The sequence below is a fragment of the Marmota monax genome, unplaced genomic scaffold (assembly GCF_021218885.2).
Source record: "Marmota monax isolate L192 unplaced genomic scaffold, Marmota_monax_Labrador192_F-V1.1 WCK01_AAM20220418_F8-fsc00014, whole genome shotgun sequence".
Taxonomy (NCBI): domain Eukaryota; kingdom Metazoa; phylum Chordata; class Mammalia; order Rodentia; family Sciuridae; genus Marmota; species Marmota monax.
In genome coordinates, this window is record NW_026695222.1 from 37,323,343 (window position 1) to 37,592,718 (window position 269,376).

Below are 269,376 nucleotides of genomic sequence, written 5' to 3' on the forward strand. Positions count from 1 at the left end.
GCAGGCTCCTTGTGCAGTGACCGCTGGGCAGCTCTTCCCAGGAGGGGGCTGCCTGACTTACCCTGTCACAAAAGAAGCCTCTTCCTATCTTGCAGCTGGAGTCAGGCAAAGTGGACACTTGGCTCTGAGGTGTCTGCTGAGCAGAGACGAGACTCCATCCCCAAATGGAGGAATATCCCCACTGAGATGTGAACACCCTGTCCTCAGCCACACCGGTACTGAGAAAAGTAAAGGCTCCACCCCACACAGGGCTGGCAGGAACATGAAGGGGTGCGGCGGCCTGGCACAGCACACAGTGTTAAACAGAATCACCGCAGACCAGCAGCTATTCTCTCGGTTAGGTATCCAGGATCAAGGTAAATATATGTCCACACAAAAGCATGCACAGATGTTCACAGCAGCAATGCTCACAATAGCTAAGAAGTGGAAACAACCCAAGTGTCCCTCAGCTGGTGAACAGGTTAGCCACACCCTAGAATGGTATATCATCCAACCATAAAAAGGAATGAAGCTCTGATACATGCTATAAGACAAGGACCCTTGAAAACACTCCGGCAGGTGCTGGGTGCAGGAAGTCAGTTCCCAAAGGCCATCTATGGTAGGAGTCCACTTACATGAAATGTTCATACAGGCAAATCCATGAAGACAGCCACAATTCGCTCAGTAGAAGAGGAGCGAGGGAGGGACAGGGAGAGACTGCTAATGGCTATGAGGTTTGCAGAGATAATAAAAAGTTTCAGGGGGCTGGGGATGTGGCTCAAGCGGTAGCATGCTTGCCTGGCATGCGTGCGGCCTGGGTTCGATCCTCAGCACCACATACAAAGATGTTGTGTCCGCCGAAAAACTAAAAAATAAATATTAAAATTCTCTCTCTCTCTCTCTCTCAAAAAAAAAAAAGTTTCAGAACTAGTGGTGGTGATGGAGTCACAATTCTGGTATTATGTGAAACATCGCTGGGTTGTATACTTTAAATGAGTGAATATTATAGACTGTCACTCCTCAATAAATGTGTTAAACGAATAGGGAATGAGGTCAGCTTCAGCCCAGCATGGAGAGTCTAGACTCCATGCTGGCCACGGCTTCCTGTTGCTGGTGAGTGCCACTTGAAAGAGTGCTGTGACCCAGCAGAACTCCCAAGGCAAGGGGGCTTGTGTTTTGGTGTGTGGGAAAGACCAACATGTCAGCGATTGCCTGCTTAGCCAAACAAGCCCCAAGGAATGTGGCGGAGGAGTCGCCTCCCCATCTGGCCCCAGGCACACGCTGAGACAGTGTGGAGAAGCCCCGGGTTTGGGAACTTCCTCTAGGGCCAGCTGCTTCTCCCCCTGCCCAACTGCACGCTGCATCACAGCCAGTGTTTGCCTCTGTGGGTACCCATGTGCACCTTCAGCTCCTGGTGCAAAACAGTCCTTGCCACCCAGAGCCTAATCCAGACTGGTTCTCAGGTTGGTCAAAGTAGAAACAAGATTATGGTATTAACAAGTCAGACCTGCACATAAGTAAAAATAGTGCTTCCAGGTGAGCGCAGGCTTTGGGAGGTCTGACCCATCTCCCTGTTGGCATGACCTTGTTCTTGGGGCAGTGGCTTTGCCCAGCAGAGGCCTTCCAGCCTCTTTCCCTGCCCACTACAAAGCCAGAAAGGAGTCTCAGGCCCAGCCTACCTGTGCTTCCTTCTGCTCCCTGTGGCTATGGTGGGAAGGTTGGTCCAGGTGGGGTGAACATCTGAAGATGCTCCCTCAGCTCCACCCCGTGCCAATTCCTGAATGACACGAGGGTACAGGCGAGGTCCCCCTCCCTGGCACGTTCCTACACTTTAGACCACTGACTCAATTTCTGTTTTACCTGTGGACTATCTATTCACATTTTTCTCCGAATCAGCTTGTGTCCGTCCCACTGGTAACAACACTCGTGAGATGAATGGTGTGCTGGTTGCTCGCTTTCAAATGTAGGTTTGAGTCACAGAATGGCTTTTTGTGGCAGTGTGCCCTTATCTGTTGCAAGACACTGGCCTGTGTCATCCCAGCAAGACTGGCAACACAATGGGGGAAGGGACCTGTCTCTATGTCTTCTTGTTAACATTATACAACTTCCCCGGACCCGAGAATTGATTTTGGAATTAGGGACTTCTTCACTCTCCTCCATACACATGGTAGGTGCTAAGGAAGTGGTGGATTGTGGTTGCAGTAGAGATCTCTGAGACTGCCCCTGTGGTGCTCTGCACAGCCTGTCCCCCATGTTGACCCCTGTCCCTCAAAGCCTTTCACAGTCATTTTTAGGATGACTAGAGTACAACTGTGAGATGCACAGGGCACCTATAATCTCCTTTTGCCAAATGGAGAAACCAAGGCTGGAAATCTGCCTGACCAGAGGTCGCAGAACCCCAGCTCATGTCTGTACATCCCTCAGCTCATGGGTCTGGGGCTTGGTGATGACCAAGTAGGTGGGTTCTCCAGACCTGCACACATGTGAAGAGCTGGCCTCATGAGGTGCTGATGGAAATAAACCATTCCAATGGTCCAGCACGACCGTTCCCCTTCATTGGCCTTTCCCAAGCACCCTCCAATCCTGGTGTTGGGCAGGACACATTCCTGGACCATTGCACAGTATGTATTTTTAGCTTCTGCTCTGAGGGCATGTCACTGTGGCCAGTGTCCTCAGGGAACCACCCAGCTGCAAACCTAGTAGTCTGGTGGGCACTCAGAGATCTCAGGGAACAGCACCTCCACACCCCCACCTTGTGTCTTTTTCTAAGACAGAACTAGCTCCTGTTAGTGAAGAATGCACCCCACCCTCAACACAGAGGTTTGTGGCTCAGAAACTGGGAGGCATGGAGTTAAAAATCTGTGACCATGGCAGGGGTACCTCAGCCCCACAGCAGGATAACCAGCCAGGTGGCCGAGGTGCTCACAGACCTACTCCAGCAAGTGCAGCCTTCTGTGACCAAGTGGGTGTGCCACACTGAGGAAGGCCAAGTCCAGACTTCCCAGGACTCTCTTTACCAGGCAGGGCCAAGTCTTAACTGGCTGTCTCAGTTCTCTTGAATACAACTTCCCCGGACCCAAGAATTGATTCTGGAATACACAGCTAAATCATAGCATTTAAGACTGGAAGACTTTTCTACCTTCTCTTGTGCTTTCTCTGTTCTCCTTTCACCAGTCTTGACGCAGTGGGTTTCACAAAAGGCAGGAAATGGTGTGGGGTTTCAGGTGGGTGATACCAGACCAAAAGCCCACCAAGCACAAGCACTCTCAGGCCTACTTGCAACTTACTTACACATTGGGCCTGTCTCCTCCTCACTTAACTAGGTAGTCACCACTCCTACCTGGTATGCTGTAAATTGTTCTCAACTTAGCAAAAGATACATTTTATGTCTGACCAAGCCCACAGGCAATGAGAATGCAATGCTTTGCGAAATAGTACTTACTTTCATTATGCGGTACGCTCTATTTTTCTCTCATTCTATTTCATTTTTATTAAACGCTGGTCACTACCCACTAAATTTTTTCCCCAGACTCAATATTGGACCCTAATCTCATGATATTCACAGTAAAGACAAAAGACCAAGTACGCATGCGGTGCACACACGTGTACAATCACTAATCAGGCTAAGGGCGATGCGAGGAGAGGACAGAGGATGGGGAGGCTGTCTACTTCATAGTTGGGGGGCTCAGCACCGGCTCTGGGCAGACGGCCCAGGCCGCGGGGCCCCGGAGGCGGGGTGTGTGCGGGGGGCGCGAGTCAGGGTTTATTTTAAGGGCCAGACCGCGCAGCAGGTTCGGCAGGAGGGACGGCCTCCCGTGGCGCGCACCACGAGTTCGATTTAAGGGCGAACGGAACAAGGGCCGCCAGGCCCGGCTGCGCCTTCCTCCCCTCTCGCCGCCGTCGGAATGAGGGTCGGGGCTCAAGCAACCCAGCGCAAGGGCGCCTGCGAGCCTAGATTCTGCAGGAAGGGAAGCCGAGGCGGGGGAACTAAGCCCGGCCGCCCGCCCAGCCAGTGCCCCGGGGCGGGCCCTGGAGAAGCCAAGCTCCGCCCGCCGCGCGAGCCGGACGGTCCCCGGTCCGCAGCAAACAGCTGCCGGCCGTCCTCGACGCGCACGCGCATACTACCCAGCCCGCTGTGTACTGTGGCCCCAGTTGCGCGCGGGGTCCGCCGGGAGCCGGCTGCCGGGGGCGTGGGCTGGAGGAGAGGCCCGCCCCCGGCCGGCGGCACCCTGCTGCGCAGGCGCGGCGCGCGAGCCCGCCCCCACCGTGGCCGGCAGCGCGGCCATATTTAAAGGGCGGCGGGCGCGGCGAACCAATGGGCGGCCAGCGTGCGGGGGCGGCGCGTAGCGGCGCGGGGCCCCGGATGTGGCTGCGGCGTCGCTCCTCCCCCGCTTGCCTCAGAGCCTGGAGGCGCGCCCCGCTCCGCTAGCTCGCTCCCTCGCGGCCCGCAAGCCCCTTGGGCGTAGCGGGAGGCGCCCCGGCGGCGCGGAGCAGCGCAGGAGCGGGCGGCGCGGCGACCGCGCGGGGCGGAGCGGGCGGGGCCCGGCACTCGTCCCCTGCGCCCGGCGGCCGCCGCCATGAGCGGCTCCTCGGGCACCCCGTATCTGGGCAGCAAGATCAGCCTCATTTCCAAGGCGCAGATCCGCTACGAGGGCATTCTCTACACCATCGACACCGACAACTCCACCGTGGCGCTCGCCAAAGGTAGCGGCCCGCCCCGCGCGCCCAACCGCCGCCAACAGCCCCGGGCCGGCCCCGCGCCCAGGCCCCGGCCCCCACCGCGGGACGCTCCCCGCGCCGGGACCCCGGGCGCCCGGCTCCCCGCCCCCACTCTGGAACGCCGCCCCCACCCGGTCTCCACTCCGGGACGCTCCCCGAGCCCCGCCCCCACTATGGGACCCCCCCCCCCCAGCCCGGGTTCCACCCCGGGTCGCTCCTCGCGCCCGGACCCCCGGCTCCACCCGGGACGCTTCCCGGGCCCCGCCCCCACCCTGGGGCGTCCCCCATTCCCCGGCCCGGAGCCCGGTCTCCACTCCGGGATGGCCCCCGCGCTCACCGGGGACGCCCCTTCCTCCCGGGACGCTCCCGAGCCCCTCCCCCACCCTGAACCCCGTCTCCGCCCTGGGACGCCCCTCCAGGCCTCGCCAGGTTCCCGCCCCCGCACAATGGTTTTCGTGGCGCCGCCCTCTCCGTGCAGCCCGTCCTGCAGGTGTTGCGGGATGGGCGGCTCCGATAGCTGAGGTTCTTCTTCACCTGTGTTTCTTCTTCACCTGTGTGGGGGGACTGTACCAGCAGGGACCAGGTGCCGAGTCTCCCAGGCCTCCCCAGAAGGCAGGGTGGGGGCGGGGTGAAAAGATGCGAACCCGCGCGTTCTCCTGGAACGCTTTATCCAGCTGGGCCCACCGGGTCCTGTGGAGCATCCGTTGGCATAGGGTGCCTGAACCGACTGATTTTACTGTGGGCCCAATTGAGCTGTCCTTTTGTGACAGCTGTCTGTAGGTGCTGGCTGACTTGAGGGTGCTTGTTGTGACTAGAGAGGTCCAGAACCCACATGCCAGTGCTGGCAACGCGGGCCCCAGAGCCTTTGTCTTCATCCTCTAGAGGACTGGAGCGGGTTCCCCTGCCTCCTGGAGGAAAGCCAGCACGGCCAGCTCTGCAGCAGCCCGCGGTGTGCTGTGCCTGGTGTTAGGCCCTCGGGTCCTGGTGCCAAGTGCTGAGACCTGTCTGAAGCTGGCCTGGGTCAGAGGGAGCCCCATGACTCAGGGTGCAATTGTCCCAAATCCTAGACATGTCTCTTTTTGAACCCTGATGTTCGAACTTGGGCACACAGGGTAACACTGCAGGAAACAGCACGGTGTTCCAAGTCTTTTTGTTCGTTTGAGCTCTTGGTATGGTACTTATTTTGACACAAGATCCCAGTTATAGAAACTGAGGTAAGAGTAGGCCCTCCAGTAGAAGTTGCCCTCCCTATTAGATAGAGCCTGCTGCCAAGCCCAGTCTGGCCCTGGAGCCATACAGAGTAGAAGTGTGATAGGGTTCTTGGACCCTGTTGGGGATTCATGAAGCTATTGTTAGGGATCCCAGTTCTAGGTCTTTTTTCTCCTCGTTTTTATGATGTTCCCTTAGACTGGATGTATGCAGACGGGTGAGGGTGACACTCTCCTAGGTCCTCACCTAAGAAAACTGCCTTTGCAGCTGCAGAGTGTGGTGAGACCTTGAGCACAAAACAGCTGATGGTTTCATCTGCAAAGGCAGATGTGAACCAGGGAGGTTTTGCAAAGCAGAGAGTTCTGTGTATGGATGTGTTTACACTGGAGCATATGAATCTTTGTGAGACTTTGTTTTGAAATTCTTTTTGTCAGTTACGAACAATTGTCTTTTTGGACTTTCATTGATGGGTCCCTCTTAAAGGGATTAAGTAGCTGTTGAATTACAAATTTGGGTATTGTGTTGGGGATGGTGCTCAGGGCAGAGGCCCTTGTCTTCTGGCAGGCCCAGAAACTATATAGAGCTGTAGTGACAGAGGATTGATGAAATGGACTTGGCAAAGGGTGACAACCCTTCCTTTTTTTCATCCTTAAGTGAGATCCTTTGGTACCGAAGATCGTCCTACAGATAGGCCTGCTCCCCCAAGAGAGGAAATTTACGAGTACATCATTTTCCGGGGAAGTGACATCAAAGATATCACTGTGTGTGAACCTCCGAAAGCTCAGCACACTCTCCCTCAGGACCCTGCCATCGTTCAGGTACGTGTGTCACTGTATTTCCACATGATACCATTTCTAAGGGAGCTGGCTTCTCCTGGAATTTAGTATATGTTTGACTGAAGTGCTCAAATTGAGGAATGACTCTTTAGGAAAAAGTAGTCTCATTTTCATCTAGTGCTTCATGTTCCTATGAAAAGCATTAATTCACGCAGCATATAGTAGGTAGTGTGTTCTGTGTGGCATGACCCCTTGGGGAGGAGGTCTGTGACTCTGTGTGTGTGATGTGAAGGGGTGCTACTTCTGGGGTTTTGCCTGGACATAGTGTAATCAAGCCCTGAGTGGCATGGGAGGCTTGTTGGGAAAACAGTGGAACCCCAAATTTGTAAGTCTTAAGCCACATTCCAGCCTTTTAGGTTGTGGCTCAGGATTACCAGGGGGCCCAGATTAATATTTACTTGTAAGTTTAAACATTTGTTGGCTCCTTTGGGATTCAGGTTGCACTGGGTTCTGAGTCGAGGGTGCACCTGGAAGGTAGGAGAAGGCAGGGTGGGCTTTGGAGGAGCTCTTCAGGCCAGGCTTCTGAAGTTTGGAGGGAGGGTCCTTACGGACTTGGAAAGAAGAATGTATGTTTGAGCCAGGCCCAAGGGGCAAAGAGGAAATAGCCAGGTGAAGGGCATGGGAAAAGGTCAGTCCTCAGACTACCACCCGTCCTCTCTGAGGCTTGGGGTTCAGAGCAAAGACAGATGTTGGGAAATGGAAGCACCTCTGCAGGGCTATGTCTGGAATTGAGGGTGGTACTTTCTCTTGTTAGAGAGGCTAGATTCCACCAGTGACAAAGGGGAGTTGTCGGAGGGTTTTAATTAAGTTAGGAGAAATTCATGATAGTGTTACGTGGACAGGTGCAACTGGTTGGAAAAAGGCAGCTTTGACCATACTAAAAACTCCCCCAGGACCACTCAGCATGTCAGCAGTACAGGTGACAGAACTGGCGCTTCCCTTCTGAGCAGGTGCTCTGAGCAGACTTGCAGGGTATCAGGATGGCCTCGCACCTCTCTTACCGGTGTGTCTCATTGTTCAGTCTTCTCTGGGCTCTGCCTCCGCCTCGCCCTTCCAGCCGCATGTGCCTTACAGCCCCTTCAGAGGGATGCCGCCCTATGGCCAGCTGGCAGCCAGCTCCCTGCTCAGCCAGCAGTATGCTGCGTCCTTAGGTCTAGGTGAGTAACAGTTTCTGTCTTCTGAACTACCCTGCTTATGATCACCAGGAAGTACAGTGACAGGTCTAAGGGTGGGGCGTGTCCTCTTGTCATGTTCAGCTCCTAGACTACTTATTGTAGCACATGCTGGGTGGGTCTCCCCTGTGCAACTTCCGCTCTCCAGTATCTGGTAGCTGTCCAGCTGAGTGAGAGTGGGCATTGTGGGTCTTGGACTCAATGGACCAGGTCAGAATTGATCTGGAACATCAGTCTGGGTCTGCGTGGAAGTCCTGGTACACCTGCCTGGATGGAGGAGTGCTGACATGTGTACTTATGTAGGACTTCTAGATTGCACATCTGTGAGCCTATAAATATAATATCCTATTTTCCTGTTAAATCTTTTTGTTATTCTACCATAAGGGTCCTGCTCAAAATGGTTTTAACCAAGGTTGACTAGTCCCAGAGTAAAGAGTCTCTTTTCCATGTTGAGAGTGAGCGTGGTCTTGTCCTTGTCCTTGGCCTGGCTCTAGCTCTGCAGCTGTGTTCAGAACATGGCACTGGCAGTCTTTGCTTGGACCCCAGTGTGAGGCAGGGAGCATTAATTAGACCCAGATCAATTCTGTGGGTTACTTGTTTGTCTTGATTGCTGTTCCTCATGTGACAGGTGATTTCTCAGCCCAGCTTACTGTTTCTAAAATGTATGTGTATGAGCAAAGTGTCCTATGAGAGTCTGCTTGGCTCTTCCCAAGTTTGCTAGACACAAGATAAGTATGTCCTGACTTATTTGTGTGCTTTCTCTTTGCTCTTTTCTCCTTTCTCTTCCTTTAGAGAAGTTGGTAAGCCCTCCAGCCTCAGCCGCTGCTTCCAGCCCTAGTTCTTCTCCATCTCCACAGCCTGTTTCAGAGCTTGACATGTCCTCAGAGCCACCTCAGCTCACTTCCAAGGGTAACAGCAGTTTGGAGAACTAACTGCATGCTGTCTTGCAGACCATTCTGAGTCCCAAGGGGGTAAAATGAGAGCCAGAATGACAGGAGCCGTAGATCGTTTGCTAGGCCTAGGGAGCAGTGATACGGCTTCTGTTTTGTTCAGCCCAAAATGTGGTTCATAACTACCAGTTTTATAGCTTTTTTTTTTTTTTCTTTTGGTGCTGGGAATTGAACCAGAGGCACACCACTGAGCCACCTCCACAGCCCTTTTTATTTTTTATTTTTAGATAGGGAGCCCTTGGTTCAAACTGCCTGGGTCTAGAGTTTGTTTTGACCTGCCCCAACCATCATGCTTGGGAAACTTCCTTTGAATACAAAGCTGTTTCCTTGGGGGTTTGCTGGGACCTAATTATGTTCTAGACTGCTGCAGCGGAGTTCCCCAGCCACTCCACAAACACAAGTCATCCTTTAGCGTGTTCAGGATGGGAGCTCAGTGATGATCAGCTCTATGGCCAGCTGCTGGGTGTTGTCCTGAAGGCCACCTTGTCAATCTAGTGTCCACCTCTCTGCTAAGACAGCAATGCCTATGGCATTTTTAGAGTTTCCTGATGTTCTCAACTTACCTCAAGTTCTGAACTTCACTTTCACTGTTTTCTTACACATCTGTTTTACCTATGCTTCATGTGCATTGCCACAGGCTCAATCCTTTACCATCATCCATACTTGGTCCAAGAAACTGTCTATGCTCTTGTTTGGCCACACAAGCACTGTCAGTCTGTTAGATATGTTGCTTTTAAGTTCTGCATATGTCTGAGAGCAGTATATTTTTTTCCACTTAAACACTTTGTACTCTGATTTTTCTCAGGAATATTTACATAAAACTACCCAAAGGGCAGATAGATTGTTTTAAATGGTTCAATTTTCTAAAAGGCAAATATATATGCCCAAAGTTCTTGCCCTATCCATTCCCGTGTGATAAGCCAGTGAAAGTGGTCCAGATTAGTTCTTGTCAGAGAGGACCTTTCCGATGCCTGCCCTGTGAGGGCTACTCTTGATTTGGCTACAAGAACTTTTCTACACTGATTTCCATAACATCGGTCCAGTATACAAAGTTAGGGTATATCCCTTCTTCATCTGTGTTGGGCTGCCCCCCTGACAGTGGTTACCCTGTAGTTAGGACTTATTTTTCTGTCTCATCTTTGACCACTTCCACTCAGTCCCCAGGTGCTGTCTTTAACACTTCCCACAGCTCCTGGAACCTGGGAGAGGAGTGGGAAGAGGCAGTCTGGGCAGGTGGCCTTTTGCACACCCTCTACCAGGTTCAGATGACATCCCCTGCATCAGGACCACCACTGAGGCTTGGTTTTGAGATGTATCTCAGGCAGTACTCTAAGAATAGCCCTTACTGAGGTCACCAGGGAGCCCTTCTTGTTTTATGAGGAGCCTATACTCTTGTGAAGCTGCAGGCTGACAACTGTGGTCAGCTCTTCCCTCTTTATCCTATTTTTTTATTACCTTGTAAGCAAAAATGACAGTGTTCTAGAATTTAACTTTGAAGTTTGACCACTGCACTTGCTAGAAGACCCCAGGCTGGGCTGGTTCTACTCTGGTGTGGACTGGAATGAAACAGATTGTTGAATCCTGAAATTCATCATCTCAGGGCTATTTGAGCCCCTTTGGGGTTAGAGCTTGTGTGGTTCTAGAAAGCTGTTCTTTAGGGAGCGGCCCAGTCTGGGGAAGCTTGGCCTGGGCTTGGACCCTCTCTGGGCACTTGCCCTCTCCTGCCTGATTGTCAGCCAGAAAAGAAGTGACTGGAGGTGTAAGGCTTTTCTTCTCTGTAAACCCTCTTCCCCTCCTCAATTCAGGAGCTGGCTTTCCTTCTGCCCCTGTTGGCAAGAGCCCCATGGTGGAACAGGCTGTCCAGACTGGCTCTGTCGATAACCTGAATGCCAAGAAGCTGTTACCTGGCAAGGGCACCACAGGGACGCAACTCAACGGTCGCCAGGCCCAGCCAAGCAGCAAGACCACTGGCGGTACTTGAGTTCTTCCTCCCCTGCAGTTTGCTGTGATCACAGTGGCACACTACTTTCTGGGTTATTTTTTAAAGCATTAAACTCCTCTCCTATCCTAAGCCCCACATGCTTTTGGACAAGCCCATGTGGCAGACTTCCTTCCATGGGGCCCCAGGCAGTGGTGGTGTCCTGCTTTGGTGGCTGGGTTCTGGCTTCTGCAGGAGCTTTGCCTTACTCTTCCCTTTGCGCCTCAGATGTAGTCCCACCGGCAGCTGTGCACACTCAAGGGCAGGTGAATGACGAGAACCGAAGACCTCAAAGGAGGCGGTCAGGTAACACCTGTGGCCACCCAAGTTTGGGAGCCATGAGCAACAGGCCACGTTTTGCTTGTCCTTGTGGATGCTGCCCCTCTTGTCTGCTTGTGCTTGGAAGCTGCGTTTGAAGTCCTGCTGGAAACATTGGGTTGGTGGTTTACTTCAGCCATTGCTGTCCTTCTTCCTTGTAGGCAACCGGCGAACAAGAAATCGCTCTAGGGGGCAAAACCGTCCAAGTAATGTCAAAGAGAACACGATCAAGTTTGAAGGTGACTTTGATTTTGAGAGTGCAAATGCTCAGTTCAACCGAGAGGAGCTTGACAAAGAATTCAAGAAGAAGCTGAATTTTAAAGGTCTGATTTGCATAAAAGTTACTACTCCCTGGACATATCCCTAGAGTGTGCTATGAAAAGATGACTGAGGTGATCTGGGAAGCCAGCTGGGGTGCTGACCAGTCTGGAAACTGGAATTAACAAAGAATTAATGAGATAAGGAAGTGTTTGGGGGTGGGAGGGGGAGACAGTTGTTCTGACTGTTGGTAGAAAGAGGTCTCTGCTTAGCATGACACGGACACATGGTGTGGGCTGCTGAATGGACCCCTGGAGAGAGACCTCCTTGGAGAGGGGGTTGTGGTGTTTGCTTCTGCACCTTTGTGTGCTCTACTTCTCTTTTTAGAGGACAAAGCTGAGAAGGGGGAAGAGAAGGACCCAGCCGTGGTGACTCAGAGTGATGAAACGCCTGCTGAAGAAGACCTCCTGGGGCCCAACTGCTACTACGATAAATCCAAGTCATTCTTCGACAACATCTCCTCTGAACTCAAGACCAGGTGAGGCCTCCGTGGACTGGTAGAGAAGGTCGTCACTGCATGCATGTCTCAGAAGCACAGACTTGGCAGTCTCCACCTGAAGACCTAACCTACAGCCTTGAATTCAGGGCACATGCCCTAGGAGCTTGCATTTCTGTGTAATAGATGCTAGAGTCCCCAGTTGTCTCTCTCAGCCATCCAGGATGTGGTGCAGGAAATTCTCGCAATCATCCAGCCACAGGGGAACTCACTGAGGTCAGGCCCCTGGTCACTAGGTTTCCTGTCTACATTCAGTGCTCTTGCTGGGCTGCTTGCTGGTCTCAGTGGCCTGGCTAGTGTTCTGACTGTGATGTTCTTTCCCTTGGTGTTGGCCACCAGTGACCATGTTTCACGTGTGTGATCGTCTTTAGTGCCTTGGGTGAATGTTCTGGACTATGTGGGCAATCTGTAGAGTAGGCATGGTGTGGAAACCCAGATCCATGTGTCCTACAGGTTGAGCGCCAGGAATGCTCCTAGGCATTCAAGAGTGGCAGCAGGCAAAATTGAGTGGCCTTGGCACATGCTCACACTCCACTGGGGGAGCATGCAAGTGGAGATGCACAAAACATGAACAGAGGACACGTAGGAGCCCAGCAGTGGAGGGTGGGCAGGGCTGGGTCGGAGGGTAGCCACAGGGGTGAGTGAAGGTCTATGTGTCTCTGTGGGGCTGGGTTGGAGGGTGTTGTAGGAGTTCAAGTAGGGTGTTATAGGTCACAGTAATGATGTTGGCTTTGTTATGATCCTGTGGGCAACCTTCCAGGAGTGACATGCGACAATATAGCATGTTGATGAGCGTGGCCCAGAGTGGGCCACTATGAGGCTGGGTGGACAAGGTGGCTGGCTCAGCAGGAGTGCAGGTTCTTGGAATACTGGGCTGTATGTGGTGGGAAGGCTGGACACAGTGTGTTTTGAGGATGGCACTTACAGGGTGTGGGGAGTCCAGAATGAGTCCCACATGTCTTGGCCTGGGTACGCGAAGAACAGTGTCATTTTCAACCAAGAAGCCTGTGGATGCAGCAGGCTTCTAGACTGAAGGGCAGGAACTGGCTGGCTGTCTGCCAACATTTTGGCTGCACTGGGCACACGGTTGTACATGGGAGTTGTGCCCCCAAATGTTTGGGCAGCATGGTGTGTGAGAGCTGTGATGCCATCTGCTATCACCGCCAGAAGCACATGTACCATTCTTGCTCCATCCAGCCCTGCTCCTCTCCACCCATATCCTTCTAGTAGAAACCTGAGTCTGGAGGAGTCTGTATCCTGTTCTGGTCTGAGGTCTGCATGGGGCCTGGGCGCCCAAGCTTCTCTCCCTGCCCAGCAATCAGTGGAGAGAAGGCTTCCTTTGTCACCCACTGGTGGCAACCTGCTTAGCCTTGTTGATGAAAGGTAGGTCTTGAGCAGTCCAGTGCTCAGGAAGATGGCTGCAGTGGTCTTCATCTCTAGGCCTAACCTGTTCCCTCCACCTCTGTAATGGCTCCAACAACGGTTTGTGGTCCTTCCCTGGGCTGTTACGAGGATGGAGCTTGAGTTGTTAACTGCTGTCATCAGGATTCCACACACTTTATCTCTGGTCCAGTTCCAGGCGTACAACATGGGCTGAAGAGAGGAAGCTCAACACGGAGACCTTTGGCGTGTCAGGGAGGTTCCTCCGCGGTCGTAGTTCCCGTGGTGGGTTCCGTGGAGGAAGGGGCAACGGGACAACCCGGCGCAACCCGACTTCCCACAGAGCTGGGACTGGCAGGGTGTGAAGATGCAGCCTGAGTGAGTGTGGGAACCTTCTGGATCCTTGGGTGGGAGGCACTGGGACGGGTGTACCTAGCCAGAGCAGAGGTGCTAGAGGGTAGGTGGGCTTTCTCTCTTCACACAAGAAGAGCATCCTGAAGGTGTCAGGCCCAACTGACGGCCTCAGCCCTCAGAGTCACCCAGGGTCTCCTAGAAACAGCGAGAGTCAGGTAGGACCCAGGTTGCTGCCCACTTCATCCAGCTGAGATCATGGGTGTGGGAGGGCAAGGACCATGGTGGAGTCTAGTGAGGGCTCTGTGCTGGCTGCTGGGCTCCGGCATGATGCCCTAGTCCAGCCTAGCCCTGCATGGAGTCAGAGCCTGTTAGCGAGGCCCCAGGGATTGTGTGCACTCCTGGGTCGGGGTAGTGTCCCTGTATGGTGACTGGTACTGACCCACCCCAACCAGGTGGCATTTGGAGGAACCAGGGCTTCCTGCCACTCACTGTCTCCCGTTCCTCAGTGTGCTACTTGGAGGGGGCCCTGATAGGAGAGTGGGCGGTCCAAGGGAGGGAAGAGGGGTTGAGTGGCCCTTGTTACTGGTCAGGCAGCAGCCCCTGCTGATACTGAGCAGCCATGTAACAGTTGGTGTGGATGTGCTCATTTTCTGACCTCTTTTGCAGGCTCCTGCTGAAAAGCACAGAAGTGACGCTGTGTACATAAGGACACCACAGAAATGCTCTGCACTTAACAGGGAAGGAGTGGGTCCCATTTACTGAGTTGGAAAATTCCCATACTGCTACTTATGTTTTGGACTTAACTGAACTTAGACGTGGTCTGAGTTAAAACCACTTGTTTTTTGGGAAGTATTCATGGGTAACCTCTTTGAGGTATCTTGACCTACGTTTCCTTTTTGGTTGCGCATAGCCTAATTCTAAGGTTTTGGCATTTTCTATAGCGAAGGTTTGATCCTCACTTTGTGACTTTTCTTTTTTTATGACAGCTTTGACTTTTAAAGTGGAACCAAATCTCATTTGGCACATGTGGCCAAGTGCATTTCTGTAACCCATCTAGCCCCTGGTGCTGCTGGCCTGGCACCCCACCCCCCCACCGTCATTGGTAGGGTCTCAGGAGCCTGGCAGGGCCAGCACAGGGTGGGCCGGACATATGTGTGGGTGGGGCAAAGGCAGGGAAAGGGATATCCCATGAATCATGTTGTGTAACAAACCGGAGTGATGTTGTTAGGGTTGGGGGCTGGCAGAGGGTGGTGGACTTGGTGGTACTGGGAAGGGACCCTGAACGTTACCTATGCAGAGCCTGGCTTCCACAGGCACTGAGGCTAAGGGTTGGAACCCTGAACCACCCCATACAATGTTCCCCTGGCTCTCCTGTCCTGTCCTTACCAGCCTCTGACCCAGGTCAGTGTTGGACTCTTGTCCTCATCCACATGGAAATGAGCCAGTCTTTTTTTGCAAGGTCAGTTGACCTTTTTTCCTCTGGATTGTAAATAGTTCTTGTGTGTGTGTTTTAAAGGTGGGTGGAGGGAGGGTGGGGAATATAAATTTGTTGCATGAGTAAGATGGGTCAGACCTCCAGTGTAAGCATGCATCCTTCTGATTGACAGGGCATTTTGTTGAAAATAAGCACCTTGGTAACTAAACCCCTTTAAATAGCTATGAAGGCTTTAGTTCTGTATTAAGTCATTGTAAATGCTTGGGTTTATTTTTGTAGGACTTCATGGCTGAGAAGTAGAACATAGCATTGGCACTGCTTTGTTGGGGAAATGTAAATTGTAATTATAAATAAATATGCAAACCCTTAAAACTTTTTTTCTGTGCTGCCTAACAACGTCTGCAGCATATCCAGGGCCCACCCAGAGGCAGGTGCTATTCAGCTCTAGAGTACACTTGGGGTGGTAGGATTTGGGGGAATTGGTTCCATATAGAGCCTGAGGAAGGAGAGACCCTACTGAAGTGCAGTGAGATAGGCCTGGATCCTCTTGTTGGCGGCCTTTCTGGGATGAGTGGCCCTGCTGTCTAGAATCTGCATACACACTAGTTTAGGCTAAAAGCAGTCTATTTACTTCAGTATGAGTTTCCAGGTGACTTTAAAAGCAGTGCTCAGAGGACCAGAAGGGACAGCTGAATTTGACTTTCCCTTATGGTACCTGCCTATCCTCCACTTAGGCTCTAGAGCAGGAACTGGCAGCAGGCAGCCTTCTGTTTTGGTGGTGGCAGTGGAGGGAAGTAACCCAATGACCAGTTCTTTTCAGTGTGTATGGTAGATGCCAGGGGCCACAGCCCTCATTCTGACCTGTGCAGCTCAGCAGCTGGACTGTGCTGCTGGTGGATGTAAAGGCTGCTTACCACCTGAAGTAGCCTTGCTGTTAATCCAGTTGACCAGTCATTTTGACAATTACACATTTTTATGCTGAGCTTAAAAGTGACCTCCTGAGTCTGTGTTTTAGAGGATAGCATATACTGCAAGCCAGAGAGGGCAGCTGGGGGCTGAGGGAGGCAGCAGCACGCGCCTGGAGCAGCCCAGGACCCAAAGGCCAAGAGGGGTTCTTTCTGGCTAAAATGTGAGAGAGGGGAACAGCTAGGTAGAAAACAGGAGACAAACAAATCCATTAAAAGCTGAAAGAAAAAACTAATTTTGAATATAGCAACTCATTGCGTGGAAGGAAATGGAAAATTGTATTGAACCCCCAGAGGCGAACCCTGGCTTGTTAGGAGCCTGGCAACAAGGGACAGAAAAGAAAAAGAAAGTGCATAAAAAGCAAGTACACAGATTCCCAAAACAAGGGGGAAAGACCCCATCTTCTTAAAGAGCTAGTATGATCACACCTAAAAAGATCCATGCTCTCTCCACAAGCAAAGGCTAAAAAATACGGAAGTTTATTGGGTACTCTTGACATCCCAGACAGGTGGATGAATGGAAACGCCCACAGAGACTCATCAGTGACCAAGTTTAAAAGCTGTTCTAAGCAAGAGAGATTTCTTCATCACGATGCTTTCTTTTGTTTCTTCTTTTCATTTTCTTCTTTTTCTTTTTCAATTTCAGCAACGTATTTCTCAATTTCTTCAGGATTGAGAATCTACAACATAGAATTTTTTAAAACTTCAGAAACATGTTTAACCCCCAGGTTGCACAAGGTACAAAACACTAGTTCGTTCGGGCAGTGCAGCCTGGTTTGTGCTGCAGCCATTCCACAGCCCCTTTGGAGAAGGGCTTCAAGGAACTAGGGTGACATTTGCCTGAGGTGTTAAAAACAAAGTTGCACTTGGCAGCCTCGGTGCACCAAGAGAACACATGAACACCATTGGGAACCATGGAAGCAAGTGGAAAAGTGTCCAGACTGTGGAGCCTTGGACATTGGAGCAGCTGAAGCCACAGCATGATGGCCTCAGGAGGAAGTGACCCTCCAGAAGGAAACACCACGGGGTCTTTCTATGATGTTACACAGGAGAGGGTCTGAACCGTGGCTCTCCAGATTCCAACTCAGACCACATGGTTGAGAAAACATCAAATCAAGATGACAACTTGAGGATTACCTTAAGGGGCTGATCTCTCCTCATGACAGCAAGTTCAATGTTTTTGCCACCTGATTGGACCACCTTGAAGGGAAAGACAGGAATGTTAAGACACCTCTGTCCTCAAGAACACAGTGGCAATCCTGGCAGCCCTCCTTGGACAGGCAGCAGTGGCTACTGGAAAGCACAATGCCTGACTCCGGGCCTGGCTTTGCCTGTTTGTACTTCAAAGTCTTGATGGAGCCTGTGAGTTCTTGATAGATCCCTAGCCCCTAGCTCTGGATCTCTTAATTTCCCAACTTAGCAACCCAAGCCTCTGGGAGGCCAAGTGACATCTGTAGTACAGAGTCCACAGTCCGATGACTGGACTTCTGTCTTCCTGCTTCTCATGCTGTGTTCCTGGGTGAGCCATGACTACCCCTGCTATATGAAGAAGCAGATGATGGCACTTTCTTTCCCAGGGCTCTGTGGTGCATGGCAGCTGGACAACTCCCAACCATCCAGCACTGCCATGGGCTTTTGTCACACATGCTCCTTCTCCATCTTGCCCAGACACACTTACTTCCAGGAGGGCCTTGATCACCAGCTTGATGGTCAGATCATCTGTCTCGATGGCCTCATCGGTATAGTTCTTCTCCAGGAACTCACGCACTGACTTGGCACCCCGGCCTATGGCATTGGCCTGAAACAGACAAGTGTGGGCTCACAAGGCACAACCCTGTCTTCTGCTCCAGCTGTGCTATTTGCTCTGTAGCAGCGCATGAGGTGACAGCCCTAGACTTGGGGCCTCCCTAATAGCTGTGTGTGCACATGCACACACACAGGATTTAGAATTGGTGCTAATTTTTAAAAAAATATTTAAGTTATAGTTCGACACAATACCGTTATTATTTTTATGTGCGACTGAGGATCGAACCCAGCCCCCAACACGTGATAGGTGAGCGCTCTATTGCTGCGCCACAACCCCGGATTGGTGCTAATTCTTATTACAATAAGGGATTATACTTTTAATTATTAAGAGAAACTGGTGGGCTGGGGATGTGGCTCAAGTGGTAGTGCGCTCGCCTGGCATGTGTGCGGCCCGGGTTCGATCCTCAGCACCACATACAAACAAAGATGTTGTGTCCGCCAAGAACTAAAAAATAAATATTAAAAAAAAAATGGTAATGTTATGAATGGGATTATATTCCATTTTATTATTGAGATACTGGGAAGTTTAAATTTATGCCACACGTCCTTGAATCTTGGTGTTCCTTTGCTATTGAGTGAACTTTTTACTTTCATTCACATCAGTAACATTTCATGAAACAGATTGTTCACTTAGGACTAAGGTAACTTACACTGCTGCTTGTTCACTGGCAAGAGGCCCAGTACCTCCCCAAGGACTTTAATCCCTCCCTTTACTTTGTCCTGGACTCACCTTCCAGGCATGGTATGTGCCCGAGGGGTCAGTCTGATAGAGTCTGGGGGTGCCATCAAAGTCGAAACCCACAATGAGGGCAGAGATGCCGAACGGCCTGCGCCCATTGCTCTGTGTATAACGCTGGCAGGGAAAGAAGTCAGTGCTGTCAATCATGAGAAAATTCATGTGACATCCAAAACAACTGTGCTTAGTGTAAGGATTAAATGTTCATCATTAAGCCCACCTCCAGGTTATTTGCCATTCAACTAATAAACGAAATTAGCTAATAGCTTTCAACATCTTTCTGCATTTTCATTCTTAGACTCACCCAGGACTGGAACTACATTATGCAATAAAACTGAGGCTGCTGGAAATTATCTCTTTGAGGGGCAGACTTGCACTCTTGCCACATGCTAGTTTTCAGATGAATGGCATCTGAGAACCAGAGTTGGTGAGCTTCCAGCCCCCTTCCAACTGCTTGGTAACTGGTGGTTCAAAAGGGCAAGATGAACACGATTATTTCTCTCCAGAAACATGAATCCAGACTGCCTCCAGCAGAAAGGGACAACAGTGCCGCCCAATGGGAGAGGCCTTAAGTCTCTCACACACACACACACACACACAGACCAGGAACAGAAGGAGACGTCCGCGTGAGGTAACACCACACAGGACACTCCAGGACAGTGCCTGCTGCATCACAAGGAGGGCAGCATTCACCTGCTTCAGGCTGGCAATGTAGCGGGTGATGTACTCCACCGTGACAGGGTCCTCCACAGTCAGCCGGTGGCTCTGGCACTCCACTCGGGCCCTATTGATGACTATCCGTGCATCGGCAGTGAGGCCTGCAATGGAGGCAGAGGAGCTTCTGCTGCAGTTGCCACTCACTGTTCCACCCAGGTAAGAATTACATAAGCAGACGAATTCCAAAAGCTGCCCTCTGAAACCCAGCACAGCATTTCTGAGTGATGGACAGTGGAACTAATCAGCCCTCAGAAACTTCTGAGAAAGTGGAACACATGAGAAATTGTGTGGGCTGGCCACGGTGGCGCACACCTACGATCCCAGCAGCTTGGGAAGCTGTGGCAGGAAGATCTCAAGTTCAAAGTCAGCTCAGCAACTTAGAGAGATCTTATCTCAAAAAATATAAAACAGGCTGAGAATGTTACCAGTGGTTAAGCACTCCTGGATTTGATCCCTGGAATACCCTTCCACCAAAAAAAAAAAAAAAAAAAAAAAAAGTAGAGTGCATCAGATCCTATTTAAACATACTAGGGCTGGGGATGTAGCTCGGTGAGAGCACTTGTCTAGCATGCTCAAAGCCCAGGGCTCACGCCTCAGTACTGAAAAACAAAAAACACATCTTCCTAGATTGGATCTTCTAAGGGAGGGCAGGATCAAGGCCATGGCAATGCACTGCTGGTGTTCCACAAATGCCACCCATTAGTTGGCTGGTGATGGCAAAGCACTGTCCTCCGTGCCACAGGTACAGGGTGATTACACCCTGATAACTGACCAAGGAAGGTAACTGGAGGTGAAGCAGCACAGCAGCCCTACCTGGGCAGCAAGACACATTTGGCCATTTGTGCCCACCCCAGCAGAGGGTCCTAAGAAACCTGGTTTACATGTCTGCCAACTGCCCCTCTCCCCAACTAGTCCCCAAAGCTCTGCTGCACACTGTGACTCCAGAGAAGGCCCTGGCAGGGCTCATACCTGCAAAGGCCATGCAGACATTGTCGTCCAAAGCACAGATCTTGCGCACTGTTCTTTCATCTTGTAGTTTGGCCACTGATTTCTTTTCCACACCAAGAACAACAATGTCCCTTCCTCGAACACCAACCTTTAATAAAAATCCACAAGCCACATGAGAATCCTACTGGGCACAGAACATGAGAGCTCATATTAATGTGGGCCCTGGAAAGACTGGAGGCAAGAACCCCACAGGAAGGTGTGTGTCCACACCTCTTTCTCTCCTTGTCTGTCACAGGGCACCTAGCCCTGCAAACTAGGAGTTAATGACCCACTCCTGGTGGAGCTAGTGCAGGTTCCAGGATCCAGGTGTGCAACCTGGGTCTTTTAGATACTGATGTGGTGTTCTAGGCTAGCCAGTAATATGTGAATGCTTCATTTCAGTCCAAGGATTAGTCCTTCCAAACCTCAAAGCCAGGGACAAACTCCTGGTTTGCAACAACTACCTACTGAAAAGTCAACATCACCCTGTTTTGGGCAGGCACAGCAGAGAGGAGGATGTGGATTACAAAGGGGAAATCACCTGAAGTTGACCCTTGAATCTAGACAAGTGCAGGAACATTGGGACCAACAAAGCCTGCCTGCTATAGAGGGCCCTGCAGCAGGTGGGATTGTATAGTGCTGTGGCCAGTGGAGTAGCATCCTTGGCCTCGGCTTCCAGGTGCTAGGGGCACCTCAGCAAGGTCTTGGCCAGTCCATCTGGCCCCCAGCCTGGAGTGTGTTTCAGTTTGCCCTGTGATTCCTCAAATGTCCTTTAGCGTCAAGCAGCGAACAAGAGAAGCTTGCAAGCTGCAGCTGGCCACGCAGAGCAGGCACTGGGAGTCCCTGGTGGGCATTAGCCTATTCCTCTGCCACAGCCCTTTGGACTGTCAGGTCACCAGACATACCTGAAGCTTTAATTTCAAAATGGTTAAAGACTGGAGAGATGGAAACACTTAAAATTCAGAACCGTGTGTCCGCTCAACCTCTAAAAGACCAGGTAACAAGAAAAATCGTCCTACGGTTTGCCAGTAACATTGGCAGGTATCCCAAAGAGTCATAATTTGACGTTTCCTATAGCGACGAACAGTTGAGTCCCTGAACAAGAACACTGGCGAGGCGAGAGCGCCACGCTGGGACCAGAACTCGGCGTGACAGAGTGCGCCTTCCGCGGCGCAGCTGGACCCGGAAGCGGCCTGGTACCAGCGCAGGCCGCCGAGCCTCCTTTTGTTCTGGACGCCCACCTGGGTCTCTCCGGGGGGGTCCCCGCCACAGCTGGCTGCGGGAACGCCGCCAGCCCTCCTGCAGCCTGCGCACCTGGGGCCTCAGCTCCCGGCGCCTCAAGATGGCCCCAGCCCGGCGCGCGGCCCGGCAGCCCGCGTTGCGGCGCCCGGCGGAGGCCACCGCCGAGGCTACAGAACGGCCGAAAGCGCGGCCGCCGCCCAAGCGTCGCCAGCTCTCCACGGCATGGGCGCGTGCCCGCGGCTCGGCTCCGCTCCTGGTAGCCAGCCTCGCCGCCCGTGCCCTGTCTGCAGGCCCGCCGCCCCAGACGCGCTGCCGCCCGCCTCCAAGGAGGCGCTCGGCCCGCCGCGCCCCGGCCCCGTGCTCACCGCAGTCGAGCCCTTCTTGACGGCCTCCTGCGCGTATTCCACTTGGAAGAGGTGGCCGTCGGGCGAGAAGACGGTGATGGCGCGGTCGTAGCTCATGCCGGCGGGGCGCGGAGCTCTCGCCGCCGCTCAAAAGCGCACACTCACGGACGCCCGCCGCAGCCCCGCCCGCCACGCTGCCGGCGTCGCCGCGTCGCCGCGCCAGGCGGACGTGCGAGGCGGGCGGGGCGCGGCGGGCGGAACCACCGGCGCGGGGCGCGGGGGGCGGCGCGGCGGCAGCGAGCGGGCGCGGGGCGCGGGGCGGGCTCCGGGGGGCCTTGCGCGGAGCGCGGCCTGCGGCGGCGGCGGCGCTCGGAGCGGTAGCGCGGCGGGCTCCGGCGGTCGGCGGCAGCGGCGGGGCGGGCGAGCCCACGGCGCGGCGCCCCCCGCCCCGCCCGCGCTGCGGAGAATGGGCACCTCGGGCTGCCGGGCGCCGCAGGAGGATAGACCCCGGTGATCACCGGCTCTGCCCGCGCCACCACCATGTCCGTGGCCTTCGCGTCCGCGCGGCCGAGAGGCAAAGGAGAGGTCACGCAGCAAACCATTCAAAAGGTGGGCGGCGCAGGTCTGCGGGGTGTGGGCGGCGGGCGCGGGGCTGGGCGTGGGGCGCGAACAAAGCCGGGGCGCAGCCGGGTGGCCGTGAGACCCGACGGCGGCCCGGCGCCCCGCTGTCCGCAGTGGCGCGCCTGGGAGCTGAGGGCCGACGGGGGCGCTCCCCGGAGAGCCCGCGCTGACTTTGCGGGGACGCGCGTTCCCTTGGCCGGGGCGCCGGGCGGCAGGGCCGGATGGCCGCCGGGGTGCTGGCCCCGAGCGCGCTGCCGAGTCCGCAGAGCGCGCCTCCGGAGCTGTCTCGGCCGACTGGGGCTCCACGCGCTCTGCTCGAAGCCCGGCCGCCGCTCCGCCCATAGCGCGCAACTTGGCTAGTGGAGAAGGGGCGCGCGGCGACGGCGAGGCAGCCGCTTTTGTAAGGTGTAGAGCGCCAGGCACAAAGGGACGGATCGGAGGTGTGAGTGCAGGTCCCGCGGCCCGCAGCCCTGAGCAGAGCGCGCAGCAGACTTGCGGGCCGGCGCGTCCCCGCCCTCTTTCCCGGTCAGTCCGCTTTCAGCGTCCTCGCCCAACCGAAACGACAGATTTGTCCTACCGCCTTCTCGCCTGTTGGGGCCAAAGCTTTCTAGAGAAAGCCTTCTTACGGGCGGGGGCCACTTCCCTAAAAGCCGTTAGAAGATGTGGAGAAGAAAACGAGTGTTCAGGCATTCCTGTCTGAGCTTGTCTTCTGTAGCTGTGTCGGTTCCTCTTTTGGACTCTGGTTCCATCTACAGCAGGATTCCTGGGTTCCTGTAAGCCTCTTCGGCCCCGGTGCGCTCGCCTTGCTGCCCTGCTCTCTTGGCGGAAGTGCCCTTGCTGTTGCTGTCTTTAGAAATGTAGTGGTTAACAAGTGGGGAGCCTGGCCCGCTCCAAGCAGAGGAGAAAACGTTTGCCAAGAGCCGAAATGCAGGCTTGCAAGCATGGCTTTTTTATTAGCAAACACTGCTGTAGCGCCATTGCATTCTAGGCACTGTTGGAAGATCTTTACATATCTTAATTAATTTAATTCTTCACGGAAGTCATTATCGTCCCCATTTTATAGTGGAGCAAATTGAGACATACGAAGACTCAGGGGCTGCAGGGGGCTGCTGTTGCTGTGGCATCTGGCCAGGACTTTTGCCTGGCGGGAGGGTGGACCCCAGACTTGGAAGCACACATCAGCATCCCACAGGTCTCCTGGAGCCATTAACAGTCTGTTTCTGGCTTCAATATTTATTCAGAAATTTGTACTTCACACTCCAGTCCCCATTTAGGCATCTCAGATTCTTCAGGCAACAGATTTTCCCAGCCAGGAAGTGGTGGAAATCAGAACAGCCCTGCCCCAGTGTACCTGTGCCCAGGTGTGGGATATAAGGGACACAGGTGAGAGATGACAATCTGGGTAGGGATGTGTGCCTAGGTTTGGATGATGATGGGAGAGGGCTTGGGAGCTGGGTCAGCAGTTGGTCTTCTGTGCTGTCCTCGGACCTGGAACTGCTATCACAGAGAACACAGGTGATCCAGTTGAAAAGGTATGTCTTCCTCTGTGAAGAGAGCTGCCCCCACACTGTGAGTGGCCTGGGCACTTGAGCCTGCCATTAACATGGTGAGGTGTGCTGGGCATAGTGGTGCACACCTATAATCCCAGCAGCTCAGGAGGCTGAAGCAGGAGGTTTGCCAGTTCAAAGCCAGTCTCAGCAACTTAGCAAGCCCCTAAGCAACTCAGCGAGACCCTGTCTCTAAATAATTAAAAAAAAAAAAATTTTTAAATGGGGACTCTGGGTATGTAGCTCAGTGGCTAAGTGCCCCTGGGTTCAAGCCCTGGTTTCAAAAGAAAAGAAAAAAAAAAATGGCAAAGTAGTGACTTCTAGGAGTGACAGCACTTCCTTCACTTTGATTAGACACCTGTCCTCTCCTCCACCCACCACTGAAGGGGAGCCCAGGAGCCTGTCTTTCCATCTCCAGGATGGGGTGCTCTGTCTGGGGTCCACCATGGGGAGGGATCCAGGAGCCACTGGGGAACTGGCCTTTTGGCCTCTTTGTGTCTCCTCTTTGCACAGCCTTTGAACCTGAGTAGTGCACCGTGCACGTGGGGTGGGGACAGTCACAGCCCAGGCCTCATCCCCTTGACCCAGTGCAGCGGGGCTGTGAGCCCTCTGGCTGGGTACTCCAAGGTGTCTGCTGGCCCACTGCCAGGGCCTCGGGAGCTCCTCCGCCCAGTGAGAGGGTGCCTTTGGAGACAGACAGCGCCGCCCACCTCCCTGTGCTTATTTCCTTTCTAAGGCTGGTGGGTGTCCTGGTTGTGGGGAGCTGGGGCAGAAGGAGAGTGCAGCTTCTGGTCATGGCTGGTGAGGCTCACTCCCTGGTGGTCCCCTAGGAGCCCTCCTCAGGACTCTGGCCCTCTGCCCTGAGCCTGTTTCTAGGCCAGTGGGTCAGTGGCAGGCCACTTGCCTCTGAGCGCTTGGTGTCACAGGGAAGCTTCATTGGAACCCCTAATCAGCAGGCTGCAGAAATGCCTACTGCCCCTGGCAGTGCAGGAATAAAGGGTATCTACCCTTTAGTGACTTAGAGGCATGAATGTCCTATAAACCCTGTGCAGCTGGAAAGAGATAGAGCCGGGCTTTGGTGCCTGATCTGTGACGTGAAGGGAAGAGAAGGCAGAGGGTTAGAAAGCCTGCTGTCCCACAGGTGGAAGGAAGGCTTCTGCAAAGCAGGCCCGGATATGGACACAGGTGGAACTGAGGAGGGTGGGCAGGCCAGCGTCCTGGGTTCACTTTCCTGTTGCACTGAGACCGTCCACACATGGGCTTTCTAGGCCTGGGTTTCCTCATTTTGAAAATGAATCCAAAGTGACCTAGTGAGCTGTGTTTGTGGCTAAAGTGTCATCGTTGACTGCCTTCACCCTTTTCACCGAGCCCTGGATGCGTAGAGGAGGGGCCAGAATGCAGCAGTGGCACTTGGCAAGGGAGCTGAGGACTCCGTTCCTTGTGATAGGCCACAGGCAGGAGGCACTGCTGTGGACCCTGGGTGTGTAAGTGTGAGCTGTTTGGAACTCTCACGCCTAATTCCCGTCTCTGCTGTGGGTAAATGTTGACGGTGTCGGGTTCCTTCAGCGGTCTGCGGTGCTCTTACAGAAGTCCCCCTGGCTGGGTCTCCTCCTCAGGGTTCCATGATCCTGCCTTGGAAATTCTTGTCCGTTAGGTCATGCTCCTCCGTCACCCCTCTGGAGTCCCTCAGTTAGATCGGTGACTCTGTGGAACCCTCTGTCAGGGCCAGGTCATCAGCCCTCCAAAAGGCACCTCAGGCTGGGTCATCACGCCCACAGGGTTGTCCTCTGGGGGTTCACTGCCCTCCTGGAGCCTCCTCGAGGGCATCACCCTCCTGGGTCTCCTCTGCAATGCCGTCGCCCTGCCAGAAGTCTCCCCCTCAGGTCTCTACCCCTCTGCAGTCTCCAGTTGGGTTGTCCCTCTCAGGAGCCCCACCATCCCTGTCATCGCATTGCTTTTCCATTAGTCTTGTTTCTTTCCTAGGGGTCCTTCAACTCATAAGACACCTGGACTTTTTGTTTGTCTGTTTTAGTCGTAGTTGGACACAATACCTTGATTTATTTCTATGTGCTGCTGAGGATCGGACCCAGGGCCTCACACACGCGAGGCGGGCGCTCTACCACTGAGCCCCAGCCCAGCCCCTTGAATGGTTTTTTATTCCCAGGAGTTCTTTGACCCTTGGTGCTGTTTTAAACAGGTTTCCATTCCCTCTCCTGGTGATGACTGCTCTTTATCCATCGTTTGCCGGACATTGTGGTCCTGGTCTCCCAAGCATTAGCCATGGCTTCCAACTCCTGCAGGCTGCTGCCTCTCAGCCTCCAAATAGGCCTCATTCCTTCTGGGGGAGCAGGTGTGGTGGGGCTCAACTGCACTCCAGCCAGGCGTGTGCTGGGGGCTCTGCTGGGAAGTGCTCTCTGCTCTCAGGAGTCCAGCATCTTTCCTCCCAGGCTGGACACATCTCCTGCCAAGAGGGCCCCAGTGCTCTGGGGGTCAGGGGCGAGTAGGTCCTGAGCCTCCTTGGCCTTTGCCCACGTGGCTCTGTGCAGCGGGTCAGACCCCACTTGGATCAGCACCCTGCTCCAGCTGCTCTCTGTGCCCTGTTCTGGCTTCTGCGTTTCTTCTTCTCTTGTCCCTTACTCTGCGGGCAGATCTTCAAGAGTCTGGCCCTCAGCCTGCGTCCCGCCCCTTTCCTACAAGGATTTCTAACTTAAGGGAACTGTAGCTCTGTGTGCTGCTTCTAAACCATCCCGAGAGCCGCCCAGTATCTCCTTGTGTGAGAGCGAGCTGTGAAGCATCTCCATGGCTGGGCAGTGTCCCACCCTGTGGTTGTACCATAATCCTCACAGCGACCACCTAGCATTTCTCCACTTGAGCTACTGTGGGTGGCCCAGGTGGCTTCGCAGCATCCATTAGTGTCCTTGGAGAGAATCCTGCCTGGGAGTGAGTAACCAGGAGTTGGATGCTGGGATCAAAACAAGAAATCCCAGTGCTTCTTTCTTTAATCAGTCTGGAGAAGGACCCGGAGTGCCCTCACCTGCACACAGGCGGGCTCTGGCTGGCAGCGCCCCCTAGTGGTTCCCTGTTTCAGGACGGCTCCTCCACTGAGCTGGGCTACGCATCTTGTCACAGTGGGGCGGAACGCTACAGGAGGTAGAGGGGCAGAGGTGGGGCAGGCCTGTGGTTCCAGGGGTGTAGGAGGCCAGGCAGGAGGGTCACAAGTTCAAGGCAGCCTGGGCAACTTAGACCCTAAGCAACTTAGCAAGAGACTGGGGATGTAGTTCAGGGGCAGAGGCCCTGGGTTCAATTCCTGATACCAAAAAAAAAAAAAAAATCGTGGAGAGGAGGGCGTTGAAACTTACAGAACTGTAGGCTGTGCTCGCCCTCCAGGCGGCATTGCCAGTGCTCCGGGAGCTAGACCCCAAGGACAGACTTCAGGGACCCGCATTGGAGGGCGGAGGAAAAGGTAGGCAGCCCTGAGGGACAGTGGGCAACTGGGCCCCTCTTCCCCTTGCTGTTAGGGCTCCACCTGCTCTAGGGGCTGCAGAGTCGGCCGTTGACGACGACGGGGGCTGAGGTGGCCGTGTGTTTGGTGGAGACAGAAAACATCAGGCTCAGGGTTTGAGGCAGGGTCTTGCCAAAGTGATGAAGCTGGCCTTGAACTCACAATCCTCCCACCTCCGTCTCCTGAGTCACTAGGATCGCAGATATGGGCCACTTCTTGAGAGTGGAGAGGAGGAGAGGCCTCTGGGGATGAGGAGGCACAGGTGCCATGTGCTCTGTCCCGTGGAGGGCATGGTCCCTCCAGGTAGGGAATGGCTCATGTGGCAGTGTGCCGTGGTTCCCACAGCTCCCTTCCTCTTTGTCCCACCCGCCATGGCCACCCCCTGGGCCTCCCTAGCCATCCTTGTGCTGCCCCCAAGTAGCCACCTGGGAATAGGGGCTCTCATGTGACCTCCATGCCCACAAACCGGTGTGGTTCCCCGCTGCCCACAGACACCTTCATACCCAGCCTCCTGTCCCCACTACCTCGTCCTCTCTGCTGGATAGGCACACACCAGGACAGTGAGGCAGCCCAGTGCTGGAAGGTCCCTGGGTGAGGTCCTGGGACTTGCGGGTGTAGGAAGCCTTGGAAGGGGTCTGTGTAGCCGTGAGCCCAACCCAGTGCTTCTCAGAGGCCTCTGGGCACACCACCTGGGCAGGGACAGGCTCGAGAACCTGTTTCTGACCAGTCCCTGCAATACTGATGTTGCTGTGTGGAGCGTGCCTGGGGAGCAGGCCTGGCCTTCCTGACCTTGGCCCTGTGCACCCTCGCTGAGAGCCCTGCCCAGCTCTGGGGTGCCCACGCCTGCCTTTCAGTGGCCTTGGTCTCAGCCTGGGTTTCAGGTCCTGAGTCGGTGCACGTCACACACCTACGCTGTGCGAGGCCGACGGGGTTCCCTGCGTGGGCAGGCCCGTCTGTCCCACCACAGCTCATTTGGCACTCGGGTGGTGGAGACCCGAGGGGTGGGGCTAAGGGTCAGTGGCCACAGGTGCGTGTCCTATTCAGCTCCTTCATCCTGCCCGAGCCTCCTGCCTCAGGCCGTGTGCCTGCAGTTCCTCCTGTCCCCAGGGCAGGACCCTGTGTGCTACCTCAGGCAGGGGTCAGGGCCTGGGGCTGGTGGTGTGAGCCTTCCAGTCACATGGGTGGTACGCCTGTTGGGGTCTGCTGTGCTTTGAGCACCTGTCACGCCCTGCAGGTGGGGCTCCGAGGCACCCCCGGGGTCCTGCACCCTGTGGTGAACTAGCTAGGCTTGCTGGGCGGATGCCCTGTGGTTGCTCCGAGGAAGCCTTGGTGCCCAGGCCCCGTTCACACCCACGTCTGCTGCAGATGCTGGACGAGAACCACCACCTGATCCAGTGCATCCTGGACTACCAGAGCAAGGGCAAGACGGCGGAGTGCACCCAGTGAGTGGGCGGGGGGGCGGGGGGCGTCAGGGAGCCCGGGCCTACATAGCTGTGGGGGCCTACATAGCTGTGGGGGCCTACATAGCTGTGGGGGCCTACATAGCTGTGGGGGCCTACATAGCTGTGGGGGCCTACATAGCTGTGGGGGCCTACATAGCTGTGGGGGCCTACATAGCTGTGGACACACCAGGGCTGCCTTTGCCTTCCATGACCTGGCACCTCCCGCAGAGTATGCCTGTGAGTTACCAGGCTCAGTGGCGGGGCTCGAGTCCCCCAAGTGTGATGAGTGTATGGGGTTGGGACCCCCGGGTGTGACGTGGGAGAGCTTGGGATCCCTGTCACTCCTGTGTCCTCTGGGGTGCTCGGGCAGCTGGCGGTGGAGTTAGCCCAACGCTGGGCCACTGCCTGCTCTGTCCCCTGTGGCCTCTGCCTCCTTGAGCCAGTCCCCCACCTGCACTCTCTGAAGAGACCCAGCACCGCTTCCTCCTGGGGCGGGAGCCTGCTCAGCGCTGGGCTGGGTCCACTTCCTGCCTGCCCCTGCTGGACCCCCAGCGCTGCCACCTGTCTGTTTTTGACCAGGCCGTGGGGCCTGTGCCTGGTGTCCTGACAGGGTTTAGCTAGAGGTCCCAGCTCCTGGTTAAACCTGCTTCTGCCTCACTCGCGTGTCCCCTCCCACAGGTACCAGCAGATCCTGCACCGGAACCTGGTCTACCTGGCCACCATAGCCGACTCCAACCAGAACATGCAGTCGCTGCTGCCCGCCGTGAGTGCCAGGCACGGGGGCCAGGGCTCCCCACTTACCGCCAGGAGCCACACACTGCCTAGGTCCAGGTTCCCAGCGTGTCACCTCCAGTAGGAAGGTGACCTGAGGGACCACATCTTGGGGAGGCAGGCGTTGGGGCCTGGGGCTGTGGTGTGAACCTTTCTGTCACACTGGTGGTAAACCTGTCGGCGGTGGACAGGTCCCTCCCGTTGGGGAGGGTGACTCGACCCCCAACAGGCAACCTGGGAGGGTGGACGGCCGGTGTCTGAGCACTGGAGTGGGGTCCCTCTGGGCCTGCTGGGCCCTTCCTTGTCTTTTGGGGCCAGGGCTCTGACTCTGCCTTGCACAGTGTGACTCCTCTGTCCAGCGTCAGCCATCAGGAGCTGTGCACGTGCTGTGACTGGAAGCGGAGCTTAACCAGGAAAACCCCCAGTGCCACAAATACTCTAGATGACAGTCTCAGTGTTTGGCTTTTTTGAGGGAGTTGTGTTTGTCCAAGGCATAGAACACAGGGGTCCTCTACACTGAGCCATGTTTTTATTTTTTATTTTGAGATGGAGCCTTGCTGTATTCTTGAGGCTGGCCTCAAACTTGTGATCCTCCTGCCTCAGCCTCCTGAGTTGCTAGGATTACAGGCGTGGGCCACTGTGCCTGGACTGATTTGGTTTTAAAAACGTTTTCCCTAAATTGAATTTTCACTGTGAGGTGCGATCGCTTTGGCCTCTTCCATGTTGGGAAAGTGCAGCCAGGGAAGTAGCAGCCTCGCGTTGATGGGTGCCATGGCCCCAGAACGGCTCACTTACCAGTGCCCTGGTTCCCCTGGAAAGTGGTGACATTAGAACTGTTAAGGCATGTTTTGTAAGTCCATAATGTTAAGCAGCCTTGGTTGGCCTGTCGGGTTTCCTCTCCCAGTAGGTGCCAGCAGAGCCTGCTGGAGGCTTCTGTTTTGGGCCAGGTGTATTCAGTGTCTGTGCAAACATTTGGGGCCGTAGGTTGATCTAGATGTGGGAGTGACGGTCCAGGGGGTCTCCTGTCTCCCGTACATCCCACCTCCCTGCTGCATACTGTGATCAGAGGTGGGCTTGGGGGAATAAAGAATGAGAGAGGAGGGGGAACATCAGTGAGCCAGCTTGTGCCAAGGCCCTGGAGTGCAAAATGGTGGGGACTGTGGACACTGAGGTGCTTGTCAGCCGATCCTGAGAAGGATATGGGGGGCCAGCAAAGGGGTTCCCTGTCGTCCCAGCAAGGGGACCAGTTTTTGAACACCCAAGTGTGTGTGGACAGGCTGGGCTCTTGTTTACACTGTGTTGTCTCCACTAGGCCTGAGATGTTGGGGCCTAGTCACCACCACTGTGCTGCAGAGCGTGACAGTGGCTGTAGGTCTCCGACATTGAACAGATGGCCATGGATGCAGTGAGAATTCTGTGCGCCACCAAATCCCAGGTGGCTGTTGGTGGCTCTTAGTTAGCCATCCTCCCAACCTTCTGTCACTGCAGCCGCCCACCCAGAACATGAACCTGGGCCCCGGAGCACTGAGCCAGAGCGGTACCAGCCAGGGCCTGCACCCCCAAGGCAGCCTCAGCGACGCCATCAGCACAGGCCTGCCCCCGGCCTCCCTCATGCAGGGCCAGATCGGCAATGGTGAGCAGGTTTGCAGGGGACATTCCCAGTACCACGGTCCCTGAGACAGCCACAGGGGCAGCTGCCACGGTGGGGCCCCCCCCAGCCTGCAGGGCTGGGCTCGGTGTCCCTGGCTTCCGCGTCCTGGAGTCACCGTGCCCAGGGAGCAGAGCTCCAGACCCCACCATGCGCACATGGTCACACGATGCCCACTTCGAATGCAGAGTGCGGTTCCAGTGGGCACCCAGTGGGAGTGGAGCCCGGCTGCCTGGAGAGGGACCCGCTCGTCACGTGTGCACTTGCTTGACCTGGGGCTGACCTGGGTTAGTCGCCTCCCTCCCCAGAGCTGCCCAGAGGAGACGGAGGTGCTCACTGGCCCCGCCCCTGATGCCCACCCTCCACAGGTCCCAGTCACGTGTCCATGCAGCAGACGGTGCAGAGCACCCTGCCCACAACTTCCATGAGCATGTCTGGTAGTGGCCACGGCTCGGGACCTGGTTACAGCCACTCGGGACCTGCCTCTCAGAGCGTCCCCATGCAGGGCCAGGGCGCCATCAGCAACTACGTGTCTCGGACCAACATCAACATGCAGTCCAACCCAGGTACTCACCGCGGGCCGTGCCTGTGGGTCCCGGGGTCACCCATGTACTGGGCACAGGGAAGGAGAGGATCAGCAGGGCTGGCCGCCTCCCCCAGGCCTCCACAGGGCCAAGCCAGTGGCATGCAGTGATGGTGACTCTGGGCTGCTTCTCGGGAGGCCCCGGTGGGGGGCAGCATGGCCTGGGTCTGTGAGCCCCATGGGCTCGGTGGAGTGGCTCCCGAAGCAGGATGTTCCCTGAGTTACAAACGCTAGTCTTTAGAGCTTATTACAGAACAGGACGTGAAATGCCTCCCAAGTTTGTTAATCACATGCTAAAATGTAACTTGGAAGTATTGACTCCAACAAAACGTATCAGGACAGACCCCCCTTTCTTCTCCAACGTGGTTGCTAGAAACCTTAAAACCGTGGCTCCTGCCTGTCTCTCTGGAGCTGCCCCGCATCTCTGAGCAGGACGAGTGTGACAGGCCAACAGGCGGGTCAGTCGGGGTGCTCAGGGGACAGTGTGACTCAGGACCTGCCCAGGGACAGGGAAGGTCGGGACTGCTTGGGCTAGGGTTTGCTGAGAGCTGCGGGGCCATGGTGTGTTGCCGTGGGAGCCCCGTCCTCCTGCCCAGAGGCACGTGTAGACCAGCACCCAGCCCTGGGCCCTGACCCTGCGCTGGGAGACATGCCTTGGGGTCCAGGTGACATGGGGGTGGGAGGTCAGGGGCTGGCCTGCGCTTCCCAGGTGACTCGGGGTCTCTGTCAAACAGTCTCCATGATGCACCAGCAGGCGGCCACATCCCACTACAGCTCTGCGCAGGGCGGGAGCCAACACTACCAGGGCCAGTCGTCCATGGCCATGATGGGCCAGGGCGGCCAGGGCAGCAGCATGATGGGGCAGCGGCCCATGGCGCCCTACCGGCCCTCCCAGCAAGGTGAGGCATGCACCCAGGACCCCTGCTCCCGCGTTTCCCCACCTGAGCATGAGCGAGGACACTGGGCCTGCTGAGGGTCCACGTGTTCTGGAGGTGACCTGGTGTGGGGCTGTGGTCCTCTGGGCAAGGGACCCGAGGGAGGGGCAGCTGGTGGTGGTTACAGATGCCAGACCCAGAGCCTTGCTGGGGCGGGAGGAGGGGAGGCCTGGTGGCTGCGGTCCTGGCCCCGGGTGAGTTCTTGGTGGTGGGCCCTGCTGCCCAACTGGGTCCTGGCTATAAGGAAAGCTGCCCCACGCTGTGTGGGTCCTGAGCGTGGTGTTGCCTGCAGGCTCTGCGCAGCAGTACCTGGGCCAGGAGGAGTACTACAGCGAGCCGTACGGCCACAGCCAGGCCGCCTCGGAGCCCATGAGCCAGCAGTACTACCCCGAGGGTGAGGCCCGAGCACGCGGGGGCAGGACGCAGGCTCAGCCGTGGAGTCTGAGCTGGGAGGGCCTGTCTGCCATAGACGGACCCTGAGACGGCCTCGGGTGGGCTGGCAGGCCTGCACAGCACCCGCTACTTGTCACCTCTGATTGTGCATTTAGATCATCCCAGGATTTGAGAAGGTAGCATTTAAACTAGTCTTTAAAAATGCATACGTTTGGGAAGACAAAGACAGGGCTCCCTAGAGGACAGCCGGGTGGGCTGCCCAGTTAGCCTGGGCGTGAGGCAGGTGCCCTCCTGCTGGGAAATGGGTGTAGATGCTCACCGAGGCCAGCCATGGGGCAGGCTGTGTCCCTGTAGTCATGGTGCCACACAGCACCCTGCCCAGAAGCCCCAAGCGCCAAGCAGGGCCAGAGGAGAGCAGCTGGTGCTCCCGGAGCCAGCTGTGACAGACTGGACCTGGCCTCTCAGTAGCCCGGGGTGTGGGAAGTGACCCCTGCGTTTTGTTTGCTTATTTTTGGTACGGGAGCTACGTCCCAGCACGTCTCCCTCTTATCCTGACTGCTGAGGCTGCCCTGAACTTGTCTTCCCCGGAGTGGCTGGGGTCAGGGTGTGGCCACCTGGGCAATCAGGCCCTTGACCCGCTCTGCCATGTCCCTGGCCTGGCCCGACTGTCCTTTCCTGGGCTCGCACGTCTCCCCCAGGACCGAGAGGCAGCGTGCGGCCTGCCCACAGCCGATGCCCGTCTCTTGCAGGCCACAGTGACTATGCCTACCAGCAGTCGTCCTACTCGGAGCAGAGCTATGAGCGCTCCTTCGAGGAGTCCACGCAGCACTACTACGAGGGGGGTAAGCAGCCCTGAGCGGGGACGCCACGTGCCTGAGAACAAGCAGTGCTGCCCAGGGCCGCCCTGGACCCAGACACCCGGTGGCACAGAGCTGCGAGAACCTTCTCCTAGAAGATGCGGGTGTTCCGCCAGGTGCCGGGTCCTGCCTGCCTGGTGTGTTGGGATATGGGAGAGCTTCGGCTGGACACTGGGGGTGCGGGGGACAAACCTGCCGTGCAGTCCAGCTGTCCAGTGTGTGGCCTGGGAGCTGCTCTCAGCCTCCTCAATCAGAGCCACCCAGCAGGGACTGAGGCACCTAAAGCCCTCATGAGCCAGGCCGGGAGTGTGTGGGGTGGGGTGGCATGGTCAGGTCTGGCCCAGCATTTCTCCAGAGCCCTGCTGACCGGGTCAGACACGTCTTGGGCCAGGTGCTTGCAGCCCTGCCCAGAGCGCCGTGGCCACGCCACCTGTCAGGTGAAGGTGAGGTGGCGGGTGATGGGAGCTTGCTCTCAGGCAGACAGCCCTGGCCTTCCCACTTCATGGTTTGAATGTGCCCACCCTAGCCACCAGTGGCACATCGCTGAAGGTGCCTTGGGGAGAGAGCTGCGCAGTCAGATCCCCTGCGGGTGAGCGCAGCCCCGGAGTGCCCTCAGCTCACAGGCCTGCAGGGCCTCTGCTGCCGAGTTCCAGGCTTCCTGGTCCAGATGTTGGTGGTGGGAACGGCAGGGCTATGACGGGCCGGGTGAGGGAGAGCAAGAAACAGGTGGCTTGCCTAGGCCACGCTCAGGTGCGTTCCTTACGTGCATTTGTGGGTAAATATGCCACAAACGACACTTACCATGCAGCCCTGTTCAGACAGCCTGCCCAGTGGCCTGCGCACATTCATAGTGGCATGCAGCACCATGCCGCCCACACACACAGGACTTCCCACACCTGACACCAAGACTGTCCCCACTGAACGCCAGCCCTGCCCCCCCAAGCCCCCTGACCCACCCTTCTGCCTCGGCCTCCGTGGTGTGCACTGCCTGGGGCCTCCCGTGACCAGCTCGCCACACCCCACTGGTGTCCTCAGCTTCCTTGTTGTAGCGGGGCCAGGTGGCCCTTTCTGAAGGCCCGCGGTGTGCTTCCTCTGCCCTCCTCTGTTCCCAACACTTGGCCTGTGCTTTGGCTGTCATTGATGGTGCTGCGGTGAAGGTGGCAGGCTGCACGTGGGTCACGTGGCAGTTGTGCCTGGCTTCTCCAGGAACCCACACACTGCTTTCCACAAAGCAATTCTGGTTTTTAGTTACACGTGGCAAAATATTTTAGAAGATTTGAAAACAGGGAAAGTCCTCCAGAAGGCTGGTGGCAGGCCACCTGCCAGGACCCAGTGAGCGTCCTGGGCTGCTCCACCTTCTTGCACCGCCGAGCCCACCCCGCTTGTCCTGAGGGGTGGGTCTGGCCCCCAGGCTTTCCGCCTGCAGACACTGGCCTGCTGGCCCCACCTGGTGCTGAGGCAGGTTCCGAGGACGGACCGTCCAGGCTGCGGGGTTAGGAAGCTGCAGAGGAACACAGACCCAGAGGGTGGCGCCTCAGGGTCTGCTGGGACAGTTGCACACCGGCACCTCGGTGGTCCTTGCAGCCGCACAAGCAGTTCACGCCAGACTTGGCCCTGCATCAGAACGGGTGGGACTGTCACGTAGCTTGTCATCCATCGGGACATAGGCAGGTTCTGTGCTGCTCCCTAGAGCCCAGTTTGTGCTCACCAGAGTGGACCCTGCTGAGATCCAGCCTTGGAGGTGGGAGGACAGACCCCTGGCTGTGGCCACATATGGCTTCTCACTGCTCAGAATAGACACCAGCAGACATGCCCCACCTCCTGGGAGCTTCTCAGGACTCGTCCTGCATAGGGCCCTGGGCAGAGGGCCGGCTTTGAGCTGCTGGGCAGTTTTCTGTGGGCTGGTGTCTGTGGCCAGCATGAATGGGTCTGAGGGCCTTAGGGGCTGATGGAGAAAAGGCAGGACCATCAGACGTGGGAGGACCTGGCTCTGTCAGGCAGCACAGAGTGAGTCTGCATGGGGGATGTCTCTCCCGGAGGAGCCCCATCTAGAAAGGATGGCGGGCCAGCGCTGGTCTGGGAGAGGCTGCATGTGGGTGCCGCAGCCGGGGACCTTCTTCACAGCCCCATCTTTCCATAGAAACAGCTGTCTGGAAGCAGGCAGGCCCACGGGGCTGCGTGCACTTGTTGGGGCTATTTTTCCGAGAATTGGATCTATAGCTGTTCTGCTGTCGAGCTAATGAGCTAATAGGTCCCAACCTGCTGTGAAGAAACCACTCACATGTATACCCACCTCATACCTCTTGTTGTGCACCATAAAGATACATACTTGGGTTTTTTGTTTGTTTGTTTGTTTTTTAGCAGTACTGGGGATTGAACCTAGGGGTGCTCTACCATTGAGCCACTCCCCAGTCTTTTATTTTTTATTTTGAGGCAGTCTTGCTAAGTTTCCCAGGCTGGCCTTGAACTTGAGATACTCTTGCCTCAGCCTCCCAGGTCATTGGGATTACAGGTGTGCATCACTGTGCCACTGTGTCTTTCTTTTTTTTTTAATTATTGTATTATTATTATTTTATATTTCCAGTTTTCCTCCCAGCTTTATTAAGGTGTAATTGACAAAAGTGGTATATAATGCCAGCATAGTGGCAGATGGCTTGGCTCTCTCCTGGATTGAGAAGAGCTGTGTTCCGTTCTTCTCATTAGACTGCAGCATGAGGAACATGTGCAAAGGGACTGTGGTCTGTCTCGCCCCACGGCGGTGCATTGTGAGGTCCTGGGTGGGGTGAGAAGTGGAGTGCTGTTTTGAGGACTGGGGTATAGATCTTGCCTCCTTCGGGTGCAGAGCGGCCCCTGGAAGTCAGAGGCCAACATAAAGAACTTCCACAGGAACCTTGTGGGTCATAGGCACTGACCACCAAGGACCAGAGGCAGGAGGCCTGGGGTGAGCTGAGTGAGCTGGGTAGGAGTGTGACACCATAGAGTGCTGACCGGAGGGGTTCGGGTACAGTGGGCTTGGCACTGTGGTGAGCTTGCGGCAGCACAGCCCGCACAGAGCGAGTCCCTCCTGAGTGGCCCTAGGCACGACCCTGGAAAAGGTGCTCCCTATGAACTGCAGAGGCCAAGCACAGAGCAGACAAGAGGGAGGACGGGACTGTGCTCAGCATGCTGCCACAGCACACCCCAGGCAGCCGGGAAAGGCTCCGAGACACCAGTGAGAACAGTTAGCGGGGGCGGGCAGCGCGGCAGGAGTGGAGTGCCCTCTGTCCCTCTCCGAGGTGGGCCCCTGTTTGGTTTTACGTTTCTCAATCATGAGAGTGAATTTGCTTATTTAGAGGTTAGAGTTGGAAGTGTCAAATGTTGGCTGTCAACCAGGACAGGAGGACCCTGGCCGTACGGTCATCCACACCATCTGCGCTTCCTGGAATCCCAAGAGCCCCTGGTGTGTCCTCTTGGGTGTTGCTCAGGAGCCTGCCAAGTGTGACTGACATGTCCCCTAGGAGTGGGGGTTCAGACTGGCAGCATCCCAGCAGCAGCAGAGCGCACCCCATGCTGCATTTCTGCTTCCAGAACTTGTTAATATGTCCCTTGTCCCTTGTTCGTGCCGCCACGCCCTGACCATGTGTTAGTAAGCTGAGTGTGTATACTGGTCAGGGCTGGCCTCTCCTTCCACTGTACGTAGTGCTGCCCTTTATCCCTCATGACCACATCACAGGAAGCTGTGGATTCCTAGACAGAGCTGGGAGCAGAGAGGTGGAGCGTGTGTGTGCGTGTGTGTGCCTGGTGGCGCGGAGGCCGGGCCGGGGCTGTCCAGCTCTGCTGAGGCCCCATCCATGGCCTGCTGTCAGACACCTGACATTTGTGCTTGCTCCTCCCAGATCCCTGGAGGTTTTCCAGGTGCACGAGAGCAGGCACCCCAGGAAAAGCTGCTTTACCTGTCATCTCATAAAGAGTAAGAATGGGGCCAGGAAATACAAGAACACTGCAGCTGGCCAAACCCCGAGGCCCCTGAGGAGCCTGCTGAGGCTCTGGTGGATCCTGAAGTGCTGGACTGACCGAGTCCTCTGGCTCCCTGGAGTTGCCTCTCCTGCCCTGGGCTTGCTGGAGCCAGCTCGGTGTTGAGGAGGAGCCTGGGTTAAGAGCTCAAGCTGGGCGGGCGGACCCTGGGACGGACGCAGATGGCTTTCTAGAAGTCTGTTACTAGGACTCAGTTTCAAAGGACTTAACTTTTGCAGGTCCTAGAAAGGTTGTCACCCACAGCCAGACCGGTCGCAGGAGCACAGGCTCCTCGGGTCTCACCCTCGGCCCCTGGGTGCCGCCCTGTATTTCCAGGGCACATTTTCATAAGAACAGCCATTCCTTTTGGGCATGTTCTGGGTCCCAGAAGTGCACCTGTCTCCCAGTCCCTGCCCCAGCCTCAGTCCCCTCCTGGGCCTGGAATTGGGCCACGCAGATGTGGTCCCACACAAATGAACCATGTGCGCTTTGTCGGGTTTTGCAGACAGCAGCCTGCTTGAAAGCAGGAGGCAGGACGTGGTCTAGACACCTCCTGGGGGAGGCATCCCTGCCTGGAGCCGACTCTGACCTGCTGGCCCTGCAGTGGGCACTTCAGACCCCCCAGGAAGACGTGGGGAGACTGCAGCTCGTCAGTGCCCTCTGAGCTTGGCGAGGCTGTCTGCACACGTGTGCCACTTCACTACTCAATGTCTCTGAAATGAAAAGGCCTTGGCGTGGGCACAGCCGGGAATCAGATTTTGGAAACAAGCACAAGTGTTTTCTCCGAAGGAAGAAGAAGTGAGAGCCGGAGCCCTCTTGCCTTCTGCCCACCTGCTGGTGACGGCAGCCTGTGGGAAGCTTCTGCCCACATGCACTGAGTGGAAGTAGGAACTTGGTCCCCAGGATCAGCTGTGGCCTCAGCCTGATGTCCTCAAAGCACTGGAGCCCGTTGGGCCCAGTAGGAGTGTGAACTTCAGCTGACTGCATCTTGACCTGAGGGACGTGTCCAGGCGACCCTCTGCCATGAGCCTCCTGGGCATCACACGGCGTGTCCCTAGGAGAAGGCAGTGGCCTGGAGACAGGATGCAGGTGTCCCCGCCCCTCCCAGAGGCCCTGCTGTGGCTAGTGGCTCAGGACGAGAGGGCCTGTGGGTCTGAATGCCCATCTTCCAAGTGAGGCTGCTGCGTCCATTTCGCCACCTGCAGAGTGGGGACGACAGCAGTGCTCACTGCACAGGGTGGTCCAGGAGACTGCTGGAGCTCTCTTGTGACCCACTTGAGCATCCCTGGCTTGGTAGCCATTTCTCAGTACCTGGGCTGCCCCGCTGTCTGAAACACGAGGGAAGGTGCATGTCTGCAGGCGGCTGCGCTGGGCTCTGCTGGCCTCCCTGTGCCATTTCCTGGGCCTTCCAGACGTGGTTCTCTGCCCGCTCGCCTTGCCAGGGGCCTTCACAGCCAAGGTGCCTTTGGTCAGTGCTGTGGTGTCCTTTTCGCTTCCAGCTGCCGCTGGTGCTGTGCTCATGGGCCGTCCAGTCTCCCGGGCATTCAGTGGCAAGGGACCATCATCCGGCCACCTAAAGCAACAGGAACCCATTGCTCTGGAGGCTTGAAGGCGGAGGCTGGGGGTCAGCAGGGCACGTCCCATGAGAAGCCACTGGCCGCCCCCTCCGTCTTTGGCGTGGAGAAGCATGGCTCCATCACGTGGCTTCATCCACAAGGCTGTGTCCAGGGCGCCTTCCAGTTAGGTCTGCAAGGCCCTGGTTCCTCTCAGGACTCGGCCTGTCTTGTGGGGCCCAGCATAGCCCAGGGCATTGGCGTTGGCCAGTGGCCACACCAGCCATGTCGCTCTTTGTCAAGAGGAGATGTAGACTTTGAACATGTGGACAGCCCGCCTGGGCCTACTGCTGGCCACCGGCAGTGAGCGCATGCCCTTCTCTCTGCAGGGAACTCCCAGTACAGCCAGCAGCAGGCTGGGTACCAGCAGGGCACCGCCCAGCCGCAGACCTACTCCCAGCAGCAGTACCCCAACCAGCAGAGCTACCCTGGGCAGCAGCAGGCCTACGGTAAGAGGGCGCTCCCCCGAGGGCCCGCCCTGCACCCCAGGTGGGCACGCGCCTGCTTAGGGCCTCGTTCTGGAGCAGTTCCAGGTCTCCAGGACAGTGGCCAGGATGGTGCAGGGCGACCTGCGTCCAGCCAGGGCCTGTGGTGACCTGACGTGGCTGCCACGACTGGGAAACCGGCGCTTGCTCCCGGGGGCCAGACCCACCCTGCGTCCAGACTCCTGGTCCCTGGTGTCCTTCCCCGGGGGCCAGACCCACCCTGCATCCAGACTCCTGGTCCCTGGTGTCCTTCCCCGGGGGCCAGACCCACCCTGCGTCCAGACTCCTGGTCCCTGGTGTCCTTCCCCGGGGACCAGACCCACCCTGGGGACCAGACTCCTGGTCCCTGGTGTCCTTCCCCGGGGGCCAGACCCACCCTGCGTCCAGACTCCTGGTCCCTGGTGCCCTTCCCCGGGGGTCAGACCCACCCTGGGGACCAGACTCCTGGTCCCTGGTGTCCTTCCCCGGGGGCCAGACCCACCCTGCGTCCAGACTCCTGGTCCCTGGTGCCCTTCCCCAGGGGCCAGACCCACCCTGGGGACCAGACTCCTGATCCCTGGTGTCCTTCCCCGGGAGCCAGACCCACCCTGCGTCCAGACTCCTGGTCCCTGGTGTCCATCCCCTGTCCACGGGCTCCTCTGCTCTGGGTGTCACAGATGACCTCACCCCTTGACCATCTTGGGCACACATGCCTCACGGGGGTGTGCCGTTTTCCCCAGGTGAGACTAGGTCATGGGTTTGGAAGGAAGACCAGTGGGTCCCATCTCGCACAGCCAGTCCTCACACAGCTCGCCTGTGGCAATGTGGCCAGCTTGCCTGGCCCTGGTGGTGGTAGCCAGGTGTCTCCTTTGTCCGTTCCTCCCTCCTTCCCTTCCTTCTGGGGAGCAGGTCAGTAAGCTCCGGTCAAGAGGGATCATGGAATTCAGCAGGGAAATGCCCCTTGTCTGTCCACTCACCCCTCCAGGTGTGTTTTTAGGTCAGCATGTGCAGGTGGACGTTAACCTCCACATCGGGTCATGGTCTGGTACCATTGTACTTAGTGGTCGAATAGCCCTGGCTGTGGTCCCTATGCCCTTTATTTTTTTTTTGAGGGGGGAGGGGTACTGGGGATAGAACTCAGGGGCACTCGACCACTGAGCCACACGCCAGCCCTGTGTTTTATTTTATTTAGATACAGGGTCTCACTGACTTTCTTAGCACCCACTGTTGCTGAGGCTGGCTTTGAACTCACGATCCTCCTACCTCAGCCTCCCGAGCAGCTGGGATTATAGCTGTGTGCCACCGCGCCTGGCCACTGTGTCCCTTTAGCATGTTTCACTTTTGGGGGGTTTTTAAGCACCTCTGTGTTTTCTGTGTAGCCCTACAGTCAGCCACTTCTCCAGGGAGACCTGGTCCCTTTCGTTGGAGCATAGTGGTAGACACTGAGCCCCGCGTGGGAGGGTGCTTTCTGCATCCACCTTGCTGGGCTTTCCCCGAGCCTGCCTGCAGGGGGGCTAGTTTAGTGGCAGGGCCAGAAGCACTTTTCTTTTTTTTTTTTTTTTTTAATTTTTTTATTGTTGGTTGTTCAAAACATTACATAGCAGAAGCACTTTTCACTCAAGAGCTTCTGCTCCCCGCGAGAGGATCGCTAACTTGAGACCTAGCCAGGAAGTTCGCCGAGGCTGATCGAGGCCCTTGAACAACCTAACCCTGCTTTCAGGATCCATGGGGTGCACAGGAGTCAGAGGCCAGGGTATTTCTCCCTTCAGCAGGAACACTGCAGAGTCCTGTTACCCAAAGCTCTGCAGGAACAAGCTCAGTCCACCCAGGCCAGGTCTCAGCAGGGCCCTGGCCCCAGTCTGCCCGTGTCAGGACCCTGTCCTGCCTGGCCCCTTGCCTACAGGTTGCACTTGGCCAGAGACCCAAACTGCAGGAAGCTCCCCTTGGAACTCCCCTGACCTGGGGGGCGCATGCCCTCTTCACCCTGCAGTCACAGAAGGCCACTGGGTGACATCCCTGCAAGCTCTCGGCATTTAAAGTACACAGAAAGGCTGCCCGTCCCCAGGTCAGAGCTGGCAGGCAGAGACCTCTGCTGGGGTTGCGGTGGCCATGCCTGTCATCCCAGTGACTCAGGAGGCTAGGCAGGAGGATCACAAGTTCCAGGCCTCCTCAGCAACTTGCTGAGACCCTGTCTCAAAAACAAAAAGGGGGAGGGAGGCTGGGGATGGAGCTCAGTGGTAAAGTGGCCCTGGATTCAATCCCTAGTCTCGGGACAGAAAAAAACACTAGTCCTCACAGGCCCCCACCCACCCAAAGAAGGAGCCTCTCCACTTACTTATCCTTGAATCTGGGGTCAGGCAGGATCTTCTTCCTCTGGTGTAGCAGGCAGCCAGCTCCTGAGTCTTGGAGGAAGCTATTCTGGCCAGTGGGTCCCAGTGGGTCTCAGCCCTCACTGCACCGGAGTCGTCTGAGTGCCTTTTGAAAAGGAGCTGGGGCCGCTCAGACCCATTCTCAGGGTGGGCCCTGTGGGCAAGGCCCCCACAAAGCCCACAGGGTTCTGGGGGAGGAGGAAGCCAGATAGGACCCTTTGCCTTTATGACACGGCCAATTGAATAGCATCTAGGACAAGCCTGGGGAGCTGGGCTCAGCGCAGTGGTGGAGTGCTGGCCTGGCACGCGCAAGGCCCTCTGTCAGTAAAAACATGGCCAGCCTTTATCGATTGTTTCCAAAGCCTTCAACTTAGTTTTCACAGAATTGCTGGCCATTTCTCCTCTGCTGCAAGCTTCCCCTGTTTCCTGTGATCTTTGAAGTACGAGTTGACAGTGTCCATCTTGTGTGACCTCAGCTGGTCTGGAACAGTGTGTGGGAAGAGGCCTTGTGGCCCATCCCAGGCAAGGGTGCAGGACGGGGTCTGGCCAGTAGTCCCATGGCCCTCTCTCCCCGTATTCGTGGTGAGGAAGAACAGGTCCCTGGTGTTTTGGAGATTCCAAAAGAGGGGTGAGCCAGTGCTGGTCCCCACAGAGCCTGTGTCTCCTCAGGGCCTGCCCAGAGTGCCCCCTCACAGTACTCCAGCTACCAGCAAGGACAAGGCCAGCAGTACGGGGGCTACCGAGCATCGCAGACGGGACCCTCTGCCCAGCAGCAGCGGCCTTATGGCTATGAGCAGGCAAGTTACCTGGGTGCTTCGAGGCCCGCCCCCGCCACCCCCCCGCTGGGGCTGTGGAGATGACAGTCATGAAGCATAATGAGGTAGCCTTGATTGGTTCCAGGTTCCTTTCATGATCACCTCTGCCTCAGCTCTGAGGCACACACCCATAGCTACTTTGGAGGCTGCAGCAGGAGGATCACAGGTTCAGACCTGCCTGGCAACGTAGTGAGACCCTGTCTCAAAATAAACAGGGCTGGGCTGGGGTTGAGGCTCAGCAATAGAGCGCTTGCCTCGCATGCGTGAGGGCCTGGGTTCAATCCTCAACACCACATGAAAATAAATAAATAAAAATATATTGTGTCCATCTACAACTAAAAATATTTTTAAAATGAAATAAAAACGGCTGGGGATATAGCTCACTGCTAAAGCCCTCCAGCATTCCGTCCCCAGTACCAAAAAAAGGTCTCACCTCGACAGACAGCTGGCCTGCTGCACCCTAGACTGACCGTTAGGTTCTCCTTTGCTCCATCAGTTCTGCAGGTTTTCACTGTGCACCTAGCAGGTTGGGGCCTCTGCCAGGTGGGTGAGGCGGGCAGTGACAGGACCCTGTGCTGTGGGCAAAGACAGCTCACTGAGGAGGCAGCACACAGTTGGTGGCACCCACTACTGTCCTGGGAGCAGGTGGAGAAGGGCAGCAGGTGGGTGGACAGGAACCCTGTCTGCCAGGGGACAGTTGGTCAGGAGCCAAGGAAGACCATTCTTGGTGGGCAAGAATGAGGACTTCTGCAGCAATAAGGCCTGTGTGGCCAGAACCCGGGCACAGCAAGAGCCTGGGAAGAGGTGGTGGTGAGACTAGGGTCATGGCTCAGGGTAGGGCGCTCGCCTGGCATGCTAGAGGCTTGGGGCTCGATCCTCAGCACCACAGAGAAGTAAACAAACCAGCAAATAACTAAGAGGTGATGGAGACAGGCTGCAGGGCGTAGGGCTCCACAGGCCTCACAAGGAGTCGCCCTTTGCAACTGCAAGGACAGGGTCTGTGTGCCTGAAGCACTGAAGGGGCTGCTGAGGGCCATTGCTAAGTAAGAATGACGCATGGCATGACCCAGGTCATTTGCAGTGTCATTGCATGTAAGGTGACCTTGCTCAAGGACCAGGGCGGATCCGGGTTTAGGGTGGGTCGGGGTTTAGGGCGTATCCTGCTGCCTCAGGCTCGCCCGCTCCTTGAGTTCCCGTTGAGTTCTCACGGGATTCAGAGGGTATTTGGGGCCCAGAACGTGGATTTGCCCAGAACGTGTGTGTAAGTGCCAGTGACAGTTCGAGAATAAAGAGAGTTGCTGTTTGAATCTACAAGGTGTGTGATGGCTCATGATTTTGTGCCCAGCCAGACTGTGGCAAGGGGCAAGGACTCTCATGGATGAGATGAGCCAGGCTCAGGGAGAGGACATGCAAAAGTCTTGGGGAATGGCAGATTTGTTGTGTTGTAGACAGCAGGGAAAAGACCGGGTAGCTGCAGTGTAGAACAATAGAGGGAGATGTGTCTCAGACATTTATTTGGAGCTTCCTTTGAAGAGAATCCTTAGCAAAAGGTGACTCTCCACAGTGACGTGTAGGTAGCAGGCATCAGTGACCTCACACAGCCAGTGAAATTCCAAAGCACCATGTTATGGTTGTTTTCCTTGGATAACTGAGTGGCTAAGAGGGGGTTTTCTTTTTTTTTTTTTAATATTTACTTTTTAGTCATAGTTGGACACAATACCTTTGTTTTATTTATTTCTATGTGGTGCTGAGGATGGAACCCAGGGCCTCGCACGTGCTAGGTGAACGCTCTACCGCTGAGCCCCAGCCCCAGCCCCAGATTTCTTAAGTGCTTCTCATCCTACTTCTAAAAGGGTGAACCAATCTGAAGTCTGACTGTGAGCACGGTGTAAAGCCAGCCGTGTGATCATTAGGGCAGAGTCCCTAAAGGAGCAGACCACTGGACATGGGGGACCGTGGTCCAGAGTGCCCTCTGAGTGCTCTGGGTGCAGCGTGCTGGCCCTGCATGCAGGCAGGTCTGGGGTTGGCCTCTGGGTGTGCACTGGGAGCCGCCTGTGGAATCCAGGAGGCGGCAACCTGCCCCTGATGCAAAACTGGAATTACTAGGAAATAACAAGTGAACGTTCTCATCTCGTGATAGACCGACTGGAAGACTTGTAGTTTTATGCCTGCCTCGGAGAAGAGAGCAATGACATTTTGGGGAAAGTATCATCTAGCTCCCAGGATCCTGATTTGTGTATCTGGGAGATACACGGCCAGCTGCAGGCTGTGGGGTCCTGCCACGGGCTGTGGGCTGGAGGGATCAGTGGGGCCATGATGCACTCTGCAGGCCTCTTGCTGGATGCCAGTGCACCCAGAGGCTGCCAGGTGTCGCTGGGGAAAGGATCAGCTCTACTTGAGAAGCCCTGGGCTAGACTTGGATTGTGCTGAGGCATTCAGGCTGCCCAGCTCTTTGGGTGGCCTGAACTCTGCTGTTCTCTCAGCTGACCAGGCCAGATGGGCTTTCCTGTTTGCCTGAATGTTGGCTGGGGTGGGCCTGGCCTCGCTTTTGAGAGCCGACCCTCCTACTCAGAACCATGTCTTGGGACTGGGGACATAGCTCAGTTGGTAGAGCGCTTGCCTGGCATGCACAGAGCCCTGAGTTCAATCCCTAGCACCACACACACACACAAAAAGAAAACCTCTAAGTCTTGATTTCTTCTAGGGCCAGTACGGAAACTACCAGCAATGAAGGACCCGTGTTCTCGTTGGAGCCTGGTGGGAGTGTGTCTGGGCGCTGGACAGCTGTGGTGGTTCTGATGAACTGTGCCATGTTGCTGGCCCCTCACCCAGCGCCGTGCCTGCATGTGAACGTGCCCACCTTATGTTGGGTACGAAGCCACCTGCACCTCTGGTGCAAGACAGCACTGTGCTGGGACCTGGGGTGCCGTGTGTGGTGTTGTATGTCAGTGCGATGGAGCAGTTGTCCCATTTCTGCCCCCCACCCTCTTTTCCGTGTTCCTAGCTAGTTTTGGGGGTCATCTCATCCTCAGTGTTCTGTGCCTGGGGATGGGACATAGCTGAAAGGTGCCACGGTCCTCGTGTTCACATGAGCAAGCTGGGTCTGCTCCCTCCCGTTGGGTGTGCTGTGGCCGGAGCAGCTCCTGCTCTGGCCACTGCCTGCTGCCCTCAGACCCCGTCGCCTCCGGAGCCCGGCAGTGCTGGGCCCTGTGTGTGGGCCAGTTTCTGTTTGGTGTGACAAGGATGCACAGCTTCACCTGCAGGAGCCAGACCCTCTGCTGCCTCGCCCCTCGCCAGCTCTGTTCTCCAGAAGGATATTGTCCTGTGTTAAAGGTGAAGAGGACAGCGACTGTATTCCAAATAATTGAGCCCGAGGGCAGCGTGTGGTCAGCCTGCCCAGGGAGAGTCGTGTCACCCAAGGGCAGGGGCAGTTCTCTGCCAGCAGGGCAGTCGGAAAGGGCCTGGCTTTGGCCTTTGTTCATCTTATGTCTTTTCTAGGATTCGAATATTTAATATGCCCAGTCCTAAGGATTTAAAGTATTTATACCAAATCTCCCAGCGGTTGGCAAGTTGTTTATTTTGTGTCATTTCTTCCAGGACCGACCTGTTCTGATCTCCAAGCAGGCGTTTCTTTCCTTTTAGGGATATCTAAGATCTGCATCCTGTTTTTGAAAAGAACCCCAGTAACTTCCCTGTGTCCTTCTGAATGAAAAGTAAAGGTTTTATATGATGAAAAGTGAGTGACTCTTACATCACTAGGACATTCAACCCCATTTATCTTCTGTGCAAATATCAAGACAGCACACTTGGAAAATCATGGCCAAAGGAAAAAGCCTGCGCGGACCCTTGATCAGCCTTTACCTGGGTAATAACGACCACTGTATTTACTATGAATCCTTTTTTAAAAAAGAAATCTTTGTATAAATGCTGATGTATTTCCAAAAACGACTCAGAAAATACAAAGATTTTCCAGTGCTTAAGATGTTAGGCCTACTAAAGACAACGTTTTCTTTAATCAATTTTATGTTTTAAAAGTTTATCTACTTTTTTCTTTCTTTCTTTTTCTTTTTTCTTCTTCTTTCTTCTTTCTTCTCCCCCCCGCCCCCAGTACTAGGGATTTAACCCAGGGCCGCTGTACCACTGAGTACTCCCCAACCCTTATTTTATTTATTTATTTATTTTTTTGAGACAGGATCTCACTAAATTGCTCGGGCTGGCTTCAAACTTGCCATCCTCCTGCCTCAGCTTCCTGAGTAGCTGGGATTACAGCAAAAGTAATTCTTTGGTCCAGAGTTGAGTACTTCAGAATTCACAGGACACATTTGTTTATTTATTGATTTTTCACTTTCACTATTTTTGCTGCAGTTAATCCTGGCAGTCCAGCTGGGAACTATGGAGGTACTGTTGCTATTTATAGAGAAGAACCAAGGCTCAGATGAAAGGACTTTTCTGTGTTGACTGTCATTCCTGTTCTAGGACATTTTCCACTCTCCTATGAGAACATGGGCATTTCAGTATTTATGTTATAGGCATAGGGTTTTTAAAAAGAAATCCTTAACACTGATAAGGGCTTAAAAATATTATGCCCATATTAAATTACAGAAATGAGAGTTCTTAATTGCTAAATGACAGAGGCACTGGCAGTTTCATTTAGGGGTCATCTCTTGATTTTGTTCCTTTCTGGAAATTTTTATAGAAGTAATTTGCAAACTCAGCTGGGGACTGCTTGAAAATGTTGGACACGTCAGGTAACTGTGAAGATAGTTCCATCCCCGTGTGTGTGCGGTGTGGGTGTTTTTGTTTGTTTGGGGTTTTTTTTGTAGTTGTAGGTGGACAGCATGTCTTTATTTCTTTATTTTTATGCGGTGCTGAGGATCCAACCCAGGGCCTCACACATGCTAGGCAAGCGCTCCACCACTTAGCTACAGCCCCCCACCCCCCGTTTTTCTAAGGATTGTATCAGTGTTTTTTGAAAGAGGATACTTTAAAAACTTATTACCCCAAAACTTCAATCTGGAATGTCTTACATTAAGAATTTCTTGAATGTTGTGTATATATTTTAAAAAGCACTTTGTGAAATAGTTTGTACATTTATTTCCTAATTTATACATGATTTTCAGTGTTAATATATTTATTGATTAATAACAGAATGTTTATTCAATGTTTGTCCACTTTTATGTAATATTGTGGGGAACAGTGTTGCCAACAGTTATTTCATTGGCTGTATTATGTCTTCTCTTCTGTAACGTGAACGTTTGAAAGTTGGGCTAAATGAACTGTCGTGCGGTGCGGATGGCTGTGCCCTGGTTTTTGTCCCCTGCCTAAGGCCAACAGTGCCCGGGAAGCCGCGAGAGCTCCCTGCTCCTCCCGCCCGGCGGGCTGAGCCCAGGTGATGGCTGCTCAGCAGCCTCCGAGGCGCCACGAGGGGCGGAAGCTCCTCCCCTCGGGGTTCGGCGTCCTGGGAGCGGCGTGTCCGGAGGCCCCTCTGGACGGCGCGGGCCCGGAGGGGACTGGACTCCTCGTGCCTCCACGGGCTCAGGGGAACTGGGCCCCCGTGGCCTCCGAGGGGACGCCAGGCCCGGGCCTGCACCCAGGCCTCCTGTGCCCCCGCGGGCGGAGTCTCCGCAGCTCGACGCTCGCGGGTGTTTTGGGCCACTGCCTCGTTCCTGTTACCGAGCAGGTGCAGGACATTTCCGAGGCCGTGTAGGGGCTCCCTTTTGGGGGGTCGGGGTATAAACTAGGTTTCCAGTGCGACCTAACAGCCGCTCTCAGAAGCCCCCGGGAGCCGGCGCCGTGTCCAGCCTGTGATCCCTGCGGCCGGGAGGCTGAGGCAGGAGGATCGTAAGTTCAAAGCCAGCCTCAGCAACAGCGAGGCGCTAAGCAACTCAGTGAGACCCTGTCTCTAAAAGTACAAAAATAGGGCTGGGGACGCGTCTCAGGAGTCCAGTGCCCCGGCGCTCAGTCTCCAGTCCCAAACTGCACAGGAGGCCGGGGGCGGGGCCACACGCTGCCGGGGCCTGCGCAGGCGCGGCCGGATCCAGCCCCGGAAGCAGTGGTTGCCCCGGAAGTGGTGGCTCCTGGGGCCGGCAGTAGCGCGGCGGCGCGGCCGGGCTCCTCGGGCCGGTGCTCGGGTCTGGGGCGCCGGAGGCCTCCCCGGAGCGTGCGGGAGAGCGCCCAGAGGTGGTGGGTGGCGTGGGGTCCCTCATCGCGCCCTAGTCCCCGGCGACGCCCGCGTGCGCGCCGCGCTCTGAGCGCCCCCGCTGCAGCTGGGGCCCCGGAGAGTGGCCGCCCGGAGTCTCCGCCCTGCAGGGCCTCAGGAGGCAGGCGCCACACCGGGGGAGCCGGAGAGTGGCAGTGCCCCTGCCCCTGCCCTGGACTCCGAACGGGGGGAGCAGGGGCAGGACCCGCAGGGGCCCGAGGTGACTCCGTGAGTGCCGCCCTGACCTTCAGGCCGGAGCGGACTGCCGGGAAGCCCTCCCGCTTTCCTTCCAGGCGGTGGGTCCTGGTGAGGCTGCTGACAGGGCAGCCTTGTAAGGGCTGAGCGTCAGCCTCTCCGGGAGGTTTTGGCAGTAACCTGTGGACCAGTACAAGCCGAGCTTGACCCTAGAACCACAGTGACAGTGTCCACCTAAGTCTGTAAAAGCCCTGTCCTGAGGCTGCCAGGCTTGTCTCTGTCAGACCCGATCCTGGGTTCTCACCGTCGCCGTCTTTATTGTTGTGTGCTCAGCTGGGCCCAGCGCAGGGGTACTGTTTCACGGAGCCTGAGAAGAGTTGTGCCCATCACAGCTCCCCACACTTGCTGCCCAGTGTGCTGCCCTGGCCACGTGTGGCCGAGTGCCTGTAGGGCTGAGGAACCAAGTTCACATTTCATTCAATTTTAATTAATTGAAACTTAATAGATCCAAGTGGTTGGAAGGGTTACGATAATGGATAGCATAAGAATAGCCTCATTAGAAAGGAAATCAGGACCACCAATCAGCACTGCAGAGTGTAGAATCTGTTCCCCTGGCAAATGAGGCCTGCATCATCAGTGGGTTCCCTCAACTCCAGTCAAAAGGGCAGAAAAGGTACGCCAAATCAAGCAGGATTTGGAGCTCAGACCTCGGGGGGCATTGCAGTCAACCTGCTTCTTCATCACTGATCTTCAGGGCTCGGGCTCCAAGACAGATGGCATGAGTTTCTGGCTGAGTTGCTGCAGGCGCACTTGTGTGGGTAAGCTGCAAGTTTCTCTCCCAACCACCAGTTTTTACACTCCTTCCTGGTCCCCTCTTTTAAGTCACCTCTCTGCCTCCAATGTATTTATTTTTTATGTGGTACTGAGGATCAAACCAAGGGCCTCACACATACTAAGCAAGGTTTATACCATTGAGCTACAATCCCAGCCCTCCCAGTTATTTTGCTACTAATGTATAAGAACACAGTTGATTTCTAAGTGTAACCTTGTACCCTGCCACCTTGTCCAGCTCCTTTTTTGTGGGGGGGGGGGAACAGGGGGAGGGTAACTGGGGATTGAACTCAGGGGCACTCGACCACTGAACCACATTCCCAGCCCTATTTATTTTATTTAGAGACGGTTTCATTAAGATGCTGAGCACCTTGCTGCTGCTAACACTGGCTTTGAACTCTCAATCCTCCTGCTTTGAGCCTCATTTCTTGATTCTGATTATTGGTTTGTAGATTTCCCGGGGCCTTCTGTGGAATCCCTCGTCTCTTCTGTAAATAGGGAGTTTTACTTCCTCCTCCTTCCGTTCTTTTACTGCAATGTCTGCAAGGACTGTGTGGCATAGAGGTGCTCAGCATGGCTGTCTTGCCTTTTTCTCCATCATGACTGAATATAGCTGGAAGCCCTGGGAGACCTTCTGTCAGTGGGGCAGTGTACCTTTCTCCTGGTTTGCTGTTGCAGTGGTTGTAGGGTCTGCCACCATGGTGAGGTGCCCCGTGGGTTCTGCCTGTGTGTTCTGGGGCAGCTCCTCCTGAGTCTTGGTGCTTGTCCCTTTCCATGCTGCAAGGATGGAAAGGGACAAGAACTGTTTTGCCATGGGTCCTTCGTGCCTATGCACAAGTGGTATTACTCTCTTCTTTCTTTTTGTAAAGTCAGGTTTGGTACTGGGGCTTTACTGGCCTATAAAATTAGTTATATAGTCACCATTAGCTCCTCTCCTTTCTGAAAAGGTGTGTTTAAGACTAGTTATTCTTTGAATGTTTGATGGAATTCATCAGGAAAACAGCCTGAGTCTGGGATTTTGTTTGGGGAATGTTTTTTTTCTAACCAGTTCAACTTCTTGAGTAACCTCAGACTGCCTGGGAGTGGTGGATGGCAGGGAAGCTGGATGCAGTGCACTGGCAGCACTGAGAAATAGCTCACGAAGAGCGTGCCCTGGACCAGTGCTGCTGCTGCTGTCCACACCACCCCAGAACCCTCACCCTGTGTGCAGATCTTCATACCAAGCCCTTCTCTAGCTCTTTGGAATGCCAGCTATGAGCCCCACGATTCAAGTGTATTCTGACACTGTGCCAGGGAAAGGGGATCTCATAAGCCATATACTCAGTTACACAGAACCACTCCCGTCTTGATAGCAGTTGCAAGTAATGGGTCTCCAGGTACCCACACTTCTGTCGGACTTTTCTACAACAAGGAGGGTTCCTCCATCCTCTCCGCAGGTTCACAGGACTCGGGAAAACTTGTAGCATTTACTTGTTTGTTGTAAAGGATCCATTATTTGTAAGGAGACCGCAGAGGATACAGTGAACAGCCACAGAAAGGCCCCCAGTATGGGAGTTTCTGCTCCTGTGGAATTGGGTGTGGGATCCTCCAGCATATGAAGAGTTTGGCCCGAAAACTCTCCAGACCCCATGGCTTGGGGTGTTGGTGGAGGTTCCTCACGAGGTGTGATCACTTGTTGGCTCAGTCCCAGCCCTTCTCTTTGCTGGAGGACAGGGTGAGGTGAAAGTCCCAAGGTTTACTCCAGGCCTGCTCTTTCTGGTGACCAGCTCTTGTCCTGAAGCTATCCAGGGGTCACTGAGAATATCTCATAAAGCAAGCATCCCCCTCTGCATTCCACAAGTCCCAAGGGGTGCGGTGCTCTGGTCAGATGCCACTCTTTACTCCTGTTTTTTCCATCACTCAGGGAGAGAATCACTAGGGTCTGGAATGTGGGGTCAGGCCCAGGGCAGAGACCAAGTAGCTGTTGCTCATCACATCACAGTGGGACAGCCAGTGCTGCTCTGTCCTGGTGGGTCAGCTCAGCCTGTCCTCACCATCCCTGTCCATTTTCAGGTGAGGAGACTGAGGCAGCAGGTGTGTAACCTTCCCTAGGTCGTGCCAAGGTGAGTGGCAAGGCTGGGAGTTTGTTAGAAGGCATCAGGGTGTCATATATGCTGATTTTGTTACTGAAGGGACTGTAGAGCCTCTTGAATGGGGTCTTGTGCCAAGAACTATGCTGTCACAGAGAGCAACCCAAGGAGAGCCAGGGTACCTTGGAAGGTGTGGCAGTGCAGGGCTGCTCATGTGTTACTGGCCTGAATAGCTGGCATGTAAGAATGAAGGGATTTCAAGCTGGGGATCAGTGGTAGAGCGCTCAGACTGGGGCTGGGGCTCAGTGTTAGAGTGCCCCCCTCTCACCTGTGAGGCCCTGGGTTCAATCCTCAGCACCACGTAAAAATAAATAAATAAAGGTATTGTGCCCAACTATTATATATATAAAAAAAAAAGAATGAAGGGATCTTAACCTAAAATATCCAGTGTTCTCACGTTCCAGTTTAATTATTTGAAGCTGCAGGAGATTAACACACTCAGTTACACTTGGACAAATGGATATTTTTATTTTGAAACAATTTTGACTTGAGGTTTTGCTTGCCTTTTAACATTTGCATTAAGCAGCTACTCGATATTCCCCAGGGAAGTATTCCCAGTCCTGTGGGAGACCTAAGGATTTTGATCTTTGTGTGCATATTCTGCTTACATCACAAATGGGCTGGTGGGCACCACAGGATGCCAGGTGCTTAGCATTGAAACATGGATTATTGGTTGGTCCTGTCTCTCTCAGGCACCCAGGTTCTTTCTCCCATGCACCAGGCACTTTGCTTTAGCTTCAGCTTGACATTCAGGGTTCAGCCAAACATCTTATTTTGCCCATTTGGCTCATTTTAGGGGCCATGATCCCTGTGAGGCTGTTCTCAGCAAGCTCTCAGACCCTGTTGGAGGGCCTGGCACAGTGGACCCCGTCTGCACAGGCCAGCCTCAGGCCCTGCTGGCTCCTTCCACAGCAGGCTTCACCCAGGATGCTGTCAGTGGGCTGCGTGGACCACACCAAGCATCAGGAGACCCCTGGAAAGAAGCCACTCTCTGAGAAAAAACTGGTGAGATTTCTCAGCTGGGAGCACCCTGCCATGGGCTCCCCTTTGGAAGGTAGCAGGGTGTCATATATGCTGATTTTGTTACTGAAGGGACTGAAGAGCCTTTTGAATGTGGCCTTGTGCCAAGGACTGTGCTGTCACAGAGAGCAGCCCAAGGAGGGCCAGGTACCTTGGAAGGTGTGGCAGTGCAGGGCTGCTCATGTGTTACTGGCCTGAATAGCCAGCATGTAAGAATGAAGGGATCTTAACCTAAAATGTCCAAGGAGAAGTGGCCCTTTGGTTTTATAGTTTAAGTCTTACAATTATTCTTCTTTTGTTTACCAAAACCTATTTAAAACAAGAATGCTCTTTTAACTAAATTTAAGAAAACACAGCTGAGCATGGTGGCACATGTCCATGATCCCAGTGGCTTGGGAGGCTGAGGCAGTAAGATCATGAGTTCAAACCCAACCTCAGCAACTTAGCAAGTCCCTGAGCAGCTCATTGAGACTCTGTCTCTAAATAAAGTATAAAAAGGTCTAGGGATGTGGCTCAGTGGTTAAGTGCCCCTGGGTTCATTCCCTAGTATCAAAAAAAGAAGAAGAAAAATACATGTTTGCATCTCACTCAGTCTCCTGCAGTTCTCCAGGTGCATTCTAAGAGCAGGGCCTCCAGAGGAGGAACATCTGGTTAGCTCAGGAGCAAAGCAATACCTGCCTAGCCACTTGTTTACAAAAGAAGGGAAGAGAGTGGGGAACTTGGGCAGGCAGCAGGCAGATCAAGGATCTGGCATCTGGTGGCCGAGGGGACGCCCCTTCCTGGCTTAGGCCCAAGTCTACATCTTACCACTTCTGTTTTTCCCCAATCAGGTGGGTCCTGATTTTGTTGGCACATAGCAAAATGGCACAATGAGTTTTTGAAATAGTAATTCATGGTTCCAAGTGGTGGTACCGGGGAATCATAAGCTCTTTATATAACCCACTGGGTGGGAAATACACATGACCTGAGTCCTGAGGAAGGCAGAGGACTGTCAGGGACCAAGGGTATATCTGTCCTTGCAGACCTGCAGAAAGCAGGCGTCCCCATGGATACATTTTGGGCATGGGCACTGTGCCTGAGGCCTGGGGTAGCTGGACTTGTAAGACGAGCTAATGTGTGATAACTAAACTAGTTAGTTGTTCTGCTTCTTTAGCTGGTTGTGCCTGCCTTCAGGACCTGTAGAGAGAGCTGCTTTGAAGAAGGGCTCTGTGTATCACCTCTCTGCATGTCACAGAGAAACCCTAGCAGTTAGGGACAGAGAGTCTTCTCTCTTCACAGCTGAAAGTCCAGGAGAGACTCCACCTTAACCTTGCTGCAGCCTACAAAACTAGAACTAGAATGTTAGCGAAGACCAGACTGTTGGTAATGTGTCCCATTGGAGACAGCTGGGTTCTCTTTAGATTGGAAATGCCGAGTTCCTTTTTGAAGAAACTGAAGCCTAAAAAAATTGTAATGACTTGTGAGAACTGATTTTTATCTTTGGATTTTAGGAGAGATTAGTAATACTATCACCATAAACTTCTAATTTTATAAAAAGGCATTTTTTTCATGGATACTTGGTCTCTTGGAAGGACCATGGGGTGTAGCTAACGCTGTAGGTGTCTTGTGCTTTCTGTAGAAGAGGTATTTTGTGGACCATCGGAGAGTGCTTGTTCGAGGAGGAAATGGAGGCTCTGGCATGAGCTGCTTCCACAGCGAGCCCCGCAAGGAGTTCGGGGGCCCTGATGGTGGAGATGGTGGCAACGGTGGCCATGTCATCCTGAGAGGCACGTGCCCTGAGAGTATCTGGGGAAGAGCCGGGTCCTCACATCTACCTTCTTATCCTGACGTATCTTACATTAAATACTTGATATGTAGACATTTTTATAAAGCATGTGGGTGTTCATAAATGGTGCACTGAAAGCCAGGCACGGTAGTGCAGCCCCTAATTCCAGCCACTTGAGAGGCTGAGGCAGGAGACTTGCAAGTTTAAGTCCAGGCTCTGCAACTTAGAGATGCTGTCTCAAAAATAAGAGAGAGCAGGGGGCTGGGGACAGGGCTTAGTTGGTAGAGTGCTTGCCTCACATGCACAAGGCCGTGGGTTCAATTCCCAGCACCACAAAAAAAAAAAGAGAGAGAGAGATGAGGTGTGGCTTATTGGTAGGGTGCTGCCTAGCATGTGCAAGCCCTGGGCTCAGTGTCCAATATTGCCGAACAAAAGAACAGTGCGCTAAAGAAAGAAATCAGCCTTGAGTGCTTTCTTTTGTTGTCCGGGACACAAACGTAGTTTGCGTTTAGGAATCTTAGCATGGTAGTAGATGTCAGAGCCTCAGTCTTAGTCAGCACACATAAGCCCAAGTGCTGAGGAAGCTAGGAGCAGAGCATCCACAGCATGGTAAATAGAGCTTTTTTTACATTGATGGCATCATGAGTAACTTCAAAATTTTCAGGAATGGAAGTTTCTTTGAAGGAAAGTAAGAGCTTAATTTTTAATTGTGTTGCTCGTGAGTAATGCCTGCCCCAGCTCTATTCCTATCTCGTGTGCATCTTAAGGCTCCTGGGCAAGACAGAACGTTAGGTGCAGGCACTTGTTCTGTCTCAACCCAAAGGGATGTCTTCGTTCTTGCTCTGCCTCTAGCTGACCAGCAAGTCAAGTCGCTGTCGTCGGTCCTATCCCAGTATCAGGGTTTCAGTGGAGAAGATGGTGGCAGGAAGAACTGCTTTGGCCGGAGTGGCGCCATGCTCTTCGTCCGGGTAAGCCCAACTGCTGTATCCACCTCTCCTGTCATTGGCATCAACTGCTCAAGGCACAGGTGACAAGGCAGGGGGAGTACACACCGCACAGGTCTTTGTGCACTAGTGTGGGCCCTGTGCAGGTGAAGAGGCCTCAAAGGGGGCAACCTACAGAGCACACCTGTGCCCGTCTCTGGCCAAGGCAGTCCTCTCATTTTAAAAACACTGCTAAAGCCACTGAGCAGTCTGATTGATTGACTGTGAACAGCCCCATGGGACTCTTGGTGACCAGGATTGTGCTTGGTGGCTGTGAGAGGAGAGGTTACCCTGCAGCCCCCTCCCTGACTGTGCACTGTAACTCATGAATACCATGCTGCTTTCAGGTTCCCGTGGGCACCTTGGTGAAGGAGGGCAATGAGGTCGTGGCCGACTTGTCCCAGCGGGGCCAGGAGTACATCGCTGCACTGGGCGGGGCAGGCGGGAAAGGCAACCGCTTCTTCCTGGCCAATGACAACCGAGCCCCTGTGACTTGCACCCCGGGAGAGCCGGGTCAGGAACGCGTTCTCCACCTGGAGCTCAAGACGGTGGCCCATGCTGGGATGGTGGGTCCCTGGTGGCAAGATGAGCTACTGGCTTAGGAGACAGTAACAGCTTCTAAGCTCATTGGTCCCATCTCAGCCAGCTGCCAACTGCAGCATGAAGGGCCTTCCCAGAGTCACGGGCTATCTTCCCTGTCTTCCAGGTCGGCTTTCCCAATGCTGGGAAGTCCTCGCTCCTCCGGGCCATTTCAAATGCAAAACCTGCTGTGGCTTCCTACCCGTTCACCACCTTGAAGCCCCATGTGGGGATTGTTCACTATGAAGGTCACCAACAGGTAGCAGGTAGAGCATCCAGAATCTGCCCCCAGGGGAGTTGAGGTGATCTGAGCAATTCAGGAAAATAACCAACTCCCAAGCTTAGCTTACTGTTTTTCCTAACTGAAACAATTTTAGTGAGTCTGTTCTGTCCTAAAATCAGCACCACCCCCTGGAATCCAAGTTTCAGGTCAGATCTGTGAGTATAAGTTTTCAACCTGAGGAGTTCTGCCACGGCTTCATTCTTCCATTGTGAACTCTGCCCTGATGTAGACGACGTGTGATTTAAAAAGCTTTCCCTGTACCATTTTGAGAGAAGAAAACTTTTTCCAGAAGATAATGTACCCATTAAAAATAGCCTGCTGGAAAGGTGGTTTGTATAGCACTTTATGTTTGCAAAGTGCTCCATAATGGTTTCCCTCAGTAATCAAATTATTAATAGAGTACAGGAAGCCGTTTTTTCCTTTTTGGATCATGTTTGAAGCCAGAAAGGACAGGAACGAGTTAAGCACTCCTCATCAGATCAGCATCATCTTGCATTCTGCAGATCTGAAGGCTGAGGCAACCCTAGGGCCTGGCTCCCCAGCCACCAGGTTGAAAGTCCAGCCTGTGGGGCCCACCATGACCCTATGTTCTTGTTTCCTACAGTGGCAGACATCCCTGGCATCATCCGAGGCGCCCACCAGGACAAGGGTCTGGGACTCAGCTTCCTCAGGCACATTGAGCGCTGCCGCTTCCTCTTGTTCATAGTGGACCTTTCCCTACCAGAGCCATGGACTCAGGTGGATGATTTAAAGTACGAACTGGAAAAGTACGAAGAAGGCCTGTCTGAGAGGCCCCATGTGGTTGTTGCAAACAAGATTGATCTCCCCCAGGCCAGAGCCCATCTGCCCCAGCTCCAGGACCACCTGGGACAGGTCATCGCCCTGTCAGCAGTGACTGGGGAGAACCTGGAACAGCTGCTGCTGCACCTGCAGGTGCTACACAGGGCCTACGTGGAGGCCGAGCTGAAGCGAGGCAGCCAGCCTCTCAGGTGGTAGCAGTGCACAGTGGCACCCGTGTCCCAGGGCAGGGTGCTGCACAGGCAGTGGACACAGGGGCCTCCAGGCCACCACACAAGCAAACCTGATTATAAAATGTGGGTGGTTTTGAACACATAAGAGAAAGTGCTTGTAAATATTGGAGAGTGTTGGTGCTTCTGTTTTCCCTGCCAACTTAGGGCTCCCCCACTCTCTGGCGTAGTGCTCCCTCAGGTGGTGGAGCATTCTCTGCCACCTGACATCACCTGCTCCCAAGTGCCTTACAGACTAATTTGCTAACTTGACTCATTTGTGCTAATTAACACCCCTAATTAGGAGGAGGACCATGCCACTGGCTGATGTTAGCAAACGCTGCTGCTGCTGCTGTGCACGCACGGGCTGCTGGGAGCTCAGCAGAAGAGCGCAGCCAGAGCCTGGGGCTCGAGCATGTTAGCACGTGTGGCAGAGGTAGCCTTTGGTGTCTACTGCCTGTGACCCACAACCTTGTGGTGCAGCAGGGCCTGGGCACAGCTCCTCAGTGGTGTTGCCTGCTATTCCCAAACACCAAGACGGACCTGGCTTCGCGACTGAGTGCACCCAATATCCGGCACAGGCACGCCCCGCCTCTGGCTCTGCTCAGTGTGCACAGCCGGTTGCTAACTGCAGGCAACAGGAGCCTGAATGGCCAGCATCACTCTCAGCAGGCGGCCAAAGCAGTGCTCTGCTTGCTGGGGTTTGAAGAGAACCCTTGCTTTGGGCCAGGCAGTCACCAAGACTCAGCAGGTCCTGTAGGGACATTGTTGGCCTTCTTCCTAAGGCTGAACTGCCGACAAGAGCTATGCTCTCTCTTCCAGGTGCTGTGCTCTAAGAAAGCAGTCTCTTTCCCATGGGGGGCTCGAGGTTGCCCCAGCACCTCACTGAGTACAAGTGGGGCAGGATGAGGGTGGCCTACCCTTCAGAATGGTGCCCCTAAGACCCCAGTGTCTCTCTGACATGTCCCTGATGACCATCAGAAATGGCGGGGACAACAGAAGACAGAGAAGGGGCCCTCAGCATTTGGGGAGATACCTATCACAGGGTGAGGTTTGCCATGGGATCTTAGGCCAGCCAGGAATGCTCTGTGCAGAGGTCCTTTCTGTGCATTGGGGTTGGGCTGCCTTGAATAATAGGCCTGTGCCTAGGCTTTCAGGAGCAATTCCGTTTTGATCTAACATCAAATCTGCAACTAGAACATGAGGTCCTTTACCCAAAGCTTTATTTTAATGTCTTGTAATTTCAAAGGTCCTCATGCTCTAGAAACCAGGGATGGGTCTTGCATCTGTTTGCTTTCTCTTTCAGGCCACCACAAAGGGTTTTGTAGTCAAGCCTGGCCTGAGAGCGTTAATTATCCATAGCTTTCATCTTTGTGCGGGGCCTCCCTTCCCTGACCCTGTCACAGCCCCCGCCCAGCCTCCCTGTGGTTCAGAGGCCTTGGTCTGGACTGGCTCCTCAAGAGTTGAGGACACAACTATCAGTCCTTGGCTGAGACCATTGCCACACCATCACTGATGTTGCCTGAGCTTTCCTGACAACAGGAAGCCCTGTGGCTTTCTAACACTATTCTCCTTTAGGAAGGAAAAGTTGGACTCAGTCTACCTGCCAAGTTCCTGTTTGCTTTTACAGACAATTTTCTTTTTGCCATTCTGGTTTTTAATTTTTTTTTTTCTTTAGTTTTCGGTGGACACAATACCTTTATTTTTATTTGGTGCTGAGGATTGAACCCAGTGCCTCATGCATACTAGGCAAGCATTCTATCACTGAGTCACAACCCCAGCCCCTAATTTTTTTTTAAACCTTCATTATTTATTTTTGTGGTGCTGAGGATGGAACCCAATGCCTCACACATACTAGGCAAGCACTGTGCCACTGAGCTCCAGCCCCTCAACTCACCCTCTTAAAGCCTGCCTTGTGGTGGTTAGTAGACACTCAGGGTTGTGTGCCTGTCACTGCATCCAGAGGTTTCCAGTCCCCAAAGAAACCCTGTCCTTATCAGATATCACCCCTTTTCCCTGGTTCCAGATACTAGTTCAGTGTCCCCGCGACCCACCTCTGACCTTGCCTTCTCCCCTCTTCCTGCAGCTGAAGGCCAGCCTCAGGTGCAGGCAGGTGCAGAGGCCATGTCCCCAGGGTGGACCGCTGTGACTGTCTGTGTTGCAGCAGATTGCACAGAGGCAGGGGCTGCAGGGGCTGCAGGGTTGGGAGATGGGGGACAGAGAGGTGCCGCTGCCAGGCAAGGGCAGTAGGAGGATCAACAGAGGTGGGGGTCCTAAATCCACACAGTGCTGTGAGTGGGGTTGGGAGGCGCGCAGAGGTAGGGTGCCTGCCTGGCCTGCCTGAGGCCCTGCTTCGCCCTCAGCACCCCACAAAGGACCCTGGAGTCTCATGGGCAATGGCTCCAGAGGGAAGAGGAGCAGTCCCAAGGCAGACAGTGATGGCAACTGCAGAGCTGCGTGAATGCGCTTGAGGCTGCTGAGGTGTACACTTACAGGAGGGTCGATGGCAGATTCATGTGACATATGCTTTATGCCACAAAGACGAAAATTGCCAGAACCTCACACATGAGCACACGTTCATGTGGGTGCAGGTAGGATGGGCAGCGTGTGGATACTGGGTGTCGTCTCCTGCTATGGCCCTGTGGTTCCGCTAGTGAACATCGGGCAGTGGGTGCTCAGGGTCTCTGCACCGTCATGCCCCTCACCCCCAGCATGTGAGTCTATGGCAAACTCAAAGGAAAGGCAGGACACCTTAGCCAGAGTGTCACTGTCCAGCAAGCCCCTGGCTGTCCCCAGCTGGCAGTCTGTCTGGAACACCGTTTGATGAGGGAATGGGTACCTGCAGTTGAGGGGACACATAGAGGAGTCCATTGAGGCCTGAACTTCCTTGGCATGAGGCCTCCCAGTGAATGTCCCTCCCTCTTCCTCTATGGGGACTCCTGGGGGCGTGGCCATCAGCCCCACAAGGGTAAAAGAATCCACACTTGGTGGATATGTTCACATTTGTGTCGCCAGCCCCACCCATGGTCAGCATGTGGCCCTTCTGAAACAAGTTAGGCCCTGACTCCCATCCCGGCATGCAGAATGGGTGACCTCTCACGCAGGCCAGTGGCCCCCAGCCCATACCCACTGAACCTGGGGGTGGAAGCCAGGGCTACCTGGGGCACTGTGGTGGCTAGTGGGGACAGGCTGTGTGGCAGACAGCGCTGCCTGGTCATTCTTTCTAGCCATCATTTTGTTGCTGAAGAGAGTTTTCTTAACAAAAGCCAGTGTCTTTCCCCAAATCCAGGAAATCACCCCATACTCTGCTGTGGCCCCTGGGGACAGGACTGGCCTTGGCCCAGAAAATTGCTCTGCTCAGCCACTGGGCTGAGTGGTGGGATATGGTGAGGGGCGAGCTCGGCTAGGACCTGGGGCAGGGTGTCAGCTCCACATGGACCTGTGTACTGAGGCTGGCCTAACTTGTCAAGCACACTCACTTCAGCTATCCTGGATGTGTGGGACCCTGTCCTGGGTCAGGGTCCTCTGGGGTCACTGGGCTACATGGCCAAGGGCAGAGCAAAGCCTCGTGGTTCTGGTGGCTAGTCCCCTCAGGGTTGGTCAGGACTGTGCCTCCAGGGGCAGAGGCAGAAGCTTGCCTGCTGGGAACAATCTGGGAGGCTCAGGACAGAGCAAGAGGTCTCCTGCCAGGAGGGCCAGAGCTCTTCATGGATCCCCTCACAGCCCTGCCTCCATTCTGCCACCTGGCCCCAGCCCTGCCAAGTCAATCTGCCATCCAGCTGTTTTGCCAGGAAGGCACTCTCCTGTGTACCTCTGCCTGGCATGACCCTCAGGCCCCCTTGGGCCCTGGAATAGACTGGCAGCTGGACAGACTGAAGGAAGCCCTGAGGTAATGGGTGTTGGGAAACTTAGCCAATAGTGCTCTAAGTAACTTCTTGTGCCCGGACCACCCCAGGTAGGCCCCAGCCAGTGCCTTCCAACCAGCTGCCCCTGTGTACGCTGGCATGGCCCCAGCAGTGGTTGCTTTCTCCCTGAGATGGGTCCTATGCCCTGTGTCCACCTAGCTGTGTGGCCCACAGGGACCATTGAGGAAAGGCTGGAGCTTATTGGTCAAAGGGGCGTACTGAAGGGCCCAGTCCTGGCCCCAGGCAGCATCTGGGTGGCCCTACAGGTTTCCATGGCCCAACAGCCCTCAGAGCCACTGGTCCATTGGGGGCTCAGGCCCAGTGGTTCCTGCCACCCAGATGGACACCCCCTGCCATCCCTGGAGAAGGAGAAGCCTGGTGCAGGGTCTAGCATAAAGCATGCAGTGGTGGTGGGGGGCGGGGATTGTGGACTCCATCCTTTCCCTGGGTGCGTCTTTCTGAAATACCTGCATTAGAATTTGACTCACTGGGTTTAACATCAGCCCAGAATGTGAAGCTCCACCTCTCCCTGGGTACTCAGTTCATCATTCTAGCATAAAAAATGGCTTGGAGGGAATGGGACAAGGGACATGTTTTCTGGCTTAGAGCTGATAATGGACCAGGTGAGACCCAGAGCTGATAAAGGAAGCTGTGTGTCCTGAAGGACTAAGCCCACCAGGGAGGCATCACTGAGGAAGTGGCCCACTGGCCACCCACTGTCCTGGCTTGTCAGAGTCTGTGGGTCTGCCATGATGGACCCTCAGATCATGATGGCCAGGAGCCCAGGAGGGAGGGCTGCAGGCAGAATTCCCACTGCAGAGCTGCCCCACTCTGACCCCAGCTTGGAACTGGGTCTGCTGGGGTCTTTAAAGAGACCCAGCATGGACAGCAGAGACCTGTGGAGGCTGTCAAGTGTGTGCTGTCTGAGCATGGCTGAACAGTGGCTCAGAGGGGCAGACCACCCCGTCGTCTCATGGTCAGAAGCTGGTTCTTCCCCACCTCCCCCTCTCTTGCTCCTTTGAAGGGCATTTGCATGCCTCTCGGGGTCTGTGTCTGGCATTCCAGCAAGAAACCTCGCAGGAGGGAAGGGACCGGGTGCTCTCAGGGCACCTGCTTACTGGTTCGGACACCCTTGTGGCAGCCTGTTGACAGGTAGGATGTCACCTCTCAGCTTCTATAGCCCGCTGTGTTGAAAAATGTTTTCCTGCCAGTTGCACACAGTTAAATTTGAGCCACTGGATACTTAACTCCACATTTTTATTCATCAAAGACACCGATGCATCATGGTCAGGATGCCACCTGGGCTATGTTATGCTCAGCAGGATCTTTCTCATCATGATGGCTTTAGGAAGGAAAGCGTGTGGATGACTTGTGAAACCTGAAGCACTAGGCCTCACTTCAGGCAAAGCTGCATCCAGGTGCTCAGACGATGGCCTCAGGAGGCTCTCCTTCCACCTCTCAGCTTGGCTTGTCTCCGCACTGGCTACCCCGCTCAGGTGACCTCAGCCTTGGAGGCTGCCAGGCCAGCAATGGCATTTGGAGAAGGCCCATCCTTCCAAGGCTCCAGCCACAGTACCAGCATTGCTTCTGGCTTCCCAGGCTGTGGCTGTGGGCCACCTTGAGGCCATCCTGGTGATTCTGGCTGGCCATGCCTGGGACCCCTACTCATCCTAAGCCCAGGGTTGGGTGGCCCTGCTGGAGTGAGGAAGGCATGGTTCCCCAAAGAAAAGTGCTTCTCCCAGGAAGGTGCCCAGCGTCCTGTTCCTGGAAGAGGACAAGAAGGTTGCCCAGGGAGCTAAGGGTTCCAGAAGGAAAGCAGCCCTAGATTAGCCTCTCTTATTAGCTCTGTGATATGAGCAGGTCGCTAACCCTTTCTGTGCCTCAGTTTCCTCATCTATAAACTTGACATGCTCAAGGGCTAGATGAGTTGAAGGAAAGGGCTCAGAACAGTGCCCGGGACGCAATGTTACAGCACAGCTCTGCCCTTGATGTTATTATAGTGAACACTCAAGCCAGGCCCCTTCCCAGGTGGGCCCCAGTGAGGGAGTCCCCAGCCTCAACTCTGCCCCTTCCTTGCTCTCTGTCCTCTAAAAGAAACTTAGGAACCTCTGGAGCTTGGCCCTGACCCTTGACCCTGACTTCTCCTCTAAGATCCCCAATCTTTGGATGCTCCCACCTCAGCACTGGCCACTGGATAAGCCATAAGGCCTGGACATTCGGAGCAAGAAGACGTCCCCCTGCCCTCACCGGGTCTCAGGGAGGGAAGGGCTATCTGGTCCCTGGGGACTGAAGAACCTGACCAAACTTCCGGTCCAGCCAACTTCAGATGCCATGTCCACTCGCACATTGGGGAAGTTGACCCCTCCAGGTCCAGGGCAGCAGGGGCTATCTTCAGCCCCCAGCCCTCTGTAGTCCACCTGCTGGCAGGTGGGACCCAGGCACCTACAACAAGTTAGCACAGCACTGTTCCGTGTCCCTGGAGGCAGTTTCATTAATGAGCTGCTGCCTGCGCCCAGGACAAGGGGTCTGCTGAGCCACTCCAGACAAGAGAGTCGTGCCAGGCACCTGGCTGCCGTCTTGGGCATGGCTGAGCCCTTCCAAGGAGGAAGAAGCTGAGGAAGGAAGGAAGGAAAAAACTTTGAAAGAAGCAGCAGCAGCAGCATCTGTTCCAGCAACCCCTGCCCCTACCTGGCCTTGGAACCCTGTGGGGATGAGGTGTGAAAGGGCTGGTGTTCCCTTCGGCCTGCACTTCACTTCTGACCTCTAGGCAGATCTGGGGCTGGGCTGGCATGAGGCCTCAGTTTCCCTTCAAAGCACACACCTCTTGCAACCTGGGCAACTATATGTTGGGATCTGAAGCTCTGTAGCCACTCTACTGCCCCTCTTTTGTCCTCCCACATAGTCCTGGCCCAAGAGGGGCTGACGGAGGTCAGCTGCTTTCCCACTCTTTCCTGTGCACAACGCAGACATACAGTGACACCCAGGGTTTCATGTTAGGAGCAACAGAGCTAGGGCTCAGTTCTGAGGGTTAGAGTTCTCCCTGGGTGCCCCATCCTGTCCCCGCCTGGGGACACCACTGCTTTCATGCAGGGAATAGAGGCCTAGATCCTGTCTCTCAGGAGGATGTGGCCCTACGGGGATTATTTCATACTCCACTCTCGTGCAGTGCCCTGCACACAGCAGGTTCTTAGGAAGAATGTGGGGAAATGGAAAACGTGTGGGCTTTAGTGTCAGGCTTGGCTCCAGATGCCACCTCCCTGCCGACGTGGGCCAAGTCCCCTGTGCCCGTTGGCTTTCTCCTAGGCAGAGTGGAGAACACATTGCCCCCTGGGCTGCAGAGATGCACCAATAATTATTGGTGGAAGGTTCCTCACATGAGTGCTGGGGTGCACTGGGGTGCAGAGAGGTGATAACCAGTAACTCTTTGGCATCTCAGGGCTCTGGAAGCCTTGCCAGGGAGACCCAGTCATCCCTCCTGGCCCTGCAGTACCTTGGCCTTTTGCATAAGGAGGACAGTGGACTGCCTGGTGAGCACCTTGAGAGCCCAGGGTCTTCAGGCCAGGCAGAGAAGGACCCCCACACAGCATGTGCCCGGAACCTGTCCCCAGGGGGCACCTTCAGAGCCAGTGCAGGGCAGGAACCGTGGCAACACCTACCTGGCTGGTCCCTGATGTCCCTAAGCTTTCTTTTGGGGGGCATACCCAGCCAGGCTGTGATCCTGCCTCCTGCTCTAGGTGGCTCCTAGTGGCTCCTGGTGGGCAACCAAACCGACCTCATGTGCCCATGGTAGCTATCTGTCTTGTGGCACACCTTGCCCCTTAAGTCATCTGTCACCTCCCCACAGCTCAGGGAATACATCTGTGTTGCTCCCACTCTATGCCTGGTACACAGTAGGTGCTCAGTAAACAACAGCTGTGCTGCTGGGCTCTGGGCCCAGGGCTTTGTTTCCTCCGGGGCTCAGATTGCAGAAGAAGGCCCCGGGCGTGTTTGTTTCTGCAGAGGGCCCAATAGGCTCGGTGCCTTTCTTCTCTCCTCCTCCGTCCCTGCACAGGAGCTCCAGGAGCGGCAGTTTCCAGAGATTGAAGGCAAAATTGCCTGAAAGCCTGTGCTTTTATCCTCCAATTTGTAGCCATTTAGCAGGGCCGGGCGGAGGGGCGGCCAGGCTCTGGCTGTGCTGTCGCAAGGAAGCACCCACAGCAGCAGAGCACAGTCCTTTGTCCTTTCTCAGACAGCTTTAGGCCTCTGGACAGACACCCGCTGGGGGGCAGGCCAGGTGGTGCAGGGGTTTGGAGGCCAATGGCTAGCCTGCTGGGGAGGTGCAGGGCCTCCAGGAGGAGGGGCGGGCTGCCTGATGCTGAAGGTGGCCTCGGTGCTCAGTGCTCTTGGCTCTCAGAACAGCACCCAGCCAGGAGGCGTGGGGCAGGAGGTGCAGGCCTAGACAAGCACAGTGAATGAAGGCCAGCACCCCGGGGTCACCCTCCCTCTGGTCATTAAGAGGAGCCTGTAATGCTTTTGCCCAAGAGGAGGGTCCTGCCTGAATCAGAGATTGGCAGGATTAAAATTCTGAAGCAGGAAAAGGGTGTTGGAGAGGGCAGGTCCCAGGCTTAGAAAGGGGCGTGGCAGGAGGTTTCTAGAGAGTTTGGAAAACAAAGTGTGGGTGTAGAAGGTGGGTAGGGGGTGTCTGGGGAGGGAGCTGCTGGAGGCTGGGTCCCTTCTGCAGTGCTGAGACTGAGCTGCTGTGGAGCCCGGCACTTCGTGGAGTGCACTCACACATCTGGACTGCATGGTGCCTGGTCCAGAGGCAGCTTCTGTGAGATGCTGGGTTCACTCCTGCCCAGGGAAGGAGAGGTGAACCTTGCAGCGCAAGGCAGCAGGACAGGTGAGAGCCAGGGCCCCAGCTCTCCTGCTCTCCAAGTGGCTCTGGGTTCCTAGGGGAGGGCAGCCCTTTAGGCCATTTGCCCCCCAAGGAGGAGACCACCCTTGCTCCACCCACGCACCTCACTACACCCCCCTCCAGGCCTTTGCCCAGGACAGTGCCTCCACCAAAGAAGCTTCTTATCCCCTCCCCTGGCTCATCCCCTCAGGGCAGCCCCAGCAACTCAGCTCTAGCCCCCATGTCCCCATGTCCCCAGGAGCCTTTCATGGCCACTGTGCCCATCCCTTTACCCCAACCCAGCACAAGGGCATGCCCAGGGCCCTCCCCGACCCTAACTCAGTGCACAGGCATGGCCCTGTGTCCTGGGTCTCGCTGCCCTGCTCCCTAAGGGAAGGTCATGGCTGTGAGGACACCCAGCTGCAAAGAAGGCCAAGCACCCCTGTCCTGGGGGCGGGCTGCTCTGTCAGGGTGGGGGCACAGGTCTGCATCCTCGAGACTGGTGTGACTCCCTCCCAGCCACCCTCCCACACACATGCATGGCTGGGCCTCTTCTTCCACAGGGGCATTAAACTGGAAGTGGCAGACCTATTTCCTCCTACCAAGTCCTTCATCCAGAATGCCAAGGTCTGTGTCTATGTCCTTTGTGGGGTGGGGGGGTCTTCCTGGAGCCTCTGATTGGAGTTCACGGACTCTGACCACTCCACAAAGTCCTCAGGAATCAGCACCAATAAAAAAATACGCTTTATTGTGACTTCACGGTGGCAGGGGCAGTGCAGCGGGCACACAGAGAGTGAGCGGAGCATGCAGAGCACCTAAAGCAGGTGCGCAGGATGTGGCAAGGCGGCCCCTCCCTGGGCATCCTAGCCCAGGTCTTCTCTGACTACTCCTGCCAGCCTTGGGACCCCCTACCCAACAGTCCCCAAGACATTCTGGTTGAGTAGATGGGGTGGCGGGGCAGGCTCTGGCCCACCCAGCAGGCACTAGGACTCTGACCACTCTCAGAGCCAGCGGTCCCACCAGCTCCGAGCCCAGGGGCGGGGCGGGCAGAAGCAGCTGGCGCAGCTCAGCCGGAAGCCGCAGCAGAGGGAGGAGGGCGTGGGAGCCCACACCTGCCAATCCAGCCCTGAGCTCCTCGGCAATTTTGTCTCTCTTGATTAAACATCCAAGGAACATCAAGTTCACAGACGTGTTTTCTTCATCTTCCTGAAAACACCCAGAAAGGAAAAGTAGAGAACGGCTTCGAGGTTCCCGGGGCACCTGACACGTGGTGGGCAGGGAGCGGGGAGGAAAGGCTAAAGGGGCCAGGCTCTGGGCTTGAGTGAGACAGACAGTGGCCAAGGCAGACCCAGCGTGCCTGGGAGGAGTGCAGGTGTGCAGGTGTGTGCAGGTGTGCGCACGTGCAGGGGCACACTGCTGGCAGGGGGCTGGAGCACACACCCAGTAACTACCAAGTATGCAAATGGTGGACACCACAGGCACTGCACTGTCGGTGGGGTTGAACAGCAAGTCTGGAACCTTCCTGGAGTGAAGCAAAAGGAGGTGGCAGTTCAGCCCTTGAGGGCCCCTGACCAGCCCACCAGCTTTCCCCCAGGGCAGACGGTCTAAAAGAGGCTGCCATGGTGTTTAGGGTGGGCCGCAGGCCATGGCTCATCCTTGGGAGTGAGCCAGGCAGGTATGTGTGGCCCAGCTGCCCAGGAGACAGGGTCTTCGAGGGGAGCGGCTGGGGGCCCGGGTGGGCTGGCTCACTTCCAGCACTGCTCCAGGGAGCCATGAGGCTGCACCTTGAGCTTCTGGGGGCAGAGCAGCTTGGTGAAGGCTCGGCGGAAGCTGTAGTGGCACAGCGGGTACAGCACAGGGTTCACAGCCGAGTTGGCCCACAGGAGCCAGAAGGAAGTCTCGTACCAGTAGTCGGGGATGCAGTGGCCATGGCAGGCAGCTCGGATGATCATCAGAAGTGTGTATGGGGCCCAGCAGAGCCCGAAGATGCTCACTATGATGGCCAAGGATTTGGCTACCTTCTTGTCCCGTGACAGCCGGAAACGCTGGGTGATGCTCTGGGACACCATCTTCATGCGCTTCTCCAGAGATGCTGAGGACGCAGAGGGCTTAGAGCCCCTCTTGAGTGAGCGTGGTCTCTCATTGCCCCTCGAGGAGCTGCCAGAGCTGGAGGTGGGGGAGGCTGCAGCACCACCACTGCCTCCTCCAAGGGTGGCCTCCCCAGCCTCTCCACCAGGGCCAGCCTCGCCCACCCCATACCTGTGCAGGGGCACAGCCTCCCCATGCCCCTTGGGCCAGCAGCCCCAGCAGCCAGGCGGTGGGGGAGGTGGCGAGGATTGAGCCTCAGGTGGGGGCTCGGGGCCTGCTTCGCGGGCACCATCCAGCCGGAGGCGGGTGCGCCTCTGGATGTTCAGGTAGATGCTGAGGTTGAAGAAAGTGACGCTGAGGAAGGGCGTGAAGAACTCGAGCGTGGAGGCCGTGATGAGGAAGTACCAGTTGTAGAAGAACTCAGCATAGCAGTGGCCCTCAGGGATGGAGCTGCCACCAGATAGGTACTCCCAGCTCAAGATGGCCGGCCCATACAGCAGAAAGGCCAGCACCCACACCAGTGCCATCTTCCGCACTGCCCGCCGGGTGTCGCCCTGCTGGGCCCGGTATGAGACCTGCAGAGGGGCACGTGGTCGGGAGGGACTAAACCCAGGCCAGCTTTGGCCTCTGCACATTCTCTTGCTAGCAGCAATGTTCCCCTTCTCCTCCCTTCCCTCCACCCCTACGCCCACCAACACCCCTGGCTGGCTGATGCCCTGTCTCAGTGTCTCCTGCAGTCCACAGAGTCCTGCTCCTTTACTGTCCCCCTGCATCAGCCGTGTACCCTCCTGGTGTCCTGTCATTGGCCCAGTGTTTCAGTGTATCCCCAGCAGCAGACTTAGCATAGGCCAGCACCTGGGGCCACCCTGTTTCTGATGTGAAACATCTTGAGGAGGCCCGAGCCATTTTCAGAGGCTTACTGTGCCAAAGGGGGTGGTTCCAGCCCGGCCCCTGCTCAGGTGCTTACCCCTGGGAGCTGGAGATACAGGAATGAAGCCACATGCTGGCCCACTGCTGGAAGACATCAAACCTCCCTGATCCCCATTCCAGGAATCCCTGGAAGGAGGAGTAGAGAGGGCGGAGCTATCAAGTCCTCCCCCAAGACTCCTAGTGCAGAAAGCAGCTAGCCAGCAGGGGGAAGGGTGACAGGAGGGCCAAGGGTCCTGCTGAAGGGCCCTAAGGCACAGCCCAGGGGGAAGTGACCTGACAGCCCCCTCCCCCTCCCCCGCAACAGCATGGTGGCTTTTATCCTGGTGGGAACAGGAGGGTGAGCAGAGCTCATGCGACACCCTGGTCTGCGGCACACGGGGCGACTACCATGCAGGCTCTGGACGTCACTCCACTTAACTCCTGCTGCCCCACTTCCTTGGTGACTGGAGAGAAGGACCACAAGTGGTGGTCAAGAGGACCCAGGCTGGCACTCTTTGCATTTGTCCCTCAGCTTTTTAGACTTGAAAGAAGTGTGGTCCTCCAGCAAGGGGTACCTGCTAAGGCCTGGGGGCGGTGAGCCATCAAGAAGACGAGGAGATAAAAGAGACTGCCAGGGCCCCACCCTGCCTTGGCGCCTGTGTGGCCCCACTGACACCAGGGCTCTTGTGCGTATGGAGCCGCAGCCTGACTTCCTGGGGCCACGTGAGTGCACACTCACGTGTGCCCACATGTGAGAGGGAACAGATCTCCCTCACCTCCAGACACTCTGGACCTGCCCTGGGGCAGAGGCTGGGCAGTGACACCTCTTTCTGCAGGAATATATGATTCCAGATCAGACTCCCTGCTTCCTGCCTGTGCCAGGACCAGTCCTACTGGCAGCAAATGGCGACGGAATGGGCACCTGGCCAAAGAGTGCCCACAAGTCCAGTGGGGGCCTGCCCACCAGGCACCGCGCACCCACCTCCACGTGCCCACCTGCTCAGGACTCCCTGAGGCCATCACTTGCTGCCCCCCCATGTCACAGGACTCACAGCTCTGGTGACTGACAGGAAGCGGTCATAGCTGATGAGCACGATGTTGAAGACTGAGGAGGTGCACAGCAGGTAATCTACCACCAGCCACAGCTTGCAAAGGCCTCGGCCGAAGCTCCAGCGGCCAGTCAGCACATAGGGCACATACAGCGGGATGCAGAAGGCACCTGTGGGAGAATGGAGTGTGGTGGACAGGGCCTTGGGTCAGACCCACCAGAGTGACACAGGGCCCTGGTGGGAGGGGGGAGACGATGACAGGGCAGCCGCTTGTCTGGGAACAGCTATTCTTATGTTGCCATCCCCCCACTGGGCACCATCTCAGTGTGGCGCTAGCTTTCAGTCCCCACAGAGCCCCTAGCCCCACTGTTGTCCCCTGGATTTGTGGGCAGGAGGGAGGATCCAGGCATGGCACCTCTGAACCCAGAGTCGGGCTTCTGCTTGGCTCTCTCAGCCTCCAAAAAGAAGGAAGAGCATTTCTTCCCCACCCTCCACCAGGCTGGACCCCAGCCCTGGCCTGGCCTTGGCTGTTAGTCAGCCTCCCTCCTCAGCTTAAAAGCCCAGAAATCCTTTCTCCTAGCTTAAAGAGCGCTTGGCTGCGTCCCCGCCAGTCGCTGCCACCGCCAAACCCGGCTCCCAGCGTCTGGGAGACGCATCTCAGCCCCAACAGGTGTCTGGCGCTCCGGCCCCCTCCGCGCGCCCCGCCCCCCAGCCGGCAGCAGAGCATGGACACGTGAGAGCGCTCCTGCAAGCATCTTCTCCACCCAACCCCCGCCTTTCCCACGGCCCCCTTCCCCAACACAGCTCTAAAAATCCCCCTTCCATGTCCCCTCCCCCAGCCTCCCTCCAGCGCCCTCCGCGCGTCCTGAGTCCGCCGCAGCCTTTGTTTGGCAACGGCGCAGGAGACAGCGCTGCACCCACGGCTGCTGCGCCTGGCGCCTTGCAGAGCGCCCTCCGGCTCGGGGGTCCTTTCCCTGGTGATGTCCCTCCCCAACTGCGTCCCACGGCCCAGGAGGCCAGGAACTTCGTCCCTCCCACCACCCCACAGATTCTGGACGCCCCTTCCCCAGACCAGGCTCCCGGGAGGAGCGTGCGCCTGCGGGAGCCACCCCAGGTCTGCTCCCCTAGCCCCGCTGGCCCAGCAGAGCTAGGCGCTTCTGGACTCCTGCAACCGGCGGGGTCTGGGGGCTTTACCCACGAGGAAGTCGGAGATGGCGAGGTTGAGCAGAAAGAAGTTGTTCTGGGTGCGGAGGCTTGAGTCGGCCACGAAGGCAAGCATAACCAGAGCGTTGCCCAGCACCGTGGCCACAATAAGCAGCGCCATGAGCGCGGCGAGCACCGCGGTCCAGGCGGCAGAGAAGCCGCGCGCCCCGCCCGCCGCTGCCGCCTCGCCCGCCAGCGCCCCCGACGCGTTCAGCAGCCCGTCGGGCGGCGAGCGCTCCATGACCCCGCAGGCTCACGAGGCGCGGGGACGCGGGGTAGTGCACCGGCTGAGAGTAGGGCGGCAGGGTGGGGCCCCGGCCCGGGGTCTTCGTCTTTGCGGGCTCTCTGCCCAGGTGGATTCCCCGGGGAGTGCCCGGGGCATGTTCTGCGGGGCCGGGGCCCAGGCCGGGGCGAGCAGCGCCGAAGTGGCTGGGGCCGAAATCGGAGCCAAGCAGAGCGGGCGGCGAGGGAGGCAGCTGCAGCGGGAGCGGAGCTGGAACCCCAGCAGCCGCCGGAGCGTCGGTGCACCCCGAGCGCAGCGCGCAGCAGAGTGCGCCCGGCGCCCAGCCCGCCGCCCCCCGCGCCCCGCGCAGAGCCCCCGCCATTGGCTGGCGCCCTCGCCCCGCCCCCGCCCCGCCCCCGCCCCGCCCGGCGCGGGCAGCACCACGGACAGCGCCGCGTGCCCGCCCGGTCTGCTGTAGCCCCAGCCTGGGTGCGCACGGTGGCTGGCAGGCAGCCCGGCCCGGGGGCGCTGGGGGCCAGCATGCGGTCACATTTGCGGGTCGATATCTGGGCTCCTAGGCCCTCCAGATGCTCTCGACACTGGTGACCCTTGCCCAGATCTTCTTGGGAGCCGGGGCTCCTGCGGGGACCTGAGGTGGGGGTGGAGAAAGGCCTACGCCCCTCTCTGAGGAACTTGCCCCTCAGGGCCCCTCCTCCTCGTTTCATGTTTTGGGCAAGTGGGTTTCTGGGGGATGAAACTCCGGAGGAGAAGGGGTGGGTGGGGTAGGGGGTCTTCCAGACCAGTGTGCTGACCAGGACTTTGTTCCACCACCCCCTATATGCACCGGACCCTGGTGTCAGTCTCCCTGTGACAGGGCTCAGAGCAGCGTCCAGGGTGACCTGCAAGGCGCGCACAGATGTGGAGTTACATAAGGGAAAGGGAAGATGAGCCCGAGTGGCCCCAGCCGGGAGAGAAGCATGCCCACCCAGAGCCCAGGAGTTCCCTCAGGAGAGGGAGGGGGCAGCGGCAAGCAACTCGGAGCTGGACCACTGATGCCCCGGCAGACATCACGGTGGGCCGGTTACTGCTGCAGCGGACAGGCGAGGTCACTGCGCTCCGAGCGCAGCCAGGGCAGCGGAGGCTGCCTGCGTTAGCGCCCGCGGGAGGGGTGGAGGAGGAGAGCCAGCGAGAGAGGCAGCGCCCCCTCCCTCCACACACGTGCTCAGATCCTCAGGGTCAAGGGCAGTCAGCGGGAGAGGCTTACTGCAGACAGATAGACACGCCCACGCTCAGACACACAGACACCCACAGTCAGGGAAACAGTCACCCAGCATCAGGCAGGGACCCGCCAACAGTCAGACATCAGACAGCAGACAGGGAACAGTGCCCGAGGGAGAGGGAAGCATAGACTGTGCTCTGCCACCAGCAGCTCACATCAGTGGATACCTCAAAGAGGACAGAAATGCAGTGGTGGGGTGTGGTGGGGGTGGGGGAGACTGCTGGGGGCAGGGGCTGCAGAAGGACCCCAGGCGCTGCATCTGAGCACGCCAATGCTCACAGTAGCTTCTTGGCCATGTGGAGATCTGCCCTCTCTTCCAGCCCCAAGTGGTGATTCTGAATCTTTGGGGAGTGGGGGCAGGGATTCTCTCTGCTCCCCCTTGGCTGGTTGCAGAGGGGACCCCCCAGGTCCATGGCCCCAGCACGCCCACTGCTTCGTGGCTCCCAGGAGCCTGCTTGGGGTGGGATTCCAGCTCACCCCTTCCTGGATGTCTCACAGACAGACCTGCTCCTCTTGCAGGCTCCCAGTGTTCCCTTGCCCCACCCCCACTGGCTTGTGGGCAGGAGGTGTGCCTGGACCAGGTGCTACCTTTCAGTCAAGGTGGAGAACTCCCTGGAGCTGGACCCCATCAGACCCACTGTTGAAGCCTTCTGTGGGTGGGGTGCTGGCAGGCTCCCTGTCTCACCCCAGCCACGCTCCCCCAGGTCCAGCTCCTCCCACCACTCGGGAAGGAGGCTGACTTTGGCCGAGGTGCCATGTGGGGCCCCTGAGACCACAGGAGATGGAGGTGGGTGGGGTTTAGGAGGGGTCCCTTACAGGCTGGAGCCTCAGTGTCCCTTGTCAAGATGGGGAATATAAATGGCTGACTGCCCAGTATTGAGGGGCAGAGTCAACAGGAGTCTGTAAATTCCTTGTAAAGCCTTGCTCCAGCTGTATCTGTCCCGGGGATTGCCATTATTGTGGAGGCTCAAAGGAGGCTAGCCAAGCCTGTGACGAGTGGAGGCTGGGACCCAAAGCAGAACAAGAACAGGGCACTGAAGTCCTACCTGCCATCCCCCCTCCTCTACCTTTTGTCCACAACTTCCCTGCCTTCTGTCCATCCCAAGAGCCAACTGGGCCAGACCCCTGGGGCAGAGGGCACTTCCCTAGTGGCCTCTATGTCAGCAGCTGGGCAAGGACAATTCGGCTCTACCGCCCCATGGTAGTTCTGGGGAATGCCCTTTCCACACTGAGGGTAGACAGGGTGCCCACATCCTGCAGGTCATGTTCACAGGAAGTCTGAGAAGGAGGCTGAGCTCAGGGACCAAGGCCCTCTCCAAAGGGTCCACTGCTAGGGTGGACTTGTCTCAGATGCTGGTGCTGAGGACCCAGCTGTGTGACCTCGGGGTGAGTTACCAAATTTCTGTGAGCTGGACATCTTCCTCTAAATGGAGTTCAACAGGAGCAGGGAAGGCTGAGTCTGGCTAGGGGTTTGGTAATGGTAGTGGCTGGCAGTGCTGAGCGCCCCTGTCAGCCAGGCTCTTTGTCAGCACCCATGTGCACGACCTTATGAGGCCCAGAAGCCCTAATGGTGCGCAGGGCCCTTTGCCCCTATGCCAGGCCTGCAGGCCGCCTGCCTGGGAGCACACAGACCTGGAGCCCACTCTCTCGGCAGACTCGGAAGACGAGCCCGAGTGGCCCCAGCCGGGAGAGAAACATGCCCAACAGACACACTCCAACAGACATCCTCCTGGCCCAGCCATGCGGTGGAGCCCCGAGGCCAACAAATGCACCAGAGGCTGCAGCCAGTAGCGCAGCTCCCATCTGCATCCTGCTCTGAAGGACTCTCCCAGGGAGAGGCCGGCCCAGCCTTGCACTTGGTGAAGAGAAAAAATGGCCCCCTGCAACTGGGAATTTAGGGTCAGTGGCCAGTGTCCTGGCAGGAGGGTCAGAGGCCTGGGAGGAAAAGTCCTGGGTACAGAGACTGAGAGCTCTGGGTCAGAGCTGTGGGGCTGGAATGTGGCTGTGGGCACAAGCATATGATTCTGTGTCATGTGCAAACACCCATCAGAATGCACCAAGGGGTGCCATCAGCCAGTCCAGAAAACACGATGGCCTGGCTGTAGTGCCACCCCAAAGGCTTTAGGGGGCCAGGAGTCCAGACTCCCACCTGCTGAGTCCCACTACTTCTGTTGCCCCTGAGTGTCTGACCATCAGTCTGACCATCACCCTGAGCTTCCAAAGGGCACCTCCTCCAGGAGAACACCCAACACAGCCTGTCTACATGGGCTGCGCTGGCCTGATTCTCACAAGGCTAGTGCTGGCTCCAGGTGTGGGTCTGCCCTGTGCCATGGCACCTGCCCCACGATGCTGAGGCATATAGAGCTCTGGTCCAGAGGCCAGAGATTCCACACAGAACAGCACCCAGCCAGGGGCCCACTTCCTAGTGAGAGAAGGGCAGGAGCCAGGTGCTGGGTGCACACTCTTAATCCCAGCAGCTCGGGAGTCTGAGGCAGGAGGATCGTGAGTTCAAAGCCAGCCTCAGCATCAGCGAGGCGCTGAGCAACTCAGTGAGGCTCTGTCTGTAAATGAAGTACAAAATAGGGCTGGGGATGTGGCTCAGTGGTCACGTGCCTCCCCCCAAAGAAAAGAGGGGCATGAATGTGCTATGCCACTGGCCCCAGCACCTTGAGCAGTTGGCCTCAGAGGATGCAGGGAGAGCCCCCCACAGACAACACCTGTGAGGGTGGGCACTGCCTGAGAGCACACGGACCAGGAATCCCAGAGCTTTCTTTTCCTGTCTGGTCCTGGGGACTGAGCTGGGGGCTCTGTCACTGAGCTACTTTTCATGTTTGATCTTGAGGCAAGGTCCTCCTCAGTTGCCCGGCTGTCCTGGAACTTTGATCTTCCTGCCTCTGCCCCTCATTGCTGGGATGACACGTGTGGCCACCCGGCGGCAATCAGAGACCTTTCTCTGACAAGAGCTTGGGCGTAAGTGCCTGGATCCAGTAGCCATGGCAGGAGAGCCCCCGCAGCGTCCCTCTCATGACCTACTGGGGAATTTGTTCTGAAGCTATGGCCTCTGCAGGGTTAGAGGTCCTTGTCCCCCGAGGGACCATACACTCAGGGGTGGGGGTGGGGAGACATGAGTCCACCTTGCAAGCAGGTGAGTTCTTTGGGCCCAGGGACCAGCAGACAAGAAGATGGGGGGTAAGTGGCCATGACCAGCACGAGGAGAAGGGCTGCTGCCTCCCAGTGGGCATGGCAGGGTAAGAGTGGGATCCAGGGGCCCACTTGGGCTCCAAGGTACTCTCCTGCCTGGCCGTTTCTGTGAATGGACGGTAGAGCCTGCAGAGGCACAGGGCCAGGGCTGAGACCCTCAGCTAGGAGCATCACCCCACCTGCAGGGTGGCAGCAGGGAGGGGGCAGGGGAGGCCTGGGGTCACTGCCCTGCTCCCTGCTCCGTCCCTTCACAGGCATCCTCAGCCAGCTCTGCGCTTCCAGGCCCATCTTGCACCTGCCTCTGGGAGACCCACATTGACCTGGGTCCGGTTCTGATAGTTAAGGAGTCAGGGAGCCTCTACTGAGAAAGAGACCCCTGGGCAGAGAGCTGGACAAGGAGGGAGAGAGGGGCAGCAGGTGGGAGGGACACAGGTGGGAGGGTGTCTGGCTGTTCTACACACAGGGAGGCCAGCGGGAGAGGAGCAGAGAGCGGGGGGCGAGGGCCAGCTCATGCCATGGTGAGGCTGTCCCCGGGGTGGGGTGGGGACTCCAGGAGGGTTTGAGAGGCTTTTCACAGGACCCCTGGCTGCTGTGGGACAGAGGGCCAGAACCAGGCGGAGGAGTGGGCAGTGCAGCTGAGGACCTGCCACACCTGGCATGTGATCTGCAGGAGCTGAGAGAAGAGGGGTCCCCACTCCATGGCTTTAGGCTGAAACCCTACAAAGATGGTTGGGGTGAATGACCCGGAGCATGTGGGCAACAGCACGCTCTGCTTCGAGTGTGTGGAGACTGAACTGGAGCTGCACATGAGGGGAGAGGCTGCAAGGGCCGCGGTGGAGCCCAGCTGGGTGGACCCAGGCCCTGGTGCCCTCCCAGGGTGAGGCTCTGCCTCCAGCTTCTCTAGAGACGTCAGCAAAGACCTTGCTGCCTGCAGGGAGGGCCAGCTCGTGCCCTGGCCCCACAGAGCTCTGCCCCTGCTGTGGAGGACATGGCTCACTAATGGGAAATAACGAGGGAGCAGAGCCCGCCGAGAGCCAGCGGCCTGCCAGGGAGGGCCAGGCCGGCGTCAGGTCTGGGTCCAGTGCCTGCCACCGCTGCAGAGGGACTGCTGTGTGCTCCCTCTCCTGCAGAAGCGCATTTGAATATGGGAATGCAGATTTTTTCTTTTTTTGTTCCTTGTCTTCTCCCCACCCCACCCCCCGCCCCGTGACTTTCTGAGCCAGCTCTGGGTGCAGCCTGATGAGCTCAGGGCCCAGTGTGATAAAAATGGTGTCTGAGGCCACTGATTTGGAATGAAACTGGCTCTGACTCTCCTTGCCTTTGAGGACCATGTACATCAGGCCCAAGACCCAGGTGTTGGGAAGGAGCAGGGACTGACGGTCCAGGGTGGAGTCGCTGTTGTTTGTTTTTGTGGGTGACAGAAACCAACTCAAGAAAGCCTTGAGGAAAAGAAGATTTTTCTTTCTTTCTTTCTTTCTTTCTTTCTTTTGGTACCAGGGATTGAACTCGGGGGCACTCAACCACTGAGCCACATCCCCAGCCCTATTTTGTATTTTATGTAGAGACAGAATCTCCCTGAGTTGCTTAGCACCTTGCTAAGTTGCTGGGGCTGGCTTTAAACTCACGATCCTCCTGTCTCAGCCTCCCAAGCTGCTAGGATTACCTCACCTGGTGAAAAGAAGCTTTTACTGTGGCCCAGGACTGAGAAGCCTCGGGGAGACGAGCTTCAGACACAGTTGTATCCAGGTGCTCACAGATGAGTTCCCCCCAGGCCACCTTTCTCCGTGTTTGCTTCCTTCTCAGGCAGGGAACTTGTCCCTGGGATCTCTTCCGGAAGCTCCAGGCTGCTCCCTGTCCCTTTCTCCACACCCAGCAGGGAGAGGAAGCTGCCAGGAGGACGTGAGCCCCTTGCACGGGCCTGGCTGTGGCGGTCTTGACGGCTGGACTTGCAGCAGTGTGGGAGGGCGTCCTGGAGTCCCATGCCCACTGCGGGGTTGGAGAGTGGTGGGAGGGGTGGTCCAGGGGCAGCCATGGCCCTCCAAACACTAGCGGGTTCCTGTCCCCCAGGGCCTTTCACTGGTGGCCCCTGAGGAGCTGTGTCCTGCCCTGCAGGACGTGGTCTGGCCCAAGCTGCTCAGGCCCCACGGGGCGTGGTGGTAGCTGCCCTGCAGAGTGGCCTTACCGCTGCGCCTCTCTTCACCTGACTGCCGTGCGCACAGCACAGAGGAGACCTGGGGGACAAGGAAGACGAGAGCGACGGGGGAGCAGCTCGCTCACCCCAGAGCCGCTGAGCCTGGCCCCAGAGGCCCTGGCCACTCCAGGAAGCAAGCTCACAGTCTCCTCTGGGTCTGCTCCCTGCTCCCAACGTGGCCAGCCTAAGAGGCAGGATCACCCCAGCCCACAGGCTGCATCAGTGGTCCTCAGAAAATGGGCCCAGGTCACGCTGGGCTTCTCCACCTGGCCCTGGGGGATGGGTCTCCACTCAGGGGAGAAGAGGCGGAGGGCCGGGGAACCGCACTGCCCAGGCAGAGTGTCTGGAGAACTTGGAGCACCTAGAGAAGTGGACTGAGCAGGCCTGAAGCCTCCTATGGCCAGTACACAGGAGGCGATGCCAGGAGGGCTCCCTGGAGGAGGACTTGAGGACCCAGGTCTGTCCAGGGGGTGGGTGGACAGCCCCCGAGAGGCTGCTGGAGGAGCCAGAGGGACGACACCTGCCTCCCTGATGTCCTCTGGCCTGGGGCATGCACCTCCAGGGATGGCCAGTGGGTATTTGCTGGAGGAATGAGTGGACAGCGTCGGTCAGGCTCACTCTGGAGAAACAGGAAAGGGACGGCGGCTCCTGCCCTGCCCACTCCGCTCTAGACCGGGCAGCTGGGGTTGAGGGCTGTTGTCTGTGGGCTAACTGGGACTGGAGGAGCTCCCATCCCCGTTGTCGGGGGCTCTGGCCTCAGCCCAGGAGTCCATCGCCCCGGGGGTTGGCAGGGCCTTCCTACCGAGATGCAGGCCTGCTCTGCCGGGGACCCTCTCTGGGGTCTTTGGACTAGGGCTTGCCCCTGCTGGGCCCTGGTGGCAGATGTCAAACCTCTGGGGGGGGCAATAGGCCTGGCCAGAGGTGGGGACATTCTACTCTGATCAAAGACCTAGCCCTGGGGAGCTAGTGCTGGGTGCCCAGCTCTGTCCACCCCCATACCCTGGCTGGCATCTGTGAGGAGTCCCTCCCTGCCCTGGGCCTGGGCCCTGGCAGGTGGGGCCTGGGTCACTCCTTAGTCTGGACTCCTGGCTGGGGGATGGCTCCGGAGGTTCCAGCTCTCCAGAGGGTGTCCCTCTCTGCACCATCCTCCACCAGAGCCACTTCACATTGCACCGGCCTGACCACACCCCCGCCTGGCCTTCCTCAGCCCCTCTGGGCCTCCTTTCTCTCCTCCTGGTGCTGGGGATGGAACCCAGGCCCCCGTTACCAAGCTGTGTCCTCAGTCCTCTTTATGTTTGTTTTGAGACAGGGTCTGGCTGAGTTGCCCAGGCTGGCCTTGATCTTGTGTCCTCCAGCCTCAGCCGCCCGAGCGGGATCACAGGTGTGACCACTGCACCAGGTTTCACCTGGCCTCCTTCTGTTTTCCTGTGTTCTGTCCCCTGCTGCCTGCTTGGTCTTCCTGCAGTGACCAGCTGGGCCAGCACAGATGACAATGCATGACGTGGACAGGGCTTGTCGGCCTTGGTCCGTTCTGCTGACCCCGGCCAGGGGTGCAAGGCTGGGCAGGCTGGGCAGGCTGGGCAGGCTGGGCAGGTTGGGCAGGCTGGGCAGGGGCAATGTGTGCCAGGCTGTTCCACCCATGGGCAGGCGAGGCCCTCTCAGGCAGCTGAGGTTCTGGGGAGGGCAGCCACACCCTGCTGATCCTCTTCCCCAGAGGGTGGTCTGTTTAGGGCAGGGCCCTGTGTGACTCTCTGGGGCCACCCTAGGGGACTGTGACTGCTGCGTTGCTGGCTCCCTTGTCTGGCTGCTGCCTCTGGTGGCTGTGGGGTGAACCTGGGGCCAACAGCCCCTGCCTGGGCCTGGCACCTGAGGGCTGGTGGGATCTGGGTGCCCACCTCCTTCCTCGTACCCTGTACCCTCACACCCCATCCCAGACCCAGCCAATCGGCCTCAAGAGCAGGAGGAGTGGGGGGAGGTGGAGAGGCTTGTGGTAGTGTTGGGGTATTTTTTTTAATATTTATTTTTTAGTTTTCGGCAGACACAACATCTCCGTTCATATGTGGTGCTGAGAATAGAACCTGGGCCGCACGCATGCCAAGTCGAGCGTGCTACCGCTTGAGCCACATCCCCAGCCCAATGTTGGGGTATTTTTGCTGATGGTATCATCGGTGGTACAATTTTTCCAAAAGGAGCCATCACTGAACTGCTTGCAGAACTAGCCTGGACTATGCATCACTTGTATGCATTGTGAACTCACTTGTATGCATTGTGAACTCACTTGTATGCATTGTGAACTATCTGTTGGTGCAGCGACTTGTGGTAGTGTTGGGGTATTTTTGCTGATGGTGTCATCGGTGGTACAATTTTTCCAAAAGGAGCCGTCAATTGGCTTGGTGTATCTTCCTCCCTTCTGCTTGTCATGGTCGTTCAGCTAAAATTTGGGGGCCAACAGAGGTGAGGCAAAGAACCTCACCCCCTGCTGGTACAAAGACCTATCCACAGGTGTGGCTGTATGCTGGACCGGTAGTCAATGACGGGTAAGATCCAATTGCAATGGTACCAACCTAAGACAGGAGGCTGACGCCTTGAGGTCAGCTCATCCGATAACGGGTAAGAACCATATGTACTATTGGACAACCTAAGGCAGGCAAGGTCCCTAAGCCACATGTTTGTTGTTTAAACAGAGAGGGGGAGATGTTGAGAGCCACATCCGAAGGGGCCCCAGCAAACTTCCAGCTGCCAGCAAACTTCCAGCTGCCAGCTGATGATTGGCTCACAGCAGCCCCAGCAACTTCTAGCTGCCAACTGATTGGCTCCTCTGCGGTGATGCTCATTGGGCTGTTTCCCCGCCCTTTCAGACCATGGAGCTGCTCATTGGGGGACTTTTTTGGCTCCGCCCACACGACCCAGCCAATCGGCCTCAAGAGCAGGAGGAGTGGGGGAGGTTGAGAGGCTTGTGGGAAGCCGGTGGTGGCAGTTGGGCTCTGAAGGTTTTTCCTGAGGAGCTGTGTGGTTTGGGGTGTGTGTTCTAAAAATAAAGTTCGTTTCTTTTGACAAGTGGCTCCTGAATTGTGCCCAGCCAGACTGCGGCATTTGTCACACATGCTCCCCAGGCTAGGCACCACCCAGCACCTGCCTCCCAGCTCCTCCCTGAAGCTTGGGGTTCCTCCAGGTCTGCCTATCCCACCTGGGCAAACATGGGCACCAGCCTTCAGTGGTGTGCGGGGGTTGCAGCAGGGTGAGCCCACTCAAGCAGGCTCAGAGCCACCTCTGGCGAGGGGCAGCTGGGTCCCTCATGGGCAGTGGCCCTCTGTTTACACCCAGCATTGCCTGTGTCCGGGGAGGCTCCTTGGGGAATGGGTGAGTGAGCCCACCTGCGCTCAGTTCTGGGTCTGTTGGACCCGGCTAATGAGACTGAGGCCCCTGGGTCCTCAGGAGGAAGGGCCTGGGCAGCTCACAGGGGCGGGCAAGGTGTGCACATTGTGCACAGGGCTGGTGTCGCTGGGTTTTGTCTGTGTGTCTCTGGGCGTGTCTACGTATCGTGCATGTGAGTGTGCTCACATGAGTGTCTCTGTGAGTGTCCGATGACACCAGGATGGGAGGACACGAGGAGGAAGTTCACTGTCCTGTGACCCTGCAGGGACAGGTCCCGCTCTCTAGATTCAGGAGACTGCCAAAGCCGAGCCTGGGTCCGGGCAGGAGTCTGGTCCCTGCTGGACATACACGTATGCCACTCACACAGCACTCACCCGAACACACAGCTGGACAGCAGGGATCCAGCTCTTCCAGGGCTGCCCTGGGGTGCGGATAGCAGGATTGAAAGGGCAGCGGGGAGCAGCGCCCCTGGCCCCACATGGCCCAGGGTCTTTAGGTTTGTGCTGCCCACTTCCAGTGGGACCCTCTGGCCACAGTGGTCTCCAGCACAAACCAGCAGTGCTGGGTCTTGACTGAGGATGAGGGAGCCCAGGCTCCTGCCCAGGCCGAGCCCACCTTCTTCAGGGGCACCATCCCCATGTCCCCAGGGAGGGCATCTGTGCCACCAGAGTGCTTACTGCCACAGTGTGTCCCCCGCCCACCTTGCCACAGCCTGCCCCTCCAGCCCCTGACCTCCCCTCACACTCCTTCCCGAGCGCCGCCTGGGCCCACCTCTCCGGCATGTCCCAACTGTCCCTTCCTGGGTGTGCCCAGCTGGACAGCAGAGCTGGGGGGCCACAGTGAGTAATGCGCTTCCCTGGGAGGCGGCTGCTCCCAGGCTCCATTTCCGTCTGTACAATGGTGACCCTGGATGAGCCTGGGATGAAATCTTGAGTGACTCGCCTGGGTGCCATCCTGTAGGGTGAGCCCGGCCTGGGTGCCCTGTGGTGGCCTGATGGCTGGCCAGCCTCCCCGTGTATGGACGCCTTGGTGTGCATCTGCCAGGCCACTGGCCGAGGCTTCCCCTCCAGGCGGGCTGGTCCAGGAGCCCACTGCTGGCCTCAGAGCCTGTGTCGCCCTGTCTGAGGCAGAGGGGGTCACCTGCATGTGGGGAGGACTCAGGTGGCTCCTGGAGTATGGGGTGGGCGCTGGGCCCAGCACCAGGTGCTCGTGGCAGGGGCATGTGGTGCTCTGAGGCTTCGACTGCTCTCAAAGCCCAAGGAAACGGAGGCACAGGAGCTGGGGGCCTACCCAGCCCTCCATGAGCAACCGGCAGAGCCTTGACCCACGGGGGCTCCATGCATGACCCCCAGCCTCTGCCAACTGGCTTGCACACCCTCCTGCAGACACCAGGCATACTTATTGAGCACCTACTATGTGCAACTCAGGTGGGTGCTCAGAAGCCCTCACAGCTCTCTCCTAAGGCTAGTGAGCAGGGGAGGCACTGGGCTAGCTTCGTGTCCCAGAGTGCCTTAGAAGAACTGGCCCTGAAGGTCTCTGCAGCGCTGGCCCTGGGACTCCTGGATGGCTGTCTTCCCCGGCTTGGGCACTGCCAGCAACGTGCCCAACACAAAGACCTTTATCAAGCCTTCATCTCTTTCTCAGAGCAGACCCAGCCGGCTGGCCTGGGCTGTCATCACCCCTGGAGGGGATGGAGTCACCTGGTCGGCTGCACATGACTCTGGACGGGCAGCGCCCCTGGGCCTGCTTCCCGCACCACATCCTCCTTCCTCTGGACACCCATGGACCCTGCTGGGACCACTGGGGAAGGAGAGTGTGGCTCTTGTTCCAGATGGTGAGGCATTTCCAGATGGCAACAGCAGAGCAGTCAATTGAGCTTGGGCCTCACAGGGTGGTGCAGGTCATGTGCCCATGGGAGGCTCCCATCAGGGACAGTGCCCAAGGGTCACCCCGCCCTCTGCTCTGTGAGCCATAGGGCAGGGTGGGGCTCCCTGCCCTGTGCTGTGAGTGGCCTGGCATACTGTCCCCTGCTGTTTTCACTCCCCTCCCCTGGCCTCCTCCTGGGGGTGGGCCCCCAGAAGGCCCCCCAGTACCTGGCTGTGTCATACCTGGGCCTCAGCTCCACCTGTTGTGCTGGGGCCAGGAACAGAAGTCGGGTGGCCGTGACAAACCAGCCCTCTCTGCTGGCCCGGGCTGCTCCCGGGAAGAGGAAAAAGTGCTGCTCTTTGTCCCAGACACCACCTCGCTCCCCATCTGGGCTCCCCAGGGATGTTTAAACCTTTCCCTCCTACCCCATGCCGCAGCTTCCCCGGCACCGAGGTCTAGCCAGTGGCTCTGGCCAACGCACTTGGCTCTCAGCAAGCTAAATGTAACCCAGCCCAGCTGTCTCTCCTCCCGCTGCCGGTCCCCCGCACATGGATGTGTGCACACCCTTCCTGCCCCACGTGGGCCCCAGGAAGGGAGCAGAGAGGGGGACCAGAGCGGCTACTGTCCTCTGGGGCCCATGCTGTGCTCATGGTGGTACACAGAGCCCGCTACAGGGCCAGCATGTGGCTGGTGCTCAATAGGTACCGAGGGAAGAAGCAGGGACCACTTTCCTTCAGTTAGGGGGGCCAGAAAGAGAGGAAAGTCTGCTGGCCTAGCAGCCCACTGGGGCTCAGGGCACAGGCCAAGATGGACAACAGTACCGGGGACGTTGCATCCACCGTGGCCTGACAGTGTGGTCACTCACCCCAGAGGGCTCCACGTTTCTGGGTCTGAGGAATGCCGGGAGCTGTCCACAGGCCTGGCCGCTGGGCCCTGGTGGTGCCAGCAGTCTCTCTTGGGTGAGGCCAGCAGGCAGGCCCTGTGACCGGTAGCCATCCGTAATCTCCTCTGAGCTTGTTTCAGACAGGGCACAACACATGCAGCTAGAACGTGGCCGTCCTGCCCAGAGTGGCATGGGACCAGGCTGTGGCCTGCGACGTGCGAGGAGAAGTGCCTGGTGCACCTTTGGGGACGGGTCCTCAGAGGAAGCTGACTCATCCGGCGAGTGTGCTCGGCCCGAAAGCTTTTCCTTCCTCCTCTGGCCAGATGGCAGGAGGTGACACCCAAGATGAAAGGAAGCCCTGGGAGAGAGCTGCCAGGTGGGACCTGGCCTCTGAGGACTCACAGCACCCGCTGGCCGGGTCGCCTCGGGCCCTGGTCGCAGGAGAGAGCGCATTTCTATCTCACGGGAGCCTGTTATTCTGGGCTTTCTCAGAAACGGAGCCCTAACCCTGAAGGGCGAGGAGACACTTGGCCCCAAACTTCCATCCAGAAAGCCAGAGGCCACTCCCTCCAGCTCTTGCAAGACACTCCTGGGAAAGGCTCCCAGTTCCGGGGTCCTGGGTCTGCCCCGGGCTCCCAGGCATCCCATTTGCCAGGGCGGGGAGGGGCCTGGGAGCCCTGTTTCCAGTTTTCCACCCCTTGACTGTGGAGCCCTTTCCTCTAGAAACCTGAAGAGCAGCCAGCAAGCTCCTGGGACTGCGAAGGGCTTCCTCATCATGGGCAACAGGGCCTTCAAAGCTACTCCGCCCAGGGCTGGCACAGAGCCAGCCCCAAATAAATGCAAGGGCCACCATGGAGCTCAGAAGTGATGGCCCACGTCCACCTAAGAAAGTGTAATCTGGGGCCTTGCTGCTCGCCTCCCCTCACTCTCTGTGGGGACGGCTGGCATTGTGGAGCAGACTGACCTCAACGTCACCTGCAGAGAGGGGAGCAGGGTGGGAGTGACCCCAGAAAGAGTTGGCTCTCAAAGCCGAAGCAGGGAGGAAGCTGTGGGGTAAAAAGTTTATAAGAGGAACACCATTTTTTTTCTTTTGGCAGAATTTAATGGGTGCAGATTGTTCAGGTCCCAAATACATGGGGGGGAAAAAGAACAAGAAAAAGCCCTTTGCTGCTGCTATTGATAACTTGTCTCTTCACGAGGCGGGTTCAAGCCTAAAAATACCCTCCTCCCGACAACAGGGGAGCTGAGCTGTCACGCCGCAGACTCCAGAGCTGGGTGGGAGGGATCTGCCCCAGCCACGTGAGGCTGAGGCCAGGCCCCCGCGGCCGGGCCTCCTCTGGCTGTGTCCACAGAGAATATTCTAGGGCATGCCCCAGAAGGGCGTGGCGAAGAGTGCTCTGCCAAGATCTGAGCCAGAGCTGGGACCAGGCTACGGAGCTGGCTGGGTGGGGCTGCAACGGGGGCAGCACCTCCCTGGACACTAAGACCCAGTGGGTCTAATGGGGCTGCTCTGGGCCCAGGCCCAAACAAGGTCATGAATCCAGGCCAGAGGCCTGAGAGGAGGAAAGAGAATGTGGGGCAGAGGGCAGCAGGTTATGGGCAGGACTGCTCTGCTGCCCGCTGGGAGCCTGACTCTGGAAAGCTGCTTCTGCCCTCAGAGGCTCAGTTTGCCCATCCAGAATGGGGGCTGTCATACCTTCTCTGCCTGCCCACAGGAGAGGGCAGGAGGCAGGATGATGCAGGCTTGTGTGCCTAGAGGCTATGGCTGCCCACAGGGAGAGTGGGCACCCAAGGGCAGGCCAGGAGCAGGCCCTGGGTAAAGCATGGTATCCACTGACTATAGGGAAAAGGGACAGATCCCTCCTCCTTAGCTACGAGGACAGAGGGAGGATCCTGGGAATTTGGTCAGAGAGCCCCACACTCCATGCGAAGCACTCAGGCCTGGCTTGGCTCCCAGGGTCCTCTCAAGACCGCAGAGGTCTGCTCATAATGGTCACCGGCAAATTCAGAAGTTGGGACACTGATGTTGACTGGATGATCATCCGTGCCATGTGGGGGTGGGGCATGGGGCTCTGAGACTCGGCTTAGTCTCAGAGCATTTCAGGTGGGAGCACACCCCCAAAACAGACCACTACATGCACAGAGACTCCAAATGACCCCCCGACCAGCAACTCCCAGGCCCTTCCAGTGGCTGCCAGTGGGCCTGCTGTGGGCCAGGCAGCCCCAGCCCAGCGGGAACGCCTGGGCATCTCCTTCAAGTGCAGGCTCTGGTGTGTGGTCTGGGCAGGGCTCTGCCTCTCCAGCAGCCTGGGGATGGGAACTGGCCCACAGGAGGTGCTATGCCTGGGGCCTGCAGGGCATTTCCTCATTGTGGGTCCAGGGGGTCCCAGTGACAATGCAGTGCCCACCAGACTGGCTGCCACGAGGGGAAATCAGATGAAGCACATAAATCACGGGGCATTCAGCTGTCATTGTCCTCTGTTACCTTCGCCCTTTCTTGGCATTATCCCCAGACATCTCTGTCCTTTCCACTCCCTCCATCTATTCCTAGAGAATTTTGCTTCTGGAATTGGCCTTTGAACTAGTGAAGACCCTAAAATACCCTCCAAAGTTGGTTCTCAGCACCCCCATCACAGACTGAGGGTGTTCACCTGGGCTGCCCCTGCCCAAACCTGGCTACACAGCAGCCAGTCCTTGGGGTCCAGCTATGGATCTGTTAAAGTGGGGGAAACCCATCCCTGCACCAAGCCATCTGAGGTCAGAGCCCACCCTTCCCCACAGCTGGGGTGAGATGATCAGGCTCGGCTGCATAGACATTTGTCTGAGGCGACTAGAACTCCTGGTGGAGGGGTGGGCAGGCAGGTGAGCCCTTTAGGAGCATGTCCTTATGCAAGGGTCAGCCTTAGAGATTTAGGGGAAGGGGCTTGGAGGCTGGTGGGGAAGCTGGAGCCTGGTCAGCCTGGCCATCTCCTTGGCAACCAGCCTGTCCTTGTCTTGGCTTGGGGGCTGTGCCTGCACCCTTCCCTCTGCAGGCTGCAGTCTCTCTCTCTCTCTGTCTCTCTTTCTTTCTCTCTTCAGGGGTAACCATGGCAACGCCTTTGTTTCGGAGGCCCTCCCATCTCTCTTTTCAGAAGGGACGCAGGGGGCTCCTTCCTAGTCCCTAGCAGCCCAGCTGACAATGGACCCACCAGTGCACTGGGACAGCCCCTGGGATGTAGAGCCAGAGAGGTGGCCTGGGCCCTGTCGCCCATCGAGGCCCCAGTATTTACAAGGGTGTGTGTCTGCCACAGGGCCACAGTCCCCAAGATCTGCCCTGCCTTGAGCTCCTCAGTCCTGCTAGGGGAGACCTGTGTGAGAACCCCCCTTGCCAGAGGCAGTGGAAGAGGCAGCACTGAGCAGGGCCTTCAAAATGAGCTGTGGGATCATGGTTGACTCATCCAGGGTCTTGTGGTTGCAGGGGCCCAGTACCCTTTTGGCCCTACCTCAAAGTGGCTGTAGCAGAAAATCACATGCAGTTTTTCAGGTCACTGAATGGTACAGACTCCTGTGCTGCTCCAGGCACTGGGTGTTGTTGGCCCATGTATCTCAAGTGCCACGCTCCTCCGGCACACACCTCCATCAGTCGCCCCAGACGCAAATCATTCTTTCACATAACTGGGTTCTGCAGAGGTCAGTAGGCAGATGAGAGCCACTTGGCTTCAGTCCCCCTCTGGTCTGAATTCTCTGCCACTGAGCCTCCTGGGCCAGAACAAGGCCACATGCCCACCCCTAAGCAGTTCATAGCCAGCCTAGTCAACCTCACTCTACTCATCTCAAACCAGACCCATGACTCAAGTACAGGGACCCTGTTTGCCAAGGAAACTGGGTGCTCAGAGGCTCTGGAAAAACTACAAGCTCCAGGTGTGTATCCAGAGCTTCTGGGGGCGAAACTAAGGGCCGCAGGCCAGTGGGCGCCTGGAGGCTTTTTAAGGGGAGTGAGATGGCTAGGGTGGCAGATGGAGAAGTAAACATGCACCGAATTTTATTGAGCAAGGAGCGTCATGCAAAGGCAGGAGGACGATATTCAGCACTCGCTGGGTGCCTAGCATCTCTGGGAAATATCCCCTGGGTCTGTAACCGGAGTGGGGCCTCGCACTCTCCGGTCGCCCCAGCGCCCATGCCAAGACCACCCTACTCACTGTTTGCAAACCCGCCTCTCCCGAGGCCACGCCCCTCTCTCCTTCTCCCCCGTCCTTCTCGGGGCTGTATTTGCATAACCCCGCCCATACCATGCGCTGATTGGATGTTCCTGCCGTCAATCTTCCTGGGGGCGGGACTTCGCGGGGCGGAGGGAGAGGCCGCCCCGGCGACGTGATCAGTGTCGTTCGGCCCCGGCACGGCCTTCGGGCCGGGCGCTGATTGGGCCGGCGGCGGCCGACGCGGCGGCGCGGGGCGCGGCGAGTGGCGGCGCGGGCTGCCTGTCGCGGGGCGGCGGGCCGCACTTCCGCCTCGGTGTCAGCGGCCGCAGGCGGGGGCGGGGCGGCGGCGCGGCTCGGCGGCCGGCGGGCACCGCGCCGGGGTGAGTGCGGCGGGCCGGGCCGGGCCGGGCGGGGGCCGGGGTGAGTGCGGTCGCCGTGGACCCAGGCTGGGCCGCGGGCGCCGAGACTCGCGAGTTGGGCGGCGGCCTCGAACGGTGCTGCGGCCTCCGCCTCCTGCGGGCCCCGGGCCGCATCCGCCCGGCCCGCCCGCCGCAGCCAGGGGGTCCGGGGGTCCGGCCGGGCCCGGTGGAGCGGCTGGGCGGCCCCGCGGTCCCGGCCCGGCCTCCCGAGGCGCCGCCGGGCCGCCGCTTTGTTTCCGCCGGGCGGGGGCCCAGCTGGCCGCGGGGGCCTCTGAGAACTTTGTGCCGCGCGGGCCTCGGCAGTCTGGTTTCTAAGGTCCTTCCCTCCGCAGCGGAGTTTGGGACGCAGGGACGCAGGGACGCAGGGACGCGTCCTTAGACCGAGTGAGTTCTGAGTTCAGACCAAGACTGGCAGGTGGTCCCAGGTGAGCCGGACCAAGACCTACGGGTACTCCTGAAGTCAGCCTTGCTGAGTGTACCTGGCCAGCAGGCGCGTGGTGGTGGTGCACAAGGGGATGTCACCCCCTTCAGGGTTTTGTTATGCCGGAGAGAGGACAGGCACTGGGCTGAGGACCAGCAGCTGTTGGGTTGCACTCTTTTCAGGGACCTCCTTTGCACACTGGAGATGTGGTCTTCTTGAGTGGGGTTTGGCAGATACTTATGAAAGGCCAGTTGCAGACCTGGGTGGGTGCTGTGTGTGGCCTGGCATCCTGTTGAGGGGTCAGCTCAAAAGTGCAGATGCCCTGTGCAGTACCATATGTTAAGGGTCAAGGGTTCTCATGGCCCTTGATGCCTGGACAGAGGAGAGGCCTTCCTAACTGCAAGGGGGCATCTCCCTCTGGGCCTCAGTTCCCTCTGAGGCAGGTGACGTCTGCTTTGCTGGCTGCTTCAGCCTCAGGCACATAAGTGCTCCAAGGTGTCAGTTCCCTTTCCCTTGCTGGGACAGGAACCTAGAGAACCTGAAGATGGTACTTCCTCCCTTGCAGCACAGTACCTGCCATGGTGTTGTCACTTAGAACATGACTAGACAAGGTGGCCGGATCTGCTCAGAATTCACCTTGTTTGCCTTGCAGGTTCTTCTGTTAGGAGCGGCTCTTATCTGGGAGGATGATGGTATTTAACAACCATTGCCTCAGATCATTGTGAGGCTCTGTGTCTCACAGGGATCTGCTAGACAGGCACTGACATCATCCGTAGTCCATTGGTGAGGAAGCTGAGGAACATAGCTTACTCTAGCCCACATAGCAGTAAAGTATAGAGCAGGGGTTTGAGCCCAGGCAGTGTGGCTCTGGGGTTCATTTTTTTCCCCTTGTGGTACTGGGATCAAGCCCTGGCCTTGTGCATATTAGGCAACTGCTCTGCCACTGAGCTACATCTCTAGCCCTGAGTTCCCATTCTCACACAGAGCCCATGCTGCTGTTTCAGACTGATCTGTTTGACAGACTCACTGAAGACATTCCAGTCGTACTGTTACTGTGTCAGACTTTGTCTCCTGTAGCACATGTAACAGGTTTTCATTTTTTGTGAGCCTGAGTGTTTATAAAATCATTTTGTTTCTTGTTAAATAAAGTCATTCTACATTTGGCCATCCAGGATCTTGCTGCAATGCCCACCTGCTGCACAGTGTCTTTGTTACTAGTGAAGTTGTCCATGTTAGTCCTGGAAGCGGGGGGCAGGTGTGGATGCAGTTTGAAGAGTGAGGATTTGCTTTCAGGTAGGCCTGCATGAGCTTCAGGCAGTCAGTGTTACATTTTCTTCCCTCCTTCCAAGTGCATGCAGAGCCGTCAGACACTTGGGTTTTCCATCTTAACAAGCAATGTTCTTTAATGTTTAGAGAGTGCCACTTGACTCTTAGCTTGTCTTCTCCACAATTCTGGCAGTGCTAGCAAATGAGACTTAGATAGTTCTTAAAACTTCCCAGCGGCTCAGGAGGCTGAGGCAGGAGGATCACTGGTTCAAAGCCAGCCTCAGCAACTTAGCAAGGCCCTGTCTCAAAATAAAAAGGATTGGGGATGTGGCTCAGTGGTAAAGTGCCCTTGGGTTCAATCCTGGGTACCAAAAAACAAAACAAAACAACTTGATTGACTTTCAAGTCTTCTTGCATTTGGCTAATTGAAATTATGGTGTTCTTTATTTCGATGAGGATGTTTTTGTGCTCTCTGTAAAGAGGGAGAGAAACTGGTGTCAGTCATCTTGCTGTGGCAGTGGAAGGGTCCCTGGGGTAGATGCATTGGTGACTTTGCTAGGATGGAGCTGACATTGTGTTCGTGAGTTGCAGCATCTTAGAGTTGTGGGGGGACCTGGGGAAGCTCATACTGGGCCTCTGGGCCACCATTTGCTCTGGCCTCTAGTCTTTGCTTGTGAAATAGGTTATTGTGTTCTGTTTGAAACAAGTTACCACGGCATCAGGAACCATCAAGTGAGGTCCGATGTAGGAAAAGACCCCTGAATACCGAGGCTGTCCCAGTCATTACTGTACTTCTATTTGGTGGGTGCAGACTCCTTTTTCTTTTAAAGAGAGAGAGAGAGAGAATTTTTTTAATATTTATTTTTCAGTTTTCGGTGGACACAATATTTTTATTTTATGTGGTGCTGAGGATTGAACCCAGCGCCCCACGCATGCCAGGCAAGCGCGTTACTGCTTGAGCCACATCCCCAGCCCTGAGACTTCTGATTTAGTTTGCAGCACTGTGAAGGGTAAAGTTTAGTTCCAAAACTTAGTGTATTTTATGGCTGATTTATAACCTTATCAAGACTGAAAGTATTTGAATGTGACTACTAAAAATACTTAAATCCTAAGAGTATTTTAGGTTCTAATTTGACATAAATGCAGTTTCCTACAGTAAGTAATTTGTTGCTGTGATTTTTTTTGCGAGGAAGTTTCATCTCTGGGTGTCACTGCTGGTTGGGCTCAAGTCCCAATGTGGGAGTGAGTCTCCCATAGGCCCCTACTTGGCTCTTATTAACAAACGTGATTCAATGGTTCATTGTGCTTCCGTAAACTTTACGACACTTCCCTTTCCTTCAGGAAAGAACATGGGATAACTTGATAGAATTTCAAAGCATGAAGGTCAGAGCATCTGGTAGCACAAACACTGCTGTCCCTGAGTTGGGCTCAGTAGTGGAGATGACCTCCAGAAGGGACCAGATTCAAGAATGCATGTGTATGGACTGTGCTCTGTGTGTGTGTGTGTGTGGGGGGGGGCGGGGGTATAGGATTGAACCCAGGGGATACTCTACCACTGAGCCACACCCCCAGTCCTTTTTATTGTTTATTTTGGGACAGGGTCTTGCCCAAGCTGGCCTGGAACTTGCATCCTCCTGCACAGTCTCCTGGGTTGCCTGGTGTTTTGTGTGTCTCTTTCTCTTTGCTTACCTTCTCTCTTTTTCTTTTTCTTTTCTTTTTTTAAGCAGCATACCTGTTTGGTTAATTTTGAGAAACCTACTCTGGGCTTCGTAGCCCAAGCCTGAGAAATTCTGGTGTAGCTGGGAAGGGTGCCCACCTGTTGTGGACTGATTATGCCTGGCCCCGGCCTGGGCCTGCTGGCCTGGTACTGGGGTCTGGGACTCTGTCCCTGATGCTGAGGCATGTCTGGGAGGGTACCAGGGGCTCTTGGTTGGTCTCTAGACACAGGGCCGGAGCTCAGACCTCCCCATGGATGGTGCTCAGACAGCAGTTGTTCCAGGTGGCATGGGGTGCTCTTGGGGAACGTGACAGGGAGGAGGAGGGTCTTGGGGAGGCTGTTCCGTAATATGCAGAGGCAGCTGTGGGAGGAATGGCAGTGCTGGCGTGCAGGTACACAGCTGGCTGGGTTCACTGAATCAAAGAAGGCCGGGTCAAGGGCTGCTCCTGCGACAGGGCCAGCTGGTGCCACTGTGCTCGACCAGAAATGATGTCTATTGCTGTTTAAAACTGAAGTGAATGTCTGATCTGGTGGCCAGGCCAGAACACCCTGGAGAAGCATTGACGGCAGCAGGTGTCAGACGTGAGCTGGGGCATGGAGTCATTCCAGAAACGGTGGGTGTCCTCACTCCTGAGTGTGCGCTGGCACAGCAGCCTTTGCCAGTGACCTGTGGCAGAACCAGTAGGGTTAATAGTTACTGTCGCCCTGAGAGGTGTCAGGCAGGTCGGGGAGACAGGAAGGAGGGAGAGGGGCCCTGGGGCTGTGGCACTGGCTCCAGCTCTGCAGCAGGCTGGCTGGGCCTTGGTGGACAGCTCCTGAGTCAGTGTGGGAGGCTGTCATCTGGCTTCTCATCAGGAAACTGAGGAACTGTGTAGCAAGTGTAGGTGCCCAGCCAGGTGGCCTGCAAGCCCAGGCTTCCTGTGGTTATGTGGCCGTGGCTTGTCTGCAGAGAGTTCCAGGCAGTCCTGGGACCTTTGGTTGCACAGTCCTGGGACCTCTGGTTGGGTCAGAACCCTTTTTGGATCAAGGCCCCTTTGATAAATTGATGAATAGTCTGAGTCATCTTTCGGGGGGAGAAAAAAATCACCAACAGAATTTAGCAGTTTTTTCTTTTTTCTTGATTGGAGGCCTGCAGTTGGGGGGAGATTTGTGGGTTTCCCTGACCTTCAGGGGTGAACACCACCCCTGAAGTAGTGCTCAGGAAGTACAGCTGGGCGAGACTTGGGCAGGGCTGATGTTAGGATGATAAGTTTCTCAACACAGTAAAACCGGTCAGGGGACCAGCAGTGTGCAGTTGGGCAAGATAACAAGAAGGCCCTGGATGGAGGCCATAGAGAGAGAAGCTGACGAAAGGGCAAGGGTGTCCAGGAGCCCTGCAGGACAGCAGCCTTTCACCTGGTCACGGGCTTGGAGGTGTGCAGTGGCTGCTGGGGCAGAGCTGCACACGAGCAGTCCTGCGAGGGGCAGACTGACCGAGTCTGCCTGCTGCGCCTCAGTGAGGGAGGGCTGCGGGTGCCGTCCAGAGCCATGCAACCACTCCCTCGGGCACGTTTGGATGGCTTTTCCTGTTGCATGATGATGAGGTTGACTAAAGCAGACACGTGTGGATGAAGAGCTGTGCTCACCTGTGTGTGGACGACCTGCGCTGGATCGGAAGCGGGGACACGCTCTGGCACCTGCTCTTCAGTACTGAGCAGTTTGATCAATTTGGGGACAGCAATCGAGGGACTCTGGCCTGGACAGTGGTCTTGAGACTCCCCTCAGGGCCAGCTGCTGCCCGGGAACCCTGCTGGGCTGGCCCTTTGCCTGCCTCGGCAAGGCCACACTGCAAATGTGGAGCACGGTGGGCCGCGGGCGAGTGGTGCAGTGTTTCCTTTGAGAATCTAAGTCCCTGTTGGTGGCTGATCAACTTGCCTGGCTGGTGCCTTCAGTTAGCAGGCGGCCACTTTTGTGTCCGCACCTGTTTCTTAGTGTGGAGAGCTGACGTCTGGCCTGCAGTCAGGCAGCCCACTCGGTGAGGAGCCAGTACAGCTCCTGACTGGGAAGACCACCCTAGACATGGCCGGGCAGAGCCAGACAGCCTGGCTTGTGTTTGTCCTGCCCCGAGGAAAGAGCAGTATCATGGCACTTCTCACGCATTTGGACTTAACTATGTTTAGCCTATGGATGAGGGACAGGTGTTCAGGAAAGTTCACTCAGTTCTTCACCCCGCTCACCCGCCTGACTCCAGGACTCAGTGTGCTCGGGCAGAGTGGTGCCACATGCGGTCTCAGCAGTGGTGATCTGTTGCCAACCACACACACGCCCTTTGAAAAAAGACCGAGCAGGGATTGTTTATGGGATCCTTAATTCATACAATTTCTGTAAAAAAGATTTCCCAGCAATGGACTTCCCAGGCCCCCTCCTTCCCAGGCCCCAGAGGGCATGCTACAGTGAGCCGAGGGGCGGGGGGAGCCTGGGCAGGTTTGGAGTGAGGATGAAGGCCGCTGGCCTGACTGTCCTCTGTCATATCCTGTCACACGCACTGGTCTTGAGGCCGTCAGTGTGGGTGGCATGTTGAGCAGCCCTGCTGCCACCTCCTGGCACAGGCCTGTATGTAAGTGGGTCTGGGAAGTCCCCTGCTCCAATTGCTGCCTGGCTTTTTTCCTCCTGCCTTTTGAGGCCACTGAGCCATCTGTGGCTGACCTCAGCACTCAGGAGGAGACACTGTGGTGGCGAGCCGTGCTGCGGCAAGGCTGTTGGCATCCTGACGCAGGATGGTGCCCGAGGCGAGCGCAGGTGTGGATGTGTCTGCACAGAGTGTCTTGTTGTACTGCTCGTGTACTTTAAAGTTATGGAATAGAACGTGTGCTATTTGGAATAATTTAAATTTAGAACTAATATTTAGCCTCAAACATGACTTTCGCACATTTACATTGTTTGTATTCTTGTCTGGCATGAGAATTCTTCCAGGTTGCCTCACTTGCCTGCTTTTGATAGAGTAGAATCCTCACAGGATTGGGCTTCTTAGTGATTGACAATGGTGGTCACTGGTCCCTGGCTCTTTTTTATTTTCGTACTGGGGATTGAAACCAGGGGTTTAATCACTGAGCCACACCCCCAGTCCTTTTTATTTTTTATTTTGAGACTGGGTCTCACTGAGTTGCTGAGGCTGGCTTTGAACTTGCAATTCTCCTGCCTCAGCCTCCCGGGTCACTGGGATTACAGGCATGGCCACAATGCCTGGCTGGCCCCTGGCTCTTGCTCACTCACTGCCCAACTGCTGGATCTGCTTCTGTAAGGACAGTGTGAGGATGCCTCTGTCAGGCTGCAGTATGAGCATTCATAAGGTGCTAGGACATTTGGGGCTTGGTTGGGCCACATACTGGTGGGAGAGGGACAGCAGAGCGGGCACCTTCAAGAGGGTACAGTGGTGGCAATTTGCAAGGGGGTGGGCATTTTGTGGGAGTGGGAACAGTGGTGGTGTGGCTGCAGTGAGGGTGGGCTTGGGGACCATGTGGAAGGAAGAAGCCCCCTTCCCTGGCTAGAGTGGCCCCTGGGGAGGGACAAGAATAGGAGGACACCCTTGCAAGTTTCCTGTTTTTTCTGTGGACCTAGAAAAGGATAATGCTGACCAGAAAGAGCTGACTAAAGAAAAACAAACCCTGCAGCCCTTTCCCGAGGCGCTGTCCTGCGGGTTGTTTCTGAAAGGGAGCTGAAGCTCATGGCGCACTCCAGAGCCACTGGCTGGCTTCCCAGCTGCTCACCCCACATCCTCAGCTTTGCAGAGGGTGAGCCCTGGGGCCAGTCTTTCCTTCCCCAGCTGCAGAGCCTCGACTCTGGGTGCTGAACCATTGAGCCACAGCCCCCAGCCACCTGTGGTGTTCTGGCCTGACTCAGGGGGTCAGGAATCAGAGATACCCCAGAGCTGTGAGCTTCTGGGCAGCTGAGGCCTGTGTGCTGAACCAGGCCTCCGAGAATCCAGGGGTGGGTAGCTGTGAAGAAGGACTGAGGACCAGCCAGGATGGGTAGTCTACTGGCTGGCCCAGGGCCTCTATGGACTCTCTGTTGTTTCTCAGGGCCCAACCAGTAGAGGCTTCCCAGGAGTGTGCCATGCTCCTGCCCAGGGCCCATGGGCTTCCATCTCCTGAGGGTGAGGAAGCTACAGGGGCCTGGCCTGTGGCAGTTGGTGGTCTGCGCCCCTCATGGGGCCTGGTGACGTGAAGAAGGCATGGAACACCTGCTGGTAGGTGCATCCTTTGCTGGCAGCCACAGGCAGAGCATCTGGGCTGCCTGGGAAGCCTGTAGGGGAAGGCCTCCGAGGCCCATGGTCACTGCTGAACCCTGTGGTCCACATGCCGCAGCAATACCAGTGTCGCCATAGTATGGGTAGCAGAGTAGCATCTCACACCTTCATTCAAAAACTTTCCATAAGTTTCGATTGATTTACCTCTAACATTAGGACTTTTTTGGTGCTGGGGTTTGATCCCTAGGCCTCACCCAGGCTAAGCAGATGTTTTACCACTGAGTTACATCCTAGTTTCTTTTTTTTTTTTTTCTTTCAGTTTTTCACATAGGATCTCGCTAAGTTGCCCAGGCTGGTCTGGAACTTGCCATCCTCCTGCCTTAGCCTCCTGAGACCCTGGGATGACAGGTGTGGCTGCCGCCCTTGACAATGTGCTTTTCCTTGTTTGAATCCTGATGTTTGTTGATGTCTTTTTTAGGTAGCTTTTTGAAGGTGTAGTTGCATGTAAACAAACTGCACGTTTGAGGCACACAGTCAGACGTCATGCACCTCATGATGTGCGTAACGGCTTCACATGCGCGTGGTCCTGTGTGCAAGCTGGAGAAGCCAGGCTCAGCCAGGACAGTGGCGCTCTCCCTAGTGTTCTGCGCTCTTTCCTTCACGGCTTGTGTGCTGGAAGACCCGCTCTGTGCTCTAAGGCTGAGGAGTGGGTGCTGCCGATTGTGTTTCCTGGTGTGCTTGACAGGATCCTTTTCTCACTTCCATGTGTTGGTAGGCAAAGGGGCCAAACCCAGAGCTGGCACTCTTGGTAGGGCGGCAGGGAACCCCCAGGTTTGAGGGCAAGGTGGCGGGCCCTGTGGGCCTGGGGCCTTCCCAACCGGCATTGTCTGAGCGTCCTCATTGACTCACTGATGTCCTTCTAAAGAGCAAAGTCCCTAAAGCTATTACTGGGTTATTTTGACACAGTTTTCCATTTATTTATAGCCACTTGGTTCTAGCTTCTGATGACTTTGAGCAGAACTTCCTGAGATGGGCTGGAGCCTGATGGCCTCACGTAGCTCGTCCTCTCGAGCTCTCTGCGTCTTCCCAGAGCAGTGTTTTATGTCTGCCTGTACACGTGGATGACGATTTTCAAACGTACCCCTTCCGTCTTCCGGCAGGGAGTGCTTCCTCTCCCTGATACTGTTGGAAGAGTTGTGTGTCTGTTGTGGGATCGCATGCTTTGTGTCTTTCCTCACATGTGGTTGAGATTGATTTCTAGAGTGCTGAATAGCTATTTAAATCTGTTTTGAAACTACATCCTTCTAGAAGCTAAGTATGCCAAAATGTTTCTCCCCTCAGATCTCCTGTGTCTGCTGGGTTTTTACCGAGAAGTTTGTAGCTCAGAGTTGCTTGTGCTGTGCATGTAGCTCAGCTAAGATGATCCAGTAGGAAGAGCACACCCAGGCAGTGACGGAGCCTGGCCACTGAAGGATGAACGGGGAGGAAGAGTTCTTTGATGCCGTCACAGGTGAGTTGAAAGAAAAAATGGCTCAGAAACCGCAGGGTGTGCAGGCATCTGTGGGATCCAGAGGGTGGGTCTGGCCTTTGGGAGGTGGTCTGGCATGTTCCGGAGGCCGGAGACCCGCTCTTCGGAAACACGTGGTATTCTGTCTCGGACGTGGGAAACTTGGACTTTGAGTCTTGGAAGACAGCATGGCAGCGCAGTGGGGTGTGAAGTCTTTGGAAGAGCTTCCTGGTGATACTGGTTTTCTTTGGAACTAGAATGAGGCGGTCAGTCTTTAATGTTATTTATACTTAATGATCAAAAACTGCTGGCGTCATGAGCGTGTCTGGCTTTGAGCTGCTCGGAGTGTGCCACAGAGCAGCCCTCTGCTCTCCAGAGGCTCTCCTGGCCTCTCAGGTCAGCTGCGCGTGGAGTGACAGCCTTATGTTCATCCCCTTCCTCTGTCCCTTGGGTCAGCGGGAATATCACTCCATCCTTTCTGTGAAGGTCTACTGCCAATGGGGAGGGACTTCGACCTCAGCTAAGAACACAAACACAATGGTGGGAGGACTGAGCAGGCCAGGTTGTGGCTGCAGTCCCTAGAAGCTCTGTGAGGCTACCACCTACAGGGGTCACCCTGGTGGAAGCAGCTACCCCAGCCTGGCTGAGGCCTCTGCCGTGCCTCGTCCTCGTGCACCCTGGGCTCTGTGGAGGTGGCAGCCGACCAGGCTGTGCTCCTGCATCTGGCAGCCAGTTGTTTAGGGCCTCACTGAGCCTATGCTGAGGCTGGCCTTGAACTTGCAATCCTCCTGCCTCAGCCTTCCAAGTCTCTGGGATTACAGGTGTGTGCCACCAAGCTTGGCTTGACTTGCTCTCATCTAAAACCTTTGGAAAAAGGGACACTGAGCTTCTTATCATCTTCCAAGGTGAAATTGTGGTCATTTTTCTTAATTTTGTGGCTGAAATTGCCTGTTGCGTGTGCTCCTGGAGATGTGCTCCAGGCCCTTTGGCCTGCACTCCCTTCCGCCGTCCTCCGGGGCAAAGTCCCTCTCTGCAGAGGGGTCACTGGGCTGTCACACCCGCTCACTACCTGGCCCTCCCCTGGGAAGCTGTGCCTGTCACAGAGAGGCTGACTTGGTGTCCCTCCTCACCCAGGAATCTCTTGGGAAGTCCCCACACCTTAGGACACGTTTGGCAAAATCCTCTGAATGCTTCTGAGCTCTTCTGTAGTCTGTCTCATTTCCCCAGAAACAGCGTCAGACCCATGTGAGGCTGAATGGTTCCTCCCTCCCTGTGGCACAGCAGCTCAGAGGCTGCTCCACAGCAGTGTTTCTCTGTGTGTCCCCACGTTGAGTGGCCCATGACCTTGATTGCTTGAGAGGCAGACTTTATTATTCCAAATGTATCACTTAAAAGCTGTATAAGAGGAGCTGGGTGTGGTGAGCTAGGCATGGTGGCTCACACCTCATCCCAGCAACTCAGGAGGCTGAGGCAGGAGGGTCCCATGTTCCAGGCCAGCCTCAGCGACTTAATAAGATCCTGTCTCAAAAGAAAAAGTAAAAAGGGCTGCGATGTGGCTCATGGTAGAGCCCTTGGGTTCAATCCCCAGTACCAAAGAAAAAAGGAAGACCCATAAAAGCCCCTCTGGGTGGCTGGGTTACAGCTCAGTGGCAGAGCACTTGTGTAGCAGGTGCAAGGCCCTGGGTTAATCCCCAGCTCTGGGAAAACAAAACATAAAACCTGTAAGCCGCTGGTGGTGTGCTAGTGGGGGCGGGATCTGGGGAGTGGCTTTCCCATCCTCCACATCCACATCCATCCAAATGACTCTTCTGCTTGTCTTGCACAGGCTTTGATTCTGATAACTCTTCTGGGGAATTTTCAGAGGCAAATCAGAAGGTCACTGGGAGGATCGACTTGGACTCCAGCAACAGCTCAAGGACTGGGAAAAGTGGGGAGAGGCCCCCTCGAGAGAATGGGGTTCAGAAGCACAGGTATGTGGTCTCCGTGCACTGTTTCAGAGTTGTCCACAGTGTATCTGTCGTCCTTCCCAGAACTCGCCGCAGTGCCCCCATGGGTCTCATGGGGGTCCAGCTAGAGGGGCAGCCCACCTGCAGGCTCTAGGCCTTCCTCCAATAGCTGCTGCTGTCTGGCCAGCCTGTGCCACAGAGGCATGACACCTCTCTGCTTGGTCCTGGAAACCAGAGGACAACAGTGTTTGACCAGTGGTCCCTTCCAGTGGAGTCCTTGCCCAGGATCCACATGGCCTGGCGTGACTTGGGCCTTGCTGACTTCCTCTGTCTGTGTCCTACTGAGCTACATTGGCTGGTATCCCCGTGGGGACAGCAGGGGCTGGGTCAGCTGGCTGTGACATGACCATATTTCACCCTCCTGCCAACACGTTCATGTTTGCACAGTGGTTCTGGGGCCAGCGGCCCTCACCAGCAGGCTTCAGTGCCTCAGAGAGGCGAGACCCTGGGTAGATAGCAGCCCTCAGGTGGCAGTGGGTCCTGAGGCGTGCTGACTACAGGGCCTCCAGCCTCACCCTGGCCTCTTTTCTGAGCATGCCCCAGGTGCCTCCCTCTCTTCACCCTTCATTTGTGTGCTCAGCTGTCAGTAGGGCGCCTCTGCTGCGCTGGGTGTCAGAGCAGCCATACCCTCTGGACCCCGCCCTTCCCTCTGCACCGCGCCCTGTGGCCATTCTCCAGCAGTTAGCCCGATGCTCTTGCTCCCTGCCTCAGACACCCTGTGCTGATACTTTGGCCTCTTTAGATGCATCCTGGCCCCTCAGTTCGCCTGCCTCTGCTGTGCCGGTCCACTTGGTGCACCTCTTACACCTCTCATCTCTTCCTGCCATGTGCAGCGGCACTTCTCAAAGTCAGACCTAAAGGCACCACCTCCGCCTTCTGCCTTCCTTCAGCTCATGCCACATCGTCCTGAGTGGCTCAGAACAGCAGCCCTTTGCCTGTGGACTGTCTTCTCTGGACACTGGTGCTCTCAGCATGAGGGCCAGCATCCTCCCACCTCCTGTCCTCAGGCTGGCTGTGCTCCAGCTCTGCTCCTCGGGCCCCGCACACAGGGTCCTTTTTTGTGGTCTTGGGTCCATCTAGCCCTGCCCTTGCCCGACGGGTGTCCACTCTGCTCCTGGCTTAGGCCCTCCCCTCCCCTGCACGTCTCAGTTCCCGTTCTTCATCCCCATCTCACAAGGGCTCCTGTCCCTGGGCATGCTCTGACCCGTGCAGCATGTGCCCCTCCTGTGGGGCCCTCACTGCGTGCCGTGCCGTGCCGTGGCGTGCCGTGTCGTGTCAAGGCTGCTGGTAATGAGCTCAGGGGGCGATGAGGCGCCAGCTTCCAGCAGCCTGGCCACCGTGCCCAGTCGCCTTGGTGTCCATTTCCTTTTTGCCTCACAGTTGCTCCTCCTTCTTCCTCTTTTTTTTTTTAAATATTTATTTTTTAGATGTAGTTGGACACGGTACCTTTATTTATTTGTTTGTTTATTTATTTACTTAAAAAATTTTTTTAGATGTCCATGAGCCTTTATTTTGTTTATTTATTTATATGCGGTGCTGGGAATCCAACCCAGGGCCTCACACTGCTAGGCACGTGCTCTACCACTGAGCCACACCCCAACCCTATTTTATTTACGTATATGTGGTGCTGAGGATCGAACCCAGGGCCTCACGTGAGCCAGACGAGTGCTCTACCGCTGAGCCACTACCCCAACCCATTCCCTTCTTCCTCTTGCCACTTGAAATAAGCAGTGTGCCCTAAAAGAGCTGCCCAATGTGCCTTCCCCGGGCCACCGTGGGCGAGGACTGGGTCCTGGAGACCAGAAGACAACAGTATTTGACCAGTGGTCCCTTCCAGTGGAGTCCTTGCCTGAGGGCTGGGGCCCCCGTTGGGATTCCTCTGCTCCTTCAGAGCAGCCACCATGAAATGGGAACTTCACTGAAGAATGCTGGGGTGGCCTCTTGGGGCTGAGGGTGGTGGCAGGGTCCCCAGGCGTGCTCCCTGGCACCTCTTTGTGCCCGTACTCTGCGGCACCCTGCCTGAGGCATGCGGCTACCCAACATTCAAAGGCAGTTCCCACAGGTGGAGACGGGCGCATGCAGCTCGCATCCTGAGAGGGCCACCCATGAGCAAGAGCTGGGTTAAAGACGGGGGTGCAGGTGTGACAGCTGGCCCGTCTGGCTGGGGGACATTGGGAGGCAGGCACCTTGGCGGTTGCTGGAGGCGGGGACGCGGCTGGCTTCCGGAGAGGTTTCCTCAATGCTTTCCATGCCCGGTGGCCTCACTTCTGTTCCTTATCCTGCAGCCACCTCTTGAGGGTGGGCTGGAGACCCTGAGTGGGCAGCAGAGCTGCCGACGGGGTCCCTAGATGTCACTCGCCCCCCGCCTTGAGAAGGAAGCCGTAGCCTGCCACTGCAGGGTCAGGGTCAGGACTCTAAAGGTGACATAACCACCCTCAGGAGGCCTCCAGCACAGCAGAGCAGGAACCTCCCTGAGGCTGGGGCAGCAGCCGGGTTCCTCCCCTGGGTCTGTCAGAACGCGAGGCTCACATCAGGTCTGAAGGTGCAGGGGTGGTCGTGGAGCAGCCGTCCTGGGAAAGGGCCTCCCACGAATAACAAGCGCCATCCGTCATTTGCTTCTCACAGGACAGCACTGCCTGCCCCCATGTTCACCAGAAGTGACTTCAGCGTGTGGAGCATACTGAAGAAGTGCATCGGCCTGGTGAGCCTGGGTTGGAGCAGGAAGCCTGGGCGTGCGGGTCCTCGTGGTTGGCCGCCTCTGTGGGGCAGGGCAGGGGCTGCTGTGGGCTCTTCCCATCACAGAGGAGGTTCTTCCAGGTTGCAGGCAGCCTTTGTCAGGGTCTCAGGATTTGTAACAGGAAAACTGAAAACTGGTGGGACGGTCAGAGCGTCCATATGCTGTGGACTTTGCTGTGACCTTGGCTGCCTGTCGGAGTCTGGCGCGTCCTGGGGCTCTGGCCTGCCCTGCGTTGGCAGCGCCCGCGATGGGAGCCTGGGGCTGAGGCCAGAAGCGCACGCCTTCCTCAGCTCCCGTGCACTTGGTTCCTGAGACACGTCAGTTTCTTTCACTGTTGTCCATTTTAGTCCTTTTTCCTCCAGAGGAAGCTTCATCGTTGTACTCAGTTTTTTACTTGGAAGTGATGTGAGGCTCATAGAAAGTTACAGGGCACCCTCCCACTCCCTGGCAGCCCCTGGCGCTGGCTCGAAGCGCAGCTGCCGCGTGGTGATGAGAACGAGGGCTCTGTGGTGGTGAAGCTCTGCCAGACTGCCCGCTCCGCGGGCTTCCTGCTTTTTATGAGGTCCCACTTCTGGACCCTCTCTGGGATCCCTGGTAGCATTTGGCCATCACATCTCCTTTGTGCCCTTCACTACAGAATGAATGACTTTGACGCCTTGCAGGCTACTGGCCCACTGTTTGGCAGAGTGTTCCTCAATTTAGGTTTGTCTGGCATTTTCCTGTGATGAGGCTGAGGTTCTGCACTTTCTGCAAGAACACACAGAGGCCAGGGGCCCTCAGTCCCTTGTCTGAGGCTGTGCGTTGTCCACTCCTCTTACTGGGGATGTTAACCTTGAACACTTGATCCTAGTGTCTACTGCACAATTGCTGCGAGGGTATCTGGTTCTCCCCTGGGTGATCATGCCCTGAGGGAATCAGATAGGGTCATTTGTTTCATTTTAATGTTTAGAGATTGCTTTTATACATTTAATTTAGTTTTCAAATATGGGTCCAAAGTCAGATTTACTTAATAAGGTATTCAAAGTAGTCTGTTTTGTGTTGTCAGTAACATAATATCATAGACTAGAAGAGTTATAAAGAAAAGAGGTTTAGTTTTGCTAAAACTTCTGAAGTTTCAAGGTTGAGGGCGTCTGGTGACGGAGTCCCAAAGCCGTGCGGGCATCACATGGTGGGAGACAGAGAGTGTGCACACACACACTTGTGTGTATATGTGAATGAGCGTTTGTACCCCTTGTGGTCTCTCTTCCTGGGTTTGGTTTTTTTTTTTTTTTTTTTGGTTCTGTGGGTGGAACCCAGCAGTGCTCTGCCACTGAGCCACGTCCCTGGTTCTTTTTATTTTTAATTTTGAGAAGGCCTCCCTAAGGTGCTGAGGCTGGCCTGGAACTTGTAATCCTTTATCTTAGTCTCCAAGTTGCCGGAATGATAGGTGTGGCCACCTTGCCTGGCCCCTGTTCCTACATGACTGCCCAGATTTAGTCAGGGGGCTCCACCCCATGACCCTGCCCAGAGACCCCATAGTGACACATGTGACAGTCCCCACATCACATGAAGCCTAGGGGACTCTGACCACATTCCTGCAGGTAGGCTGGCCCTGCCCACAAGGTGCCCCATGCTGCACACCCCGGTGGGCCCAGACCCCCAGTGGCTTCACATGCCCCAGGCCCCCACATGCCCCAGTCCCCCACCTCTGCCCCTTGGCAGGCAGACAAGGCCTTTCTCCAGCATCCTGGTGGTGATGGAAGAGAGACAGCACCTCTGCTCTGGGCCCTCACCTCTGCCCTCACTCGGCAGAAGGCCCTACCAGGTGTCTAGTTCCTGCCTCGTGCCCCACAAGGAATGTGGCTCTGCTCTTGAACACCTGGCACTTCTGGTCTTCAGTTGATCGAGCAGGTCTTGGTGACTGGCCCTGAACATGGGTCTGCTGAGGCACTGGACAGATTCCCAGGAATGGGGTTGCTGGCCACAGGACACTGCCTGTGGGATTTTGCTGGATGCCACCTGATTAAGACCCTGCCCTCCACCTGAGCAAGACCAGCCTTCCCCTGCCTGGGCCCTCTGCCCTTGTCCTGTCACCGTCAGCCTCCCTGGCCTGCACCTTGGGGTCTGGCTGTGGTGGGTTCTGAGGTGTGTAGCAGGGACGTGAGCCTGGCCGGGGGCAGACCCTCAGTGTTTCCTCCCCTTTCCGTCCTCCCGCTTCTCACCTGCTGTCTCAGGTCTCTTCCACTTGCTCCTAAGGGGGTGAGTACAGCGTCGCAAGCTGCTATTCTTCCTGCCTTCGTGTGTGTGGGCAGCTCCCTCGTGTGGTCTCAGCTAACCTGTGTGCCAGAGTGGCCTTTGCCATAACTCCAGCCCAAGCCTCCTGAGTGTCCCCAAGTTCCCAGTGTTTACGAGTGTCCACAGCCTGAGGAGCATCCTCGCTGTCCTGGCTCTGGGGCTGTCGCTGCCCTGTGTGCTTAGGCCTGGCCTGCAGGGTCTTCCTGGACCAGGCTGCAAGCAGAGCCCTGCCCTTTACCAGGATGTCATGTCCCAGGTGTTGCCTGACAGGCCTGTCTTGGTGGCACTGTGCCAAGCACGATGCCTGCCCCAGATGTTCTGAGCACTTGGGCCACTTGTGAGCCACAGCCCATCCTTGTCCCTGGAACCTCTGCAGGCCTCAGCCTGTCCATGCTCTGACCAACTCAGACCCTGGTTGTCCCCTGAGGAGCCTGTCCTGCTGTGTGCAGGTGTGTCCTGAAAGCCCTCACTGTCAGGATCTCCTTCCTAGAATCCTGGCTCATGTGTGGCCCCTGTGGGCACCCTGTCCCCCCAGCATCCCTAGCCTCACTTCTGCATGGGCTGCCCGGGAGCACGAGAGACACCTCGCCACCTCTGAAAGGTGTGGGTGGACCACACTGTGGAAGGGCCTGGCAGGCAGCAAGGCCTTTCTCCAGCCTCCTGGCGGTGATGGAAGCTAGGGGTGATTCTTTTTCTGAGACAGGGTCTCATTTCTGAGCTGCTTGTTCGGGTCTTGACCTTCCAGGCTCAGACAGTCCTCCATCTCAGCCTAGCGAGTACACCAGCAGGCGTGATCTTTGATGATGTGGGAAGCTCAGCACTGGCGCCATTCATCTGGAAGTAGAGGCGGGAGGGACCACGAAGGGCAGCAGTCTGGGAGCAGCTCTGCCATCACCACTGTAGTGTGGGATGGATTCAGGGCCACTGCATAGGAAGACCTTGAAGTGTTGCATCAGGTTCCGTGTGGGGTCTGATGGAAGCCAAGGCTCACTGCACAGGTGGCAGGTCATGCAGGAAGCTAACCGTGCAGTCTTCCCTAACCCTTGCAGGAGCTGTCCAAGATCACAATGCCAATAGCCTTCAACGAGCCCCTGAGTTTCCTCCAGCGGATCACGGAGTATATGGAGCATGTGTACCTTATTCACAAGGCCTCCCACCAGCCCCAGCCCCTGGAGAGGATGCAGGTGGGCAGAGTGTATGGTGGGCACCACAGCAGTCTTGGTGCACATGACACCGTGGAGTCAGAGTCCTGGGTGTCCACGGGTGGGAGGTCCATGGAGGCCACGGCATTTGTTCTATAGTGTGTCTCCAGTGGCCCTTTGGCCCTGAGAGCTTCCTGGTGCCACCTTCTGGTGGAGGTGATGCGCATAGGTCCTTATTGCACCACTGCCCTACGTGTGCGCGCACACGCGACTGTGTGGACGTGTGTGTCTGTGCACTGGTGTTTTATGTGTGTGTGCTTGAGCGCTTGCAGGTACCTCATGTGAGAGGCAGACTGTGCCAGTGTCTGCAGGGAGCCCAGCTGTGGGGGTGGAGAGCAGCACGGTCCTTGACGTGACTTTGAGGAAGTGAGGGGTGACAAATGGCACTTCCCTGGAAGTTTTGTAACCGTGAAGAGTGTTTCTAGCAGAAGGCTGAGCAGTTGCGGGCTGAAAGAGTGCTGCCCTCCAGCTGAAGTCGCTCTGACTGCCATGTGTTGTCCGCAGTGTGTGGCTGCCTTTGCCGTCTCGGCCGTGGCTTCCCAGTGGGAGAGGACCGGCAAGCCATTCAACCCGCTCCTGGGAGAGACATATGAATTGGTCAGGTAAGAGGGGGCTGTAGAGGCTGGGGTCATGGCTCAGTGGTAGAACGCTCGCCCAGCATGTGTGAGGCACTGGGTTCGATTCTCAGCACCACATATAAGTAAATTAAATAAAGGTCCAATGACAACTAAAAAAATATATTTAGAAAAGGGGGGGAGGGTGGACTGTCGTGAATACTCAAGTTGGGCTCTTGGGTGACAGGCGAGCCTGGTTCTCTCCAGCATTGGTGTCTGGGCTCATGAGGAGCTGTTGGAGGGTTTGGGATGCTATGGGCAAGCTGTTTAACACCCGGAGGGCTATGACCAGGGCGAACCAGAGGGTCGTGTGTGGCGGGTTGTAGAAGAGCCTGTTGCTGCCTGGTCCTGATGTGCGTGCTTGTGGAGAAGCCTGGATGAGTGCTAGCTTTCAACCTTGGCAAAACCAGGTACTAATGAGCAAGCCAGGCCGTTTTACAGCAGCACTTTGGGGACACTGTTAGAAGAGAGAAAAATCCAAGCCAGACACAGTGGCACACACATATAATTCGGTGACTTGGGAGGCTGAGGCAGGAGGACCACAAGTTCGAAGCCAGCCTGGACCACGTAGTAAGATACTGTCTCAAAACAAAAGGAAAGGGCTGGGGTGTAGTTCATGGGTGCTACACCCTGGTTCAATCCCACGTCTCAGGGGAAAAAGAGAGAGAGGTGAATCCAAAAAGAAGGGTAACTGCAGAGGCGCTGTTCACGATGCAGCCCCCACTGACCACCACCGGCCACACGGGCCCTGGAGTGGCTGGGCATCCTGGCCAGGAGGGGTGCAGATAAGGCCTCGTCTGCGTGGGCTGAGACTCCTGCCTGGGGAGCTCCTTCTAGGCAGAGTCCCTGCCCTCCTGGGACCCTCCAGGTCATGCTCCCTTTCAGTCTTGCCCTTGTGCCTAGTGCAGACCAAGACTGGGCACAGGTCCTGGACTCCAGCCCAGAGGCTGTGTTGTTTTTGCCCGGGACTCTAGAGGGCTGGCTGGCCGGGCAGCTGTCCACACTGTGCAGCCTCGGGCTATGAGAAACTGTCCTGTGCCCTGTGAGAATGCCCACTCCAGGGCACTACCCAGGTGCAAGGCCGTGCCAGAGCACTGTGCCCTCAGCCCAGCCGAGACATGGGGCTGTTTGTGTGTCCAGGGACCTTCTTAGTCTGCTGCCCTCAGGCACTGTGGGTGAGCAGGTGAGTGTCTGCCGGATGCTGAGGGGGAGGCTGAAAGAGGGAAGGGAAACTGACCTCTTTTCTGAGTTTGGTGCGCTTAGCAAGTGAGACTGCCCCGGTGGGGGAGGACGTGGAGGACGGGGTGTCAGTCCGTCAGGCCGTTCCTGCCACGAGCATTGTAGCTGCTGGCCACAGGGTGCCAGGCTGTGTGCAGGTGGTGCTGCCAGAGCCCCAGTGCTAGTGGGGGGCCCTGTGTCCTGCTTTAGTTCTCTTTCCCATGGAGAGCGGAACCTGCTAAAGCAGTTAGCCTCCTATTTGGGGTGTGAGTTAATTGATGACCCTTTGGGATATTTTATTAAGTCTGTTTTTTAACTATAAGAGCATACTCTTCCTAGAAAATGTGCAACTTTGAAAAAAAGTAGAAAATGTAAGTCAGATACAACTCCGTGAAAAACCATTGCTGAAACCATTTTGGTAGGTTTCCTTTTGTTTGTGAAGAGCTTTGCTCAGGCTGGGGCCGGTTGCCTGTCTGTGCCAGCACTGGCTTCCACCATCTGGGGGGCCGGCCGACTGTCAACCCAGGCCCTCCTGAGCGTCTGCTGAGATGCAGCAGCTACAGTTGGGATAGCGTGTCGGAGCCAGTGGTTGAGGCTCCGCTCTGCTCCCACCCCATTCAGGAGGGTTCAGCTTCGGCCTTCCCCTTGCTCTGCTGCTGTGGGGACTGTCAGAAGTTTGTGGGGTTTTTTTGGTTGGTTTGTTTGTTTTTAATATTCTTTTAGTTGTAGATGGACGCAGTATCTTTATTTAGGTATGTGTTTTTATGTGGTGCTGAGGATGACACCCAGCGTCTCACACGTGTCAGGCGAGCGCTCCACACTGTGCCCCAGCCCAGCCCCCGCCCCAGGAGCTTGTGGCTTGATCGGCTGTTGGCCAGTACTGAGTGCTGGAGCTGTTGCTGTCCAGGCCACATTGCCTCCAAGAGAGCGGAGCTGGTCAGAGAGCATGGTGATGCAGAGGCCCGCAGGGGGAGGCAGGACCGTCCCCCAGAGGCTGTCCAGTTCCTAGCAAGAGGGGCTGTAGGGAGGAGGGAAGGGCCGCCCGCCAGGTACACTTATGGCATCTTTCCGTCTTGAAGTCATGGAGAGCAACTCCCTTTCTAGATCTCCTGAGCAGCCACGGCTAGTCGGTTAGTCGTTGGGCCTGCAAGCCCCCAGTCACGTGCTCAGGGCTGTGTTCCAGATGCTGGCGGTGTGGTCGCTGGAGTCATTAAAATGCCTCGGGCAGGGGAGCCAGAGTAGGGAAGAGGTTGTGGACATGGAAAGAAGCTCTGAGTGAGAAGAACAGGAACAGGCGCGAGACGCAGCACACCGGGTGCAGCCTTCCGGGTGCCGTCTGGGTGGAGGTGGAGTTTCACAGCCTGAAAGCACCAGCTCTTCCAGGTCCCAGCACACGTGCCCCACTGGGCAGCGTCTCCCCCACACCTCTGCTGGCCGAGCGGGCCGAGCAGCCCCGCTCAGCAGCAGTGCAGACCCCGTCCTGCACCCTTGCTCACATCCCGCAGATCCCTCAGTGAGGCTAAAAATACACCTTCTTTTCTTAGACAAGTATTCATCTTGTAAATTACAGACTTTGGTAGGCAACCTTTTAAAACCTAATTTTTCACCTTTCCTTCCTCTGTAATGATTGGGAATTCTGATTCCAGATAACTTAGTAATTATGTGGTTTAGCTTTTATAATTTTTAATGACTACAACTGTAGGTGTATCCACAGTTCCGGAACAATTAAACACTGACATTTTTATTGAATAAGAGAGTCTGCTCAAAGCCCTGCTTCCTGGCCAAGAACATTTTGGGGTGCAAGACATTTCATCACTGAAGTTCCAGGAACTTCATAACAAGACCGGGCAGGACGCCCCTCCGGGGGCCACAGTCAGCCCTGGCTTTGCTGCAGTGGGGTCTGCAGAGCTGAAGCGAGTATTCTGGACCATGCTGGCCTGCAGTGGGAGCAGCTGTGAGGCGCAGGCGTCCCCCGGGGACGAGCAGCAGGCCGGGGGCAGGCCTCCAACCAGCGCTTGCTCTGCACGCTGGCCAGGTGTGCTCAGGAGCGACACTCCGTGGCTGTCAGGCAAACTGTGCCTTCTGAGAAACACCTGTTTTGTGTTTCTGCTGCCTGTCACAGCCTGGGGGCTCCGAGTGCCCAGCACCTCCGCCAGACCAGACTGGAAGTAGCAGGGCTGGACCTGCTGGGCAGTGGGATTGCAGGGCCCTGAGCCCGACAGGCGAGCTGTCCTTCCGTTGGGTTTGTTGTCACTAATGTGACTCTTTCCCTCTCTCTTCCTCTCCTTCCTCTCCTTATTTCTGAACCCAGGGAAGATTTAGGGTTCAGATTTATATCTGAACAAGTCAGTCACCACCCTCCCATCAGCGCTTTCTATTCAGAAGGCCTCAGCCAGGACTTCGTGTTCCATGGCTCCATCTACCCGAAGCTGAAGTTCTGGGGCAAGAGTGTGGAGGCGGAGCCCCGGGGGACCATCACCCTGGAGCTTCTCAAGTGAGTAACAGGAGCAGGCGGCTGCTTCGCACTGGGACTTCCTTCCAGGGAGGTCTTTCCCAGGATGGGCAGCCTGCCCACGGGAGATGCTTCAGCAGTGTTTGTCGGGACTGTGCTGCGTCCCAGGACGATGGAGTCCACTGCCCTTTTCCACACCAGTGTGCTTCTCTCACTCCTTGTCTTGGTCCTCTCGTCCAGCCTGGCAGCCTGGACCAGCACAGCTCCTTACCTCACCTGTAGCACCCACCAGGCTGCACCTGAGCCAGCCTGGCCAGCGCCTGCTCCCAAGTTGGCAGGGACTTCGTTCCTGGTCAGGAACTCCTCCCAGGGCTGCCTAGGCGTGGCGCTGGCCTCTATCAGGGGGTCCTAGGGAGACAGCAGCCATGAAAGGCCCCTGTAGCCCCAGCCCCCGTGTGCCATGCGTCTCAACATAGACTGCGGCAGCCACTGCCTGTGTGCACAGGGGGGAGTGTGGCGGTGAGGACTGCTGGAGGGCCTCTGAGAGGTCTCCTGCCTCTATCTGGAAAGGACCCGGGAAAGGCCCTCCCTGGAAGGAAGTTACGGTGCAAAGCAGCCGCCCTCCTTTAGTCCAGCGCCCACCGAAGGTGCCATAGGGCAGCAAGCCTCCAGCTCACCCTGGAGCTCGAGGCCCACTGCAGACAGGCCCTCCTTGGCGGCCAGTCCTCTGAGATGGTCTTTTTGACGGCAGCTGCTCCAAGCACGCGCCCAGTGCAGTTCCTGCCATTGGCCCACCTAGCTGCTTTCCATACAGTGCACTGAGGACCTGGAGGGGACTGACCCCCACTGGCCAGAATGTGGCCACCAGGCCCTGCAGGTAGTCCCTGTTGTAAATTTTGGCTGCCAGAGCTGCTTCATGTGTTGTTTTCTTTTGTGGGTGAGGTACACAGAATTGAAAAGTGGCAGGCCCTTTGGGTCAGTGCGTTCAGGTCCCCCTAGGAAATTCCAGGGGCTCTGTGCAGGTGTGGTGCACTGTCCTGCCCTGAACTGGTCTTGCCCCGTCGGCTCTTTGTTGCCGCTCTGTGCTGCAGCCGTCAGCCGCATCACATGTGGGGGTCTCTCCTGGGAAGGGCTGCTTGGGAGGAGGAAGAGTCAAAGGGAAGGAGTAGAGAGCGTGGACAGCATGCCCGCTCCCTGTGTCCCTGCCTGGCTGGGTGTACCCCCCCTGCAGGCCGGGGGCTTCTCAGGACTGCATTACCATGGTGTGTCTGTGAAATGGTTTTCTGTTGACAACTTCACAGGAAAGCCATTTCTCTTGTCACAGTCTTCTTTTATTGCTTATTAACTTGTCTTGACATTTAAGTAGAAAGCTTTGTTGATGCTACAAAGGAAAGAAGAAATAAATTCCACCAGCACACTGAGCTTACGGGCCGCACTGCAGAGACTTCAAAGCCCTGGGCGGCTCTTGGCAGGCTTGGCGTCACGCTCTGGATGTCTGGTCTGGCGTTCGGGTCATACAGGCCTGTGCATCGCTGCGCCTGATGTTCTCTTCTGTGTTCCAGACATGGCGAAGCCTATACCTGGACTAATCCCACCTGCTGTGTGCACAATGTCATCATTGGGAAGCTATGGATAGAGCAGTACGGGACAGTGGAGATCCTGAACCACAGGTGACGCCCAGGCCCTGCCCAGCCACCTTCCCATCACTCATCTTAAGGGGCCCCTGCCCTGGCTGGCTAGGTTGGTCCCGGCCAGTGCTGAGGTCAGGGCGAGTGTGCCACATTGGTTGAGTGGTTAATTTATTTGAAATTTTAAACTGAAGAGTGGTGTCATTATTGGGAAAAACCAGTGACCACCTGGCATCACCCAGTATCCAGGCTGTAATACCTTATGCTGGGAACTCATGACTCATTGTTTTTTTAAGTATGAGATATAATTTCTAATCATAAAATTTACTGAGTTGAAATGAGCACTTAAGTGACATTTTAGTAGATTTACCGGATCACATAGTTCTCACCCCAAAGTTGTGGTATCTTTTTCTGTGCCTGGGCCTCCTGTGGCACTGATTGTCCTCACGGCCCGGCCTCCGGCCCTGCTGTGTTGCAGGCTGGCCTTTCAGGACTTCCCACGTCGTGAACGCCTGCCCGTGCTTGTTTCCCACAGGACCGGCGACAAGTGTGTGCTGAACTTCAGGCCATGCGGGCTGTTTGGGAAAGAGCTTCACAGAGTGGAAGGGCATATTCAAGACAAAAAGTAGGTCTGGGGGCTGGGACGCAGCTCGTTGGTGGGAGCGCTTGCCTCGCACGCACAGGCCCTGGGCTCAGTCCAGCTCCTCAGAAAAAACAGTGAGCCTGGGAGGCTGGCGCTGTGACCTGAGTGGGCGCCAGTGGCCGTACGTGCCCCACCCAGGCGCCTGTCAGAGCAGACGCTTTGTTCAGGAAGAGAAAATAAAGACAGTCTTTTTTTTAGTTGTCCATGGACCTTTATTTCATGTATTTATTTATATGCGATGCTGAAACCAAACCCAGTGCCTCCCGCGTGCCAGGCAGGTGCTCCACCACTGAGCCCCACCCAGCCCATATCAAGACCATCTTGGGAGCAGCTTCTGGTGACCGGAGGTGGAGCCCATTCCCTTCCAGAAGGAAAAATATCCAGTTGGCCTGAGAAATGAGAGATTTTTCTCAGGAGAGAAGCGCGGTTTTACAAGCAGAGCGCGGTTCAGACTTTGAGCCAGTGTCCCTTCCCTGCTGCAGCTGTGCCAGGCCCCAGGCGGGTGGGTGGTGCCTGTGTGGTGCTGTTGGCAAGGCCTGGTGCATTCCACTCTACACCAGGGACTTCGACAAGTTTTTGCAAGCAGACAAATGGTTGGTGGTGTTATGACAGATTTTTCATGATTTTTTAACCCATCTGTGTTGATTTCTTTATGTGTTGGATTTCTAATTTATCAGTATTTTTTTAGCAAGGAATTAGGGCCATATAATGTCAAGAGATTACTTTTAGCTCCTAAACTCTAGTTTCCAACTTAAAACAGTAGTTTTGCTCCATCTTCTCCCGAGTACCAGAATTTGCCTGTTTAACCTGTCTGTAAAATGCCGTCACACTTGAGACGGACAGTGTTTCCCCTGGCGCATGGCAGGACCCAGCACGTGGACTTTAGAGGACAGCGGCCCCGTGGGTGGGATCTTAGTGGCCAGCACTGCGGGCAGTCTCCTGTGGAGTTGCCTGAGGCTGCTGTGTCTGTGGGGCCGTGGGCTGCCAGGCTGGGGCTGGCACCTGTGGCGCTGAGCGTGTACAGTGGGCCTGGCCCCAGGCTTTCCATCTGTGGGCTGGCTTCCTGTCGCTGTGATGAAATACTTGCGGAAACCACTTGAACAGGAGACGATTTGGCTACTGATTTCAGGTTTTAGTCCATGGTTGCTTGACCCAGTTGCTTCTGGGCCTGTGGGGGCAGCACATTGTGGTGGAAGGGCCCAGCAGAGAAAAGCTGCTTAGCTCCTGGTGGCCAGGAGGTGGGAGAGGGGAGAGGGGACAGACACACCCTTCAAAGACATGCCCCCAGTGACCTGCTTCCTCACCTCTGACAGTCTCCACACTGGCCAACAGCCCATGAAGCCATGAAGTCATTGGTGGGTTAATCCCTTGATGGGGTGAGCGCCCTCATGATCCAGTGACCTCCTGAAGGCCCTACCTCTGCACTGGGGACCAAGCCTTTGACACATGAGCTTTTTGGAGACCTTTAGGATCCAAATCAGAAAGCCATCCTAAACCTGAGGACAATTCCTCTAGAGATGGGGAGCTGTCTGAGGCTGGCTCTGCAGGGTGCCCCTGAGACAGGCCTGCTCTACTAGGGCATGAACTCAGCACAGCCACCACATGCTCTTCCCAGGCAGAGGAAAATGGGAAGGGTCCAGCATCGGAGAGCCCCCAGGGTTGTCATGAGGTGAGACTGACAGGCAGTGGCCACGGAGGAAGCAAGTGCTGTTGGTGTGGTCAATGGAAGGTCTACAAGCATGCAAACGTCCAGTGTGTTTGGAGAATGACTCTAGGGCTCGGGAATGTGGCTCAGCGGTAGAGCACTTATCTGACGTGTGTGAGGTCCTAGGTTCCATCCCCACAGCAAAAAGAAAGAGATGGGTACCTACAGCTCTGCCCTTGGAGAAGTGTGCATCTGCCGCCTCCTACAGCCTGAGGCCCCCTTTAGCCTTCTGTGGCTTCCCCTCTTTTCTGCTTTGGTGCATCAGGGTTAGGAGGAGTCCTTCTCAAGTGACATGAGCAGTGTCCTAAAAGTCCGTCTTCGTCTTTGCATTTATACCCAGTGGTGTCCCCCAGTTTAGAGCACATGCCAGAAGGGGACGTTCCCCACGGGCAAAGGCAGGGAGCTGTGTTCGCAGAGTGGCTGCTGGCTGCCCTGACCGAGCTCCCAACCCTTTGCTACAGCAAAAAGAAGCTCTTCATGATCTACGGCAAGTGGACCGAGTGCTTGTGGGGCATCGACCCCAGTTCCTATGAGTCCTTCAAGAAGCAGGAGAGAAGAGGGGACCACCAGAGGAAGGCCAGGCTGGTGAGTGGCTCTCTGGGCAGACTCTGGGCGGGTGGAGCCTGTGGCAAGGGCCGTGCTGTTCCCTGGAGCTCTGGGGTCAGCCTTGCCCTCCGCTTGCCTGTGGCGGGGGGTTGTGGTACCTTCCTGGCCGCAGCCAGGAGAGACGAGTGTGTGGAATCTGTTGAGATGCTTGTCTGTCTGGGCTCTGGGCAGTGGGTCTCCTGTGTCCCGTGGTGTCGCGGCTGCTCTCCTAGACCATGGCTTGCAGTTGCCTCCCTGGCCGGAGCAGCCGCTGGAGCCTCATGCAAGCCCGTGTCTTTGGGAGCTCTGGGTTTAGGGTCCTGCTCAGGTACATCCCCTAGGCCTGTGTGAAAAGCCAAATGAGCCACGTGTCTGCTTCTCCCATCCTGGGAACCAGGTGATCTGTTCAGCAGTCAGAGTATTGCCAAGGATTTCCCAGAGCTTGGGAATTCAGTGATCTTAAGACAGGTTACTCCTGAGATTCAAACCAGACCTGAGGGGGCTGGGGCTGGGGCTGGGGCTGGGGCTGGGGCTCAGCGGTAGAGCGCTCACCTAGCACGTGCGAGGCGCTGGGTTTATCTCTGCAGGGCCAGCCACACTGGGCTCAGCACCACATAGAAATAAATAAATAAAATAAAGGTGTTGTGTCCAGCTGCAACAACAACAACAAATAAATGCTAAAAAAAAAAAAAAAAAAAGCAGACATTGATAGTACAGAAGGGATGGTAGATGGTATGTTTCCTAGATGTGAACCCATGTGCCCAACTCAAGATCTTCAGTATTTATTTCACAAAAATGTTGAACCTCCTCAGCCCCTTCCAGGAGTCCGAGTGTTTTCATGTTATGATATTCATGCATGGTGCTACACATCTTTCCTAATAACTCTCTTTCTTTCTTTCTTTTTTTTTAAATATCTCCCGAATTCTTTTTTTAGTATTTATTTTTTGGTAATAGGTGCACACAATATCTTTATTTTATATTTATGTGGTGCTGGGGATGGAACCCAATGCCTCACGCATGTTAGGCACGCACTCTACCTCTGAGCCACAATCCCAGCTCCACTAATAACTCTCTTTCATTAAAAAAAAAAAAAAGAAAAGAAAATTTCACATAGGTTTGGGCTGAGCACGGTGGTACACATCTGTAGTCCTAGCAACTTGTGAAGCTGAAACAGGATTGCAAGTTCCAGGCCAGCCTCAGCAACTGAGACCCAGTCTCTGAAAAAGGGCTGGGACGTAAATGTTTTTTTTTTTTTTTTTTTAAGAGAGAGATGAGAGAGAGAGAGAGAGAATTTTAATATTTATTTATTTTAGTTCTCGGCGGACACAACATCTTTGTTTGTATGTGGTGCTGAGGATCGAACCAGGGCCGCACGCATGCTAGGCGAGCACGCTACCGCTTGAGCCACATCCCCAGCCCCTGGGACGTAAATGTATGTAGCTTGGTGGAGAGCACCCTGGTTCAGCTGGCTGTGTAGACTTGGAGTGGGAAGTCTTCTTGGTGCGGTCATGGGGTGTTTTCACCAGCTTTGCACTTGCTCTGGGTGACCTGGAATGGGAGTCTCCCGAGTGCTGACCACTGGGTGTAAGTGGGTCCACAGCTGCATCCAGTGACCACTGTCCTCTCCACCTAGGACCCACGGGCTCTGAAGACAGCGTAGCAGTGTCTCTCCCAAGGAGGGATGGGCCCTGGGGCTCAACCTCGAGCTGCCCAGCCACCATGAGCTCAGCCTTGGGGAAGCTTCCTGCCTGAGGGTAGCAGCAGTCTCCAGGGAAGCCCCTGGCACTGGTGTGGCAAGTCCCCTGCTTGGCAGGTGGCCCCCACAGGGTCTAGCTCACATGCAGAGGAGGGCACAGCACACCTGCTGCCACCCTGCCTGTCTTCTCTGTAGGAGGAGGAAAAGCCCAGTGTGCTGGCCCTGCAGAGAACAGGAGCCCGAGTCCTCATAAGCTGGAGGGTGGGTGGTGTCACCAACTAGGGAGACAATTTGACTTAAAAAAAAATAGGGGCTAGGGTGGCTCAGCCGTAGAGCACTTGCCTCGCACATGTGAGGCATTGGGTTTGATCCTCAGCACCACATAAAAATAAGTAAACAAAATAAAGGTATTGTGTCCATTTACAACTAAAAAAAATTTAAATCATTTATATATATATATATATATATATATGTATTTTTTTTTTAAACTGGAAATTGAATCCAGGGGTGCTCTATCATTGAGCTACACCTCCAACGCTGTTTTCATTTTATTTTGAAATAGGGTCTTGCTGAGTTGCTGGGGCTGGCCTCACACTTGTGATCCTCCTGCCTCAGCCTCCTTAGTAGTTGGGATTATAGACATGCATCATGAAGCCCAGCTTGATTTTCTTCTTAGTTAAAAAAGAAAAGAAAAAAAATGACCCTTGTTTTTCCTGGGGGCTTGGGAACAGGTCTCAAGTGTCTGGGAGGCTCTTCTGAGGGGTCCTGTGTTGCAGGACGTCGGACCTGAGATCACCAGCGAGGTGGCTGGGGACGCAGCTGATGACGTGCCCATGGCCCAGGAGACCGTGCCAGTCATTCCCGGCAGCAGGCTGCTCTGGAGGGTCAACAGCCGGCCCCCCAACTCAGCCCAGGTCTGTGCCTTGTGCCTTGCAGCCTCCTCTAGGTCCAGCCTGCCCACTGCCTAGTCAGCTGCTGCCTCATCCTCCCCTGCCCAGCGTCCGTGCCTTCCTGCCTACAGCTTCAGCTGGCTGTCCCTGGGTCAGGGAGCCCTATCACACCACTGCACCATTTCCACAGCTGGCCTTCCAAGCGGCCACCCTAGCAGGTGCCCGTGATGCAGCCACAGGGCCTCCCCACTGCAGAGCTCCCGAGAGACCTGGTATCTGGCGGCCTGGCAGCACTGCGTCTTCCCAACAGCTCACAGTGCGGCGGCTCCGGCTGCCCTGGCCAGTTCCTCCACCAAGCAGATGCCCCACCTGCCCTCTGAGGTCCGCAGTGACTGCCTTTCATCAAAAAGGGGCTCCAGGGCTGGGGCTGGGGCTCAGTGGTACAGAGCTTGCCGAGCAAGTGTGAGGCCCTGGGTCCCATCCTCAGCACCACATAAAAGTAAACGAATAAAACAAAGGTATTGTGTCCACCTACAGCTAAGAGAAAAAGGGGGGCTCCCGGGCCGGGGCTAGAGCTCAGTTGGTAGAGTGCTGGCCTCACATGCACAAGGCCCTGGGTTCTGTCCCTAGCACCCCCCCACCACATACACGGAGGGCAGGGATCCAAGTTTCTCTGTAGAGTCTGTTTTGCTGACCCCTCTTTGAGACAGAGTCTCACTGTGTTTCTTAGGCTGGCCTTGAATCCCTGGGTGCAGGGACCTCTGCCCTAGCTCCTGGCAGCTGCAGTGCAGGTGTGCACCCCCATGTGCAGTCCGTCACCTATGCAGATGCTCAGGGCACTGTGGCGTTTGCCCTTGAAAACCTCACTTAGGATTTATTCTGTAATAAACCATACTGCTACATGTAACAAGCCAAAAAATACATAACATACTCTGTTACTTCATATCTATCATAAATTATATAGGCATGAGGTCTATGTGCTATTTAGCGCCTTCTGTGGTGGTATTGTGGCCTGCACACATAACAGGGTGTGTAAAATAAGAAAAGGGAGACTGAGGCCGTAGCCTGGTGGCAGGGTGCTGGCAGAGCAGCGCAGGCCCCCGGTGCGATCTCCAGCTCTGTAGAGAGGACAGGGAGCACAGCCCGTCTCCACAGCCACTGCTGCTGGGCTGGGAGGGATGGCCAGCTCAGCAGCACTATTTTCAGTTATGTTTTAGAGAAATAGTTTGTTTCAGAGGGAAATTCTTTAAGAATGATAATTGGTGCACCTGTAATCTCAGCAACTTGGGAGGCTGAGGCAGGAGGATCACAAGTTCCAGGCCAGCCTCTTTTTTTTTGTTTGTTTGGTATTGTGGATCGAACCAGGGCCTCATGCATGCAAAGCAGGCACTCTACCACTGAGCTATATCTCCAGCCCCAAGAACAACACTCGCTCCCTCATCCTTTATTCAGTGGTGCTGGTCGAGTGCCTCCTGCCTGCCAGTGGGCTCAGGGTTCTGGGAGCAGACTCAAGAAGAACAGTCTGGTGGCAGGCAGTGGGCACTTGGCTGGGAACCACGTGGCCCATTAGAAGTACCAGGGAAACAACAGGGCACAGCAGAGAGGCTGCAGTGTAGGGGTCCAGGAGGGAGGCAGAGGGGATGGCCAGGAGCAGAGTATGCAAGAGGGCCATAGGCCCGGGGCCTGTGTGGGCAGGATGCAGGGGATTCTGACCACCCTAGCTTTTGCGGAGTGACGTGGGCACCCTGGGAGTTGTTTGAGAGGGGATTCGCATTCCTATGGCCCTTGAGCCATTTGCTGGATGTGACAGGAAGAGAAGAGGAGGCCAGGTGGGAGCCAGGAGCCAACCCGGAGGGGCGAGTGCAGGGGTGCAGTGCGTGCAATGGACGGCAGTCTGGCCTCTGCTGAGCAGAGCTTGCAGTTGTCGACACACCGTTGTCCATGCTGGAAGTCAGCCTGCGGCCCTGGGCATGGGTGGTCACAGGGTGGCGGGCCTCGGGGTGCGGGCTGGCAGGGCATTTTAGAGAGCGGGTGCTGTGTGGCTGCTGGCAGCAGGTCCAGAGTGCCTGTGGCTCTGACCGACTGTGGTGCTGACCGCGTGCCGCCACGTCCCCACAGATGTACAACTTCACCAGCTTCACTGTGAGCCTCAACGAGCTGGAGTCCGGCATGGAGAAGACCCTGCCACCCACAGATTGCCGCCTGCGCCCCGACATCCGCGGCATGGAGAACGGCAACATGGGTATGTGCTGGGCTGGGCTCACAGTGCCAGTGTGGGTGGATGCGGGGTGGTCTGAGTTCATTCCATGTCCACGCAGGCCGCCCGCATGGTCCGTCTGTGCTCTTCCCTCAGCTGAGCCTTGATGGGGAGCCCCTGAGCGGCCCCTGCCACCCCCTCGCTGTGCCGGGCAGGCCTCAGGTTTCCACCTGACCCCACACTTGCTCCCTGCCCCCCAGTGCAGGCCGGGTGACAGCAGGACCCCCAGGGGGACACCTGTCCAGTGGGCTCCCGGGCTTTGCTGTAATCCTGGTGCTTCAGCAGAGAACCCACCCCATGAGGGTGCTGCGGGGGCCACTTCCATCCCTGTCTAGAGCAGGCAGCCATGCCCTGGGCTCAGGATGTGCATGCTTTGGGGGGGCTGATGGCCGCCAGCACCTGCTCTCCTGCTTGGGCTTCGGGTGGCTCCGTGTTCGGTTCCCCACACACTGTAACAGGCGGGCGGAGGCAGCCACCTGGGAGGGGTCCTCCCAAGGCCGGGCAGAAGGTTCTGGCATCTTCAGAAGGTTTGAGCCAGCCTTACCCTTAGCCAGTTCCGTTTGCTTGGACTAGATCTGGCCAGCCAGGAGAAGGATCGGCTGGAAGAGAAGCAGAGGGAGGCCCGCAGGGAGCGTGCCAAAGAAGAGGCCGAGTGGCGGACCAGGTGAGGGGGCCGGAGGAGGGCCCGCACACTCCTGGGGCCTCAGCCCTGTACGCCTGGTGGTGAGGTGCAGTGATTCCATGGCGCATAACGGCAGTGACCCCACCCCCTGACTGTGCTGGTCTTGACACGTAGGTGAGGGCCTGAGCCCCTGGGTGGCGCACCAATCTGTAGTCACCCACTGGGGCAGGCTGTGCACGAAGGCCAGGTCACCTCAGACCTGGGCCTGGCTGACCTGCTTCATAGCCTCACACAGCACTCTTGTCCAATGTGGCCAATTTAAGGATAAAACGTAGCTCAAACTCGGCCACTCACTGAAGCAAAAGGGTCCGTGAGGGTTGGTGACGCTCTACATTGGCACCCATGGCAAAGCTGGCAGAGGCCACGCCCCACTGTGTCCTGCAGCTCAGCTCCAGACCAAAGCCCAGGTCCTTCGGAGAGCTGTGGACATGAGGCACGCAGCCTGCCATGGCCCCTCTGCTGTGCTGACTGGGTGGAGCCCAGGGGCCTTGTGCACAGGGTACAGAGAGCTGTCACCTTGCTTCCTCCTGTGGTGGTCCTGGCATGAATGGGGCCTGTCCCCTGAGGACTCAGGTGCATGGTGACTGAGCACAGGGAGACTAAGCACAGTGCGTGTGGAAGTCTCAGTCCTTGCAGACACCCCTGGACCTGGGAGCAGGTACTTCTCACCAGGCTTCTTGTTTTCTGGGACAGGGGCTCCCTGGGTGGCCAGCCTCCACCTCCCCAGGACCTTGGCCACAGGCGCCACCACTGGGTGCCATTCTTTTTTCCTTTCTTTTCAGTATGGGGGCCTGGGAGTTCTACTACTGAGCTGTATCCCTAGACCTTAATTTTTAAAATTTTAAGACAGGGTTTCCCTGAGTTGCTGAGCCTGGCCTGGAACTTGCATCTTCCTGCCTCAGGCCTCTGGTAGCAGGGATGACAGGTGTGGCCACTGAGCCCACAGGCTTCATTCTTTGTGGTCTTTGTTTTCAAGGCCCCTTAACAATGAGGTTGGGGTTTTTGAAGCCCATTCTTGATGCTGAGGCATCCAATTTAGTTTACTGTCTTTATTTTTGAATTTGCCTTGCTCCAGGAAAGAACAGTTGAACGTAGCCCTCCTTTCTTGTTTTTAAGAATATAAAAACCTTTGTTGTGAGAATAATGGTGACTTTGTCCTTGGAACACAGCACCCTGTATTCCGTGAGCTCCCTCAGAGCTCGCCCTGCGCTGCGTGGCAGACACGCTGGCCCAAGGCCAGGGTGCTGTGACTGCGGAGCACCACCTCTCTGATCCAGGGCCACTCTCTGAGGATGGCCTGCTGGGGAGGGCTTTAAGTGAGATAGATCCTGGTGGTTTTGTTGGGGAATGAGGGTGACATGGGGAACTCAGTGGCAGGTGCTTCCCTGAGCCGCGTTTCTCAAGTCCCCTGGGCTGCTGTTGGGGGCAGAGGTGGCGGCCGGGCCCTGCGACCACCTCGCTGTGCTCCACAGGTGGTTCCACCCGGGCGACAACCCCCACACGGGCACCCCGGACTGGCTCTACACAGGGGACTACTTCGAGCGGAACTTCTCGGACTGCCCCGACATCTACTGAGGGCCTGGAGGCCCAGCCCAGAGGCCTGCAAGCCGGACCCCGAGTGGCGCTCTGAGTATTGCCACGGCAGAGCCCAACTTCTCTGGCCAAGGTGGTGGAGGTGACCTCATCCCTGACCAAGGATCTGACCCACTTCGCTGTGGCAGTCCCTCACAGAGTGCCACCCGAGGCCTCAGAAGGAAACCCTGGCTTCCCATTGGGGGGCCGAGTGAGGCTGGCTGGGCTTGCCGCGCTCGCTGGGTCACAACATCGGTAGCTAAAAGGGCGGGGGGGGGGGGGCGTGTGCTCCTCTGAAAAGAGGGGCAGGTGGATCTTGAAAGCAACCAGGAGGCCAGGGACTGCCATCAGGATCACAGCAAGGGGGAGTGGAGGCTCCCCGAGTGGCCAGGCCAGCGACACGAAAGCTGTCAGAGTCTGTATTTTTCACCAATCTTGAGAGACGTAAAGATTGATTTTAAAATATTTAAGTTAAAGCTACTTGAATGGTGTTTTGCTGAAAAGCAGAAATGCGCTCCTCTCCCCGTTTGGACCGTCCCAACGAGCCTCTGAGCCGAGGCGGCCAGGGGTGCTGCCGTGAGGGTGAGCTCCTCTGGCCACAGTGCTCCCGAGGCCCGGCGGGCTCCGTGCCCTCACCCACACCTCTGAGGGCTCGTTCTTCACCACCTCCCCGTGCCCACAGCAGTCTGGTGTCCCCGTGTTCCCAGCATGTTGCAGTGTGAGTGAGTCGCATTGGGTTGTGCCTGAGGGTGAGAGGCAGGACCTGCTTTCCTGTGTCATTAAAGTCCTTTAACCACAGCAGGTGTGTCCATCTCCACATCCCTCTGTCAGGGACAGTTCCTTCATGTCACAAGGAGCTCTTTGCTGTGTGTGCACACGCCCCTGCACGGTACACACCTGGCCATGCATGAGTGCGGGTCACGGAGTCAGGCCCTCTGAGCAGAGGTGGTGCCCCCGTGTGCCCAGGCTTCAGAGACACCTTTGCTATTAAAACTCTTTTAAAAGCCAACGCGGGTTTGGAAGCTTGGTTTGTAGCTCTGGAAACTGGGAGTGAGGGTGTTGTGTCCTCCCCATCATCCTCTGGGGCCTTGTGCACACAAGGCCATACTCCAGCCTTGGCCCCCATCTGTAGAGCACCCCTTCAGAACCCAGCAGAGCTACTTGGTGACTTCAGGTGCATCCAGGGCACAGTGGCCTTGACAACATTCCAGGAGAGGAGTCCAGATTGCTGGGTGCCTACAACAGGGCACCCTGGGTGCCTCTGGTGGAGGCTGCTTGCTTTTCCAGGCCATGGTCGTGCCTGGGCTCAGAAAGCCAAGAAGGTGGAAGGGTACTGCTCTGAGGCGCGTTTGGATGACCGCTGTGAGAAGTCCCGTGGTATCTTACCAGGGCTCCATCTCTTTCTGCCTGAGAGAACACTGCAGCTGGCTGCGTCTCCCAACCCCTCCAAGGCCAGCTCTTGGCACTGCAGGGGCTCCTCAGCCACACAGACGCCCCACTCCCAGTCCCTTTGAGCATGTGCCTAAGTCAAAAGCCAGAGGGGAACGGTAGGAGGGCGATAGGAAAGACAGCCGTGAACCGGGCATGGGGTCCCTGCCTGTCACCCCAGTGGCTCTGAGGCTGAGCAGGAGTTCCCCGCCAGCCTGGGCAACTTAGACCCCGTCTCAAAATTTAAAAAAAAATGAAAAAGGGCTAGGGATGTAGCTCAGTGGTAGAGCACCCCTGGGTCCAACCCCCAGGACTGCCCAAAACAAGACAGAGACAACTGTGTGCCAAGGCAATCAGTCATCGGTGGCACCTTCAAACCACCATGCACACCCGTGGAATGCCCGTGTCTGGTCTCGAGCTCCTCAGGACGTAGGAGGTGCTTCTGGTCCCCCTCTGCCTGGGAGTGCAGCCTTACACAAGTGCACCCTGAGAGCAGCTGGTGTCTCAGGCCCTCCGGGAAAGGGGGCAGACTCCCCCCTGCAGCCCTCAAGGCCTGAGGTGCTCCTGACTGAAAAGTGCACAGGCTCAGGCACACTGGAGATCTGTTTTTGTTTTTGTGATGCTGAGAATTGAACCCAGGGGTGCTTTGCCACAGACCTACAACCCTAGGGTCTCGCTAAGCTGGCCTCCAACTTGCAACCCTCCTGCCTCAGCCTCCCAGGTAGGTGGGTTTCCAGGTACATGCCCCCGCCTGACAGGAGAGGTCTTTAACGGACGGGTGGCGTCTGAGGTGTCGGCCACACCACCTCCGCTCTGGCACGTCTCCAGGTGGAGTTGGGAGCAGGTGGCACCAACACCCGCATCCTCCTGCCAGGTGTCCTCTGGTCATGAGAAGGCTCAGAGGAGCAGGCCCGGTCCCTGGTGGCACCCAGCATCTGGCCTCTTTAGGTTGCCACCAGGACCAGCCCCTCAGAATGCTGCTGTTCCCTAGAGGGAGCTTCTGCCACCAGCACCAGCGAGATCTGGCCGCTGCCCGACACAGTGCTCTGGAAGCCACCCGGCAGGCCTGTGTGCTCCCACAGCTCTCCACGTGGAGTGGGAGCCAGCCGGGCCTGGTCGCCCCGCCGTGTTCTGTTGGGCAGTATCCACAGCTCCTGGTAGGCCTCTGCCAGCCAGCTGAGATCTCTGAGAGGGACGCTGCATTTGAGCACTCTCCTGGTGGGACGCTGGGGGACAGTGGTCCTGCCCAGGCACTGCTCTCAGGACAGCTCTCCTGGCAGACGCTCGGGAAGGCAGGACGCCCAGGCTGTTAAGTGCTCAGCGTCCTCGTCACTGCTGTGCATGGCTGGCCCTCACCAACACCTCATCCTGCCCACGGGGTAGGAAAATGTCAGGCAGAGGGGACGTGGCAAAGCGGATTGTCTTTATGGTCTTCAGTAACTGCCGGCCCCCACGTTGACGGGGTCGGTGGCGCTGTCGATACCCACCTGTGTTAACAGGCTCCGTCATTCTTGGTGGTGTTTTTTGAGGACTTTGGGCAGATCCGTGAATATAAATGTCAGCTTCCAGTCCTGAAATGTTAGCTTCTAGTCTGAAAAGGGGCCGCAGCTGACATTTACTTGACGGGAACCGCGTCTCACCGTCTCTGCGCCCTGGCCTTTCTGAAGGGGGCTACAGATGGCTACCAGCAAGTCCTCGTGCCCGTGTCAGGTGTTTGGACCACGTGCTCCTTGGGAGCGTCAGCAGGTGGATTGTCTGTCAAAGCTGCTTATCGTGGAGGGGTGGGGGGCACTCGCCACTCCTGTTGGGCGACGAAGGGTCCAGGCTCTGGGGGGCAGCAGCCTTGATTGTGCCTCTGGGGCCCAGAGGCTGCTGTTAGTTGTGGAGTCCACTGGCTGCAGAGTTCTGCTGCCTGGCTCTCTCCAGGAGGCCCAGCAGCTGCCTGCCACCCAGGAGGTGAGCCAAGTGGGGCAGCTGTCCATCGGTGGCCCGGCTCTGGAGGCTTTACTCTTAGGACCCACTTGCTGTGTCTTGCTGTCCTCGCAGAGCATGTCACTGCCCTCACCAGGCCATTAGGGTTTCATGCCCCAGCTACCCCCAGTCTGACCCTGTGGCGAGCCCCATGGGGGCCCTTGGTCACAGGCCTTGCCAGCCCTGGCCCCCCAGTATGGCTTTGGTCCCAGGGGTTCTTCCCTGCCACAGTCCAGCTGCGGGATGGCACATCTGGCTTGCCGTGAGCATGTGGGCTGGCAGGGTGTCCTGCCACGCCTCACGCACCGTGATGCATATGTGGGGAGTTTTGCACTCGGGGCAGTCGTGGAAAAGGTCACCTCAGGCATTTGTGTGCAGGTGTTAGTGTAGACACCTGTTTTCATTTCTCTGGGGAAATACCTAGGCGGCATGAGCTGGGACACGTGGGCCTTGGATGTTTCACCACGAACAGCACAGCACTGCCACCGTGTCAGAGGTGCACGGGAGGCAGCAGTCACGGCCAGTCACAGGTGGCCTCAGGGAAGGACTCCACACACCTGGCCGAGGCCACATTGAGACCCACCCACACCAGCGCTGACAGGAAGTGGAGGGTGGCTCTCAGCTGAGCCAGCAAGAGTGCAAAGTGCCCTGCAGCTTTGGAAGATCACAGCCAGCTCCTTGGGAATCGGACACGCTCCTGCCACGGAATCCAGGCTGGTGTCACCCACAAACGTGACGCCTGCGCAGAGATGCTTACAGGGCTTCATGATCATTGCAAAAGCTCAGAGCAACCAGGACACCCTCAGCAGGAGACCCAGGTGCTGGGGTGCTAGTCCGTGCTAAGAGACGCACCTCCGAGCCACGAGCAACATGGAGGAAGCCATACGCATGTTACTGGGAGAAGCCAGCAAGAAAAGGCCACACACCGTCTGATTCCAACTATGCGGCATTCCAGAAAAGACACAACCACGGACACCTGGGGCACTGGGCACAGCGGCCACTCCTGTCACCCCAGGGACCCGAGAGGCGAGCTAGGAGGAGGCACGCCCTAGGCCAGCCTGGGCAACCTAGCGAGGCCCTGGCTGGTAATAAGAATGGCCGAGGACGTAGCTCTTGCCTAGTGCACCTGAGGCCCGGTTCAACCCCCAGTACCACCTCTACGTGAAAAGTACGAGAGTGAGTGCTCAGGGGAGGGACTGAGGAGGCGGTGGACTCGTTGCGAGACTTAGCCGTGGGAGCATGCTGTTATAAAGTGTCAGAACCCCTGGAACGTGCAAGCTGCCGGGCTTCCATGTGTCCCTCCAAACTTCAGGTATTAGAGCTTAATGACCAATGTGATGGGATTGAGAAGAGGGCCTCTCCCTTGTGGCAGGGAATAAGGCCCTGATGGAGGAGATGTCCTGCCGTGGTCTCTGGACAGCTCTTGTGCCTGCCCCATGTGGGGGTGCAGTGTTCCTGCCCTCCAGAGGACTCTGCCACCAGGGTCATCTAGGAAGCAGAGAGCCGCCTCCAGACATGGAACCCTTGGACTTCCAGCCTCCGGAACTGCTGGAAGTGAGTTTCTGTTCCCTGTACCTCCGTCTGGGGCATTGCTACAGTAGCATAAACTAAAGGTGAACATGATGTAAATATGGATGTGGGCGATGGCCCCATGTCCCAGGGAGGTGTCCGCGTGACAAGAGTGCTGAGCTGGGGAGGCGGCAGTGTGGGGAGGGGTAGTGGGAACCGTCTGCACTTTCTGCTCAGTTCTGCCGGGAGCCTAAAATTGCTCTAGGAACTCAAGTCTGCTAATAAAAGTGTTAAGAAAAAGCCCACACCTGCCAAGGTGTCTCCCAGGTCCCACCGGGGGTCCCCAGCACCTGCACTTTCTCCCCTGCTTGTAGTCATTCTAAAGGGTGAGGCATAATTTGCACTCCCCTCATGGAGGAGCGTGGGGGAGCCCTGTCCCCCCCCCCCCGCCATGCTGCCCTGGCAGTCTGGACAAGCTCTGGTGAGCTGCAGGCTGCGTCCTGTGTGTGTGGCTGCTTGCCCTCCTTCACCAAGGGTACCCAGAGCGGGGGGCTTGCTCTCTGCAGTGGGGGCTGGGTTTTGTTGTTTTGTTTTTGTGTGGTCCTGGGTCTGATCCCCAGCACCACGCACATGCTGGGCAGTGCTCTGCCTCTGGGCTCTGCCCCAGCCCTGGGCTGTCAAACGGGACTAACAGAGACTTCCTTGGAAATCTGATGGGTGAGTCTGAACCCTGCAGCTCAAGGGTGACTTGGCAGAGCTGCTTCTGCAGACACCATCATGCCCGTCTCCCAGGCAGCCTCCTTGCACAGGCTCCGTGCTCCAGGGTGCAGGAGTCCTGACAGCACTGTGTCAGCAGGGGGCGCCGAGCGCCTACCAGCCGCAGCTGTGCCCAGGCCCTCTGCCAGGCCAGGACAGCCACCCTCCTGGAGGCAGGACCCTGGCACAGCCTCCTTAATGCCTGTCCTCCCCTCACTGTAGTGCCCACAGGAGGAAAGGGGGAACACCTCTTGAAGCATGCATGATGCATTCTGCTTTCTGAAGCCCTGGCCACAGGCTTCCTGCTCCTTTGGAGCAAACCCTGACTCCAGAGCCCTTGGTGGCCAGGGCTGTTGGTGCCCATGGCCCTGAGGAAGCAGGGTGGACTCTGGATCCTGCAGAGTGCCATTAGCTACGGCCGCTGGTGGCACATTTTAGTTTTATGACTTTGAACAAGTGGTACTTGCCTGCTGGCCACATGCCTGGAGAGCCAGGCGGGGTCGCCTCACTTTGTTCCCTGTTCTGCGTGAACACACTGGGTCAGTGATGTGGCACAAGCCACTTTGGTCTCTGGACACTTGTAGATTCTTAAAAATCACAGAGGCTGGAAATGTTGCTTACTGGCTGACAGTTCACACAGCAGGTGTGAGGTCCTGAGTTGCATCCCTAGCACCACACACACGATTATGGAGGACCCCCAAAGAACTCTTGCTCATGTGGGCTTTATCTATTGATAGTTACCATATTAGAAATTAAGAGGAAGGCGGCTGGGGTTGTGGCTCAGTGGTAGAGCACTTGCCTAATGTGTGAAGCCCTGGGTTTGATCCTTAACACCTCGTTAAAAAAAAAAAAAAAAAAACAAAAAACTAAATAAAATAAAGGTATTGTGTGTCCACCTATAACTAAAAATATTTTTAAAAGATTAAGAGGAAGACATTAAGAATATTAACTAATTTAAAGTAGGGCTGGGGGTGTAGCTCAGTGTTAGAAAGCTTCTACTGGATAAGTGAAGCCCTGGGTTGGAGATATTCAGCATTGCAGACAATCCAGACCACAGACCCACCTCTGGTGAGTCTAAGCTAAACTTGAGTGAAGTCAGGCATGATAGCACAGGATGGAATCCTAGGGAAGCAGGAGACTGTGGCAAAAGGATTACAAATTTGAGGCCAGCCTCAGCAATTTAGTGAGGCCCTAAGCAATTTAGGAAGATCCTGTCTCAAAATAGGGGATGTGGCTCAGTGGTAAGGCACCCCTGGGTTCAATCCCAAGTACAATAATAATAATCATAATAACGAAAACAGCTATTTTCTCAGACAAAAAATAGTGAATATTTAGATCAGTTAAATTTCGATCTAAAATTGGAACACTGTAGTAAAAAAACGAAGCAAATGCCTGTGTTCACCAAGACCGGAGAAGGAGGTGCGCTTCCCGCAGCAGAACACCGTGTGAGGTGGACACAGCTCGGAAGCAACGTCGAGTGGATCAGTACTTTTCAGGAAAAGCTGAAGAACATACAAGTGTCACACAGGCACACCCAGAAAGTGACAGGTGGCACCGGGCGCCACCGACTCCGGGCAGTGTCGAGGATAAGCGGAGGCCGGGCTGGGAAGGGCACTGGCCACTCTGTACGGATCCTTCTTTCCGCGCCGGGGACTGAACCAGGGCGCTGCCCGCACAGCCACGTCCCGCTTGGGCTCTTTTTGGAGCCAGGTCAGCTTACAGGTCTCCCTCGCAGGGCCCCGCGCCCGCTGTCCATGGCAGGAGCGGAGGGCGGCACGGCGGGGCGCTCGGGCCGCGGAAAGGCGCGCCGCCCCCTCCAGGGCACCCGGGCCATCGGCCGCCACGGCTCAGGCCACCGTGCGGCCGTTGTGACACCCGCGCCTCCTGGGTCCAAGGCCCTGGAACGTCGCTCAGGACGCACGAGGGTCGGGCTGGCTTCCTGCGGGCCTGGCGCGGTGGCTCCGCAGGGTCGGCTGGTGGCCGCTGCCGACACCTGCCCCAGGCCCGCACAGCTGGGCGCACCCGCACGCGGGCGGCCCGGAGAGCGGCGCAGAGCCACCGGCTCCCGGGGTGAGGCTCTCCCGGGGTGAGGACGCGGTGCCCAGGGTTCGCGGCCCGCCGTTCCCGGCGCCGCCGCCAGGGGCCGCCGCCGCTCCCCTATGACACAGCAACAATAGGGGCCTCTCTGGCCCGTGCGCCCCGGGACCGCGCTTCCGCCGGAAGGGAGCCGCCGGCGCGGGGGCGGGCCGGGGCGGGCCGGGAAAACGGACGGCCGAGTGGACCAATCGTGGACGGGATAGATCCGGCCGAGGGGCTGATGGGGCCCAATTGGCGGCCAGAACGCGGACGGGGCGGGCCGAGAGCGGGCTTCCGGCGGGGCCCGGCAGGCGCCGAAGAGGAAGAGCGAACCCGGACGGCGCCTCCTAGCTAAGGGTGGGCGCAGCCAGGTGCGGGGCGGGCCGGGCGCGGGTGGCGGGCGGCGGGCTCAACGCGCGACCCCTCTTGGCTCGGCTCCGGCTGGCGAGGGCTCTGTGGGCCTCCGCGAAGCCGGACGAGGGTGGCCGGATGGGCCTGCCGCCGCGAGGGCGCCCCGGCCCGGCGAGAGAGCAGGACGCGGGCAGCCGCGCGGCACCCCGAGGCGGTGCCCCGCGGAGACGGCCAGCGGGTCTCCCTGCCCGGCCTGACGCGGCGAGGCCCGCGAGTGCGGGCGGTGACGTCGCGGGGCGCGCGGGTTGAAGGGGCGGCGCGGCTTGGGTGCACTTGAGAAGCGGAGAAGCCGCAGGCCCGGCCTGGGTCTTGGCCCGTTGGCCGGGCGCCGTGGGCCTGGCCGACACTGGGGGGGGGGGGCAGGGGGCGGCGGCTAGCTTTCCGGGACCGTGCCTGCCCGCAGCTCGCTGGGCCTCTTGCCCGTCTTTGCTTTTTCAGGATGACGACTTCAGGCGCGCTGTTCCCAAGCCTGGTGCCAGGCTCTCGGGGGTCCTCCAATAAGTATCTGGTGGAGTTTCGGGCAGGGAAAATGTCATTGAAAGGCACTACTGTCACTCCAGACAAGCGGAAAGGGCTCGTGTACATCCAGCAGACAGACGACTCTCTCATTCACTTCTGCTGGAAGGACAGGACATCTGGGACCGTGGAAGACGTAAGTGCGGCCAGCCTGAGCTGCCCGAGGCCGAGGCAGTTGGATGGCAGTGGGGGTCCCCTGGGCACACACGGGTTTGGAGGGATCTGCTGGGGTTTGCTGTCTGGTGCTTCTTCCAGCCACACCACGTAGGGTCATGTGCCACAGCGACCCTGGTCACTGGTGACACATCCCGAGACCCAGTCCCTGGCTTTGAACGTTAAGGTCAGCTGCCTGGCACTGTGGACGGCCAGGAGGGCTCTTTGTAGGGACCTTTGTCCTCACACTAGGCTGCTCTGTGTTACAATCAGAGCAAGCCAGTCACCTCTTGTCCCATCTCGGAGCGCCTTCCCCAGTGTCCTTCAGGATGTGGAGGCCTTGTTCCGCCTGGCCCTTAGCATCCTGCCCTTCACCCTGACCCTGGCTCATCCACCCGCAGAGACCTGCTGGTGAGGGGCTTGGAGAGGCCCGCTCTCTTGGGATGCAGGGATTCTTGAGAGGCTGGGCCTTGGCAGGGCAGGTGTGTGACTCCCTGGCCTCCTTGTGGTCACCAGGACTTGATTATCTTCCCTGATGACTGTGAGTTCAAGCGCGTGCCTCAGTGCCCCAGCGGGAGGGTCTACGTGCTCAAGTTTAAGGCTGGGTCCAAGCGGCTCTTCTTCTGGATGCAGGTACTCGGGAGGGCTTGTGTCCTGCCTGCTCTGTGGTGGTAATCAGGTGGCACTGGTCAGGTTAGACGCTGCCCGCATCTGCCTGGTGCTGCGCTGGCAGTCTGAGTGAAGCTTGGTTCAGTGTGTGGGGACAGTGAGGCGTCTCTAAGCCCTGAGGCACATGGCTGGGCAGACCAGCAGGACCTTGGCTCCCTGAGGCATCTTGACAGGCTGCACTCTGCAGAGACAGGGCCACGCCCACCCTTTCGCTTTTATTTTGAGGCAGGATCTTGCCAGCTTGCCCAGGCTGGGCTGGGATGCAGGGCCAGCCGGCCACACACAGCCCCCTACTGCTGCTGGAGGAGAGGGACATGCTCCCGCGGCCTCCTGTGCCCACAGCTGTTGGGTCCATCCAGTCGGGGAGCCACTGCTGGCTCTACCTCTGTAGGTGGCCCTGGTGCAGGTCCCTGTCCTGAGCTCCTGCAGGCGGAGTTGCACAGGGTGACCTGGACCTGGCGTCGTCGTGGGCCTGCGGGTCTGCTCCCTGGGTCGGGTATGGGAAGGGCCTGCGTGCCCCTTTTATTGGACAGACATAGGTGGCCATGTCCGTTTGCAGACTGTGGGCTGTGCCCTCCCAGCACTGTCCAGAGAGCAGCAGCTGTGGCTGCAGTTGACAGGGGCCTTCCACTGCTCAGGTGTGCCTGGGGGCCAGGGGGGACGGTGAGTGGGGCTCCCATGCTGGTGCAGACTGCCCTCTCCCCTTTAGTGGGTTGGACACAATGTCTGTATTCATTTATTTTCCTGTGGTTGGTGCAGAGGACGGAACCCAGGAACCCAGGGCCTCGAGCGTGCCAGGGAGTGCTCCACCGGAGCCCCGCCCCTCCGTCACTGCCTTTATTCTTGACTTGACTCATTTAGTGCGTCTTGCCCTGTGCCTCCGGGGCAGTACCTGGGTCCCCTGTGCCCGGCAAGGTCTGTAGTAGGTGTTTGGAGACACCCTGGGCCCCTCTCCCAGCTCCCTTGGTGGGCAAGGCTGGGGGCTGGGAAGGCCCAGCTGGAGGGGAGGAGACCACGAGGAGTCTCAGCTGAGGGCGCGGCTGTGTTGGTGCTCAGTGCTGTCCGAGCTGTGGTGTCCCTTGTGAAGTGGGCACCTCCAGCTCAGCAGCCAGTGGCAGGTGGCAGAGTAGTGCTGAACCCTGCTGCCACTCTGGGCTGCCGTCTCCTGAGCTGGGGCCGAGGGCTGCTGCTGTGCAGGGTCCAGCAGGCAGCAGGGCATGCGCCTCCTGGGGGGCTCAGCTGCGCTGCGTGGTCTCCCCACAGGAGCCCAAGACCGACCAGGATGAGGAGCACTGCCGGAAAGTCAACGAGTACCTGAACAACCCCCCGATGCCCGGGGCGCTGGGGGCGAGTGGGAGTGGGGGCCACGAGCTCTCCGCACTGGGCGGTAAGGTCGCCATGCCACCGCGAGCAGACCAGTAGTTTTAAGTGGACCAGGAGTTCTGAGTTAGCATGCTGTTTTTAAGTCTCCAGGGAGAAGCTGGGCTCGGGACTTCCCCTGGTGTCACAGGACAAAGCCACAGGAGGCCCCCCATCTGAGCCCTGTGTTTTCCAGGTGAGGGTGGCCTGCAGAGCCTGCTGGGGAACATGAGCCACAGCCAGCTCATGCAGCTCATCGGACCAGCCGGCCTCGGAGGACTGGGTGAGGCCCCGGCTCTCTGCCCAGCTCCTCCCGGGCAGGGCCTGTTTACCTTGGGGGGTGGGGGGGCGAGGCCCTCCAGGCCACCAGGGAGGACCCCAGCTGGCTACTTGGGAGCCTGACCTGCTGGACTTGAGGAAGTGCTGGCTCTGACCTCCCTTTCTGTTGTAGGTGGGTTGGGGTCAGGGGAGTTCTGAGCACACATCTCCTTGCTCCTGTAGGTGGGCTTGGGGCTCTGACTGGGCCGGGCCTGGCCAGCTTACTGGGCAGCGGTGGGCCTCCTGCGAGCAGCTCTTCGTCCAGGTGAGCCTGGAGCACCCTGCCCGCCGGGCAGTTGCCGTCAGTAATGATGGGGTGGACAGATGGGCATGGCGGGGAGCCTCCTGCCAGGGATGGTGGCCCCAGGCAGGCTTCCCTGCTCCAGCACAGCGCTCGCTCTTCCCAGCTCCCGGAGCCAGTCGGCAGCGGTCACCCCGTCCTCCACCACCTCTTCCGCCCGTGCCACCCCAGCCCCTTCTGCCCCAGCAGCCGCCGCAGCGACCAGCCCAAGCCCTGCACCCAGCTCAGGTACTGGGACCAGCGCGGCAGCCAGCCCTGCCCAGCCCATCCAGTTGAGCGACCTCCAGAGTATCCTAGCTACCATGAGCGTGCCGGCCGGGCCAGGGGGCAGCCAGCAAGGTAAGGCCACAGGAGCCCCTCTGGCTTAGGACAGTGTGGGGCGGAGCTGAGGCCTGGGCCCTGGAGAGGAGTCTCAGCTCTCCTGCACCCTGCTGCCCGCCGTGGGTGCCCAAGCCAGCACCGGGCCACTGAGGGCTGTGCGTTTGTGCCCTAGTGGACCTGGCCAGCGTGCTGACGCCAGAGATCATGGCACCCATCCTCGCCAACGCAGACGTCCAGGAGCGCCTGCTGCCGTACCTGCCCTCGGGGGAGTCGCTGCCCCAGACTGCAGAGGAGATCCAGAACACACTGACCTCGCCCCAGTTCCAGCAGGTAGACAGGCTGGGCCCTGAGGAGGGTACCCACAGAGCTGGCAGCCAGCGAGGTGGCCCCGAGGCCTTGCTGGGGGCGCAGCCCCCCCCCCCACTCAGCTTGGACTCTCCTTGCAGGCCCTGGGCATGTTCAGCGCAGCCTTGGCCTCGGGGCAGCTGGGGCCCCTCATGTGCCAGTTCGGCCTTCCAGCGGAGGCCGTGGAGGCCGCCAACAAGGGTGGTGAGTGCCTCTCCTCCCTCACCTCTGTCCCTTTGGGCGGCAGACCTGGGGGAGGGTCAGTGGCCTGTTGAAATGCGTTTCAGATGTGGAAGCGTTTGCCAAAGCCATGCAGAACAGCGCCAAATCAGAGCCGAAGGAGGGCGACGCCAAGGACAAGAAGGACGAGGAGGAGGACATGAGTCTAGACTAAGTCATGGGCGGGGCGCAGGGTCAGCGTGCGCCCTCCTGCTCCTTGGTGGCGGTTGGGGTCCTGCGCAACCACCGCTCCTTCCTTCAGACTTACTGATAAATAAAGGTCCTTTCTTTTACCTGCCACCTCTGGTCTCTGTGCCCGGGGAGACCCCGCCATGTTCTGCCTGCAGGACATGCATCACTCCAGTTTCAGTTTTGAACTAACAACGTTTAATTTTTGCTTTTAAGAAGGACAGTGGTTCACAGACTCACACCACTAGGCATGGGCAGGGGGGCTGGGCAGCAGGGACAGCCTGGGGAGAGGTCTGCACTACCAGGCGGGGCAGCCCCTGCCCCCCACGGCCCCCTGGACCCCCACAGAGCGAGTTCCAGCAGTGGGGAGCCCATTCACCATCAGCTTCCTCATGCAGCCCTGAAAGGTGGGGCGTCCAGGCGCTGTGGCTGTGGGCTCTGGGGCAGGTGCAGAAGGACAAGGAGGGCTGGTTGGGGTGGCAGGAAGTCCCGTGGTTGCCCACCCACTCACCTCTGCCCCAGCAGGGAGGTCCCCCCACTTGGCTGAGGCCACACTCACCAGGCAGGCCTCCAAGGTGCAGCGGTGCTGGGGCATCAGCCAGGGTGCCCGGCGAGGGGCCCACCGTGTGGTTGCTGTGTGTGTCCACCTCTAGCCGGATCACGCTCCCGCCCTTGATGGCTGCAGGGCCAGCTTTTGAGTGCCATTCTCCGCCCTGCCCTCCCTTCAGTGCCAGCCGAGGCACAGGCTCTCCAGCTGCCCCTGTTGAGTCCACCCCAGCTCCCTGGCCATGAAGGAGCCAACTCACCTGCCAGTCGGTGCCACTTCCCGTCACACAGTACAGTGGGGTGTGTCACCCACGTGGCAAACTCGCCTGCCCCGTCGTCTGCCCGCAGCAGGACCTGGGGTCGGGGACAGGTCAGGGGCTGCCACCCCAGTCCCCCTGAGTGTCACTGCAGCTCTAAAGCAGCCCTGCTCACCTGCTCCTTGGACAACTGTAGCTGCAGGTAGGGGGCATCCTGGGTGCGGCCCAGGTGGAAGACCAGGCCAGTGGCTGCCAGGGGCCGCACCTCCAGCTCCAGACGCACGTCGGGCAGGGTGGCCTCCGGGAGGTCTGTAGGGAAGGCCGCAGTGGGAGAGGAGGGCCCGCCCAGAGCCTCCCAGCACCCCCCGGGGCCTTCCCATCCCCACAAACCTAGAGTAAGGACTCCACCACCCGGGAAGAAGAGGCCGTCCTGCAGGGGGCCTGAGGGGCAGGGTGTGACCCCCACTATCTGTGTGGGGTCCCCCAGGGGCTCCCCATTCAGCTGCAGTCCTTTCACACAGCCACTGAGCCCGGTGGCCACCTGTGAAGAGGAGGTGGCTGGGGTCAGCAGGCTCCTGAGAGCAGGGGACACTAGTTGGGTGAGGCCAGGACAGGGTGAGGGCAAAAGTTCTCACAGGGAGCTTGGGGCTGTGTCTGCCAACTGGGAGGCCCCCCACAAAGAGGGTGTGTGACCAGGGGGCTGTCACCCTCTGGGGGCGTCCCTTCTGGCTCCTGGCCCGGGTTCCGTCCACCAGCAACCGGATCCGACTCTCCTCCCAGCGCACAGACACCTGGGGAGGCAGAGCTGGTCAGAGGTGCTCCTGGGCCCTCCCAAGTCCCCCCTCTCAGACTCCCTCACCGTGTGCCACCGGCCTGCCCGCAAACGCTGGCGGCTTTGGACGCGGAGCTGCAGCCCAGGGCCTTCTGTTTGTGCGACCAAGTGTCCGTGGCTCAGGAAGAGCGCCAGGGAAGGGCTGCTAGCCGTCAAGGGGGCAGCAAAGAGCAGGAGGCCCCGGGGGGCGTCAGGGCGGACGAGCATCGAGATGTGGGACCTGAAAGCCCAGCCTGGTGTCAGCCTTGCCTTGGTAGCCTCTCGCACCCACCCAGACTGGCCAGCCCTTACCTCTGGGGGACCAGGACACCCGCAAACTCCAGGTGACTAGGCAGGGGCCCCCCAAACTGGTAGGCGTCTTGGATGGTTCGGAGATGCAGGGGTGGCATGCAGGCAGATCCCTGGCTGGGCCGACGGCTGGGGTGGGAGGCCTGGGGACATGGACAACCTGCCTACAGGCAACCTGCCCGGGCCACCAGCCCACCCACCCCAGCTCTGCCCGCGTGCCACCCTGGACACCCCACCTTCCGCACCGCAGCCCGCAGTCCTCGTGGTCCCTGCCCCAGGGTCTGGGTGCGTGGGGAGGCTGGCGCACAGCCCGTGCTCACGTTGACACCACCCAGGTTCTGCTGCAAGTCGAGCACGCGCTGCGGCCCCTGGAGCCTGTGGGGCAGGTGTGTCAGCAGCCGAGGCGGCCCAGCGGCTCACGCCCCACGGCCCACTGCCCACGCGCTCACCGCTTAACAAAAACGTTGCTGATGCAGCCACTGAAGTTGGGCAAGATACCAGACTCAGGCTGGCCTCCCAGGAAGAGCTGTGGGGGGCCCTCGGGCTTGGGTAGCCTGGGTCCCTGGTGCCTCATCGTCGGCTGCAGCTGGTCATCCACGTAGACCATAAGCCTGGGAGAGAGTGTGGGGTGTCCAGGCCTGTCCGCCCCCCTGGCCTGGCCCAGACCCATGGAGGCAGAGGCGCGGCAGGTGGGCTCACTCTGTGCCGTTGCGGTAGAAGGTGACATAGTGGCTGGCTCCGTCAGCAAAGACCCCGTCTATCTTCACCTCTGTTCTCAGAAACTGAAGGACCATGTGGCCCTGCTGCAAGGACACCCAGCAGGACCCGTCCTGCAGACAGCGGCCAGGTGAGCCAGCAGGCCACGGGCTCAGACTCCCCCCAGCCACTCCCGACCCGCCAGTCCTCACAGCAGGTGGGAGCAGGAGTGGGCCCCGGGCGAGCTCACCGGGGACGTGTGGTAGTAGAGCAGGCCGTCGTCCTGGGTGCTGTGGAAGCCAAAGCCAGAGTAGAAGTCGTCGCTGGTGAGGGGCACCACGGCGGGGAGGGCCAGGGGCAGGAAGCCGTGGCCATGCAGCGCAACCGCGCGTCCCACCTGTGGAGGGCTTGCTGAGTGCCCGCCAGGCCTGGAGCCAGGCTGCCCGCCCAGGGGAGGCGCTCACCAGCAGGTCCGCGGTGCAGCCGAAGCTGATGCCCGAGGTGTTGAGCCTCTTGAGGTCCACGTACTTGCCCAGGGCCTTGATGCCCTTGACGCAGCCGCGGATGGAGCCTCCGGAGGGGAAGAGCCCGAGCAGGCTGTGGGACGGCAGGGTCAGGCACCTCGGGCTACGGGGGCCGCCCCTCCCTCCAGCCCCAGCCCAGTGCCATGGTCACCTCGGGGGCAGCTGCTCTGGAGGCACCCCACCCAGGTAGTAGGCGTCGGCCAGCTCCAGGGCGTTGTCCTGGTCCACGCTGAACACCGTGGCCCTCTCCACGCGCACCAGCACGCGCTTGCGGCTGCCGGCCAGCAGGAACACCTGGATCTGGAGGGGCAGTGGCTGTGAGCAGGTCCTCACCAGCCCACCTGTCCCCCCCGCCCCGCGCTGGCCTTACCGCCTAGCTGGCCTTACCGCCTTGCTGGCCGCAGTCAGTGGGGGCGGGGGCTGCAGCGGGATGGCCTCCTTCAGCCCAGCGCCGAAGTCGAAGAGGAGCACAAGGCTGCCTTCGCGCACAGCCAGGCACAGGAACTGGCCCTGGAGGTAGAGGGAGGGTCAGCACAGAGGCAGGGGGCGGGCTTGGGCAGGGCTGGGGCTGGGCCGTGCCTGGTGCTCCAGGAAGAAGATGATCCCACTGTGGGACACGAGGCGAAGCTCCTGTTCAAAGCGCTTTGTGCTGCTGGGCTGCCTCTCGAAGCCGATGCGGGCGAAGCCCGTGCCATCCAGGTAGGAGCCGTCTGTGAGCCATGGGTCCCCAGTCGACTTGGAGCTGCAGGTCAGAGGGTCGGGGTCAGTGGAGGGTGTGTGTGTGGGTGGGTGGGGACAGGTGAGACCAGGCCACACATACCGGGCACACGGCTTGTCCACGGCTGTGTTGAGCAAAAAGGTCCTCTCGAAGTTATAGAGACTGATCACCTCCTCGTTTAGAGTGTCCATCTCAATGCAGCCCCGGTAACCAGGGAAGTGGAGAGGTGCAGGGGGCTGTAGGCACAGCACGCAGTTAGTGAAACCCCTACCCGGGAGACACTGATGGGAACTCAGACTCCAGTATGATGAATTGAGGCTAAACACTGAGAAGAACTTCCCAGGGCAAGAAAAGCAAGAGCTGCTGGCTTGCTCCCTGAGCCTGGGCCGGGCTTACCGTGAAATTGCTTGGGTACCCTCCCACATAGAAGACAAAGTCATCAGGCTGCAGGCTGAGCAGACCTTCTGCCCCAGGGGCCTCGGTGTCCCCCTTGGTCTCGTGGACCATCTGGTTTTCCACCGTGACAGACATGTGGCCAAACTGGAGGGTCCTGAGGACAGAGGTGAGTGTGAGAATGGGCCCGCGCGGCAGTGGAGGTCCTGGCCCCGCTGCGGGCCCCCCACCTGTCCATGCTGACAGCTGCGAACTGCTCCCCGATGTTCTGGTCCACGCTGAGGGTTGCAGTCCCGGCCTCCCCCAGCCGGTACACCCAGTGCACCTTCTGGTTGCGCAGGGACACGCCCATGTAGTCTCCAGTGGCCTGTGGTGGCAGTGGCAGTGGAAGGACAGTTGGGGCAGGGACCATGCTCCGCCTACTGCCACCCTGATGCCCAGCCCAGTCTCTCCCCCTCTCCCCTGCCCAGTACCTGGCGGCTGCCCATGTACAACACAAAGTGGTCCCCAGCATCCTGCCCGGGTGGCGGTGCTGGCTCCGAGTCCTGCAGGTAGAACTTGAGCGCAGTGTAGGCGGCGAGATCAGCAAGGTCCCGCGGGGCACGCAGTTGCACCCAAGAGCGCCCATTGAACTTCATGGGCACCTTGACCTGTGGGAACGGGAAAGTCAGTGGTCAGCACCTGGTCTCCTGGCCACCCGCCGGGTCCTGGGACTCCCACCCACCTTGCTGGCGGCACCCCGGGCCTGGGCAATGAGCTCCCGCACGCGGCCGATGTTGGCAGACAGAGCCAGGCTGGCGTTGTGCCCTCCACGGTTCTCCAGGTCACCCAGCTTGGCCAGCAGCTGCGGCAGAGTCTTCTCCAGGGTGGACACTGTGGGGCAGGGCAGGGCTGAGAGTCTTGCTCTCCTCCCTCTACCCCAGGAGCTCCACGGACTGCTGCTCACCTGAGCGGCCTGTGTCAAGCACCACCTGGCCCAGGTCCTGGCCCTGCAGGCCCCCAAACTGGCCCTGCCACCGTTCCACGTTCCTCTGCATGTCCTTGAGCTGAGACTGCACACGGGCAGCCGTGTCCTGTGCTTCTCTGGCCACAGTCTTAGCATGGCTGATCTTCTCCGCAGTCCCATCTGCAGAGGGCACGCTTGGCAGGAGCCGGCTGAGCACTTTCTGGGCTCGGCTTTACCAAGCCCCTCTGCTTGACTTGGTCCCCACACCCTGCAGCTCAGTACCCTTGAAAACAGGCTCCGCCTCGCCCAACCCAGGACGCGTGCCCTCCACCATCCCCACCTGGCCACCGCACCTCCTAGGCCCTCGCCCGGCCCACAGCTCCAGCCCCACTGGCCCCACTCTGGCCTCTGTGCTCATAGACTGACCAGCTGCTCCCAGCCCCCAGGACGCCCTTCCCATGATGCCCAACATCCACCCCTGCCTGGGCACCATGGCGATGAAGGAACACGGAGCAGCGGCGGGACAAGTGACCAAGTACCTGTGTCCATGGCCAACATGGCCTGGGTGGCCTGGATCTGGGCTGCAAGCTGGTCCTTCTTGGCCTGGACATCGTGGAGCTGGGTCCTGGCACCTTGCAGGGTGACCCGTGCTGTAGGACAGGCAGCTCAGCACTGGGGAGCCCTCCCCCAAGACCCCAGGACCAAGCCACACATACCGAGGTGGACAGCCACCTGGACGCGGGGCCCAGCTTCAACCCTCTCTGGCTGCGCCTCCTTGGTCCACGCACACCCCAGAGGATGGCAGGCTTTGTGGGGCCCTCAGGTGGACATGGACAGGTGGAGCAGAGCCCACTCACCCTGAGCCACACTCTAGCAACCTCAAACCCCACACAGATGCAGCCCAGAAGCCAAGGGGCTCTAAAGAGCCTGGACGTCCGCATCAGACCCCAGCACTCACCGAGGCCCAACCTCTGCTGCTGCCCACGGACGGCCTCTTCCAGGGCACTGCTGTTGGTCAGCAGCTGGTGGGCTTGAGCTGCCAGGCCCTGCTGCACCACCACCTGCAGGCACAAGAACAGGTTCAGGCCACACTGCAGGGGAGGTGGGCAGGCTCAGGGGCTCCGGTTGAGCTGAGGGGAGGGCTGGGAACGCACCTCCCATGTACGGCTCGCCTGCTGTTGAGCCTGGCCAGCGGCCACCTCCGCAGCCTGCACAGCTTCCAGGATGCTGCTGTAGGCATTGCTGGCCTCCACGGCCCTCTGGATGAAGCGGTCCTGGTTGACACCGAGGATGATGCTGGTCGGGGAGGGGGGATCAAAGGGCATCTAAGTGAACCCTCTGCCTCTCCGGCTGCTTCCTGCCAGGCTGGACCCTGATTTCCTGTGGGCTGAGGGAGGCCTGGCTCCCCCAGGGAGATCTGGCTGCATCCCCAGGTGAAACTGGGGCTCTCCCCATTGGACCACGCACCTGGACAGGTTGTGGGCCAGCTGGTCCAGCTGCTGTGCGTGGGCCTCGGCAGCCTCCACCAAGTCCACCTTGCTGCCCGCTGGGGAGAAAGTCTGTATCTTCTGCAACAGTGGTGTCCGGGCCCCATCCAGGTTGGCAGCCAGGTGCTCTAGGTCCTAGGGGTGGGTGGGCTCAGTGGGACCCTCCTGAGACCTATGTACTGCCCACCTGCCCAAGGGCCTCACTCTCTATACAAGTGAGCCCCCAAACTAGCCTCAGGCTGCAGCCCTACAGGAGCCTGGGCAGGAAGGGCCAAGAGGACAGCTGTGCTAACCTCCTCAGCCTGGTCCATGCCGTGCAGAAGCTCAGAGACACGGGCCAGGGTGTGCCTGGCAGCCTGCAGAGTGTCCTGCAGGGTGGCATTGTCCCGGGAGAGCTCCTGCTTCCGTTGCTGAAGGAAAAGTTAGGGGAGGATGGGATTAAAAGATGCGTGTGGGGGGAGAGGGCTGCTGGGGGGAGGGGGAGGGCTGCTGGGGGAGGAGGGCTAAGTTCTCACCAAGGCCTCCTCCAGGCGTGCCAGGTTGTGGCTATTGAGTTCTTCAGCCTCCCGTGTGGTGTCCACTGCCCGGTTCAGGGCCTCACGCAGGTCCATGAGGCTGGCCTCGTGCTGGGCCAGCTGATTGCGGGTGCGTGTAGCCAGTGCCTGATTCTCCTCCCAGCGGCTGGTCAGCTGATCCTGGACGCGGGCCAGCACTGGCCAACACAGGGGTGTGAGGACGGTCACTCTGGAAGCCAGCTTCCTTTGTGACCCTTAGTCCTCACCTGGTCCCTGCCTAGTGCCAGTCCACACTGACCTCAGCCGGGCTCCCAAGTCATGTCCCTGCCCCTTCCCAGTCCTGCCTGACAGGGGCCAGCACACTTACGCCTCTGGGCCTCAGCTAGCTCAGTTTCTGCCACTGCCCGGGGGGCCTCCAGGTCACGTGCCCGCATCTCCTGGAGCAGCCGTTCCACCTCTGCCAGCGTCTGGCGCAGCTGCTCACCCGACGGGACTGAAGCATTGGCTGGTGACAGGTGGCCCATCTGGGATGCCAACTCTACAAGGGAGGGGGCTGTCAGGTCCTGCGGCTGGCCTGTTGCCCAGTAACCCCGACAGCTGTTGAGCCTGCATCCTCAGCTGCCTTTTCTGCACCTCGTCGAAGCCGACTCCTGGTCGCTGACCAGCTGCAGCTGAAACCCCCTCTTTTCCACCCTCTGGCTGGGGTAGCTCCTGTGTCAGGAGCTCAGGGGCTACTTTGCAGTCTCACATCTCACGTGTGACCAGTCTGCAAGTGTGACTATCAACCCAGGTTCTTCCAGGGAGGCTGGGTGAGGTCAGCCCCTCCGCCCACCTCCTGACGCTCCGCTGTTCCCTCCAGAGGTGCCATTTCTCCACCTCCAGTCTGCCCACGGCACTTCAAGGCCAGGCTCAGATGCAGACCCAGGGCGCACACCCTGAGGCAGCCCTGGCCAGCCAGCCTGGGCTCCAGCCTACCATTCAGGGTGTGGTCCACAGCCTGGAGGGTCCCCAGCAGCACCTGCACCCGGCTGAGGGTGGCCTCAGTGGTGCCCAGCAGTTGGCCTGCCCAGTCTCGGGCTCCTGCAGCCTGTGGGTGACATGTCCTTCAGCCCATAGCTCTGCTGTGGGGAGGGGCGGGGCTGGACAGGGGCACAGGGGACGGCCTGGGATGGCAAAGTGTTGGAGGCTCCCAGAGTCTCCCCAAGAGGTGGGCCCCCCAGGGGACTGGGCCAGGGGTCTCCCGGGGTCCTGCCTGGCCACCCAGCTGCTGCACGTCCTGCCCAAGGTTCGTGCTCTGCTCCTCCAGGGCCTGCAGCTGCTGTGTCATCTCATGGCGGGGGCCCAATGGGCTCCGGAGCTGGCTCTGTGGGGAGCAGGAAGTGGGTGCCTGCCCTGCAGGGCCCTGGAGGGGCTGTGGAGGGGCCCTGGAGTGGCGTGGTACCTGTAGGTCCACGATGGAGGCGTTCAGCCTGTGCAGCCGGGCCCAGGCCACAGAGCTGGCATTGACACCCTGGAGCTGCTCACGGAGGGTGGGGAGCAGGGCGCCAGCCCGCTCCAAGTCATCCAGGAGCAGGACCACGCAGTGGTCACACACTGTGGTAGCAAGCGGCCAGAGATTGTGGGGTCAGCACGGTGTGCATGGGTCAGCCAGGGGTCACGAGATCAATACAGGGGCCCAGGATTGGTGGGAGGTCTGGGGTTATGGCAAGGACATGGGGTCATCAGAGAAAGGGATCAGCACCAGAGCTAGGGACAGGGTCAGAGGTCAACATGGAGCCAGAAGGTCTGCCAGAGAAGTGGCAGTGACAACAGTGCCCCTTGGGTCAGTTGGGACGAGTCTCAGCTGGGCAGGAGGTGTCCAGGTAACAGGGATCCAAGATTGGTATAGGGATCCAAGGTCGGTATGGGTCCCAGGTCAATTAAGGCCATCATGGGGGTCAGGAGGACTCAGTAGACCTAAGGACGGGCATGGGGTCCCTTGCACGGCGAGGTCCACATGAGTTGGGACTCCCACTCTGCTGGGTGGAACTGCAGGGTGGGACAGAGACAGGGCAGAGGTGCAGGGTGGGACACACCTTCGCAGTGGACACCATGGCCCCCGGGCCCGCCAGGCACCGGCACCTGGTGCTGCTGGCCGCAGGTGTCACAGCGCTCCCCACTGAGCCCTGGAGGACAGGTGCAGCGGCCTGTGTGCAGGTCACAGTGTCCCTCTGGGCACTGGCAGCCTGTGGAGAGGTCAGGGTGAACAGGGCTCGCTGACCTCAGGGTGTTGACCATTCATACGCCCTCCACTGGCCCCTGGCCATACTTACGCCTGCAGCCCTGCTCTGGGTGCCCCCAGTGACCAGGGGCACACTCGCGGCACTGGAGTCCCCCGGCCCCGGGTTGGCACTGGCACTGTCCAGTCTGGGGGTGACACTTGGAGCTCTCTGCAGCTGGTCCACAGGCACAAGGCTGGCAGCCCCCACAGCCCTCAAAGCCAAAGTGTCCTTCCTGTGGGCACAGGCTGTGGTCACAGCCCTGCATGGCCCTCAATACCCGCCTCCAGCCCTGAGCTCCCGGCTCCCAGCAGCAGTACCTGACAGCGGTCACAGCGCTGCCCAGCCACACCTGTCTTGCAGAGGCAGCGCCCACTCTGGGGATCACAGGTCTCGGTCCCACAGGGGGAGCAGTCACACCCTGCGGAAAGGTGGCTGTGACAACTGCCCTGGCCCCACCCCCAGGCCTTATGCCCATCGCCACCCTGCCGACTGGTCCAGGCTGCTCAGACCCCCACGGCCACCAGCTTGCTGTCTGACCTGGCCCTCCTCCCTGAGCCCTGCCCAGGCTGCCCTCCCTGGACGCAGGGGAACTGTGGGGACTGACCGTGAAGCTGACCGTGCCCATGAGGTGGAGGGGACCCTGCCAGCCCAGGGGGCTCAGTGCCAGCTGCAGCCTGCCCCCGGTACACCCCACGTCCCCACCCCGGGCCTACGGGTGCAGTTGCCAGGCAGCAGGGCGTTGCCGTAGAATCCCGGGGCACAGCGCTCGCAGCGGGGCCCTGTGGTGTGGTGCAGGCAGCCGCGGCAGGCCCCGGTCAGGGGGTCGCAGTCACTGACGATCACGTTGGGGTCACCGTTGCCACTGCAATCACAGGGCTGGCACACACTGCCTAGCACCAGAGGGTTCCCGAAGAAGCCAGGTGCGCATCTAGGGATGGAGGGCTGGTCAGTGTCCCGCGGCCCCCCAGGAGCAGCCTGGGTCTACATGTGGCCCACCCCCAGCTCACCGCTCGCAGGAGGCTCCAGCATAACCAGGTCTGCAGAGGCACTGGGTGCGGCCACCTCGCAGGACACAGCCCTCCGCGAAGCTGTAAGGACATCAGTCGCTCACCATGTGCCTGCCCCTCCACCCTGGGAGCAGCCCTACCTCAGGGGCCCACCCTCCGCCCTGGGCCTCCAGGGGGCAGCATGAGCCTCACCAGGGAGACACGGGGTTCTGGAGGGGCTGCAGGAGCCAGGCTGGGGGTCTCAGCGGGGAGTGCTGCGCACTTACTTGTTGGAAGGTACTGCCAGGGGGCAGGGGCAGCTGACACAGGGGGCTGTGGGGTCCCCTGAGCTGCTGCGCACAAAACCAGCCTGGCAGCGCTCACAGTGCTCCCCCTCGGTGTTGTGCTGGCAGCCCTAGGGCAAAGGGGACAGTCGGCACAGACAGTGGAGGCCCCAGGCCCTCCTCCCTGGACTGTGCCCTCAGTGGAAGCCCGCTCTCCCTGGCCTACTCACCACGCAGATGCCAGAGCCAGGGAGGCAGCGGTCTGAATGGCCGTGGCACTGACAGGGCACACAGCGGCCCAGAAAGAGGCCTTTGATGTCCCGGTAGTAGCCGGGGGCACATTCCTGGGGGGAGTGCAGGGGGCATTGGAGATGGGCGAGGGAGCAGGGCGGGCAGGGAGGCTGCCGGCATAGCATGGGCACCACGGGGTCAGAGGCTGGCCTGGGCAGCTAGAGGCAGGGCAAGTGTCTGGCGCTGGTCCCCAGACCCAAGAACACCCCAGAGCCAGGCAGATGCACTGGCTCAGGGATAGCTGGGCACTGGGGCTGGTGACCAGCCCCTCCACACAGAGTATCTCTTCCCAGGGAGTGTCCAGACACCAGCCCCTGAAGGGGCAGGTGCCACTTAGGACTGGAGGGGGGCAGGTGCCACTTAGGACAGGTGAGAGGAGTGGCTAAGATGTGGGGCAGGACAGGTGGTACGTGACGCAGGGTGGACGGCTGGCGGGGGCAGCGTGCAGGGAACACATCAACAGCAGCTGTGTGCAGGGGCATGGGCGTGGACAGCGGGGAGAACAGCTGACCACGGGCAGGCATACGGGCCAGCAGGCAGCGTGGGGACAGACAGGGAGAATGCTCAGGGGGAGGTGTGTGCAGGGGCAGCCACCCCCAGTGCCTACCTGGCACGAGTCCCCACGGTAGTTGGCTGGGCACATGCACAGCTCTACACTGCTGGCCGGAGGCCCTCTGCCTGCCTCGCTGGCCACCTCCAGCACCACCCCACCCAGGGAGATGGCCGAGGAGGTCTGTGAGAAGAGGGCACGGATCTGCAGCTGCTCCAGGCCCGCCAGCACCATCATGAGCTCTTCCCGGGACACAGCGCTGTGGGTCTCCAGGTGTCGAAAGTTTCCCTGCAGCACCGAGAAAGGACCTCCGTGGGCCACACCCAGTGGGCAGAGCCTAGGCTAGACCCTCGTGACGGGACAGACGCACACGAGTTACAGGGACAGGAAGGAGGAGGTTGCACAGGACACACTCTGCAGAACCAGCACTGGACCCTCCCTGACAGCACACACCGGGCCGCTCCAGGCCACTCCAGGTACACCAGGTACACCAGGTACACCAGGCGCTCGGGTGCAGGGAAGGGCTGCGCTTCTAGAATAGGACGCAGGCCAGGCCTTCCTGACCTCCCTCCGTCCCCTTCAACAGGACACCAGAACATCAACTGCACATGAAAAATGGGTCCACTTGGGGCACTAAAGAGGGCTGTCCATCACTTGGAGCCTTAGAGGAAACAAGGAGGGAGCCGGCTGGCCACTGAGGGTGGGAACCCCATCACCGTCACCACCAGGGAGTGGCAAGACAGTGTCACACGAGTGACCGGGAAGGAAGCCTGCCTGCCCAGCCACCTGCTCTGGGCCTTCTGCATTAGAGAGTGGGTGCAGTGGCCCTGGGCCTGCTGTGCCGTGCTGGGTCTCAGGCCAGCGCCACCCACCTCCACCAGCTGCAGCTGCCCTCGATGAACATGGCCCGGTGCGGGGTACGCCGGCTCTAGGAACATGATGCTCATCTGGTTGCCCTGGAGACACGTGGGCTGGGTCAGGGCCAGCAGCTGGCGCCCACCCTCCTGCTCACCTGGCCATGTCCACCATGTCATTACCTGCAGCACCACATCTGGCCGGCTCTCTGTGGGGATGAAGACGTCACCGCGCTGGGTCTCTGAGTGCAGTTCATAGCGGAGGGTCCCACCATAGGACGACACCTGGTGGCAGGACAGAGGGGACCACCTGACTAGACCCTGGCCACAGACGGGAGTGGTCCTGAGGCTGGGCCAGGTACACTCTGGCAGCAGCCCTGCCATGGGCTGGCCCCTTGCTGGTTTCTTCTCTTGCAACAGGCCAGCATTCAGGTGCCCCTCAAGGGGGGGCATCCTTGGACAACACCTCACCGCCCCCTCCCAGGCCTCCAGAGGAAACGGCCATCCTTGACTTGCCCTCCCCCTGGCCCAGTGCCCCTGCTCACCCGGTCCCCCAGGTAGGAGCGGGGCGCCTGCCAATACAGCTCGGGGAAGGTGTCGTCCACGCGCCTCAGGTCTGCATGGAGCAGCTCCGTCGCTGCCCGCCACTCATGGGGCACCACCTGCCGGTCACTGCTCAGCAGTGTCCAGCCCTCCATGTCCATAAACTGTGGGCACACGGTGGGTCACCCAAGGTGGGTGCCCACTGCGTGGCCCCACCCTGCTTTCCAGTCCCCCTGGGGAGGGATGTGTGCTCTCCCCAAGGAGGTGCCAGCCTCGGTCCTGGTCCCCAGGTGGTACCTCGTGGCGGGCATGGACGGAGCTCCTGCAGCTCTCTGTGGCCCCGAAGCAGAAGCAGCGGGTGCAGCCCTTGGGGTTGGCAGCCTCCAGGGAGAAGGTTCCGAGGCGACACTGGTCACACCGTGGGCCCTGCACATTCTCCTGGGGAAGAGGAGGAGGCAACAGGGGTCAGTCGCCCTGGCCCCAGGGTCACTGTCGCCCCCTCACCCACAAAAACTTCCAGGGAGCTCTAAGCACCCAAGAATGTTGCCGAGGACAACATCTCGGCCAAGAGGCACCGGACAGGGGCCTGGTGGCTGCTCACCTTGCAGTGGCAGTGACCTGTGATGGGGTCACAGATGCTGGGTGCCGTGCCTGCCTCGTGACACTGGCAGGGGAGGCAGCGGGGGTAGCCGTGGAAGCCGGGGGCACAGGAGTCACAGCGGCGCCCGGTCACGTTGGGTCTGCACCTGCCAGTGGGCAGAAGCAGCTGAGCCTCCTTCACCCTGCCCATATGCAAGAGCTCATAGGGTCCCCGTCTGGACAGTGTCCCCCAGAGCTGGAGGGGGCAGGGTACGCCGGCCCCACTGGTAAGGGTGAGTGTCACTGCCCAAGGCCAGGGCCCTCCCAGCTCACCTGCACTGTCCACTGTCCACATCACAGGTGGGGTCGGTGAGCTCCTGGACGCCGGGCCCTGAGCAGTTACACTCCTCACAGCCCACCAGGGGGTGGCAGCCGAAGGTCTGGGGCTGGCAGACCAGGCAGTCGGGGGGCACCGTGCGTGGGGGGCAGATGCACTGGCCTGTGCGCTCGTCACACAGGCGGGTACCACAGTCACAGGCTGCAGAGGGACACAAGTGGCTGAGCCCTCTGCCCCACTCAGGACCACCTGCAGTCCTCAAGACCATGCCAGTCCTGCCCTGCTGGGCCCCTGTACCCAGGGCAGCTTCTCTGACACACAGGAACTGCCTAGAGTCCACGTCCAGTGCCGGGGGCTGCAGGCAACCTGCCGGTCCCTGGAGCCTTCTGGACAACCCTGCAAGGGGCACCCTGTGTGCAGGCCACTGTCTGCCGGAGGTCCACAGACAACCCCAGAACCTTCTGCTGACCGTCGGCCCATGTTCCCTAGCACACCCCACTCCACCAGCAAGTGCCCCTCGGCGTCCAGCGCTCACAGCGGCCGGTCTCCTGAGCACCATGGTACTCACGTCTGCAGTTGGGGAAGCCCCAGTAGCCAGTGGCACAGCGGGAGCAGTCGCGGCCAATAACATGGGCCCGGCAGGGACACTGGCCCCCAAAGCGCTCACACGAGGGGCCTGTGGCTCCCACCTCATGGCAGCCACAAGGCCGGGCCCCGTTATTGTAGAAGAGGGAGAGGGAGGCGGCGGCATTTCGGCAGAACAGGGATGAGCTGCTGGGGCTAAGTTGGGGGACAGGTGGTGAGGCCAGCAACCAGCCTGGACCCCACCCCGGACCCCACCCTGGACCATGGTGCTGCCCCACCTGATGTGGTAGCCGTGGGCCGCACAGTGGCTGATGAAGTCATAGGACTTGTCCAGGGGCTCCTCTCGGAGGTAGCTGGAGCTGTAGACCTCCGCAGGGACCACCAGGATGTAATCCTAGGGCAGAGGCCTGGTCACCTTCCCTCCCATGAGCCCAGCTGAGGGCCGGGCTGGGGGAGTGTGGCCGAGCCTGCAGCCAAAGTATGCAAGGGGTCGCCCCTGAGGCTGGGCAGCCCAGTCTGTCCTGGTCACTCTGGAGGAAGGTGGCCAGGCTGCACACCTCTGGGGAGTGTGCAGAGGCAGAGGGCAGAGGGAGAGGGCGGAGGATCTCGTGCCTGGCTCTTCACTCATTCTTCTTCCTCCCTTCCCCATTGTCTAGGCTAGGCTTCTCTGGGAAGGCCACTCTGACCAGCAGAAGCTCAAGGGACAGTCGGACACTGTCTCAACTCCCAGGGCCCGTCTGGCCTCATGTGGTGGTCTCCAGAGACAAGGGCTACCCCACCTGGCACCTGGGGTTGGGGGCTACTGCAGGTAGGAGACACACCTGGGCTGAGCCATGGCTAGTCCCTGAGCAGGACACTAGTCCTGGGACTCACCAGCCAGAGCCACCGGCCCTCGGGCACGCGCACGGTCACAGTGAGCTCAGGGTCAGTCACGTCCAGCACGGCCTGGCCCTCACACAGCACCAGCGTGCGGCAGCCGTAACCATGGGGGCAGAAGCTGGCGTTGGCGTGGCCTGCAGTGGGAAGGCAGTGTCAGTGCTGACCACCCCGGCTCCATAGCCCTGTCGTGGGCCCTGGGCACTATGGGGACACCAGGGGAGGAGACGCCAGGACAAGGCCAATGCTGGAGAGTGCACTGTGACATTGAGTGCTCCACCTCACAGCCCTCGGGACGAGGCACATGGACCCTAGGAGCAGGCCCCCTCCAGGTGCGACAGAGCCAGCCAGGGATTCTGACATGGGGACAAGACCTTCCAGGTGAGAGGTGACAGGTGGGGCTGCCACCCACAGTGGCCCTGGAGCACCTGGTTTGAGAACTGACAGCAGGACATGGATGTGTCAACCTGCCACGTGGTGCACATGGCTGGCCACGTCGCCCGTGAGTCTGTCCTTAGCACTCACCCTGCCAGATGCGGCCCCCGTTAATGAGCACCTCCACGGGGAAGGTGGGGTGGGCCGGCTGGTAGCTGTGCAGCAGAAAGGCGTAGCGGCCCAGGGTGGGCACCTGGGTGGTGAAGACCACGGTGCCCTGCAGGGGAGCTCCAGTGAGTGGACAGCCTGGGTGGTCCGAGTCAGGGCCGGGCGTGCAGCCCTGACCCTCACCTCCATCCCTCCAGGGGCCACGGCCCACCTGGGCCCTCACCTGGGGGTGGCGCAGCAAGGTGGGTTCTGCGTCGGGGTCCACAGCAGTGGGGGGCCGAGGCTGAGGTCCTGCTGGGGGTGCCCCGGGAGTCAACTCCTGGGAGTGGGTCAGGGGGAGGCCGGGAGGCAGGGGCAGCACCTGGCAGTCCCTGAGAACAATGGGCTGCGGCGGCTTCGGGAAGCGGGAGGGCAGACAGGCGGCACTGGGGAGGCACCGTGGGTGAGTCCAGTGTCCCAGCCACGGGTCCCTGCCAGTCTCCCATCCCTGGCGACCCCACTACCTGCCGGGGCCAAAGGTGCCGTGGCTGCCCACGCAGCGCACCCGCGGCTCCACGAGCTCCATGCTGAAGTCCCCCAGGGGCACCAGGCTCACGCTGTGCTGTGGGCGGAGGGAGGCGTGGTGGCCGCGCCCGGTGCTGGTGAAGGCCACCACCCACCCACCCCGCAGGAGTGCACCCTGCCCTGCATAGGACCTCGCCCTGGACAGGAAAGGAGGGCTCCTGGTGCCTCGGGCCCTTTGGCTCCTTGGCGGCACCCCCACCCCTTATCTTGGGCTCCTTAGTACCCAGGGGCCAAGGGGCCCCTTACCAGGAAGAAGCGCGCCTGCTCAGCTGTGAGCCGGACGCTGGCCTCTGAGTCCAGCAGGAAGGTGGCCAAGTGGTGCTGAGTGTCCAAAGCAGGGCCGCGGCACAGGGTGCTGGGGGAGAGGGGTGGTCAGCGGGTGGGCAGATCTGGCAGAGCCCGCAGCCCAGCCCGACCCTGCTCCCGGCCCACCTGTATGGGCAGGGGTGGATGGTGAGTGTGCCCTGCTGGGGGGCCTGCTGGGGGCTGTGCACAGCCACGCCCACCTCCTGGCGGGCATCCTCATTGGCATACTCCACCACCAGGACATAGCGGCCTGGCCGCGGCACCACTATCTGAAGCTGGACATCCACCTGGGGGAGGACAGCATGACCAGAGGCTCACAGTCCCTGTGTTTCCCACTTCTGTCTTGGGGGCCTGCTGATCACGGCCAGGTGCCAGTGCTGGGGCAGCTGGGGGCAGACACTGACCCAGGTCTGGGGGTAGAGGCTGGGGGAAACTCCCACTCAGCAGGAGCCACGGCTTCTCCGGACCAGGCAGTGGTTGTGCATGTCTGCTCCACTGCCCTGCACCTGCATCCTGCCGCTGAGACAGGACCTGTACCCGAGGCTAAGGTCTTCTGGTGCCCACCCCCCGCGGGCCCCAGACACGCACATCACTGCCCAGGCAGGCGGCCAGTGGCGGGTGCGAAGGGCTGAGCTGCTCCCTGGGGCAGGGCCGGGGCAGGCTGTTGTCAAGACGACACAGGGCGTCCAGCCCAGCAGCCGAGGGGAAGCCGTCCAGGGGGAGGTAGGCATGAAGGAGGCAGCTGCAGGGGAAGAGGCTGAGGTCTGCACCAGGTCCCCGGGCGGGTCTGGGCGGCCCCCTCCCCAGTCCCATGGGGGCCCTCACTTCTCGCCAGAGTGCTGAGCAGAGGGGCGGTGGGTGCAGGCCTCAGTCACACGCAGCTGCAGGAGGGCTGCCTCATAGTAGGCGCTTGGCAGCAGGGCCACGTAGTCCTGGTGGAGGCAGGAGTGGGCGAGAGGCTCCTTGGCCCAGGACCCACCCCTTTCCCTGCCACGGCCCCCACCTCACCAGAAGCACCCCTTCAGCCTCCACCAGCAGGGCCCAGATGCCAGGGTTCAGCACAAAGGGCTCCCCGAGCCCCCTTTGGGGCACAGTGACAAAGGAGGGCTCAGTGCTGGGCAAGAAGGTCACAAGCTGGCTCTGCTCTGTGCCTGGAGAAGACAACCCAGGTTGTACCCGCCATGGTGCAGGCCAGCTGGGCCCACCCCTCCCCCATGTAGACAGAGGAGGAGGAGGAGGAGGAGGAGGAGATGGAGAAAGAGGAGATGGAGAAAGAGGAGATGGAGGAGGAGGAGGAGATGAAGGAGGAGATGGAGGAGGAGATGGAGGAGGAGGAGGAGGAGGAGGAGGGGAGGAGGAGGAGATGGAGGAGGAGGAGGAGGGAAGGAGATGGAGGAGGAGGAGATGGAGGAGGAGGAGGAGATGAAGGAGGAGGGGAGGAGGAGATGAAGGAGGAGATGGAGGAGGAGGAGATGGAGGAGGAGATGGAGGGAAGGAGATGGAGGAGGAGATGGAGGAGGAGATGGAGGAGGAGATGGAGGAGGAGATGGAGGAGGAGGAGATGGAGGAGGAGATGGAGGAGGAGATGGAGGAGGAGGAGATGGAGGAGGAGATGGAGGAGGAGATGGAGGAGGAGGAGGAGGGAAGGAGATGGAGGAGGAGGAGATGGAGGAGGAGATGGAGGAGGAGGAGATGGAGGAGGAGATGGAGGAGGAGGGGAGGAGGAGGGGAGGAGGAGATGGAGGAGGAGATGGAGGAGGAGGGGAGGAGGAGGAGATGGAGGAGGAGGGGAGGAGGAGGAGATGAAGGAGGAGGGGAGGAGGAGATGGAGGAGGAGGGGAGGAGGAGGAGATGGAGGAGGAGGAGATGGAGGAGGAGGAGATGTGGAGAAAGAGGAGATGGAGGAGGAGATGGAGGAGGAGGAGATGGAGGAGGAGGAGATGTGGAGAAAGAGGAGATGGAGGAGGAGGAGGAGGAAGAGAAGATGGAGGAGGAAGAGGAGATGGAGGAGGAGGAAGAGGAGATGGAGGAGATGGAGGAGGAGGAGATGGAGGAGGAGATGGAGGAGGAGATGGAGGAGGAGGGGAGGAGGAGGAGATGGAGGAGGAGGAGATGAAGGAGGAGGGGAGGAGGAGATGGAGGAGGAGATGGAGGAGGAGGAGGAGGAAGAGAAGATGGAGGAGGAGGAGGAGGAAGAGAAGATGGAGGAGGAAGAGGAGGAGGAAGAGGAGATGGAGGAGGAGGAAGAGGAGATGGAGGAGGAGGAGGAAGAGGAGATGGAGGAGGAGGAGGAAGAGGAGATGGAGGAGGAGGAGGAGGAGGAAGGGAAGGAGGAGGAAGGGAAGAAGAAAAGGGGAAGGAAGAGGAGGAGATGGAGGAGGAGGAGATGGAGGAGGAGGAGGAGGAGGAAGAGGAGATGGAGGAAGGGAAGGAGGAAGGGAAGGAGGGGGGGGAGGAGGCAGCAGGGAAGGGGGCTGGGGGCGGGCTGGGGGGGCTGGGGGGGGCTGTAGCTCTCCACTCACAGTTGATGCAGGCCACAATCTTGCCCTCCTCACGCACAGAGACCCGCCCGCTCACACTCATGGGCCCTCGGTTGACATAGCGAAAGACCAGCCGGAAGAGGTCAGGGGAGGTCACGTTCAGCCTGGCCACGATCCTGGGCTATGGGGTGTGGAACAGCAGCATCACCTCCTGGCCACACCTGTGGCTGAGGGCTACCCCATCTGCCTGCCACACGGGCACATGGCTGGCCCGGGAGGGGAGGGGCGGCGTGGCCCCACCTGGATGGCCGTCATGTGTGCGTAGCCCCGCCAGCTGAAGCTCTCAAACTCCAGGGGGTTGAAGCCAAAACGCACGGCGTGGCCCTCGGGTGTGGCTGCGTCCTCCAGTTCCTGCCGCAGGTGGAGCAGGTCGGGCAGGTAGTGGTCCCTTGCTGGCCTGGCCACGACACAGGTATCTGAGTGTGCAGGCTCAGCACAACCAACCAGATCCCCAGGGACAGCAGACCCCATGGGCCTGTGTCTTGTGGGTGAGGGACACAGAGGAGCCCGGGACAAGCCGCCTCCCACCCACAGCCCAGGTGGCCTGGGCACCCACTCGCTGCAGGTAAGGCCCTGGGTGTTGGGGCGGCACCGGCAGGCGCCCGTCCTCGGCTCACAGCCCTGGCCCAGTGCACCACCAATGTCACACCGGCAGCCTGTGATAGCAAGAGGTGGGGTCAGAGGGCACCGGTTCCACCCAGCTTTGGGGTCCCCCACAGCCCCAGCCCAGGACCCACCCTGGACACCACAGGCAGAACCCCTGGTCTTCATACCCTCGGCAACGAGCAACCAGGCTGAGAAGCCCACTTAGGTGCTGCCTGGGGCTCCCTGAAGCCAGGCTCAGGGTCCCTGGGTGGATTAATGCCTTCTAAGCTGCAGGTCGGGGCATAGGCCACATGTGGGGGAAAGGGCTCCTCTTTGAGTCTGCCCCCAGCACAGTCCTGGCCAGCAATGCTAGTCCAACATGGGGGCCTCACTGTGTTCAGGCCCCAGCTGGGGTCCCTGACCCATTTGCCCCTCCCTGGGCCTTAGTGTGAACTGAGAGAGGACAGGGATGTGGTCTGAGAGACCGATAATGGGCACTCACTGCGGCAGCCAAAGTAGTCGGCCCGATCCAGCCCGAAGAAGCCGTCCTTGCAGGCTGCACAGCTCTGGCCACACACGTGGGGCTTACAGGAGCACTGACCACTGCCCTGGGGTCACGAGAGACAGTGGGACCAGGCTGGGGAAGGTGCCCACCCACCTGCTGCACCCCAACACCTTGATCTTCAGACTTACCAGCTGGCACTCGACAACTCCACCCAAGGTGCCCCTGGGGTCACAGCTGCAGCCTGGGGAGGGCAGAGCGGGCCTGAGGGCCATGGGGACAGGAGGGCCCAGGCTCCACGCCCCATCCCCAGCCCCCCTTCCTCCCTCCAGGACAGACTCACGGGTGCAGCCCTCAGGGTTGGTGGGGCTCAGCCCCCAGAACCCAGGTTTGCAGCGGTCACAGCTGGGTCCCTCCACGTGAGCCCGGCACGTGCAGGCGGTCTGTGCCTGGGAGAGACCAACCCCGCAGATCACAACAGGCCCACCCTCTTCCCACCCTCCGTCCTGGAGCCCTGACTGCGGTGGGGGCTGGGCCCCTCCCTTGACCTTGCCTAGGCCCAGCAGGCACCCGGAATGGGTGCAAAGGACCAGCAGGAGAGTGGGGAGCCATGGTCTCACTGGGTTTGGGACTTTCAGCCTGGCCTGGCCCCCCACCTTCTCCCAGCATGGGCAGACCTGGGCTCACCTCAGGAAGGGTGGGGTCAGCAGGGGCCAGGCCAGCAGGGTGACAGGAGCCAGCTAGGAAGAAAAAACCAAGCCTGGTCAATGCTCAGTGTATACACTGAGCCACAGGCCACCCAAGCCCGGCCAGGAGCCATGTCCTCACAGGAGCCGTGAGGCATGCCTCTGTGGCTACCAGGGGCGTGGAGACGTGGGCGGGGTCAGCAGGGAGGGTGCGTGCCCACCCACAGCATGTGCCTGTGAACACATGTAAGAGCCTCCACAGGACTTGGACACTGGAACTCAACTGCGACCCGTGAGGACGTGTGGGCGTGCACGTCAGAACACATGCACGGGCCACACGAAGCTCAAAGGAGTCGCCCACACAGCACAGACCTGGCCCTGTGCCCACACCCCCACTGTGCACGGGGCACCGCCATGGACACAGCACAGGGAGGCGCAGACGCTGACCGAGACACACGTACAGACAGGCCTCTGCCCACTGTCAGTTACCTTCGCAGGAGGGGAAGTTATAGGCGCCAGCCACACACGTGTCACACCGCAGCCCAGTCACACGGGGCCTGCAGCTGCACTGCCCACTCCGGGGGTCGCAGGCTGTGTGCAGAGAGCCGTCGGGCGAGCAGTGGCAGGCTGTGGACCAGGGCAGGCATGGGCATGAGGAGGCACGGCACAGCCTGCCGCCCCGCCCTGCTCATTCCCAAGACACTCACGAGTGCAGGCGGGGAAGCCGTGGAAGCCGGGGCTGCACTCCTGGCAAGTGGCGCCCATGTAGCCGGGGCGGCAGCGGCACAAACCACTCGCCCCACAGTGCTGGTCCAGGGCCCCCCGGGGGTCACAGGTGCAAGCTGCAGGGGTACAGTGGGGTCAGGCCCTGGCACTATGCGGCAGCCTGGCCCCTTCCTGCCCAGGCCCTCTGCTCACCATGGCAGTCGGGGTAACTGTGGTGGCCCAGTTGACAGCGGTCACAATGAGGGCCGTCAAACCCAGGCCGGCAAGGGCAGTGACCAGCCTCGTTGCAGCCTTCAGGCAAGGTCCCCACAGCGCTGCAGCCACACACTGCGGAGCAGGGTGCGTCACAGGGGAACCTGAGCTGGCCAGGTGTGCCCTGCCCACCCCTGCCCCCTGGAGAGTGTCACTCACATTGGCACAGAGGGAAGTGGGAGTAGCCAGGGGCACAGCGATCACATCGTGTCCCCTCAAAACCCACACGGCACCTGCACTGGCCTGAGTCAGGGTCGCAGAAGCCGTCAGCCACTCCAGGGCTGGAGCACTGACAAGCTGCAGGGAAGCGTGGTCATGAAACGGCAGCCGGAAATGACCAACCCCTGCTCAGTGCTCGGCGAGGGACCCCCCGGGACTCACGCTGGCAGCCTGGGCCGTAGAACCCAGGGGCGCAGAGCTCACAGTGGGCTCCCTGGAAGTTGGGCTTGCACACGCAGCGTCCCACCCGCGGGTCCTTCCGGCAGGCGTTGCCCTGGGTCCCTGCGGCACTGCAGTCACAGTCTAGAGGAGGGGTGGTGCTCAGAGCCGGCCCCCGGAGGGCCAGTCTCCCCGCAAGAACCGGAAACTCAAGGAGGGAACCCCGAACAGGGGAGCTGCACGGGAATCAGGGCAAGTTCCCGGCACCACGCTGGCCTCGCGGCAGAGCCCAGGGCCACCTCCACCCAGAGCCCGCGAAGACAGAACCGACCCACACGGAGGACGCAGGGCCTCGTTATGAACAACTCTGGGAGCTGGGAGAAGGGCAAGAGCACCCTGCTCTGAGCCACGCAGCCATGGCCCTTGATACCAGGGGCTGGGCTTCTTGTTTTTCCCACCACTGGAGACTGAACCAGGGCACTCTGCCACTGAGCTGCACCCCTGGCCCTTTGTATTTCAAGAGAGGGTCTTGCTAAGCTGCTGAGGCTGTCCTGGAACTTGGTCCTCCTGCCTCAGCCTCCCTAGTCGCTGGGATGACAGGCGTGGCCACCGTGTCTAGTGTGCATGCCATCTAGTGTTTGTTGCTGATAGAAATAATGGCTTGAGGGTGACCACTGGTTGGACCAGAATAGAGAAACTGCAAACCCACGGGGAGCAGGGCGCCCCAACACAGCAGCATCACAGAATCCAAAACCAAAACACGTTTTGTTAAGGACTTCGCTGTGCCAGGCGAGTCCCCTTCCTTAGGTGACAGCAAGAGAGCCAGGGACTCGGGCAGGTGGGACACCTGACCAGGCGGGAAGGGAATGGGCTGACGCTGACACGGAGGAGATGAGGACCGGATCAAGGCAAGCATCAGCCCTAGCAGGATGCAAGGCCACGGGACTGGCAGGGACAGAGAGGGTGGGTGCGTGATGAGAACACACACAGCAGCCAGGAGATGAAGCAGCAGAAGTTCCCAGGAGCGGTATGAAGTGGCAAATAAGCGGAGACTGTCAACTGTGAGGAGAGTTCTGTGAAGTCGTAGCCACAGAGAGTCTGAGTTCACTATCAGAACTAACCAGCTCAAAGAGACCACCCGGGTCGGGCCAGTGGATTCACATGAGCTTAGCCAGCCTGCCCAACCCGTGGAGCCAGCACCCAGCGGGGGCTCATCTCCACCAACGTCCACAGAACAGCCCAGAGGGGGCCGTATTCCAGGTGGCCACAGAGAACTCTCCAGTGCCAAGACATCATGAGCCTTATCTGACCATCATGCAAAAAACCAGGAGGAAGCCACAGCAAAAAGGGACAGGAGATCTCACCACCAGGAGTAATGGCCAGCACTTATGGACACGGCCCAGCAGACCCACCGAGCCAAGGCTGCAGACCAAGCTTCAGCCAGGGTCTCGCCCAGCTCTACCAACAGTCCTGGCCAGATGGCTTGACAGCGGGGCAGCGCGTCCCAGGCCCCACCGACAGGGGCCCTGCCTGCACAGCCACCAAAGCCAGGACCAGAGGCCATGCGTCACCTGTGTCACCCCAGCTACCTGGAAGGCTCAAGAGGTCAAGTTGGAGGTCAACCTGGCAACTCGGTGAGATTCTGTCTCGAAACTTACAGAGGTCTGGATATGTGGCTCAGTGGTAGAGCACCCTGGGTCCAGCCCCCAGTGCCACAAAGCAAACAGACAATCAAAACAGTAACAAGTCAAAAGACAGTAGACAGAAGGAACTAGATCTTAAAGTTAATTAAAAACCTAAGATATTTCCAGTTTTATTAGAAAGCGACCTTGGTTAGGTCTGATCAACAGAGCAAAGAAAGAACAGACGATAATAGGATTGAGAGGAAATTCTAAAACCACAACAAAATGCTATGCATAACTTTTATGCCATAATTAAAATTCCAAATGAAATAAACAGTTTTCCAAGGAATTATAAGTGACCAAAAGATGTGAGACGAGGTAGAAAACTAAATTAATGCATACAGTAACCGCAGGCAAATTAAAACCTGGACTAAGATCTCACTGGGAAGCAGGTGCCGGCACTAGGTAGTTTCACGGGTGATTCCTATCAAGTTTCCATGTTTGTCTTTTGTTAACATGTGGGTCTCACCATGTTGCCAGCTTGGGCCTGAACTCCCGGGCTCAGGTGACCTTCTTTCCTGCTGCCCCTCCACAGAGCTGAGGCGACAGGTCAGTGCCACTGTGCCCAGCTCCCCTCTCAATGGATGGACCACTCCTGTGGTTTTGAAAATGGATTTGCAGCATTGAAAGGCGTGGAATGTGCCCAAGTGGTTCTCAAAACCAGAACAAGGCAGCACAGGGGCAAAAGCAGAAGGTCTCGTTTTGGGTGTGGGCAAGAAATGCACTCGGGGTCCACATCAGGAAAGACCCTGACATAATCCACTGGACAATGGACACAAGAGAAGTGGGATGCTAGACACCACAGGCAGTCACTGAGCCTCGCCCAGGCCTGTGCGGAAGCAGGGGCCGCAGAGCCCAGTGCAGGGGCCTCGCCTGCTTTTGTAAATACAGTTTCACTGGAAGGCAGCCCAGCCCACTTGTTCCCAAAAGGTCTGTGGTTGGAAGCAACCCAGAGAAGCAGAGCTGGGCAACCTTCAGAGGCTGGTGGCCCTCCAAGTCCAAGACCTCGCTGCCGTTCAAAGTTGGTGGACCCCGGTTCACCCTATTGATGAGAATCTGAGCATTACCATGTAAAAAAGAAAGCTATTGAGAACCCGAAGATAGGAGAGAGTATCTGGACTCGGGGAGCAGTTGCATCCCAAAGCAAGCAACTCAGAGACCAAGAGCAACATTGGCAGGTGCACCCAAAACGTGGGGATTCAGCACAACACTCAGAAGAGGCAGGTATCTGGGAGAAAAACACACGGGGTGGGGAGGATCGGCCACACGCTGGGGGAGCCGCACCCACAAGCCATGAAAACCAGGGCCCCGAGAAAGGCGAGGACTCAGGGGCGGCCATGGACCTGACAAGTCACAGAAACACAGCCAGGAGCCCAGGGCACACTTGCAGCCACACCTGTGACCCTGCTGCTGGGAGGCTGAGGCAGGAGGGGGCGAGATCCAGGAAGCCTGGCAACTCAACTGACCCTGTCTCAAGATAAAGACACCTGAGGGGCTGAGGACGTGGCTCTGTCCCCAGGACAGCAAAAAAAAAAGCCCCGAGACACCACAGGAGCAAACCTCAGACCCGCCCACTGTCAAACACCGTGGCCGCACGTCTTGTCAGCAGAGAAAAACTGGAGCAGGACACGCCATCCACCAAGACTTCGCCAACACCAAGGCAGGAAGGAAGCCCTCTGCTCAGGAAGATGTTTTTGCAGTAGGGCTGCCAGGGGCACGGCGGGGCTCCGGCCAGCAGCTGTGCCCACAGCCGGCGCCACTAGTGGACAGCATACAGGCCTGGTGGGCTAGAGCAGCCTCCCAGGACCGGACGCATCAAGACATGGCGCTGAGTTCTGGGCGCCCAGATGCTCATCCACAGCATTAAAACAGGAAAGGAGGGCTGGGGTTGGGGCTCAGTGGTGGAGCGCTTGCCTGCGTGAGGCCCTGGGTTCCATCCCCAGCACCACACAAACATAAATAAATAAATATGAAATGAATGGGAAAAAAAAAACAGGAAAGACAAGAGCCCACGCTTCCCACAACTCGGGACTGGTGGAGGAAGCGCCCCTCTGTCCACACCGCACAGACTGGGAAAGCAGGGTCTGTGGGTGGGAAACACCCAGCGCCCTGCGCAAGGTCAAGGTCAAGGTCAGTGGTGGTCCCTCCGACTTTATCGAGTTTCTGCAGGTTTTCCGTGATTATTATTTCACATTATTTGCATAGAAAGAAAGAAAGAAAAGAGAGGAGACATAAAAACCCGTCTTTCCTGCAGGGCCTAGGTGGAGGGAGTGCTGGCCCGTGGCCCCTTCCTGCCACTAAGGAGGGGTCCTGAGGCCCTTGGGACACTTACTCACGATCTGTCCAGCTGGTAGCACCTGCTCCCCTGTGTCACTGGGGGAGGCGGGCACGGCTGAGGGAAGAAGCACCAGGTGTCAGCCACGGCTGGAGGAACCCTCTGGCCCCAGCAGCCCAGGGGCCCCACCCCGCCCCAGGGTCCCGCAGGCAGCCACGCGGGATTGCCCTGGCCAGCTCACGGTAGCAGTGCGGGAAGTCTGTGAAGCCCTCGGCACATGCGTCACACTGCTCCCCTGTGAAGTTCGGCCGGCAGTAGCAGCGGCCAGTCAGGTCCTCACAGGTCCCGTCAGTGAAGGCCGACTCGCAGTTGCAGCCTGGGAGGGGCAGGTGATGGGCAGGTGAGGCCCAGCCCAGATTCCAGGAGTCTCCCTCCCCAACCTGGCCACCGGGGTGGGAGCTGTGCACAGGCCTTCCGGGGTGTGAGGGCCTAGGGACACAGAGAGCTGAGACCCCTCCTGGGCAGAACCAGGGCCTGGGACACCCCACTCACGGCGGCAGACATGGGGCGAGTCCAGAGGGTGGTCCGGGGAACGGTAGAAGCCGGGCAGGCAGCGTTCACAGTTGATGCCGGTGGTGTGGTGCTGGGGGAGCAGGGCTGCTGAGTCCAGGCCTGTCCACGGCCCTCCTCGGGGAGCCCCGCCTCGGGCAGCCCCACGGCCCACCCCCGGCCCACCTGGCATCCCAGCCCCACCTTGGGCAACCCCACGGCCCTCCCCCCGGCCCACCTGTCCCTGTCCCACCTCGGGGAGCCCCACAGCCCTCACCCCTGGCCCACCTGGCAGTCGATGCAGACGCCCCCACCCTGGTACGCGTTGTCCTGGTTCTGGCTGGCATTGCGCCTGTCCACCTCAGGGTCATAATAGCAGTCATGGGCATGGCCGTGGCAGTTACAGGCTGGAGGAGAGGACCTGTGGTCAGCATGCCCCCAAGGTGATAGGCCCCAGGGACACGTCCCTTGGATCACAGCGTCGGCAGCACGTGTGCATGGACACTCACACTGGCACTCGTTGGCGCTGTCAGAGGTGGCTGGCCTCCATGGCTGCTGGTTGAAGCCAGGGCAGCAGCGGTCACAGGAGCCCCCACATGTGTTGTGCTGGCATGCACACTGCAGCCTGCAGGGACACAGGGGCAGAAGGCTGGAGACACGGTGGCCGCTTCTCAGCCTCTACCCTGAGTGGCCTTTGTTTCCCCTCTGGCCACTGGTGGCTTGCTGTGTGGACAAAGGTCTCCTGCAAACTCTCGTCCGGATGCCACCTGCCCTGGTGGCTCTGCAGTCACCCAACTCGGGGAAGGGGCGCACGGTGAGAGGAGACAGGGCCGGCACCTCCCAGCGGCAGCAGCTCTCTGAGGCCTCTGTGGAGGGTGAACACTGGGAAGGGGTATGTTGGCAGGTGGGCGGAGCCCAGAGTCCTGGCCCAGCCCAGGCCCAAGCCCAGGGCTCCGTGAGCCAGCTCCAAGGGGAAAGGCCACGTCTGCTGCCCGAGGCTTCGATCACACTTAGCAGAAGCTTATCCAGACACCCCCATGTGTCCAGGAAGGACCTCCCCAGGGGCAGGAGGCCAAGAACTGCTTCCTCTTGCAGCTGGGGGTGGACACCAGGTCGGAAGGCTGGAATCCTGCCTGCTGTCCTGGTGGGCAGGGGGACAGCTGGTCAGAGATGAGGACTGAGATTGGAACCATTTCCTGCTTGGAGTGAAGGTCCATGCCACATGCTTGCCCCAGCTCCCACCTCCAGCCACTCGGCCAAGAGGTGCAGGGGCCTCAGCCCATCCTGACTCTGCTCTGAGGTCGCACGATTCCTGGGGAGGACCCAGAAGCCCATCTTTGCAGATCTGAGACCCAGAACCTCAAATCACCCATCTAGCTCTAGTCCCATCCATCACGGGGTCCACAGAGCATCAGGGGTCAATACTGCTTCCCCCTCGGAGTCCAGAAACGTCTGGGAAGACCACATCCTCAATGGAGGAGGAACTAAGATAAACTGCCCATCAGCACAAATAATCAACAAACAGCCCCAAGGTCACAGAGGCAGGAGCCTGCTGCTGGGGTGTGGGTTGTCAATCATCCACCCAAGGCAGCCCCGCACCAAGAGGGGATCCTCATGTGGTAAGTGGTGCCAGGCGGCAGCACCCCAGGGTCTGGTGAAAGCCCTTGCAGAGCCGCCCCGAGGGCTCTCCTTGATCCAGGCAAGTGACGTGCATACAGGTGACATCCTGCCAGACACTGAGAGCACCAAGGCAACAGGTTGCGGTGGCACCCAGAACACACCAGACCCCAAGAGCATTGCTCAGGGTGGCAGCTGGTAGGAGCAAAGGGATCAGAGGCAGAAGGAAGCAGGCCAGGGTGAGGGGCGGCTTGGGGCAGCTGCTTGCTGGCATGTGCGAGGCCCTCGGGTTCCACCCAGCACTGCAGGAGGAAGAGGCAGAACTTCCAGAAAGGGAGAGAGTCGAGACGCCATGAAGGGGCCAGGCAGGCCAGAGACGGCTGAGCAGAGGTGTGGTGTCGTGGAGGGGGCACCGAGGACATCTGGGAGACAGAGGCGGCACTCAGAGTGCTGAGGCGGAGGGAACTGAGACCCTCCTGTCCGTGTCCAGTGGAGATCCAGAAGGGGCAGAAGCGGGAGCAGTCAGAGAGCAAGGCTGTGACGGTGGACAGAGACCGCTGATTCGCGAAGGTGCATCCTCCAGGCGCAGAGGCCCAGCTGACAAAGTAGGCCTGGTCCTGACTCAGGTCACTGGCAGGACGGAGGGCAGCAGAGCCCACAGAAACATCTCAGGGTAGAAAGCAACCCGGAGACCCTAACTTGAGTGACATCGGGAGATGCCCAGATGGTGACAGGGTCCCTCCTCTGTGTGAGATCCACTCACCAACCCCCAATTCCACACCACACTGTCATTCAAGAGTGAGGACAAACGGCCATTTTCAGACCACTGACAGGCGGTCACCAAGTAGAAGCACTTAGGACGCACCTGAAGCGAGTCCCAGGAGGCCGAGGGCAGGCTGGGACACAGAGAAGAGAGAACAGGGCAGCAGAGGGCAGGAATAAGGCGCAGCTGCAGGGAGTGGTCTCCTGAGCTGCCCCCTGGGGGCCGAGCGGCCTGTGAGAAGTGCAGGCTGCCACATGACCAGCAGAGCCCCCAACAGAGACCCAACACGGCTCCAGCCAGGCGGACATGTGCCCCGAGACGGTGGGACACAGGTGGCTGTGAGGTGCGGGCCAAGACTGGCAGGGGCGGAGGAGGGCGCAGGTGTGGAGGGAAGGGCAAGGCCAGCTGGGTAATGGGCCGTGTTCCCTGCAGGAGAGGACAAGGTGGGAGCTATTTGGGCCACTGCTGAGTGATGGCTGTGGAGAGGGGGTTCTGCCAGGGCTGGGGGTTCTGGGACAGACGCCCAATCCGCACCACCCCCAGGCCCACGTTGGGGTGAGCTCAGGGCTGGCCGAGCAGGTGAGTCAGGACCACGCAATGCCTCTCCGGGTCCCAGCAGGTGAGGGCAGGCCCCAGCTCCTGGGGCGCCAGGCCCTCTCTCCTCACAGGCCAGTTTGCCTACCCAGAAGCCTCCACTCCCAGCTGTCAGGAGCCCTGAAGCTGCACTGGCAGGGACCTGCTCCCAGAGTATACCCAGGGTGTCCCCAGGGCATCCTCAGGGCCCTCAGTATCAGGAAAGCAGCCTGCCTGAGCCCTCTGTCGGGGGTGACCGTGCTCCTTCTGCAGACCTCAGCTATGGCCACAGTGTGGGGTGGACGTCCCTCCCCACGGGCTGGCTGAGTGGACCGAGCAATAGGGCCCAGGTGAGGGCTATGGGGAGGTCCTTCATCTGAGCACAAGCAGGGGCCAAAGGACTTGGAGGCCGTGCAGATATCAGGGTGAGCCTGCCTGCACCCTGCTGGGCTGCCCCGTGTTGAGTGGGGACATGGGTGCCCGTCCTGGCTCCACGATGGCCCTGCCTAGCCCCAGCCTGGCCACGCCACCCTGCCTTCCCCTCAGCCCCTCTCGCCCATGGGGAGTGCCGTGCCAGTGCGACGCGAGCTGCCTCCCAGCACAGGTGAGCCGGTGCCAGGAGAGCCCTCCGGGTGCCAGCAGCTCAACACACAGCTGCTGCCTGAGCGCACCCCAAGGCAGGAAGGAAGGAACTGACGCGGCCCGGCTGCCCCAGCCCAGTGCCAGGCTCCACTTGGCCATTTGGGCCACCAGGGATCTGCTCTCAGGTACCAATCTGCTGGCAGCTAGCAAAGATGCAGGCACTGGGCCCTGCCAACTGGCTGGCTCCGAGGGTGTCCCAGAAACACGCCTGCGCCCGGGCGGAGGCCAAAGCCAGTCAGAGCTTGAAGGGCTCCCAAGAAGTGGACCCTCCAAGGCAGGAGGTCAGAGCCTCAGCTGTCCTCAGCTGTCCTCCTCAGTGGCATGACAGTAAGGCACATCAGATGGCACAGGGGTGCTGGCCGCTCCCCACGCTGGGCCTTGGCCCCCCGCCCTTGGTTGAGGTGAACTTCAGGAGTGGGGGTGGCAGAAAGTGTGTCTGGAAGAACTGGGGAGCTGGGGGGGGAGGGGCGGAGCTGGGGGGGGAGGGGCGGAGCTGGGGTGGGCCCTCCCAAAGTGAGTGCAGGAACCTCCGGGGGACACAGGTGTGCAGCCCAAGTCCAGGAGGAGAGCAACCAGAGAGGTCCACCCGGCTTGGCCCCTCCACCTCTCTGTGCAGAAGGGGACACCAGGGCCCCCGGAGCAGCAGGCTGCAGGCCCCATGGGGAGCGGGGGTGGCAATGGAACCCAGGCTCCTCCCCAGGCGGGCAGGGGCTGATGAGGACAGCAAGGAGCAGGCCTCACCTGAAAGGGTCTGCGGGGTCTTTGGCGTCACAGACGTCCGCGTGGCCGTGGCAGACGCAGCGGCCTCCGATGCTGATGTCCTTGATGCTGTAGTAGTACTGCACAGGGCCTGTGAGCGTGGGGCCAGCCACCCCGTCCCCAGGGCAGGGCCCCAGCACACCCACCCCTCCCGCAGGGCCAGCCTGGTGCTGGGGCCAGGGCACATGCTTACCCGGCGGGTGACGGTGGGGTCCCGCAGCGCCTTGCCCATGAGGTGGCCCAGCAGGGTGTTGGTGCGCAGGAAGCGCAGCCGGATGTTGGTGGCTTTGGTGAAATCCCGCAGCAGCGGGGAGTAGGAGAAGTTCCTGGCTCCCGGGCGCCCGTTGACCAGGGATACCACAATCTGCAGCAAGCATGGGCTGTGAGTCACATGGAGGCCACAAGCCTCTGACACCACCAGCTGACCCGTGAGGCCCAAGGGGCCTGGGGCGGCCACCCCTGCAGCCCACCTCGCCGTTCTCCAGGGGCACTATGCGCGAATACTCTGTGGTACAGATGACGTGGTCGTCCTGGGCGATGCGCTCCAGCGTCCGAGGCCCGAAGCGCTCCAGGCAATCCCTCTTGGAGGCTGCGGTTAAGGAGCCAGAAGGTGAGGGCAGGAGCCATCAAACATCCGCAGACCCTGGCCCCAGAGGCACACCCCTACTTCTCTGAGGTGGGGCGTTCTTCCCAGTTGGGCACCTGCCCACGCTCCACAGGCCAGCAGGATTTATTAAAGAGAGAACTCTGGCTGATAAGGGAACGCTGGCCCTGCCCGTGAAGCTGGACATCCACAGGCCCCACTAGTCCACTCCTGGGTGCCCATCCCTCTCCCTGGAACACGCTGGAGAACACTGCCCCTTGGGATGCCACCCAGCCCCTTTCTGAAGACTCACAAGCCAAGGAGTTTGGAGGACATGTGACCAGGCCTGTCCAACCACAGTGTTCTTGCCAACATGACTGGTCAGGGTGGCACGTGGCCAGGACAGCCAGTGACTCCGTGTTCTCCTGACACAGGCAGCCAAGCTGGCAGGAAGTACTCCCAGAGCCGCCAGGGCCACTTTGTCACCAGAGAGCTGTCTGAGCATAAGGCCAGTCCAGAGGAGCCTCCTGGCGCCGACGCCCTGCCCCAGCCGCTCTACCTGCCTCAGGTGGCTGGGTTGACACCATAGCACCCAGAGCTCAGTCCTCGGACTCGGAGGAAGCATGGCATGGCAGCCCACTCCAGGGTCCCCCAGGCCCCCCAGCTCAGGGACACTCACAGGCGAAGAACTGCCACGGCTGGTAGGAGTGGCCAAAGTCCGTGGACCGCTCCAGCACCCAGAGGTCTGGCCGCGGGGAGTTGGCGAACTTGATGAGCACGTAGGCCACGTGGAAAACCTGCAGGAGGGACAGCGTGGGTGCTGGGAGCCACCACAGGTGACAGCCCCTCACCACTCAGGGGCTGTGGGCTTGCCAGGGGAGTAGAGGGACCCAGTGGGAGGACCTGTGTGGCCACAGGGGTGAACAGATGGGAACCGGCCCCTTCTGAAGGGCTCTTCTCCTAGTCCTGGGGTGGCCCAGGGCTCAGCAGCCCCCTCCCCAGCCCTCACCCTCCGTCTTCCAGGAGCTCGGGAGCTGTGGACAAGGCACCCTGGGGGAGCAGCCTGCCTTCAGCGGGGCTGGCCAAGGTAGAGAGAGAAGCACACCAAGGTCCCCCAAAGCCCCATATCTAGCCAGGATATCAGCTTGGCAGTGCCCCAACACCCCAATGAGACTGGCACATTGACAGCAGCCTGCCTCCCGGACAGAGCCCCTGTCCCAGCCCTACCTGACCAGCCCCAGCACTAACCTGACCACCCCCAGCCGTATCCTGACCACCCCCAGCACCTACCCCTCTACTCTCTAACCAGCCCACGGAGGCCCAGGGCAGAGGGGACCATGGAGCAAGTTGCGGCACAACTGCACCATTTTGGGGCCCCCTTAGGGACATAGGAAAAGAACCCCCAGAGCTGAGCTGAGCAGAACAGGGGAGACCTCCCCAGCCAGGAACTGGGGGCTATGGCTTCTCTGTGGCCCTGGGCACATCAGGGTAGATCCTAGCCAAGCGCAAGGGGTGCTGCCTCTCCAGAGGCACCCGCACCCGCAGGCCCTGCCCAGGGAGCCCGTCTCTCCCTGCTCTCTCCCAGGGTTGGGGGGAGGGTGCCCAGAGCCTTGGTGCTGGTCTTCCTGGCCAGGGCACAGCTTCCCAGGGCATCCCAATGTCCATGCACACTCCTCAGCACCCTGGCAAGTCCTGGCCCCAGGCCCCAGCCCCAGCTGGCCCAGCCCTCACCAGACCTCTGGGCCTCAGGGAAGCCCGCCAGGGCTGCAGCTGACCTATCCACCTTCTCCCTCCAGGGCCAGCCTGGGAACTGGAGCAGACAGGGAAGGCCACTGTCTAGGCCACGCTCTGCTCGTGCCACGGAGACCCAGTAGTATGGGGCAGTGCCCCAGGGCACCCCCTTCTCACTGCAGCGGGTAACCTGATGGGCTGCTGTTGACCCTGGACAGGGCAGGGTGGGGGACCAGTCACCCCTCAGGCAGCACGGCTCAGGTGGGGCAGGCCCCAGGACCCCAGGAGTGGTGCTGGGTGCCGCCCTTGCCCCGAAGTCTAGTGTGGCAGGCACGGCAGGTGGGAGCCAAGGGCAGCTCCCGGTGGGGGTGGGGGCACAGGCCTGTCCACCCCTGCAAGTGCTGAGGTCATCTTCCCCTTCCCTGAGGGAAGACAGCCCACCCAGTTGGGGAAGGGAGACCTCACGCCCAGACCCACACCTCAGCCTCAATGCCCTTGGGCCCACCCTACATGCATTCCCTGGTGTCTGAGAAGACTTTGGGGGGGGCAGGGAGGGGTCTGCAGGGAGACGGGAGGAGTGGACACTCGTGTGGGCATGTCAGAAACAGATAGAGGCTGCTCCCAGGGGCCACAGCCCAGCCCCAGTAACAGCCCCAGGGGAGCCGCGCCCCCCCCCACCGCCTGAGCAGCGCCCCAGGCTGCACCCTTGCGGGCCACTCGTCCCGTCCTGGTCAGCCGGCCCTGCATTTTTCCAAGCTGAGAGCACTTTCACAAATATTGACTCCAAGACGCTATGGGCAGGGTAAGGGGGGCACGGAAACTTCTGCCCCCATGCTGGGATGCACTTAAGATCTCGGCCTGCAATCTGTCCGCCCACCCACGGCTGTCAGATAGGACGCGGACAGCTGTCCTGCTTCCCGGCTGGCGGAAGGCAGGAAAGGCTGTGCCTAGTGCTGCCCGTCTGTCCCCAACCTGGTCCCTGCTCCCAGGGCCATGGCAGCACCCTTGCTGTGACCTGGGAGGGGCACAGACCCCTGGCCTCCCTGGATGCAGCCCGCCCCCTCCTAGCCTGCTCCACTCAGCGGCCAGCGCCAGCTGACCTTTCCGCTGCTACATAGTTCTGGGCAGAAGGAAAAAAATGTCTTTTAAAGCAAAAGCCAAACAAAAGCCGCTGGTTATTTTTAAAAATCTGGCTATTTTGGGGCAGGCACATCTCCAGGGCAGCAGCCAGCAGCCTGTCACTACGCCCCCTGCCCCACCCCCAGCCTGACCTCAGAGGGTCCAGGCTCCCTGAGGAGGGCTTCTGTCCTGGTGACCCCCACCTGACAAGGGCCAGTGAGAGTACAGGGTCAGAGCCGGGGCAGGAGTCCAGGGCAGGCTCCAGGGCTGTGTGGCCTTGGGAAGGCACTGCCCCTCTCTGGGCACAGGGCAGTGGGCAGAGGTTCCGAGAGGAGGGATCAGGGTGAGGTGTCTTCATGACAGTGTGAAGGTTCAAGAGGCTCAGAGGCAGGTGACACCTGTCCCCTGGTGGGTGAGCAGCAGCCAGCTGGCAGGGATGCGATAGCCAGCCTGGGTCTCTCCACAGGCCCTGGGGATGTGGGTGGTGGGAGGGCCAGTAGTCTCCAGGGCTCAGCTACATGTCACCAACAGGTAGGTTACGGCTGGGACCTCTGGGGAAGGGGACGGGGCTCCATCTGCTTCCACAGTCTAAGTTTGCCTGGCCCCGGGGTCTGGGGGCCAAGGCAGGGCACAGGTGCTGGCTATAGCACACATCCCAGCTGAGGGGGCCTGGTCCACCCCCACGGTGTGACTCAGCAGGCAGCCTGTGACTCAGCCTACAGGAAGAAGGCCCCATGCTGATTCCCAGGATGGCCCGGGTCCCAAGCAGGGCTGGCGGAGGCAGGAAGCCTGTCCTCATCCCAATCTGGGTTAACGTCCTGGCCACTCCCCTCAGATTGAACTCTAGGGCACCCTGACCTCCACGGTCCCCAGCCCTGACCTCCACGGTCCCCATCGCCCTGGCCACTCCTCTCAGATTGAACTCTAGGGCACCCTGACCTCCACGGTCCCCATCGCCCTGGCCACTCCTCTCAGATTGAACTCTAGGGCATCCTGACCCCCACAGGACCCCATCGGCTCCAGAACCTGCAGTGGCCTTGGAGTCTGCCTGGTCCAGCCTCCAGCCCGTGCCTCCTCTCCCCATGACTGCCCCCCCTCAGCAGAGACTGCTGAAAACCTGGTAGGAACATGGACAGGCCAGGCAGGCAGGCCAGCGGTCCGTTCAGGTCCCCAACTGGGCGAAGAAGCACAGCCATCGCCTGAACTGATCACCGCAGAACAGGCCTCAGCTGAACCCACCCGAGAGAGAGTGTAGTGAAACAGCAGGGTGCACCCGCAAGCCCACCGCCACGCAGGAAAAGCCCACTGAGGGCAGGCGCAGGCCAGGAGCCCACCCTACTGAGGGTCCAAAGCAGGTGGGCAGACTGTCGAGGAACTGGCAGGGCTGCGAGGGCCTGTGGAGTTTGGATCTGGAAGGTTGCCCAAGGCTCAGGTGGTGAAGCCCCAGCTGCCAGCCAGCTCTCCAGAGGTGGGGGACCTCTTGGGGTAACCCGTCTGCGACAGCCTCTTCTACCATGAGCTCCTGCTGGGAAGCTCTGTGCTGCCACGGGCCCAAGCCACGGGGCCAAGCCACAGGCCACATATGGGAACCATGAGCCCACATAAACTTTCCATCCTTTCCATTTGGTCATTTTGGGTATTTAGTCACAGGGACAGAAGTCAAGTGACACGGCTTGGCAGAACAGGGAAACCTGGGGATCCCAGCCAGGCAAATGGCCCCTGTGGCCCCTGCACCTCAACAGAGCTGGACCTGGGGTGGACCAGTGACCCACCAACCAGCCAAAGAAGGTCCCTGCCCTCCTCCTGTGGTCCAGCCAGGTCAGGCCAGATGGTCAGCCCAGGGCCACAGGAAGCGCAGTTTACCCCCAGGGGACCCCGCGGCTGAAACCAAACAGTTTAGTCTGTGCTGAGACACAGTGACACCGGCACCCTGGGCTTGTTTAAAAATGCAGACAACAGGAAGCCCTGGGAGCCTCCAGGGTCTGCAGAGCCTGCGTCCAGCAGAGCGCCCTTGTGTGGGGTGGCTGGACAGGGTGTGGCTGTTTGGGATTGTGACATGGGGACAGCTGCAGGGGATGGCTGCTTAGGGCTACCAAGGGTCACTGAGGTAGCAGCAGGAGGCACAGGCTGGGGAGAAAGGCCACAAGAGCCCCTTGGGCCAGGTCTTCCTTTGGGTGACAGGGAGAGGGAGGGGACAGGAAGGGGCAGGAACCCTCCTGAGGAAAGAGGCAGGGGGAGGGGCTGCTGCCTCAGGGTAGCCAGGGACCCCCACAAGAACCCAGCTGGAAGAGCCAGGGTCAGCCTAGCCGCACACTGTCCATGCTGCCACGCTCTGAAACTGAAGTCCAGTCACAGCTGCGTTTCCTGTCACCTCCCGACAACCCACTGATGGTCTTAGGGCACTGGCCACGTGGCCAAGCACCCGGCTGAGGGACATGCCAGTGGCCTCTACCTTGTAACCACCAGGCCTTCAGCACTGGGACCAGGAGCCCAAGCCACCCGTCCTGAAGGTGGGCAGGTCGGGCTGGGCCTAAGGGCACACCCCGACAGCCAGGGCAGCACCCCACCGAGCCCCGTGTTCTCACTCCCTGGCTTGTGGAAGACAGCCCGGGAGGAGGGGTCCAGGGACCAGCCACAGCCAAGCCCAAGGTCTCCCTCGACAACAGCCTGGGATCTTAACACGCCACACTGGTGCTGTGCCTCCGTCCCCAGGTACCCAGGGAGGACACTCACGCCATGGTCAGGAGCTTCGCCAGAGCTGTGCCCCGCAGCGACCCTGTTTGGTTGGGGCACAGCTGACCCCTCCCGTCCCTGCCTCCTCCTCCTGCCAGCAGGTCCCACCTTGGGGGCAAAGCCTCCCTGACATTTCCAGCCCTCCGCCAGCACCCTGGCCTCACATCCAACCGCCACGCCCACATCCCAAGGGCTAGCCCTCAAGCCCCTCTGCTGCTGACCCCTACCTGCCACCTAGCCCCCCAGCCTGTTCTGCAGCTGTGGCTGGGACAGGGCTGGGACAAGCCTGCTACTTCCCCTGAGCCACTGCAGGCAGCAGGGTCAAAGCCAGGGCCACCCTGCCAGGAAGGGCCCAAGTACTTTCCACTGCTTATCTGACCCAACCTGAGGAAAGGGAGGGGCTGCCGGGGAGAGTCCCTGCTGGCCTGGTCACCCAGGGGGGCGTCTGAAGAGGGAGGGGCACAGGCCAGAGCCGGCCCAGCTCACCTCTGCCCACTCTGCAGGAACTGGGCCTACTGGGCTGGCGTGTGGGTGGAGGACAAGGACCTGGGACCCTGTGGCAGAGCCCAGAGATGGACACTCAAGCCAGGACCCTTTGCCTCTTGGCCCGAGCCCTGACAGGAGCTTTCCATTGCCTGGACTCAGGGCTGCATGAGGATCTGGGCCAGTCATCTGACCACTCAGCCCTAGAAGCTTCCAGAAGAACAAGGAGATGCACAAGAACCCCCACTGAGCCCCAGGCAGGTCAGGCTGCGTCTCAGGAAACTGCTCCTGAGTCACCAGGCACCATCGGGAGCCTCTTCCTGGGGCTACTCCCCTGCAGAAAGAGTCACCAGGCCCAGGCCCTCCAGGAGTCCTGTCCAGAGACAGGCTGTTCCCAGACAGAGGCCACAGGGACTGCCCCACTGCCCCGTGTGAGAGCCCTTGGGTCCCACCCACAGGGGTGTGAGACAGAAGTGTCCAGGCGGCCAGCCCACCTCCCAGGCCTGTGAGGTGCAGGAAGCAGGCCTGTGCCAGTGCCAGCCGCCCCCGCCCCTTCCCAGGGCATCCGCTCCAATCCCAGAACAAAGGCAGCGGCCGAGCCCAGCTTCCTGACGCAGCCCCAGCCCCAGCCCCAGCCCCAGCCCAGGGCCAACGGCATCTCCAAGGATGGGCCCACCCCCGTGGTGCCAAACCCCAGGAAGAACTTCCCCCAGCAATAGAACTGGAATTGGGTCCACAGCCCCCCCCCACCTCAGAAATGGCTGGGACAAGGCAGGGCTCCAGGCCCCCACTAAGACTGGTAGCCCCTGGGCCAGCCAAGACAGAGGCCTTGGTGGACGCATCTAGCCAGACAGAGAAGGGTAGACAGGAGATGGCTGGGTGGGGGAGGAGGGGGGAGGGAGGAGGGGGGTGGCCTCTTCCTGAACACTTCCCTACACCCTACACTTGGCGAAACCGAGGCCCAGAGAGGAAGATGTCCATGCAGTGGACCCTCTCCCTGCCAGGAGGACTCTGAAGGCAGATCTCTAGGTGCCACTCACACAAGAGAGGCCAGCAGGCTTCAGAGCCCACCCTCAGTGCTCCCACCTGGTCCACCCAGGTTGCCATGGAGACCAGGCCCTCTCCCTCCCCCAGCCCAGGCGGGCTGGTCCCTGGGAGGAAGGAAGACCCCTCAGCCCCCAGCAGGTGAGAGTTCACACACTGAACTGCCCGACCCTGTGCCAGAGACTAGGGTGCCCCAGGGTCCTACTGGGGCTGCTGAAGCCTCCCTAGGCGACAGGGAGACTAGACGGTGAAAACCAGTGAGATGACTGATGGTCAGCCCCTCCCCATTCTCCTCCCCACCTTGGCAGCAGGGACAGAACAGCAAAACCAGGTCCCTCTGGCAATCCCAAGCCACCTACTGGGAGTCCAGCACACTTGCCCTGCCGGGCTGGGTCCATGTGCTGCCAGAAGCAGGCAGCGGGGACCTGCCTGGGGCTTGTCCTTTCAGCGGGCCTGCAGGAGTCTGCATGCAGGAGACTTGGTCACCTCCCAACACCTTTAGGTTGTGGGGGGGACAGACTCAGAAAAGAGTCCTGGGTCACACCGCAGGACGGCAGAAAGCAGGCCAGGACACAGGCTCTGGGCATGCAGGGTAGGTCTGCGGGCTCTGGCACCACCTCCTCACTCCTACGCCCAGGGAAGAACAGTGCTGCTGGCCCATGTCACAGGCCAGGACCCCAGGGCTAGGGGAGGACACAATGGAGCCTCTCAAGGTCCCAGGCCCTGTCCCCCTTATGGGGCTGACTCATCTCCAAGGAGCACCAGGCCCCACCCACCTGCCTGCACGGGGCCTGGGGCTAAGGATGGATGGGAACTAGAGGCCTGTGTGCGCCCACCTACCCTCAGGCCACCAGGCCAGGACACAGGTATTCCAGGAATGTCCACCTCAGCCAGGCCTCTGGCATTCCTGCAGCCCCTCCCACGGCCGCCAGGAATTCCTCAGAGTAAACACCAGGGTGCCCAGAGCACCAGGGGACCAGGCCCCAGCACTTCTGCCCGCCCCTGCCACACACCTCCCCCACTGGCCCTTCCTTCCCTGTGTCCAGGGACACTGAGAAAACCAAGGTGCGCTGCTGCCTTCACAGGTGCTGGCCTCCCCCCGCAGGCCTGTCTGGGCCTGGCCACCAGCCCTGGGACCATTTCCTCACTGTCAGTGCCCCAGGTAAGCCTGTGGCAGAGGAGCAGGGTGGGAGCCGCACAGGCCCAGAGGGACCTACCTGGCCCAGGTCCAGGGTGACGTTGACCTCGTTGTACTCCAGGCCGCGGGACAGCGGCGGGCTCTGCCACCAGCGCTCGGTGCCGTCAATGGCATTGCTCACAGGATGTGCCTTGTTGCTCTGGGCAGCTGTGCAGATGTCACAGTACTGGCCCTACAGGGAGAGGAGGGTCAGACGGCCAGGAGAGGGTCCCGGGGTCCCAGCACAGCAGCTCCACCCACAACCTCCAGACCTGTCCCCAGGGCCAGGGAGTGCGGCCACTTTCCGGTTAAAGGCTGCGGTTCACATGAGATGGTCACAGGAAGACCAGGGGCAGGGGCAGGGCTCAGGGGGGAGGCGAGGCTGGGGCTGAGGAGGCAGCACCACAGAAGACCTCCAGGGGACGATTGCAGGCAGGTGGCCTGCCCATTGCACCCTGCCAGAGGGCCTGGGCAGGGTCAGTGGGGGAAGAGCCACAGACAGAAAGTTCACCTGTCGGGGAGGGCGTCTGGTGGCCAGGAGGGTGGGAGAGAGGCGCTGGCTCCACCAACCTGTCTCCCACGCCCCTGCCCAACTCTCACACAGAGCCCTCTGGACTAGGGTCCTCCTCCAGCCAGGGGCAGCCTGGGAGGCAGGCTCAGAGGGCAGGTGTGGGCGCCACGGCAGGTGCAGCCTGGGCCTCCAGCTTGGGACAGGGCCAAGTAAGTCATGGCGACCACACCATGGAGCCTCAGTGTCCCCATCTGCAGAGTGGGGAGGACGCTGCACCTGCCTCTGGCTGAACAAGGATTAACAGATCACATTCAGGGCTGGCAACTGTTCCTGTCATGGTCTAACCACCTGCTGGGGGACGAGGAGGAAGCTCCACTAGGAGCCTGTCCTGCTGTCCCTGGTGGGGGAGGGGCAGGGCCCTGGCTGCAGGCCAGTGGAACCCACCCCCACAAGGAAACCAGACCTGCTGTCCCTCTGCACACAAAGGCAGCCCTGGAGACTCACACTGACTGAGGCCCAGCCTGGGAAACTGGGTGGCTGTCCTCCCAGGCTCCAGGCTGGGGCTGAGGGAGGTGGGCAGACTAACCCTGCTGGAGACGGGCCTGCACTCCGGACCACCCAGGTGCTGACCCACACCCTGCCAGGCTTCAGTGCTTTACTCCACCCTGCGACTTCTCTGGCTAGTCCCCACTGGAGGCCTTACTTCCCTTGAGGCCCAGAGTTCTGGACCTCACTCCTTGCCACGGCCCAGTCCACCCCCGAGAGCGGCCACACGGAGGAGCTAGGGCAGTGGGGGCCTGCATGAGCCACACCACTAAGCTTAAACGGTGACCCCAAACTGGAACCCAGGGCTCCCTGGCCTGCTGAGCCAGGGCTGAGCAAAGGGCCCAGGGCCTCCCTGGGAGCACCATGCAGCCGAGCTGGCTGACCCAGGGAGGCTGGGCCCAGGGTCAAAGGTTAGGGTCTTCCAGGAGCCCAGGAAGCACATGCTCAGCCCTGCCAGCAGCAGAGGTGGTCTGGAGGGCCAGGGAGAGATGGCCCTGGTCCCACTCAGCAGCAATCCACAGCAGGAGCTCCAGGTAGTAGCCAGGGCCTCCCTGATGGCCTCTTTGTTGGGTTGGCTCACAGTGGACAGAGCTGGGAAACAGGCTCCCTCAGCCCTCTGCCACAGCAGAGGGTCCTGCTGGGAACAGAGCTAGGAAACAGCAAGACACTGATAAGGACTTCCCCTTCCAGTGAGTCACCTCTAGTCTGGCCCCAGGCCAGCCTGGGCTCCTCGGATGCCTACCTGAGAGAGAGAAGGTGGAAGTCCCTGCTGCCCACTCATTGCCTTGTCCAGAGGCCCAGCAGGATGCACCCAGGCTCCCAGGTGAGATGCCCCAAGCCTCCGTATGACCCATCTCCTCCACCATCCCTGCCACCATGGGACTGCCACCCCACACTGGGGCAGGCTCTGCTCATAGGATGGAAGAGCAGCTGTGGCTTCCTGTCCTCCACACCTATGCCCACCTGCCTAGAGCACCCAGCCAGGTGCTGTGGGCAAGGCCCATCACTGACCCATCCGAGGCAGGGAATCTGAGGCCTTTGAGCTCAGAAAAGAAGGTTTCCGAGGTCACAGTGGTCCTGTCAGCCATGTGACCTTGGAGCAGGGTCACTAATGGCCCAGTGTTGCAGACGCCTCTGCGTGCCATGCATGGGTGAGGCACAGCCCATGCCATCACAGAAAGCCAGACCCAGGTTTGTCGAGTGGTCACTGTACGCCTGTCTTCCAGGCTCTAGGCCAGGCTCCCAGCCTCAGGCAAGGTGTGCGTCACCCACCAACTAGGAACTGAATCTCGTCACCCACCAACTAGGAACTGAATCTCGGAGGAAACACAGCTAAGGAGAGGCGGGGGAGGGGCCTTGACCCCAGAGGACTAGGCCTAAGCACTAGGCAGAGGTGACAGCAGCCATGAGGGGACACATACAAGCAGTGGTCCCCAGCCAGGCAGCACTGCTGGCAGTAGGGCAGTGGTCTGGGATCTGGAAGTGACTGGGCCCTCCCTGGTACAGTGCAAACTCCCAGCTGAGCAGAGGAGAGTCCTGGGGAGCTTGGCCAGGCCCCTGGGGCAGGTCCGGAGGGACCCGCAGGCTCTCTATCTTGACACCCGCACCCTTGATGTCAACCAGATGCAGTATGGGAACCCAGGCAGAAGGCTTACTGTGGCTCTCTGCAGCTGACCCAGTTCTGGCTTTGGGGCTTCAGGCAGGTGACTACACCCTTCCAGGCCTCAGTTTCCCCACCTGAAGGGTGGACTCCACCCTCCAACGCCTAGAGCTGTGTTGGGCTTGAAGAGAATGCATGTGGGCCCAGGGGCACAGGGGGCTGGCCACCTCTCAGCGCCTTCCTCCCCAAGGGTGGGACCCCTGGTCATCTCCTTCCAGAAGGGTGGACCAAGGTCCCTGGAAGAGGCTAAGGTTGCACCTGGAATTTGACTCAGGGTGGGCTATCAAAGAGTTCCTGGAGCAGACTTTGCCTGTCCCCTAGGCTGACCCAGCCCCAACCTAAATCCAGAAGACCTGTTCGACCCTACTGTCCTGGCTGGGGTCCAACCACAGGGCCAGAAACTGGACCCACCAAAGGCTCACCACCTGGGGAAAAACCTCCAGAGCTCTTCAGGGATTGACCCACCGCCTGCTGGGCAGCAAGGCTCAGAGCATTGCCCACAGGTGTTCCACTCCCAGTGAAAGCTTGGGCTCTTGCCTTCCCTGACCTGGATGTCCCACCCAGGTCCTCTGCCCACCGCGGGGGAGGGCGGGGGAGGGCAGGGGAGGCTTCAACCCTAGGATGATGGCAATGAGGGCCCCAACACTTGAGCAGGGCCCCTGGCCCCTCCCGCCTTCACCCCGTCCCCATCCGGAGGCCAGCAGGTTCCAGCCTGTCCCGGGGGAGGGCGGAGCCGCCCGCCCCCTCCCCACAGGCAGCCAAGTCCCGCCCTCGCCGGGATCCCGGACTTAGGGCTGCCAGGGACTAGGCACCAGCACCCTCCCTCCCGGCTCACCGCCACCGAACTGAACGTCCCCCGCAGCCCCCAAGTTCACAAGGACACTTCATTGGTCCTTCCGGAGGGACGCGGTTTCCCGTCCGAGCCTGAGTGGCCGGGTTGGGGTCTCTCTCGGTCCCCCGAGATGCTAAGCCAGGGAGTCGGCGGGAGAGTCGGTACCTGGACTCTTCCCCGCCCATGGCGCTCCCCAAGGAGTCGGGCTGAGTTCCGGATCCAAGCCCGGTGCGCCCTGGTCCCGAAAGCCTCGGGACGGTGTCCCCTACTCCCCCGCCCCGCGCTCACTTGGATGGTCTGGTTGGGGTCCCCGCCGGCCACGGGGCCCCCCACGAGCTTGCAGTAGAGATCCTCGGTGGGGCGCGGGGGGCCGCGCGCCGGGGCCTCCTCGCCGCAGGTCGCGGACGCGGAGATACGGGCGCCCTCGGCCAGGTTGAAGTAGGGCGGGTGCAGGCTGAAGTCGCCGTCCTCTGGGGCCCGTGCCCGCGCCGCGCCCAGCAGCACCAATCCGGCCAGCAGCAGTGGCGTGGGACCCCGGGGGCTGCCTGCGCCCAGTGCGCTCCGGGTGCGGAGCCGTGCGTCCCGCGGAGCCATCTTCCGGCTCCGGACAGTGCCTCGGTGCTCCAGGGACAGCGCACCCGGCGGGAGCCCGGCGGGTCTGAAGCGCGGTGGCCGGCCCGGCTCGCTCCGCCTGCAGACGTCAGGCCCCGCCCCGGCCCGCCCGGGAGCCCGAGCCCCGTGCCCCCGGGAGAGGGCTGGGGGGAGAGGGGGCAGGGGGAGGGGCGCCGGGCGGCCTTAACCCTTCAGACCCCGGCCCTGGCGGCCTACCGGAAGGGGCACCTGCTGGCCGGGGTCCAGGCCCTAGGATCTGGTGCCGCAGCGCCTCCCTGCTCCCCGAGGCCGTGGTTCCGGACCCCAGATGGGACCCTGCTGGGGTGCCCCAACCACAGCGCGCAGGGGCCTGCCTCTCCCCGTCCAGCATCCCCCCTTTGTTTCCCTAACTTCAGTCACCTGAGGGGCTCCTGAGAACTTGCCTGCTGCCCTTGCCCTGCCGAGTCGCCCCATTCTGCGCGTGTGCCGGGAAGGTGCATTCTGCTACCTGTGAGGGGCCAAGGGTGGGTGCCCTGGAAGGATCCTCATCTGCAGGGGGACAGTGAGAGTCCAGTTGGAAACCCCCTTGCTTCCTGGGGCAGCCAGTCTAGAGTAAGCCCCCGGCTTCTGCCTGTCCCATACTCCAGTAGGGGAATGGGGAGGGAGGAAGTGGACCGGGGATGCTAACACGGGCTCTCTACTGAGTGTGGCTGGGTGCCTGTGAGCACCTGTGCTTCCCGGCACCCTGGATTCCCGTTCTCCGGGGGACCCTGGACCCATGCTCAGGGCCACTCCCCTGCTCATGCCTGCAGCTGAAGGACACTAGGCAAAGATCTCAGGGCTGTGTTCCGGTTTCTTTTTCTTTTTTTTTTTTTTTAATTTTTTAAATATTTATTTATTTGTTTAGTTATTGGCGGACACAACATCTTTGTATGTGGTGCTGAGGATCGAACCTGGGCCGCACACATGCTAGGCGAGCGCGCTATTGTTTGAGCCACATCCCCAGCCCTGTGTTCCGGTTTCTGCTTTGGGGTGGCTGCAGCTACTGGGTCTCCTCCCCTTGGGTTCCTGGGCCAAACTGGCCTTGAGGGAAGCCCTCAGGGGGTGGGGGTGGGGATGCAGCTGCTGGGCTGGCAGCTCCTGGTCTCTGAGCCAGGCCAGCTGGCCCTGGCCTCTCTTGGGCTGAAGGCTCCCTGGACCATCTCGGGGGCGCTGCTGAATTTGTGGAGTGCTGGCCAGCATGTCCTGGTGGGAATCCTGAGCTGGCAGCTCTATCGGAAGGTTGTACCACCATCCACAGTGTCCTGGCCACCCTTGGCCACCTACAAATCTCAAATCCCCAGGAGCTGTGTGGACACAGCTTGGACACAGGCTGCGGGGAGCCTTCCTGCTTTCCCTACTGGCTCCTCCCTAACCTGTTAGTTCTCCCACCTGGGGGGTGGGGCACGGAGGCCCATTCTCTAGCCAAAGCTGGGAGTGGAGGAGGGGCGGGGAGGATGGGTGGGCGGAAGACCTGGAGGAATCCGGAGTCCTGGCAGGCTGGCTCAGGAGCTGATTTCTGATCCCCAGCAAGGGACAGCTGGGGCAGTAGCTGGTACCCAGATGGGGGGTTGGCTGGCCCCTCCCTTAGTACTGCCCAGAGGTCCTCCCCATCACACACACACTGGGCAGTGTTCTCTGGCCCTGTGGGCCCCTCTTGACAGCTAGGGCTCTGACAGCCTGGGGGAATAGAGGCTGAGGACCACTCCCCAGGCCAAGATCTGGCAAGGCTTCTGAGAACTTGAGTCGCCAGAGATTTGGACAGACAGAGGTTGGGCTCAGGGCCCCTGAGCCTCCTAGTGGCCAGTCCAGGCCTCTGCCATCCCAGGGCACTGGCCAGGCCAGAGGGAGGGCAGGCTGCCTGGGAATGCGCTGAGTCAGCCTGCCCCAATGGCACCTGGAGGGTCAGCCTGAGTTGCTGCTTCCCAGCAGACAGCTGCCCAGTAACTGGTGGCTGGCAGGGGCGGATGAGTGGGCTGAGGGCAGTGTGACAAGAGGGCTGGTGGGGTGGCATGCTCTGCCCCTACACTGGGCCCTCCAGTGTGCCAGGGCTTCGGAGGGGCTGGGGGAGGTGGAGGCACTGTCCCAGGGGCAGCATACAGGCCCAGGCAGAGAGGGGGAGGGGTGGGTCTCGTCCCCCCCACCCGTGGACTGGCCAGCTGCCTGATCATCACCAAAGGGGCCATTGACTCTCCTGCCTTCCCCCCCACTCATGGGCACCTGCCACCTTCCTCCTTGAACCTAGCCAGAAGGACCAGGGTGGTCAGGAGCACACGTGGGTCAGCCCCTCCTGTTCCCCCATCAGTCCCAGTGTGGTCTCCTTCCTCCCCGCACTCGGCCAGTGCCCAGTGCCTTCTGTCCCAGCTCCACAGGGGTGAGCGCCCTGTCTGAGGCGGGCAGGAGAGGGGCCAGGAAAGGTGTGGAGGCGGCTCATCCCTGTCCTGCCAGGCCCCGCCCCCACCAGCCCCAGGTGGCAAGGGACCTGGGGGCAGGCAGAAGTCAGTGACAACTCCCGAGGGGAAAAGGTCTGGCAGCTCATCCCCCAGCCCTAGGACAGGGGCCCCTGAGCCAAGTGATTCTGTCCTGGGGACAGCCCCCTCACTAGAGCCCCTGCTGACCCTCTAAGGGCATTCCTGGAAGAGCCTCAGCCCCACATGGCCCACCTGGGACAGCTGTCGGGGATCAGGCGGGGCACAGGACATCTGACTCAACCCTTAACCTCTGGGGACACCCCTCCACGGCATGGCCAGGTGTCACAAGCTGCAAAGGAAGACTGCAGATCCAGAGGCAAACCTCCCCAGCCGGGTAGAGAAGGACTCTCCGCCTCTCCGGCTCCAGGGCAGCCGGAGTTTGGGGTGTTAGAGGCCACATCCCCTTTCTCAGGGCTGCCCTGATGCCCTTCCAGGAGCCAGCGGTGGGGACTTCTGTACCTGTCTTTGGGGCAGAGAAGCCAGGAGGGAGCCGTGGGGCAGGTTCCAGAGGCTGCTGTGGGCATGGTCCAGCATTGTCCTCTAAGAGGAGGACTGATGAGCTGGGAGGTCTCCTCAGTTGTCTTCAGCCCAGCAAATCAGTGCTTCTGCCCTCTGGTGGCCCTTTCTGCCCCTGAGGAGTGTGCCACGGCTCTCAGCTGGCCCCTGCACTGAGAGCCAGCCTGACCCCGGGAGCTGGGGCTCTGGGCTGATGGTCATCAGGAATGGAGGCCTTGACCTGCCCACCACTTGACCTGGGGCCAGGTTCTCAGAGACTCCACTCCATCCTTCTGCCTCTGCCTGCAGGGTGTGTCCAGCTCACAGGGCATCTGACCCTTCAGGGGCCCCGTGGCTCTTCGGAACCTTCCACCGGACACTGCACACAGCTCGGTTGCTGTTTCAGTTTTTACAACAGAGGAGCCTGGGGATCTTAGGAGACCAGCCACCTGTCTGGCAGCAAGCAGGCAGAGAGCCTGGGATGGAGGTCTGGCCGCTGGGCACACCTGCTCCTGGCCAGAGGGCCCTGCAGCTGGGGAGGGCTTCAGAGCAAGCCTGGTTCCAGCAGGACCCTCACCAGGGAGCCCTGATCCCCATGGGTCCATTCTGACACTTCCCCTCCTGTCCCCAGCCCTTGGCCTGAGAGACACACCCACCAGTAAGGAGGTGGCCTGGGGACAGCGCCCCCCCCCCCCAGCTCCAAGAGAGAAAGGGCCTGTTCCTTCCAGGGAGGAGGCTACTCCTGGGACCTAGCCCAGGTCGGGGATCCAGAGGGTGTTAGTTGGGGGATCTGGTCCTCCAGGCCCCCAGGAAGGGCAACACCCTGTTAGCCCTCCCCAGCACACACACAACACAACGCATACAGTTTTATCCTATTTAACCTTTGGTCTCCCTCCCGGGTCCTCCTCCCGCCCCTCCCCACCTTCCTTCTCCAGATTAGGACCTGTGGGGGACCTGGGTAGGGAGGGGGCTCCAGCACAGTGGGAGGCCAGTGGCACCCAGGGACCCTGTGTCCAGCCCCGGGGCCCCACTGGCCTGTGCCCTCCCCCCCAGGACCCAGGCTCCAGCAGGCCCCTCCCCCATCCTGGGGGCCTGGCCAAATCTGGTTCCCACAGGGTGGTGGGGAGGGCTCTGCTTCTCCAAGAGGTGCCCATAGGCAGCCTTATATGGCCAGGAGGCCTGGAGCCCAGGAGGAATGTCACCCCCCAGCAAGGCCCAGCGGGCAGGGCCAGGGCTTGGTAAGCTGATGGCTTCCAAAGTCCCACAAACCGGGGCCTCCTGGGCCAATGGTCACGAGTGATAGCTGGCCTAGCCATTCCCCTCCCCAACTTTAGGAGGGAAGGAAGGGGACACGGGCAGCTCCGGGAGGTCCCTCATCATGGGGGGAGCAGGCCCCCACCTACACCTGCAAGAGCAGCGCCACAGCCATTTGGCTCCCGGGCCACACTGACGCCCCACGGGGTTCACCCTCTGCTTGGGCCCAGCGGCCCCTGCTCAGTGCCAGGGTCCCCCCCCCCGTGGCCCCCCACGTTGTCTATCCTGACTCACTCTCCAGGGGCTCCCTCAGACTGCTCTCTGTCCCCTGTCTGTCTGTCTCTCAGTCTCTGTCCTTCCCTGTTCCTCCGCCTACTGCCCCTGAGCTGCCAAGCTTAGTGGCAGGGTCCTGGGTCCTGGGTGGCCCCTGCAGTGTTGGGCTGGGTCCCCAAAGTGACAGGCCCCAACTGCACCGCTGCCACAAGGCCCTGGGACACCATGAGGAGTTACGCGTGTCCCACTGTCCCTCACGCGCTGTGCTAAGCTGCTGCCCGTGTGGCCCTGAGCAAGGAGCTTCCGAGCCCCCAGCCCCGACTTGAGCTGAGGAGGCTGGGGTGCTGCCCCCGCCCCTGCCTGGGAGTCACAGGCCCCAGGGGCTGGGAGGTGCGTGCTCACGGGGTGAGCTCTGGCGGTGAGAGGAAGGTGGGCTGCAGCTGCCTGGGCCCTCTGCAGCCGGCCCCCAGGCCCTGCCTGGCTACTGTGCTTCAGACCAGCATGTCCCCAGACTGACCTTCCTGCCAACCCGCCGGGCAGCAGATGCTGTGCCCCTGCCCTGGCCTTGAGTCACGGCAGCAGGAGACAGGAGGCAGGGGCACGGGCAGGCCCAGACCCCTCCCACCTCGGTGATCGATGGGGGCTGAGAGTCACCTGCCCTGTGCCCCCAGCTGGGGTCCCTCTGGCCTGGGTCTCTGCTTAAGGGCCATATCTGTCATGGTTAGCTATTTGGAGACAAGTTGCACTGTTGTGCAGCTGGGAGTGAGGGGTCCCCTGGAGCTCAGCTGGGCCCCTGCCCCAGGGGAAGGGCGGGGCCCAGCTCCAGGCTTTTGTCCTGTGGCTCTCCTGGGGGGACATTTTCAGGGAATGTAAACCCACGGAGACTCAGGATGTTCCTGCCAGCTGCAGAGGGTGATGGGGTCCACTAGGGGCCCAGGCTCCTTCTTGCAGGGCGTCAGGTATCCCCCACAGTGAGGTCAGGGCTGGGATGCCTAGTCACTTGCTGGCCCCTGCTCCTAGCTCCATCTGGGCCTGCTGTGTGATGTGACCAGACTCCGGAGCCCCCAGGTGGGCAACGGAGCCCTCTGCGTGCATCTCCTGATGTGACGGTCAGTCCCCTCGGAGTAGCTGCTCTTAACCACCCCAGCTTCATGGATGAGAGGTTGAGGATGAGAGAGGCCAGCTGCACAGGGTGACATGGCCCTGTCCCTGCCAGGTGACACCACTGGTCAGGAAAGCTCTTGCTGCCACCTCACAGGGCCGAGGATTCCCTGACCTGCATCCCAATCCAGGAGGGCACTGCCCCACGCTCTCCAGTCAACACTGACCCTGGTGTCCTCAGCCAGGTCCCAGCTCCAGCTCCATGAAATCGAGCTCTGGAAGGAGCTGGGGAGGTTACTGGGTCCCCCAGGAGGCTGGCACAGACTGGGGGTCTCCCCCTCCCCGGGCTGCTCAGAGCCCCCTCCTGGCCCACCCAGCTGGAGGGACGCAGCCCAGCCCGTGGGAGGCCTGCTCCGGGAATTCCCCAGACCTGGCACCAGGCTCCGCTGCCTGGGCCGTGCTGTGTCCAGGGCGCTCGGGCCCTCCTGTCTCTGACAGCTGTGGGGTGGCCTGTGGGGAGCGATGGGGCCACCTCAGGTCTCTTACTCAGTACCTCCTCAGAGACGTCTTCCCTGACCACCCACCCACACAGCCCTTCATGTGGCCATGACCCTTCAACCCCCCCGGGCTGGGTGCAGCTCGGAGGCAGAGTACCCGCCTGACCCGAAGACTGCATAAGGACACAGACCACACCCTTCCAGCAGGCACTGCTGACCACCTCGGCCAACGCAAGCTCCGCAACGTAGCGGGCGGCCTGCACCCTGTGGGTTGAGCGACAGCCCTGGCCCCCACTGGCTGGAGGCCGTAGCACTTGCCCCTGGCTATGACAACCTTGACTGGCCACATGTCCTGGGAAACCTGCCCCATGAGACACCCCAGGCCCCCAGAGATGCCGTCTGTGCTACAGCTGCAGGGCATCTGTGCCCACACAGGGATGGACACAGGAGGTGCTCAGGTAGCACTAGTGAGTGTCCAGAGGGTCCCAGCCCTGGAGAAGTGCTCCTTGGAGGGACGCAGTGGCCAGGCAGCAGGGGCCGCACAAAGCCCCGGCCAGACAGTGGAGGCACAGGAGTGGCCTGGCCTCAGCTCAACCCAAGCTGAGCTCAGGCCCTTCCTGGCTAAGCCTGGGGAATTCTTGGGGGGGGGGACCTTGGTGTCCCCTGGCCACATAGTCACTGAGGCTGCCATGTGGGGTAGGCACACCACCACAGGAAGCGCTGGCCCAGGGGCACCAGCAGTGGAAATGCTGGAGCAAGGTGACATGCTCGGCTGTATGCTCATGGACTTGCAGTGTGGCCCCTGGGCCCCCAGGCACGGCCAGGTGGCATGACAGTGGCTGGGCTGTCCCCTCAGCCCCTGCTTTCCCTCCCCTGCTGCCCAGCCTGGCCCAGCAGGGCGCTGGCACAGGTGCTGGCAGAGGCAAGTGGTCCTCAAGCTCAGTGCACTGTGCCTAGGGCCCAGGGCGGCCTCTGACCCCACAGTGGGCACCTGCAGGCAAGCCCACGGGGACCCAGGTGCCCTTTAGCTAGGCCTGGCGCTCAGGGGATAGTCCTCTGGTCCTGCTGGCGGGAGGCAGTGGCAGGGTGGGCAGCCCAGGGCCTGGGGCGGGCCGGCGGCAGGCGGGCAGGACAAGCCCAGGCCACTCACCTGGGCAGGAATTTGGATGCGTCACTGTGCTCCCTGCTTTCAAGGATAACAAGCCTTTGCCCCGGGGGTGTTTGGGCAGCTGCAGGCTGGCCCGGTGCTCAGACACCAGCTGGGCCAGGCCCCGGGGGCGGTGGGGTGCCGAGCAAGCTCTCTGGGTGCCTTCCTACTCGCTGGGTGTTCCAGGGAGGTAGTGGGGGTCCCCAAGTCCTGACTCCTCCCATGGGCCGTCCTCTAGGCTCGCACAGCTGGGGCCTCCCTGCCTCCTAATTCCTGCCTGGGGGAGCAACTTCCTCCCGCAGCCTCCGCTTCCTGCTCTGCTAAAGGGCTAAAGACTCTACCTCCCCACAGGGCTGCCAGGGAGCCTCAGGCTGCGGGACGCTGCCCTGAAGCCTGGTCTGGCAGGCCCACTTCCTCAGTACCCGCATCTGCTGCTGACGTGGACGCCCCGCACCTTCCTTGGAGCGCAGGAAGAGCCGCGGACATGAGGGCCGTACCTTAGGAATGCTGCAGCCTCAGCGCCGGTCCTGCGGGTCCTGCCGCTCCCTAGATGGCTTCTCTGTCCAGCCTCCCTGCCCTCTCTCATCTCAGGCTGAGAATGGAGCCCCCCGCCCTGGTGCCAGCAGGCGGGACACCTGCTGTGGAGGCTTGGAAGACGTCGGTGGCTTCTGCGAGTGCCCCTCTGCCAGTGCCGCTCCTGAGGGTGTTCCTTTTGACCTCACCCCCCTCTTCCTCCTGTCCTCGGGAGCAGGCTACTGGATCCAGCCCGATGGGAGCCCACAGGGACAGCCAGACCAAAGCCACCTCTGGGAGGGACTCAGGTGGTGATGGTGGTGGTGGACAGCCAGACCTGTTCCCTGGGGAGCAGCAGCAAAGGGTGGACACACATGTGGTCTGCCCTGCTCCCAGTGTGGACGCCGAGTGGCCCTTGCACAGTTTGCTAAGGTGTCCCAATAAAGCCCCACCGGCCCCATCCTGGTGAAGCCTTGCTTCTACCCTCAGGGTCACGGAGAAGAGAGGCCACCTCCTGACGGGAACCGGAGGCCCCGGAGGAGTCTGGGGATGGGACACTGCTGGCCGCAGGCCCCTGTGTGCCTTCTCTTCTCCTGCTGTGCTGCTCTGCCTTGGGGCTGGGGTCGGGTCAGCTTGGAGGGGTCAGAGGTCAGGCCTGGCCTGGGGTGTGGCCCTGCCACCTTCTCCCCTAGACCTGACCTGTTGATGGGGTCGGTGGGAACTTGCTGGCCCCTGGCCAGCATGGGAGCCCTGAGGGTGCTGGGAGGAAGGCCTTCTTCCTTTCCCGTTGCTGGCCCGGAGCCTGTGGGCAGCCCCCAGGGAAGGGTGGGGACAGGACATGGCGGGTGTGTTGACCTCACAGACTCTCTGCTGGGCCAGCTGTGCTGGTGGACGCACTGGGACCTGTCCCGCTGCCCAGGACAGGTCCCCTGGGAGCTGGGAAGCAGATCCAATAAAGGACAATAAAATAACAAAACGAGGTGAAGTCATGGGGAAGGCTGGAAGGGAGGGCCGGCCTGGACCTCCGTCTCCCACAACCGTGTCGGAGGCTGTTGCTGGTCCCTGAGCTCTGGCCAGTGGGGCCTGACCCTCCCTAGGCACTTCCCAGGGGGCCTGGCCAGGGCTCTCCCACCCTGGGGAGGGACCTGCGGTCAGAGGCCAGAGACCTGCCCTGCAGGGCTGGAGTGGCGGCCCCAGCTCTGCCCATGGTCACTGACAGTTCTGTCCTCACCCCCTGGGTCCCGGCTCCAAGACTGGGACGGCTTGGGCCTTCACTCAGGGCAGGCTTGCTGAGGTGGCAGGGTGAGGGTGGCTGCAGTTTCTGCTCAGACCGACCCAGGAAAAAGGCCTGCTTCCTGACCCTGGCCTACCACTCACCCTGACCCCCACCCAGGCCTGGATGATGGTGATGATGATGGTGATGGTGGTGATGCTTGGGCTGGTCCCCTTCTGCATACAATCCGTGTTGAGGTGGCCTGGGCCCCCCTTGGCCCAGACGCAGTTGCTCTGTGGAGGAGGAAAGAGGTTCTCCAGAGACTGCCTCAGTGTGTCTGTGTGAGATGGACCTACGGGATGGGACTTAGCAGTGGGGCAGGGGCTGCTGCACACTGACATCCAGGCAGTCTGAATGGGGACCTGTGTGAGGCTGGGGCACTTACAGTATGACTTCCAGAGTCACCAACCCAGGCAGGATTCAAATCTAGCCATCTGACTTCCGACGTATGGATGACGATGATGATGGTGATGATGGTGATGGTGATGGTGGTGATGGTGATTATCACAGTGATGGTGATGGTGATGGTGATGGTGGTGGTGATGGTGATTATCACAGTGATGGTGATGGTGGTGATAGTGATGGTGGTGGTGATGGTGGTGATGGTGATAGTGGTGATGGTGATTATGGTGGTGATGGTGGTAGTGATGGTGATGGTGGTGGTGGTGGTGATGGTGATGGTGGTGATGGTGATGGTGGTGGTGGTGATGGTGGTGGTGGTGATGGTGGTGATGGTGGTGGTGGTGGTGATGGCCATGGTGTTGTTGTTGGTGATGATGATGATGATGGTGATGGTGCTGGAGATGGTGGTGGTGATGATAATGGTGATGGTGGTGGTGGTGATGGTGATGATAATGGTGATGGTGGTGGTGATGGTGGTTGTGGTGATGGTGATGGTGGTGGTGGTGATGGTGGTGGTGGTGGTGGTGGTGATGATGGTGGTGATGGTGATGGTGGTGGTGATGATGATGATGGTGGTGGTGGAGATGATGGTGGTGGTGGTGTTGATGATGGTGGTAGTGATGATGGTGGTGGTGATGATGATGGTGGTGGTGGTGATGATGGTGGTGGTGATGATGATGGTGATGGTGGTGGTGGTGATGGTGATGGTGATGGTGGTAGTGATGGTGGTGATGATGATGGTGATGGTGGTGATGATGATGATGATGGTGATGGTGCTGGAGATGGTGGTGGTGATGATAATGGTGATGGTGGTGGTGGTGATGGTGATGATAATGGTGATGATGGTGGTGATGGTGGTTGTGGTGATGGTGATGGTGGTGGTGGTGATGGTGGTGGTGGTGGTGATGGTGACGGTGGTGATGGTGGTGGTGATGGTCATGGTGGTGTTGGTGTTGGTAATGATGGTGGTGGTAGTGGTGGTGATGGTGAAGGCGGTGATGGTGGTGGTGGTGGTGGTGGTGGTGTTGGTGATGATGATGGTGGTGGTGATGATGTCGTGGTGGTGGTGGTGGTGGTGGTGATGGTGGTGGTGATGTTGTGATGGTGGTGTTGGTGATGATGATGATGGTGGTGGTGGTGATGGTGATGTCGTGATGGTGGTGGTGGTGGTGGTGATGGTGGTGCTGGTGATGATGGTGATGGTGGTGGTGATGTCGTGATGGTGGTGATGGTGGTGGTGGTGATGGTGATGGTGGTGATGGTGGTGGTGGTGATGGTGGTGGTGATGGTAATGCTGAATGCTGGTATACTGAGTACTTTCTAAGTTCCTCACCTGTTCAGAGCATTGGAAATTTGTTAGCCTGGTTGAATGCAGACATCCCTAGCCCTGCTGGGTGGCTGTATTGCAACCACCCAGTTTACACCTGGGAGGAAGAGGCAGCTAAATAATTTGTCCTAGGTCACACAGCTAAAGAGGCAGAGGTGGGTGTCACGGCAGCTCATAATGCCAAAGTGACATTGACAGCCAAGGTCATATAGGGTGCTTGGGGTACACTGGGGCAGGAGCGTGTGTGAGCATGTTCTGGGTGGTCGTGGGGGCATCGGGGACCCTGACCTAGACTGCCTACAAAGGCAGCTCCTGCTCTACCCCTAGATGCTCTGGGATTCTGTAAAAAGGGCTCAGCCAGAGCATGTTTTCAAATACTGGGTCCCCGGGCCCCCCACTCCCTCCTTCCCGCTTGGCCTCTGACCCTGTCCCATCCAAGGCTTCACAGGCAGCTCTGTCAACAGCTCACTGCACAAGGGAGCGAAAGGGCCCAGCTCCCTCCAGCCAGCAGAGAAGAGGGCTTAGCAGACAGGTGACCCTTGCCCTTGCACCAGTGTGGCTCTTGGGCGCCTCCACGTGGCCAATGGGGACAGAGCAGGGGAAGGCGTGGACATCCTCAGGATCCCCTCAGTTGTGGCGCTGCAGCAGCTGAGTTCCCCGAAGCCCGGCTGATGGAGACTCATGGTGGCTGCCCTTTGGCAGGACACTGACCCCTCTGTTTCAGAAAAGGGATTATCTGGATTTCATGGACTACAGTGGGGGAGAGAGAGCTGCCGTCCCTTTAAAGAACGTGGCTTTGGCAATCCTGTGCCAGGGGAGACGGCTGAGTGCTGTGTGTGTTTGTGTGTGTGTGTGTGTGTGTGTGTGTGTGCGCGCGCGCGCGCGCGCGCGAGTCCTGTAGTCCCAGCAGCTACCACCAGTTGTTTCACATACAATGAAGCCCGCATCCTTTCAGCACCCCACTGGTAAGTCTGATGGGCGTGTGCAGCCGCGAGGCCACCACCGCCACCCCGGGTGCAGCACCCTTCCACGGCAAGGCCACCCTGTGCCACTCCCCTCAGCGCCAGTCAGCTTGCACCTCCTGGTGTGATACAGATGGGTCACACGCATGCTGTCTGTGGGAGGGACAGGGTGTCCTGGTCTTCTCACTCTGTCATCTTGAGAGTTGTCCGTGTACTGGGCGGGCCTGGGGCTCCTTTTACCACCTACTGCAGGACGCCCATGCTTTGTCCAGCCGCCGCCTATCAGTGGACATTTGTGGTGAACCCACCGGAGGCTATTAGATAAAGCTTCTCCGACATCTCAGTGAGCGTCTGTGCCGGAGCCTCCTGTGCTCCTGGCACGTGCCTGGTGGAGTGCCTGGCACTCTGAGAAGCTGCCCCGTTAGTCGGCTCTGCACCACGGTGTCCAACATAGGACAGCGACTCGGGGGAGGAAAGGCTCCTTTTGGCCAGAGGTCTTCAGAGGTCTGGCCCGCGGTTGGCTGTTCCGGGGGTCTGGTCCGCGGTCGGCTGTTCCGGGGGTCTGGCCCGTGGTGGTCGCTGTTCCGCTGTTCCAAGGCAGAAGCATCACAGCGGGGGGCGGGGCCCAGAGCTCCAGGCTGCTGGGGAGCAGAGGGAGGGGAGGCGCCAGAGAGAGGAGAGACCCCTCCAGGCACACCCACGGTCAGGTGTCCCCCAAAGCAATGGCATTGGCCGTCTGGGGACTGAGACTCTGAGGCCGGGAGCCCCATAAGCTTTTCCTCCTCTAAAATCGCTCTTGTCAGGCCTTTGGGTGAGAGCAGCAAAGCACTGCCCAGACACCCAGTGGCCACCTCCCCAACTGTCCTGCAGCCGGGCCCACTGTCACCAAGGACCCACCGGTTAGGCTGGAGCTCTTGTGACCCAGGCACCTCCTAGGTGGCCACCTCTGAGCACTGGAGCTTTGGGGGACACTCCAGATTCACACCAGCACCACCCGCCATCCACAGAGGCTGAGCCACTGGCACTCCCACGGGCAGTGACAGCCTGGCCCAGGCAGGATGTCAATGTGGCCTTCCTGGAGGGAAGGTGAGGATTTCAAGGTGACAGCAGCAGAGTGGGAGCCTCGGGCAGATGCCCAAGGCGCCTGGGCAGCCACACAGACACAAGCCGGAGGCCTGCAAGGAGAGCTTTCCTGCTCCCTCCCTCCCTCCTTCCTTCCCTCCCTCCCTCTCACCCTCCCTCTCACCCTCCCTCCCTCTCACCCTCCCTCCCTCTCACCCTCCCTCCCTCTCACCCTCCCTCTCACCCTCCCTCTCACCCTCCCTCCCTCTCACCCCCCCTCCCTCTCACCCTCCTTCCCCCCCTCCCTCTCACCCTCCCTCTCACCCTCCCTCCCTCTCACCCCCCCTCCCTCTCACCCTCCTTCCCCCCCTCCCTCTCACCCCCCTCCCTCTCACCCTCCCTCTCACCCTCCCTCCCTCTCACCCTCCCTCTCACCCCCCTCCCTCTCACCCCCCCTCCCTCTCACCCTCCCTCCCTCCTTCCCCCCCTCCCTCTCTCCCTCCCTCTCTCCCTCCCTCTCACCCTCCCTCTCACCCTCCCTCTCACCCTCCCTCTCACCCCCCTCCCTCTCACCCTCCCTCTCACCCCCCTCCCTCTCACCCCCTCCCTCTCACCCTCCCTCCCTCTCCCCCTCCCTCTCACCCTCCCTCTCACCCTCCCTCTCACCCCCCTCCCTCTCACCCCCCCTCCCTCTCACCCTCCCTCCCTCCTTCCCCCCCTCCCTCTCTCCCTCCCTCTCTCCCTCCCTCTCACCCTCCCTCTCACCCTCCCTCTCACCCTCCCTCTCACCCCCCTCCCTCTCACCCCCCTCCCTCTCACCCTCCCTCTCACCCCCCCTCCCTCTCACCCTCCCTCCCTCCTTCCCCCCCCTCCCTCTCTCCCTCCCTCTCTCCCTCCCTCTCACCCTCCCTCTCACCCTCCCTCTCACCCCCCTCCCTCTCACCCCCCTCCCTCTCACCCCCCTCCCTCTCACCCTCCCTCTCACCCCCCCTCCCTCTCACCCTCCCTCCCTCCTTCTCCCCCTCCCTCTCTCCCTCCCTCTCTCCCTCCCTCTCACCCTCCCTCTCACCCCCCTCCCTCTCACCCTCCCTCTCACCCTCCCTCCCTCTCTCCCTCCCTCTCACCCTCCCTCTCACCCTCCCTCTCACCCCCCTCCCTCTCACCCCCCTCCCTCTCACCCTCCCTCTCACCCCCCCTCCCTCTCACCCCCCTCCCTCCTTCCCCCCCTCCCTCCCTCCCTCCCTCTCTCCCTCCCTCTCACCCTCCCTCTCACCCTCCCTCTCACCCTCCCTCTCCCCCCCCTCCCTCTCCCCCCCCTCCCTCTCCCCCTCCCTCTCCCCCCCCCTCCCTCTCACCCTCCCTCCCTCCTTCCCCCCCTCCCTCTCTCCCTCCCTCTCTCCCTCCCTCTCACCCTCCCTCTCACCCTCCCTCTCACCCTCCCTCTCACCCTCCCTCTCACCCTCCCTCCCTCTCCCCCCCCACCCTCCCCCCCTCCCTCCCTCTCTCCCTCCCTCTCACCCCCCCTCCCTCCCTCCCTTTTTTCTTTTGTTTGGTACCAGGGACTGAACTCGGGGGCACTCAACCACTGAGCCCCTCTCGCTTAGTGCCTCGATTTTGCTGAGGCTGGCTTTGAACTCCTGATCCTCCTCCTGTCTCAGCCTCCTGAGCTGCTGGGATGCCAGGAGAGCAGCACCCACCACTGCTCCTGCCCCCTTCCCTCTTTCCCTCCTTCCTTCCGTGGACTGAACCTGGGGGGGCTCTATCACTGATCATATCCCCAGTCATTTTTATTTCTTATTTTGAGACACGGTCTTGGGCCTCACTAAATTCCTGAGGCTGTCCTCAAACTTGTGATCCTCCTGCCTCAGCCTCCTGAGCAGCTGGGATTACAGGCCTGTGGCACCCTGCCCAGCTTGAATTGATTTTTTTTTTGTGTGTGTGTGGTGCTGGGGATTGAACCCAAGGTCTTGTGCATGTGGAGCAAGCCTCTACCAACGGAGCTACATCCCCAGCCCTGGACTGACTTTTTAATGGTAAGTCAACCTTGCACTCTTGGGTACACTCAGTCATGATACATCATTCTTTCCTGTGTTCTTGGATTTGATTTTCTATGATTTGTGTGATGGTTAATCTGGATTGTCAATTTGATCAGATCGAGAACACTCCTAGGACTTAGACACTTGGGGTGTGTATGAGGGTGTTTCCAGAGACAGGGCACATGGGGCTGCAAACTGAGGTGCACTGAAAGTGGGGGGCTGACAGGCTGGGCGGGACGGAACAGAGGCTGAGGCAGAAGAGGCTCTGGAGCTGGGCTCTTGAGGCAGTGGTCACTGCCCCTCACCTGAGGACATCTGTCTCGCCCTGCAGATTGGACTCTGACTGACGACTCCCCAGGGGGCTCCCAGGCTTCAGTCCCAGATGGGGCCGCACGGTTGGTCCCTCTTGTTCCGAGGCTCCAGAGTCTGGGCCTGAACAGCTCCTGCTCCTCTGGCTCCCAGCTGGCTGTGGCGACTGGGGTGGGCTCTCTAAGCTGGTGGCACTGGCACTCCCCGCTGTGAACTGGTAACAGAATGCATCAGGTGCTGGGATGCGCCCTTCATGAGAGGCCAGGGGCTGAGCCGCCTGTTCGCGGGAACAGAGGAGCACTTCTAGAAAGGGAGCCATGTTGAGGTGTGGCTGGTGGCCCCTGCTGCACTGCACGGAGGAACCAAGGAGAGGGTCAGTGTCCCAGGCACACCCTGCGGGCCAAAGGCACCTCGGCGTGCCCTGAGGGAGGACTTGAGGTCACTGGCTGAGGTTGCTGAAAACCAAGCACCAGCCGTCATGCTGCTGAGTTACAGGGCAAGTTCAGCGTCAGCCCCGGAGAGCGTCTGCAAAGTGGGGGCGCTGCTTGGAAAGGAGGGATCCTGTGATTTGGGGTGCAGAGGCCCCCGAAGGTGATTCTGAGGAAGTGGCCTCCCGCCCTCAGCATAGGGCACCCCACCTCTGCTGTCTGTGGATTGGCCTCCCACTGCCCCCGCGGGTCCTGCTTTGCCTCTGGAAACAGGAATGACCTTCCGTGGCTCCTCGGACCTCTTCGCCACCTCCTTCCACCTCCAGGCCCCCGCTACCTCCAGACCTCAGCAGGCGCAGAGGTGAGGTGTGCCGTGTGACCACACCAAGGCCACCCCTTGAGTCTCCTTTTTTGGTACCGGGATTGATCCAAGGGTCACCACTGAGCTCCATCTCCAGCCCTTTTTAAAAATTTTAAACTTTGAGGGCTGGGGATGTGGCTCAAGCGGTAGCGCGCTCGCCTGGCATGCGTGCTGCCCGGGTTCCATCCTCAGCACCACATACAAAGATGTTGTGTCCGCCGATAACTAAAAATAAATAAATAAATATTAAAAAAAAAATTTTAAACTTTGAGACAGGGTCGTGATGAGCTTTTTAAGGCCTTGCTACGTTGCTGAGGTTGGCCTTGAACTTGCAACCCTTCAAGTTGCTGGGATTCCAAAGCCGTGCCACTTCATCCGGCAACTCCTTAGCTTTCTAATCCATACAGGCCCAGGTCTGGGAACAGTGTGGGATAAAGTGGAAGGAACAAAAAATCAGATCAGGCTGAACTTATTGATATACGCCCACTGAGCAGAGATTCTAGATTTAAGGTAGCTCAGTGTTGAAAGGCAGGGATGGTCTGTTTGGATGGTTGGCTGGAGTGTAGGTTGAAAGGCGCCCTGCTGGGAGGCCCTGCCCACGTCCCCTGGTGTGCCTTCCACGGAGGCCTGGGAGGCCCAGGCTCAGGAAGGCTGGGAGGCTGGAGTGGCTGTCATGCGGACCTTGCTCTCCACCCTGGGGGGTCCAGACAGGGTGCCCCTCCCCAGCACCAGGAGAACAGATCTGGGGTGCGGCAGCATCTCTGTGTGCCTGAGCTTGCTGTGGAGCTGCTGCCAATCGCTTACATGCCCTGGGAATCACTGGGCCCCGGGAGCAAGCGGCCGAGAGGAAGCCCTCAGTGACCAGAGACAGGTGGTGGTCGTTAGCATAGGACTGCACAGGGGAAGGGAGGACACATGCTCTGACTCATGTAGATCTTTGGCATTGGCTAATTAACCCGGGTGTCTCTAGAAGCCAAATAGATGGGAAACCCACCGAATTCTTACTCAACTTATATAAGCAGAAAAATTCCAGGGCAAATGTACAGATTTCTACCTTAGATCACAACAGCAGAGATTCATCGCCCCTCCACCATTTCCCAGATTTGAGCCAGTTTATAGACCCCAAACCCCTTAAATGAAGGGGAGGTCAGGTCCCCTTGAGGAAAGACCCTGGTATGGTACCAAAAAACTTTACTGTTAATCTTTCTCTCATCCTTCAACAAAGGGACCTAAGGCCTTTTACGAAGGTAACTGTACATTGGGGCAAAGACAATGACCAGAACTTTCAGGGACTACCAAACACAGGCTCTGAATTGACATTGGTACTGGGGCATCCAATGTCGTTGTGACCCTCCAGTAAAAGCAGGGGCTTATGAAAGTCAGGTGATCAGTGAAGTTTCGGCCAGAGTCTGACTCACAGTGGGTCCAGGACCCCTGAACTCATCCTGCTATTCCCCAGTCCCAGAACATAATCAGCACAGATGTGCTGAGCACTCGGCAGAACCCCACATTGGCTCCTCACTGTGGAGTGAGCACTCTTACCGCGGCAACGGCCAAGTGGAATCATTAGCGTTGCCGATACCTGGGAAACAGCCAGTGAGAGGCAATCTTGCACTGCGAGGGGGCATCTGCCGAGGGACTCCAAAGCCTCCTCATTTTGAGTGGGGCCTGGAACAGAGGCTCTCCAGCAGGTCCAGGTGCTGTGCAGGAGGCTGTGCCCCCGTCACCTGACATTGACTGACAACATCAGCACTGGGTGCTGTTAAATCTACACTGTAGTGTTTAGGTTGTGGGATGTCAGGAGAGAGTAAGCATCACTCAGAAAGCTTTGCCTCCTGCTCAGGGGAAGGAATTAAGTGCATTTCCAGCTGTACACAGGTAGTGATCACATGTTAGGTGAATGACGACCTTGTTACATTATTACTTAAGAGACAGCAGCCGACACAGCGTGGTGGCAGCCTGTGATCCTGTTATGGCAAGACTGCAATAAATTACCCAGTCGATCGTTTTTTTTTATTAATGTTTTTAGATTTTTAGGTGGACACAGTATCTTTATTTTACATGTATGTGGTGCTGAGGATCAAAACCAGTGCCTTGTGCATGCTAGGCGAGCGCTCTACCCCGGAGCCCCAGCCCCAGCCCACCCAGTCCATCTTAAAGCAGGAACGAAACCTGTATTCCCCAGCCGCATCCATCAACTGATGGGCCAACAGGCAGGCTGAAGTCTACCCTTCCACCTCCTCCCGGGTCCCGGGGTTTGAGCACACCTTTTATAGTACAAAACCAAATTAATCATAAGTGGCTGTTGCTACGATTCAAAACAAACAAACATCATAAGATCTAAAATCATAAGTAGAAGAGGGAGTGGGCCAAAATGGCCCTAGTTGAGTTATAAGTTACGGAATGGTCACTAACATCTAGACCATCACTCTCTGACAGGGCACATTGTCCAAGAAAAGTGGGAACCAAAGAGAGGACAATTTTACACTGTATAAGAATTGCCATTTTGGGCTGGGGCTGTAGTTCAGTGGTAGAGCGCCTGCCTCGCATGTGTGAGGCACTGGGTTCGAATCTCAGCACCACATAAAAACAAATATATCGTGTCCATTTACAATTAAAAAATATTAAAAAAAAAAAAGAATTGCCATTTTGTGTTGCCAAACATGCTATGCTAAGCAACTGTTGGTGGGTACAGAGGTGGGGTGTTCTCATGGGAGAAGCATTTCTCATGTGACTTGGAGTCTCAGGGTGAAATGGAGTCTGTTTGGTCATTGCCCTTACAGCCTGGCCCATAACATCCCCCCTTTTCTAGAAACAATCAAACCTTATCTTTTAAATTAAGTAAGAGGTTGTAATGGCCATGCATATACATTAACTAGATTGACAAGATATTTTGTTTAGCAGCTCAGGCCTTATAACATATTCTGATAAGAGAAAAAACATGGCAAACATTTTCTGGACCCAAACCAGGCTCCATTTTGTGATTTGATGCAATTACCTGTCAATCTCTGATTTTAGGAACTTCTTTTTTTTTTTAATATTTATTTTTTAGGTGTAGATGGACACAACACAATACTTTTACTTTTATGTGGTGCTGAGGATCGAACCCGGGCCCCGCCTGTGCTAGGCGAGTGCTCTACCGCTGAGCCACAACCCCAGCCCCTTAGGGGCTTCTTACTGCTGTAGGGAAGGGGCTGCCTCGAGCTGAGGGGGCAGGGGCCATGTGTGGTGGGTCAAGCAGTTTGGAGTCTCTTTTTTAGAAATCAGGTCAGTCGAGGGGTTCATGGTAAAAGTCTGGTTTGGGAAGAACAGTTGTAAATTCACCTGGGAGTAGGTTCTTCTATGAAAGAAATAAAAAGACATGAGTACCGAAATGAGATTAATACAAAATAAATTAATCAGCCCAGGTTTTGTGTTCTTGAAGCAGTACCTCTGCAAAATATCAACAGGCAACGGTTACAGGGAAAATACAAATGAAATTAACAAGAGTAAAAACATATTTAGTTTGTGTAACAGCTGTCTTGAATTTGGCTGATCATACATTATACCCCATTTGAGATCACATTAATCTTTAAAATAAAATCAATCTTTTGAATACAACTTTAAATGAACTGGAGCCATTTAACAGGTAGTATGGTGAGAAGACAGAAAGGAAGTGCAAGGCAGGAGGATCACAAGTTCAAGGCCAGCCTGGGTGACCCTGTCTCAAAACAAACAAACAAATACAAAATTGAAATAAATAAACAGAAAAGGGCTGTGGATACAGCTCAGTGGCAAGGCACCTAGGTTCAATCCCCAACACTTCAAAAGCAGAACAAAGCAAACAGCCTAGAAGCTGCCCTCTTCAAAAAAGACCCAGAACATGTTTTGTGTGGTGCTACACTACACTGGGAGGCTGAGGCAGGAGGACACAACTCTGAGGCCAGCTGGGTAACTTGTGAGACCTGTCTCGAGATTAAAAAGGGCGGGGAGAGCTGGGGACGTAGCTGGGTGATGAGTGCCCTGGAGTTCAATCTCCAGCACCAAAAATTAAAACCCAAACAAACAACCACAAGCCCCCCAGCCTGTGCCGTCAAGGCCTCTCAGCCCCACTTCTCTCCAGCTGGACAGCAGTGGTGGTGGGCAGCAGCTCCAGCCGCTGCAGCAGATCTAGTCCATTGCAGACGGGGCTCCCATGTTGACATGGAGCAGAGACCTTGCAGACAAGCCGGCCCAGGAAGGCCCGACATGGACACTGGCTGCCCCAGCGAGGGCCCTCATCTCACCTTGTTTTGTTGATGTTCTGAGGGTCGCACCCAGCGCTGCTCCGCCTCTCAGCTACACCCCAGTTTCCATCCCCTCTTTTTTTAAAAATATATTTTTTAGTTGTAGTTGGACACAACCCCTTTATATTTTATGTGGTGCTGAGGAGCAAACCCAGGGCCCTGCATGTGCTAGGCGAGCGCTCTATGGCTGAGCCTCAACCCCAGCTGCCACCCCCCACTTAAAAAAAAAATTGAGTCAGGGTGTCAGTTAGTTGTCCAGGCTGGCCTAGAAGCTGCCCTCTTCCTGCCTCAGCCTCCCAAGTTGCTGGGATGACAGGTGTGTACCACTGTCCTGGTTTTCTCCTCTGAGGGTCACTTATGGTCACACAAGAGTAGGACTGTGCAGGTGCAGCTGAGCTGCGGATGGAGTCCAGGGCATGGGTGAGCATGGGCTGCTGTCCGCTGGGCCTGGTGCTGGCTACTGCATGCAGTGGGAGCCTCGTCCCAACACGGCCTCAGTGTCACTGAGCTTCACAGAGGCAGCAAGGCAACCAATCCTTCACCCTACCTGGGATCAACTCAATCCATCACCCTACCTGGGATCAACTCAATCCATCACCCTACTTGGGATCAACTCAATCCATCACCCTACTTGGGATCAACTCAATCCATCACCCTACCTGGGATCTTCTTTATACACTCCTCTTCTAAACCTTCTTACAGAAAAACACGTTTCAGAAAACCCTTACGTGTCCTGCATTTCTGATGCTGTGTCAGTTCTGCAGCAGTGGCCCTGCTTTCTATGTGGCTGACAGTCTTTGACATGCTGGGTTCAAACCCTAAGACAATTTACCACTGAGCTACCTCCTCAGCTTTTTTAGAGATGGAGACTTGGTATGTTGCTGAGGCTGGCCTCAAACTTACCATCCTCCTGCCTTAGCCTCCCCAGTTGCTGGAATTATACAGGTGTATAGGGCCAGGCATCTTTTACTGGATGCCACATGACACACATTCTATCTTGCGAGGCATGCAATGTGACAGTATCCCACATTCTTTTTTGTTACTGGGGATTGAACTCAGGGGCACTTGACCACTGAGTCACATCCCCAGCCCTATTTTATTTAGAGACAAGGTCTCACTGAGTTGCTTAGAGTCTTGCAATTGCTGAGGATGGCTTTGAATTCACAATCCTCCTGTCTCAGCCTCCGAGCTGCTGGGATTACAGGCGTGCGCCACTGTGCCTGGCACATACACACACACACACACATATATTTTGTAGTTGTAGGTGGATAGAATACCTTTATTTTTATGTGGTGCTAAGGATTGAAGCTGTGCTAGGTAAGCACTTGACCACTGAGCTATGGGCCAGCCCTCATTCTTAAGCTTCTTTTTTATACCTTTGTTTTTGCTTTTTGTTTGGTGCTGGGGATCAAACCCAGTGCCTCAAGCACACTAGGCAAGTGCTCTATCAGTAAGCCACAACCCCAGCCCCTCTTAAGCTTTTTTTTTCCCTCTGGGACGCAGTCAAGTTACCTGCAAACAGTAGACCCTTTGAGGTCTTGCTTTTACCATTTGACAGGTATGATTATTTTCCATTGCTGAGGCTCTACCTAATCCTTGTGGACTGAGTTTTTCCTGTGTAGTTGATGGGCACAGGTCCAGTCCAGTCCAGTGGTCCACTGGATACTGTGCCCCTTAAGTTTATAATGTTTTTTTGGAGGTACTGGGGATTGAACCCAGATGTGCTTTACCACCAGGCCACATCTCCAGCCCTCTTTTGTATTTTATTTAGTCAGGGTCTCGCTGAGTTGCTGAGGCTGGCTTTGAACTGCAATCCTCCTGCCTCAGCCTCCTGAGCTGCTGGGATTACAGGCCAGCTAGGATGGTTCTTCCCCAGCCTTGTGCTGACAGCTCTCTGCTGGCTCTGTGGTCCTCATCCTGCCAATCTCTTCTCTGGCACTCTAGCTGCCGCATCTCTGGCTGTTTAGCTAGACACTCTCTTGATCCCCAGGCCTTGCTGGGCCAACCTAGACACAGGGCAGGCCAACTGCAGATTTGCAACTGCAAAAAAACCACCAAGGCATCTCTGCACAGGTGCTGGACTTCTGGAAAGAGCACATGCTTTAGGGCCTGCACAAATCAAGACTCCCAGAGGGCAATCACTTCTGACTCCAGGCTGTAGTCCAGTGAAAGCACCAGCAGACAGACACCACGAACACCTGGTTTCCAGGTGTGAATGGGGACCTTGCAGCTCAGATCCAACCAACCCCAGGTGCTAAACTCTCTCACAATGGTCATGATGCTGCCTCAGGCTGAGAGTTCTTGGTGCACTCCATCAACACCAGGCCTTGCAGCCCTACTGCGCACAGGGCCACAGGGTGAGCAGGTCCAGGAGAGGACCTGCAGGACAGGACCTCAGGTACACAGTTCCATGCTGGGCAGATCAGCATGTGAAGGAGGGTGGTTCTGGGAGGGCCCTCAACAGTATGATCTGAGGGAAACTGGTGAAAAGCCCGTGGGAGCTGAGGGCCAGGGCAGGCCTTGGCCCTGATTCCAGGGTGTCTGGGGTGGGCGACTCTGGGATGCAACTTGCAGTTTGGGAGTTTTCCATTTTCTTCATTAACGGCCGGGCGCCAGGAGAGCCTGGCACAAGCACTTCTCAGTCCACACTGCTGTGGAGAAGGGCTTTTCCTTTTTAGGTCCTGGGGACCGAACCTGGGCACTTTACCACCGGGCACCCTGCCCCACTCTTTACTCTGGGACACAGCCTAAGTTGCCCAGGCTGGCCCCGGGACCCTCCCGAGTAGCTGGGACTCCCGGCGAGTGCCACCGCGCCCAGCTAGGAAAGGAGGTCCTCGAGGCGGCGATGACGGTACCGGGCAAGGGCTGTGGGCCTAGTTCTGCCCCGGTCCGGGCAGAGCTCCTCCCGCCCAGGCCGCGGATTCTCCAGGCGCTGGCTTCTCCGTCCTGGGGTCTCAGGCCCAGGCCGCCGCGAGGCCCTCGGTTCGGGGTACTCCGCCTGCCCCTGCCGCCCGGGGGGCCCGCGTCCCGAGACGCCCTCGGCCCAGCTCGCCGGCCGGAACCAACCGCGCCCTCACCGCTGCACTCACAGCGCGGGAGAGGCCGGAAGCGGAAGCGGGGCGTGCCAGACCGCGCCGCAGGACGCACGCGCAGACCCGCGGCGGTGGCCGACCCGGAAGCGCTCGCCGGGACCCCGCCCACCGCCGATATCGCTGCCGGGGCACGTGTCTCTTCCTCTCTGCTCTCGCGCTCGTGGTGGAGGCAGCAGGTGGGCCTCGCGGTGTGGGCTGCAGTCTAGGCGGGGGCCGGGGCCGTGCGGGGCCGGGGGCCGGGGCCGGGGCGTTGCGGGGGCAGGGTGTGGGCGAGCGGGCCGGGGCCGTGCGGGGCCGGGGGCCGGGTGGGGCCCGAACGCCGACCTCACGGCCGCGCGGTGGCTCCGCAGGCGCGCTTCAGCATGCAGAACGACGCTGGCGAGTTCGTGGACCTGTACGTGCCGCGGAAATGGTGAGCGCCCTTGCCCCTTGCCGTCCCTTGCGCCGCGGTCGGTGCCCCGCGGCCCCGCTCGCTCACTGTGCGACCCGTTCCCCGCAGCTCCGCCAGCAACCGCATCATTGGTGCCAAGGACCACGCGTCCATCCAGATAAACGTGGCCGAGGTGAGCTGGGTTTTGCAAGGCCTGTCCCGTGGGGGACCCCGGTTCGGGACGTTGTTCTGGGCTTAGCTTTGTGCATTGCTTTCCAAACCCCAGGTGAGTGGCATTTCCATGTCTTAACAGGTGGACAAGGTCACCGGCAGGTTTAACGGCCAGTTTAAGACTTACGCTATCTGCGGGGCCATTCGCAGGATGGTGAGTTTTCCCTCGGCGTGGCTTGCCACGGTCCCCGTCCCCAGCACTGTGTGCTTAGGCCTGGACCTTATGAGTGTACGGTGGTTTCTGCCTCAGGCTGGTGGATTGTGCGTGGAATAGGTTTGCTGGATCCTGTCCTTCCTGGAGCCCAGGAAAAGGACGACTCTGAGAAAGGACTCAGTGGCTAGGAGCTTGCCAGCGCGTTTCTCCTGGCTGGTTTTTGGGCACAAATGTGGGTTTGACGAGGCATGCAGAACTTCCTGCCAGCTCAGGTGGAAACATTCTTTGAGTGTTTTTTTTTTTTTTTTAAAGGGTGAGTCCGATGACTCCATTCTCCGATTGGCTAAGGCAGATTGCATCGTCTCAAAGTAAGGCAGTTGTTGCATGTGGATGGAGTGGCCCAGGGACTTCACCAGAGACATGGTTTAATACTGGCTTTGTTTTCTTGTAGGAATTTTTGACTGGAGAGAATTGGAGATGCAGAATATTTGTCATAAATAAATAATGAAAAGCCACCTGTGTGGGTCTGTTCTGTCCCTATGGGTCCTGGAACAGGCCCTTCGCTGTGGATGGGTGACTAGGATGAGTAATGTATGTAGTTAGCTGAAAGGAGACACTGAAGTGTGTTGCAAAACCAAGTTTTACTTCAACAAATACATTATCCATTTGAAAACAATCTGTGACATAAACTTGAACATTCTGAGGTCAGATACTCGTGTACACACATTCACATCCAGGACTGCTGCGGGGTGTGGACATACACCAGGTCTGGCTTTGTTTGGTCACAGCCCAGACTTGACTTGGGCTAAAAGGTTACAGGTTCAAGCTGTTTGGTTTAAGTACTGGTTTTTTTGCAGCAGCTTTGGGTACCGCATGGCAGTAGCTCTGGGCATTGTTGAAAAGGACATACAGAAGGAAGGGCTTCAGACACACCAGTTTGGTCAATGACTAAATCTCATGACATAAATACACAAACCTAGTTACTACTGTGTTTACCAGCCATTTCCTTAATATCAGTGCTTTTCAGAGTCGGTGGGGCCCAGGTCCAGTGTTTGCAGGCTGTAGTCTTGGTGGATAAAAGGTCTCTGGACTCTCCTTGGCCTTGACTGTGACCTCCAGCCATTCCTTTTCCTCAGCTGGGGTGGTCAGCTGTGCTGTACCTTTCCTAGGGTGGGTATGGAACTGGGTGCCTCTAGCAGTGGACTGACGTCTCCTTTCTGCAAGAACACAGGCATTATGAACAGAATTCTTAGTCCCTGCTGGTGACAGGTTATGGGATAGACAGCCTTCTGCCCAGCAGCCACAGTTGCCGTGTTTGAGGCCAGCTGGGCTGTGAGGGAAGATGGCCTTTCTTAGTTGCTCAGTGTTCTTGGGCAGCAGCCTGGGGAACAGGAGTACATGGTCCTCTGCAAGAATGTTGAACCTGGAAAAGCTGAAGATGGCCCTGTGCTCTGAGCATAGACCTGCACAGAAGGGACAGCGATGGCCCTCTGGCACAGCAGGCTGCACTGGTCGAGACAGCATCTACTTTCTGCTTAGGAAGGATGGGCATTGACCTCCTGAGTCTGAGGATGTGTGGGCTCTGCAGTGGCAATGCCTTCCTGCCTGAGGGTCAAGCATGGTTCTGAGGTACACCTTTGGCAGACCTCATGGAAAGAACCCAGTTGTTCCCTTAAAAGTCCCACACAACCAAATCCCAAGTCATAATAAATAACATTTTCACTGTTACAATATTGCTTAGGAGAATCAAGAGCCAGCAGTTTTCCTCACGGTCCAGTGTCATGGATAGACAGGTGTTCCCGGCAAGAGGCACAGGTGGTCCTGGCATGGGATGGGCTGAGGTCTGCCAATCCCTTTGGATATGTGACACAGCATGGGGTTTCACAGTGACATGAAAGCTCAAAAACAGGTCTGAGTCAAAAAGAAAGATCAAAACAGACCAGGCGTCTGCCCTTGGCTCAGCCCAGCACCAAGAGCTGCCTGTGCAAGTATGGGGAGTTCTGGAGGAAGCAGTGGCCAGTGGGCATGGACGCTGGGAGGTGCCTCTGGGAAAACGTAATACCCAATATGTATGCTTAGTAAGTCAGAGATGGCAATTCAGGTGTGACATGAGGTGTGACATGCAGAGCTCCAGTGCTGTGGCTGTGAAAGTTGGCAAGGAAGGCAAGGTGAAAGAGGCCAGAACTTGGATTCACCTCCATGTGACGTAGACCACAGGTCCTGGTGTCAGGCCCACCTCAGGCACATGAGAAACGCCACACCCCCACACTGTCCGTGCAGTACTCTAGGAAACCTCTCAAAACATCCTTGGAGGTGTGGTGCACTTTGGAATGAAAGTGACATGCTTTTCCAAGGAAACCCAGAATAAGAGAAGCTGCGTGGGCTGGGAGGGGGCAGGTGGGCGGACTGCTGGCCTCTGCCTGGGCCAAGGGCTGTGCTTCTGCCCAGCAGCCTTCCTGCACGTCCATGCCTGGCCTAGAGCTGCTGGGTGAGCCGTCTGTAGTGAGGTAAGACTTGGTTCTCGGGGAGGTACAAGGCCAGCTCCAAAGCCACGAGCACCGTGAACTCAAACCCAATGAGATCTCGCCTGTTGAATCGGAATCTTTCTTCCAGCTTCTGTGTGGAGGAGAGAGGTTCAACAGGTTAACCCCAGGACTGCATCCCCAACCTGAGCAGTGACTGGGTGTCAGCCACCTACTAGGTACGCTGCTGGCAGACCTCCCTCCAGCGTGGCCTAGCTCCTGGGGCTGGACTGGTCGGGGCCACCACAGCAGGGCCTCCTACTCACATCAATGAGCTGCTTCACTTCGTTCTTGCGGAGGTCACTGCTGATCTTGGCTGCAAGCAGCACACAGGCGCCAGCACACAGCTTGCGGTTCTGCTTGTTGAGCTTGCCCTGCAGCACAAGCTTCTCAAAGTACACGTAGGCCATGGACACAGTGCCTGGCTCCAGGCTGCACTCCTCCGACAGGTTCCGCATCTCCCGCTTCAAACTGGTGGGAGAGAACGTGTCCAAGGGCAGAGGCTCTGATGCTGCTGAGGCAGCCGCCACGGCTTGTGCCACGTGCCCTTGGGGTTATACTGGGGAGCAGGCTGGGACATCTGCCTGGCACTCCTTACCTCCGGATTTTGCTTAATGTCAGTTTGATGTGAGGGAACTTCTCCTTAAAGGTCTCGTTCATGTCCTTCTTGAGGTCTGAGGGCTTCACGTACTCTATCACTGTGGTCTGCAACAGAAGTGAAGCAGGTAGGGCCAGCCCACCTTGGGGTAGCCTGGCACAGCCTGGGTCTGCACACATGAACATGAGGAGCTTCAGAGGGGCACCTGGATCTCCGAGAATGAAATGGCTGAAGAGCCCATCTGTCCTTGGTGGGGAGACTCCAGCTGCCAGTCTCTGAGGGCTGACCCCAGGTGAGCATGGCCAGCCTGGCTCTCTGGCCTGCCCTACACATTGCCTGTCTATGGCCTGGGTCCCTTTCCTGCTGCTGTTGGTGTTCTGAGGTGGGGTAGGTCCCTGTGGGCTGGCTATCTGGGGCTTCTAGGTGCCAGGGTGGCTTGCCCACAGCCCACCCATGTGCCCTGAGGTGGGCAGCTTGCAGGCCACAGGTGGCAGGTGCTCACCATGTATGAGGCAAAGATGAGGACCCGCTTGTGCTTTCCACAGGGCCACTGTGGGTCGTCCAGGAGGTTGGGGTTATATTCCAGGGTATCTCCCACGTCACTCCCTGTAAGTAGAGGCAGCTCCTGACCCACCAGAGTCTGTGTGGAAACTGTCCAGTCCACAGGAGAGGCATCACAGCCAAGTACCTTGGGTCTGAGAGGGTCCCCAGGCCCTAGTTCCCTCCCTGTCCCCAGCCCAGGTTAAAGGGACAGGTGTCCTGTAGGGACATTGAGAGGTCAGGTCCCTTCCTGAAGCAGCCTGGGGCAGGGTGCCTCTTCCCCACCTGGCCTGGGCAGAGCCCAGAGCTGTGTGCAGCCTGGAGCCTCCTCTCCCCCGAGAGGCTCTGCTGCCCTGCTCTGCAGCCTGGCACAGCCATGAGCGCCGGCCTGAGTGTGGCCTAAGGTGTGTTGCCTCCCCTGTGCCGTGGGAAGACAGGCTACTATACCTAGCTCTGTGCCAGCTGGTGCCGACTTGGCAGTGGCAGGTTTATGTCTTGACCCTGGCAGAGCCCGGGGGATGCTCGGCCGAGGCTGGGACAACAGGCCGTGGCTGTCACTCTTGGGTGCGACCAGGGCGTTGGTAGGGTACAGGAACTTTGCATAAGAGACAACCTGGAAAAGCAGTCACACTGGGGTTCAGTCCTGCTTCCCGAGAGCAGAGGTGCAAATGAGTTGTTTTCCACGCTGTAGTGCACCTGAGCTGCCACAGAGAAGGAGCCCAACTCAGAGCCAGGGAGCAGCTGTGGGCACCATGCCACTGGCTCACCCAGAGCTGGTGGTCTCAGGCCACCAGCTTCCCATATTTAGTCTGGATCTGTAGTGATGTGACATCCCCTGCCTCTGCAGACCCTTAGCCTTAGCCTACAGGCCGAGAGGTAGGGCCAGACAGTATGGAGAGTCTGGGCTGCAGAGGGCCAGGGCAGCACATGCCTGGCTGACCCCAGGTCATTTTTCAGGGCTGGCTAGAAGGCATCTGCTGACAGGCATGGTCATTTCCCCAGGGCTGGGTGGCCCACTCCCCACACTCTCCTTCCCATGTCCCTCTGTAGGTACTGGCTACAGGGCTGTTCCTGCCCACCCAGCCCTCACTGTGCTGGCCGTTGGCTGGCCCTGGGGCTCTTGCCTTTCCATCTGCTCCCAGTTCAACACCTTCCAACTCAAACACCATCTCAGAAGAAACGGAAACACCACCAGACGGATGCCTCTGCTTCTGGCTGTCCACCCTCAGGTCACTGCAAAGCACAGAAGGGGAGGGGCTGTGGCCCTGCTACCTGTGGCTGGTGGTGGGTGGGAGCTGGGCCCACAAAGTACTGACAGCTCAGCACACCCGTCCATCTGTACAGTGGTGCTCACGCCCCTCTTGTCAGAAGAAAAGAGCACAGGAATGGCCAGGAGGCATGGCCCCAGGCTTTCATTGTCAGGCCAGCTGAGCCCGGCTCCTGCCCCGGCTCAGACATTATCAAACACCTGGGTGCTGGTGGCAGTGACCCAGCTCAGCACGATCTTCAGCCACCCCTTCACCTGCAGCCACAGCCCTCGGTGCAGCTCAGCCTGGACCCTGAGAACTGGAGCCTCTCCACTGGGGCGCAAGTTTCCCTGTTGCCAACTGTTTTTATGCCAGAGTTACACATCATGCTTCCCCACCCAACAGCCATTTCCTTTTTCCCTGAAGTGTGCTCAGGACACAATTGCCTGGACTAGTCACAAGGAGGCACAACTGTCTGCAAGAGGGACAGGAACCTCACAGGCAACCTACATAAAGAAGCCAGGCATGGTGGCTCACGCCTGCAATCCCAGCAGCTCAGGAGGCTGAGGCAGGAGAATCGTGAGTTCAAAGCCAGCCCAGCAACAGCAAGGTGCTAAGCAACTCAGTGAGACCCTGTCTCTAAATAAAATACAAAATAGGACTGGGGATGTGGCTCAGTGGTCGAGTGCCCCTCAGTTCAGTTTCTGGTACTAAAAACAAAACAAAACAAAACAAAAGACAGGTTGAGCAGAAACCAAGGGTCCTCCCAGAAAATGAGGACCCAAAATGGCCAGAGTTCCTGAGCTCTGGAAGCAGTGGATATGCTGACCCTGGGTCTGCACATCCAGGGCCCAGCTGGCACCTCAGTCTGTGCTGGGGGTTCAGACTTGCCCAGATGAGAGTGCTGGTGAGTGCTCACCTGATCCGCAGGCCTTCTCCATAGGGCAGGACTGAGAAAGCTGCGCACAGGGACCGCTTGGCACAGATGAGCACGATCCTGTGGGGAGGGCAGGGTCAGAGCCGGGCAGTGTCCTTTCCAGGGTTGTGGGCATTTCCAAAGGAAAACTCCATTCTGCCTGAATCCATGTGAGGGGATGGCGCCAGCCGCCCAAGGGGGCTCAGCCCAGGAAGCTGGGGCCTGGGTCAGCAGATCTTGCACCTCAGCACCAGGCCGAGCTCCCCGTTCCCTAGGATGTGCTTAACAGGGCACCCCTCCCTTGGGTGCTGCTGCAGGAGTGTGGGCAGGGCTGCAACAGGCAGGCAGAGGACACCGCCTCAGGGAAGGCCAGGCCTCCTTTGTAAAGGCAGAAGGTCCACTTGAAGCCAGGCATGAGGTCCTGAGCAGAGACAGCTTAATGGCGTTAGAAGTGTCTGCAACATGAGGCTCCAGGGAAGACCGAGCTGCTCCCACAACTTGGGACCCCTGCACTGGGTGCCTCCCAGTGGGGTCCGCAGCTCTGCACTCGGTCTGCCTGGAGCTGCCCTGTGCGCTGTGTCCTGGGACATCTCCCCCATGGCTATGGTGCCTCAGGAGGGCTGCAAAGGTGGCCTCCGGGGGAAGGGGAGCTCTTTGGGACCCTCTGGGTCAGGGCAGGCGGTACACATCCTCCTGGGGACCAGCCTGGTACTCTTTGGGCAGTTCAGCCCCCCATGTGCTTCCAAATATGAGCAGCCCCGCCTCGGGACACATCTCAGCGCCGAGCCTCTTTCTGCATTTCTAGTGTTCCCGTCAATGCTTTTCCTGAAGGCGTGAGTCGGCCTGGAGGCTCTTCCCCAGGGATTGTGCAGTGGGCTCTCTGGGCAGGAGGGACACCTGCTTGTGCTCTGTGGGTACAGGGGAAGGTGTCTGCTTCTAAATGGTCATGGGATGGGTTGTGGGCACAGGGACAGGAGCCTGGTCTCCTGCAGCTGGCCTCCAGGGACCATAGGCTAGACCTGGCTGCCCTGGCCTGGGCCCTGGAGCCGTCACCTGCTGTTCCTGGTGTCATACTGCCTCATGTTCTTGATGAAGTGGGTCTTCTTCAGCCCTTTGTGTCTTGGTGATCCAGATGCGTGTTTGGTCCTGCAGGTAAACAAACAGGTCACTCCTGTCCTCTTGGAACCCTGTCTATCCCAGGGGTTGGTAGGATGCCTACCTCTGAACCGAGGCACATCCCACTGCATCTTCCAGAAACTCAAGGGAGCAGCGCTGAGACGTGACTCGCCGCCTGCGAAGAAGACAGTGCAGCCTCAGTACCCACCACAGGCTTCAGGGCCACCTGGACAGCTGTGCTACCTAGGCAGAGCTGGTGCCGCAGCTGTGCAGGGCAGAGCCGCTGTGGGGTGAGGAGAGGCCAGGCCACACACCTCTGGGCTAAGAGGCTTTGAGGGCCTGAGAGGAGGAGGAGGGAGCAGTCCTTGGGTTCCTTGCCAGGGAGGAGTGGCCCTGCTGGGCAGGCTCTGTAAACAGAACAAGTCACACTGAGCTTCCGGGCCCTGGAGGGTGCTAAGTGCTCCACCTGTGGGGGCCACCTGGGGCTGAGGGAGCCTGCCCCTCCTCACTGCAGGGCAGGCCCCACACTGTGGCCCAGCCCAGAGGCACCACCAGGCACAACACAGCCCTCTCACAGACAGCTGCTCCCGCAGGAGCACCCCCACCTGGCTCAGGCCTCACAGGGCTAGTCCTGGGTTTGGAACATTCTTTTCCAGCTCGGCTGGCGGCCCCGTACTGCTGGACTTTAGGGTTTAGCTGTACGTTGGCCCTCAGCACTGCTGGACCGTGCTGTCCTGTGGGCACAGGACGTCTGGTGGCAACATCAGTAATGGATCTCCCTGCCTCCTCTACAGGAGCAGCAGTCCCAGGGGATGTGGCAGGGGCCATGTACTCACTGCTGGCCCCCAGTGCCTATGCCCAGAAGCCAGGATGCAGAGGCAGAGTTTGAGTGGCACACGAGAGGGCTCTGAGAAGGTGGCCTCCCTGCACCAGGTGCTGGGAACGGGGCTTCACAAGCTGGAGATCTCAGAAACCCTGCATGCTCATAATTTTGCACCAAGACTGTCAAGGTCATCAGTGACCTCCTGGTCCTCACAGGGGAGAATGTTTGGACCTCACAGGAAGATGGGGGCTCTCAGCAAAGCTACCAACGCAGCTCCCAGAGGCCAAGCAGCACATGGAAAGGACCTCATGGAAGGCAGGTGGGTCTGCCCCAGGGCAGTCTGAGCCAGGGCCCCACTGAGAGGACAAAGACATCCGGGGTCAGTGCTGAGGCTGCACCAAGTTGGGCACCACCCCTCCCAAAGTTCTCTGTCATAGCTCTCAAGCACTAGGCTTACTACGTGAGGGGCTTTACTTTTAGCTTTATTCTTCCTTTTTTTTTTTGGGGGGTGTGGGGGATGAACCAGGGCTTTGTACATTCGAGGCAAGTACTCTACCAACTGAGCTATATCCCCAGCTCTATTCTTTCATTTTTAAACAAGTGGTGCATATATTTTAAAAGAAAAACCTAGAAAATATAGAGAAGCAAACATTTAAAAACCTTTCACCCAATCACTCATAATCCTCCTCCCAAGGCCAATGTGCTACTGTCCTGACACGGGGTCACTGCAATTCTCAGGGTCATGCTGTGACCGTGCTGCAGCCACCTCCCTGTGTAGACTGCACACCTGGTGTCAGGTGCACTCCCAGTGTGGGCTGGGCTTGTCCCACTTTGAGAGAGCCCTGGACTGGCAACCCTGTGTCCCGGGGCATTGGGCCCACTGAGTACCACTACGCACGCGCCAGCCCTCAGCACTCCTGCCTGACGACTCCCCAAGGAGGCCCCTAGAGGAACTGCTGTCCCAGGACGGCTCCTTGAGCCAGAGATTCTAGGCTCTGCCCAAGGGGAAAGCTAAGCCCCTAAACAGAATCTGAAGACCCATACATGAGCCACACCCTCCTGCCTGGACTCCAGGACCCCCAGAAATTTTCCATAAGTGAAGGGCTGAGCCGCATACTTGTTCCTGCCAGGACATGGCACCTGCTGTCCCCCAGGTGCGCAGGACCACGCTGGAGGTCTTCCTGACGTAGGCACAGGAACGCAAAGAGATCAAATGGCTCTCAGGCGCATGCAGCAGAGAGCAAAGCTGGGACTTGAACCCAGGTCTATTTGAGACTGCAAAGCTTTGCTCCTGTCCTTGTCCCAGGAGCCATGGCGAACATGCTGGGCACCCAATGTTTCTGGAGTGCGGTTTATGGTTCACACCACACAGCATTATAAGGAGAAGCATACCAGTCAAGATGATGACAAGAGTGAGTGCTGCAGGTGACGGTGCTGATGGTGACAATGGTACTGGTGGTGATGGTGTTGTTAATGATGGTCTGGTGTTGACTGAATTGGTGGCGGTGACGTATTGGTGATGGTATTGGTGACTGTGGTGTTGTTGGTGATGACAGTACTGGCAGTGAGGTGACAGAATGCCATTAAGGCTTGCTCAGTGCTGGACGCTGACCTGCTGTGCCTGTGCCTGAGGAGCTACAGAGCATCACGTCTTTCTCCAGGGTCTGGGGCCAGCTGGGGCAGAGGGCTTACTGAGCTAGAAGGCCTGCAGGGCTGCTTTGTCAGCTCCTGTAGCACCTGCTGCCTCTGTAGCCTGGGGCTGCCCACGTCCATCTCCCCAGAGGGCACTGATGGGGAGCTCCTGTGCAGGACCAAAGACTTCACACTGACACGGGCACTCCTGCACGCGTGCAGGAGACACGTGACCCAGCCTGTCTGCCCTCTGACCTAAGCCAGAGTGGAGACTCGAGAGGCAAGTCTCTGACTGGATGAGGGTCCACGCAGACCTCAAGCCAGCTGCAAGGGTACAGAGGTGCTGCTAGGCGAAAAGTGCATGGGAACAAGAGAACAAACCTCTGGTCACAAAAGGAACAACTGGTTTGACATGCGAGACACGAGCTGCAGAAAGGCGAGAGCCCTGCATGGTGTCTGTACTGTTGTGCAGGCTGCAGCCCTGTGGCCTTCAGTGACAGCACCCAGAGCCGAGCAGGAGAAACGGACCCTAATATGCTCTGGGGTGTTGGGGGCTGAGCTGTGTTCCCCTCAACTACAGAGTATGACTGCATTTAGAAACAGGGTTTCTAAGGAGATGATGAGGGTAACCAGTCACTAGAGCGAGCCCTGATCCAACCTGAAGGATGTCCTTATAAGAAAAGACCAGGGCCGGGCACGGCAGTGGCATGCAGACTGGCATGCCTGTGATCCCAGGGGCTCGGGCGGCAGAGGCAGGAGGATCACAAGTTCAAAGCCAGCTTCAGCAATTTAGGGAGGTGCTCAGTAACTCAGTGAGACTCTGTCTCTAAATAAAATATAAAATAGGACTGGGGATGTGGCTCAGTGGTCGAGTGCCTGGTACCAAAAAATAAAAAAAACAATCAGGACACAACATAACAAGAGGGATGAGAGGCCACAGGCTGGAGAGGAGGCCCCAAGAAATACCAACCCTGCCCACACCATGGTCTTGGCCTCAAGAGTCCAGAATGAGAGGAACGGATGTTTGTCTGTTGTTCAAGCCACCAGGTGGAGGCGCTGTCATAGCAGCCCAGCTGACTAACCCAGCTGGCAGGAAGCCACATGGTGGAGTTGGGCCTGAGATGGTCTGTGAGCTCACCTCGCCTCAGCCCACCGTCTGCACAAGATTCAGAACAGCTGGGCACCTACTGTGCATCACGGCTGTGTGTTAAGACATGACAGGGTCCACCTATCCACTGACTGCTGACCCAGAGTGGCTGATGTGCTCTGTAGCCTGTGCTGTATGGCCTGGGGCTGCCTGCAGGACTGCTGGGTGTGCACTTCCCAGCAGGGTGGGCCTGTGTCCACCTGTCAGCAGGAGCTGTTCCCTAAGCGTGAGCCAAGGCCAAGTCCTGGGGAAGGGAGAGGGAGTTCATGGGAGCTGCAGCCTTCGGGTGCCGGGCCGGCACCTTCCTCGCAGCATCTCCCAGCAGGACCCCTGACCTGAGCGAGGTCTGGCATGCTCAGGCCACCTTCTGACTCTGGCAGAGCCATCCTGGAGTGCAGGCCCACACCACACCCTCACCACATAGGCGCTGGCGCTAGGGACAGAGCCACCACTTCATACCAACACTTGTGAGGCCAGGACATTAGTCACATCATGTGGCAGTGGCATGCAGGCTGGCACAAGGTCACACAGCAGAGTGTCCAGGTCCTGGTGGGCCCCTGCTGTCACCCTGACCCACATGCACAGGCTTCCTTTCTCACTGTGTAGTGACGTGGGCCTCCTAGATGACAAAGGCTGCCAGAAGTCAAAGCAGGACTGAGAACGGAGGCAGACCCAGGGAGTGCAGGGAGCCGCTCACTGGCCACCGCAAGAGAGGTCTGTGCATCCGCCTGCTCTGGCTCGTGGCGGGCAGGGTGCCAGCCTGGCCAGGGCCCTAGACACCTGGCCTGGGAAGCCTGTCCAGGAAAGGCTGGGCCTTCCAGGATGGCAGAGGGGAAGAGGGGCCCAGAGGCCTCTTCAGACAGTGGAGCCCAGCTGCAGGCCAAACCATGTCTGGCAGACACCCAGCAGACACCCAGGAGGCATGGGATGCCCTCTGAGCACTGCCCGATGGTGAGTGTCATGCTGGGTGAGGGGCTGGGCCTGCCCTGAGGAGGTGCCTAGCTGATTGCTGGATGCACAGGCCTGGAGCTGGGGAGCAGCCGGCTGAGGTGAAACGTGAGGGCCATTCCTGTGTGGCTTCCTCAGGCTCATTCTCTTAGGGAATTACCCAGTGATGCCCAGGTGACTGCAGTGCGCCTGGGATCTCATTTGCAGGCCTGCGGAAGTGGCAGCGGAAGCCAGGGCCCCTGGTGGCCTGCAGAGGAGCCGTAGGCAGACGCTGACCTCTGCTGCCTGGCTGGCTCCTCCTGCCGCTTTCTGGACACTCCAGGGATTCTCTGGGCAGCCTGTCAAGCCTTCCCAGCTGCCCCCAGACCCTCCCTCTGTGACTTTCCACAGCACTCATGTGTGAACCCGGTCCTCACACCTCTGCTGGGCAGGCAGCGTGCTCACTCTCAGCTTACACGTGGGCACACAGGCACAGAGCCCGGCAGCAACTGGCCTGAGGTAACACAGCCAGTAAGAGGGGAAGCAGGGCCCAGCCCCTCCGGCAGACCCACATCCAGGGGACAGGGCAGGACTGCTTGCCCCAGAGCAGCCTGAACTGGACTGGCCCCACTGGGAGCAGCGCACACCAGTCAGCAGAAGGGCAGGTGGACATGGACGGACACACACACACACACACGGGCCATCCAGTTGCAGTGAGCAAAGACACGACTGGGGCAGAAAGAGCCACGTCACATGGTATCACACACCAGAGAGTCGGTGAGGGGATGGCCAAGGAGGGCCCCAGGAAATCTTCTGGGGGTTGTTCTCTGGAGCGAATAGTGGCCATGAGGGGCCCCTGCCCAGATGACGAAACTGCAATCACATGCCACACGGTCACCCTGCCATGCCCATCTGTCGACATCTCAACTTAAAAAATGCTAAATACGCACAAACAAACCGACAAGAGTATTTGGGGTTTTCTGCCACCTTGGCCACCAAGCGTACCTCCTGCCTCTGACGTCTTGGTGAGTCCAAAGCCTGCTGCGCCCACTCGCCCCGTTGGGCTCAGCTCCACTAGTTACAGGAACGAGTCTGGGGTCTGCTGGCACTCCCTGCCTGTGGCAGCCACCAGCCTGGAGTCGGGGGTTGAGGTGAGAGGGAGGCTGCCAAGGCCAAGAGGGCAGGGTGTGCCCACCCATTTAGCAGACCTCCCGACCCCACCCCTGAATGTCCCCAGAATAAGGGGTGGCCAACCCCTGGTACCAACACACTTCCCCAAGGTGCTGAGCAGAGAAACCACTGCTCCTTAACTGCTGCTCTTCCTTGCTGTGGCTAGAGATGCCCAGGAGAGGCCAAGGCAGGGCCACCTCTCTGAGAAGGAGGACTGTGTCTCCGTTAGGAACCAGGGGAGTGGAGGGTTGCTCAGTGTGGGCTGGACTCAGCTTGGGATGGCACATGAAGGGGCTGCAGATGTGCTTCAGTGAGCATGGGTGCCCTCCAGAGGCCATGCGCTTCACCCTGCACTGTCACCAACACCAGAGGCATGTGACCACCTGGCCAGGGACTCACACTGCCTGGCCTGCCTACCACTGTTTCCTGGCCCGAGAAGTGGGCCTAGCACATCAGAGCCCCCTGCACACATCTGTCGAATGGGTGGGTGGTCTGGGTGCCTGTCCCACTGAGCCCCAGGCATAGCAGAAGCTCCAATTCCAGAGCTCCCAGCAGAGGCCTGGAGCACCACAGCCTCCATCAAAGGCCTGCAGTGGGGCAGGAGGACCAGGCCCCTGGGCTGCAGCCTCAGCTGCCCCTCCAGCTGGGCTCCAGCTGGGCAGAAGAAACCCCAGTCAGCTGTGAACCAACTGCAGGCACTGACTGCCAGATGCTCCCAGCTGGCCCTGGCCTGCGGCAGCCTGCAGAGGCCACCAGGCCTCTCCCCAGAGGGGACCTGCTCCTGGAGCACAGCTGCCTCTGGCTCAAGGCTGCACCCAGCCACATCTGGCTGCAATTTTCAGAAGGCCATTTGCCTGTGGGGACACCCTTCATCCATCATTTGTGAGGGGCAGTAACCAGGGCTGTTTTGGTTGAACTTAGTCCTCCAGAAAGATATGCTGAAGCTCAAGGCCTCGTACCTTAGCTGTGATCAAGTTAAGATGAGGACAACTGGTCCTGGGGAGGGGAGGAGGCGGGAAGAGGACACCCAGGGAGAGGCAGCTCGGAGCTGAAGAGGCAGGAAGGACGCTCGGGGGCCCAGAGAGATTCCAGCTCTGCCCAGCCCTGGAGGCTGGAGCAGGAGGCCACTGCTACTGTGGGAAGCTGTGGTCGGTGGGCCTTTGCCATGTCCAGGGGACCCACGCAGGCCTTTCAAAGGATCTGGACAGAAGCGTGGGGTGAGGTGGCTGCCAGGCAGGGCCCCTGAACAGTTGCTTCTACCCCGTGAGGGAGCCCAGGGGTGCAGCTTGCTCTCGGGCATGGAGCAGTCGAATTGCCCAAACCGAGAATAAACAGTGTTAGGAGTTCTGTGAGGAAAACAAAGGTTCTGGTGAGTCCCTGGCGTAGCAGGCGCTGCTGAGGGCCAAGTGTAAACGCAAACTCCTGGAAGACTGAGACACAGAGGTATCCTGGCAGCCTTGCTGTAGCGGGAGGCCCTGCTTGCCTTGCCCTGACTGCTGTCCTGTACCTTGCTGAGCCCTTGGAATCATCTACCTCAGGGAGGTGGTGTTTCATGTGAACCTATCTCACAGAGGAGGAGACTGAGGCTCAGAGAGGCCCCTTTAGCTGTTGGAGATCACAGAGCTACTGAAGGGTGAAGACAGAATTTGAGTCTGGGTCCCCAGAGCTGGGTCCGATGCCACCCTCACAACACGAACTTTAGGGCTGCCTCCAGGACTTCAGTGGGTCCTGGAGCTCTAAACCAGCGGCCAGTGGCTTCCTTAGCCAGGTTGGCCACAGCTCCCTTCCCTAGCAACAGGCCTGGGAGTAAAGGAGGGCAGATGGTCCTCTTCCTAGGGGCCACTGCTCATCAGGGGAAGGGCTGTAAACTCAGCAGCAGAGCACAAGGAGGGGAGACTCTGCCACAGTGGGCCCAGCAGTGTGCAGGAAGGACATCCCAGTGGAGACTTGAAGGCAGGCTGAGGAGGGAGGGACGGTTTGCTGGAGGGCCTGGCCAAGACCAGAGGCATCCCTCCACAGCACATCTGGCCTGCTGGGGGGAAGTGGCCACTCTCCAGAAGCCTCAGGGAGGTGAACCTCCACCTGAACGGCTGGAGAATGAGGAGGGGCAGCTCTTGGAGTGACCGCACTCTGGTGTTGGCGTCCCACCTGCTCCCTGGACTGGCCCATGGGCTGCTAGTGTGTTCACAGGGTGTGTGAACTCTAGGCTGAAGGGGACCCAAGGCTCCCAGTGCAGGTGTGCCCATGGCCAGAGCGGGGAAGGAGCTCTGTGCCAACCCCAGAGATGGGCCTGGCTGCAGGGGGCTGCCTTCCCTGGGGCCCTCACAGGGCCTCCTGCTGGTCTGCAGAGTCACTGGGCATGCCATGTGCATGTGCTTAGCTATCACAATCAGGGCAAGTCCATCTGCTGCCCCAGCTGGTCCCTCTAACTGTCCCCTGGCAGTGGCCAGGCTCACCTTGGGTGAAGGTCTGGTGGAAAGGCTCTAGCCCTCGGAATGGCCACAGTGGGGGTGCCTCAGCGAGCACAGGCTCATCCTCTGGCCTCCTGAACATGCTGGGTGTGAGGCTGGGAGCCTGGGAACAATGCTAGGTTCTGGACTCAACCTCCTCAGCCAAACACCTCCGAGGAACACCATCACAAGGCCTGCCCAGGGGCCTGCCCAGTGACCTCCAAGTGTGAAGAGCTGCCTCTGCCCTGAGTCCACCCATGCCAACCCTGACCAGGGGCTCCCTGCACAGTTCAGGGACTTCCTGGCGGGGGTGCCCAGCAGGGGCTCTGTCCTGCAGTCAGTGAAGGACCAAGAAGCAGTCTTTCAGAAGGGACCAGAGGTAGCCAGGCCTGACTCCTGTAGTCACTCCTCAGAGTGAGAGCTGTAGGGTTCAGAAGGGGCCAGGGAGACAGGGTCACCTGGGGGGCAGAATTCTCTGAAAGAACACAGGGTATCAGGCAACCAGGGCCATCTGGGCAGGGGTCAGAGCCTAGAGGAGCAGAGTTCAGGGGCAGGGGCTGTTCTGGGTTGTTCCCCAAATGGAGTCAGGGCAGGGAGTAAGTGCAGGCCCAGGGGTGCTGAACTAAGAGGCAATGGGGTATGCGGTTGCAGAGTCCAGCAGCCATGGACAGAGGAAGGGAGGTCTGGATGGGTGCAGAAGGCTCTGAGAATGGATGAACAAGTGTGGGGAAGACCCCAGCATGTGGGCGGCAGTCATAAGATGGACACGTGGCCGGGCATAAAATGGATGTTTGGGGTCCCTATGTCCAGAGCACTGATAAAGTGGACTGGGGAAGGGGTGTGTCCAGAGCTGACAAGGCTCTGGGTCTGGAGGCTGATAAAGACTGAAGGAATCCTGAGGCCCATGTTCTGGGTACTCCCCAAGGTAGAGAAGAACCCGTATCCAGGGGCTGAGAGCATTAAGAGCATTCTAACCCCATATGTGGGAGTTGACAAAATCTGAGGAAACCCTGGACAGAGCCCTCGGTCACCCAAACTCTGTCCCTTGAATTGGTCTGACAGCCCAGATCACTGCAACCCCTGTGGCCGGGCTGTTGGACCCAGGTCACCCCAACCTTGACTACTGCATTTTGGATCTGACTGTGCCTGATCATTCCACCCCTGAGTCATATGCTGCTGGGACCCAGGCCATCCTGACTTCTGTGTCCTGGGTTTACTAGCCCCCAGGTCACCCTGACCCCTGTATCCTGAGCTGTTGGGCCCCAGATCACCCTGACACCTGTGTCCTGGGCTTGATGGACTCCCAGTTCACCATGATACTGCGACCTGGGCTGATGGGGTTCAGATCACTCTAACGCCTGTGTCCTGGACTGATGGTCCCGGCTACCCTGGCCCCTGCATCCTGGGTTGATGGCCCTGGCCACCTTGATGGGGTCCAGGTCACACCAAGCCCTGCATCCTGCGCTGATGGGGCTCGGGTCACCCTCACCCCGAGCGACAGTCTAGGCCCCCCTGGCCCAACGTCCTGGGCTGATGGCTCTGACCACCCCACTCACCTCTGGCGCTGCCCGTCCAGGGCGAGGCCGGCGGGCGCCGTCGTGGGGCTGAGCAGGCCCTGGGGCGCAGGCCGGGCGGGCAGCCCTGGGAGGCCGGCAGGCGGCGCGGGCGGCGGCGCCGGCGGCTCGCGGGCCTCGGCGGGCGGCGGCGGCGGCGGGGGCGGCGGCTTCTCGCCTCCGGGGCCCAGGCTCGGGGGCCTTCCGTCCAGGGAGATGTTGTTGAGGAAGAAGAGCGCGGCCTGGCGGCGCCGCGAGTCCCCACGTCTCCGCGGCGCGGGCGGCGGGTTGCGGGTGGCGGGCGCGGGCCTGGCGGGGCCGGGGGCCGGGCCCGGGGCTCCTCCCGCCGCGGCCGCGGCCATGCTCGAGTGCGCGCCGCCGCGCGCCGCGGCGCGCCCACTTGCAAATGTTTCGCCGTTGCGCCCGCCCATTGGTCGCGGCGCGCCCACATGCAAATAACTCGCCATTGCGCTCGCCTATTGGCTAGAGTGGCGTCGTGGGCGGGCGCCACGCCGCCGCGCTCCCGGGCGTTAGAGCTAATTTGGGCGCGTGGCCGGGGAGCTGGGAGCCGCGCGCAGGGGCCGCGCGTTGGGCGGCCTGAGGTGCTCCGGGTTCGAGACCTTGCCTCGCCGGCCGTGACCCCTGGCAGGGCCGGCGTGCGGCTCGGTTTTCAGAAAGCGCGCTTCGTAGGTGCAGATCCGGGGCGTGGACCACACCCGGGTGCACTTCCCCTTCTAGGTTGTGTGCTTCCTCTAGGGTCTCCCGCCCCGAAAGCGCTCCAGGGAGGGCCAGTGGTGCCACCTGGCTTCCTCGCTGACTGAAGATGAGACGGAGGGTCTGTAGGCAGCAGACACCTGTCCAGGTGGCCAGGTCCGACAGTGCAGGGCAAAGCGGCCGTGAGCCAAGGCTGTGCCCTGGCCTCCATTTCCCTCCCGCCCCTGGACCCGACTTCCCGCGGGTTTGCCTCTTGGGTCGGGAGGCTAGCCCACATCATCTGTGTCAGGGCCTGGCTGTTCAGGGGACTGCCACCTCCCTGCCCTGTCGGGCTCATCTCCACAGTAGGACGAGCCTGGCTCAGAGAGGGGACACAGGTGCAGGAAGTCCAGCAAGTGTTCTTTGTGTAGTCACTCAGCACCTGTCACCTGTCTCAGGCCCCTGTGCCAGGTGGGTGGGGTGGGTGGGGTCGCAGAGGCAGCCTGGGCGAGGTGGAGAGCGGGTGAAGACTGCCTCCTCACCCAGTTCTGCTGTCCAGGCCCCATCCCTGCCATCACCCGGGCGCTCTCCCTGGGTCTACCCTCACTTGCCAGGGCAGGCAGGCTCTCTGTGTCCAGTCCTCTTTCCATCTCCCCCTGCCCTTCCAATCTGGCCTTCCAGGACTCTGCCAGGCCAGGGAGGGAAGGTGAGCAGCTCTGCTATCTGAAAGAATGTGGGGTTGGTCCCAGGGGCTGTTGGGGATATGCATCCGCTTGATTGGGACGTTTCTGAAGCAGGGCTGCATGCGGAGAGTTGCAGTGTTGGGGAGTGCAGCAGCCACTATGGGCTTCAGCCTCCGGCTCCACCAGTGGTCACTGGTCCAGCCACCAGAGCGGCTCACCTCCCTGAGTTTTATGTCTCTGTAAAATGGGGGGATGCCAACCCTATACCTGGGGCTCCTCTGGGAGAAGGGAGCTGATACGTGGAGTGCAGAGCCTGGGGTGAGGCTCACAGCGGCTCTCAACCCTTGCTGCTCTCACGAGGACACCCTGGGGAGGGTCAGTAGGCTCGGGGTGGGGAGAAGGAGGTGTGGGCCACCCTCAGGGTGCTCTGGGCTCCTCCTTGTGCTGGTCTGCCAGGTGGTGAGGAGCTGGCTCGCGGCTCTTCTGCGTCTGGCTGATGCTGTGCTGAGCCTGCAGGTGCTGGAGGCACACAGAGGCAGGAGCGGGGCTCCCTCCCTGGCCTGGTGTGCTCCCCATCCAGTGGTAGTCAGAGAGTGCAGGTGGTGGCCAGAGGCTGAAGCTGGCCAGCAGAGTGGTTGGAGGACACAGCTTGCGTTTTATTCCATTTTGGATTAAGAACTGGAAGACTTCTGCCCTCTCCCTCCCTCTCCCTCTCTCTCTCACACGTGCGCACACACACACACACCTGGACTTCCCTTCTGGGTCTCAGTCCCTCTGGCCTCTCAGGTCAGTAAGCAGACAGGCCACAGTCAGCAAGGTGTGAAGCCTGTTAGTGCGGCCCAAGCCTTACCTCCTTGGTCATTACCCGTGTCCCACCATCCCTATAGGCATGAGTTTCAGACTCCCAGCTATGGGCATCCATAACACCCTTGATGCTGTGGCCACTCCTGCCTCATCCTGGCCAGAGTGGGCCCTCCTTACTCAGTTAGGGTCAGAGTTTTCTTATCAGGCATTATGTGTAGGGCTGTGTCTGGAGGTCACTGAGGGCATGGTAGGGAGTATCCTGGCTGCAGATCAGCCCTCAGGTGATTTGTAGTTGTTCCCTCTGCCTGACTCCCCCTGAGTGTCCACCTCAACATCGCTCCATATCCCCCACCTGTTTTTCCTGCTTGACTTTTGGTCTGCTTTCCTAGAGTTCTGATTTTAGTAAACTTTCCACGACACATTAGCCCTGTGTCTGCTCATCACACTCCTGCTCATCCCTCAAAACCCAAATCTGGGTTTCAGATGCCAGCTTCCTTGGCCTTCGTAGGGATGGCTTCTCCCTCATCTCTCCCCACACTGAGCCCTGACCCTGTGCCTTGGTCCAGTTGCCCAACTGAGGCTCCCTGAAGTCCAGCTGAGATCTTGGGGCCTCTGTCTCTGCCCCTCTTTCTGTGCGGGGGAGCTGCGCATAGATGCCTGGGAGTTGCTTAAAACGCTCTCAGGTCCTGGTTTGGTGGATCTGGAGCAGGGCCCAGGAGTCTGAGTCTCAGGCTCCCCTGGAGGAGCCAGAGGCAGAGGCAAAAGCAGGAAAACCGTCCTGGGTGCTGCTCTGTGGGTGTACTGGCAGCAGGAGTGGGGCCAGGGGCTCAGAGTGTGCCAGCGAGGAAGGGGCTCTGCCCAGATGGGTGCCCAGCTGTTGTTTCCAGCCCTTCCCAGAGGGCACCTGGTCCCTTCAACGGCGAGAGGGCTGGCTCAGTTCGGCTCGTCCATCCCAGTGCAGTCCAGCCTCTCTTGGGTCACCTGCCTAGGTGGGTGAGGCTGGCTGGCCCACCTCCTTCGCATGTTTATTCTCTAGGCTCTGGGACCCTGTCCGGGAGGGCTCTACCAGACATGGGCTTCCCTCTGTCCACGTTGCTGGACTCCACTAGGAGGCGCCTGAGACCAAGCCCGGAGCTCACACCTGGTGGGAAGGGCTGGGAGAGGTCCGCAGGCAGGGTCTCCAGGGCCTGGAGTGGTTTGTGGCATCTGGAGGTGAAGGTGCTGCCCGAAAGAGCAGGGGTGGGGCTGGGCTGGGGCCCCAGCAGCCCCTGCCCCCGCCTCTCTGTTCTGCTGCCCAGAGAGAGCAGGTGCCCAGCTGAACATGTGGGGCAGGTGGCAGGGCTTGCAGAGATGGGAGAACAGCAGGGTGGGACACCAGCCAGAGGCCGTGTCTCCATCTTGACGGCCCGTCTGGAAGGGCCACTTGCCAGGCCATCTGCTGGTTGGTGGGGTGGCCTGTCTAGGCTGGTCAGGTGGAGAGTCGCTTCTGGGCAAGTGTGGTACCCCTTGGCCTGGCCTGGCTAGGTCTCCTCCAGGCCACTGTTGCTGTGTGAGGGACTGCAGCTCTTGGTGTCCCTTGGGCTCCTGGGACCATCAGCTGTGGTCAGGGACTCCCTTGGCTTCCTTCTCCCTCGGGATGGCTTCTTGGAGGCTGTAGGAGGTAGACCAAGTCAGCAGAGGTGTAGCAGTGCCTTAGATGGCTTGTGTGCCTCCCCCAAGGTGACAGTGACTCTCACTAGGGGTATTGAGTGCGGCCTCTGTGAAGCCAGCTGGTCCCCCTGTTCTGAACAGCCTTGGACTTCCAGACCTGGAAGTTCTGGTAGGAGGGGCTATGACCTTGAGCCTCCCTTGCTGTCCTGTGGAGGACATGCTGGATAACCCGGAGCACATGGGTGAGGCTCTCTGTGTCCTGAGATGCTGGCCAAGTCCCTCTATGGGTCACCCCTTGTGGTGGGGCTGAGGCCAGAGGAGGGACTGGGCATGGCTCTGATGCAGGACACACTCGAGAGACCTGGCCCTGTGCACCAGCCCTGTGACCTCGGGCAACTAGCCTGTCTTCTCTGAGCTTCAGCTTCCCTACCGTGAAAGCCGTGTGACCCAGAAGCAGTACCCACTCCCTGCCTTTCCCATGGACACAGGATGTGAGTGTTCTGTCCTGGTTGGGCTGTTGGTGCCCTGCCCTGCAGAGTGGGTGCCACACATGTGGAACGCATGGCACCTGGCAGCTGTCATGGGAGCTGTGGACTGTGCCCATGTGGACTGAGCCCCCTGCCCACCATCTCTCCCTTGGCCCGGCTGGGAGGGCAAGGGAGCTGGAGAGTGGGAGGTGACACCCTGGGACCTTGGCAGTTGGCACCTCAGCTGGGGCAGTTTTCACCCGTACACAGCAACAGAGCAGGAAGGCCTGGAAATAAGGCAGGTGTGCTGGCCTCGGCTCGAGCAAACACCGGCCCGGTCGACCTCCGGGCAACAATGGCACATTGTGGTGGCCGCAGCCCAGCCTGCCGCGTCGCAGGCACTGCTTGGACAAACCTCAGGCTGCATAGTATCAGCTCAGTTGCTCGGACGCTCTGCATGTGCTCAGATCAGGAAGTGGGAGGCCACCCTGGTACTCTGGACCCAGGGCTGAGGCCCCCCTGGCCTTCCCGGGAGGAGCGGCCCACAGGCCCCACCCTGGGCAAATAGTGGGCAGCCCCCGACTCTCCAGCGGGCGCCAACACCCGTGCCCAGCGGGATGTGTCTGTCACTGCTGCCTGTTCCAAGGTGGACAAGTGTGTCCAGGGACACCTGGATTCCTGGGGGCTGCCTGGGGGCCAGGATGCCCATTCTTCTGGTGGTGAGGCTCTCCCCAGCTCTCTGCTCAGGCCTTCCACCTGTGTCCCACTGAGACCCCACAGAGCTCTAGTGCCAGCCGCCTCGCAGGTGAGGAAACAGACTTGGATGCACAGTGAGGAGGCAGTGTTGTCAGGCTCACCGAGGTCGGCCCTGGGTCCCTCCTCTTAGGGGCCTGTGCCTAGAGGCCCGGGACTCGTTTCTGGCTCCTAGGGATGCCACCTCTGAGCTCCAGGAGGAGCAACAGGGGAGATGACCCAGATGCAGTACACCCCCTGCCCTTCCTCCTGCCCTGGCGTGGTACCTTGGCCCTCCAGGTCCGAGGCCCGCTTCCTCTTCTGCTGGAGACCCTGCAGGCACCGCCCAGCACTGGCCTTGGAGCTCAGGCCCTGGGTGGAAGGGGACACTCAGCAAGGGACACCCCACTCCAGCCTGGCAGTGCTGCTGCCGGGGCCCGCCCAGGCGTGTGACCAGGGACCCACCTCATTGCCTGAGGTGTCTGGCTCGTCCCGCTCGTCTGATTCTGGCCTCTGTGTGGTGGCCTTGCTGGGCTCTGAAGGACATAGGGTGCCAGTCAGCCAGGCTGGTGGCTCTGGGCGCCGCCTCAGCCTGTCTGACGAGGACAGGAAGAGAGCCCTGCAATGAGCACTGGAGGGGCCAGGCTACCTGCCCCAGGCACCTCCTGGCCAGAGACAGCTGGGGGTCTGCCTGCGCCAGGACCTGCCTGCGGCGCTGCCCTCCCAGCTCGGCCTCTGCTGGCTTGGGGTTTGGACACCCTTCCTGCTGACCGGCTGACGTGGCTGCCCTAGACGGGTGCTGCCCGTGAGGCCCATGCGCTGACACTGAGCCTTCCCGCATGGGGGCATCGTGTCCCCCCTGGACTTTCACGGCCCTGGGCGCTCACTGTACCTGGGGCTTCGTCGGTATCAGGCCTCTGTGGGTGGGGTGCTGGCTGTGTCCTTCCTGTGGCCTCACCTCCTGTCCTGCCAGGAGAGGGCAGGCTGGGGTGGGGCCCTGGGGGAGGGTGTGCAGGGTCCTGGGGAGGCAGGTAAATGGCTTCAGTGTTTGGGGGCTTCCCTGCCCGCACTCAGCCCTGGACACAGCCCGCGGGACACCTGGGCTGTGGCTGGAGGCCAGCCCTTCTTTTTTCAGAATTAGAGAGGCAGCCAGGCTGCTCCTGGGCACTGCCTTGGCATGTGGTGGAAAGAGGGCAGCCTAAGCAGTGTGGGTGCTTCAGCAGGGAACGTGGGGACAAGGACAGGGGCTGAGCCTTGGCCAGAGTTGGGCCCCTTACCATGGGAGTAGGGGACTCTTTGGGCTCTGGTGCTCTGGTCTCCTTGGTGCCATTGCTGAGTGCCTGGGGGCTGCAAATCAGGGGTCCAGACAGGGTGGGTGGCTCTGGACTGGGAGTGTGGGCAACTGCAGGGCTGAATGGCCCAGGTTGACCAGTAGACTTGGGGGCATCTCGGTCCCGACCCCGGTCCGAGAGGTCCAGGGGCTTGTCTGGGGCATAGTCCTGAGTGGCTGTGACCTCCTTGCTCTGAGGGCTGACTGGGCCTGTGGGCTCCACTTGCCACCCGCCAGGCAGGTCTGCTGGGGCCAGAGCTGCTCCGGGCACCTCACTCTCAGGGATCTCAGAGTCCAAGCCAACTGGCGGGGAAGGAGGTGTCTCCTCTGGTGTGGCCGGGCCCCGCAGCCTGGCGCTGGCCGCCCGCTGTGCCCGCAGCTGCTGAGCCAGGAGTAGGTGCAGTGCGCCCTCCAGCCTTGGGTCCTGCATGCCCACCAGAGTGCCAGGCAGGCCCAGCAGGCTCACAGGCTCTTCCCAGGCCTCTGCCTCCCTGGCTTTCAGGCCCTGGGGCTGGGGGCTGCTATGGGGGGTCCGCAGGGGCAGGGGCAAGTGGCGGTTCAGAAGGCAGAGGCGGTCAGCCTGAAGGGAGCGCTGCAGGGACTCGTAGGTCAAGGCAGAGGACTGGGAGGCCCGCTGGAAGCTGTGGGGGGAGAGGCCCAGTGACTACGACCGTCGGTCAGCAGTGACTGGCCGAGTGAGCCCCAACAGGGCCCCCTGTCAGAAAACGGAGGAGGCTTGGTGAGTAAACTGAGGCCCAGGGGTGAGGTAGGTTGCCCAGGGCAACAGGCACTGACCAGGCCCCAGCCCTGTCTCTGGAGGCTGAGCCATGGAGAGGGTGTGGACCTGGCCAGAGGCGGCTGGGGCCTGCACACTGAGGCTCCCCTCTGTCCTGGCAGGAGTCTACCAGCACCCTTGCCTGGAGGGCCCTGGCGCTCCTCTCCGCCCTCCAGGACGCTGCTCACTCTTTGATAGTGCGAGCCCTTCTGCAGTGCTGCCCACCTCCAGCTCCTGTGCCCCCTGGAGAGGTACCTCATGGCAGCTTTGCTCCAGGATGGATGCCCAGAGGAGCCGGAGAAGGACAGGGCTCTTGGAGGGATAATGAGGGCACTTCCTGGGCTGCTGCTCACTGCATAGGGTAGGTCCAGAATTTGGGAAAGGGAGCCATTCCTGGTGCTGGGGATGCCTCACCTGTCAGGAGGGAGGCTATGCCTGTACGTTGGACTGGGTGGGTTGCTCCCGGCGGACAGCAGTGGGGATGTTCCGTTGGCAGCGCCGCGCTCGGCTGGGCAGGTCTGGGACCCAGGGCGCACCACAGCAACCGTTGCGTGCAGCTGGTTGGCGATGCGCTGGGGGCTCTGCATAGGGAGGAGGCGTCCATCGGGCCACATCACTGGGGCCCTGGCCTTGCCCTGTGTGAGTTTGGATCCTGCCCCACCTCGCCTCCTCCCACACCCAGTGAAGCCCAGGGCCCTGCTGGCACTAGGGACGGGCATGCTCGGTGTGAGGCTGACACCCGGTTCCTGGTGCAGAGCAGACCTGTGGCTACCAGCCTCCTGCTGGGGCTGACCCACTTACCATGTCTGGGGCCCGCAGCTCGGACAGGTTGGCCCCGGGGGAGATTCTGGCTACTGGAGATGTCCTGTAGCCCACCAACTTTTCTGTGGGAGGAGAAGCAGTGGCTCAGAGCTCGGGAGATGCCCAGGGGATGGTGGCTCAGCCCTGGGCTGAGGGCTGCCCCGCCCATGGTGCCCACCTCCCAGCTCTCCCCAGCCCCACAGCACCTTCTCCCCGTGGACCCAGCTGGTCCTCAGCCTCCTCATGGCCTCCAGGAGGCTTCTCAGTGACAACCTTCCAGCCACTCGGGGAGGGGAACAGCAGGGGTGACGGGGGGTCCGAGGTGTCCTCCTTGGCAAGGGGCATGGGCCTGTCTCTGGAGCAGAGGCAGAGACAGAGTGGTGAGGTGGGCAGAGCCCAGAGAGGGCAAGAAGCACCAGGGCTCCCTGCTGGTGCCAGTCACTTCAGGGGACACCCAGGTGACCCTGGAAGTGCAGCCCTCCCCTCAGGGTCTGATGTGTGGGGAGCTGGGGCCTGGGCCTGGCACCCTCTCCCACTCACTGCAGGCCCCGAAGCCGCTTCACCTCCTCCTTCAGCATCTTGTTCTCCTCCTTCAGCCCGCTCACCTCCTTGGCTGCAAGAGGCAGTGATTAGCAAGCAGCTGGGGGGCAGTCAAGGGCAGCCCCCTTCTGTGTCTTGCTTCCAGTCAGTCCCCCACTTGGCCCCGGACCCGCCAAACAGCAGGTGCACAGAAGCGTGCCGCATGGGCAGATGGTGTGATGGTACTGAGGGAGCCGTGCCAGGCTTGGGGTTTGGAAAAGGGACAAGATGGCCCTCCGCCTGTGTCTGGGGCTCCCTCCAAGAGAAGGGGGCTGCCCGTCAGTAGGACCAGTGGAACCTTCTGGGTCACCAGGAGAAGGCTGAGGCCCTGGGAGGCCCCTCAGCTCAGAGTGGGGTGCTCGCCTCTGTTCACCTGCCGGCTGGCTGCCTTTCCCCTTTCCCCACCACCCGTGTCCGTGGCCTGGCAGAGGGGCCTTGGGCCCTGCGGGGCAGCAGGCTCACTGAGGACACAGATGCGCTGCAAGCTCTGTAGGTGCGAGCTCTCGAATTCCAGCTGCTTCTTCCTAGCCAGCTCCTGGGTGACCACGCAGCGGTCGCACAGGCCAGCCCGCAGCCTGTGGGTGGGGACAAGAGGCCGCACTGAGAGGGGACTAGGCCTCTTGCTGCCCACCTCCTGGACCAGCCCCTGCCTCGTCAGCTCCCGGGCCCGTTTCCACCCGTGGGCTATGCCCCATGTCCAGTTGAGTCTAGGAAGGAATCTTGCCGTTCACGTAAGGCTCCGAGAAGCCCTGTGGTGGGGCACCTGGCCTGTGGGCGGTCAGGCCCCCACCCAGTGCCCCGCGGGCCCCACCCACCTGTTCTCTAGCACCCGCAGGTTCTCCTTCAGCGCCTTCTGCTGCTCCCTGAGCTGGTGGTTCTTGGTGAAAAGCTCCTCCACCCGCTGTGCATCCCTGCAGAATAGCGGCGGGTGGGCTGCTGCTCTGCTCAGGCCTGGTGTGGCCCTAGAGAGGGTCCTGCTCCCGGCCTCTCTGCAGGGGCCTGCCCTTCAAGTGGGCCCTGCAAGGCGAGGTCTAGCCCTGCTGTCATGTCCCCTGCCAACCTCTGGCTGGTCCACCTGCTACCTGCTCAGCTATGGCCCATGTAGACCAAAGCCCAGTTAGAGACGGCCATGGAGAGCCAGGCCTGTGTGCCAGCCTGTGTGCCACCTGCGAGAAAAGGCTGTGGCCTTGCGATGAGTGCTATCTAAGATCCCCGGGGCCCTGGGGAGAGGGCCTTGCCCAGCTGCCTCAGGGTCCGTCCCTGGTCCAGTCCTGGCTCCACCACCTACGTGCCCTGTGACCTTGGTCAAGTGGCTTCCCCACCCCCATGCTGAGCCTGTTTCCCTTCTGCACTGAGGAGGGTGGCAGTGCTGGCGCCCTGGGCTCGGGTCCTGCAGCAGGTGGCCGCCTTGCCCCCTGCCCAGCGGGCTGACTCACCGGCAGCGCTCCGCATTCAGCTCCAGAAGCTTGCTCTGCAGTCCTGGCCGGGCGGGCAGAGATGGGAGCAGGTCAGGCGCAGCCCTGCTGCCCCCTTGCAGAGGAGGGGTCTAGGCCGAGTGTGGAGTTGGCGCTTCCTGTCCTGATTGTCAGGCGGGCCCTCTCCTGAACCCTGCCCCCCTGCCTGGAGCAGCTCTTGGAGCAGTGCCCTGTCTGCACCCACTGCTGGGACACGGGGGCTGCCTGAGGCCTGTTCTGGGCCCAGCTTCTCCTCTGCCCCTGGGCACTGTGGCTCTGGTGTCCATCTGGAGATTAGAGGGACCCCAGTGCTGGAAGTGGCTGGCTACCTGGCAGAGGCAGAGAGGCCAAGAGGGGCTATTTTGGGGGGGGGGGCTGTTAATGTGAAATTAGCAGGCTTTTGGGGAAGACCAAACCTCCTCACTACATCTCTGTGATCCGGTGTGGGTCCAGCCAGCCTGGGGCTGGGGATGGCCTGGGGGTCTTGCCTAGGCAGCCCCACTTCTCTCAGGTGCTCAGAAAGCAACCAGCCCCTTTGGCCTATGCTGGCTGTGAGCGCTTTATGAGAGGGAGTCTCAGGGAGTGGCTGACCTGGAACTGTGGTGGGGTGGGCAGAGGGGCTGCAGCCTGACCGGCGGAGGGATTGGATGGAAGCATGGGGTATGGGGCATGCCCTGGAGTGAAAGAGCTTCAGCTCAGTGTCCTGAGCAGGTCCTGGAGCCACATGCTCTGTCCCTGGAAGTGGAGGACCCTCTGGGAGAACATGGCATGGACACACACAAGACTGGGCGCAGCAGGAGGCGTGAGGTGTTGGTTGTGACCCCTGATTATGTGCCTCTCCTGGGGCCACATTCTGAGGACACCCTGTGTGACTCTGGCCCAGGTTGCTTTGCAGCTAAGACTCCACTTCTTGGGCCAGAGAGACGGGATCCCCAGATTTGTTCACAATTGGAGGTGGTGCCTGGGAACTCCCTGGACTACACTGCCCCCCAGGACCATTTGCCCAGATGAGGGCAGTGGGGCCCATCCGTGCCCAAACACTTACCCAGGACCTCCTTCTCATGAACGTCCTTCAGCCTGTTCAGCGACTCTGTGAAGCTCTCCATGGCTCCCAAGCCCTGGTCACTGTGTGCCGGGCATGTGGGGGTGACCGTGGCTGTTAGCGCCCTCTGTCTCCAGTCTGCAGAGGAGGGGGTGGGGAGAGGGGCTGCTGGAGGAAGGGCCTGTGTGTTGCACAGCCAGTGTCTTTACACCTGCAGCACCTACGGGGTGCCAGGGGACCCTGACCCCACGTCAGGTGAAGAGTGTGCAGCTGGAGGCCAGAGGGCTCCCACCCTAGGGGCACCAGTCCCCCTGAGCGGCCCTGTACTCCCAACAGTGTCCAGTCACCAGGCCTGGCATGGTCTCTATTCGTAAGCCCTGCCTAGAGCAGAGAGGCCACACTAACCAGCTGGGCCAGCCCACCCTGTCCTGCTGTCCACCAGGCCCCTAACGCTTTTTCTCACCCCCAATGCCACAGCCTGACAGGGCAGGCAGCCTACATGCAGATGCACACACGACAAGTGACAGACATCCGTAGACACACACGACACACACGGATATGCTGTGTACATGTACAGATGGATGTGCACACGCACAGTCATATAGATACACATGTGCATGCACACACATGTCAACATGCAGACACACATGACTGTACGTGTAATATGGGCTCACAGTGCCCATGCACACAGACACAGCAGCCCTCATGCTGAGAGCCCTCTGCAGAGGGGCCTCTGACCACTGGCTCCCTCCCTGCTGTCTGCCTCCCTCCTTCACAGGTCCCAGGAGAGCTTAGTCTGGCCGTGGGCCCTCTGGTCCTACAGCTTGAGGCCAGGTCAAGGGATGTGGGGTTCTCACTGGCTGGGCCCACAGTCCTGGGGTCTCAGCACACTTATCCTCAGGCCCTTCTGGACTTTCCAAGTCCCCAGAGGCCTGAATAGCTCACTGGTGGCAGGAGGAGTGAGCTTAGGGGCTTGGCCACCACCCCTGCCCAGAGATTTCTCCCAGGCTTGGGAGGCTGGGTCACAGGTTGGGGGGCTGGGCCAGGCCTGGCCTGCAGTGTGTCCTTGGGAGCTTAGTATGCTGGGTGATTGCTGCACACAGAGCCCTTCTGGGGACTGCTGGGGGCCTGTCCTGAGGTTGCCACCGCTGAGCGGCTGCAGAGACCTCTGTGCAGGGCGGGTCTGGTCACAGTCCTTGGTGGGGCCCTGTGCTGTGTGGGTTGGGGGTGTCTCAGGTCCCAGCACTTCTTCTGAGTGGTGCCTTGGCCCCTGGTTTGACACAACCCCCTGTAGCTGGGGCGGAGCCAGGCGGCCACCATGGGGCTGGGGCTGCTTGCGGCCAATTGTTTGGAGAAGGGGACCAGGCCTTGAGCACTGGCTCCCTCTCCAAGCCTCACCAGGAGCAACATAGGGCCTGTCCTAGACACTGAGCCGAGCCCTGCCTCCAAACCGGGGAGGCGTCGCCTCCTGGTCTTTGGTCCCCTCCTGGAACTGGGGTCTCCTGGCTTGTCAGCCCTGGAGTCTCCCTGGTCTGTCTGCAGTAACCGTGGGCTTTGCCTTCTGTATAGACCCAGAGTCTCACCACCTTGCCATCTCTGCCATGGCCGCTCATGCCCAGGCCTCCCCTGGTGCAGAGGCCTTTGGCCTCCCTGGCTCCCTGCTGCCCATCTGCAGGACACAAGGTCCCTTCGCCATGGGGCTACAGGGCATTCATGTCTGCAAATCTCCATTCTTTGCTCAACCTGCAGGTGGGCCTGTGATACCTGCTGTGCCAAGGCCTCGCCGTGGCAAGTGAGCCACAGAGGACAGAGGACAGTCTTGCCTGCACCTCAAAGACTTCCTGAAGACACCTTCACACTTGTTCAAAGCAGCAAGGAGCGCGAGAGCCTGGGGTGGCTCTGTGTCTGGAGGGTGAGTCCTCTGGGAATGGGGAATGGGAACCAGAGCTCGCCTGATAAGGGATGTCCTTGTAGGTTGAAGTGACACACAGGACGCTGGGGTCCAGAGGCCAAGCAGAGACCGGGGCTCAGGTCACATGGTCACCCAGCAGCATTCCCAGAGTGCCATACATGCTGTTACCCTCCCACAACCATCTCTCTCCAGTGGGGAAACTGAGGCTCAAAGAGGTCACCTTCCTGCCATGTTCATACGGGGCAGTGGGAGCTAGCCTTGAACTTGCTTGGGGCTGCATGTCCCACTCATTCACACGGCATCAGCCTGGGACATTTCCCAGGGAGCTGTGAGCCTCGCTGTGCAGACCTAACCTCGATGAGGGTCCTGGGAGGTGAGAGGGGGCTGAGGTCTCTGGCTTAGGCTGCTGGGAGGCCAGGCTCAGCAGGCAGGAGGGCAGAGCTGCAGCACCTGAAATTCCACCCCGACTCGCCCGGCTCACCCAGCCCTGCTCTTTGCTGGCCTCCAGTGCCTGCCTGTGGGCTGGGCTGACGCCCACAAGGGAGCCACCCCAGGGAGCCTGTGGTGCCCATGGGTCCACGTGAGACGGGAACTGTCCCCAATGAAATCATGGTGCACAGAGGCGGGCATGGCAGGCCTGGGCCTCTCCTCCAGGGCTCTCTTCTGTGCTCTGAAGGCCAGCAGGCTCTGCCCGGCTGTTCTTAGAGACCCGGAGGGTGGCAGATGCTCTCCTGCACACTGGGTGGGGCAGTGGGCACAGGGGCCTGCAGGCAGGACAGAGCAGTGTCCTGCTGGGAGCCTCTTCTTCCTGGGGACCTGTGGCTATACTGGGCTTGGGCAAGAGCCTCTGGGTGATAGTGCCATGGGAATGGTTGCCTTCCCTGGTGGTGGGTGGCAGAGCCAGCCTCCTGGGCTTTTGTCACCTTCAGTGTGGCCTGGTCCCCAGCATTCACTCTCCTGAAGTGTTGGGGGTGGGCGGGGTGGGCAGGGTGGGCCCCCACCTGGGGTGAAGTCTGTCAGCTTTGGTGCTTTGGGGCAGTAGTGGGCGGCATGAGTGGCATGAACTGAGGCTGTGAACACACGGGCCACACCTAGCAGCCTGTGCCAGGGTCAGCCAGGAGGCCCCCCAGGAGGCCTGGCCTGTGTTCTGGGCTTGCTGAGGGTGGCCGGGAGTGCAGGGAACTCTGAAGCGGGGTGGGGTCTGCCCAGGTGCCAAGGACTGGGGCGGGAGCTTCAGGAGGTGAGCGCCTGCAGGCCCAGGGTTGGTCGCTGCCTCTGAACCTGGGGGGCTGTGCACTGGGGAGGGTGAGGGGAAGCTTTGGGGGGCTGTGCAGGGCAGGATGGATGGGGTGGGTGGAGTTCTGGGTTCTGTGCCTGAGGGCCCCCAGGCAGGCCCAGAATCCTCTGTCCCTCTCACTCCGATCCCCAGCTGGAAGGTGTTGCAGGACCTGGGCCTCCCTGGAGGAGCAGATGAGGTCAGGGATGATGGGCAGCTCTGACCTACCTGCTGAGGGAGGCTGGGCCAGGGGGGGCAGGTGCAAAGGGGGTCCTGCCGCCAGCTCCTCAGACCCTGCCAGGCCTTGCTCTCGGCCCCCCTGGGGGGTTTCACTAGTCAAAGCTGACAACAGGCGAGGCTGGACCTCAGCTGGTGGGGGACTGCGCCTGTCCCTGGTGCTGTGAGGGGATCTGGTGCCATCTCCTTAAAGCCCTAGCAGTGAGCTCGTCCTACCAGCACTGAGCAGAGCTCGTCAGACAACGGAACCGCTCCCCATATGGGGCCCAGGACGGCCCTCCACCGTGAGCCTCAATGCTGGGGAACCACCGTCCTACGTCCCCGTCAGGGAGGGCACACACTGCAGGCCTGCCTGTCTCCCAGGACCCCACTGTGGCTCAGGGACCACCTGTCCCTCAGGTCCCCCACCTGACCCTGAGGGTCCCTGGAGTGGCTGATCAGAGGAGGTTGGGCCAAAGTCTCAGTGCCCCAGAGGAGAGGGCAACCACCCCCAGCCTGGCATCTGTCTGGACAGAGAGCTGAAGGCAGGGGGGTTTGTTGTGTCTCCCACGTGGCCTTGCACTGTGCCTCTCTGAGCCTCTGTCTCCTTATCTGGATTGAGGATTGGCCCCACTCACATCAGGCTGTGGGGCTCTCACCAGCATCCTGTGCTCAGGTAGTGCAGAGCCCGGGCAGGGTGTGCAGAGTGCCTGGCAGAGGGACCCGTTCCGACGGTGCCTCCCTCACAGAAAGACCCCGGGGCTGCTGGTGCAGCCTACAAAAGCCTCTCCTCAAGTGACCAGTTCAAGTCCCATGCCCCAAAAGACCCTCAGGAAGGCCAACCCTTCCCAAGCCCAGGCAGGGCCTGGGTTCCACAATGACTCCACATAGCTGCTCACTGGGGACAAGGCCACATCTCTTGGTGGCCACTCCCAGGGGAGGTGTCATCTATCCCTCACACCAATAAGGTCGCCATATTCCCAACAGAACAGGCACCCTCTGGGCCGATGGCAAAGCCCACGGAGGTGCCTACTGGTGTCCTGCCCCTGGCTAGTGTCCAGCCTGAGTCCTGCCTTCAAGGCAGATGGGTCCTAGGATCCTCAGGCTGCCAAAGGGAGCATGGGGGCCTGTCCCTCAAGGGATCTGACCCAGAAGAGCTGCCGGGCACCGTGGCCACCCACGTCTGCCTAGGCTGGTGCCTTCCCTGGCCTTCGTCCATCTAGCAGTCCCCTGGGAGGAGAGCTGGGACCCTGACTCTGCTCCCTTCTGAGGAGGGGCCATCTGACTGTCCACTGTCTACAAAAATAGTGATGATGGCCAGCGGCATGGCTGCCACCGCCTGCCTCTCGCACACACCGGGGTTGTCTTCTGGCTCTGGGGAGTTTCCTGAGGAGGCTGAGCTCCGAGCTGTGGCCTGGCCGTCACCTGCATCTCGACATGTCTGTCCACGTGACTCCCCCGCCCCCACTCGCCTCCTGTCTGCTGCCACCCCGGGCCAGGCACACCATCGGAGCACAGTAAATGTCTGCAGCACGAGAGCTTATGGAGCACCTACTGTGTGCTCAAGCCCAGCACACGCATGTGGTCAGAGCCCGCGTGGCTGAGGAGGTGCTGACTGTGCCGCTGCACAGATTCGAACACTGAGGCGCAGAGAGCTGAGTGGCAGTGGCAGGATTTGAACCTGGGCCTGGCTGGCCCCGCATTTCCTCCAGCCTCTGTGGGTGGGGGCTGTGCAGTGCAGGGCAGAGCCCGCCATGGTGACCTTGGCCAAGTCATTTGCCTGGGCTGCTGGGGGCTGGGGGGGATGTGCCACCTTGGGCTGTCAAAGCTCCTGGCCGATCAAGTGACGGGGGCTTCCAGCCAGAGCGAGGAGCTGCCTGATCCGACACATGCTGGGAGTGACAGGAGCTGCACAGTCCCCTGGGCAGTGGCCACGGGAGCCCCTATCATCATGGATGAAGAAGCTGAGGCTAAGAGATGTCACCTGTCTACTGTCACCAGCAAACCAAGCACATCTAGGACACAAGTAGGGCCTCCTAGTCACTCGGGGTCTGCTTCAGGGTGGGCCATATCCAGAGGGCCCCTGTCACCTGCTTCTGACACCCTGTCGACCCACACAGACCCCCAATAGGGAGGTGCACACCCGGGACTCCCCGGCCCCTCGCACAGACAGGCCCACCTGGGCACAGGCGCTGTGCACAGCCCCAGGCATCCCGCCTGCTGTGCACACACGCCCCGCGCAGGCTGCATGTGAGTGTGCACCTGTGCACACGCTGCCTCCTGTGCCTGGGTGCCCACGTGCCTCCGCACACCTGCAGAGGAGCCGCTGCCACAGCTCAGGTAACAGTGGCCCTGCAACCTGACTCCTCGGAGATGGGCTGGCCTGGCCTCCCAGGCCTGGGGCAGGGGCCTAGTGCACTGCCTCCCCAGACAGTGGACCCAGCGGCCAGGCTCCCCACCTAGCTCCCCACTGTCCCGTGGGCAGCGGCGTCTGGGCACTCCCCTCACTCATCCTGCCTGACAAGGAGTGTGTGGCCGCCAGGCCATTCCTGTGCCCTTGAGCCCCTCAGTGGACCACCGAAACTTCCTGGGGCCAGGCCTTGCCTCTGCACCACCCCGCTGCCCAGGAAGCCCACAGTGCCCTCCTCACATGGTCCCTGGGACCAGGCACCCAGGACTAGTGGCTGAGTCCCCCATGCACAGTGGAGAGGGCGGCCCGCCCGCCCACCCCCTGCCTTTGGCGCGGAGTCTGCCCGCCCGTGGCGGGCACCCCGTGGTCCCCACCCAGCCCACTCCTCAAGCTGCCCTGCCTGGTGAAACCGGGTACTCACGGCCCCTTGCCCTGCCCGACCTCCGGGGGCCTCTGTGCCGGCCTGAGTGCTCCCACCCAGGAAGACAGCAGTGAGCACTGAGTGAACTTACACAGGCAACAAGAAGGAATTTTGGCCAAACCCGCTTGACAGGTTCCCCATTCCCCCAGCCGGGAGCAGAAAGGAGGCCGGGAAGGCCTGAAGCTGCCCAGCGGGTTCTGCCATCTCAGGGAAGTGGCAGAACCGGCCGGGCCGGCAGTACATAGAGATGGGATTGTTCCTCACAATCACCGGCAGGAGCAGCCAGTGGCCCTGGACAGAAGGGTGGCCCTGAGGGCAGCGCAGAGCATGGGGGCACGTGGGGCAGGAGGGAGAGATCCTGCTCCGGAGGGAGGGGTCCAGAGCGGCCCCTCGTGCTGTTCACAGCCCAGCTGACCTGGGGCTGACCTTGGCAGGAGAACGGCCCTGTCTGGCCTCATCTCCTTGTCTTTCCAGGACCTGACCCTGCCAGAGTTCAATGGACAGAAGTCCAGAGACTGGTCCTGGAAGTGACCCTGTGCTCTTCCTGGGAGAGCTGGCTTCTGCTGGGGCCTTTGGTCTGTCCTGTTTGTCCAGGGCCTGTGTGTGGCCCAGATGGGTGGCATCTCCAGGCCCCAGGGCAGGCTGGGCATCTCTTCCCATGGGACCACAGAGGGAGTCAGAGAGCGCCCCAAAGCACCCGGTTTGGGTGGCCTCTGCAGAGATCTCAGCTCAGGGGGGGATGTCCAGACCCATTCAGCAGGCAAAGTCGGAGGACAGAGGACAGGAGGGCTTCCTGCTCTCCACTGGGTGCTGATGGCTGGCCTTGGCTTGGGCTGAGGACTGGATATCGCTGGTCCCACGATGGCCCCTTGGCGGGTGCAGGCATGGTCAGCTCATGCAGCTTGTGGGTGCCTGTCTGCTCCTCTTGGGCAGGCCCTGTGCGAGGGGTATGAGCTGTCACCAATGTGTTGGCACGTGTCCTGTGGGGCAGTGGCGTGGCCAGCATGGCACAGTCTGAGGTGGGGCTGTGGCATGTGTGTGCATGTGTTCACGCCATGCTGTGCACACGTGTGTGCTGTGCTCTCTGCTTGCTGTTGTCTCAAGAGTCTCTCCAGCCACGGGTTGGAATCCGAACTCTGCGACTAAGGTATTGGGGGGTTGGGGGACGATGAGGTCATGAGACCAGGAGCAGATCCCTCCTGAATGGGATCATTGCCCTTACGAAGGCCTGGCCATGGGCGGGTTTGGGGACGCAGTGAGAGGTCCCCATGAAGCAGGACACCTCCCTTACCCGGCTGGGAATCAGCCTGGGACTCGCAGCCCCTGGGCCTGTGGGAAGCAGGTTCCTCTCACCAGCCCCGACAAGGCTGCCTTCGCTGCGCGAGCGTGCACCTGCATGTGGTCAGCAGCCTGTGAGTTCACACGCATGTTCACACGGGCATTGCGTGTCTGGGCATGATCCCGTGTGCAGGCATACCATGTGCATGGTGGGGGGGAATTACATGGGTGTGCACAGGGAGGTCCTGGTGGAGAGGAAGGGGCGTGCCCTTCCCAGCAGCCGTGTGGACCCTCAGTCTGGTCTGGGTCAGGGCTGGGGCTTGCACACCAGTACTCTGCCCAGCTCCCCTGGCCCTAGGCCAGCCAGGTTTGAATCCTGACTCCATCCTTGAGAACTGGGCCACCTGGGCCAGTCACCTCACCTCTCTGAGCTAGGGCCTTATTTGCCAAGTGGGCTTCCCAAGCGGCTCAGCAGGAGCCCTGGGGTGGTAAGCAGAGTCCTGGCCAGGGCCTGCCCCGGGGCTTGCTCAGCAGTGGATACTTCCTGCTTGAGACTGGCACACATGGGGCAGGGCCTCTTTCTGGATGATGGTAGAAGCTGAACAAATTTTCTCAAAGGTGATCACGCCTGCCGCAATCTTCATGGATGTCCCCAGCGGCTGGATTTATGGTCACCCTCAACTGGACAGGTCAGTGGGTAAACATACAGGGCCCAGTCCTGTCATGAAAGCCCCCGTGATCCCAAGGCAGAGCCTGTGACGTGGGTGGCTGCCAAACCCCGTGCCGGGTGGGTGCAGGTGCAGGCGGCCACACAGCTGGGTGACGGGAGCCCAGGAGGACTGCCCAGCCCTGGAGCTTTCTCGCTGGCCTGCCGTGGGAGCGCCCATCCCACCATCACTGCGCGGAAGAAGGACACCTGTGTGATGCGCATCAGGCTCGAGCAGGCTTTGGCCGGGCTGTTTCGCTGCGGGGTCCCTTGCGCTGCCCAGGCTGGCCTGGACTTCCCGGCTCCTCCTCCTCCTGCTGGCCTCCTGAGCTGGGACCGCAGGTCCAGCGGCCACGCCCAGCTAATGAGGTCGACTTAAAGATTTCCATAAAATGAGGTATTTTCAGCAGAGTCAGGGTCCAGCACAACTGGGGGAGCACAGAGCCCTCGCTCATTCACTCTCGCTGCCGTGTGGCGGGCCGGCGGGGCCTGGGGGTCCAGTCTGGAGAGCAGGCAAGGCCTTGGCCTCCCGGAGCTCACCCATGTGTGCACACGCCCTGTGCACACGGTGCCCCAGCCAGCTGGGCGTGGTGGGCACTGGATTGCCCCTGGGGCAGAGTCCTGGACATGGGGATCAGATGGGGTCAGGCCTGAGGCTATGGAAGAGGGAACGTCACCCTGGCTGGTTCAGCCCTTGTCCCTCCACAGAGCAGAGCTCACCCTGTCTTCAGGAACACCCTCACCTAGCCCTGGTGCCCTGGCAGCCGCTGAGTTCTGACCAGCTCTTCCTCTGTCTGGGGGTTGGCTGGCCACGCAGCCTAGCCTTGGACTTTCTACCATCCCTGCTCTGGCCTCAGGCCCTGGCAGGAGGGGTCTCTCAGTGGAAGGGCATGCCCCTTGTCTCCTGCTCAGGAGCCCCCTTGCCCCTGGATCAGGGCAGTGTGAGGGAGGGACCATACTCTCTGCAGAGTGCCTACTGTGTGCAGACCTGGGGATGTGGGGCAGGGGAGTCTCTCTGGTGAGTGTCCACTATGTGCAGGCCTGGGGACGTGGGGCAGGGGCACCCTCTGATAAGTGCCCACTGTGTGCAGGCTTGGGAATGTGGGGCAGGGGCACCCTGTGCTGAGTGCCCACTGTGTTCAGGCCTGGGGACATGGGGCAGGGGCACCCTCTGCTGAGGGCATGCTTGAGACCCCTCCTCTCTGGAAGCCTGTGAGGAAGGGAGCAGATCACCTTGGCCCCGTGACCTGGTGCCAGCCTGAAGATGGATGTTGGCCTGTGACGGTCTGAGGGTCCACCTTAGGTGGAGTGAGAACAGGTGACATTCAGTTGAGACACCCAGAGAGAGGTGGCAGCATGCAGAGGCCAGGAGGGCCGGGGGTCCGAGGCCAGAGAGGGGCAGGCAGGGAGGGAGGTGTGACGGGCCTTCGCGAGCCACCTCTCCCATGGGGCTGGGTGTGGGGGTCCTAAGCTCAGCCGGCTCCTATGCACCCTGTGACCCTGGCTCAGGCCTTTCCCAGGCATCTGACCAGCTGTCAAGGAGTGGCCTGCGGCTCTGCTCAGGCAGGCTGATCATCTCGGCCAGTGTTCAAGTCCAAGGGTGACCCAGCACACTGCCCACACTCCAGCAGAGCTGTGCAACCCCATGATGTCTGCGGGTGATCCCTCCATGTGCCACTCTGGAAGGGAAGCGGGAGCCACAGGTGGCCAGGGGCTGGAGGCCTGGCTGTCCACCCAGGCTGTGCCTGTGGCTGGGCTCCCCAGGCCCACAGCTTCCTCCAGTGAGTACCAGGCAAACGGCCTCTGGCACCTGTGCTCAGAATCTCAGGCAGAGGTATGGGCCCCAGGGAGGGGAGGGCAGGGTGGCAGGGCCCTCTGTCCTCCCCGCTGTTTGCCCATCTGCCATGTTTTGGTTCATGTAAGCTTCCAAGAACCTGTTCTGGACCACCCCAGGGTCTGTTCTGGGTTCTGGGTGCTGGGTGGTGGGACACAGCTGGCACCTTGTCTCCTGCTCAGGAGAGACTGGCCATCAGCATGCTGGGGGCTTGCTGTGGGCCTCAGTCCACTGTCTGTGACCTCCTTGCAAGGGTGAGGCCCTCACAAGTCACATGCTGGCGTCCCTCAGTGGCTCACCCCTTGGGCAGATGTTGCCTCATCCAGCTGAGCCGTGAGCTGGGAAGGGTGCACACCAGGTGCCAGCGTCCTGGCTTGAGGTCACAATACCACAGGCCCTCAGCAACTGCCCTGCAAACTGTGGCCAGGCTTCAGAGTTTGGGGGCTGCTCCCCAGCCCCCGCCTACAGCTGCTGAGTGGGCCTGGAGCGGCCATGACCCAAGTTCCAGAGGCCCAGCCGGGCTCCTGCAGTCCAGGCGGTAGCTCTGGTGGCCTGAGGGGCTGGAGTTTCAGGCTGGACCCGGAGGTTTCCCCATGGCCCCCAGCCCTGCTTCCTGGGCCAGCTGGGGGCAAAATGCTGGCCCTGTGGTGAGGCGCCCGGCTTCATCCCGGAGCAGGGAGGGTCGGGAGATAAGGCTTCAAAGGCCTCCGCTGGTAAAAGCACCTTTACGAGCCACCCGCCGCCAGATGTTTGTGTTACTGGGCTGACAGATAAGGGTGGGTGGGTGGCCCTACCAGGCCAGCCAGCCCTGCCGCTCTGGCCCCCAGATAAATGGGTCACCTATTAATACGGCCCTGCACAGGGGGCTGCGGGCTGCTGTGGGGTGGGCCCTGTCCATCCTCCCTGGTGACCTGGGGGAGGGGCTTCCCCATGGCATTTGGCTGTGTGCCCAGGGAGGGACGGGTGGTGCTGGGGGGCGGGCTGCTGGGAGGGCAGAGCCCCCACCCCCCTCTGCATGGCCTCCGACCGGGCACCCTGATTTTAAATCACTGATAACGGGAGAACCCCAAGAATGACCCACCTGGCAAGCAGCAGGACATCTCAAGGCCAAAGTCTCCTTTGACTGCGTGCTGTCACCTCCCTGGGTGATCTGCTTGGGATGAGCCTGCTTCCTGGCCGAGCTGTCCTTGTGAACTGGCCACCTCTGCTCTAACCCACCTCGGCGTGCACGGACCAGGGCCCCCTGCTCTTATTCCAGAACATTCTCCTGGACCTAGCAGCAGTCACCACCTCCCCTGACAGCCCTGCCCCACCTGTGCCTCTGTCTCATCGAGGCCCCGAACCCCTCCGTGCCTGGCCTCCTCTGAGCTCCGTGTTCCTGAGGTCCCTCCGTGGCCCAGACCAGGGCTTTGCTACTTGCAGCTGAGTGGGGGTCCTGGGCGGGGCGTCCGTGTTGTCTGCTGCTGAGCCACACGTGGGTGTAGGGCCAGGCTCCTGCGCACAGTGCTGCTGTGGGAATCGGGTCCGAGCTTTGGCAGGAGGCTCATTTCCAGTCGCCCTGGGTGTAGATGTGGCTTTCCCAGGACTTGAGACCCTTCGGGGGACCCAACTGTGCGCTGGGGGCTCGAGCAGTCTTCAGTGTGCCTTGCGCACGCCTGGGACGTCTGCAGTTTTCTTACAGTTGCATGCGGATGGACAGCCGTCTCAACAAATTCAACTAAATAAAAGTTTAAGTGTGTGCCATTTTTCTTTTCTTTTTAGTTGTAGTTGGACACAATATCTTTATTTATTTATTTATTTTTACGTGGTGCTGAGGATCGATCGAACCCAAGGCCTCGCACGTGGAATACTACTCAGCCAGGAATAGGATGGATCTCAAATACATCCTCTGGCCCAGGAGAAGCCAGACACAAAAGACACAAAAGAGGCGAGTGCTCTACGCGAGCACAACCCCAGCCCTGTGCTACTTTTCTTGATAACTGGGTTTTCTTTTTCTTGGGGGTGCTGGGCATTGCCTCTCCTGTGCTCGGCAGAGGCCCCTGAGCCCTGGCGACTGAGTCCCGGGCCTGGGGAGGCCCTCCAGTCGCACTGACCCCCGTCCTCCGTTGCTGTTTCCAGAGAGCTGCTGGCCAGGCTGACCTCCTTCTCCCCCACAGCCCAGCCCTTGCCTCAGGGTGTGCAGAGTGGGGCTCTGGAGAGTGGGCAGCCGGAGGCTGGGGCGAGCTGCGCCTGCTCGGCCAGCCCTGCCTTGGCGTCCTTTGTGGGAGGCAGCGGGGAACTCTCCGTGATGACCCCTGGGGCTGCTCTGGCTCCCGCAGTCTTGGGGCCCGTGGGGGCCGGCTGTCTGGGTGGGGGCTCCTGGAGCAGGCTGGCAGGAGGCTGTCCCCACCTGGAGCAGGTGGGGGTCCTGGCCTTCCTTGCCCGACTCTGGGGAGGACACTGCACCCAGGCTGGAAGCACCGTGGCCGACTCCAGGCTCTGGGCGTCTGCGTGGAGTGGCCTCAGCTTCCTAGAGCTGTGGCGTTCACGAGCGTGTAACGGGGACCATCAGTCGCGGTCGGTCAGCATAGCTTCAGCGGTGATTCTGAGGAGGCCGGAGGGGGACGAGGAGGTGTTGGTGACAGGAGCGATCCCAAGACTGCGCCGGGCTGTCTTCTGGCCCGTCACAGATGATAAAGCTGCGTCGTCCCGCCCCGCACACGGAGACAGTCGGACCCAGATGTCGTAACCGCCGCCGCGTGGCCAGGAGTCCAGTGTCAGACACTTGCGGTCCATGCGCTACGGATCCCGCTCACATCATAAAGATACATTAATGGTCTGCGTCTCTTTAAGAAATGCTAATCCTGTCGTTTTATGAGAAACAGAGTTGGAGATATTAAAAGTCAGGATTTTATAGCCCCTAAAAGTTAGATGATGAGGACGTGGGAGGGAGTCCCAGACCTCTGTGGCTCGGGCTCAGTGTCCTGCGGTCGTGGCCAGCTGCCTCTGCAGCCTCTCTGTGAACCTTGGGCTCAGAGGACACTTCCTCCCAGGTGGGGCCTGGAGAGCCGAGGGGCAGGACAGTGTGGGGTGGCCCTTGGGGTCGGGGAGGACTCATGGGATGGGACTGGGGCCCCAGAAGCCCTGCCCTCCTGGTTGGGGACCAGGATGGAGACGCTGGAGGCCTCGATCCACCCAAGCTCTTCCCGGAGGACGTCCCTCTGGGGACCCGCTCCCGTCTGAGGGCCATTTACCTCGATGCCAGGTTTAAACTGTCCTCTTCTGGCTCAGCTTGAGTGACGGGCGGCAGAGACAGGGGCTGCAGCCGCCGGGGTGTGAGGCAGGGTCCCGGCAGGCCAGTGTGCACAGAGGCCCGTGGTGGCCAGAGCTCTGGACCCCGGCTTTGCGCCCTCAGCCGCCCGCCGCGGGCTTCCTGGAAGAATTGCTTTTCCTCTCTCTTCTGCTCCGGGCAGGGCTGTGGGGGGCGCAGGAGGTCTGTGTGCCGCTCTCTCTGGGCCGGGTGGGAAAGCCTCCCCGTGGCCTGTCGGTCCAGGGACATGCGATCCCAGGGTTCAGACCTGCAGGACTGTGCTCGGTTTGGAAATGTACCTGATGGCTATTTAGGTGAAACCCTGTGGCGCAAGATCAGCCTCTGAAACTAAGGCCACGTGGTGCTGGGTGCAGTGCCACATCCTGCCGCCTCCCCCTGCACCCGGCTCCCGAGCTCGGCACCACCCAGGAGACCCCCAGGCCCATCCCGGCACACCGGCTGCTCCCGGCCTCCACCTCCTTCTCTGGACCTTCGAGGATGGATCCCTGCGCCAGGCGGCCCCCAGTCTACCCTCTGCACGCGTTCTCAGGCTGGCCTCTGCCCAGTGTGCGCCAGGGCCCGCTCCTCTCCTATCCGGAGGGGTGTGGATGCCCTGGTCACCTGCCTCCGTGATCTACTGTGGGTTGACTCCACTTCCGCCTACTGTGAATTGTGCTGTGTCCACAGGACTGCTGGGTGATTCGCCCAGGCTGAAGGCAGCTCCTCCCATCCCAGGCCACCCGGCAGCCTTGCCGGTTGAGAATCACTGAGCATGACCCAGTGACCTTGTTTTGCTGCCCCGTCTGTGTAAATAGCACACTTGGTCTCCAGTGTTCAGATGGATGAGTTTGGACAACTGTGTTCAGTCCTGTGACCCTGTCTAGTGACTGTTATCCTCCTCTGGACGAGAGCAGGCCCCACTTCCTGCCTCTAGAGATTAATTTGGCCCTATTCAGGAGTCCTTGTAAATGGAGCTGCACCACTGTAGTCTTTTGTGTCTGGCTTCTCCTGGGCCAGAGGATGTATTTGAGATCCATCCTGTTCCTGGCTGAGTAGTATTCCCTCCTACGGACGAGTCGATGCCTCCACTTACCGATTATCCGTCTGTGTTGGTGGATGTTCAGACTGGCTTCTCTTTGGGGAGTCGTGGGTAGAGCGGGGACAGACATGTGGGTATAGGGTTTTGTGTGAACGTGGTTTTCCCTTCTAGGGTGAATCTCTATGGGTATCAGTCCCAATCTCAAGATCAGAGAACTAATCCCAGCAACTCGGAGGCTGAGGCAGGAGAACCGCAGGTTCAAAGCCAGCCTCAGCAGCCTAGGGAGGCCCTGTCTCCATAAACACACAAACAAACAAACAAACAAATGAAAGGGCGGGTTAAGCACCCTGTCAACCCCCAGTGCAAAGGAGAGAGAAAAAAAGCTCAGAGAACCGCGGTGCCGTGAGTGCCCGGGCAGCACAGCAGGTCAGGGGAGAGCCCGAGCCTGGCCCTGGGGCCTGCACCACCCGTCATGGCCTCCCACTCCCTGCTTCCTCCCCAGGCCCTCTCGCGCCCTGCTCCCCCGGCCTCTCCTGGCTGCCTGCTGCGTGGCCCTGTGGCCCCTTGTAGAATGAGTCACTGGCAGTGGCCGTGTCAGGTGGCAGCTCCCTGTCCTGCTGGCGCGTAGCCTAGGAGGGCAGTGCCCACCTCGTCGGCCCTGAGGGCTCACGGACCCTGCCAGACCTGCTGGGTGGGCCTGGCAGCAGCGAGTGCAGCCAGGACACCCTGCCCACCTCTGTACCCCTGGGTGGGCAGAGCAGCCATGTGTCCCCCAGCACAGGCCACCAGTGGGCAGCCGGTCCTTTCATCAGCACGGGAGATGGAGCCCAGCTTCCCACGTGCGGGGCCCCTGTCAGTGGGGCGTCCCTGTCAGTGGACGCTTCTAAACCCGGGAGACAGGACGATCAGGGCGGCATTTCCACCCAACGGCAGGGGCAGGGTGCACGGGGAGAGGCCCCTCGGTAGCCTTGGTCCTGCAGGAGCACGGAACTCCCGCCCTCCCCTGGGCCTGGGCCTGGGGTCCTGGGTGGCCTGGAGGCCCCCTGCCCTCGGCATCCGCCCCTGGTGGCCAGGAGCCCGGGCCAGCTCGCCAGGTTCTGTTTGGCCGGGCGGCCCGGGCTGGCCTGTGTGGTCTGCTGGGCCCGGGGTCTCTTTCCCAACACGCACAGTTACATAAACGGCGATAGCACTTCATAAACATTTTTCTAACATGCGGAATGTTTGACATGAATTTCAGCTATTTTAGAACTAATAAACAGCTGTCAGCGCCGTGGCCGGCGCGGAGCAGAGGCGCAGCGCTGTGCGGAAGATCAAAGCCTGAGCGCGGACCTCTTCTTTGGGGAAAGAAGGAGGACAGGAAAGGGACCCTCCTGGGCTGCCCCGCGGGGCCTTGGTGGGGCTCTGGGGACAGGCTGGGGAGGGCCTGCGGCTTCCGGGCCCCCAGAGGGTGGGCAGAGAGCAGTGCCGTGTGCTGTCGGAGCGAGGGGTGTCCAGGAGGGGCCTGCAGGTCCGTGGGGGCCAGTGAGCTCCCAGGGCCTTGCCAGCTGTCCAGCCTCAGAGCCCACAGCTGGCACCACAGGGCTGGGGGCCAGGCCTCTGTCCCAGGTGCTGGGCTGCATCTTTGTGCTTTGGCACATGTGCTCAGACCCAGGGGGGTGTGGTCCCGGCTGGCCCTGGACTTTGGGACACCTGCTGCCCGCTCTGGGTCCTGCCAGTTACCGCACAGTGTCATGGGCGGGGCCGGGAGGTGGCAGTGAGTGAGACCCTGTGGGCTGGGCACACCCACGGGAGCACAGGAGCGGGTGGGGCGCTGGTGCTGTGACTGGGCCAGGCTCCCTCACACCGGGACGGACCTTTTTGGACAGAGATGCAGGGGACAGCAGGGACACAGCAGAAAGGACTCAGTGCTTCCGGCTGTGGGCCACGTGCCCAGGCCAGGGGGCGAGGAGTGGGGTGGAGCCTGGGAGGCGCCGAGGGCCTGCCCCCACCCTCCTGGGGGGCTCGGCCCTTCCTTACCACCTGCGACCCGTCTCAGAGCAGAGGTGGAAAGAGCCATCGATGGCTGGTGCGTCGATAGACACCGATGTTTACCTGCACACTAGGTTCCTGTGTGGCCTCCGGCTTACTGCTGTGGGGACACTTGTCCATCCGTCTACAGAGGAGGGTGCTGAGGGCCCACGGTCACGCAGCTGGGAGGGTGCTGGGGAGATCAAGCTCTTGACCTGCACCTTGAGCCAGGGGTGAAGCCAGGGGTGAAGCCAGGCCCCTGGCCTGCTCGGAGCCACCAGGAAGGGCAGAGACCTGGTCCCTACTGAGTCGGGGGGGGGCTTGTCACTCTGCCAGTGTGGCCTATGAAGACCCAGTGCCTGCCCTGGATGGTGAGGGGCCCAGTGGGGAGGCCCCGGCTCCGGTCCCTGACCTGCGGGTCCTAGCAGCCTCGTGGCTGGCTCCGGCTGGCGACCTCCTCGAGGTGCTGTGATGTGTGTCTGGAGCTCACAGCCCTGGTGGTCCCAAAGGCTCTGCTCCCAGACAGTTGTGGTGCCCGACTGCAGGTTGAGTGCCCAACTGGGGTTCTTGGTGGCCACCTGAGGGTTGCACCTGCACCATAGCCAGCCCCGGCCCCCTCTGGGTGAGGACATTGTGGCCCTGGGCTCCTTGCCCCACTGCAGTCTGCTCACACAGTGGGGCCTGTTAAAGTGGAAGGTCGTGCCCTCCCAAGTTCTCCAGGGCTCCCAGTTGACTGGGAGAAAAAGCCAGTGTCCTCTGTGGTGTGACGCCCTCCCCACTGTCCTGTCCTCTCTCACACGGCCTCCTCTGCAGCTGCTCTGCATCCTCTGTAGCCCTCTGCATCCATCTGTAGCCCTCTGCAGCCCTCTGTAGCCCTCTGAAGCTCTCTGCAGCCCTCTGTAGCCCTCTGCAGCCCTCTGCAGCCCTCTGTAGCCCTCTGAAGCTCTCTGCAGCCCTCTGTAGCCCTCTGCAGCCCTCTGAGCCCCCCTGCAGCCCTCTGCAGCCCTCTGTAGCCCTCTGCAGCCCTCTGAGCCCCCCTGCAGCCCTCTGCAGCCCTCTGTAGCCCTCTGCAGCCCTCTGCAGCCCTCTGAACCCCCCCTGAAGCCCTCTGCAGCCCTCTGAGCCCCTCTGTAGCCCTCTGCAGCCCTCTGAGCCCCTCTGCAGCCCTCTGCAGCCCTCTGAGCCCCTCTGAAGCCCTCTGCATCGCTCTGCAGCCCTCTGAGCCCCTCTGTAGCCCTCTGCATCCCTCTGCAGCCCTCTATAGCCCTCTGAGCCCCTCTGCATCACTCTTTAGCCCTCTGCAGCCCTCTGTAGCCCTCTGCAGCCCTCTGCAGCCCTCTGAGCCCCCCTGCAGCCCCCTGCAGCCCTCTGCAGCCCTCTGAGCCCCCCTGCAGCCCTCTGCAGCCCTCTGTAGCCCTCTGCAGCCCTCTGCAGCCCTCTGAACCCCCCTGAAGCCCTCTGCAGCCCTCTGAGCCCCTCTGTAGCCCTCTGCAGCCCTCTGAGCCCCTCTGCAGCCCTCTGCAGCCCTCTGAGCCCCTCTGAAGCCCTCTGCATCGCTCTGCAGCCCTCTGAGCCCCTCTGTAGCCCTCTGCATCCCTCTGCAGCCCTCTATAGCCCTCTGAGCCCCTCTGCATCACTCTTTAGCCCTCTGCAGCCCTCTGTAGCCCTCTGCAGCCCTCTGAGGCCCCTGCAGCCCCCTGCAGCCCTCCGCAGCCCTCCGTAGCCCTCCGTAGCCCTCCGTAGCCCTCTGCAGCCCTCCGTAGCCCTCTGCAGCCCTCCGTAGCCCTCCGCAGCCCTCCGCAGCCCTCCGTAGCCCTCCGTAGCCCTCTGAGCCCCCCTGCAGCCCCCTGCAGCCCTCCGCAGCCCTCCGTAGCCCTCCGTAGCCCTCCATAGCCCCCTGCAGCCCTCCGTAGCCCTCTGCAGCCCTCCGCAGCCCTCCGTAGCCCTCCGTAGCCCTCTGAGCCCCTCTGCAGCCCTCTGCAGCCCTCTGTAGCCCTCTGCAGCCCTCTGAGCCCCCCTGCAGCCCTCTGCAGCCCTCTGTAGCCCTCTGCAGCCCTCTGCAGCCCTCTGAACCCCCCTGAAGCCCTCTGCAGCCCTCTGAGCCCCTCTGTAGCCCTCTGCAGCCCTCTGAGCCCCCCTGCAGCCCTCTGCAGCCCTCTGAGCCCCTCTGTAGCCCTCTGCAGCCCTCTGAGCCCCTCTGAAGCCCTCTGCATCGCTCTGCAGCCCTCTGAGCCCCTCTGTAGCCCTCTGCATCCCTCTGCAGCCCTCTATAGCCCTCTGAGCCCCTCTGCATCACTCTTTAGCCCTCTGCAGCCCTCTGTAGCCCTCTGCAGCCCTCTGCAGCCCTCTGAGCCCCCCTGCAGCCCCCTGCAGCCCTCTGCAGCCCTCCGCAGCCCTGCGTAGCCCTCCGTAGCCCTCCATAGCCCTCTGCAGCCCTCCGTAGCCCTCTGCAGCCCTCCGTAGCCCTCTGCAGCCCTCTGAAGCTCTCTGCAGCCCTCCGCAGCCCTCTGCAGCCCTCCATAGCCCTCCGTAGCCCTCCGCAGCCCTCCGCAGCCCTCTGCAGCCCTCTGCAGGCATGCACCTGTGGTACAGCTGGGCTCCATGTCCTGCTTCCCTGTGTCTTTCTGCTTCTTGCTGCCATCAGACACTGGCTGCAGCATGGCCCTGCTCACCTTGCATCTCACCTCCGACCCCAGCAGGACAGCCACCGGTCGTGGCTCGAGTTATCCCCCACACAACACGTGGGATTCCTTGCCCGGGCACCCGGGACGGTGACATTTTTGGAAACAGGTTCTTTTCAGAAGGAGACAAGTTAAGAGGTCGCTGGGGGCCTGACCCAGTGTGTCCGCAGAGGAAGCCCCTAGGACAGACACGGGGGCACTGGGTGACAGGAGGCCGGGCTTGGAGTGCTGTCCCTGGCCAAGGAGAGAGAAGGGCAGCCTGCAACCTCCAGCAGCTGGCAGAGGGGGCAGGGTCCTCCCCGGGAGCCCTTGGGGACCGTGGCCCTGCCTGTTCCCAGACTTTGGGCTTTTGGCCTCCTGAGCTCAGAGAATCAATTGCTGTCACGGGCCACGCGTCTGTGGAGCCCTGCTCGCCAGCCCGAGGGACGCCGCAGTAAACCATAGGCACTTAACACGTAGTTTGGGGTCAGTGAGCGGACGGGGGAATGCAGAGCCCCCTGTGTGCTGCCAGCTTCCCCCAGAAGGGCTCCAGGGACCTCGTGCCCAGGACGTCCCTTGCCACCCTGAGCCCACCATTCCTGTTGGCGCTGAGTGGTCTTCCAAGGTCAGGGTCCAGCCAGCTCACTGCCACCTGCCCTCTGCTGGTCCAGCTCCCTCCCGGCAGGGCCCCATCCCCTTCCACCTCGCCAGGCTCTGCCTGCTCTTCCCAACCTCCTCCCCCAGCTGGTGGCCCCCAGCAGGCGTTCAGCGGGACCCGGCCACATGGTGCGGCAAGGAACCAGCCGCTCGAGGACCTGGGGCCTGGCCCCACAGCAGCGAGTCCCAGAAGCCTGGGCCCCATGGACTACCCTTCTTCAGGATCACTGACGGGCCTTACCAGGTGTCCCAGATGCTTGGGACTGGTTCAGGGCCTGCATGTCTCACCTGTGTCCCAGTCACCAGTGTCACCTGCACCCACACCTGTGCTTCTAGCAGCCCTCACCCCCTCCTCCTGGGGGTTGTTCTTGGAGTCCAGAGCAGCCTCTCCTGGAAGGGACTTGGTGTTCTGTCACCCTGGGCCCCTGAGCCAAGGACGAGAGTGCTGCATTGGCCACACCTAGCCCTCACCAAGCCCTCACCCAGGATGGCCTCTGTGCCCACGGCCCCTCGGGTCAGGCTGAGGCTGGGTTTCTCGCCCAGCACCCCGGGCTCCTCTTGCTTCCCGTGCCCCCCTCCTGAGCTCCACCCTCCTACGTCACTCCCAGGGGACTCCTGGTCGGCCTGGGTGAGTGCATTTTGACCCAGCCCAACAGAGGCTGCCGTGAGGGAGCACAGGGGTGCACCCGGTGGGAGCTCCTAGAGTCGGATCATCTGTCTGTGCTTCACAGGAGGCCAGCACCCGAGTCTGCTGTGGGTCCTCCACGGGCAGCAGGCTCGCTCTGGAGAAACCTGGCTTTCCTGCTGGACTTGGGTGCAGGGGGCAGGCAGAATCCACCTGAGGACAGCAGCTCTCTGTTGAGGTTGTCTCCTGCCCAGGACTGGAACCCCTCCCTCTCCTCAGAAGTGACCTCACTGGCCTTCGACAGTCCCAGGTCCTGCAGGAGGGCACCAGGGTCTCAGGACGCCCCCTGCTCAGGATGCCACTCCGGCACAAGCCTTAATCCTGAGGCAGAGGCTTTGGGGTTGGCATGTGTCTGCCAGCCTCAGTGAGCGTGGCAGGAGGCGGCTCAGACATCAGGCTTCGGGGCTCTCCGGGGCCCAAGAGGAGGCAATGGGGTGAGGTCCTGGGGACAACGGGGACTTGTGCCTCTTTAAGGAATTTGAAGGGTGGGTTTATGGGTGAAGTTTTGGGGTGAGGGGCTGCGGGGCCTGGGGAGCAGACAGTGGGAAGGCCTCAGGTTGGCAGTGGGCAGGAAAGGAGGCCCAGTGCACCTGGCTGCGGCGCCCGCTGACCCTCTGGCATTAGCACGCCTGACTGGAGTCCTGAGCACGCGGCCCAAGGTGGGGCCAGCTCAGAGTCTTGGGTGGACGGCCCAGGACCCAGCTGGGTCAGAGTTCCTGGGGGACTGGGAAGAGGGCTCCCTCCAGGACAGGGGCCTCTGCAGCTGCTGGGGCTGGGGCCTGCAGGACGTACCTGGGATTGGGCCAGCCGAGGGTCCAGCAGCCCTGGGCCTTCTGAGGCTCCTGCAGTCAGGGATAGGCCGCCTGCTTGGTGCCAGCTGGAGCAGGGCAGGCCCTTCCCGACCGGCCCCGCCCTGTCCTCAAGTCACCGTGGGCTCCTCTGTTCAAAGAGCGCAGCCCAAGCCCTTCCTGTCTTCTGGGACCTTCCCTGCACCCCTGCCTGCTGGGCATTGCCCCCCGCCCTGGCCTTAGCTGGCCTTTGAGGAGAGCTCCCACTGCCCTTGTTTGGGGCCCAGGTGGGGAGACGGGCTGGGTGGGGGGTGGCAGGAGGGCTTTCCCTGAGGTTCCAGCCAGGGCACCGAAAACCCCAGCCAGGGCCTCGTGGCCTGAGCAGAGGCAGCGAGTCCGGGGGCTGGGCACAGTGCCCGTCTGTGAGCAGCCTGGACGGCTGCCCGGGCCTTTCTCCCTCTCTGTGCTGGTGACTCGCGCCCTGACACGAAGCCTCGGCTCGGGGTCTCCTGAGCCACACAGCTGCCTGCGGCCGCGCTCCCGCCACACCCTTCCTCAGGTCTCACTGAGGCTGAGGTGAGGTCACTTGCTCCAGGGCGCGTGGCCAGTGGGGCTGAGCGCTAGTGGCCAGTCCAGGCCTGTGGGTTATGGTCACCACAGGGTATCACATGAGCCCTGGGCCCTCCCCACAGCGACACTGCTGGTAGTTTGTTAGACCTTCCCATAGATACACATCTCTCTCTACCCCTTGGTATTTTCTTTGTTTCTGACCCACGTCCCCAGCCCTCTTCATTCTTTTCTTTTGAGACAGTGTCTTGCTAAGTTGCTGAGGCTGGCCTTGACTTTGGGTCCTCCGGCCTCAGCCTCCTATGGCTGGGATGACAGGTCTGGACACTGGGCAGGCTTCCTATATGTGATTTCCTTAAAACATTGTTTTTTTAGTTTTAGGTGGACGCAATGTCTTTATTTTACATTTATGTGGTTCTGAGGATCGAACCCAGGGCCTCGTGCCTGCCAGGCGAGCGCTCCACCACTGAGCCACCAGCCCAGCCCCCCATATGTGATTTTTAAGGCTGCAGAGACTCACACTGTGTTGACCTCCCCTCTGTGGGCACTGAGGTTGTGTGTCCTTCCGTCCTTCTGTGTGGAAACCTCTGCGTCTCATCCAGGTCGTTCTAGAAGCCCTCCCTCAGGGGGGTGTGGGGTCAGCCGGGCCCACTTCTAAGGCTCCTCGCAGTGACATTGCCTAGAGGGAGAGTCGTCGTCCCGGACAGTTCCCACCAGCCTTTTCAGCTTTGTCAATGGATGGGCAAAAAAGTATCTCAATTTAACGTGGGTTTCCTGGACTTCTTATGGGGTTGATGCATGTATTTATTGGTCACTTGCATTTCTTTGTGTGTGGAAGACCTCCACATTATCTGGTGCCTTTTTTTCACAAGGTTTTCATCTTTTTCTTATTGACTTCTAAGAACTCTTGATATTTTAAGGCTATGGATACTTTATTTTATTATATGTTTTTCAAACAGTTTTTAGTTGTAGATGGACAAAACACCTGTACTTAATTTATTTATTTTTAAGTGGTGCTGAGGAGGGAAGCCGCTGCCTCACAGGTGCTAGGCGAGCGCTCCACCTCTGAGCCACGTTGTTTGCTGTGTAATCGGGAGGGACTCTTGACACAGGCGTAGGTGCATCAGCCTTCCCTTCCTCTCACCCAGAGCTCAGGCTGGCCGGGCTGGGAGTCCTCTGGGGTCCTGTGCAGGGCCATTCTGGAGCAGGGCAGAGAGCTCTGAGTGGGACTTGTGGACTGACTGGTTGTGGCAGAGGTAGTGCCAGGAGAGGGGAGGGGCCTACACCGTCCTGTTAGGTTGGGATGCAGGTGGCAGGGGACCAGAGCGAGGCTGGAAGGGAGGGGGGGGTGACTCCCTGGTCCGGGTCCCGGCTGCGGCAGCCGGGGCTCGCCTTGGTGGGGCGTGTGACTCGGGCCACCTCCCTACCCGCCCCGCCTGCAGTCTGGGTCTCGGCAGTGCCCACTTCTCCCCCGGCTCACTCCTCGATGTCCCTGTCCGGCGGCGCTCATCTGTGCAGTCCGCACTGAGAGGTGCCTCTGGCTGGCCATCTGCATCGGTGACCCTGGGGTACCCCCAGCATCTGTGCAGCAGGGCAGGGAGGCACCCCGTCCTCCTGAGGCCTGGCGCTGGGTGTGGAGAGGGCCCGCTGGTGTGTGGACGGGGAGGTGGCCTTCCCCCTCTGCTCAGCCACCAGCACCCACGGCTGGGCCAGTCTGTGCAGGGACAAGAGGCTGAAGGGCCTTGGCAGCCTTGTGGCCCCCAGAGGGAGTGAGCAGCAGGTGGCTTGGTCCTGGCCGGGGCCCCCTGGGAACGTCCTCCATCACCGCTGACCACTGCTCAGAGAGGCAGGCCCGGGTGGATGCGAGGCCCTGCCTTGTCCTAGGAAAATGTGAGTCTCCCTCCTCCAGAGGCTGGCTCCCCACCAGCCCCTTCCTGGCAGGGCATCAGCAGACGCCTCGGCCTGGCAGCACGGCCTGGCAGACCCCCACCTGCCTGGGAGGCCGAATCGCCCTGGGCTGTAGCTGGACGGCTGCATGGAAAACCCACCCCATCTGTCACCGAGGCGAGGGTCTGCCTGGGGCCGGGCTTCTGCCCAACGGGGCCTCGGCCTTCCCACTGCTGACTCAGCCCTGCCTCCCTGGGGCCACAGGGGGCTTTCGGGAAGTGGCCCCAGGGGTGCCCAGCTCTCCCTCCCCTCCCCTCCAGAGCCAGCCTCTGCTTCCTGGGGAGGAGAGCGTTGGCAGGGACCTCCTGCCCCGCCCCGGCACCCTGTCCCCAAGCCCCACCTCACTGCAGCCAGCCCTGCCCTCTGCGGGCTCAGACCTGGCCCAGCTCGAGTCAAGCGCCTTGTCCACGGGGCCATCGTCCCTGATGGTCTATGGCGGCCTCACCTTCTCCTTAGTTTGGTCATGGGAATGGGGACTGAAGGGACCAGTCCCAGGCCAGTGGCCTGGGGCACAAGTGCCAGCTTGGGTCCCTGTGAGCTACACACGGCACTGTGGAGAAAGCGGGCGAGTGCCTCCTGTCACTGCACGGTGATGCCGGGGCAAAAGCCCCATGAAATGACGGAGGCCTTTTGTCCTCTTTCTTCCACATGGCCACGGTCACGGGCTCCTCCTGGACAGGGCCAGCTGGACGCCCAGGAGGCAGATGGATGACAGGACTCTCAGGTCATAGCCACCGCCATGACCGAGGGCGGCAGGTGCCGCGCCCAGGTGCCAGTCATCCCTCTCAGACAGGGGGTCGAGCTGAGCGGCTGCCCTGTCCTGTCCTGTCCTGCCCGAGGCTCTTGACCCTGAAGTGGGTGGCTCTGGGGACAGCTGCTGGCCCATAGCGACTGTTGACCGTGCCTCCGAGTCTCTGGGCCTCGGTTTCCTCACCTACTGGGTGAGGCTGACGGCGCTGCTCAGGACGGGGGAGGCCGGAGGTCAGCACCTTGTCTGAAGGGACCCAGGCCCAGGAGGGGCTTGGGATGTGGCTTCTGGTGACGTGAACAGGCAAAATCCTCTCTCCTGGGCGGCGACTCCAGAGGGAGGCCCTGAGGGTGGTGGAGAGGCCCTGTGTGGGGAGTCCTGGGGCCACCGTCACAACGACCCTACTAGCCGGCGACCTGGACCTCAGAAGCCCCTTTCTCCGGCTCTGGAGGCCAGAGTCCCTGGGCCTCTGCTCGCTCCTCCTGGGTCTGGGAGACTCCCTGGCGAGCACGGCCGTCGATGCTCACATTGGCGAGGTCCCCCTCAGGGTCTGACTGCCCTGCCCTGGCGCCTGTCCCCTCCTGGCCTTTGCTGCTCCTTCCAGCCCCCACCAGCACGCCGGCGTCTTGGCCTCCAGGGCCCCCCACCAGGCGCTGGGGCTCATAAGCCCCAGGCACAGGGCGGGGCCTCCGTATCTGTGCCCCGCAACCCGAGCAGGCTCCGTGGCCAAAGGCTGGACAGCTGGACTCCTCGTGAAGCCATGATCCAGGTCGGCCCGCTTCTAACAGCAGGAACCAGGGCGGGCTCCGGCCCAGGCAAAGCAGGCTTTGTGCCTGTCCCGGCAAGGCTGACCCTGGGGCTGCCCTCCTTTCCCGTGGGCACCAGGTGGCCCCTCAGGAAAGCACCCCTGGGAGAGAGGGCCCTAGGCGGGGCGGAGGCTGGCCTCCAGGCCCAGGCGGGTGGCTCCTGGTGCTCCCGCTGTGCCGACTCCCGCTTGACCCTCCTCACAGCAGAAGCTGCCTTTGGGTACAGCTGTCCTCCTCCCTGGAACCTTTACCCCAGGGTCCCCTCATGCCCATGTGGCAGCAGTCCCCAGGCCATGAACCCTGACCGCCCTGCCCAGGTGCTGGGCCCTGGCCAGGGCTCCTGAGTGCTGGCCTGGAAGGCAGGGCCTGGCTGTCGGGCAGGGCCACTGTGGGACGTCCTCCGGCTGTGAAGATGGAGTTCCAGGGAGACGAGGAGGCCAGACTCGGCGGGGCCACTTCTCTTGGGCTGCAGCATCTCCCTGCCTTGGGAGAGGGCAGCTGCTTGCCCTGGAGGGCTGGCCTCGTGTGACCTTCCGGGTGGCCCTGAGCCTGGCTCCTGAGCCAGTCGGCTGAGCGAGGAGGTGGGCACTCTGCCTGTCCAGCTTCCGGCCCTCTGATCTCGATTCCCAGGAGGACTGAGCGCTGGCTCTGCACTGACCAGGGAGGGCAGGCGTGTGGGCTGAGCCGGCTTCAGGAGCACAGTCCTGAGGCCGCAGCAGGATGTCCGTGGACCCCAGGTGTGGCCTCTCTCCACCACCCAGGCCCCCTGTCCGTGAACCCCATCAGCCTCTGCTTTAGAGGCAGGGGAACCTACCATCCCCTGACCCAGTGCCCTGGGTCAGCTCTGAGATGGACTGGCAATTCAATCAAAACCCTGAGGTAGATTGTGGGTACCCTGGAAAGCCAAGAGGCAATCCTGAGGCCCTGTCTTCCTGGGACCCCCACTGAAGCCAGCCCTTCCTTCCTGCAGAGGCGGGGACCTGCCTCTCTGCGCCCCGAGGCTGGCAACACACAGGGGGCTCTGCAGTCTCACAGGGGTGCCAGGGTATGGCCTGGGCCTTGCTCCTCCTGCCTGGACCTGGGAGTGGCTGTCTGTGGGGCGTCCCACCCCAGGTCCCAGGCAGCGGAGGTCTGTGTGGGCCAACTCCACCTGGCCACGTCCCCCAGCACACCAGGGTGAGCTTCCCTGAGCACTGGGTCTGGGGGCACCTCAGTGGGAGTGAGGGAGGAGCTTTCCCTGCCCTCGAGGCCTCCCAGCCTCCCTGGGAAGGAGCAGTTCTCACCTCCTACCATGGAGAGGGCACCAGGGCAGCATGAGGGGAGGGCTCAATCCTGGGCCTGCTGGGAGGGAGGGGGAGAGAGGGAGGGGAAGGGGAGGGGGAGAGAGAAAGTAGAGAAGGCAGAGAGACCACCTGTGGCTGAGGGGCGGAGGCGCAGACTCATCTGGGCCCTAGTGGTGCTCTTGGGCTGCCCCAGGGAGAATGTCCCAACACCCATGGTCAGACCCTGGTCTTCCTTGAGGCTCAGATTCCACTGCTGGAGGCCCCACGCCTCCCCTGCCCAGGCCTCCTGGGCCCTGGGGACCCCCCTTCCCAAGCAGGAAGCCAAAGCACAGAGAGGCTCAGGGCCACTGCATCCCCAAGGCCCCATGGGCAGAGGAGGGTTCTCTGGTCCCTGTGATGGAGGACCCTGGGAGGGCAGGGGCGGGGGTCTTGGGCCCATCCTCCAGGTCTCCTCCAGCAGGGGTCAGTGTTGGGAAACCTGGCTTGACCTCCAGAGCTCAGGGGCTGGGGTCAGGGAAGGCGGGGTGGAGGCCGGAGGCCCTAGCCGTGGCCTCTGGGCTGCTCTGGGAGTGGCTGGGCTGCTGGGCATTCCTGGCTGGGGGCAGGCAGCCCTCTGTTGCTCTTTGGAGGAGCTGTGACCTCCCACCTTTCCTCTGGTAAGTGGGGCAGCAGGTCACCTGTCCAGTTACTCTGACCCTTGGCCAGCCCAGACAGAGGCCTTGAGGCCTCTTGGGCTCCTGTGCCCCTGGACCCACAGCCCATCATGGGGCTCAGCCAGTGCCACCTCTGCTGGTGGCCTGTAAGGAGCACAGGACACTCCAGGGGGGACCTCATGGTTCTGACTCCCAGCACTGCCCCACTGAGCGCCTGCTGTGTGCTAGGCCCATGCAGGACCTGGGGTACCAAAGTGGCCTCCTACTGGGATTCGTCCTGGAGGGTGGTCACAAGCTAGCAGTGGCACAGTGGCCAAGTTATTGTGAGTGTGAGTCCAGGAGAGGGTCACACAGACCCACTGTGGTGCTCTGCCCAGGCCCCACGGCCAGACGGCCACAGCCGGGGGACAGAGGCTTGGACCCTTGGCCGTCGGAGTGAGGAGCTTGCTGAGACCCCAGGGGCCTGTGGTGCTTGTGTGGAGGGCAGAGGCAGATGAGGAGGTGAACTGAGCAGGCATGGAGGTCACTGCCAAGGTCACCTGGGGGGTGGCCCAGACCCTGGAGGCTGAGGGTGGGACCCCTCTTGGAGGCAGATCCACAACTGACCTTGGCTGTTGGGAGATCCCAGGGTCCGGCCACCTGCATTGGGGCGGGTTGGGGTATCAGAGTGGCCTTCCCACAGGCCTGCTGGCTGAGAGAAGTGGTCGTGGCCCCGCTGCCCGCTGCCCGCTCCCCACCCAGGCCAGCCCTCACAGCGCTGGGAACCTGCTCTTTCTAGTTTCCCCATTTTTTTTTTTTGCCTGTAGCTGCATTTAACTGTAAAGAGCAATAAATCACAAACATGGAAAAACATCCTTGTCCCCACAAAGGACGTGGCTGTCCCCAAATGACAAACTGCTCCAAATTAACATTATTTAGTATTTATAACTTCCCCGACAGAGCTCACAGATGGGACTGGTGAACCTGCCTCCCGGGGGGTATTTTTAGAGCCTATTGTCCATCTGACGGGGCTTCAATTGCGTCCGGTGCTTGCCCTCTGCAGCCCTGGAGCAGCCCGGCGCACGGGGAGGGGTGCTGCTGTCCATTCCCACGCAGGCTGTCCTGTCCACTGCACCAGGCCTGGTCTGCATGAGCCCCTGCTGCCCTTCCCTCCCTGAAGCAGGAGCCCCCCGCGGGGTCATGTCAGGAGCCCCCCCCCCCCCCCCGGGGAGCAAGCACCTGGGGAGGTGGAGGGGCTGAGCGGGGCTGAGAGGGGCTGAGGCCGGGAGCGGCCAGGGTTGGGGTGGGGAGCCATAGCGCCCGGCAGTGAGGGGGCGGGGGACCTGTGAACAGCACCAGCCGAGGGGGTCCCCTCCTCTCAACCAGCAGGAGGTCCTGGGCCCTGGCAGGCCCTGCTCAGGTGAGAGGCAGAGAGGAGAGGGCTGCGGGTCTGGCCCGTGCTCGCCATGGGGACAGAGTGCCTCCGTGGTTCCTGTGTCACTGTTCAAGGCCACGGAAGAGGAAGAAAGAATGACTGCAGCAAGGACATCTCCAGGGCCGCCCCCGGCCCTCACGGTGAAGGCACAGTGGCTGGGAGCTCATTTTGTCCCTGCAGGGCCCCGAATCCCGGCCCAGCCACTCCCTGGCCTGCTGCCTTCACTGGGTTCCCTGTCAAGGGCCAACCGCGGCCTCCTCTGGGCTGGAGACCACTGTCCTGTAGCTTTCTTGTGGTTTGGGGTGCTGTCCACTGCACCGGAGTCTCCCTTGAGGCTGTCCAGTGCCTCCTGGGCTCACAGAACGCAGATGGAGGACGCAGGGGCTCTATTTCCCTCTCATCTTGGAGTGAACAAGAGCGATTTGTCTGAAAGTGGCTGTGGGCTCCTTCAGGTGGCGGGCAGAGCCCAAGTGCAGAGCCCAGGGAGGTGAGGCCGAGGTGGACAGGAGGGGGACCTGGTCGGCGGAGGTCTGGACTTCACAGGAGGTCCTGGCCGAGCAGAGCCTCCAGCGGTCCAGGCTTTCTGCCTTCAGTTAAAGTCTCCAGGAAAACTCACCTGTGGCCTTCCAGCGCCGGGCGGCCATTTCAGAAAGCTGATCTGGCCCTAGGCTCCGGGACGCTTTCAGAGTCCTGGACCCAGGGCTCACACTGGAGCAACTGTCCCCACCTGGTGTGGTAGGGTCAGGAGGAGGCCCGAGGTGCCACCTGCCTCTGTGGATCCTGTTTGCTTGGTCAGGAGTGGACCTTCCCAGCTGGCGAGGAAATCACGGGGTCCTGGAGCTGGGCCTTTGCTCCCCACCTCTCTGCTGTCCACCCAACAGGGGGCAGAATGGGCTGTTGGCTCTGCATTCAAGCTGCTGGCCCTCTCCTGTCCTCCGAGGGCCCGGCAACCACCAAGTCTTCCAAGTCCAGTGTCCTGAACTTTCTTCTTCAAGGGGTCAAATGGAGAGCGGGTGCCCAGACCCAGCGGCTGACCTCTGCCTGGGAGGAGTTGCTGTGGGGAGCCCCTGAGCCTCTCCCTGACTCCATGTCCCCAGCCCCTGGCAGCGGCTGGAAGGAGACACCTCCCCGGCATCTGAGCGCATTCCTGCTGGTTTAGCCCTGACAATCTGGAGTGAAGGGATCTCTGGGTTTTGTTCCAAATCTTCAGAAAGGGCTGGGGTGAGCTCAGGGCGGCTGTGGGGGAGCCGAGCATGGTGAGGCCCTGGGTCCTCTCAGCCTACAAAAGTGACAAAGTGGAACCGAGACTCCACTAAACTCCTCCTCTGTTTTCCCTGTTGCTGGGAGGTTGCTGCTGCCCGGGGCCCACCTGGGGCTCAGCCCCTCTGCCCCTCCGCCCTGGCCTAGCCTGGCCCTCCTGTCCCTCTGTGTGTCCCCAGAACTGGCCGGGGAAGGGGCTGGGGTTCTCCGTTTGCTGCCCTCCCTGCCCTCGGCCACCGCTGTCCCTGCCTCCGGCTGGTCTCTCTCCCTATCTGGCTACTTTCCTCTGTGCCCACTTCCATCTGCCTCCCCATTTGTGTTTTCATCTGTCTCTTGCTCTGGGAGAGGCCAGTGGGTGGGGCGTGTCCCTTGCAGAGCGCTGTGGAGAGTGAGAGGACCCTGCAGGGGGCGCCCTGGGGCAGGAGGCTGCTCTGTGCTTTCTTCCCAGTCATCTCCCACCTGGGGCAGGGCCACCCTGAGGGACAGGCACACCCTGCCTGGCAGAGGATCCCCTTGGGTCCTGGAGCCAGTTCATGTGTGACAGGGACAGGCAGTGTGCAGCAGAAGGCCCCACCTGCACAGGACAACCCTGGGTCCTGCTGAAACGCTGTGCGGGTCAGGCAGGCCGGGTCCCTGGACACCTGGGCAGCTCTCCCCCACCTCCTCCCCACGCGTCCCAGCAAATCTTCCTCAGAACACACTCTGGGGACCTGGCACAAGCCCTCCTGAGACCCGGACAAGGACCTGGGCCCCCCCCAAGGGACTGTCACCCAGGCCCTGTCCCTTGGCTTACCTCTGGCTTCCTCCCCAGGGCAAGGAGCTCTGCAGGTGACTCAGAAGGGGACAGAAGCCACCAGCCCAGGGGGCAGAACCCCTTCTGGGCCTCTACTGCACACAGCTGAGATGCTGGACAAGGCTGCTGCCCTTGGGGAAGCTGTGTCCCCACGGTGAGGTGGACACGAGATCGTGTGCTGGCCTCTGTAGTACAGGACGGACAGGGGCTGGGACACAGTGGGGACCAAAGAGCCCTCTGAGAGGCTGAAGTTTCAGCTGAGGGCTGAGGGGTGAGATGTGACCATCCAGGTGAGGAGGACGCAGGGCAGGGGCAGAGGGGACAGTGAGGGCAGAGAAGCTGGGGGAGGGGTGGCACAGCTTGGCCTCTGTGGGGGCAGGATCTGCACTGCCTCACCAAAGTCATTGTCCCCAAGAGGAGTGTTGGGGACAGATCTGGAAGGGGCCAGCCCTACCTCTCCCCAGACCTCCTGGAAGCAAGCAGACAGGACATGATGGCTGCCCGCCCCGCTGCAGCCCAGGGCAGAGGGAGCCCAGTGCAGAGGGATCCACACAGGTCTGGCCTGGCCACTGGACTGGCTGCGCCTCACCTGCCCCAAAGCTTATCCCGCCCCTCCTCTGAGCCCCCTCTGGACAAAGAGGTGGTGGCCCTGTGGGCAGTGCTGGCCCCTATAGCTCCATGAAGCTGTCCATCCATGTCCTTCCTGGTTACCAAAGCTAACTCGTTAAAGGTTTAGAAAAAAAGTCCATAGCATAAGCCGAAACTGTCAGGAGACAACTACGTCACGCCTCCCTACATGCTATGAGCAATTGCAGGCTGAGGACTACCTGCAGGAGGTGGCACAGAGGACCTACCTACAGGGAGGTGGCACCGAGGACCTACCTACAGGGAGGTGGCACTGAGGACTTACCTGCAGAGAGGTGGCACTGAGGACTACCTGCAGGGAGGTGGCACTGAGGACTTACCTGCAGGGAGGTGGCACTGAGGACTACCTGCAGGGAGGTGGCACTGAGGACTTACCTGCAGGGAGGTGGCACTGAGGACTACCTGCAGGGAGGTGGCACTGAGGACCTACCTCCAGGGAGGTGACACTGAGGACTACCTACAGGGAGGTGGCACTGAGGACCACCTGCAGGGAGGTGGCACTGAGGACTTACGTGCAGGGAGGTGACACTGAGGACTACCTGCAGGGAGGTGGCACTGAAGACCTACCTACAAGGAGGTGACACCGAGGACTACCTGCAGGGAGGTGGCACTGAGGACTGCCTGTAGGAGGTGGCACTGTGTGAGGGAGAGCATCAGTGCTCCCCTGCTTGGAGCTCAGGCATCTCTGCGTCAGTAGGCACCTAAGGCGCTCCAGCTCAGAGCTCAGAGGCATACCTTCCGGAGTCCTTCCACCCGTCCCCAATCTCTCTCTTAAAAATCCTTTTCTTTTTAAGTCTGTCTGATCACTCATATATAACCATAGCACCCCCCCTCCTCTATTGAGTGTCCACCTGTGTCCATGGCTCAAGGGCGGCCCCAGGGTGGACTGTCTGCTGGAGACTACACAGCAGTGTTCCTGGGGCTGGTTGGGGTGTCGCCTGCAGTAAGGAGAGCTCGTTGCCCCCCTCACTATGGCGCCCACAAGCCCCGACTTGTCCTCAGGAGGCCTCCTGCCCTGCGGCCCTTGACTTCCGGACCTGGACTTCCTGTGCTGCCTGGAGGACCCTGTGGAGGAGATGGGGCATCAGAGTCCTTGACCCCCCAAGTCACCAGTTAGTCACAGGAGGAAGGAAGGGCAGTGCAGTCAGGCTGGTGTGTTGTGTCCTGGCACCTGAGAGGGGCCCATGCAGGGGAAGGAGCCCCTGAGGTGGGTGTCAGAGCCGGGCTGCTGGGCAGAGCTGGGCCCTGGGCAGCTGAGAGTCTGGAAGCAAAGGAGGAACAGGCCCAGGTTGCACCCTGGACAGTCCAGGCTGTGGGCCAGGTGAACATGTGCGGATGGGCTGTGGCAGAAGCTGGTGGGGGCGCAGGGGAGGATGCCCCAGGGGCAGTAGGCTTTGGCAACAGGGGCACAGCTCTGGGGTGTGACCCCCTTGCGGGAGACCCAGGCCGCTCATCCTGGCTGGCTGAACCGATGGGCAACAGAGAAGAAAGGCTGGTCACCTTCGAAGGAGAGGTCGGGATTCCTCGGTGCTGCGTCCCGGGTCTGGGGTGGAGGCCTGGCCCCACTCTGTCCCCACCCACCTTCCTCCTCCCTGGGCCTCCCGCCTCTGTGCAGCCAGACGCTGTGCACCAGCGGAGCCGGGCGCTTTATCAGATAATAGATAAGGCGGCCGGAGCCATGCGCGTCAACGTCGCCATGCGCCGAGCAGGGCCCTGACGGGAGGGGGCTGCCCACTATGGCCTGCAAATGGCCCTTGAGGGCCAGCCACCCCCATCTGGGTGTTAATCAGCCCCTCTTCTTTGGGTCCAGATTCTGCACCCCAAAGTGCACTTGCATGTGTACGTGTGCATATGTGTGTGTGCATATGTGCGCGTGTGTGTGTGTGTGTGTGTGCGCATGCGAGAGTGTGCATTTGTGTGCGTGAACGCAGGCACCCTGGGGTCTGCCCTGCTCGAAGCCTGGTGGGTTCTCTGGACTCACCTTCTCATCTGTGGAATGGGGTGTGAAGCCCCCAAACATGGCCCGGAGGAAGATGGGGAGGGTTTTGGCCTCCAGGGGACCTGGCTCCCTGGATCGTACTGTCCTGCGGAAGTTGGACCTAGGGGGACTGCTTTCTCTTAGAGCATCTGGGCTGGGCCAAGGAAGATGGGGTCTGGCCTGGCTGGTGGGTGGGCTCGGCCAAGGGGTCTGGGTGGGGGTGACAATTCTGAGCTGCAGGGAGATGGTGCATGATCTGGGGGCCTGGTCAGAGTCCCCCCTAGCCAGCCAAGCCCCAGAGGAAGAGCTGGAGCCTTGGCCTCCTAAGAGCAGAGACGTTGGCTGCTGCCCCCAGTCCAGACCTGTCCCACCCTCAGAGGGCTGGAGGGACTCCGAGGACCAGGTTCCCCAGCTACAGGCCTGCCGTCTCCAGAAACGGGACCTGGGGCACGGCCACATTCCTCTCAAGGAGGAGCCTGGATTTCAAGCCTGTGCTGCCCACCCCGTGTCCATGCCCACCCCGTGTCCATGTGGCCTCCCTGCCCTTCCTTTGTGTGGCCCCCAGCCTTCGTTGCCCTCCCTCCCACCAGGCTGCTATGCCTCGAACCCTGTCCACACATCTTTGAGGCCTGGAGAATGGCCACCGGAGCCCCCATGACTCCCTGTGGGGTTCAGAGAGGCCAGCACTGAGGTCTGTGGGCACCCTTTCTAAGGTGTCCCTGCCCCAGACACAGTGCCTGTGGTGTAGAACTGTCTGCGATGGTGACTGCCGCCGTGTTCTTCTCTAGGAACACTCTTATTTGGAAGCTAAAGTCCCAGCAGGAAGGGCTGCCTGCTGGGGGCCGCTCTTGGGCCTGGCTGGTGATGCCTGCTCCAGACTCCTGCAGGTCCAGGTGAGCGTGCAAAGGGCACGACACCGGGTGGCCGCGGCAGCGAGTGCAGGAGCTGGATGTGGGCGGGCGGCCCTGTGGGCAGAGCCTTGCCTCTCGGCTTTTTGAGTCAAGAAGCACCAAGTGACGAGTGACGGAGAGCTGGGTCCTCCTGCCTGTGCCTTGCACATTCTGTCTTTGGGCTTCGCTGGTGCAGGGACACTTCCTGCAGGTGGGAGAGAGCAGATTCCCAGCTGCTGTGCCGGCTCTTGCTTTAAGCTCCGGGCACATCTGCTTCAGCTCGGTGTTGCCGGCAGCAGGTTAGGGACCTTGCCTTCTGTCCTGCCTTCTCATGAGGGGCCTGGACCTCCAGCCTGCCAGCACCCTTCCCCCTCAGCTGGTGGCCTACAGCCAGCTGGGCACATCACCAGGCATGGGAGGAGGCGTGGCAGGGAGAGGGCGCCAGCAGCTATATTAAGGTCTGGGTTGGGCGGGTTCCTCCCGAAGAGCAGAACACTTAGATTGGTCAGGAACCACCGTGCCAGGCCGTGTGGCTCTCGGCCTCCCGCATCCTGGGCAGATCTCGAGCAGTGACTGAAGTGGCCAACCCCTCTCTCCCCATGATGGGGCACCTGGGCCTGGGCCAGGTCCCTAAGCCCTTTCAGCACCCAGCCCCTCCCTCCATCCAGGGGCCCTACCGTCCTTCACCTTCACGTCTCACTGTGGACAGCTTCTGAGGCCTCCCTGGGTTCATCAGAGTCTGGGGCGCTTCCAGATGAGGGGCCCCCCAGGGACAGGGTCTACTCCACAGGTGCACGGGTCACAGACCTGGCCCTGGTGTGGACAAGTGCTCCCTGGCAGGGGAGAAACAGGCTCAGAGGGGCCCTGGGCTCCTGGGTGGGCACTGGGTGAGGACCCTGCTCTGGCCCCTGTGACACCCCTCACATAGCCTGCTGTGGTCCTGGGGGGCTTCTCTTCAGGGAGGAGGAGGGCCAAGGCCCATGTCCAGGAGGTGTCTGGGTGCAGGTGCTCGGAGGAAGGGTGCAGAAGCAGCAATCATCACCACCTCCTGCCCCTCCTTCCTGCCGTCGGCCTCCCGGGCCCCTGGCCCTCACCCTTGCCCAGCTGGGTGCTGCTGAGAATGGGCGGGGCGGGCCTTGCCCTCCACGGAGCTGTGCTGCACGCTGGCCCTGTGTGAGGCGGTCTGCCGGCCCTGCCCTCTTGGTGGAGGTCTGTGGACGGCTGTCCCTCCCTTTTCTTGATAATGGAGGCCCACCACCCCCTCAGGAGCCCAAGGTGGTGGAGGTGAGGCTGTGCAGGGGCCAGACGGGGTGGTGAAGCCCTCCCTGGCTGGGTGACCCCTTCACCTCTCTGTGCCTGTTCCCTCACCTGAGTGGGACCTGGAGGGGAGATGGCAGCAAGCCCACGCAGCACTGCCCGGTGCCTGTGGTGCTCATCAGAGTCCATGGGACCCTCAGCCCTGTCCCCTGGGCCAGATGGACCACAAGTGGCAGGGACTTGACCCAGATTCCTAGCCTGAAGCTGCATCTTAGTGCAGAGCTTCTCAAGTTAGGGCCCCTCCTCCCCAGAGGAGTAGGGTCCTTGTTCAAAACGTTCACTCCTGGGCCCTCCTCAGACCCAGGGAGCCACTGTCCAGGGTGGGGCCTGGGCGTCTGCACACGTCAGCACTAGGGGCAGGGTGGGAGGCTCTACCCTCCCCCTCTCAAGCTGAAAATCTCCCACTTCCTGGGCCAGAACGAAGGGCCATGCCTGAGCCTCCTTCAGCCTGGTCCAGCAGGCAGAGGGCTGAAGTCCCCATGTTGTCCACAGGCCCTGCTACGGTGTCTGGCAGACAGAGAGGCAGTTGGGGAGGCCTCCAGGAGGAGGGGCCCGCCTGGGAAGGGCAAGACTCCCTGCCACCTGGGTCTTCTGCACCTCCAGGACCTTCCAGCACCTGCTGCTCCTTGACTCTGCTCTGTCCAGTGTCCTTCCCCTATGCCACTGGACCCTGAAGGGCCATGACTCTGAGCCTGAAGGCCTGTGGGTGTCCTTCAGGCTCCTGAAGTGACTCAGGGCAGCTAGGGAAGTCCTGCTCAGCCTCCAGAACTGATGGCCGCCAGGGCAGAGTGACCCCTGGGATGGCTGTGCCTGGCAGGCAGGGCCCAGGCTAGGAAGTCCCATGGGGTGACCGGGAGGGAGAGTGTGGATTCAAGGGCTTTATTCACAACGGTTGTTATGGCTTCGCTTGTTTTAAAAACAAACACAAATAAACCACCAGCCTCCCTCAGGTGGACACCGGGCTGGAAGGACCCCTGGAGGGATGACCCTGGGCTTGAGCACAGCCGTCGGTGGTGGCCACTGGTGGCTTGCCAGCAGCTGTGTTCCAGCCTGTGGGCAATAGGTAAAAGACTTTCAAGTCAAGATTGGAACTTGAAAGAGGCTTCAAATTGGAGGATTTCACGTTTAAAGACTCGTGGCTTGGCGGGAGCTGAGAAGGGGGCTCCCCTCCGCTCCCTGTGGTCTGCCTGATGGTGGTCTTCCACAGCTGGCCCCCAGTCCCCATGCAGAGTTGCTCCAGTCATGAGACCTTCCACAGGGGGCTGCCGAGACTGGACAGCATTTGAGACTGATGCTGCAGCTGACCAGGACCCAGGCCACCCCAGCTCTGACAATGCCTCTGTGCAGGTTCTAATGGGCCCTAGTACTCATGCTGCCCGTCAGAAATGGCTGCGACACATGGGACACATTGAGAATGAGGTCCTTTACTGCCCCCTCTGGAAAAACTGTCCAAATAAAGACACAAGCCTGAGACGGACGCAGGGTGGACGGCACCCTGGGGGGTGGTGTGCAGGTACAGTGCACGGCCTGCACACCCATCCCGGTGGGCCTGAGCCCTTGGGAGAGAAAGTGCTGTGTTTGCAGCTCCCTCCATCAAATGTGGGCAGTGGAGGGCAGGAGGCTGCAGGGCCCATGCCAGGCCCCATGCCAGGCTCCACGCCAGGCTCCAGGCTCCTGGGGCCTCAGGGTTTCACCTGGGGCCTTGGCTTCGTAGCAGGAGGTCAGGATTCATTCCAGCGGCTACCACCTGTAAACGTGCTGTGGTGCGGAGAGGCCCGAGCAGGGCGTGGGCAGAGGGGCTCAAGCCCCTCCTCAGCTTTCCTCTCGCTCTGGGCTGTCTGTGCCACCATGTTGAGTGACTCCCAAGCCTCTAGACTCCAGGAGGCCTCTCTGGTGGATGGGCCTGGCAATCTCTGCCA

At 59.5% G+C, this 269,376-nt stretch overlaps 12 protein-coding genes and 2 long non-coding RNA genes across 30 annotated transcripts in view; 7 read left to right on the forward strand and 7 right to left on the reverse strand.

The window, feature by feature from the left end:
- Positions 1-4,482: 4,482 nt before the first annotated feature.
- Lsm14b (LSM family member 14B) lies at positions 4,483-15,516 on the forward strand. 4 transcript variants are annotated; one of them, XM_046433244.2, is made up of 10 exons: positions 4,484-4,683; positions 6,562-6,725; positions 7,765-7,900; positions 8,708-8,824; positions 10,671-10,838; positions 11,072-11,149; positions 11,323-11,484; positions 11,807-11,957; positions 13,549-13,733; positions 14,376-15,516. In XM_046433244.2, exons 1-9 carry the CDS (start codon positions 4,557-4,559, stop codon positions 13,718-13,720), a joined length of 1,275 nt encoding a protein of 424 aa, XP_046289200.1. In that variant the 5' UTR covers positions 4,484-4,556; the 3' UTR covers positions 13,721-13,733; positions 14,376-15,516. The 4 variants fall into 4 exon arrangements, with proteins under 4 accessions (XP_046289201.1, XP_046289200.1, XP_058431396.1 ...); XM_046433245.2 differs by lacking the exon at positions 11,072-11,149 and having other exon boundaries at positions 4,483-4,683; XM_046433246.2 differs by lacking the exon at positions 8,708-8,824 and having other exon boundaries at positions 4,486-4,683.
- Positions 15,517-16,567: 1,051 nt separating this feature from the next.
- On the reverse strand, positions 16,568-22,131 carry Psma7 (proteasome 20S subunit alpha 7). Its single transcript, XM_046433247.2, has 7 exons — positions 21,963-22,131; positions 20,338-20,464; positions 19,345-19,469; positions 18,646-18,768; positions 17,788-17,907; positions 17,247-17,309; positions 16,568-16,789 (listed from the first exon to the last, which is right to left on the reverse strand). Exons 1-7 carry the CDS (start codon positions 22,056-22,058, stop codon positions 16,697-16,699), a joined length of 747 nt encoding a protein of 248 aa, XP_046289203.1. The 5' UTR covers positions 22,059-22,131; the 3' UTR covers positions 16,568-16,696.
- A 235-nt stretch (positions 22,132-22,366) lies between these two features.
- Positions 22,367-48,787, forward strand: Ss18l1 (SS18L1 subunit of BAF chromatin remodeling complex). Of its 3 annotated transcripts, XM_046433131.2 has the most exons (11): positions 22,367-22,550; positions 28,977-29,053; positions 29,732-29,816; positions 31,313-31,457; positions 31,841-32,038; positions 32,790-32,954; positions 33,283-33,384; positions 34,133-34,225; positions 40,176-40,295; positions 43,349-43,476; positions 46,199-48,787. In XM_046433131.2, the coding sequence occupies exons 1-11, from the start codon at positions 22,482-22,484 to the stop codon at positions 46,223-46,225; spliced, it is 1,209 nt and encodes a 402-aa protein (XP_046289087.1). In that variant the 5' UTR covers positions 22,367-22,481; the 3' UTR covers positions 46,226-48,787. The 3 variants fall into 3 exon arrangements, with proteins under 3 accessions (XP_046289087.1, XP_046289089.1, XP_046289090.1); XM_046433133.2 differs by lacking the exon at positions 22,367-22,550 and having other exon boundaries at positions 28,990-29,053; positions 29,732-29,913; XM_046433134.2 differs by lacking the exons at positions 22,367-22,550; positions 28,977-29,053; positions 29,732-29,816; positions 31,313-31,457 and adding an exon at positions 31,660-31,759.
- Positions 48,788-49,567: 780 nt separating this feature from the next.
- On the forward strand, positions 49,568-58,613 carry Mtg2 (mitochondrial ribosome associated GTPase 2). Of its 5 annotated transcripts, none has more exons than XM_046433138.2 (8): positions 49,568-49,677; positions 50,643-50,706; positions 53,645-53,853; positions 55,487-55,634; positions 56,486-56,601; positions 56,964-57,182; positions 57,323-57,461; positions 58,083-58,613. In XM_046433138.2, the coding sequence occupies exons 2-8, from the start codon at positions 50,667-50,669 to the stop codon at positions 58,472-58,474; spliced, it is 1,263 nt and encodes a 420-aa protein (XP_046289094.1). In that variant the 5' UTR covers positions 49,568-49,677; positions 50,643-50,666; the 3' UTR covers positions 58,475-58,613. The 5 variants fall into 5 exon arrangements, with proteins under 5 accessions (XP_046289094.1, XP_046289091.1, XP_046289093.1 ...); XM_046433135.2 differs by lacking the exon at positions 49,568-49,677 and adding an exon at positions 49,690-50,561; XM_046433137.2 differs by lacking the exon at positions 49,568-49,677 and adding an exon at positions 49,690-49,999.
- A 9,380-nt stretch (positions 58,614-67,993) lies between these two features.
- Hrh3 (histamine receptor H3) lies at positions 67,994-72,753 on the reverse strand. Its single transcript, XM_046433871.2, has 3 exons — positions 72,504-72,753; positions 71,313-71,479; positions 67,994-69,926 (listed from the first exon to the last, which is right to left on the reverse strand). The coding sequence occupies exons 1-3, from the start codon at positions 72,751-72,753 to the stop codon at positions 69,009-69,011; spliced, it is 1,335 nt and encodes a 444-aa protein (XP_046289827.1). The 3' UTR covers positions 67,994-69,008.
- A 17,251-nt stretch (positions 72,754-90,004) lies between these two features.
- Positions 90,005-124,433, forward strand: Osbpl2 (oxysterol binding protein like 2). Of its 5 annotated transcripts, none has more exons than XM_046433386.2 (15): positions 90,027-90,088; positions 98,076-98,164; positions 99,098-99,266; positions 101,125-101,233; positions 103,895-103,970; positions 107,330-107,464; positions 107,987-108,084; positions 111,626-111,808; positions 113,329-113,436; positions 113,930-114,019; positions 116,204-116,327; positions 118,800-118,937; positions 121,032-121,155; positions 121,744-121,834; positions 123,325-124,433. In XM_046433386.2, exons 3-15 carry the CDS (start codon positions 99,230-99,232, stop codon positions 123,425-123,427), a joined length of 1,416 nt encoding a protein of 471 aa, XP_046289342.1. In that variant the 5' UTR covers positions 90,027-90,088; positions 98,076-98,164; positions 99,098-99,229; the 3' UTR covers positions 123,428-124,433. The 5 variants fall into 5 exon arrangements, with proteins under 5 accessions (XP_046289340.1, XP_046289342.1, XP_046289343.1 ...); XM_058575655.1 differs by having other exon boundaries at positions 90,028-90,088; positions 101,089-101,233; XM_058575656.1 differs by lacking the exon at positions 90,027-90,088 and adding an exon at positions 90,531-90,552 and having other exon boundaries at positions 101,089-101,233.
- Positions 124,434-131,411: 6,978 nt separating this feature from the next.
- Adrm1 (ADRM1 26S proteasome ubiquitin receptor) lies at positions 131,412-136,074 on the forward strand. Of its 2 annotated transcripts, none has more exons than XM_046432917.1 (10): positions 131,412-131,521; positions 132,014-132,227; positions 132,761-132,877; positions 134,177-134,300; positions 134,469-134,555; positions 134,774-134,855; positions 134,998-135,230; positions 135,385-135,542; positions 135,659-135,761; positions 135,845-136,074. In XM_046432917.1, the coding sequence occupies exons 2-10, from the start codon at positions 132,015-132,017 to the stop codon at positions 135,949-135,951; spliced, it is 1,224 nt and encodes a 407-aa protein (XP_046288873.1). In that variant the 5' UTR covers positions 131,412-131,521; position 132,014; the 3' UTR covers positions 135,952-136,074. The 2 variants fall into 2 exon arrangements, with proteins under 2 accessions (XP_046288873.1, XP_046288872.1); XM_046432916.2 differs by having other exon boundaries at positions 131,419-131,535.
- A 66-nt stretch (positions 136,075-136,140) lies between these two features.
- Lama5 (laminin subunit alpha 5) lies at positions 136,141-180,358 on the reverse strand. Of its 2 annotated transcripts, none has more exons than XM_046432914.1 (80): positions 179,963-180,358; positions 176,166-176,318; positions 168,518-168,635; positions 167,726-167,844; positions 167,449-167,619; positions 167,238-167,335; positions 163,411-163,526; positions 163,190-163,308; positions 162,905-162,995; positions 162,594-162,728; positions 162,410-162,469; positions 158,399-158,539; positions 158,177-158,314; positions 157,958-158,092; positions 157,747-157,881; positions 157,529-157,666; positions 157,041-157,093; positions 156,697-156,802; positions 156,545-156,597; positions 156,354-156,459; positions 155,823-155,922; positions 155,507-155,663; positions 155,249-155,387; positions 153,735-153,877; positions 153,552-153,658; positions 153,315-153,468; positions 152,853-153,013; positions 152,667-152,775; positions 152,360-152,457; positions 152,080-152,281; positions 151,839-151,965; positions 151,311-151,450; positions 150,716-150,831; positions 150,421-150,632; positions 149,849-150,053; positions 149,538-149,682; positions 149,234-149,374; positions 148,939-149,100; positions 148,577-148,678; positions 148,412-148,495; positions 147,597-147,827; positions 146,929-147,042; positions 146,702-146,829; positions 146,436-146,516; positions 146,142-146,356; positions 145,746-145,846; positions 145,480-145,660; positions 145,243-145,392; positions 144,609-144,760; positions 144,420-144,530; positions 144,143-144,254; positions 143,535-143,705; positions 143,168-143,364; positions 142,946-143,062; positions 142,633-142,787; positions 142,320-142,461; positions 142,124-142,226; positions 141,705-141,815; positions 141,166-141,345; positions 140,944-141,092; positions 140,693-140,869; positions 140,450-140,586; positions 140,223-140,376; positions 139,929-140,062; positions 139,688-139,850; positions 139,496-139,618; positions 139,260-139,408; positions 139,049-139,181; positions 138,835-138,981; positions 138,588-138,718; positions 138,338-138,499; positions 138,134-138,263; positions 137,892-138,031; positions 137,628-137,820; positions 137,404-137,559; positions 137,159-137,309; positions 136,944-137,077; positions 136,772-136,865; positions 136,525-136,644; positions 136,141-136,403 (listed from the first exon to the last, which is right to left on the reverse strand). In XM_046432914.1, the coding sequence occupies exons 1-80, from the start codon at positions 180,266-180,268 to the stop codon at positions 136,264-136,266; spliced, it is 11,064 nt and encodes a 3,687-aa protein (XP_046288870.1). In that variant the 5' UTR covers positions 180,269-180,358; the 3' UTR covers positions 136,141-136,263. The 2 variants fall into 2 exon arrangements, with proteins under 2 accessions (XP_046288870.1, XP_046288869.1); XM_046432913.1 differs by having other exon boundaries at positions 138,125-138,263.
- LOC124085323 (uncharacterized) lies at positions 175,926-188,515 on the forward strand. Its single transcript, XR_006849416.2, has 3 exons — positions 175,926-176,110; positions 177,873-178,005; positions 187,894-188,515. It is a non-coding gene; the product is annotated as an uncharacterized LOC124085323 (long non-coding RNA).
- Positions 188,516-199,589: 11,074 nt separating this feature from the next.
- LOC131423763 (uncharacterized) lies at positions 199,590-203,790 on the reverse strand. Its single transcript, XR_009225789.1, has 2 exons — positions 201,112-203,790; positions 199,590-201,055 (listed from the first exon to the last, which is right to left on the reverse strand). It is a non-coding gene; the product is annotated as an uncharacterized LOC131423763 (long non-coding RNA).
- Rps21 (ribosomal protein S21) lies at positions 203,638-204,842 on the forward strand. Its single transcript, XM_046433574.2, has 6 exons — positions 203,638-203,748; positions 203,923-203,984; positions 204,072-204,135; positions 204,256-204,327; positions 204,640-204,695; positions 204,779-204,842. Exons 2-6 carry the CDS (start codon positions 203,935-203,937, stop codon positions 204,786-204,788), a joined length of 252 nt encoding a protein of 83 aa, XP_046289530.1. The 5' UTR covers positions 203,638-203,748; positions 203,923-203,934; the 3' UTR covers positions 204,789-204,842.
- A 107-nt stretch (positions 204,843-204,949) lies between these two features.
- Cables2 (Cdk5 and Abl enzyme substrate 2) lies at positions 204,950-221,333 on the reverse strand. Of its 2 annotated transcripts, XM_046433573.2 has the most exons (11): positions 220,972-221,330; positions 211,581-211,673; positions 211,370-211,441; positions 211,204-211,296; positions 210,154-210,231; positions 209,112-209,220; positions 208,435-208,600; positions 207,950-208,053; positions 207,448-207,554; positions 207,116-207,320; positions 204,950-206,943 (listed from the first exon to the last, which is right to left on the reverse strand). In XM_046433573.2, the coding sequence occupies exons 1-11, from the start codon at positions 221,328-221,330 to the stop codon at positions 206,803-206,805; spliced, it is 1,527 nt and encodes a 508-aa protein (XP_046289529.2). In that variant the 3' UTR covers positions 204,950-206,802. The 2 variants fall into 2 exon arrangements, with proteins under 2 accessions (XP_046289529.2, XP_046289528.1); XM_046433572.1 differs by lacking the exon at positions 211,581-211,673 and having other exon boundaries at positions 220,972-221,333.
- Positions 221,334-223,039: 1,706 nt separating this feature from the next.
- On the reverse strand, positions 223,040-238,294 carry Rbbp8nl (RBBP8 N-terminal like). The gene is made up of 14 exons (XM_046433616.1): positions 238,214-238,294; positions 231,982-232,116; positions 230,919-230,961; positions 230,298-230,393; positions 229,945-230,057; positions 229,444-229,516; positions 229,110-229,258; positions 228,904-228,986; positions 228,517-228,683; positions 227,275-227,968; positions 226,890-227,016; positions 226,463-226,533; positions 226,285-226,369; positions 223,040-224,799 (listed from the first exon to the last, which is right to left on the reverse strand). Exons 2-14 carry the CDS (start codon positions 232,040-232,042, stop codon positions 224,669-224,671), a joined length of 1,893 nt encoding a protein of 630 aa, XP_046289572.1. The 5' UTR covers positions 232,043-232,116; positions 238,214-238,294; the 3' UTR covers positions 223,040-224,668.
- A 30,571-nt stretch (positions 238,295-268,865) lies between these two features.
- Gata5 (GATA binding protein 5) overlaps positions 268,866-269,376 on the reverse strand; it is a 9,756-nt gene continuing 9,245 nt past the window's right edge. Inside the window, exon 7 of the mRNA XM_046433548.1 lies at positions 268,866-269,376. This exon is cut by the window's right edge and continues 215 nt beyond it. The gene's annotated coding sequence lies outside the window, so the exon portion shown is untranslated.

Excerpts from the sequence above, each read along its gene's own strand:
- Rbbp8nl (XM_046433616.1), bottom strand. The coding sequence starts at position 232,042 with ATGGAGAGCTTCACAGAGTCGCTGAACAGGCTGAAGGACGTTCATGAG. Across the intron at positions 229,517-229,944 it reads GCAGCGCATCTGTGTCCTCA|CCAAGGAGGTGAGCGGGCTG; the intron begins GTGAGCCTGCTG and ends TGCCTCTTGCAG. Across the intron at positions 224,800-226,284 it reads CTCGGACCTGGAGGGCCAAG|CCTCCAAGAAGCCATCCCGA; the intron begins GTACCACGCCAG and ends TACCTCCTACAG.
- Lsm14b (XM_046433244.2), top strand. The coding sequence starts at position 4,557 with ATGAGCGGCTCCTCGGGCACCCCGTATCTGGGCAGCAAGATCAGCCTC. Across the intron at positions 6,726-7,764 it reads AGGACCCTGCCATCGTTCAG|TCTTCTCTGGGCTCTGCCTC; the intron begins GTACGTGTGTCA and ends CTCATTGTTCAG. Across the intron at positions 11,958-13,548 it reads TCCTCTGAACTCAAGACCAG|TTCCAGGCGTACAACATGGG; the intron begins GTGAGGCCTCCG and ends TCTCTGGTCCAG.
- Adrm1 (XM_046432917.1), top strand. The coding sequence starts at position 132,015 with ATGACGACTTCAGGCGCGCTGTTCCCAAGCCTGGTGCCAGGCTCTCGG. Across the intron at positions 134,856-134,997 it reads GCGAGCAGCTCTTCGTCCAG|CTCCCGGAGCCAGTCGGCAG; the intron begins GTGAGCCTGGAG and ends CGCTCTTCCCAG. Across the intron at positions 135,543-135,658 it reads CCTCGCCCCAGTTCCAGCAG|GCCCTGGGCATGTTCAGCGC; the intron begins GTAGACAGGCTG and ends CTCTCCTTGCAG.
- Cables2 (XM_046433573.2), bottom strand. The coding sequence starts at position 221,330 with ATGGCCGCGGCCGCGGCGGGAGGAGCCCCGGGCCCGGCCCCCGGCCCC. Across the intron at positions 211,674-220,971 it reads CTGGACGGGCAGCGCCAGAG|AGCCTGCCCAGCAGGGCCAC; the intron begins GTGAGTGGGGTG and ends TTCTGTTTACAG. Across the intron at positions 211,297-211,369 it reads GGATGTGCCTCGGTTCAGAG|GACCAAACACGCATCTGGAT; the intron begins GTAGGCATCCTA and ends GTTTACCTGCAG.
- Lama5 (XM_046432913.1), bottom strand. The coding sequence starts at position 180,268 with ATGGCTCCGCGGGACGCACGGCTCCGCACCCGGAGCGCACTGGGCGCA. Across the intron at positions 167,620-167,725 it reads TGCCCCTGGAGAACGGCGAG|ATTGTGGTATCCCTGGTCAA; the intron begins GTGGGCTGCAGG and ends TGCTTGCTGCAG. Across the intron at positions 167,336-167,448 it reads ACCCCACCGTCACCCGCCGG|TACTACTACAGCATCAAGGA; the intron begins GTAAGCATGTGC and ends GGCCCTGTGCAG.
- Rps21 (XM_046433574.2), top strand. The coding sequence starts at position 203,935 with ATGCAGAACGACGCTGGCGAGTTCGTGGACCTGTACGTGCCGCGGAAA. Across the intron at positions 203,985-204,071 it reads CTGTACGTGCCGCGGAAATG|CTCCGCCAGCAACCGCATCA; the intron begins GTGAGCGCCCTT and ends CGTTCCCCGCAG. Across the intron at positions 204,136-204,255 it reads TCCAGATAAACGTGGCCGAG|GTGGACAAGGTCACCGGCAG; the intron begins GTGAGCTGGGTT and ends ATGTCTTAACAG.
- Ss18l1 (XM_046433131.2), top strand. The coding sequence starts at position 22,482 with ATGTCCGTGGCCTTCGCGTCCGCGCGGCCGAGAGGCAAAGGAGAGGTC. Across the intron at positions 29,054-29,731 it reads AAGACGGCGGAGTGCACCCA|GTACCAGCAGATCCTGCACC; the intron begins GTGAGTGGGCGG and ends CCCCTCCCACAG. Across the intron at positions 40,296-43,348 it reads TGGGCAGCAGCAGGCCTACG|GGCCTGCCCAGAGTGCCCCC; the intron begins GTAAGAGGGCGC and ends GTGTCTCCTCAG.
- Mtg2 (XM_046433138.2), top strand. The coding sequence starts at position 50,667 with ATGAGTTTCTGGCTGAGTTGCTGCAGGCGCACTTGTGTGG. Across the intron at positions 53,854-55,486 it reads CACTCTCTGAGAAAAAACTG|AAGAGGTATTTTGTGGACCA; the intron begins GTGAGATTTCTC and ends TGCTTTCTGTAG. Across the intron at positions 57,462-58,082 it reads AGGTCACCAACAGGTAGCAG|TGGCAGACATCCCTGGCATC; the intron begins GTAGAGCATCCA and ends TGTTTCCTACAG.
- Osbpl2 (XM_046433384.1), top strand. The coding sequence starts at position 99,230 with ATGAACGGGGAGGAAGAGTTCTTTGATGCCGTCACAG. Across the intron at positions 101,234-103,894 it reads AATGGGGTTCAGAAGCACAG|GACAGCACTGCCTGCCCCCA; the intron begins GTATGTGGTCTC and ends TGCTTCTCACAG. Across the intron at positions 118,938-121,031 it reads GGCCCCCCAACTCAGCCCAG|ATGTACAACTTCACCAGCTT; the intron begins GTCTGTGCCTTG and ends ACGTCCCCACAG.
- Hrh3 (XM_046433871.2), bottom strand. The coding sequence starts at position 72,753 with ATGGAGCGCTCGCCGCCCGACGGGCTGCTGAACGCGTCGGGGGCGCTG. Across the intron at positions 71,480-72,503 it reads CATCTCCGACTTCCTCGTGG|GTGCCTTCTGCATCCCGCTG; the intron begins GTAAAGCCCCCA and ends ATTCTCCCACAG. Across the intron at positions 69,927-71,312 it reads TCCTGTCAGTCACCAGAGCT|GTCTCATACCGGGCCCAGCA; the intron begins GTGAGTCCTGTG and ends GCCCCTCTGCAG.
- Psma7 (XM_046433247.2), bottom strand. The coding sequence starts at position 22,058 with ATGAGCTACGACCGCGCCATCACCGTCTTCTCGCCCGACGGCCACCTC. Across the intron at positions 19,470-20,337 it reads TGTCTGCATGGCCTTTGCAG|GCCTCACTGCCGATGCACGG; the intron begins GTATGAGCCCTG and ends CCTCCATTGCAG. Across the intron at positions 17,908-18,645 it reads GCACATACCATGCCTGGAAG|GCCAATGCCATAGGCCGGGG; the intron begins GTGAGTCCAGGA and ends TGTCTGTTTCAG.